We start from the raw sequence: 287,224 nt of genomic DNA on the forward strand, positions 1-287,224 counted from the left end.
CAATCAAGAGTTAAATATATCTCAGTGGAAACACACACCTCTGAAAAAGGCTTAAAGCCTCTGCCTGCTCTGCTTCATGCTTAGTAACAGGTTATCTCCTACCATAATGCCAGGCACTGCAGGACAAGCGTTCCTCCTCTCTCTGCTGCATCTGGAAAGCTGTCATTCAAGGTGGCTTTTCACCTCTTCTCTAGCTGGCAAAGGCACAATAGGGCTACAGGCTTTCATCGTATCTCCGTGGGCCGGAGCATCTGCAGCCTCTCCAGCACTGAAAAAAAGCCAGTATGTAAATAACGGCCTAATTCAAGTGAGGTACAGCTGTTGGCAACAGCTCACACCTCCCTCAACAGTCAGTTGTTCACGGTGTCGTGACCCATGTGTTGTGCTGTAACGATGCACAAGGAGACTCATTAGGGAGCATATATGGGAAGCATAAGCTGTCTTGTTCATCAGGACTTTGCACTCTGCCTGCGCCGCTCGGCACGCTCGACAGCTTGGCTCTTTGGCCCAGGGCGGCGGGCAGATGAATCTCTAGGGCCAGGCTGCCTCTTTCTAGCAAAAGCGGCACTTAATAACACTGCTGTGTTTTAACCATAGTCTCTAATTTTATGAGCACAGGGTGAGATCTTGGAATGTTCCCTGCAGAAGGCAGCTGAATAAAAGTAGCCGTTGCTTGTACTGGACTTTGGTAAGAACAAACAAAATTCAATCTCACCAACTGTTCAGCTGCTCTCACCTGGCCAACGGATTGTTTTTCTAGGGATCAGACCTTTCCCCCCATTTGACATTTTCTTTTGTCTGTTACAGTTAAGTGGCCTATTAAAAAGAATAACAATCAAAGTTATCCAGTCACATTTCTTTTACCCAGATGCAGGAGATGCTCCTAGCCCAGGTCTGCTGTTTTCAAGGACAGAAGAGATTAAACAGAGGCAGTCTCGACCCTTTCAACATCATTTCTACACCCTCTAGAGGCAGCTTTCGTCCACGCTAAGCCATCTAGGGCTATGATACGGTTAAATACTTGCTACCAACGTATGTCAAATGCCCGTATCAATGCTGCAATGGCACATAAAGCAGAATTAAGACTGTAGTTAATGCTGGAAAAGCCACAATACTGCTTGGTAGAACTGTTTCTTTTGATGAGAAGGTACCAGACAGTAGTAAAAGTTTATCGTTTTCACATCTGCTTTTTTCCATTAGTCTGTCATTTGCTATGATCAGGAGGTCAAGGAAACAGATAAATAACCTGAGTTCAAAGCACTCATTTGCTAACAAATACTAGGACGGATAATTTGCATATTATACAACTTCAGAACTGGACAGATGAAGTTGTACTGACCTTTTTCCCCTCGCAGAGAAAACTTCAAGATGCTGCCACTGAAAACATGGGTGGCTTCAATCAGAGCCTGCAGGGTGTTCTGTCAGCGGTACCACAGTGGGAGGAAGAGACAAGAAGCAGGGTTTTAACTAGTCTCTAGAAGACAAGTCCATCCTTATGATACTGTTGAGTACATACACATCTAGAAAGTCTGCCTCTACAAAAACCGTGCGAGTGTAATTAGTACCGATGGTCTAGAAGTGCAGTTTCCACTCCAAACTTCATTTGTTTCCCTTTCAGCAGGTGGCAGAGAGTCACACCTCCTTCCCATATCTATTCCCTTTGAACTCAAGAAGGGAGATACCTGTATTCAAGCACAGCTGAACGCTTCAGCCAGAAACGTAGTATGCTCTTCTGCAACAAGAACATCAAATCACTCCATGCAAAGAACACCAGAAGGTAGCTAAGAAATACATTTCTGATGAGAAAAGTTTATTTTGAATAGAAACTGGAGTGAAAAAAAAGCTTCTGCAGTGCTCACATTTAGAAACAAGTCTGACACTCTTCACAGTAACTTCAGTTGACACATTTTTTTTTATTTTTTTTTTTTTCCCCCTCCGAAAAACGCCTTTGGCTCCATCTTCATCATTACGAGAACAGGAAAAAGGGAAAACCCTGCAAGCTGGCCCCTGAATTCTACACGTAGGTGAAGAGGAAAAACCTCTTTTCCATTTCCTTGGTTTAAAGTTTAACCTGTACGTGTTTTCCATTAAGTTATACCCTGTCCGTGAGGCTGACTCACCAGTCAGAAAGCACACTTTTCTCCCTCCTGAGATCACTCCTGGGAAAGCACGCTGTGGGCAACATTATACATAAAAAAATAATCCAAAATAGGAACCAGCTGCACTGATGTGGCAGTCAAGGATTTTAACTCACTTCCCTGTAATATTAAGCCCGCCCTCTGAACACTATTCACACCAATGAGTTTCATATTCTCGGTTTGACATGCAGGAGGCCAATTTATACCACTGTTTTGAGAAAAGACAATGGTACCGCATGATATTGGATAGAAGGCTCCAGATTTTTATAATTATAGAATCCCCCCCATTATCTTTACTGGAACCAAGCTGTTTAAGGAGAAAAGACACATATTCTATTTTTAATGCGGCTATAGGAATATTCCCACGCAAGCCGAATGAAGATTTTCACAGACATAGGAACTTCGATTAAAATTCTGAATACTGTATAGAGATTGTCCACATCAAACCAAAACCCAACTAGAATTCGGTCATAATCTCAGTCCTTCTATGCATGCCAACAGTCTGCCAAATGGTTCTGGTGATCAAGACACGATCCAAGAGGAATCTTCGGTGCTGTCAGACACAGACCTCCACAGCCACAACACAGTTCATTCTTACCTTGGCAACACAAGGCCGAAGTACTTGGGAGCCATGACTAAGTGACAGAATAAAAACACAGAAGCACTGCCGCTTATTTACACACCAGTTAAAAAGTAACGTTCCTTTCTTTAAAAAGGTCTTAAAAGTGAAATGTCCCAGGTTCTCCACTTTGTAATTAAGTTAAATTTGCTTCTTTGCAGGTTGTAGCAATAAAGCATTAGAAGTCATAGTAATAATCCAGCTTTGCATCCACAGTTTTACAGCCTTTATCTGAATAAATTCTCTCCTCTCTGGGGAAGTAGGTCATTTCATCAGCTATTCTGGTTAAAATGTCTTCATCCACAGCATAGCCACGTGATTCAATCTCCACCCGGACGCACATTTTCACATGTTTATATTCCAGTGGCAGGAAGGGAACAAAGTAGTCAATGAGATTTCTATCAATCAAGGTGCTGTGCCAAAATCCACCTACAAAAGGAAAGAGAAGAGGTTTGTTTCTACTCTAAACGCTACTGTGGGTTAAATGACAGCAAGAGGCGTATCATAGCCCTCTGCTACATACCAGTAAGAATTCACCTGTGCTTTTAGGGCCCTATAATGCACAGGTAAGCCCAAATATAAGCCCCTTCTCATGGTACTTTGTACGTAAAGTTTTGTACAGACATACAAATGTGGTCCATTGGAGCCAAATAAATGAATTCTGACTGAATGCATTTAAGCCTTGCTCCCCAGGTGCCAGTCTCATAACTTCCCCTCTCTCACCTAGAGAAGAACAGATTTTCTATCTTTTATCAGGTCTCCCAGACCAGCTTGCGTTGCTCCTTTTTTCAGAGACTGCACCTAACCTTTTAAAAAAATGCAATAGGTTTGCTTTCGATGCTACTTTTAGACCATAATTATATTAAAAACCCTTTTCACCAGAAGTCCTGTGCGAGAAAACCTAGGAGACACTGGACTGCCCACAGTAGGGCTGGCATGTCAGCTTATTCCCCATAAATAGCTCCTAAATAACTGCTCCTAAATAACTAAATAATAGCAAGAAAGCCTAAGTGGATTGTGGACCAAGGAAGCGGTTTCCCCATAATAAAAAATTTTATTGGTTAAGGACTTTTCAGCTAATGCAATATCTTGCCTTACTGTCTAGACTTCCGTTTACATTCTCTTTAGCCCATTAGTATGTCAACAAGTGGACAGCATAGACTTCCCCCAACATATGCAATCCACTGGACAGCAAATGTGCTGGTAGCCAAGGTGTACACAGGGCTCCTTAACCTTCATTTCATCTCAAGAGCCATCTGTAGGCCCCAAAACTGCATCGTAGCTCCTTGCTAGCCAAAAACTGGAGGGCCAGATCAAGTAGAAACCATAGCTGTAAAAAATGCAGCTAAATGCAGCCCATCCCTTTTGCGGAACTTTTACCACCTCAAAAGCAATCACAGTTTTACTCACTATTTTTGTTATTGAAGACTGACACAGACAGTGCATTTTGCATATCTTGGAGCTGTATATCTTCCCTTCTCTTCCCGTTTCTCCAGAAATCTAGTGCCACCTCTGTTATCTTTTCAGCTCCTGCATTGCTAAGTTAAGAGAAAACAAAGATTGTAGCTAGAGGTAGTTTTAAAACACGTCGTGTGTACAGAACAGCAAACCTGAGAAGGCACTTACCTGAGGAATATGAAGATGGCTTGTCGGTAAGACACCCCATCCAGAAACTCATAGTAGTCCAGGAATGGCTTGATGGAATCAATGAGTCCTGCATGCATTTTATCCATTTCATCAAATATGAAGAGCGATCTGGGACAGATGCTCACGTTTCCCCGAATCCACGACTGCAACTGGTCCTGAGCAGCATAAAAATAAAAGATATTCAAAGAGTTATGTTGAAAAGACAGAAAATAGCACTTCTGCTTATTGACTTTTGCCCTGAAAGAGTCATTTCAATTGTGTCATTTTAACACTTTTGGCTTCTTGACTAAAACATGGTTAAAAGCTGTAAATAAAACTAACAGAATCTCATGCTGGTTCTGAAAAAAATTCAAGACACCAAGAGACAGGATGGGACAAGCAGGAAATCTCCTCGCAAGAAAGATATTGCTGTAAGCACAGCAAAAATGAAAGCACACAGCAGGACAAAGGACAGGTACCACCAAGGAATAGCAACACATAGCAAAGCCCTGACATGCAAAACAATTACTTTTGGCTGCACTTTGGTCTAAACATCCTTAGGCATCAAAATTATGACTATTAATTACCTGAACAGCACCAGTGAGAAATTACACCTGCAGTCACTGGCAAAAGTCAAAACAGAATTCAGCCCTCAACCCCGTGTTTTAATCATTCAGAAGTTAAATGAAGACAATTACAAGCCCTTCTTAAATGACAGTGTTGTTCAGAAGGGCTAATGGTTTATTGTATTTAAAGATTCTCTCACTTAAGTGTTACATTTAAGATCAATAATGAAGTAACTGGAAAAAAAACAGGTCTATCTGCTGGCAGATGAATGAGAAGTAACCGTTCTAACCGTTTTCAATGATCCATCTTTTTTTTATATTCACTGTTTACTCAGTCCCTGAACTGCAGAGGCAGAACAGGAAGGTGGCATCGGGTGTATTGTGGGTGAGAAGCAACAGTTCCGTCTACTGCCTTGGGCAGCAAGTTTCCCAAGGGTAATCATCTTGACACAAAAGCAGAAAAGGATCTGTTTTATTTTAAAACAGCTCAGTTGAAACAAGAGGGAAAGTAAGCTGTAAAGGAGGAAATGGATATTTCCTCCATTTAGAAATCAGGTTTGTAAACCATCCCATTCCCATTTTTAACATATAAACAGAACATAAACATTTAGTACTACAAAAGACAGTGGTTCTCATTCAAACTCTGCTGTTAAAGAAGTTAGTTAGAACAAAAAAAACACAGAAAACATGCATCTGAGCTACTGCTCCACATGATATCCACCTGCCTACAGCACTGCACTGACACGAACTGGCAGAACATTTCCAAATACATTTATTTGTACCTTTCTGACAACAGAGTATTTTTTCATTTTACAGCTGGGAAATGGATGCATAGAAAAACTAAATAACCTCCTCAGTGTGCAGTCAAACTGAAAAGCACAACCATGCCTCAGAGAACATGTGTCAGCTTGCGACGGCACCTGACACATTGGAGGTCACCAGGTAGTTCCCCAGAGTCATGAACTATTAGTTTTACACAGTGCCCACCAGTGTATCACCCAACCATGGAATCCTGCTCAGTCACGCTCATCGTTACGTCAGTTACATCTCTAAGCAAACTGTAGAACAAAAAAAACCCATATCGTTCTTCCCTAAAGAGAAGGAACACCAGTCCTAATGGATGTTAGGATTTACCCAGTTCTGTACAGATTGCAAAACTGTCACATTTTGCTGCAAAAAGCAGTATCTAGGTTTCTAGTATCAATTGTGCCATAACATTTATAGATCAACACAACAGTCACTGCAGTAGAGCTCTGCCCCACTGCCATGGTTTCCACAGCACATTCTTACCTTGTAGTGATTGATGTTGTGAGCGTGAGGGAAGTGTAAAGTCGCCACAAACTGATGGACATATTTACTCTGCAGACCTCTTTTATAAATGCTTTCAGCAACTATCTTACTGACAAAGTTTTTGCCTGTTCCAGTCCACCCGTGCAAGGAAAGGGCAAGAGGTTTTTTGACGTTGCTGTTGTTCAAGAAGCCCTTCACGGCCTTTACAACCACCTTGCTCACCAGGTGCTGCCCAAACAGCCGCTTGTCCAAATTCTCCTCCAGAGCTGGACGAAGAGAGACCACTCTGTCAACACAGAGGAGGGAGAGTGGCAGGGGGTCCCGCCGGCTTCTCCTCCCTCCTTACAGGAAAGTCCACCACCCGCCCTGGCCTGCAGGCTGCCAGCCCCAGGCCAGGGGGCACAAGGCCGGAGCCAGGGCCTACGAGGAGAGCCCACAGGCCCCACGGGCAGGCCTCTATAGGGAGACCCCCACGGGGAAGCCTAACAGACCCCAAGGCAAGGCCCCCATGGGGAGACCCACCAGACCCCACAGGGAGGCCCAAGAGGCCCCAAAGGGATACCCCAACAGGGAGACTCCCACCGGCCCCACGGGCAGGCCTCCACAGAAAGACCCCAACAGGGAGACACCACAGGCCCCACGGGGATGCCCCCACAGGCCCTGGCCGGTCTCGGAGCCTCCGGATCCCCCTAACACCCTCCCGCCACCCCCGCAACGTCCCCTCAGCCCACCCCAGCCGCCAGCACCCCCTCAGCCCCGCACCGGCGGCGACGCGCCGGTCGTGCCGCTGGAGACAGCACTCCCTGAAGTAGCAGTAGAGCCGCGGGTAGGAGATGAAGCCGGTAAGGGCCGAGGCGGCGGCGCCCGCGATCGCCAGCCCTAGGCTGATGGGCTCCACGGCGCTCGCCGGCCCGAGGAGCGGCGGCAGCAGCAGCAGCGCCAACCCCAGGGCCTCCCGCAGCGCGCCCCGCCGCAGCTTCATGGCCCGCCCGGCTCCGCCGCCGGCCCCGCCGCGCCGCTGCTTCCGCCCCGCAGCGCCACTTCCGCCACCGCCATCTTGGCTGCGGGCAAAGGCGGGGCTGAGGCCTGCCGCCATGTTGGACAGGCACCCGCGGCTGTAATTTAGCTAAATGGCGGCCTCGCGTGGTTCGCTTGATGAAGTGCTGCGCGCACGCTCGGACGTCAGCTTAGGGCCGTGTCGGCAGGTACCCGCGGGGAATGCCGCCCCGGACTGCACGGGGGCACAGGCTCAGAGACAACCTTGCACGGTTACCTGGCCCAGAGACTTTTCCCCTTTTCTGAAAAAAGGTAAAATCTGGAGCTATTTCCCCCCCACCCCACCAGCCTCCCCGGAGTTTCCGCTCCTGAGTGATGGGGCATGGACACCTGCCATGGGAGACCCTGACATTCGTTACCACCAGAACCCAGAAACCATCAGTGTGCATTCCAGAAGAAAAAACGTCATTTACAAGCACTTAAAAACACTTTTATTATTTTCAGGTTACAAATCTTGCCTTCAAACTCCCACACATCATACCTCCTGGGCAGACATGGCTGACACTGGCTGCGGGGCCTCTGGCTTCTTCATCAGCTGCCATAGCGACCCTGTCCTGAGAGCTGAAAGTGAGATTTTCCTCAAATCCAACAGTTAACAACCTGATCAAGTTCTCTTCTTAGCTAAAATAAAATGCAGCGAATGGCTACAGAAGTAAGTCTACAGGGGGAAAAAGATACAAAACGACACGGCGCATGATATAAAATCCCCGGCGCTGTGTATCTGCTTCGTTCCTTGCGCTGAGGACGGGCCCGGCGAGGCAGCACCAGGCACAGCCAGCGCTGATTTCTCCCCGAGCACTTGCAATCCAGGCTGAGGAGCAGCGGCACCGAACACACGGCTGCAGCGTCTCAGCCTTACACACTCTGCAGAGCTCAGGCCCTTGGGAACAAAGGCAAAGTCCCCAACAAAGCTACATTCCAGCAAACCAGCAATTCCAGCAAAACCCTTCCCTTTATTCTTACAAGGCAAACAGCACTGCTGCTTTTAAAGGATCTCTTCTTTTACTATTTTTTAAGAGGGTGAAAGAATGCCAACCATGAAAGCTCACGTTCTTCTAAAAGGTTTGTAACTAAAAATAACCTATATACAAGATTTTATGGACCAAAGAGTTCACGATCACCTGCCAAGTGATTCACTACAGGGTCACGAGAAAAGCTTCGTAGGTAACACCAGCATGTGAAGGTAGTGACTCTCCGCACATCCATTTCAGGTCACTGACACAAAATCCTTTATTGGAGGAAATTAAGAGCAACTGCAAAGACTTCAGCCCATGTTCATCAGTATCGCCTATTCATCTTCTTGAATTTCTCATAGTGATAATCATCAGTTGCTTTTTCATTGAGCGGACGTTTGCGATTTGGAGGAGACCCTTCAAAAGAAAGAGAAGGAAATATTAGTTCTCTGGCCTTCCACAGGAGACATTTCCTCACCTCCAGCACCTCCCTTAGACAGCCCCTTGCTCTGTGAAAGGTTCTTGCTTTAGCTGTCACTGCTCCCCAGCCTTGCCCCCCTTGCTATTCCAGCTTTCATCACACCCTTGTCAGCCACCTTTGGCAACACGTTTTAGGTCAGACCTTCGCTACTCCAGCCTTGGGCATCTCTAAAGACATCCCCTACCCAGAGGGCTTCATGTGTGGCCTGGTAGTGTACATCAGATGCAATAGCCTCTCATGGACTCAAATTGCTCCATTTCCCCACTATTTCAGGGCACCCAGAGAAGAGAAGGTAAGAAAAGCCAGATCATTGCTCTGTGCAAGACCCCTGAAGAGTTTCAGTGTCTCTCCTTATGACATTTCAGATAAAGGAACATACGCTCAGGTTCTGGCCTCTCCGTATCCCCCACTCTCAGTGGACGGGGCTTTGGCTCTTCTTTGTTCCTTCGCACTGGTGCGTTTAGCTCCTCATGATAAACTGAAAGAAGGAAAACATCAGATGAGGAATGTTATCTGGAACAGTGGTATGCAGAGGGACATAATTCTATGGCATTTGTGACAACTGATCTTTAGCAGAAACAACAGAACCTCAAAACAAGCATTTCCGTAATTGGTTTCTATGCATAATCAATACAGGCAAGATGGGAGACAGCAAATTTCAGTAGCACTATTTCATCAGAAGTGGCCCAAAGACTCATTTCCTTCGGAACACAGAAATCTGACTCCAAAACTCTCCTGTAAGCGTGGTTAGGCACAGCGGAAGGCTGCCTTTCCTCCAGACGGCTGCCGTATGAGAGGCTCTCCCAGAAATTACTTCCCATCTCCCGTCTAGTAAGGTCTATGTTTGCTTGACCACCTGTCTGCCTGGGCAGCTGACAAAATGGATTGTGTCAATTACAAACCATCATTTGTAATGGCAGATGAGGCAGGCATTTCCAGCACACGCTCAAGACACAACTTAAAGAAAAACTTTTGGAAATTTATGACGTGGTGTCAGCTGGGAGTTCAAGAGCAGAAAGTCAAGCCATGAGTAATATGTCCCTCTCCTTGCTCACGGATGGAACAAAAAGACCAAGCCAGATGGGTTCTATCTGAGCATCCCAGAACAAGGCAGCTGGTTGTGGTGATACACAAACCAATTTCTCCTGCATCAGACTCTATCCCAATTGACTGCTTTTCTTCAGCAGAGGAGAGGATCACACCTGGGTCATGAGAGCTATGTGAGACTTACATCTATTGTGCTGGACATAGTTAACAGCCATGTTGGTGGGAACAAAGGAAGTTTCACTGTCTTTCTTTTTGTTCTGCTGCTCTGCCAGCAGCTTGGCCTTGGCCTCTTCAGTTGAGATGATGTTTTTTATTTTTGCACTAGGAGGAAAACAACAAAGAAAACCCTCATTAATATTTAGAAGGGTAGATTTAGGGGATAGTATTAACACTACTATAGTATGCAATATGTTTTTTGAGAGAGAAGGCAGTGCTCTAGAAACAGAGGCTTTGTTTCCCATCCCAGAGCCCAATTGGGGCTGTCTGCTCCAGCCATACCGGTACTCTGCCCATCAGCACTTGCCCATCCTGGCAATTCAGGCCAGAACCAACGTATCTGTGAACTACATACTCAATTCCCAGGTCCACTTCGGGAATGCCGCTCAGCATCTGGTTGGACAGCATCTCCTCAGTCTTCTTGGCAGAGGAGACACGGATGTTCTCTGGCAACTCGTACAGAGAATCCTCGGCATTTTTTAGCTTCACCTTCTGCTCCTCGTTCTCCACAATTCCCTTTCTCTTCTTCAGCTCCGTCTCAATGTACTTCATCCTAAACAGCAGCGCATGAGGGACACACAGTTATTTAATTATTTTTTTCTGTACTCTGTCGCTGCACTGCTGGGCACAGGTGCATCCCTGTCCTGAGAGCTAGGAGAGAGGAATGAGCAATCTCCCCGAAGGAACTCGGCTGACATCAATTGCACGAAGCAATTGTGCAAGAACTGATCAGATCCTCCAAGCTCGTTCACCACCAGCAGGGAAGGCTCCCACTGCTATTTAATGCCAGGCGAGCTGGTTGGCACCTCCCATCCATAAAAAAGCCTTCCCAAGAGTGGTAGCCAGGAGGTGAAAGGGCAAGTGGAAGTTTCCGTGAGAACTCGGGAGATGTTCTGGGATGAGTCGGTATCCAAGACAGAAAAAACCCATATTGTGAGGGGACACCCAACCTCAAATTCAACATCCCAGACCCAACGCAGCACAACTTACATGTCAGCATCTTCATCCCGCCTGTTGGTTTCAGCTGAGAAGGAAGTTCCCAAGTTTAGATCTTCCTCTTCATTAATCCTAAATGGAAGCCACAGTGTTTACAGTTTTCAGTTTGGGGCTGTTGGTTGTTTGGTCTTCAGAGCTCATCTGCACCCACCTGTCCTTGCCTCTTTCTTTCAGCTTCTTCATGTCCACCATTCCCCCAGATTTTATCTTAAACGGGTCATCCTGTAAAATGAGACATAAGGAATAAGCCTCAAGCTTCCCTTGAGTTTAATGCTAGTCTTCGGGATCTGGATTCACAAAGAGAGAACATTGAAGGATTGAGCCATGGCATCAGTCCTACCCCCGGCCAGACAGCGATGGGCTGGACCGCACTAGTGTTTTCACAGCGTTATATCTTAGCCCTGAGGTAATCAAAGTGTCCAGCACTTACCACAAGTGTTGCTTCTTCTTGCAACTTTTCTCCCACAAGCAGAGCTACAGCGCTAGTCAAGCAGATAAAGAAAGTAAAAACATTTCAGTGGAAGGAATTTACCGTTACGTTACACCGAGGGACAACACAATTTCACATCCTTGGTGCTACATCCCTTACCTCACCCCATTGGGTCGCTTTCTGAGGCTCTGAACTTCTTTGGTTTCCTCAAGTTTTAACCTAAAGAAAAAAAACATTTCACCTAGTACTTGATGTTTTGCTTTTTGTTGATTAACTTAATTTGATTTTCTGCAGTTAACATGGAACCTTCTAGACAGGCCTTGCCTTAAAATTCTGCATATCAGTGTCTATTTTTCTGGTTACAAATTAGATAGATATTTTCTATTTTACTTTATTTAAGCAATTCCATTTATTTATGCAGTTAGAAAAAAAGCCACATGACATCTGCTGCCTATGTCCCCTCAACACGCCTTCGCTCGGCTGAGGAAAGAAGCACCCCAGCATCGAAAGGCTTTAATAAGAAGCCAATATGGGAAAAACAACTCCAGCATCGTTGGTTTTGGTCCATGAGGATCTCCAGACAATATTCTCCTCACAGGAAAACAAAGGGTCACCAAGAAACATGAATTAATGCGGAGCACCTTTACGCCTTCAACAATTTGACACTAGCTAATAAAAATCATACAGTCATTTCTCAGGAAAAGGAGGAACTAACGAAGCACAGAATTTGCAGCAAAATTAGCAGCAGCTCTCAAGTGGGTATAACACAGATGAATGGATGTCAACATACATCAGTGACTCAGAAGAAAGTTTAGGGTAAATTTAAAGATCAAGTCTCTCTATACAGATTGACATGCACTCATAATTTCTTCAGATATTTGGACTTTTACTAATTATGCACGTTTTTCACTATCTGCCATGAACTATGCATCATGCCATATTTGTCAGAGGCAAAATAAGAACTAGAAAGATCTTGCTTGGAATGCAGGGCTCTGCAAACGAAAGGGCCCATCTGCCCTGTCTGCATCCGTCAGAAATTGCGCTCTCATTTATGTCTGCAGAACTGGAGCCCATGGAACCACCCCGGTGCGCGGGGCTGCAGAGCCACCCTGCATCGCCTCGGTTTCACGGGCTGCTTCCCAAAGTCAGTATTTTCTGATTCTAGGTGATTTAAACCTTCCACGACAAACTTCCCTCAGTTGTTGCTCTAGTATTATACTGCTGGTGAAAATAACGGGGCAGATTCTTGCGGGTGCCAGTTCCCGAGGGGAAGGGCCGCATCCGTCAGGAATGCCGTGCACGGCCAGCGGCGGGGCTGCGCCGCTCCCGGTGACCTCGCGGGGCTCTCGGTGTCCCCTGCTCCATCCCACGAGGGGCTCCGCGGGCTGTCCGGCCCCGGCTGCTCGCCTCTCCCGGCCGGCACATCCCGGAGGAGCTTCGGTGGAAGAGACCCCCCATCTCCGAAGCGACCGGGGCTCCCGGCGGGTTCGGCCGGGCCCAGACGGGGTCTCTGCCGGTCCCCACCCACCTGACCTCCTCCGCCACCTGCTCGTCCTCCTCCTCCTCCTCCGAGTCCTCCCTCCGCCGGCGGAACGACTTCTTGGCGGGCATGGCCCTGGCTGCTGCGCTCCACCACCGCCGCCGCCACACTGCGGCCCCCCGCGCCCCGAGGCCTCTCCGGGCCGCGTCGCACGGCGATGACGCCACAGACCCGCGACGAAGCCGCGCGGCGCCACTCTTCCGCCAGTACCGCGGCCGGGCAGGGGCCGCCCGCCAGGCCAGGCCTACCCCTACCCCCCTCCCCTTCCTCCGAATCAATTTTAAAACAATATTTTGTTCATTAGTTTTTCTGGGAAACCTCTTCTGGGAAAGGGGTAAAAAAGCAAGGAAGATGAACTAGCAAACATGGCATGGATACTTTTAATTTTTTTTTATTTTATTTTAAATTAAACCAGCCGATGCACTTGGGAAGAGGGGTCAGTTTTGAGGAAGGAACTCAGAGCCTGAAAGCGTCCCAGTTTTTATGTGTTAGTCAAAGATACTGTGCTCTTGTCACTCGTCTTTTAAACCGACAGCTGTTACGTGACACTATTTTGCTTCTCGGTGAAGGTGCCTGAGATTGGTCGGTTGTTTGTTCAGCATCTCTCCGCAGGTTATAGGGATCCTGGTTACAACCCCTGTTGTGTTTTCTGGCATGTAAATATGATTCCTTCCCCCTTCAATTTTGCTTTGCTCCTCCAGTTCAGTTCATTGAGTTCCAAAGAGCGTTGGAAAAACATTGTTATAAAATTATCCTTGAGGTTTGTTTTCTGCCAAGGCAAGGTGCTAGGCAAGCTCTGCAGCTCACAAGATAAGTGTTGCTGATATGGCTTATTCATTTATCCTTTTTTTTTTTTTTCTTCTTTTCTCCCCACTGTCAGTGATTCAGACCAGATAACGCTGGGAATTCTTTCAAATGTCCTCAAAATGTGAAAACAACAGAGTGTAGAGAAATGTTTGTTTTCCCGCCCTGCCTGCTGAGCTAGCGCAGAACCCCCAGTTTCTAGGGGGGAACGTGTGGTTTACCAGTCTGCTCAGGTTCAGGGAGAACAGAGTATTTGTGGTAAACAAAAGCAGTTAAGTTATGTATGATGTAAGGCATGTAGGAGTTAATGCGAGTTTTTATCCATTGCTATTAGACTCTGCATCATTCAGAGACGCTACATGATCCAGACACATCCCTCATTGTTCTGATCATTACCTTTATTCGTGCGTTTCCTTCTCCTCCCCATTGCCTGGCTCGCTTCCCTATGGGTTAGCAACGGGTCAGAGCTGCGCTGGCTAACATGACTGGCTCCTGATTTAGACTTGTGTTGATCTCTTTGAACCTTGAAGATGGATATCTTAATCTCTAATACACAAAACATACTAATTTATCTTCTTACAACCTGTGAGAGCAAATCTGGCGTGTAACTGAAAGGAACTCTCCGTTCTTGTCCTAGGAAAACACACCCCCGCAGGTGAGCGCTGGTGAAAATGGGGGTTACAAGAGACATCTGTCCTCACCTGGATTCCATAGGAGAGGTGCCAAGGTACAGGGTGTTCTGGTTGTCAGTCCTTTCCCCTTTAGCTATTGTGCATGGGTTTGCATGTTTGTTTTTTGAAGAAAATACTGCCTGTCTCCATAGAGGAGGGGCAGAAACTCTTCTTCCATGCTGATGTACCCTGCACAGGTCCATAAAGTAAGCCTTTGCCCACCCCATCTGATCTATTTCTTGCTGTCATTTTATCCTGCTCAAATGTGTCACTTTAATTGGAAGTGTGATATTAAAAAACTAAACACTGTGAGCTGCAGGTTGGCGAGGCCTGTGTTACAGAGAAGTTTCCCACTCTTGAAGAATTAGGTAACTTAAAAAACAAACATGCAAACAAACCTTCTTTTTTCATGAATATACAGGGAACTTGCCAGTCTTGTGGAGCTGTGGGACCAAGTCTCCGGACTTGTCTTCAGGAAACAATAGCTTGCTATGTGTGCGCGTGCCATGGTAGGACTTCTCTTTAATATAAATCTAAAAAAAAAAAAAAGAAAGAAACAATTGTACTGAAAAAAGAAAGGTGGGAATCAAAGAGGGGGTTCACACTGGAACTATCCACCATTTTTTTAGGTATTAGAAGGTTAGAAAACTGGCAATATCAATTCTGAAGTTGCAGCTGCCGGAGGGACTGGAGCTGCGGACTCTTTTGTGAAGGGTCTTCACACTTAATAATAAATGCAGTGAAGGGCTACAGGAATAAGTCTACAGGGGGGAAGAGATATACTGACACAAAATTTTTTATTAATGAAAATTAAGAACAAATGCAAAGACTTTGGTCTACCTTCCTCAGTATCACCTACTTATCTTCAATTTCTCATAGTGATAATCACCCATAACATTTTCATTGAGTTTGCAATTTGGAGGAGACAGTTCTAAAGAAAGAGAAGGAACTATTCCTTCCTGTCCTTCCATCTTCTTGGATTTCTTGTAGTAAGAATCATCTCTAGCTTTTCCATTGAGTGGATGTTTGCAATTTGGAGGAAACCCTTCTGAAGAAAAAGAAGGAACTATTATTACCTGTCCTTTGATCTTCCTGAATTTCTCATAGTGATAATCATCTGTTGCTTTTTCATTGAGCGGACGTTTGCGATTTGGAGGAGACCCTTCAACAGAAAGAGAAGGAAATATTAGTCCTCTGTCCTTCCACAGGAGACATTTCCTCACCTCCAGCACCTCCCTTAGACAGCCCCTTGCTCTGTGAAAGGTTCTTGCTTTAGCTGTCACTGCTCCCCAGCCTTGCCCCCCTTGCTATTCCAGCTTTCATCACACCCTTGTCAGCCACCTTTGGCAACACGTTTCAGGTGGGACCTTTGCTACTCCAGCCTTGGGCATCTCTAAAGACATCCCCTACCCAGAGGGCTTCATGTGTGGCCTGGTAGGGTACATCAGATGCAAGAGCACTGCAAGTGCAGAAAGTCAAGCCGTGAGCCATACGTCCCTCTCCTTGCTGACAGATGGAAGAAGACCAAGATAGATGGGGTCTGTCTGAGCATCCCAGAACAAGGCAGCAGAGAGCTCCTTGTGGTGATACACGAAGCAATTTCTCCTGCATCAGACTCCGTCCCAACTGACTGCTTTTCTTCAGCAGAGGAGGGGGTCACTCCTGGGTCAGGAGAGCGATGTGAGCTTTACCTCTGTTGTGCTGGCGATAGATAACAGCCATGTTGGTGGGAACACAGGAAGTCTGGCTGGCTGTCTTTTTGTTCTGCTGCTCTGCCAGGTGTCCCTGCCCCTGCGCTCCCCTCGGTGAGGGCCCTTCCGCTCACCCAGGGGAGTGTCAGGGCATTGTCCCGCCCAGCACACACCCACTGTCTCCTGAGCTGTGCGCCTTCCTTTGCAGTTGGGCCAGGAGCTCCCACCTCCCAGTACCCCCAGTTTATCCAGTATAAATACTCACTGAGGTCTGGGACTGGCTTCAGTCACCACAGGGGCACCAGGAGCTGCTTTTCAGCATCCCCGGCCTCTCCACGCACCCACCGCTCAGCTCCAGCAGTAACAATAAACATCCCTTTGCCTCTGCGATGCTGGCTCGAAGGCTCAGCTGCGTGTGGCTCTTCACATGGTACCTCGTTTTGCCCCAAAAAGGGGGGTTTGGTCATGGTGAGGAGGCAGGGGTGAGCGGAGGGCTCTGCCGCGGGTCCGAGGGGAGCTGGGCAGCCCTCCCAGCCTGCCTGATGTGAGAGGGACATGGGAGAAGTGTTTGTGGAGTGTGTCAGGAATGGTATGGCCAGGACTGGGGCAGTGACCGTGCTTTGTACTGAAGAGTAACCCGCTCCCTCTACCTACTCAGAGGAGACAGCTCCTGGATCGCCCTCGGCTCTACCCTGACCTTAAAACTCCTCCCTGAAACAATGAGAAACAATGTCAGCAACTTACACCACATACTGCAAAACTGGTGAAAAAACCCCACAGTTCTATCATCAATAAAGTCAGGAATTCTAGAAAACGCAGCACTCCTTGAATAAAGAAAAGCATCCTATTAAACCATCCGGGCACGCCATAAACACTCATTACAAAGTTACTGACCTGGAAAAAACGAAAACAAAAAAGCAGCCTGCAAGTCAACTTTCTACTATACAGGCAGCTGGTCCTGAAGGTGTTAGCTCAGCCTTCTCACCTCCGCCTCTCTAAACGCCAAAACGCGCCCGCCCGAGCTGCTGAGCCCGCCCCGGAGCTACAGCCAAATGAAGGACGGAGCGAACCACCGGCCCCCGCAGAGCCCGGCCGCGGAACGAGCTCCCGCCCCGAGCCCGTGGCTCATGTACCCCGGGCCCCGCCCACCGCCCTCGGGGCCCCGCCCACCGCCCTCGGGGCCCCGCCCACCGCCCTCGGGGCCCCGCCCACCGCCCTCGGGGCCCCGCCCACCGCCCTCGGGGCCCCGCCCACCGCCCTCGGGGCCCCGCCCACCGCCCTTCCCACAATCCCCTGGGAAAGGGGCGGGGCCAACCCCCCCGGAAGAAATAAAGGCGGCCACAGGAGCAGTCGGGCCATTTCTCTTGCCTTAAGTTCCCAGCGGGCAAAGCGCCGCCGCTTTTTATTTCCATTTGGGACTCGCCTCTGGTGATTCTCTTACCGCTTTTGTTTGAGGCCTGTCCAGTTGTTGCTGTAGAGAAGAGAGTTCCCCGCAGGGGTCGCTTTATTTTTGCGGTCTTCAGATATTTTTGTGGTTAACTGTTAGTCGTGTTTTGGAAGAGTGCTGGAAGCATATGATTTCCAGAAGACTGATGAGCATTTACGGGGTCCTGGGGGACTAAAGTGCCACAGAGACGCGCGTCGGCGGACTGAGGGGGCTAATGGAGGACTAAAGTGTCGTACAGACGCGCGTCGCCGGACTGAGGGGGCACTTCCGGGGTCCTGGAGGACCACGGACATGGACACCCGGAAACTGGCGGGCACTGACGGGGGCGCGGTAACGCGTAAGGGCCGGTATGGGAGCGCCGATGGCCGCTCTCGAGGCCGGGCGGGCGGCACCAATCCCGCTCGAGGTGGCGGGGAGCTCGCCGGAGTCCCGGCGGTCCTGGTTCACGCTCCGGCTGCCGCTCTCCCGAGGCCGGCGCCGGACCGGTCTCCGCGAGGTCGCGCATGAGCACGAGCTGCGGCACCAACGCACACCGCCGCCGGGCGCGTGGCCACGGCGCACGCGCGGCTCCCCCCCTGCAGGACCAGCCTTCAGCCGCCCGGCGGCAGCACCCCCTTAACTGTCCCGCTCGCGGCCCTCATTAGGGTGATGAGTGGTGACCGCTCTCAGCCCGCTTTAGCCCAGGCAGGGACCGGCTCTGCCCTCTCTGCATTCGCAGCCCAGGCAGCGAGAGCCAGCGCCTCTGCACCAAAAACCTGCGGAACAGGGGTTTTCGCCCCGGAACGAGACCCAGGGACGCTGCATCGCTCCGCGCCGGGCACCAGGGCCGGCGGTGGGGGGGATGTAAAAGCAGTGAGTCTGCTGGCGATCGGGGAGGGAGGCTGGGCTGGTGCCTTCACATAAGAATTGGTGATTTTGGCTTTCCTGCATGACTTTTTTTTTTTTTCCCCTTTCTGGCTGTATAAATCCATATATAGCACAGACATTTACACTCATGCATCTATTTACACGTATGTATATATTTAGGGAATTTATATTATCTGCTTACACTTATATAGAAAATCTGCTTAGACTTAATGTAACACTTATGATACAGAATATCTATTTAGACTGCTTATACATCTATTTTGTCAATAATATCTTTTTATAAATACATTTTTTAAGTATTTTTATATTCTGGGATCTTTTATATAACACAGAAGCACATAATCATAGAATCCTTAGAGACAGAGGGTTTTATTTTGAACTTTTGAACTTTTTTATTTCAAAACTTTTGAACGCCTCCCTCTGTGCCCAGGGTGCAAGTCAGAGCTTGTCCTCTGTGGCTGTCCACAGAGCTCCAGCCTATGATGCTCCTTCAACTGCCCAGCTGTACGTCAGCGCCTGCAAAAGGCAAGAACAGTTACCGAGCAGCCAGGCAAATGCATGGCCCTCCCAGAACTATTCCCTGCCCTGAGGCCCGTAATTGTTCTCAAAATTAAGACTGACTCTACGCTGCTTTCGTCACCTCCTCCAGCTCCGTTTCATTACCAGGATGTCACATACCCCTCAGAGACTGTCAGGCTCACCCAGGTACCCAGCTAACTCCAGCCTTCAGCAGATGGCAGCACCCAGAGAAACTGTGGCACAGACGGAGGCTGCAATGCTGTTTCTCTCACTTGGCACAAAAATGCACACGCCCAACACGGAAAGCAGGAACAAGCAGTCATCTCTCACCTGCCCACCCTCTCGTTTGCCACAAGCAGGGGAAGGAAAGCCAGGGGACCATCTGTCACTGTGCCTGAGCGCCACCCGTTCAGCGTGCTCTCACCAGACGAGAGCTAGGGAGCCTGCCCAGCCAGCAGCGCTTCCCCAGCCCTCTGTCACCCCTACTCCATTGATGCTTACGCACTAAGTGGAGCCCTAGTCTTCCCTCGTAGCGCACGCTGGCATGTAACCGCCACAGCACTCGGTATTTGCAGTCAGACCTTCAGACCGCTCAGAAAGCTGTGTCCAGCCAAGACAGGATAAAAACCACGGCCTCTAAAAACTCCAGACAGGGGAGGGACTGAGCTACAGGGAAGCTGGCCCCGGCCAAGGCAATGACAGAAGCGGGGCGTCCCTTCCCTCTCTCGAGCTGCCCAGCGGACAACGCCGCGCCCTCTCCGCCGCCGGCGCCGCGGGCTCTAGGACCCGGCGACGGCACGGGCCGGAGCCCCGCGGCCTGCGGCCTGCTCCGCCACCGGGGGCCCGCGGGCTGCCGAGGCGCCGCGCTGCTGCGGCGGGGCGAGGGGCAGGGCAGCCGCGGCGGGAGGGCGTCCCGATGCCCTTCTCAGGTGCGCCGGGCAGCTTCACCGCCAGCTGCTGCTGGTGCCCGGCGCCTCTGAGAGCCCTCTGGTAACTACCTGGCTCGGGAGCGGCCGAGAGAAGCCGGGGCTCGGCCGGCGGAGTGCGGGGGCCGGGGGGGGGGAGCCGGCGGCGCCGTGGGCCGGCGGTGGCGGGCGGCCCCTGGGCTCCGCTGCCCGGGGCGGCGCGGCCGGCGGGTGCCAAGGCGGCAGCCCGGGAGGGGCTGGCCAGGGGCTCGTTCCCCATGTCGTTTGGCAGCGGCCTGCCCGGCCTGACGGTGACCCTGAAACGGGAGAAAACCGGAAAAACGCCTTCAGAGATTTGTCTTAAATAAACCAACAAACAGAAAGTCTCTGAAGAACTCTTCCGAATGAGGTCTGGGTGAACCTCCAGCCCTTGATAAGGCTACGTTTTCTTTTGTTGACATCTGTGTTATGTATATATTTGATTGTACTTATGTCTTTGTGTGGATGTACAGATAGGCACGTGCGCGTATTCTCGGAGACATAAGAAAGTCATGCCTATGGGGAAAAAAACCATTGTCCTTTAACTTTGCCTTAAAAATTATTCGAAGCTGTACTAAGAGCTGTACAGATTAATTGCTCCATTTGGGAAACTTAGAATATTTGTAAAAGCAAGGCGTTCTATTGTTAAACTGGTATCTTTATTTTTTTCTTGATCCGATGCTTTGCTGAGGTATTTAAAATATTTTAATTACCGAGAATGATTGGTTTTATGGAAATGGCTGGCTCAGCCGGTTACCCGCAAAAATAGCTAGTTCAGTCAATCTTGTGTAGTTTCCAGTGCATTGTAAAAGATAATTACTCTAGTTCTAGCTACGTAGCTATGTAATACACCTTTTTCTTTTTTTTTCACAGAAGAAACACAGTTTAATGGTCATGGGTTTTTTCTCTGTAAGAATTGTAGAACGGTTAGAGTTGGAGTAAGTTAGACATTTTGTGCGTTAGCCCTAAAATATTAATTGAAATTTTATCCCTGTGTTGGAGTTGCCCTTGGTTGGTGGTGTTTTTTTCCTAACAGCTAACATTCTGGTTTGGGTTTTATTGGCTTTACTGGATTTTGTTTGGATTTTCACCCCTGTCTGCGTCAGCTGTGTCATTGCAAGAACTTTTCCCTCATTTTTAGTAAGCCAGAACTGTCATTTACATAACAAATTCTCCACTGCATGCTGAGATTCTGCTTGTCTGCTTGGTGCCAAACGTGATGCTGACCACGCTTCAGAGGATGCTATTGTGGTGATTCTAGCTTCTTACTTTTAAGTAAAATTTTTATTTTAATATCTCATCTGTGCACAAATTGTGGTGACTGGCTTTTCCTCAGTATTCAGTACAATGCTGTCTAGATGCGTCTTGAGCTCCCATCGCTTTTCATCTGGTAGGCAAGTCACCATGCAAGCCCACTATTTCAGTCGCACAGTGTGAATGGAAGTCATTCTGGTGTGGCGTCTGGACTTGAGAGCAGCATTCCACAGCAAATCTGACCTACCTGCTTGGATCCGACTAGTTTCTGCTACTTGCAGGCACGCTGAAGAGGTGTACTTTACACACAAAGCTCTCTTCTCATGGCTGAAATTATGTTATACCTTTACAATCCATTAAATGATCAGGACACAGCAGGGTAGTAAGAAGCAGCTGAGGGTCTGCTCCTTCTGGATCCCTTGCCTTGCTAGTACTGTAGGTTTTTCTGGAAATCTCATTTGCTAAGCATGAACTATTCCCCTACTTCCTCTGTGCCGATTGTAGTAATTTCTGAGGTCTCAATGCGTTTTGTCACCAAGCAAATACACTATATATATATAAGAGCTTACATGAAGTATTTTGCCTTTCGTTCTGTATGGTTGTTTTGTAAGCAGGCTGGACTTTGGCCTTGTGAAAGCCTTCAGAGTTGGCAAGTATGCTACACTGAATGTAGAATCTCAAACTTGCCCAGGCTGTGGCCAACCCATGCCGCTTCAGGTCTGCACAGGGCCATTGAACGCGCAGTGTGAAGGGGAAAGCTTGGAAGTAGTAATGGTGAGTAAAGTTGGGCTGTGCACTAGAAGTGTTTTTGTCTGGGTGGAAGAGATTCCTGGTCGAGATTAGTGTGGTCTGAATTCTACCTGCGTCCCTACCTGGCTAAATACATTTGAAGGTCCAAAACCAATGAGGTGATAGAAAATGCTGGCTATGTGGACTTAAGTAGAATTTGAGCCATCTTGCTCTAGCGTGTATGTACACAGGGTTTTCATGACCTCATTACTTCTTTTGCAAACATCTAAAAAAAACCCCCCGAACTTCAATTTTTGTGGCTTTGTCTGCTTTTGAGATACTTTGCTTCTAGCCTTGTCTTTTTTTGTAGCCGTCCAGTTCTGAAAAAGATGAATGGTTTTGATTTTGTCTAATAAAAAGAAATCTAACATATCTTCTCTTTTGGCATCATTGTATGTTATCTAAGTACTTTGTATTGCGTGCTTCAGAAGAACGTGAGAGATCTCAGCGGAGAGTTACAAAATAGTTTTCCTGTAAAGCGAAAGCTCACCCTTTTAAAGTGTCACTAAAAGTGAGTTTGTGGTCTTCTGGGAAAGTTGAGGAGATAAAGTGGATTGATAGAATTATTTTGAAATCTTAATTGTAGTGTAACTTGTTAGGCTGAAATAGACCAGCTGTATTCCCGTCTAAGAGTCTGCAGTAATTTTCAAAGTGTGTTCCTTGTCTGCAAGGTGCTGAGGATCTCATCTGTCCTGAAGTTTGTTAGAAAGTAAACTTGTTTTATAATGCCTTAACAAAAGTAATGATGAAGAGTCCTTGTTTTGAGAGAAGAATAGCCCTATTTGAAATCACTGTCAGTACAGGCATCATGAGCGGTGAATTGAGATCTTCATCGGTCTTTATATAATCCATAGAAAATGGACGTGAATGGCCCGTGCTATTACAAAGAGGCAAGCAGATCAAGGGAGATGTAATTCTGGAAATTCAACAAAGAAAGTTGAGGTTCATTTCAATGAACCTTCAGGTTTATTACCATTCTGTGTCTTTTCCGGTGAATAACTTCTTTTTCTTAATATTCCCATAACTCTATTTCTCAGGCTTTCTTCTTTATAATTCATAGGCTGTGGGCTTTTTCATCTGTCCCTTTCTTTAAATATTCTCTCTCTCAGTACATATGCTTGTAAAATCCATTTTTATATATTATGTGGCGTTTTTTTTCTTTTGGGGGAAGTATGGAACTTCACATAGAATCATCAGTAATTACAAATAAAGCTATGGCAGTTCTGTTTGTGTCTCTGCCAGCCTCTTACTGCAGAGACGTGCTGCATCCTGCAATGGAATACTAGAAACATCTGTCATTGCTAAAAGCTGGCGACAGGAATCCCAAATTTTAGCTAGACAGCATCCAAACCAATGCATTTGCAGCATACCTCTTTAGATGCTCGTTTTCTTAATTTGCTAGTACCTTTCTCATTTCCATCTTTGTGTGCTTGTTGTTTGAGAAAATGGGAAAAGAATTGCAGCATGTTCTAAGAGAGGCAGCCCTTTGTGTAAAAAATAGTGGATTTTATTGTGTTCAAGATTTATTGCAGCATTGAAATTATTGCATACTACAGAAATGCTTTTTTTTTCTTCCCCAAACATTTAAAAATACTCCAGACTTCCGTTTTTGTGGCTCTTTTTCATGCAAAGGCCCCGTGCCTGCATTTCACCCTGGCTGGAATTCTAGCACGCTGCTAGACTTGAGCACGGCGTAAGACAGGCCCAGAACTTTCTCAGGCTTTCCATTTCAGGAGACAGAAAGAAATTGACTGAGAAGAAGCTGTCGTTTCAATTGCTGAGATCTGTGCAGAAGCAGGGTATGTTTCTTTGCTGTTTTAAAATTTGGCATTCTTCAGGATGACAGAGGGGCACCACAGCAAAAATACTTCGGTTTGAGTGAGTGCGTGTATTCGTCTTAACTCTGTCTTATACCTAGTGCTCGGAAGGGAAGACGAATGGGGTAAATGACAACTGCATTGAAGTGGAAATTAAGTACTTTAAGTGGAAGGTTCTTTCTGTTTCATTATTTCCATGGAAGTAGGTTCTTCTGAAGGGATAAGAGAATGAAGCCTCATTTTTGGCAATCTTGTAAAGCAATCCAGATATTTAGAGAGGAGGAAAGTTGTGGTTGAGCAGGGGTTATCGATGGTATTTTTTTTTTATAAAGATTTTTGTTTCTTTAGTATGGAAGTTCCTCTTAAGTTATTTTACTGGGTATGCATACTTAACGTTTGTTAGGGTATTTCTTGATATACAAGCAGTCAGCTTTGAGTTTGCAGTGGTGTTAGTTGAAATTTACTTTCAGGTGGCACGTGGTTGGATTTCTGTTCAGATATTTAAGTAATGATGTAATGAGCTCTATGCAGGTAGTCTACAAAGAAATTACAGTGTCTTATTTTACTGGGCTAAAATAAATTATTTCCATTGATTTTGAGAACTGGAAGATCTTTTCCACACATGGGAGATAATCCTTCAAAACCACAAACAATATTTAGTGATACAGTTAACTAATACAAAGCATGGTTTGCAGTAAATAGCGAGTTATCTTTTTGGAATTTCTTGCCATAAAAACATAGGGTTTTTTAGATTTAATTTTGAAAAACAAAGGTGTAGTTGCTAAAGTGCGTATTCCTATCTCCTGTCAGCTTTGAGGATTTGTCAGGGGACAGACTGTAGACGACTGACCCATGTCCATACATTTAACATTGAGTAAATGCACAATAATATAGTTAATGAAGGAAGATTATTCCAAGAATTGTTAAATGTTTCTGATTTAAATTTGATGGATTTATTTCTAGCTAGAAGAACTATTGAAGTGCTAGTTACCTGTATGAGGAAAAAGGCAGTGTACGGGAGGAAGCATGAAGTTACTCCCAAGAGCTGCCCCACACATGGAATTCTCACTGTATTTTAGCACTAAGGATTAAAACTAAAAAAAAAAAGGCATATTTAAAGTTTGCTCATTGAGCATTATTTTACAGACTTAGATGTGCCATCATCTGCCTGTGGACAGAGATACATTTCCCTAGGAATAATAGGCAATTTTTGGTGAGAGGCTGGGTGTATGGGTACAATTTTTCGATCTGGACCTCAGGCGCCGTCTGCCAAACGGAGCAGCTGTGGGACATGTAACTTGTAGGTGGTCCTACGTGACGATGTGAGGTTCAGAACCTTCAAAAGCATTTTATCACTTTATCCATGCTTGCACTTCGCTCGGATCAAACTATCATTAAACTCGCAATCCAACTGTATCCTCTTAATTCCCTGGTTAACCAAAAAGAGTCGCTCCCTGCCATTTCTGAAAGACTTTTTTTTTTTTTTAACCCCAAGCTACTTTATTGAGCAGCTGATAGTGTGACTCCTCAAACACAATGGCAGAATTGACAGCAAAGGGTGATGCTGTGACAGAAGTAAGTAACTGGTGGAGGGCGCAGGCTCGCTTAGAATTGCTGCCGAGGCTCCATTGTGAAGCTATCCCTAGGTGGCAACATGTTGGAAACTTCACTTACAGAAGATCCAAATGGATTTTAACTCTAATAAGCCTGAGCGTTCTACGTTGTCTGAATTCTTTAAGGCAAGGCTAGTGCTTGACAAAATTCCTCAGCAGTACATCACCAGCTTCAGTCCAGCCCTGATGAGCATTAATTAAAAGTTGTTCTTTGGTGGCTTCTGCTGCATGATGGGTGCATGATGGGTTCCCCCTTGTGTCATGCTTCATTTTCTAGCGGCTGCCAGAATAAGCAGAGAGACCCAGAATTGTATGAATTCTGGAAATTGAACTGTCTTAACACTAGAGAAGCTTTTAATTAAATTCAAACCTCAAGTAGAGTTTTAGTATATTACCTGAAGTTTCTGTTTTGTAATAATTGTTGTAAAGAAAGGTAAGAATGTATACACAATCACATCATTTAGTAACTCTCTACAGTTTACTACATGGATGGGTGGAGTACTTAATAATACACAGTAATGCAGTGCAGTTTATTACAAAACATACAAGCAACTGAAATTACTGAAGAAATTTGTCTAAACAGAATACAGTCATCCAAGTTATGATTACCCAAGATACAAGCTGTTATTCTAGGAAAACATTGGTTCATCTTTAGTCATAATAGCTGCTTGTAATATTGATTTCAACTCCTACTGAAAAGTTTTAAAATAAGTCCTCACACAGTCAGAATACTTTTGGTCACCTTGCCGTGCTTTGCTTCCCAATGTGGTGGTTCAAACCTAACCCCAGGATTTATGTCATGTGGCAAGCATAGGCTACGTTTACGTCCTGAAAAGGTAGAGAACGATAGTGTGTATCTGTGTAAAAGGAGAAAACAGAGGGAAGTGGTTCACGCACTTGAAAGTGCTGCTGTTTTGTTATATGTTAGACTTTAAAAGTTACATACATAGGTGAAGATTGTTTAAGACTCAATTGCAATTGAAGTGGGCTGACGCTGGCCTAGCAAGCCAAAGGCTCTGCCAACAGTGCCGTCTGACTTTTCAACTTTGTTAAAGAAATAATACTGAATTGAGCTGTCATTCCTTCCCCAGTAAGGTTTCACCCTGCTGGCCAGTTGTGATTGAACATGCCAGAGAATATCAGTCTGTGAGATGACTGCACTTCTAAAGATTCTGAGCTGTAGGTGAGCAGGTTGAAAAAACATTTTATGTGCCTGTGGGAAAGTAAGAGAAAATCAGGGAGGAGGACTGTAAACACGCTCAACTGACCTGCACCTGGGGTGCTGAGAAATACATATATCACACTAATGGGTGTTTAGTCTTGTGTGCTTGGTGAGTGGAACACCTGTGTTTAGATACCACAGGCCTGTGATGGATTCGGGGGCACCCTGTGGAACCCGCTTGAGATTCCTCCCTGCTCTGGGAAAGGTCAAAGCGCAGCAGTAAACCATGCCTGCGTCACTCCGATATACAGGTGAAAACCAGCAGGTTCGGACTCTCTCTCTTGCTAACAAGGACTCTCTCAAAAACCCTCTCTAGCAAGGACGAGCTCTGCGGTGCCCGTGTTCCTGCTTGTGTGCCTCTGCCTGGCTGCAGCTTCGGAGATGCCCCGGTTTGTGAGGTATCGAGAATAAATTTACTCTTTGCCTTTCGTCCACGGTTTCTTTGTTGTTCCTGGGTTCTGCCTGTGCCGGCTCACACAGTGCTGCCTTTACCGTGCAACAGTCGTAGTATTACGGCCGACTTGTAGAACGCAGCAGGGACCACAGGTGGATGGCGAGCTGGCAGAGGGTTTTGCTCCCATGAACAGCAGCCAGTTCCGAGATAACGGCTCCGCGGGAGTAGCTTCCCCGCCGTTGCCGAGGGGCGCTGCCGGCCGAGGCGCCTCGCTGCGGAGGGGCCGGGGTCGGGGTCGGGCCCGGGGCCGGGCCGCTGGCCCGCCCGGGACTACAGCTCCCGGCGGGCCCTGCCGGCGGCTGCCGCGGCGCCTGAGTGGCTCGCGGGCCGGGGCGGGCGCGCGCCGGGGCAGCGGGATGTGCGCGTGGAGCGCTCGTCGCCTCTCCCGCGCGGGACGGAGCGGCGCTGGAGGGGCGAGGCCTGCGGCCGCCCGCCCACATGGAGCCGAGCAGCGCGGAGGCGGCCTCCACCCGCTTCCTGGGCCTCACTCAGCGGTACCGGAGCCGGGGCGGCGGGGGCCGAGCTGGGGCGGGGCGCGGCGCGGCGCAGGGCCGCGCTGTGGATGGCGGAGAGGCGGTGCTGCGCTTCCACCGGCCGCGGAGCTGGAGCGGCGGCGCCGGAGGCTGGCGGGCGGAGGGGCGGCCGGCCGGCCCTCGGGCAGCGCAGCGGCGGGAGTCCCGGCGCCGCGGCCGCCTCCCTCGGGAGCCGCCGGGGGTGGCGCGGATGGGGCCTCAGGCGAGCGTCCTCGGGGCCGGTTCCGCAGCGCGTTCGGCGTCGGCGGGTCCCGCCGGAGCAGCGGCGGCCATCGCCCGCCTGCTGAGCGCGGGGGTGCGGGTGCTCGCCTCTGTGACCGGCAGAGATCCGCCGATAGTGGCGAGCAGGGGGCCAGGTGGCCAGGAGAGCGGCGAGCCCCGGAGGCACGCGGGCTGCGTCGTTGTGGTCACACCGGTGCCGTCGGCGAACTCGCCCCCTTCCGCCATCGCCCCGAGCAAAGTGCCAAACTCCCAAAGGGCAAAACTTGTGATTTCACACTAGGATCCTAAAAATACGTGCCTAACTTTAGATTAGCAGATAATGTTTAAACTTGCTTTGTTGTTCGACTTTCGGGTCTGTTGAAGTTTGTAGGAGCTTCTGTTGAAGTGGGAGGAAGCGGGTCCTCCCCCCTCTGCCGCATCGCTGTGCGTTGATACAGCAGCACCTGTGTTCCCAAACGGACGTGGGGGGAGCGTACCCTGGGTGCTGTAGAAATGTGTAGGAGATGGTCTTTTTTTCATGTGAATAAAGACTCATCTGTACTAAAACACTTCGCAATCTAAGTACGTTTCAAATTATTAAGTCAAACTGATCTGAGCCACTGGTAAAATAATCTAAGTATTTCAGTGCTGGCAGTTCATCTTAATAGGATGAAAATTATTTTAAAACTGTAATAACTGGAGCAACAGTGTTTTCTGATGAAGATCTGGTCCGGACTGAGGAAGGATGCAATCCAACAAAGAAAATTAGTAAGAAAAGCTAATATTAATCACAGCATTTATTTTTTTTTTTTAAATTAGATGATATGATATGTCAGAGAACTGATGAGTACAAATCTTGGTGGTAACCCAAATGGAGAGCCAAAGAATAGAGCAGGCTAGAATTCATTGGGGAATATGTGCACTTAGCAAATAGTGTGATAGTGTAAATCTTACCTGTGCATAAATTGAGGCTAAGTTGCTTAACTTTCACGAGATTGCCTGTGTAGCAGTTATGTTGGTATGAGATTCTGCTTTAAGTGCTTGACACAAAGGAGATGACAAGTACGATAGGGAGTAGAAGTGTGATAGGAAGTAGTTAGGTTGAGAAGAAGCACAGATTAGCATTGTGTATAATTCTGATTTTTAAAAGGACTCGTAGTGTGTTTGAAAGCTAGGTATGTTTTAGGTACTTTGAAATGGGATGCAAATGAGTAAGAATATTAACAGCAAAACAGTATTTTTTTAGTCAGCATTTTCCTCAGATATGGTTTTTAAATAGCAAGAGTTGTGTCAGAAAAATGCTTTTGATAACAAAGGGTGTGGTTTGTGGTAAGGCAATGTATTTCCTTAAATTATTGGAATGTAGTTTGTGGAGAAGATAGGACCATAAACCTTTCGGGAGCACAGACTGTTCGTTATGCTTTTTCTGATCTTATTTGTGTTTTCCGTCTATATTGCATGGTCTAAGAAAATAGATGATTTCTTCCATTAAACTTGCTTGCTCTTGGTGTTCTCCTCTGCATCAATGGCTGAATATACCCTGTCTCGCTGCATCTGTGAATCTCGGTACCCTTAGTAGGGATAGATCTTAGGTATTTGGCTGGGAGGGAGTCCTGTGAGTTCATCTTACAAGGCATGCATGGATATCACGTCTTTCTTTTTCACCTGTGTCGCCACAGGTGCTGTGACTGTGGGATTGCACTGGAGGCTGGCCGCGGCATTGTGGTAACTCTTCTTCTCAAGACCCGATGAACAATGGTCTGAAGCCTCTGCCAGTTTCCTTGCAGAATGTGACAGTGCTGTCTCCTTGTTATTTGATGTATACTGCTGCGGGCTCCTGTCTGCGTGGTTACCATTGTGTCTATCGTGCAATGGCAGAACTCTGCAACAACCCTGCTCGCTGTCATTCTGTGGCCAGCAAAGCTGATTAAATGTGAAATGTTGAAGTGCCTCCTAAAGGCAGCTATCTAATGGCTTGTCATTATGGGAATGCTAAAACCAAAATAATCTAATATCCATACTGGAATTGTTTAGATCAAAAGGTTTTTTGGAGAATCTGGAATAGACAATACATATTCATGTGATAGAGAATATAGTTTTGTAGACATCATACCAGCTGTGAAGAGCGTTGTATTTGCAAGTGCAGGTAAACCATAAGTTTGTGGATCAGATAGTCTCCTTCAACATCCTCTCCCTCATGGACATCAGGGAGTGTCTATGGCGAACCTTTCTTTGGGCTAATCGACCTCCAGAACTTTGCTAGCAGCAATGTTGAGTACACCTGACAGAGTGTGGAGGACGATCATCTTTTCCATGTTGAGGAAAAAAAAGATTTGTATGGTGGAGTCCAAACTTACTCTGCACCTCACTTTGTCTTTTGTTTTGTTGTGACTTTCTGGTTGTGCAGTGTTATGCAGTAGTCATTGTTGGGATGTATCTTAATGATCTTAATTAAGATCAGACCAGTGTATCTGGTCTGCTTTTAATTCTGCCACCATGTTTTGGACATTACTTTCCAGGCTCTTTACCTCAGCTGCCAGGCATATTCCTTAATATATATTTAGACTTTTTATATTTCTAAACGAATGGCTTTCATGTCATGTCCTCCTTTAACTCAATAACCCGTATTTTGTTAACATTAGTGCATTCATGTGTTGTATACCTATATCATCTATCTGGACTTCTGTAAGGCCTTCGACACAATCCCCCAAAACATCCTTCTCTCTAAATTGGAGAGATACAGATTTGGTGGGTGGACTGTTCGGTGGATGAGGAATTGGTTGGACGGTGGCATACAGAGTGTAGTGGTCAACGGCTCAATGTCCAGGTGGAGATCAGTGACAAGTGGTATCCCTCAGGGGTCCCTACTAGCGCCAGGACTGTTTAATATCTTCATCAATGACAAACTGGGATTGAGTGCACCCTGAGCAAGTTTGCAGGTGACACCAAGCTGAGCGGTGCAGTTGACGTGCCTGAGGGATGGGATGGCATGCAGAGGGACCTGGACAAGCTTGAGAAGTGGGCCCATGTGAACCTCATGAGGTTCAACAAGGCCAAGTGCAGGGTCCTGCACCTGGGTCACGCAACCCCCGGTATCAGCACAGGCTGGGAAATGAAGGGATGGGGAGCAGCCCTGCTGAGAAGGGCTTGGGGTTACCAGGCTGCATCCCCAGCAGCGTGGCCAGCAGGGCGAGGGAGGGGATTCTACCCCTCCACTCTGCCCTGGTGAGACCCTAACCGGAGTGCTGCGTCCAGCTCTGGGCCCCTCAACATCAGAAGGACATGGAGCTGTTGGAGCGGGGCCAGAGGAGGCCTTGGAGATGCTGGGAGGGCTGGAGCCCCTCTGCTGGGAGGACGGGCTGAGAGAGCTGGGGGGGGTTCAGCCTGGAGAAGAGAAGGCTCCGGGGAGACCTTAGAGCCCCTTCCAGTACTCAAACGAGGCTTATAAGAAAGGTGGGGACAAACTTTTTGGCAGGGCCTGTATTGATAAGACAAGGGGTGATGGTTTTAAACTAAAAGAGGGGAGATTCAGACTAGATAAAAGGAAGAAATCTTTTACGCTGAGGGTGGTGAGATGCTGTCCCATGTTGCCCAGAGAGGCAGTGGCTGCCCCATCCCTGGAAGCTTTCCAGGCCAGGTTGGACGGGGTTCTGAGTAACCTGGTCTGGTTGAAGATGTCCCTGCTCGTTGCAGGGTGGTCGGACTAGATGGCCTTTAAAGGTTCCTTTCAACCCAAACCATTCTGTGATTCATTTATTGGTTATACAGTTTGGTTTTGAATACTCTTTTCATATTTTATTTTTGAAAGGTTTTTGTTACCTACTGACTTTATCTCTCCAGCATTAATATACTCAGATCTCAGCACACTTTTCCTGATAGAGTTTGACTTTCACTCAGCTGAAATATCACCAAATTAAGGTATAGGACTTAGTTTGTGCGTATGCAGATAGTTCTAAAATGCCTTCATAATTCCCTGGGTTTATCATGCAGGTAATACCCGAGATGGCATTTTCCTCTAGTTTCAAGCCTTTTGAGGTTAGCTTTGCCACAAGGCAGAAAGTAGTTCGGTTTTATAAATGTCAGCTTGCTTTTTCTCCTGCTTTGTGGAGCTATCATATGACTGATGAAAGTCTCTAAAAATTATCCAGGCAGACATGGTTCCGTTCAAAGCCCGGTAGGCCAGATGCTGTTTGTGGTGACTTTCTCATTTGTATTATATTTGTATTTGGGGTTGTCCAGGTGTCAGACACACAAAACGGTGACCTGGCTTTCCCAAGACTTGAAAAGATTTATTGTGCTAGTGACTGTTGTTGGATTTATTATTTATTTTTTTTTTTATGCATTCCTTGAATTGTCATCTTACTTACATTTCTTCATCTGATCAAAGACTGAATTTCAGAGCTCTGCGACAGCAAAATCTCTCTTGACTGCTGTTTCCACCAGTACTGACAGTGACAAGTGTTCATTGATCGTAATTGCTTTTACAGTGGTTTCTAAGGCAACTCACACACCTAGCCACAAAAATGAATTCTGAGAACAAAAGTAGCACACAAAGAAAATGCTAGCACTGCCACGATTACCTGATTTTTCTGTAAAAGTAAAGAAACCCCAAAACTAACCCACCCCCCACCCCCACCCCGGCGCCTTAGAATATATTGCAAATGAGGCATTCCATTTGTTCCATGAAACATATGTCAAATTTCACGTGTATGTCAAAATGCAGGAATTCTAAAAATCACATTCGATGCATTATTACTTTTTAGGATTTATCTGAACTTTCCAAATTCTCTCCGAAATGTGTGAAGAGGCAAAGGATAACTTTCAGCCCATACAAAACTAAATTTAGTAACTCTTGGTTCTACCTGGAAGGGAAAATAAAATCTGATGTATATCAGATTTTGTCTGTATATATGCTAATCTTGAAATAGTCTTATGTTCCCCAGTCTTAGTACCTGCAGAGAAAATTTGTTAGCCAGATTTATATGTGTTTCCTTCTGAAAGAAAAGATAAGAACTCACGAGTAATAGCTTCAAAATTTTTCTTTACTGCAAACCATACTGAAGTAAAGTTTGGGGCTTTTTTATACTTCCCTTCAGAAGATGGAAAAAGATGATGCAATAAAATGTCAAACATGCACCATTTCCTTGTAAACGGCCTGTTGGGTGAAAAGAGACTTTCCAAATACACTTTGAATGAGCGTGTCAATTATTGCTACAAATCCACATGAAGTAGGAGTTACTCTAACAGGAGTTATTTTAGACGGGCAGCTCGCAGGTACGTTCCGTCTTTTCACTGCTCGGTGCCACGTTCTCTGTGTCGCGGGCTCAGAGGAGCTCTAAGTGTTGTAACCCCGTGGCGGTATCGCAAGGCACGGTTCGCTCAAGGGTCCGACAGCGGTAGGTGTGTGAAAGTGTTGGACGTGTAGTCCTCGTGGTGCGTGATCGCTTAAGATTTGAACCTGCTTCGGGATGCTCAGACTTCCTGACTTGAGAGCAGTTTCTTCTGTGGGTCTCCATTAAGATTGTGTCATCTTTGTCCAGTTGATAAGGCTCTGAAAATTCTCAGGGTCACAAAAGTGAAAAGAGGGAGAGACATGTTCTGCCGCAAACGTTGCAAATTCCTTCTTCAGGGCATGCTTTTTTCAGGTAGCAACCTGAAGTAGCCTTACTCACTGGAACTGACTCCTGTTGTGGCTCATTTGTAATTCATGTATTTCTCTTCTCATTCTATCTCTGTCTGCTTTCTGCCCTGCTGTGGGGAAAAAGGAGGTGTTGTTACTTTCAGTTAGAGTACAAGCTGTTTGAACTGCAGGCTTTAACTTTTTTTTTTTTTTTTTGATCTCAGGTCGGTAAGGCTCTGAAATATGTGTATACAGCACATCGTAAGTAAGATCAAATTGTAGCTGCTTTGATGACAAGGGCTCTTAGGTTGGGACCCAAGCCCAATTTCTTCCCGTATCACAGACTTTTTCCATCTCAACTGTGCAGATTCCTGATATGGGAACGTAACTGTTTTCCTGGAAGGTATTTCATGCCGATTCTCAGTCAAGATTGCTAACTGTCCTCAGTCAAACGTTAAGTTCAATGTGCAGGCAACCACAAGCTAAAAGTTTAAATCATTGTATTTGCGTTTAGGCCATAACACGTCCAACCGAGTGAGTGTTGTGGAGCTTGTAGAACTTGCATCTAATGTGGATTAACCTCAGTTCTTGTAGGCAGTGTTCCTCGAGTCACTTGTATTACTGCTGCTGTGGCGTGCCTGTGTGTGCGCCCCCATAGCCAGCAGAACGCAGACTATGGCTTCGCTGCCTTCAGTATACTGAAAACTTGCTGTATATCGTGCTTTTTGCTTAGGAAGCGATGTAGCTGTGTTTGTGCAACTGAAAGGCAAGTGACTGAGAAAGTACGGGCTGTTTGTCACCAGGAGCTCTGGTGTCATCTGAAGGTTTTTCACATGAAGTTAGAAAGGCAGCTCTGTTGTTGCAGCAGCTAACGTTCCTGCTTCAGCGTGTGGGTCACTTAAAATTACGTTATTGTGATGTTCTTATCCTTCCTGCATAATTTACATACTGGAAGCAAACACTAGAATTATTTTGGTGAGTTTTAAAGTTTTATTAGATATGTCTTGTTCGTATTGCTTCTCCTTGGGTAAAGACATGGAATCCAAGTGGACATATATGAATCATGTTTAATAAACTTTAAGCGCTTAAAAATACAAATCCAAATAGAAAAGCTGTCTGGGAATTAGAATGTTTTGGAGTCCGTTGTCACAGTATCGCTTACAAGAAGCACATACGAGGATGTTGCATTAAAAATTAGATATTTCTTCTGTTTATCAATGTAACATTGCAATTTACAGTACTGGTAATTCTCAGAAAATTTAATCTCTTATCGTTGGGTGGGGGGTTTCTTGTTGTTTTCTTTGGTTTGGGTTTTTCATTACTGCTGACTGAAGGGTGAGCTGGAAGTTTGGGCTGTGACGGAGGGATTGAGCTGCTAACCCTGGTACAGACTGGGTAATCAAGGTTTATGTTTAGTTTGCATCTAAATCTTTATTTAGGTTGTATTTGTAACATGTATATCCCCATTGCAAAGGCAGGAGGCTTAGTTTCTAGGTGTTTGCTGTCTGTTTTGACCTTATGAAATGAATCGTGATGTGCTTAATGTGTCACAATGGTATGAGATTATTTGTGATAATGTGTGTAGATTTTGAACTTCCCATTCTAGGATTACTTTTGGTTGCTTGACAATTTTATCTTTGTTAAGGCTGGTGGGTGGAAACGTATAAAATGCTGTTCTGTCCTTATGCCTTTGAATTAAAGTAATTTATTTTCTCTTTGTGTGTAGGCTAACAAAAGACTATGAAAGAAACAGTTGCAGCATACTAAACGTGAGCTTATTGAGCGTAGTGCAGTTGTCCTATTTGAGACATTAAGTCTACTGTAGGTTTTTCTTCCCTTAGATTAAATGCAGATTTCAGACATGGTTATAAGCCACCACCCGCTTTGGAACTCTGATCACATCATGAGTAAATTTTAATTTAATCATAGCTTTTGCTTCCAGTCAGGACACAGACATTTCTTTTCCTTTGGGGGTAATATGAAAGCCAGACTGCAACGGCTGCTAGAGATTGTGCATATTCTGAAGAGTGTTCCCTGCAGTAATGAGTTTATGCACTGCAAACCTTGTTCAGCAGGGATGATATTTGTTAATGGCAGGGTGTAGCGTTGCAGGAAATCTAAGGCTAGTTGACTTGTGTACACTGATGAAGCGTTTCTCTTCCAGCTCCGTCTCTGAAGATCTGGGTTGCAGACGTGGAGAGTTTAGCAGAAAGCATTACGGATCTGTGGAGCTTGTAAGTTTACACAGCCTGTTCTTTGATTTTAGCAGCTCGTAATGCAGAGCTCAAATCCTGTTCATTTCCAGGTAAAGAATTTGATCTAGTTTGGACAATGTGCTTTCTAAGGTGGACTTGAAAGTTATAGGGTAATAAAAAGGGACTTCAGAATAGATATATTAGACCTGTACTAGGAAATCGTTTTACTGCCTTATATATTAATATTTCATCATAATGGGACAGGAATTATTATATAAATATCGTGTTTATCCCCAGATGGAAATTGCGCCTTTTTTCCACTTACAAGTTGAAGATTGCAAATTAGGGTAGTGTTTGATGAAGTACTTGCAGTTATGTGAATTAAAAACTGCATGTGTGCTCGTGTGTGTACACATATATATGTGTGTGTGTGATTGTATGTGTACATGTGTCAGAGTAGTGGGAGAGGGTTTAAAATGAAAAGAACTAGTCAGAATAAGGATATTGAACACTGCTCTCTAAAATCCGCCAGTTATTCTGCATTTTCCTCGAATTCAAATGCTAAGTTGGCACTTCATTTTTCTCATATAGAAAGGAGTATGTCAGCAGTTAAAATAATGTCACTGTGTATACAAGGCCATAATGAAATTACATAAACTTGCTACAGGAAAACAGAAGTGGGGAGGGGTAAAGAAACTAAACTTCAGCTCTCTTACTGTGGGAAGAAATCACTAAGTTTCTACTAGCTATAGTTGTAGTTTAAAGCTCTTGGATAGTATATTTATTATTATGTATGTAAATTGGGTGTAAATTAGTGGCTTAGTTTCTGGAAGTTGCATTGCAAGAACGCCAGGTATCGTTCTTTTCTTTCCATACACTCCACGTCTTAGAGGTGGTGTTTTAATCAGAAAAGCAAGTGACCTGCTTTCTGTTAGGAGGCTCTTTCATTACTAGTACTTAGATTCTTTTGCTGGAAATGAAAAAATTATTGGTGATTATAAATTCACAGTAAGCTCACACAAATGGTCTTGTCTTTTGATTGGTTTTCTTAAAATTCTGCTAGTATTTTATATAAGTGTGTCTTTTTATCTTTTGGAGTACAAATATATAAAGGTGCTGGTTGCCCTTTCAAATGTCTGAATGTTTAATATTGAACCTTTCTTGCTTAATATTTTCCACAGCAGCATCTCAGTTGCTCAGTTATTTCCACCTTTTATTTATTAAAACACAATTATTTTGTCTCTGCCCTAAACATTTTTTCCCATGTCTTTCTCACTGGTGTAGTACGGCCAGTTGTCCATATAATTTCTCTTACAGTTTATAGAAGGCACCAGGATGTGTTGGAGTTTTTGCTAAGTTAGTTTATTCCTGACGTAGCCTCAGAACACTTTAAAGCAAGGAGCAAAGAGAACTTCAAAATGTTGTGATAACTGTTCCACCAAGTAAAGGGAGGAGGTGTTATCCTAGAATAACATGGATTGCTAGAGGGAAGCAAGGGGTGATATACCATTGCATTATTGCTGTTCAGATCCCATTTCTTAAGTTTGGTATAGTATGTGACAGTCCAATTTTTTACAGTTTCGAGAGAAGTAACGTGCAATATCATTGGCAGCATTCCCTTCCTCCTGTCTTGTATGCTGAACATATCAGAACTGTTGTGTTATCCTATGTTTTATTGACTTCTCAGGAGTTTTTTTTTTAACAACAAAGCGAGTTTCAGTGATCTGGGAATCCCTGGATTCCCTTGTAAAAAGACCAGGCAGTCTTTCCAGAGTGTTTATGAAACTGTTGGAAGTCTTCAGCTGGAAAGAAGCTGTATTTTCTGATGCTAATGCTGGAAGCGGACCAGGACCAGGATATCTCCTGTACCTTCTGTTGTTCAGTACTGTGACTGAATACTGTATTTGGAGATTCTTGCTGCTCTCTGTCTCCTGAAAATATCAGTAAATAAAATGCTGTAGAAGACTGCTAGTCCCAGTAATTGCCAAGAAGGAGAGTTTTAGGCTTAGCAAGGCTGAGAGGACAAGAATCATTGTGTCTGTAGGGACCCATTGTTTTGAAAAGGGCAAGCTTCAAGATCAGTTTCTGGAAAGTGGACAAGTCCTTCTGGAGGCATTCTGTGTGTTGGTGCAGCCAAATCCTGAGACAGGAGAATTTCTCATTAGTACTGGGATCTATCGAAATGGTGACTGGCTCTCCTGCTCATGCCTCCTTAGAGTTAGAATTGGGTCGTTTCAAATCTCTGTTCAAATTAGTAGTAGTTGTGCTGATCCCTTCTTTGTGGGTAGTCATATGATACCTGGGAGAAGAAGAAACCATAGTAGGCTTTGATTGCTGATCATATGGCTATTTTTGGAACTACGACATTTATCTTAAATTCTCTTACAGCTTATATCTAGTGATGCTGATGGAGCCATCCAAAGAGCTGGACGCTTCCGTGTGGAAAATGGCTCCTCTGGTGAGGTAAGTCGCTAAAAATTTTCATAGAAAACTGAAAAAATAAATCAGCTTCAGTTATTCTTCACCACTGAAAGACGTATTTGCAGTCAATTACTAAGGAAGAGCACTTGAAAAATGCTGAATAAATACGAGAATGTAAGGATCTAAGAGTAGGGAGATGGTGTTTTTTTTTCCCCCCCCCAAGTCTAGCTTAGCTCTTCTTCCAAGAGTATTATGCAATCTTGACAATTTAATCTTTTAAGGGAAAAGCTGGTATTTTTTTTAGTTTTGGTAACATTTTGCTCACCTGATCATGTTAGAAGAAAAATACCTATCTTATCCTCTGAATAACACTTCACAGTCTCTAGTTCATCACTTTATATTGGTGTCCTGGTGATGCTACTACGTTCAGTCTGACCTTTGTGCTTTTAAGTTTATTTCTTGGAGTGGTGAGGTTATAGCTTCATTCCCCCCCACCCCGCTTAGTTGTCTTTTGGCAGCTATGCTTATCTTTAAATATGAGAGGAAGAAGCTGAGTGGAGCCTGAGCGAGTCATTCCCTCTAGATTCCTATGCTGTTAAACTTGTCGTGTGTCCCTGCAGCCACTCCAGTGACACTTAGGTTTCTACTTATCTTCATTTTTTATCTTCCTTTGCAAAACTTTTCCAGCTGTAAATATCATCTTAATGTTGAAAGAAAGAAGACCTCATATTCTTGAAATATATGTAGGGTCTCAGTAAGCTTGTATTGAACTAAGAGTAAACTATGACTGATCATGTGTTTTTGTCAGCACTGGATGCAGAATTTAAAGCAATGTAACTGTTCTGCGTCGAATCTCTGTGGGGTCATGTTCTGTACACTGTCTTTTTAGTTCAGTTTCATGCAGTTCAAAAGCTGATTAGCTTCTATCATAGAAAGATTTTTCTGAGTGGGTGATGACTGGCCACAAGGTGAATGGATATGGAGAATGGCTTTTTCTCTCCCTATGTTAAATCTCAGTGGAAAAGGACTTGAGGGATGTTTGGGAATTTACCTTAACCAGCATAATGCAGAAACAACACTGAAGGACTTACAGAGCATGCTCTGGTCTAGCAAGGAGAGCTGAGAAAATGAAACCTGGAGGCAGAATTCTGTTTGTTAATTTATTTAAGTTTTAAAACCACTGGTTTCCAAATTCTACATTGAAATGTCTTCTTTTCAGTGGAAGATTAAGCTGCTACCCATAATGGTGGTACAATAGGAAAAGACTGTAGCTACTTAGAAAGAAAAAAAGAAGAGGAGAGGGAGAAATTTCGTCTGCACAACAACTGACTTCAGAATAATTCTTTGCTTTTTAAAAAACAGTGTACAGCTAAAACTTTTCTGGTGAATCAGGCACTCTTGATTGGCTTTTGCCTATATTATGTTCTTTTTTTTTTTCACTTGCCATTTGATTTAGCGGTCTCACAATTGTATTTCAGAACACAGATTGCACTCCAGGGACATGGCACAGAACGGATGTGCATTTGGAAAACCCCGAGTATCACACAAGATGGTATTTCAAATATTTTTTAGGAAAAGGTAATTATCTTTTCGCTAATGGATTGAAGTTTTGATCAATGAAAATGCAATATAGCTTTGAATTGCTATATATTTAAATATGGAAAAAAGTATGGTATTAATTTAGTATTAATATGTTTTCTGTCCTGTACAGAAAACAAGTCCTTGTTTCATGTATTTTTAACCTAAAGACAGAGGTTGGGTTTCTGTAAGCAGCAGAACCCCTGCTACCAAAGAAGGATGTTTTGAAACCCTTGTTGGCCTTGAAGGCTGTACCTATCTCTTGGTTTTTTTACACATCTGTGTATAAGTACATAGTTATTTTTGTAGATAAGTATATATTTATGCATATGAATGCCTGTATTTACACATTTATTCACATGTCTCTGTGCACGCGTGTGTGTGTGCGCGCGCATGAGCGGGGGTGTGTGTCTTCTTTATGGTTGGTAATGCTTCTTGTTTTTTCCTTAACAGTTCATCAAAATTATATAGGTACAGATGCAGAGAAGAACCCTTTCTTTCTGTCTGTTGTACTGTCTGACCAAAATAATCAGCGCGTTCCTCAATACCATTCAATACTTTGGAGAAAAACAGTAAGAAACAAATATTTAACTGATGCTATGACTTCGTTTGCTTGTTTGTTTTGGTTATATTTATCATACACTTTTTTGCTTTCTTCAGAATTTCAGTATTTAATACATATTTCTCATTTTATACAATAAGAACATATAATTCCAGCATAGTAGATAGAACTAAACTGTCTGACAGAAATCTATGATGACAGATATTTTTAATTGTTCTTACCTGCAACTCTGTGTTATTTTTTGAAATGTTGCCTGAATTGTTCTTGATTATGTCCTGCGATAAATTTAGGCAATGACCTTATACTGCTTTTAGGATTTTCTTATACAACCTTAAGAAAACAGGCAGGTGAGGTAGTGGTTTCACTAATATTGTTTAATGATTTTTTTTTCACTTAACATTACATATGAGCCTTTTATCGAAGCAATTGACTTAAAACTTCCTTGTATGCATGCACAGTTCACTTTTTTATTTTTTAAAGCAATAGTTTGTAATATCTGCTAATTTCAGCAGCCCTCATACCACATGTCAAGGTAGTCAAAACTAAGTAAAAAATAATTTTGCACCAGCCATGATTTTTCACATGCAGTTTTTCTTCTTTTTTCTTTTTTTTTCCCCCAAACCAGTAGTAAATATCGCTAAGTAAAACTAGCACATTTTTGCTGTGGTTTTTTTTTTTTACTTAATTGTTTTTGTTAATATTCCTATTTGAATATACAGAAAAAGTCAGTATGTCCTGTAATATCTCCTAGCTTTTTTTCTTTATAGGGTACTCAGAAAATATGTCTCCCTTATAGTCCCACAAAAACGTTATCAGTGAAATCTATATTAAGGTATGTATTTACAAATAAGTTGTTATTAAGATATTTGTCCATACACCTTTTCCTGTAATTCAGAGCTTTGTTGCATGGTTTCCACAAAAGATTTATAAAAGCAGTAAAACCAGGTTTACAAATCTTAATCATTGAAGGCAACAAAAAGTGATTTTAAAGCCTGTTCTAGAATAGACAAAGTGACAACTTAAAAAGGAGAAAAATTCGTAGCACTTTTTCTTCATCAGAGGGACTATTTTCAAGTTTATTGGAAAACAGGTGCTAAATGGACCTGCAGTGGTCGAGAAGAAGTATCTTTTTAAATTAGATGGACGATAAACAGATCTGAGGAACAGCAAATTTGGCTAGAGAGGTGGATATTATGTGGCCCTAACAGGAGGAGGCAAACAGGGAAGAAACCAAGAATTATTTCTTCAGTTGATTGTCTTCATTTAAGTCTCACTACCGGTGTGTTATACACGCTGTTGGTGAAGCCAAGAAAATTCCTTTCCCCAGCCAGACTCTGTATGGGCAAGCTCGTACTCTGTCCTGCCTCTTTTGTGGCAGAAGAGAATACAAAGCAAGAAAGCCCAACACCATTTCTATTTCTTTCACCATTTTAATGTTGAAATGATGAAATGTCAGAGCACCTGTTTGCAAAGTGTTCGTCCAAATTCAATCTGCCGTTTTTATGATCTAATCATGTGGTGTGTTTTCTCAAGTCTCTCACTGACAACATCTTCAAATGCATCTTCCGTAAGGATTTTACCTCCTCTAGAAACCCATAAAAAGTGCCTTCATTTAGTGAACAGGTAGCGTGTACCAGATAAACGGGCAGTCTGCAGGTCTTCAAAACCTTTGATCTGTATAGAGTTCAAGCAAATGTCACTTGCTTGGTTGAAGCCGCCAGATAAGACTGACAGTGCTGATGTGAGAGGAGAACAGGGCATTGTTGTGGTGTGACGTCAGTACCACCGGATCTGGATTTTCCTACAACTGCACAAGATTTCTGAGAGGTCCCAGACCACTGAATTTGCCAGGGCGGCTGGCAGGCCCTTGAGCCTCCCTTCTTAATTCTGGTTTCCTGGGCTGTGTCTCTGATTTGGAGCGTTAAGATGGTGAGTTGAAAACACTTCAGATCTCTTTTGTCTTCTTCATCGAGATGAGCTGAGTCCCTTCTTCTAACTCCTACAACAAAGGCTTGAATAGTGTTCCTAGCTGTCGGTGCTGCATGCTGTACCTGCATAAGCACCTGATCTTCTGCGTCTGCCCACCAATCACTGAAACAGCTCTTCCTCACATCCCTTTCTAACCCAGCGTCTCCTCCACTCTCGCTCACATACGCATTTTTGGTTGGGCATCCCAGGGTGTAGAAACTTTGTCTTCTGTTAGCTAGTCATAACTCTTTCGCCAGAACATGCTCCTGTGTCCCATCCTGTGATGCTCTAGTATTTTACAGAGGAAAACGCAGGCTTATTTCAGAGCTTGTTCCCCATTTCACCCAGAGTTTGTGTCACCTGTGATCAGCTGGATAAATGCCATCTTTTTGCCCGCTTGGGCTAAAATCTCTTCCCTGACTGTTCTTTTGCTTTTACAGTCCTTGAGCCTTCCCTCAGGCCTGATTGATACTCCTTTGACATTTCACCCTGTTCACAGCCAATGTGAATCTAGGTACAGACTGTCCCAAAGAATTTTGGTTACATTAATAAGCCTGTTTTTTCTAAATTAATTGGAATATTTTAATCCCTTTCAAAAGGAACTAAAGCAAATGCTGTCTGCATTGTGATCTAGCATAAGCAGTGGTGGAAAGATGTACCAGATTTGACCTTGTTAGTTCAGTGTGCCCCAGACAGACTGCATTCGGCGCTCTGTGACACGCTGGGCAGTTCTACAAATTAATGCTGGGGGGAAGAAATGGGCAAAAATGATAGTAAATGCAGAAACACAAGTTAGGAAAAAATGCTGTAAATTAGATATTTCTGTTTATTGAGGCAGTTGATCTTCCTTCTTATTTAAATACTTCTTTCTGTTCGTGGATCTTTGGCCTGTGAATTTGATGCTGAACTTCTCATTTTTCATTTGACTAGCCTTCAATTATTTTAGAAGAGAGACAAGAAAAGCTCACAGAATAGAATAGGTTATTGAGTCCTCCCAAAATGCTCACAATGGTTATGTATAAAGCCAAAGTGAAAGGTGATGAAATAAAGTTCTGTGCTTTATAAGTAAATCCAGTAAATTGAAACTTGATCTCCATGCAGGGTCTTACTAATTTCTGTTTTTAAAATCCAAAAGAAGTTTAGGAAGTCGTGGAGGTTAGTATTGTGGGTTAGGAATGGCTGTTCCACAAAACATTCCGTGTACGAGAGGCTCGTTGAACGATTCCTTTGGTAACCAGTTCTAACTGCAGCCAGTTAGTGTTTATGTTGAAATGTATACTCGCCGTTCTATAAACCAGTATTTCGTGTGCATTTCAGTGCTATGAGTCTTGACAAATTTGAGAAGAGCCCAAGGGAAATTTTTCATCCTGAGATACAAAAGGTAGGAGTGTCTTCTTTTTTTGTTTGATTGTTTTTCTTTATTATTTTCTGGAGAAATAAGTCATTAAGTATAAACGCTGCTAGTTTGTTTCTTTCAGTAGCAGGATAATGATGAGTAGGGTTACACGGTGCTACAAAGTAAAATGTCTTGATCAGTTGAACCGGACACTTCAAAACAAAACTTAAATATACAACAGTGTTACAGTTTTGTTTGTGTTGTCTTTAATACCAGTGTGCTAAAGATATTGTTTTGTTTGCAGGATTTATTGGTTCTTGAAGAGCAAGAGGTAAATATAAACTTACACTCCTAGCTCACAGACCTGTTCAAGGAATACAGCTTTGTATTTGAAATACTTGCACTGACATGCTTGTGACAACTTAAAAATCAATTGCTTATTGCAGTAAAAAAAATAGTATTTCTTTGCAACGTATGAGATCAAAAATAATTTTAAGCACCAGCTTAATATATCGTATTATTACATCACCAACTTAGTATAGAGTAAAATTCATAATCTATGATCAAAGGTAAATTATTAGGTATCTGCTACTTGAGCATGTAGTGGAGTTGGTATGAAATATATACTCCCATGTGTAGGATGTATACAAAGGTACATATATGAAAGTCCTTAGAGAAAACATTATTTTAGGTCTTATGTTTGATCAGTTTATCATATAATATTTGGTTTTATTTCTCAGGGATCTGTGAATTTTAAATTTGGAGTCCTCTATGCTAAGGATGGGCAGCTTACAGATGATGAAATGTTCAGCAACGGTGAGTTTTTCACCTTTTTCTTAATTGTTTTATTCATCTAAATAAAAATATGTAGGTTAGTGCCTACATGTGGAAGCCAGAAGGGAGGTGATGGTTACGTGAACAGTAGTTTTGGTAGGTTTTCATGTTCGTGTTGGAGGAAAAATTGTAGCGTAGAATCTTCTGTTTCTGTCAAAGATTGCTGGAGGAAACCTACTATTACAACTTGCAATATATTGACATTTCGTTTCTAGAAATAGACTACACAACATAAGATCTAGAAAAAGGAAGCGGTTGAAGGAGGTGACTCATGTTACCTGCAAAGTCACTTGTTGTTTCTAGTTCTTTCACTCTTACATTTTTGCAGCATGAACACATTCTTCACTTGAATAGTGTCTCGGAGTTACCAAAATAGGTCACTGTTTAATGTCACATGATGATGCACATTCTGCAAGGCTGGGATGCCGTTTCTGTAAAGGTAGAATGTGTGGATAGCATGAGGAGAAACTAATTCAGCTGAAACTTTGGTCCTCGTGTCTGGGGAACAGGACCTGTTCCCGTATTCTGATTATTTTTTGTAGGTGTTCTATACTACATGTGCTTTTCTGTTGTAATGTTTCTCCCTTCCACATGTAGAAATTGGAAGTGAAAGCTTTCAAAGATTTTTGCATCTCTTGGGTGACACAATTACTTTGAAAGGCTGGACAGGCTACAGAGGAGGACTGGACACTAAAAGTAAGAGCTCGTCTGAAGCAAAAAAAGTGGAGGGGCTGCAATATAAATGTTTTTGCTTATTGCATGCATATATTGTATGTATTGTAGAAATAATAGCATCCCAAAAAAGACTTCCTCATGTGCATGCTAAACGCTGTGCTTCGCCAGGAAAAGGTCATGTTAGCTTAAATCACTGGTATGCAGTACAGTTGAAGAAAAGTATTTATATGACCTGTATTTTTAAGGTGAGCGGTTTCATTTTATATGGGAGTGGGGTGAAGAATAACCTGGCATGTTACTTGCTTTGTGATAGTAGGGCATCAAGGCTTGAAAAACCGTGTGATTTCAGGAGGCTAGGTGAAGGACGTCATAGGTTTTAAGTGTGTGAATATGCAGATTAGGTTGTAAAGTCGGGTTTGGACCCATGTAAAACACGCAGCGCGGACTCTTTCTAAAATGAATACGAAAAAAGGATGGCTAAAGAAGGTTTGGTAGATGGACCTGAAATACTTTTGATCTTTAGAAAACTTAAAGGACATATTCCTGCTGAGAATGTTGTGTTCCCTTGCAGATGACACAACAGGAACCTGTTCCATCTATACAGTTTTTCAAGGGCATGAAATTATGTTCCATGTTTCAACCATGCTTCCATATTCTAGAGAGAACAAGCAGCAGGTACGTGGTTCTCTCTCTTGTTGGTTTTTTTTTGGTTTTTTTTTCCCCTGTTAATATTTTGGAGATGTAAGTCTTAAGACCTTTGCTATATTTTTTTCCTCAATATTATACTTAATGCTGAAAATTTCATGGTGTTTTTTAGAAGGCAATGCATCGTATCATCTCTATTATGGTACAAAAGACAGTTGCGAAGAAGGTCCAAATTGATTGACTGGGAAGTGATTGAGTATTCTGTTATTCAAATGACTTGTAGATCTTCAGTGCTGGAATTATTGTTACCTCAAAGAATTTAGGAAGGTTGGAAATTACACACGCGTGTGAGTTGTCAGGATACTCACCTATGTAATGCACAACTCATGCTCAGTCAAGCTATTCATGTAGCTTGAAAGAAGTTCCCCATGTCAGCACGTAAATGGCAAGTTTTGTGCGTTTCCTCTAAAGCACTGCTTTAGTCATAGATTGGCTAGATGGGTTGTTGGGCACTTGTTCAAATGTGCTGTCATCCATTGCTTGAACCTTTCTGTGTATTATACGGTGAAAAAAAGTACTTTATAAGCACATTCATTTACCTATACATCACACACCCATAATGATTTACCTAAAATTACTCGCAAATTACTTATTTTACTATTTTCTTACTTAAGCAATGATTATATATTATGTATTATTTTAATAATATAATTAGATTATATAATTACATTGTCCTTTTTTTATTTCCATGTCAGTCTTCTCATGCTTTTGCCTTGGATTGATGACAAGATCACAGCAGAAACCAGAGGCCAATCACGACATTTAGTGTTTTTAAAGAATAACTCAGGATCAGGATTTTTCTTTTATTTCAAGTGGTGGATTTGCTTTTTTGGAATGCTAGGTGTTTCGTGCCCAACTTTTGAATATTAATTGTGGAAATTACGGAATTATGAGTGTTTTGCTAACATAAAATATGCAATAGCTGCTGTTTCAGCAGCTGCCTTGCATGTGCATGATGGCATTGCTGGGTTTACGTGCTTATAGTTAAGTAATAATTTTATATTGGCTTCAGTCATATTGACTGTAATATTTCTGTTTGCAGTTTAGGAATATTGTTTTACCCTTCTCTCTCACAGAATTGTTAAGGTATTTATTTATGTCTTTTAAGGCATTGTGTCTCTCTCTCTTTTTTTTTTTTTTTTTTTTTTTTTTTTTCCAGGTAGAAAGGAAGCGACATATTGGAAATGACATTGTCACTATCGTATTTCAGGAAGGTGAAGAGTCTTCTCCAGCATTCAAGCCATCCATGATTCGCTCTCATTTTACACGTATCTTTTTCCTTACATTTTCTAGTGGTTTTCTTTTTTTTTTTTTTTTTTTTTAAGATCAATATTACTTTTAAGTCTACCCTGCATGCTGTTTATGGAAGTGAAAACTATTTTAGAAAGCCAGTTGCATTCTTGCATTTCTTTACCTTCAACTGCTTGACTAGGTATCTCTAAGTCTGCCTCATAAAACAATTTTTATGTTGAACCACTTAGAAGATAAGGTCAAAGCAAGAATGTGATTTTTTTAAAACATGTTTTTATTGAAGGCATTTGTTTGGGTCACTTCACAAATTAAAGTTCATGCATTTTCATAAAATATAAATTCATAAAAATATTTCTGTTAGTGATGTGTATTAATTTGGCATTAACTACTGAATATTGCCTTTTAATGTTTAGATGCTGTCTATTTTAGGTATTTATGTATTTTAGATCAGTGTTTCTCAAGTCTTTCAGACCATAAACCACATATTCTCCAGATTTTTGGCAGCCCGTGTTTTTCAAACTTTTGGCTGAAAACATTGTGAAGACATTATGATTCCAAAAACCAGCTGCCAATCACTTGGGATTATCGTGGGGTCACACTAGTGGTCCATAGATCCCCATCTGGCATCTCTGAGGCTAGGTGGAATGGAATGAAGAAAAATGGATGGAAAGAAGAAAACTCTTATTTCTATTCATGCTCTGTTGCTGAGTTTTTAAAAATGATCGCAAAGCTTACAACTTCTAAACCTAGTTCTCAGGCTGACTAACTGTTCTTAGAACTTTCTTGGTAGTTTCATCCACAACTGCTCTTGCTTTTTAGATTTAAGCTCTTAGTGTTAAACTCTTTTTTAAATGGAAGAAGCGACTAGAGCAAAAAGAATTCCACAATTAAAAAAAAATAAAAAATTTTTAGATATCAGTGGAACCCAGGTATTTTTAATAAGAAATGTTTACCAAATCAATGTACCTCTTCCAAGTCTCAGCGTTAATAAAAATGGAAGAATTATTCCCTTATTGCTGTTAGGAGGGCTTGTTGTGATGTAATTGATACACCCCACTCTTTTTGGTTTTTGACAAACATTTTGAGGTTCAACTGTTCTTGGTGTCAATGATTTGGAGCGGCGGATTTGCCCTAAATCCATAAGGACATACTATCATTTAGGTCATTTTAAGTAATCCACAGCTGGTTGATGGAGTCATATCACCTTCCTGGTATTTTCGGTTGACAGTAGCCAGGGATAAAGATGTCCTCAAGAAAACTGAGGCTTGACACTGATCTGTGTCAGATGTGGTAAATCTCAAAGCTCATTGAATCTCTACTAGCGCTTCGTTCTTACTTTCTTACATACTATAGCATTCTTTTTTTGTTACTTCTACAATGGGGAAAAAATAGCTTACAGATATCCCACTGTGCTGTCCTGTACAGCAGTGATAGCTGCTGTAAGGGTTTCCGTGTGTCATCTGTGGGGTAGCACTGAGTTACCAAATGAAGGCATCCAGCACCAATTTAGATGTCCCAATGTATCTGAAATGTCTGTACAGGTCTGGCAGATACGACTCTGGGCATACAGGAGACCTCTGCCCCTTTGGAATTGCAGCTGGAGACTAGGTAATATACTGTCAAGCATCTTAAATAGCACTGAATGCTTATCGTGAAATAATTGAATGCCACCATAAAGTCTTTTTCATTTTGCAGTCTCCAACAGTGCTGATCACAGCTATTGGCAAAGGTCTCCTCGTTTTATCTGTAACAAAGCCATACAGCCAATTACGTTATTCAGACTTAGCTTTCCTTGACACAGTTTATAATGACCGAAAATTTAGAGACAGTGTTAAGGAAATCTATCAAAGGAAGAAGCCTCTAATTGATTCCATAAAAATACCTTGCAAGGCAACCATAAGGATTTCTCTGATTTTTTTTGCCCAGATTTGCCCAAAGTTATGAATCAAGACTGGTAATACGCCTTCGTATGCTTGCACTTTAAATCATCCTCTCTATTTTCTTATAATTCTATTAGCTAAATTTTTCTATTGAAATCTTTTTCTTCAGTGGAAGTTTTCGTATAAGCAAAGTTCACAGTCAGTACTTTTTTATCAACTAAAAGAACTTTTAATCACAAGCCTATCAAACACACCCAAAACATAAAATTGTATAGCGCATTTTATGCTTCATCTAACAGCAAGAAGTCTGTCTTTGTGGTACTAGCTCAATTTTTAAAACAGTTGATCAAACACGATAGAATTTTGTATGGGACCTCCTTTTTAAACAGTAAAATGTGTATAGTCTAGAATATTTTATTACTTACATTGATTAATATATTTTACCTTTATTAAATCTGTGATCTACTCCGGGGGGGGGGGGGGGAAGTGTATTAAAATACATGTGAGCTTCATTAGTAGTGGATTAACTTCCTTAACTGCATGGCAGATATTTTTGCCTTAGTGAGATATAATAAGCAGAATGATAGTTACAGGTAGGTGCTGATTGTAACAAATAACTTCACACTGAATTTCTGATGGTTTAGAGAGAACAGGAAAAGAGTTTGTATTGCCTACCTGTCTGTATGCCAGGAAGCCAACTGAATTTATGAAACTGAAGAGCAATATGGACCTGGATGTAGATGGCTGTAAACTGGCTTTGAATAAGTTGCACGTTTCTAACCATCAGAAAAATGAAATTCTGGAACAGGCATAAGCTAAGGGGGCAAAACTACTGTTCAGATGAAATGTGACAAAATGATGGAAGATATGCCTGGAACATCGTGATCTAGTGAGGCTGATGACATAGTGAGCTACATGTATGATGGAAGTTAATCATCACAGTGATGATGTGGTGGTGTGATAGCCGTGGACTGTGGATCCTTACAGGTCTGGGTTTCATTGTTGCTAAGCAAACTAGTTCATTTTTAAGGACCTTAATAGAGTACTTGTACGGTTGGACATCACATACCTAAAACCAAGTGGAATTTTGCTGGTAAATAATGTGTTCTTCATCTGTTTTTCAGTTGGCCTTGGGACCCTCCCACTTGGAGGCATATGCTGTCCGAGTCTGAGTCTGTTAGGTCTCACCAGAATCTGAAAAACAAGCATTTCTGCAGCCTCTTGTCTAGGGTTTAATGGACAAAGTGGCTTTAACCAAATAGTTAGTCCCAACTATTGTCTTGAGCTTTATTGTGAGGTGCCAAAGATATCTGGCAGTCTTGAAAAAGCAGAGGGGCAGTGGGATGTCATTGTCCGAGCCCATAGGAGGGATTCACGTGTGGCTTGAACCAAATAAGAAATAAGAGAGCTGCCTTTTAGCTAATGGTGTGTGCTGCAGTTCTCAGTATAGGACGTAGGCTTGCTTTTTTTTCCTTTACAAAGTGCTTGCAATGTCTGTAGTCATGCCTCTCTTATTTAGTACTTAGACTAGGTCAAAAAGAAATGGGAGAATTGTGCTCTCTTTTGGATACGTGCCTGAGGAGAGGATTGGTTAAGTTTGAAATCAGTGTCAGCTCAGATGCTGAAGTCTCTCATGGCTAAAGAATTTATATTAGGAAACCAAAATGTTTGGTTTATCCAGCACTGGAAAGGAAATTTCAGGGCATGAAACTAAAATTATGCCTCAAATTGGCATGTGTGTGTGTATGTCTACAACACTCAAAGCTAAAAAACTTTGCAAGATAGAAGAGGCAAGTCAATGTGTTAGGCTTTGAATGCAAATTTCTAATGGCTGTGTGAGCCTGTGTGATATTAGTTATTATTTAGCAGAATTTTAAACTGTTTGTAAGTCATTGTACCCCACATTTTCAGGACAGAGTTGAAGGTTGACAGATTGGGTCTGCTCCTTTCAGGCGAACTACTAGTTACGTTCTAGTGGAAAGAAAGAAGTTGAACTTGGAAGTGGCTTCCAGGAATACAGGGTCCTTAGGTAGATGAGTTTTGCTTCCACCTTCATTGACAATTCCATAACTCTGAGGGCAGATTGTGAAAGAGACCAGCACTATCCCTGGAACTGATCACCTGGCACTAGTGCTTTTTTTTTGAACAGCCTTGGACAGCTAAGAAGGGTAGTACAAGTGTAGAAGGCGTTCTTTTAGCCTCTCCTTCAGTGCATGGTACAGGCCACTGATATCAGCCATGGTCCATGGTTTCAGAAGCTGCTGCTCAGATGCAATCACATGGTTCCAACCATTCCAATATATGTAAATTCTGGCTTCCTTTGAAAGTTTTTTATCCTTCATAAGCTGAGCAATATTCACAGTCGTCTAAGAATATGCTCCTCTTGCTGCATATGTTACTGGAACTTTTTGTACCTCAAAGATACAGGACTGGCTAAGCCTTCTCGCCTAGCTCCAAAACTTGATCATTAGCTGTAAGAGTTTGGTGGGTTTTGTGCACCTGCAGCTCCGCCTGCTCATTTATGAATGTTACTTGAAATCATCTGCAGTGCCAATGTGGAAATGCACAAGAATGTGAAGGCGAGAAGAAAATGGGTTAATATTAACTAGATTTCTTCACGAGAGCTTGCTGATAAATATGTGTGCTTTTCCTGTCTTGCCTTTTTCTTCTAGTCCCTTAATATTTGGGGACTTTATTTTGGGCCACGCTGGAGTAGAAGGTTCACACCATCCTTGCTGAAGTGGAGTATGAGATGAGGCAAAGCATGTATATGCCAAATAGGAGCAGGAGTTGAAGGTCTACAAACTTGAGTGCTTGAGGTGCATATATATATACAGGGGGGATATATATATGGACAAGTATGTCTCAAAAGGTTTTTTTCACTAGAAATAACTTTCTTTTTCAATATGGCTAAGAAACTTAAATCTTGATTTGATAAGATGAGAGAAATCCATATTACTGTGTTTCTCCAGCGTGCCATTAAATCTAGCTCCAGAGAAGAATTCAACGGCGTAATACTTCAGTTTGCATATGCAGGGTTTTTTTCCCCCAACTCCTATTTATAGCTAAGGTTTGTTTTGGAAAATGTCTGTAGTGCAATTTAAAAAAGGAGAAGTTTTATTTTGCTCTAAGATTTTATGAGCACCTTCTTGCATTTTCTTTTTCAATTTATTGTTCTCGTAGATTCTGCTTTTCAACATTCCCAAGTCTGTGAGAGGCACAAAATATGTTCGTGATTGCAGTGTGCAGTGAAAGCTCAGTTACTTCTTTCCTGCTTTTCTTCTTGTTTTGGGACAGAAACCTGGATATACATCCCTCACTAGCCTTTAAGAAGTTAATGCTGTCCTAACTGTAAGCTAATAGTCAGTAGATGGGCTAGCCGTGGTAAATGCTTTTTACATTGCTGTTTACTTGGGAAAAAATTGGTAGCAGTAAATAAGATAAATTTGTCTCTCTCGCTCTTAATAACTGGCTGCTTTTACTAGACCAGTCCGTCTTACTCCTTAGTAGCTTCATTCTGCCAGTCTGACACATCTTCCCGTAGAGCATACCATGCAGTATTTTTACCCTATGTGACAGGCTTAATACACTACTGTATCTTTCAGCTTGGCCTAATTATATTGCTTTCTGTCCCTACACCTTAGGCCCGCATGCGACTCTTGTTCCTTCTGTTACGTTTTTGTGAAGACAGTCTTCCAAGCGGACAAAATTTCAGTCAAAAGAAAGCGGGAATACTCTAGGCTTTTGAGACAAATTTTCCTTGTTTCATATACAATGCCTCTGTGAGGTCTGACACTGAATTTCTGCTTAGAATTACTTTATATTTTATGTCACTCAAGAACTCTGTTCTTTTGGTCGGTTTTGTTCTGGTTTTCCTCGTCTTAGCTCATTCTGCTCTAGGCCAATGAACATTTCACACCCTGTGTAATGATAAATGATTATTTTTTTTTACCTGGATGGAATAAGATAAAGACAGGGCATCTCTGAAATTGTCTCAAATATGTGAAACCGGTATTAGAATGATCAATATTCATGCCAATGTAATACTGCATTTCAGATTCTATGTGCAGTTTCTAAGCTTTTGTGAAAAAAGACCAGATAAATCCATTAGAATCTATTTGACTCAATACCAGTCAATCACTGCTGGGGTTTTTTGAGCAAGCAAATTCTGACTGGTCTGTGTAACAGTAGAGATGGGTTGAATCTATAATTTTACCACTTAACTTGCTGCGACCTGTGTCAGCTGCACATGCTGCTTAGAAGATCTTTGTCTGACTGCTGTCTTACAGTGAAGAAAATTGTGCAGACTGTCACTGGAAGTACCAAGGAATGATTACTTGCCTTAAAGGAGCTGCGGCTTGCTGAACATGCTGTGTGCATGGGTTTTGTACCTGCCATTCATTCTTGTTATGCCGGATTCCTTACGGATTAAAAGAACTCAACAGATCCAGCTGTCACGGGAATCATTCTGACTCTTTCTTCCTCAGTGCTATTCCCGAGATACAGATTCAGCTGTAGTACACCACTGGTATTCAGAAAGAATCAAATATTTCATGCGTGTGGTGAATGCATAGGTAAGGTGGAAATCTATAAGGAGAACATATTTTGTAGGTGAAGAACTGTTGTTTTACTGCTTTTTTGGAAAGGACTAGGTTTTGCTAGTGCCACTAAAAGCATAGTTCCATGAGTAGAATGGCAAAATGCTGTTGTAATTATTAGTGTCCCAGTGTTAGTTTGTGTAAAGGAAGCAGAATTTTGCTCAAGTGAATAATTCCAAGTGAACGTTTTTTGTTAGACTCATGTGAGTTCCTACCTAAGACGTGCTCAGATAACAGTTTGCAGTTTGTTCTTTGTGGTTTGAATAGTGTGTATAAAGCCAGTGGCTTTTGAATGTGACTTTCAATATAGATAAAGATTTGTTCTTTCAATAGGCTGAAAATATTTTCAGAAGAAAGTGTTCCTCTCTTTGGGCCTCCCCTTCCATCCCCACCTGTGTTTACAAATCACCAGGAATTCAGGGATTTTGTGTTAGTGAAATGTAAGTTAGATTTTCTTTTGCTAGAAACACTTTTTTAATAAGTGCTTTAATAAATTGAAATTCATGGTGCTTAAAATGTAAACACGTTTTCTTGTATATGCTGCTGTTCTGTATAGAATTTTTTTTCAAATTTGTAGCATAGGTGGAATGTCAGTTCCATCAAACTGTTCCAGTCAGATTAACAAAAAAATGAATTTCTTTGCTATTATGCTTCTCAGGCTGCTTGATACGAACTGACTTTTACATTTGCAGAATGTACAGCCGTATTTAGCTTTGTATTTTCTTAAAGGACTTGGAGATCTGAAAGAATTTATAATGCTCTTCGGTATTTAGTAATAGAAGGTGTTAGATTAGCAGCTCTGAAAACCTGAAAACATAAGCTTTTCTGAATGCGTGCTGCATAGGTCCCTTTCAGCACCTTCAAGAACTTTTTAATTCTATAATGATTCAGTTCCAGTTTTCATTAACCCTTTCTTGCCCTTCTAAATCAGCGAAAAAGAAATCTCTGAGAACTGATTGTGATGATTACAATTAGATGCTTACCTGACAGGAACTTGACTAATAAGTCATTTCGTGTATTTAAATTGGTTCGGTACTTAAATTGATTAGAGGTTTGTCTTTAATTTTTTTATTAGTTAGGAGGTTATTGGCATGCCTTGTAGAATTCTCCTGTTACTAGTTTTTCTCTTTTTAAGCTTAAGGGATCATTATTCACTAAAAAACGTGGAAAAAGGAGGCAACTCTGAATTACTAAGGGTAAACCAGATATTTTTGTAGAGAGGCAAACTAGAATCAGGGGAAGTTGTCAAAGTTCATTTAGGTAATGTATCTTCTTTTCCATAATATTTTAGTAATAAATGGGGAAAAAGCCACCTTGGAAACCCCAACATTTTCTCAGAAACGTCAACGCACTCTAGACATGCTGATCCGCTCTTTATACCAAGACCTGATGCCTGATCTACACAAGGTAAATGTAAGTCAGAAGTCTCTGCATCCCTTACCTCTGCTCTTCGGTTCTCACTAGTCAATTGAATGGTCCATTGCTTTAAAAGATTGTGGTCCTAATGAGCCCTGAATTGCATACACTAGACTGAGTGCCAGTCGTCATATAACTTGGTGTACAGCTGACAAACAGTCCTTTCAGGATAAGACTCTTCATGCATTAAACCAGGTGGGAGAAGCAGCATAACAATGTCATACTTTGTATAAGCTTGCCTGCAGCAAGGGAGTAGGAAATTTAGGCTCTGTAAATACAGGTATTAGTCTCCTCACCATAAAAGCTGCGCTTACTCATTTTGTTATGTGTAATTTGGATCGTTTTTACCCTTGGATAACAATGAGAACTTCATTTTAGGTGATGAAGACTTACTTTAAGGTCATTCTTAACTAACTAAAAAGAAGGTCAATACTTCTACAATTAGTGAGATGCTATTTTTCCCCACTGTTTATGTCTCTTAATTAAATAGATCTACTTAAACTTTTTTGTCCATATATTCATGTCTGTTGTCTTTGTAATGATTGTATAAAACATGACAGTGATAAACTCTGACAAATTGGAAAATAAACCACTCAAGGATTGGAAGAGTTGCAGTTTCTGTTCTCTGAGACGCTGTGTACAGTTAGATTCATCACTACAGGAAAATATAAAAAAAAAAAGACACAAAATTTAAATGATATCACTCTAAGTTGACTCAGATTAAAAAACTATGAAAACTTTTGGTTCAGTTTAAAAAAGAAACGTTTTCTGTTTTAGAACATGCTTAATAGAAGGTCCTTCAGTGATGTGTTACCAGAGTCACCAAAATCAACACGGAAAAAAGAGGAAGCTCGGCAAGCAGAGTTTGTCCGACTTGGTCAGGTAGGATCTGCTTAGGAGGTATGCGCCTGCGTTTACAAAGGCTGTGTCACCCCTTTTTTTTAGAACTTGATTAGCTTGCAGAGTTACGTCAGGACTTAACGCAATTCTCTGCAGTCAGAAATAGTTTTGTAGTATTGTATTAAACTACGTTAAAGTAAAATACAAATAGAGGTATTTATCTGTAACACCTAGGTACACAACACAATTACAAGTATTTATAAAATACATAAGCTAAAGGAAGGTTGGAAAAATCACACCTTAGGATCAAACCTAAAAGGTCTTTCTGTACGTCATGCAGCAGATGCTTTCTGCCTCCAAGCAGAAGAGTGCTCTTTCTGCGCTTTGAAGAAACAATCTTTCATGGGTTTCCTCTGAATGTTTCCTCTATATGTTTTCTTAAGATTGAATTTCTTAGAAATTATTTACCCTACTTTAGTCAGGAAGAAGTTTCGACAGTCTTTCTGCTAAGTCAGAGGTTGCCACACATCTGGGATGCCAACATACCAGGCGCTGACTCTAATTTTCTATGGACTTACTGACGTTTTGATTCAGTGAGGGGTAAAACTTCCTGATGATTTAGATAGTCTGGTTTGATCTGACAGTTCACTGCAGCAGAAAAGAAGACGGTGTCTACGCTCATCGCTTCCCCTGTCCCTTCCCCTTTTGTCTCTTCTTGTTCCTGGACTGGTGATGTGTTTCGGCTGCTTATCTTAAGAATACCTCTTTTCTGAGCTGATTTAACTTAGCAGGAGTTAACAGAGCAGGAAACCAAAACAGAAATATGAAACAAAACAAACAAACAAACCCCCACCAACAAAACACAAGCCTCCTCCCTTCCCTCCCTTTTCTTCGTCTGAGTAAGCGTAAGAGTGGAAGAGTCTGAGAAGTTCCAGACCCAGTTAAAGGTAGAGAGCGGAGCCAGGTGGTTGAGAGCTGGCGCCAAAGAACCTCAGGGCTGTTAAAGCTTGCGTTGGCCTGGTGCGAAGTCCACTCCTCTGTGCTTTGCCCACCCTTTCCCCAACCACCTTGAAATAGCTAGGCAGGTGTAAAAAAGTGAATGTGTTTGTAATATTTGGACAGAAGTAACCAATGATTTATTCCTCAAGTTTACTAATTACTTTACAGAAGTTAAAGAAAATCATGATTATTGAAAGTATAGAAACCTACAGGCCTGATCCCCTCCACCACCCCCCAAGTTAAACGCTGATGAGACGCTCGCATAACAAATCTAGTTGGGACCCATTTCTTAAACGAGACTTCCATCCTCGGCATGGTCTTCGTCGAAGGGAAATCTAATATGTGGGTTAAAGGTTCATAGATAGTTGTTTGGTTGTGTTTTTCTTGGAGATTATTTTCACATTTAAATCTTTCCCTTCCCTAAAAGAACTTTCCTCTGATGACAAACTGTCGGTTTGAGCACATTTCAAAACATGCCTTACAAGTAGCTTGTAATCATTCTTGCCAAACTCTGTGAATGTCTCTGTCCCTTAGTTATAGTCAGTTGGGTTTTTAGATGGTAAAGAAAACTCGCTGATGAGCGGCTCAGCAGTATGTTTAAATCTATTTACTGTCAAGGTGATCTCTGCTGACTAGTGGGATGAAATTACGATGTTAAGGCAATGAAGTATTTTGTGCGTGTCTGTAAGCTGACAGCCATGCTTAATGCAAATGAGCAGATGGGCCGTGCAGCTCATTACTGCCATTTCACAGAGACCGTGCATGATGGTAGGCAAGCTTTAGGGCAGTAAAATTGGTTTAGGTAGTTTCTAAACTTTGCCTTAAAGAATGCACGTGTCATCGCTTTATAGGAACGCTGCTGTAAAGGTTAGCAATGAAGGTATATAGGATACCTTAAATAGATACACGCTGTATCTCACTCAAACTATGTTTATACAGTGTTTATCTAGAGTGCTTAGCCCTTTCGGAACCAGCTCACTTCTACTTACTTCTAGTTGAAGAATTAGTGATACTGTGATCGTGTGTCCTTGGCATATGTTTTGTTCAGGGTATACAGAATTCTGCTTCTTTCCTAATTACTTAAAATGTGACAGGAATTCCAAACTGGAGTTATTTTGTAGTCCTAAATTGTCCTTTCTTTATAGTCTTTAGCTTGGCTGTTGCTGACAAAAACTCAATTTAAATAAAACATCTGTTTGTATTAGGCATTGAAATTGAAAACCACTGTGAAAGGGGATGCCACAGCTAACTTGGCAACCACAAGCTTTTGTAAAAAGGAGGTGAGTGAACCTGTCTGTCTGAGGAGAGTTATGAAAAAATAAAACTTTATCGAGTATGGCATTGCATATCAGGTCTGCATACTGTTTATTTACTTTTGTAATCAGGTGCTGTAGCAGCAAAGATGAAATGTGTAGTGTCAAAGTGATTCTGCAGCCAATATCGAATTAATAAAGGATGAGCCTGGAGGCAGAAGCACTTCTCAAGTTAAAGCAAGTGTGGATGTTTTTATAGCTGAGCATATTTGATGAAAATGCCATTGTCCATATGCAGTTATCTTTTATTTTAACTTCTGCATCAAGTGTAAAATAAAATTCAGTTGCGTGTTTATTTCCTGTAGTACCAGATTTTGTTCAAGGGCATTGGGCAGTCAAAGGTGCAAACCACACTCTTCGGCATGCATCTTGTGTACAGAAGCTTCAGAAGTGCTTCTAGAATTTCAGAGACTTCAGCTAATGTTTAAATTGGGGGAGGAGGGGCAGACACTGGGAGGTAGCTGCAGGGAACACACGATGAAAGAGCAATTTGGCAGAAAGGCGGTTTTTGCTGTATCATGTACTGGTGACTAAACATCACAAACTGAGCCATAAAATGTAAGCAAATTGCATATGCATGGTGGTACATACGTTTTAAGTCTGTAGTTTGTTTTTTTTAAATAAAATACATATTGAGTATTTCCAGGGTTGCACTGAGTATCAGCTGCATGCGTTTTAATTCTAGTGCTTCAGGAATGTGTCTTACGCTTATTATCTCTAAGCCCAATAAATACGGAGAGTATTTCCTCTACAAGAAAATTAACTAAATTTTGATATTTCAAATTCAAAAAATATACTGTTTGGAAATGCATCCCAAAAGCATTTACATGTTATTACTTGCCATTGTCCATCACATTCTGTGTCTGTATGATCTGTATTTCTTAGTGTACTTAATATGTATCCCTTATGTTACTTCATAGCCTTGGGAATCTCAATCTTTCTGCAGTAATTTTCCTCATGAGATTGTCTGTGCAGATTCTTGGGGCCAGTCCTTGCTGGTTTCTACAGATGCTGGCATCTTGTTAATAGATGGTTAGTAAATGATCCAGTGTTTTTGTGTCAATTTTTATGTATCTGACCATTTTCTTGAAAATGTATGTGCATAAGTTCTGTCCAGGTGTTTGTAGGTCTTCATCTACAGGGATGTTTACCGATTCAAGTGAATTTATTACATTTATGTAACGTAGTTGCAAAAATTGTCTCTGCACCAGAATCAAGCCGTGTTGGGGAGCCAATGTTAATGCAGATTTCTGAATATTTTGTTATTTCAGATATTGTTTTCTTGACCATCTGAAAAGACTTAGGAAGTCACATCCAAGCTCAAGGAGTGTTTAAATGGCTTGTCTGGATTTCTTAGCCCTTGATGATAGCGAGCATGACGCCAAAGGCTTACGTGACAATGAAAGCCTGCTTCCTCAATGATATTGCTAATTTGACCCTTATCTTCTGTGTGCCACATAAGGCCAGCAGGACTGAGGGAATTAAGTTATTCTTGGTGAAAATTCTAAAACTTGCCAAAGGAAGGTCCCCTTTAGGCTTCGGTTGCATAATCTGATCCGTGGCAATGATAAAACTCTCCCGTGCGGAGGAATTGGCCATGATGCTGTGGTATGCGTAGCAGCTTTATGCAGTTTTTTCCGTTTTCATGAGAAAAAACCGAGGTGCTTATTTCAGGAAAGAAATAGATCAAAACCAATGACTAGCAAATTTTAGCAGGAATTTGAATAGTTGTGTGTGTTTCTTTTTTTAGACGGTCAACCATCAGTGCAAGTATTTGATAAAACTCTCCAAATAAAGCAGATGCATGTGTTGGAAGCTCTGGATCTTTTGATTGCCCGGACAGACAAAGGTAGGAGAGGTCCCTGTTCTTTGATTCTCATGTGAATGTGGCTGGCGCTGGGCAGTATGTCTTACCAGGTAATCACGTCGATCAGTGGCAAGTATATTAGATGCAAGTAGACATAGATAGCACATGCAGCAACTGCTGTTATTTTATAAAAGGCTGGTGGAGGAAAATCCCTGAATGCTCATTCATGTTTCCTTCAAGGCAAGCCTGAAATTGGTCATATGGTCTTTCTTCAGCCACTGCAGGAACTCAACACTCTTTCGAAATCTCCTTGACTGACTTACATGTTTATTCAGTTGTGAAAAACGTGGGGAAATTATGCTGTCACTGTTTTACCAAATGTGTTTCATTGGTATTTATTCTGTTAACTGTCACTGCATTCTGGTTGTTTGGACTGACAGTGTTTCCTTGTTTGCCTCATTTGGAACATTAACGTTCATAAAACGTGCACTTTTTCAGTGAGGTACTTTTTACCCAATAGTCTGTGATTGAATTTCACAAAGTGAACATGTACAAAGCAAGAACAGAATCTTTATGCGTAACACAGAAAAAAAGAATTACCAGTATGATTGTTTTATTGTTTTTTACCACATTATTTCTGTTTTCTCAGTATTGGCTGAAGTTACAACGGTACAAGGGTAATACGTGGTTCCTTTTCTGTCATTGGGAGTTGCGCAGTTCGGCGGTACCTGATGAAGTTCACCCTGGGACCTTGCAGAACTGGCTCAAACTACCTGAGAGCCATTTGCAGTTCTCTCTCGAGACACCTGGAGGGTGGCTGACGTTTCTGAAGACCTGAAAAGCTTAGTTTATGAAGCTTCTAGACAAGATTATTACTTTTAATTGTCAAAACATTGTACTGTTCAGTTAAACCTGAAGAGGGAGATGTAAACAGGCATTTTGAGATAACAGAACAAGGTATTACTGGCATCAATTCATGAAACTTCAAACTTTACTCATGAAAAAAATTGTAAAGGTTTTTAACTCTTGATATGGATGCTTTTCGAAGCATTTAGGAGAAAGTTCTTTCACACTTGACAGAATTCTGGCCTCCTATTTTGTATTTGCATAGCATATTGAAATTAAGACCTGGGATGGAAGAATAATCATAGTTGCCTTCCACTTTCAGATTACACCTCAGCAGCAAAACTGAGAAAACGAATGAGTTAGATGAGCAAAAGCATGCTCATACTGAGCTTGTAAACTGGGTTCAAAGACTCTGTGGGTTTTTAGGATAAAATGTTATATACTACAAGGTTAACTTTTTAAGCTTCACTATCAGCAAGAGCTTATTCAGGTCAACATTCCAAGAGAAGATGTTGAAGAAGGCACCAATGCAGCAGCTATCAATGATGGCAGCACAAATTGCTTTGGTAGCAATGGCCTATGTTCTCATGCAGTCGTAGTTATGTCTAACACTGCAGCAGGGTTGTTTGGGACCTCTGCTGGTTAAATTTGTCCTAGTAATGGGAGGCAAGGCATGAAAATGGGTCTGTTTTGTCCTCCAAACACGTATTTTTCGTTCCAGTTTCATTTTATGAAATACCTAGAACACGAGGGCGAGGGGGTATGAGGAAGAGCTTGGAAGAATCAAGTCTGTAGGAGGCTAAGAAAAACTAAAACCGCTCAGATGATGGTCACTTTTATAGGCAGCCACAGATAAATCTAATGCTACAGTGGGGTTGTTTGAAACATCTGCAAAAGAACTAGTGTTGTGAAAGAGGAGTGGTGCATCCTAGAGGACACACCAGTCACAGAACCAGAGCTATTTTGAACCACAAGGAAAGGTGAAGATTTATGTCTGCTGAAAGGCAGGCTTAGTGTCAACCTGTGGGGTGCACATCTCGTGGCCTATGGGGATTTAAACCTAAATTCCTTTTTAAAAGCATATCAAACCAATTCCAGTGAAGGCAGTGGGCATTGTTCTGCCTTCATAGTGAAATGCCTGCCTGGGAAAGAAGTTGTCATACGTGTTATTCTTTGCAGCAGACACATGGCGTCTTCACGGCGGTAAATATGGCATGTTTGATGGAAGCATAAAAGGTCTTCTGAAGTTTGGCATGATCCCCCAAAATAACAGCGCTTAATTTAGGTGGTAATACATGCTCCCACCAGTGTCTGTCTGTTTACAACCATTTCTTGATTTGAAGAATGCAGATATTCAGATTGGCCAGAAAAAGTTCTTGAGTTTTGCTATGCGTACACAGTTGTAGCATTTGGGAATTGTCTGCCTCACCAAGAATGTTTATAAAATATCTAGCTGAAATAGTAGCTCGAGTACAAAGACTGAACAGTACAGTTATCATGGGAGGAGCAACTGCTTAGACAGAGGCAGAATCTAGGAGAAAACGGTAATAAATTTAGAATAAACTTTTTTCAGTCTTGAATGGCTGCACTAAAAACCATCTCCAGTCTCAGTGTAAGTGTTGGTAGTCATAAGAATTACGGCTAATTCTAGATCAGGAAAGATGGCCTTCCTCTAGGTTGTGTCAATAGCTGCTTCAGCTTAAAATCAAAGTTGGTAGAAACGGAAGAACATTTTAAGGTGTTTGGTCATGTATAGGTTTTTATGTATGTGATGGTGTTTGAAAACACTCCCATGCAGCACCGAGAATTGTGCAGTAATTATAAAACAGTGGGTGAACAGGCAAGTCCTTAATTACATTTCTCATTTCATAGCATTAAAATGTTTCATGAGTTTGAGAGCCACTCCTGATCCCTTTCCTAAATAAAGATGCCACGATCTTATTAGGGATTTTAGATTGACAAAAACGATCCATCAGTTGCTAGGCAGCAACCACAGCCATCCAGTTTTGGGCGTGGGATTATAATTTGCACTTTCCAAGAGCTGGCAACAAGCTGTGAGACTTTCTGAGCAGATACGGCATAATTATAAGCAGTCATAAGTAGTTATTACAAAGGTTGATGACAGGGTTAGTACTGTGTTAACAGAAAACTCTGATGATACAATGATCCCCGAGTGTCGTATTTCTGATACTGACTCTGCCTTATGCCTTTTCTGAAGTGAAATCAGAGCCTCCTATGTGTTTTTGTGTTGATTTCCTTAGTCCTGTGGAATGCTATCAAAAGTCATTCTTGTTTAGTGAGAAAATTTTGGATTGCAGGCTGCTACAGAGGCCCATTCAGTTGCTTTTGCAGCTCTAGCTCGTATTTTGCCATGTCACTATCAGATGATCGTCACTAGCCAGGCCCAAAGTGATTGCATCTAGCATGGAAGATGTTAGCTGGTCAAGTGCCAAGGGCAAGGATGGTTTCAGAGAAGTCGAGGAGGTTCTCGGGTAGAGTGGGAAACCCCTTATAGGCAGCCTTACTCTTCAAAAGGAGAAAGGCTTTAGGAAAGAGCAGCCTCGTATTACCAGGACTTAAAGCATGGTCTAGTTGACTCGCTGTAAATCTACAGCATAGTTCTCTTTTGGCAACTTGTTTGACGTTACAGACATAAGACATGAATTTTCTATGCCTTGATGTATGGCTGACTAGTAAGATTTGTCCCCACCACAGAAAAACTATGTTTACAATCTTTGCTTGTTTGAGGAATTTGCCAGATTCTGATGCCGGATTCTTCAGGTTGTTATGTTTGCAATAACCAACTAAACACCAGAGGCAGGAGTAAGTCCAAAGAGCGACTGAATTGATGAGAGCGGTAACACTGTTCTTGAACATTTGACTTAGCTCATGTTTTTTATCCTTCCCTACAAAAGGGCGTGAATATTGCTTGCCATTTTTCTTCCAGGAACTCATTCACGGAAGCACAGATTCTTGTGCGCACACATTATTGAAAAGAGAAGGATTGCGTATATTTTGTTTTCCTTTAGTCAGTGTTGACAGTAAGATTTTGCTTTCTGAGTCGGATTCCTCAACGTTTCAAGTTGTGGCAGACGTAAGGGAGCATTGCATCTTCTCTTCTCTTACACTTGCTATGGGAAAAGGAGGTCATGCCAGGAGCCAGATGTCCTGGTTCATGCTGTTGTTCTCTCAACATCGAAGGCAGGACCTATGATTTGCTTTTGCCTTTATGGTGGGATCCACACCAACTATATAGCAAGAAAGCATGCTTCATTTTTCCAGCCGTACCAGCTAGTCTAGTAAAAGAGTCCACCTTTGTCAGAAAATCTTGCCTTGCTTGCTTTTTAAGATACTTGGCTTCTTAGATAAGAAACTGCTCTTAAGTTGCTTATTTCCCAACTGCAAGTAGTAGTGCATCATTTATTTATTTCTTTTAAATTTAGGGGTTGTAGCTTCTGCTCATATCTGTCTTTGTGGGAAACGTACTGTATTATTTTTGCATGGAACGTTCCTTGAACCTAACTTGCCTACCTTTGAAGAACTAATAAGCAAAACCAGTCTGCATCCCAAAGGGTTTCAAAGTCTGTTAAGGATCCCGTTGTCAGCTGCTCAGCTGGATGCTTCCAGCTTTTAAAGTTAACCCTTTTACTCTTGCCCTGTAGTTTATATCTATTGTATTTTCACTGTCTTGCAAAATTTCGTGTATCTGCGAAATAGCATATATTTCACTGTTTTGAAGTTCTTGTATCGTTCTTTGCTGCAGCACCACCTGATGATGGGAAACTGGGTTGCTGAACTGGAGGGGATGGTTACTAGAATTGTAAACCCTAGAGGGCTCACAAGCAGTCGTGCTGCGGCGCATCCCCAGAGAAGCAGTATGCTTTGCGTGTCTTTGCTCTGTTTGTTAGGTGCTGCTTCTCTTTGGAAGTATTAATGTCAAACTACCACTGTCTTTTTTTTTAACTTCTTGTTTCCTGGCTTTCCTCCCCCTTCAGGGAAAGATTCTCGTATCCTTGTCTTCAGACTCAGTGCTGTCCAAAAAGATATAGAAACAAAGCAAATGATAAGGAGCAAATACGACTGCAGAGAAAATAAACTGGAGAGAACAAAAGGTGATTTTATTATCCTGTGTTAAAAACATCCACTGTGGTATGATGCCTGTAGTTGCCAGGGGCTTATTAACTTCCTTGAGGTAGTTGTAGGTGTTCACCTTTGTTTTTTTCTCTGGACAGTCAATTCAAACTTCGTTAAGCTTGTATGTGAAAATAAGTCGGGTGTAGTGCGGCATGATGTTTTAGAACTTTGTAAATACCATGTTAGTAGGCAACCACCGCTGACGAAAAGCTCTAGAGAAAAAAAGGTAATGTTGCTTTCAGGATTGAGGGACGCGAGAAGAATTATGCAGGGATGTGAGAGTGAAATAAAGGGCATTTTAAGGTGGAGGAACACAGGCAAGTCTCCATTAAATAGTAGTGCTTAGATTAGTTTAGGTGTTGCTGATTATTTTAGTAGACAAAAACATTTTCTGGTTTTCAGAAGCAAGCTGCTTTGGAAACCTGAAACCTGCAGAATGGTGAAACCCCATGTGTATAGTCTTTACTTGCAGAAGGGGAAAGGGGAAAAATAGATTTCAAGAGAGTCATAGCCTTTTGTCTTTCTTCAGAAGTTAATGTTATCCTGTTGGGAGGTTTGTAATTTTGTGTTGCTAAATCATGCATCAGAGCCCCGTTGTACTAATCATCGTATAAATACAGAACAAAAAAAGTAGACCCTACCCTAAACGCTTAAAATTTAGAGCATTATTTCCTCAGGCTGCCATTTGTATGCCATTAATACCCACCACGGCAGTGAACTGAGGATTGTTGTGGCTATTCGGAACAAACTACTTCTCGTCACAAAGAAATACAACCCATGCAACAGTTTAACCAGCAGCTCTGTGCTATCGTCATCTGAATCTCCAGTAGAGGAGTTCCAGTACATCCGGGTATGTGCAATCTAATCACTGAGTACCTCACCAGACTGGGCAGCGTGCCGCGAGGGGGAGGTGGGAAGGACAAAGAGCATGCATTTCTGTCTTCCTGAACCTCCAGACAAAAGCGAGAAGCCGTATGTTGGGGTTCTATCATGTGTATGCCAAAGAAATCTTTCAGATTTTTTGAACTAAGTTTCTGCTTCTTCTTTATCATGTTTCTGTGCTTAGAGCGCATCTCTCTAAATTCATGGAGTACTTGCAGCAGCCGCAGCACGAACTTGAAAAAGAGAATAATTCTGTTATTTACATTATAGGAAATATGCCTTTCGGACCCTCCAGTGGTTATGACGCTGGTGGATGGACCTACTGAAGAGAGTGACAATATGATCTGTGTGGCGTATCGGCATCAGTTTGATTTAGTTAATGAGAGTACTGGGGAGTCCTATAGATTGCATCATGTTGAAACAAACAAGGTGAGTTTTCATCATTGAAACTATTTCCTTGCAGAATGACGCTGAACGTCACTTCTTGCACTCTCAGTGCATCCTGTGCTGACCTGCTGGGAGCGTAATTTGTGGAGATCCTCATGTCTGTCACTTCTATAACCTAACCTCTGCTTTAGGGCACTCAAGATATTTGTTCCTTTTGGGATAGGTGATAGTAATCGCTCCCAAAAGAAGTAGTTACAAGATATGACACGTTATGAAAGAGCCTGTGTTTCAGGCTCTGGAGTGTTGCTGTCGGTGTAAATTATTGCTCTTCTTTCTTAGTCTTTTGGTGATTTTTTTTTTGGGGGTCTCAGTGTTTTATTGTTTAACAGATTGCAGCAAAACAACTTTGGTTGTTGGCCACCAGTATCTCATTCAGATTTGCCTATTGACATGTACTAAGGCTAAAATATTTACACGTAGCTTTTAGTTCTATTTAAGAAACTGCTGCCCAGTCCACTAATAAATTAATGGAATCTTTCTAACTAGGCTATAGGGTTGGGATTTAAGCAAACGTCCTGATTTTCAGAAAAGAGCTCCAGTATTTCCAGCTGCTGGGAAGATAATAATCTTCAGCATCTCTGAAAATTAGATAATTTTAATTGTTTCTAAGTATGGATGTGGACATACAGCTTTAGACAAAAAAATGGAAAATTTTGCACAGTTAATCTTTTTCTGTTGTTTTTAACTGACACCCTTCCTCATAATGAGATAAGGGACTACTCTTTTCATTTGGTGGATCTTGACGGTAGGTTATTTTCTTTTTAAATCATCTGTGTTTTTATTCAGCTCTGATGACGAAGAGGTTCTTCTAGCGTGGGAGATACAGTGTAAGCTGGAAATCAGTCTTAATCTGGATGAGGAGGAACTATAAGTAAAGAATGGGGATGGAGAAGTATACCAGCACCACCACCCCCCGTTCCTCTTCTCCCCAGGAATCGTTACTTCCTTTGAGAACACGAACAAGGCAAACAATCAATATGAGCTGAGCCAGTGATTTTTGTGATGTTGAAATGGGACACCAAATTATTTCCATGGGTAGCAGAGCAGAAATGGCTTTCTGTCACTACAGAGGATGGGTCAAAATGCATTTGGTATAGATACATAAACTTCCAAGTCTTTCTAACAGTTCTTGACCTATACAGCAATCTTAATTCAAGAGGTGAATATCTAGCTTATCGTACAAAGGAAAGTCAAAGAACCACTGTTCATGGAATTGGTCTTCAAGCCCTCTCCCTGCCCAAGCAGTAAATGTTGTGGTCTGTGAAGCATTTGTCTAATGTAATCTTATGTATTTCACTAATACAATCTCATTTTACAGAATCACAGAATGGTAGGGGTTGGCAGAGACCTCTGGAGATCATCTAGTCCAACCCCCTGCCAGAGCAGGGTCACCCAGAGCAGGTGGCACAGGAACACAAGAATGTTTTGAATGTCTCCAGAGATGGAGACTCCACCACCTCTCTGGGCAGCCTGTTCCAGTGCTCTGCCACCCTCACAACAAAGAAGTCCCTCCTCATGTTTAGGTGGAACTTCCTATGATCAAGTTTGTGCCCGTTACCCCTTGTCCTGTCGCTGGGCACCACTGAGAAGAGCCTGTCCCCATCCTCCTGACACCCACCCTTTCAGTATTTATAAGTGTTGATAAGGTCCCCCCTCAGTCATCTTTTTTCCAGGCTGAAGAGACCCAAGTCCCTCGGCCTTTCTCCATAAGAGAGGTGTTGCCGTCCCCTCAGCATCTTGGTAGCCCTTTGCCGTCCCCTCTCCAGCAGCTCCCTGTCCTTCTTGAACCGGGGAGCCCAGAACTGGACACAGAACAGATACCCTACTTTTCGTGTCTGGTTTGGGTTTTGTTAATCTAACTGTAAAAGGCAAATACAGAGCTGAAAGATGAGAATTTATGTAGCCTTTGCTATGTAAAAAATGCTGTAGTTTATCCAGCAGTGGTTCTCAGTTCCTAAATTCAGCCTATTCCCTGTTGACCTCTGTGAGTGTTAGTGGTTTTGAACCAGTAGTTGGTGCGTCTGATCTTTCTGCTAGTCGTCATGTGCAATGGAGCTTTTTGGATTTCACTTCTTGAAAAGAATTGTTGTTGTTAGCATATCATGTTGATTCACAGCTGTCCTGAAATCACACCATTTCCCAAAATTTTTATTGCCAAATAAGTGACGTACGTTTTTATTGCTCTATACTCTGTGTCTGGTATTAAATACTTAGTACTGTACAGAACTGAATACTAAAGAAATTGATTTCCATCCTGAAAGCGTCATGAAAATTAATCGCAAAAGAGACTGCATTTGAAAAAATTACTTCTCTTTCTTTTTTTCGCTCTCTTTTTTTCATTTTATCTGTAGTTATGCACTCCCCCAGCTGATTGTATTGCTTGTTAGTCAAAACCTGGTTGTAACAACCTCAGTATCCTCATTACCTTTTCCCATTATCATTGCAGGTTAATTTTGTTGCGGCTATCGATGTATATGAAGATGGTGAAGCTGGTCTACTGTTGTGTTACAACTGTAAGTATTTAGGGAAGACCGAAAATGGTAATACATCGATCTGCAGATATCATTTTTTTTCGTTGATATCTGTGATGTCCCGTGCGTATAATGGTCTTTAAAGGACATAAACTGTGCTAGCATGTGGCTGCTCGAAGGGCAGTTCTTACTGACAGAGAGCAGAGTTCTGCTGACGCTGCTTTCTGAAGTTTTCTTGGCTATTCCTCTATCCATAGCCAAGGTCAGGAACTGATAACTGTTGAAACAGAGTAATACTTTGTGAAATATGACAACTTATTAAAATGTAGGTCGTTTATTTTCATCTTTCAAACGCTCTGTTCACAGAGGAAGCACGTTTCCCTTATCGGTTTGGAAATAGAGGGACTTACACATAATCAGACATTTATGTAGATAATGCCCCGCACTTCTGCGATACCTGCCTATAAAGTTGGCGTTTGTCACTTGCAGTGTAAGGTGATGGACGCTTCTTTTTTGTTACAGATGTTTGCCAATACAGAAAGGTATATCCTTTCAATGGAGGTTGTCCACTGATCCAGCCGTCAGCTTATGACTTCCACTTTAGCTGGAATCAAGTTCCTTATGCTGTTGGTAAGAAAATACCTCTTTTTACTAGATGGCTGGTTTTTTCATTACCGTTTAGGCTTGCACTTGGCTGTATGTGTGCTAGGAATAAGCATGTTACATTCATGATGCAACTTTAGCTAAGTTTCTGCAAATGACAGTTTTAAGAAGTGGAGCCTTGGTGATGAGTTCTTCCTTTGCTGAATTTTTTTTTTCCTTTCTCTTTTTTCTGTTTTTCATTTTCCATTCAGTTTACGTTCTGCCAGGCATGGAGAGTGAAGTTTTCTTCAGGCTTGATGTAGCTCAGTGTCCATCAGTATGTTAGACAACCCTTTTCCTAGGAAAGGGAGATGCCAGAAGAGGTCAGATACTGAAGAACAGTTTTCGTGGAGCATCCAAGAAACATTTACATTAACCATTTTTCCTTGCCAAATAATTTTTGTTTCATTGCAGTCTGTGCTTTTCCTTATATCCTTGCCTTCACTACTGATTCCATTGAGATCCGGTTAGTGGTGAATGGGAACTTAGTCCACACAGCAGTTGTGCCTGAGCTTCAACTTGTAGCATCAAGGGTAAGACACAGGAAAATCTCGTTTGACCATTTCTGTGATATGTTGGGATCTAATTCACATTAAAAGCTGCCGTAGCCAAAAACCAAACAAACCAAAACTGAAGCATATGCTACTTGATCCGTGGTAACTGCTCATCTGTGTGCTCTTAGTTTATATCAAGTATGTAGAGAATCAGAGTTGATCTCACTGTCCGGTATTGCTCACAGTAATGCGGATCTGCGATACATGACTGTTTATGGGGCAAACGCTGTCCTCAACATCATTTGCAGCGTTCCCTCCGCTTACAGTGGATAACCTTTCCATGACCAGCCCTAGTTGACTCCGCAGCAATACAGCAATAATGGCAATAGAACACAGCGGACAAACATTTGAGCTCTTACTCAGAAGATGGTTAAGAAAGTATCGCTGTACTAACGATAAGTTATTTGTCATTTCAGTCAGATATTTATTTTAAAGCTACTGCTGCAGTAAGTGGATCATCTGACAGCAGCTCTAAGGAAAAGAGTTCAAGGAGTTCTCCTCAAACACCGACAGCTTATGAGATGCCAGAATGTCCTCTTTCTTCTCTAGAAGGTAAGATGGTTTCCAGGCAGCTTGAATACTGATCTCTGGTGATTCCACCAGCTGCCACATCTCAGTGCGGCTGATCTTTATTAAGATTAAATTGATTGGGTAAAAGATTTTGAGTTTCTAGCTGAGAATCTGGAAAATAGAGATTTTCTATTTATCCACAGATATGAAGCACCTGAGCTCTTACCCTGTGGTTTCTCTTCTGATTGCATGGTAGCACTGTTTTGGAAGAAATCATTTTGGTAGGAGGAGAGGAATTAAGCTTCAGTAGCTTGATGAATCTTTGGCAATATGCAGAACAATTTATAAAACTGTGGGCAGATTTAAGATTTCACGTACACTATTCCTTTCATTTAAGAGAAGCTAAACCGCCACTGGATGGTTAAAGCTCTTTTGCAAGCCAAAAGTAAGGAGAAGTTCTAGCCTCAAAAGAGTTTGCACAGTCAATTTAGTGTAACATGATCTGTGAACAATCAGTCTATAGGGGAACAATAATGGAAAAACAAGGGAACGTCAGCTAGATAATGCAAGATGTACGTATATCTTCCTCACCTAAATCTGCCGCTGCACTGTGGGCAGAAGGGGAAGGGAGAAAGGAATTGCAGTTTCATTTTTTAAAAGGCAGTGCTGTTTGATGGTTAGTTGTTGGAGTTTTTTCCTGCAAATTAGGAAAATGCGTGGTATTTTATGTCACCTGAGAAGAGGAGCCATAGGTTAAACCACTTGGGATCCAGGCTCCAATATACTTGTAACATATTAAAATACATGGAGAATATTGCACAGAGTGCAGAGTCCCGGTGTGAGAGTCAGAGTACCAGCCTCCGGACGTGTAAATTTACTTCCTGGTTCCACTGCTCATTCATCACATTGCCAGGAGACAATCTTCTTTTTCTCTCCAAGTCAAATTGCAAGTCTGCACAATGCGGTTGCGTTTCTTCCTCCTTCTGGTCTATTTATATTGAAAGATCTGTGGGGCAAAGGAGATCTTTGTTATTTGGGTTAAAAAGCATGCAGCACAATAAATATAACTTTTCTGTCTAACTTTTCATTTGGGAGTATTAAGAAATTATTCTTCCTTCTGTGTTTCAGGTGAAGTTCCATGCAAAAACCTGTACAAAATCCCTCTCAGTAATCTGGTTGGGCGAAGCATTGAGCGGCCTCTGAAGTCACCTTTGGCTCCCAAGGTCATCGCTACTACAACGTCCAGTGGAATTGCCTCTCTTCCAGTTACTCACTCGCTATCCTTATCTCGCATGGAAATTAAAGAAATTGCAAGCAGAACACGTAAAGAATTGCTGGGTAAGCTCTCCTTGTTCTTCAGTGTACGTATCAATTGCCAAATAGGTAATTTCTACTAATCTTTGGACCATGCCAGTCAGATTTGTAACATGCAGCCAGTATTCATAAAGAAGTAGTATAAACACACAAATGAAACTGTGAGAAGACATCATTTGCAAATAGTCCAGCCAGCGTCTGATCGCATATAAGGATGACCGTCTGCTAACCCAGGTAGAAACTAGTCAATGGAAACCAGAAACAGATACCTTAACATTTTCATGAATGCTTTATTTTCTCTTGAGAGTATTAAGTCTTTTATTCCTTTATTGAGGCCTCTTGGATGAGCCTATACCCAAGACAGAAAGTGCACAGAAGCAAAAAAAGGTTCCTCGAAGACAGTCGGACCCCAAGCAGGGAGCAGTAAGATCCACTAGTAGTGACAGGTAAATATACTGGCTTTAGAAAACAACCTAAGTTAGACTGTAAAATGTTTTCAGAATTGCTCGTTTTTCAGCCTGTTCGGGTGTACGTATCTCAGTTGGCCTGGGGCTGACTGAGACCTTTGTATACCAATGTGAATTTCATGCCAGCGTGTGTTTTAGAGTGTCCGAATACTCTTAAGTACTGAAAGGATTATACCTTTTGCTAAAGACACGTTAATGAGCAAAGTGAGACTAAGTGGGATTTTGTGGGGACGTGCTGCAGTTGAGCCCGTCGTTAGGAACTGGACTGTGCAGCCTCGCTTGCCGTTTTCTTCGCATGCTCTTGTGTTGGTATTTCCAGAATAAATTGTGCAAAGAAACACCGTAGCATTTGTCTGTTTGGCTCTGCTTGCCTGACCCCACTGCCATTCTCTTGTTTTTGCCGATTTCACAATCTGTGTTTGTGTAGAGTAATGGCAGAATTCAGCCAAGATACAGTCGGCTGAGATTAACAAAACGAACAAAAGATCTGCTGCATTGTAAAACCATATTTTATTTATTTCACTATTTGGAAATTATTTGAGCCGGGGGCGTCATTAACATTGCCTTTTGATAATTTTCAGCAGAGTAAAATAGAGAGAAACTCCCTTTTAATGGTGTTCTCTGTCTTTAGGATAACTTGATTGAACCTAGAAGTAGCCATTCATCCTACTTGCTCTGAGCTGTGTATTTTTTTAGTAATTTGTGTCTCCCTCTTTGCAGGATAATCTCAAGCTCTTTCGAAAGCTATTCTGAAGGACATCATCTTTCCGCTAGTTCAGATCCCGATACTTTATCAAGCAGGGAGGAGAGCATACCATCTAGCTATCCGTTTCAGCTTATTTCTTTATATGATGAAGACATCATTGACTTGAAGTGAAGACGGTCTTAAAACCTTTCTTCCTTACTTCACGTTTTCTTACACCTCTGTGAGCTCTATGGGAATGTCACAAACACTGCTTCTAGTGGTAAAACGTGGCTGGAAGTGTTGGTGATTAATCTCTATAGAACCCATGTTGTTCTGGCTAGCTCAGCCTGATTTGGTGACGCTAATATCTTTGACGTAGGTATGTTTTCTTTTCTCAGTTAATGAACCGTTACTTTTCGTGGCATTCTAAGAGTAGGTAATCGATGAGAGATTTAGGCTGAAACCGAAGTAAATAAAACGTATTACTTGTTTCTGAGCTTCTTACAATTTGAAGTACGTGAATGACATTCAGCTAAGTTAATCGCTGTTATTACTATCGTGAGTTGTTTTACAACGGTGTGTGTCGTGTGGGAGGAGGGATTTTATAGCATAAATCACTCCTGGTTTTTCAGTATTTAAAAAAAAAAAAAAACAAAACCAAAAACAACAAACAAAACAAAACAAAAAGGCTTGCAGGCAAGGTCTTTCCAAACATTGCAGTCTCTCCTTGAAATGATGCCGCTGCGATATGTTCACCGAGGAATCAAGGATGTTCTATAAAGATCAGGTAAGATATGAAGATGCTGCTTTCTTTGCTCTGGCCTGTCCACGCACTTTTTTTAAAGAAACTTGAGAACTGTTTTGGCATTAAGAATCCTTGAGCAGAGAGACTTTTTATAAGAAACTTTCAAAATATTCCGTAAGAATTGGAAGTGAAAAAAACAAACCCAACTGTGTTTCTCCATCGACTGGAAAGCTGTTGCAGTAGGGCACCTGCAGATTTTGCCATTGCAGGCAGAAGAGCCAACCCCCGCTTTTCTTTGTGGCTACACAGAGATCCCCGTGCAGGCGCCGGCATTAGCCCTTGTCTGCTCTTGCCTCAACAGTGTACGTCATTATTCCAGAGAATCACAGTTTTCTACCTGGATCCAGACTGAAATTTCACTGCTAAGAAGCCAGTTTTCTATGATGAAATAGTCATCTTAGATCTTTTTTTTTTTTACGTTAAGAGACAGGGTTTCATGTTTAAAGCTTGATTATTTTTTTAACCCTTTCCTCTATGCCAAAAATCAATTTTAAACAGTATTTTGGAAGGGTTTTGTTTTGTTTGTGTTTTTCTGCTTGTTTGTTTTGTTTCATGAAAGCGTGATGCTCTGATGATTTTAGCTTTATTAGCAGGTATTTCTTGTTCTATATGTAGAAATATTTCTGTATCCTTGATTTTATTTCGTAATGCCATTCACATGTCATGGTTTCACTTTCTGTCCAAGCCTGACCATCTGGAGGTGTGTGCCTTTTGCTTCAGTCTGTCTGAATGTAAATCTGTTTTTGCAAAGTATTTTTTGCCCAATTTATTGTATATAATACACCTAAGAAAAGATGTAAGGAAAGCCTTACCTGAAAGAATAATTTCTTACTCCCAACTGGAGTGGCTGACCAAGGAAAGAAGCAATATTTTCGACAGTAATTAATGTAGGAGCAGCAGCAGTACTAACCAGTGGCTACTATTATTTTAGTATTTTTGCACCCATAGATGTGTGACGGTGAACCTGAATAAGCATTTAAAAGGAAGGGCCAGCTCCAAGTCTTTGCAAGAGCTTGTAATACTTTCTGAGAATGTTGGTTCTAGAGATGGTGTTAATTTACCCTGTCCTGTTTATTTGGGCAGCTAAGGTTTAAAAAAATCAATCTGAAAGTATCACGTGGTGCTTATTTTCCTGGAAGTTGTAAACACTTCTGTGGACTTACCGAATGCACTTTAGGGAGCACTGCTTGCACTCAGCTATTTTCAGAAAGCAAAAGCACCACCTTTTTCCATAAACGGATTTATCGATGCAGTATTTTATTTCAATTATGTGAGCGTGTTGCAAAACTGGAGCTTCAGCTAAAATACAACTTTAACTGGAAACTTTGCTTTGCACTGTTAGGTTATCAGATTTTAACTGTCTTGCAGATGTTCACTTGTGCTATTCTAGAGGATTTAACGTGACTCAACCCTACCTGAGCAAACACGTATTTAGGTATCCTGAAAGACAAGCCTCAGAGATGGAGCACTAGGGAGATCATGGAGAATGAGGAAAGCGTGACCGCTGGCCGTGATGGCAGTCAGGATGCGTACGGATGGGGCGTTTGCGTGATAACCGAGACTTGATTATAGAAAGGGGGGCCATGAAGTAAGAGTTACTTTCTTTAACCAGAACCACAGCAGTGGCTGTAGAGTATTGCCGTAAAGTAAGAGTGTGTGTGTGAGAGAACCTTTGCAGCTCTGCCTGTAGTCTCAGCATTGGTGGCACCTAGCAAATGCTAACGGACAGCCAAAGGACTCTGTAAGGAGTCCAGAGTAAATTTCATTGCTTAAGCTAGACAAAACCAGATTGGACTAGCTTCGTGGTACTTACCTGGGACAGGATGGCGGTGTAGTTTCAAGAGGGAAGCCCAGCAGCTGCCTCCCCCGCGCCTCCCACCTGAATTTTATGCTATAGCTCAGCTTAATGGGTCAGGTGCAAGCTGTTACGCACGTCACAAGGGGAACTACCAGACCTAATAGACTATTACTCATGTGACAGGATGGATCTGAACCCTGGAAGAAAATTACCTGTCTTCATTCCTAATGTACGCAGTAAGTGCCTTAACAAGGCTGCAGCTTCTTGAGTCTTTGCTTTTCTAATTAATCAGCGTGCCTTGCAGGGATGTAGGGATAATATTGGACCTAGCAAAAGAAGTTGGGAGGGATCAGGCAACATTAGTTTGGTTTATGACACCTAGAGATGGTCGCTGAGGCTTTACGCTCATGTATTTGTAGTTTACTACCTACTTACTATGCGAGAGCAGCCCAGAGTGTAGGTAGAGGGCAGAGACCATGGTAATAATGTTCCAATTTTATTTGACATAAGCCACAAGAACCAAATTCTATGAAGGTCTTTATCACATTTATTGTATCAAAAGACAAAATATCCCACAATAATGTGAAATTGCTGGCACAGCTGGACAAATACCCGCTGTACAAGGAGGTGGTTTCTGTGGGCTCTCAACGGTTTCCTCAGAGCGCCGTGAGTTACGTGCCTCTCAGTGTGATGTGTTCGCATCCTCTGAACGACCTTCTAGCCATTGTTTCTGTCAAAATACTGTCTTAGATCCATGCCATTCGGACTGCTAATTAAAATTAAAACAAAAGCCAGCTGGTAGCATCGATGCAGCTCTTGTGCATCATTTATAAAGGGCAAGGTTTTTATACATCTATGCAACTTCTGCTACTTCAGACGGGTGTCAGATGACAAGGCTTGTTGGAAGGTACCGGGCTGGGTGTTCACTCCAGCCTTACAGCCATGTTGTTTCCCTTCTGCGTTGCCTGCACGTGCGTGCATCTACGCAGTGAAACTTAGAAAGTAGTCTTAGGCACCAGTTGTAGCCATGTCCACCCTACGCACAACCCATCCGACTTTCACATCTTATGTTAAGACTGCTTTTAGCTTGCATTCTTGGTGTTGGCTGATGATCTCGTGGATGAGAAAAAACATAATCTTTGAATCTACAGCCGTGTAAGATGGGTGGTGTTCTAATAGAGAGGAATACTGAAAGATCTTGCCACAGGTGGATGGAAGAAATTCCTTCCATGAAGGAAGAGTTGTCACCAAGTTGACCACTTGCTGTGGAGCTAAGCGCAACTGAACTGAGTCCAGTCATTCTGGACTCTTATAACAAAGAAGTTTCTGTAAGAAATGTTTCCTACCCCAGGATGCTGGGTTTGCTGGAGGAGGCAGGGCTCGTAACCCCTTTGGGCTAACGGTATTGTCACCCCCGCAGCACTGTGCCTTAGTCTGGCTAAATTATAGGAACGTCATTTACTTTGGTGCAAGCATTAGACTGTACAGGCAGTTCATTCAGCATGTACTTGCGCTTCCTCACCAGTATGGGTAACGATCTGGGGATCAGGGAGTAGGGGAGGCTGGAAGGGACCACTGCAGGTCATCTAGCCCAGTACCTGCACCCACGCACCTCCACTCGAAACGGCATCGGCGTCAGGTTGTTCAGTGCCATATCCTTGCATTTTGTGTCTGTCCAAAATGGGGATGCAACATTTTGAGCTGCTCAGCTTTCTCCTGCGTTTCCATTACAGCATGCATATGCAAACCATCGGCACAGCTCTGAAGCGTGACTAGGACTCAAGAGTCTGGAGACAACAAGCTAAGTTAATTCCTGCACATGCACATAATACGCAGCTCTTAAGGCTGAGGCTTTGATGAGCCCTTCCCAAGGTCTGCAGAGCTTGGGCTTTAGGAACTGTTGCAGACTAACAAATAATTTTTGTCCGGCTCTGTTTTTCTAGAGGCAATGCTGTACACATAAAGTCTATAGATGTTTGAAAGTAACAAAACACATCCTTCTAAGGAGAGAGAAGGACCCTCATGGCAGTTTGAAAGGGCTAGGCGCTACTCAGGGTAGGAGAGATGTGGATTCTAGGTTGGTTGGTAGGATGGATGGATGGATGGATGGATGGATGGATGCCTTCAGTTTCCTGCTTTGCAAGGAACAAGTCGGGACTGTTCTGATTACAGTCCTTTCCTGGTTTGGGGCTGGTGCGGGGGTTTTGTTCTGGTTGGTTGGGTTGGGTTCTTGGGGGGGTGGTGTTTGGTTTTGCAGAGTTTTTGGTTTTTTGTTTTTTGTGATACATAACATACAGGACGCAAGTGGCACCTAGAATGAATAGCAGGTTTGCTGTCTGCCTTCATGTGACCTTTGCTATACGTGCACTTGTAATTGATTGGTAGATCCAAATTAAAATATTTTTAATTAAATTTTTTTTGGAGTAGGCCAGTCAACTGAATAAACATTTAAGCAGTTCTTAATAGGGCAGGGGCCAGGTACCGCTCACACTAAATGTAACGCTATTTCACGACCAGTTACATATGGTCAAGGTTGCCGCGCCTGACCTTGGCTTTCGGCTGTTCTGTGTACATCTGACCAAGCCGCGGATCGAAGCTTGTGCTTGGTTTCGTAAAGGTGTAGCTCCATCACTTGTGCTTGCAGGTGCAGCAGCTTCCCCAGAGCTGTTGGCTTAGTCTGCATTTGAGATATATAATCCTTTGGGTTTGGATTTGGTTTTTAATACATATACATATGTATGTATATACATATATGTGTATAGATTTGTAAATTCGACCACAAGTTTTAAGGGCTTAAAGGTCCTAAGCATATATAGGAATCTAAAGTAATGTGTTCGTACAAGGGGGAGGGGGGAAAGCCCATCTGCGGGTGATAAGGTATTTCAGAATCATTTTTGTGCTGCGTGTGTATGAAAATGAGCACCGTACTATTGCCATTAACAAGCTGATGTCACACGCACAGTGCTTGCTAATTCTGTTAAAGCAGCATTTTTCTCAGATAGGCTTAGCCTGATTTTGTGGGGGAATAAATTATACCCTGAGAACCTAATACTGACCATAGGGGGAAGCTGCCGTGACAGTATGCGGCACGCGTCTGCACTCGCATGCAGGTTGGAAAGTATTTTTATTCTTGCAAGTTGAGCCCCGCAACTCCGCCAGCCTGTATGCCGCCCAGCTGCAGCTCTTTGTTGCTGACCTGCAACTGACTGAGTCTTGCTTGCTCTTGGAAACCATGATACTAGCACACGACTTGAAGATAAAATTTAAGAGAGTATTTTCTGCATATTTATTTATAGCTCTATTAGGTATTTATCTGGTTGAATGGAAAAATGTTGCGTCTCTAAAGGTTTATGCAAAAAGTGTTATCAACCCGGAATGTCAATTTTAACTAAGTCTTTGAATGTTAGCAGACTGCTTTGTAATTTAATAGTTGCGTATTGTTAAGACTGTTGCTACATTTGTGATCAAAAATTCTTTATCTACCACTCGTCTTAAATGCCAGTGTATTACCGTTGTTTTTAATGTCATGTGATAGTGTGTATGGTTTGTGTTTTAGATGCGACATCCAAACAGAAACAGTCCTATCACAGCTGGAACTGTTTTAAGTGCCATTTATCACCTTTGGGAAGGAGTAACAGATGATTTATTCCTTCGTATGTAATAAACCATAGATTGGACCTCACTTCTTTCTTTTGCACATGCAAAACTAATGGCTTTTCCAAATTTGGTTCATCGGACAAGAAATTAAAAAGACAGGAGCCAGTACATTATTGCAGACAGCTCTGGATTACTGTTTCCATTTGAGTTCTCTAGAAATTTTGTTTCAGAGATGTCATTCGTTCAAGTGCTATATCATGACCTGTGAGATTGGTGTTTGTGTCTTAAGCGTTACCCGTCTTTGACAAGAACTATAATCCAGCACTGGGTTGTGTTTCCAGGCGCCTTCTAGACTTTCAGAGACCTGCTCCAGTTGGAGATCTTTGCCCCGTAACTTAACACTACACAAGATGACAGTTTTTTTTCCTTTTCTGACTAAGAGTATATGCTCTCTATCACCAAGGCCTTGTAATTGCTTTTCAAAAAAGCAAAAAAGCCATGCTCGTTTCTGAATTCTAAAATACATTCTCCCCAGAGTTCCAGCCCTTCTTGATTTAAAAGCATTCCTAGCCAACTTGACAGCAATAGGAAAAATAACGCCAACTTAATCCTAACGCCCATAAAAGCCCAGCCGTCGTCTGCAGTCGGGACCAAGACTTATTCCATGGTCAGGCATCCTGGAAAGCGTAGCAGCAACACAAAGGTAAAGTACTGCCCTGTGAAATAAACATCAGCCAGGCTACATCATTGCTTCACTGTAGCATGTGCCATAAGGAACAGGTAAAGTGCAGCAAGGAAATTTAATTTATTTATTTATTTACAAAATTAGACCTTAATTTACACTGGCCAATATATTTAACATTCTTACTTGGCCATTATAGTCAGTCTGCACCAGGTGAAAAGAACCCAGGAATCTAAGAAAAAGAATATGTCCAAGACCCGCACGAGGGCGATTTACTGCCGGGAGTATGCAGAAGTGTATGCACATCCCCATGGGTATTTTTTTAAAAAATGGAATTCATATTTTACAAAATTCATTAAAATCATTTGATAGCAAGTTTAGTAACTCAGATGTCTGCCATGTGATACAGTTAGTTACTTTCAACCATAGCACCATAATTCATGAGACGAAGGTTTCATACCAATATAAAAAGCCTTGGGCTTAAGGTCTTCTGAAGTAGGTCTCAATTTGTTCCAGGGTCTGTCCTTTTGTTTCAGGAACATAAAAGGCTGTAAAAATTACACTGAGGCAGCAGAAGGCAGAGAAGAGCCAGAACGTGCCATAGGACGTTAAGAAACCCTGAGGGAGAGGAAACAACAAAAACCACATTATTACAGCTCACTACTGTACAACTACAGTTGTGTATTGCCAGAGAAGACTGTGGCTCAAGGCTCCCTCAGGAGCATCTTTAATAAATTTCCCTATTATAAGAAACTTCAGATTGTAAATTTACGATGCTTACTATAAAATCATTAAATTCTTTGGTTATCAAGAAGGCCATAATCCAGTTTGTTAACACACAAGCACCACTCGATATGCCTTTCGCTTTAAGTGGGAAGATTTCAGATATCACCAGCCATGGAACAGGACCCCAGCCAAGGGCAAAACCTGCAATTAAAACCAGAAGAGAATAAATGCAATATTAGAGGAAAGACTGAATGATGCCCAGATTAGCCAAGTGAGGGGGATGCAGTTTTCCCTCTACAGATTCTTGGATGATGCTAGTAAAACAGTACCTCTACCAGAAGGAAAGAGAACAAGCTATTTTAGGGCAGCATGATGAACGCTAGTGCATTTTACATCAAATTCATTACAAGGATATTCTTAACAAGCAGAACTTCTTGCCACAAAGTCTCTGAAGTGGTAAGCTTAAAAACTGACCTTGTTTCTAACTGCTGCTGCTTTGTACCATCACAGAATTTAGTGTGGCTCAGACATTAACAAAGACTGTTTTGTCCATGACTGTAGAGCAGTTTACTCTGAGCAATTACTACTTATTAGCACAAGGAGGTACAAATTCATTTTCCAGGGAACTAGATTAACTAAGTTGCTAGCTCTGTCACCAGGGTTGTGAATGCTCAGCTCAGCTTTGCTTTAGACACTGAAAAGGTCTTTCATTTCCATTCATCAATAATGTGAACACAAAGAACAAAACTGTCATGTTTATCAGAAAGTCTGAGTTTTGCGTAATGGCTACTTAGAAGTCTGTTCCACTTACCAGCAACAAAGAGCCCTAGGCTCACTACTGCAAGCCAGGATATGCTGCTTTCTGCTCCTGGGGATGCCGAGTTTAGAGTGAACCATACATCAGGATTCGATGAGTTGTTTCCATCTGGAAGGATGATTTTAAAGTAAAGCCCAAACAACGCCGTACTGAGAGCCATGATTACCCCTGAAAAATAACCAATAACCAAGTTGCCACTTGAGTATTCTTCTGAGAGGCAGAACGTAGTTGGTCAGCGAAATATAAGACACGGTGGCCCTCGCAGAAGTGTTTCTTAAAAGATACTGTTCTTGGAAATAAACACTGGCCTTGATGAGCGCAAGATGCTAGATGAGCACTCTAAACACTAGCCAAGCAAGAGAGTCTTGACAGCAGTCATTACTACTGAGCATGCAGCACAACAACTGAAGCAAACAGAATTAGTTTTCTTTAGCACCTTTACTCGTAAAGTTAATTCTTTGAACTATAGTCTTTGTATAAGTAAACACCACAATGCGCCATGAAAGCAGCAGTAGCCACAGATAAATTACTTGAAATAGCCACGTGTTGGCAACTTGGGCATGAGAATGCATCGTAACGCTGACTCTCACTAAGCAGAAAAATCACAGTAGTAAGAACTGTCTCAGCGACACAGCTACTTCAAAATAAAAACTGGCCCAGTAAGAAGACAAAAAGATAGCCATATGTCGTTTCAAGGGGTTCTACAATGTATATATAACATGATAATTTCCTCTTATGAGTTTAAGTCTATAGTTGTACCAAATTATAAATCTAAAGCAGACCACTTAAAAAATGCATAAATTGCAATACTTAATTGCCCCAACAGTTAAGACACTTTTTGGTACTATATATAGTAAATTTTCTTACTGAAAAAAAAATCAGTAACGTGTTTTACCAGATACGTAAAGCAGCACTTTTCGTCCAGTTTTATCTATGATAATTGCAGCCAGAGCAGTGAAACACACTTGTATGGAACCCACAACAACAGAAGCCATTCTGCTATCCTGAAATGAAGTAAGAGATAGGGAGAATTTGCTCTTTGTGGCTCATAAGAGGATCACTTGTCAAGCGTTACAAATGCAGTTGTTTCTTGAATCTAAAAGAAGACCAACTATGCCACAGAAATCAGTAGTGCAAGGAGACAACATACTGGTCTCTTAATAAACTTTGAAATAAGCCACAGCTACTCCCTAGAGTTTCACTTTTTCTGAAACACTACATTTGCTACTCTAATAAAAAAAAAGATTTATATAGGGAGATGACTATAGTAAGAATTTCTATCAGTATCGAAGTTTCAGACCAGCAAAACACAACACACTTCCCCTCAAAAAACCCCAGAACATTCAGGTATGCCAGAGTAACGCAGTCAAGAGGGTATCTAGAAACCAAACCAAAATAGCCCACTAAAGCCCAAACCCTGTTACTTATGACACAGGCAGGGATCATTATCAAGTCTGTTTGTTATGTGTTTCAGACTTAATACAATACTAACTAAGCTGAAACTATTATAGACGCTTTTCAGTTTGGAAACACGCACCAATTACCTTGAAGTTTGCATCTTCAAAGATGGTTTCTGCATAAAACATAACTGCATTAATGCCTGTTGCTTGCTGGAAGAACATCAGAGCCACACCAATAAGAAGCGGCCTGTAGATTGAGGGGTTCTTAAATTCAGAGAGGTTCAGTCCCTGTTAAAAAGATGAAGCAACAATTTGGTGAAAAATGTAATCGCTTAAAGAACAAAACCATCACCAACACAAAGCCTCCTCAGAACGTTTCAATCTGTTCAGACTGTGAGTTTCCCACCCCGGCCTTTTGCAAAACTAAGTGCCTTAGCAGTAAAAATGTTTACAGTTGAAGATATCTGAGAACTCAAAAAAAAGCATTTTCCCCCTTTTCTCAGATTCTAGAGACAGAAATTGACAGTAGAGAAAGTTAACATGAATGAATCTGCAGTTTGCAGAAACTGAACTTCAGTGGTTAGACCTGCTTATTTCAGCACACATCTCACAAGGGACTAAATGACGCTTTTAGAGACGCAAGAGAAAATGCATTCATACAACACAAACAATATGAAATTGGTGTTAGATGTGTTGAACAACCCTGCTAAATTGCTAAATAAAGCAAAAAACTAGATAGCTATCATTTAATTAACAAGATCATGAGCCCAACTGCTCATATACACTGATGGCAGCCAACGGCGACAGCAGCTGCAGCCAAAAAGTAGAGGAAGAAGATTCAAAGAATCTCACTCCTTGAGTATCATTTGTAGGAGGGAACAGGTTTGGACCACCATTTGTAAAAAAGGTTATTAACTAAGCTTTGGTAAAACCCTTTTAATTACACTACATGCTTTCAGATGTTATCTCCATACAAGAGGTTTTTTAAGAGTAAAGGAGATTCTCATCACCTCCTCCTGAACACTAGCTTCAATCTGCCCACATTCCCAGGCATGGTCCGCGTGTGGTCCCCGCAGGAAGCACAAAGCAGCTATGGCTTCTGAGCGTTTGCTCTGATTCAGCAGAAATCTCGGTGTTTCAGGCATGAAGGACATGAACAATAGCATTATGCAGGGTGGAAAAGAACACAACACTGCCAGCCAGCGCCATTTTAGTGTTATTCCTGGATAACAAAAAGGAAAGAAAGAGGACTATAAACATCTATTAGTTGTACAAACAAATTAACGTTTACTTTCATTCTTCAGTGTAGTTCTTTCATTACCTGTATTAACTCTTTTTTGTAACCTACAGCCCTAACCCCAATACCTGCAACATAGGCTCCCAGTATGCCAGTCACCACCATCAACTGAACGCAAGAGCCAAGCATACCACGGACTTTAGGATGAGACACTTCAGAAATGTACACCTACAACACAGGGAGAAAACGTCTAATAATTACCTCTATCCAGTTTTGGATCAAGGACTTGATGAGTAATTCATTTCTGAAAAAAACCCACGGATGTACTTCCTAGTAACTACCTTCCTTTAAAATAGCCTCAGTACAACGGAATAAGCAGAAAAGAGCCATCCCAGAAGTGTGTACCGGCATTACGAAAAACCCTGGGAAAAAGGGAGGAACCTAAGCCAGAAGAACGTTGATGCAGTATCGGTATCCCAAAGGTGAATGAACTTGCGTTAGTGAGAGCTTCTTTTGTTAGCCGTATTCAAAAAGAAACGCATCATCCCAAAGCGGTCTGGAGCTGGGAACGGTCTGTGCATAAACACATAGCCCAGGCCACATACAAAACTATTCGCATGGAACGTTTGAAGTATTTAATTCGACGTAAAGAGTGCAAATTTCTTCATTCTCCATGAAGTTCAAAACTGACAGCTCATCTTAATACAGACCATATGAACAGCATCACACCTCAACCAACATTTGGGATCAACTCAAACTTTCCAGCTATTTTTTAATATATTGACCCCAAGTCAACAGCTACAGTTTAGCTGTATACGTAAAAAAGAAATCCCTTGTATTTATACATACAATTCTTTCTAATGTCACAGTTCTTACTTTTTCTAGAAGGAAAATAAATAATCCTTATTTCAAGAATAATTTAGAGCTACAAAAACTTGGTATTCCATACGACACCCTCCTCCCTCATCACTGCAGTCACATCGATCTTTTACTGTCGGCTGTGGGTTGAGGCCTTTTCATATGGGAACGCGGAGCTCAGCTCCGCGGAACGACGAGAAAGCAGTCACTGGTAAAGCAGACAGAATTCCTCCAAAGAATTACCACAACAGACTAAGCAACCAAGCTTCCAACAACAGAGAATGCTGTACAAGATTATAATTTAGATCCTACCACACTGGATCTTTTTTAGGTTTTATTTTTATAACCATCTAGACTGATAAAGAATGAGCATTCGTCCCACACTTAATTACGAGTGCTTCTTACCCTTTTATTTTTAGTTTGCATCTCACTTCAAAGGCTAGAAATGCTGGGACTGCCAGAAAAGAAACAAACTTCAATTCTAGATGGTTTATTTCACACTATTACCTGTTCAGCTAGATCCAAAAGGTCAAATAATACCAGAAAAGACAGACGACAACAACAGAACGAATTATCTCAACTTCCCTATTGCACATCCATTCCTGAAGGCATGGGAAAAGTTAATATTCAGAAGATAACAGTTAAATGGAATCCGAAGGCACTATCTGGCGTTACTCCAGGACGAGTGAACAGCCATAGTTTATTTGCAAAACCAAGAAGTTTGGTGAAATTTAAGACTATTAGAAGCAGTTAGAAGCAGGAAAAAAAACCCACCAAAACTAACCGTCCCCTAATGTTATATATGAGGAATTTGAAGAGATAAAAATTACTAGACTACAGTAGAACATACACAGAAGCAATCAAATAAGAGACTAATCATCTGAAAGATCACATCACTGTATCAGGGATGCACAGCACAGAAGTGCCACCAGAAGAAACAAAATTTGTTTTATTTAGATTTTCTTCATGATTAAAAGCAAGCAAAATATAATTCTATAAAAAATAGTTTCTTCTAAATCCACAAACTGCCTCGGCTACAGTTATTCGGTTACTTCACTCAAGCCACCTGTAATACTGCTATGGAAAAAGAAACAAAACCCCCACAAACAAACAAAACAGCAACGACATACGCACACCCCCCCAGAAAAACGTCTTACTTACTGGAGCAACAAGTGAAGTAATTCCAGTGGCTAAGCCTGTCGACAGTCGTCCAAAATAAAGCATCCAAACATTCTGAGCAGATATAATAACTATATATCCAAAAACAAATGGTACTGAGCACAGCATTAGACTCAGCTTTCTCCCAACTTTATCCACAATGTAGCCTCCTAGTATTCCTCCAGCAGCAGCTCCTAATGTTACTACTGACTTCAAAAAACAAGTGGGGAAAAAAAAAACATATATATAAATAAATACAAACATAAATAACAGACAGCAATTTCTTTTAAAATCTTGAGAAGTAGCAGCTTCTACAAAAATGTGCAAGAGTATGCAGGTGTTTTGAAAATCAAAAGAAACATTCACTTCTTAATCATAACATAGTCTTGTGCACTGCTTGCCACAACTGAACTGCAAGTAATTTTCATGTTACATACAAAGATCTTTCAATGAAGGGAAAAAAAAAAAAAGCAGCAGTAACTGTTTCTTAATGTCTACAAAGCTGTCCAGTCACAAACGGGCCTTTCAAACTGTTTTAAAGCCCTGAAGAATTTGTTATCTTGACTAAACTGAAGTCCAGCCTGCATCCAAAAGGCACGTATTCCTCCTGTTGATGGATTGTGCTAATTTGTTAAAAAGTTTCTTTTCTGTGGTCCTTTAACAGGTTCAACAGAGAAGCACAAGAATGGTTAGAAGACATTTTAGCACCAAAAATCATAGGGGCATTTATTAGTGCACGCTAACGGAGTTTTCAGAGCACAACAGCACTGCTACTCAGGAAAAAACTGAATCAATCACTGAGTTTAAAAAAAAACAAACAAACTGGATTTCATTATTAGGATCTGCATTTACGTTCATTCTCAAGAGGAGTCAGACCTCATCATATAAGCAGCATCCTCTTGGACCTACACTTTCAAGGGAAATCACAAAATTGCTGTGCATCACGCAGACACCTACCCCAAACCACGAGGCCTGACTGCCGTCCAATCTCAATTTAGGATCGTCGATTTTCCTCAACTCTGGAATAACAGGCGAGCTATAGCCCAGCACGAAGCCAAAGCTGAGCGGTCCCAGGACAGCGGCGAACGCGGCCAGGTACAGCTTCTTGTTCTGCACTCTGAGCAGAAGAGCCCGACAAGGATCACGCCGCCCCCACCTCCCGCTTCCGGCCCCAGCCCCGGCCCCTCACCAGGGCCGGTAACGCTGGGCCGGGCCCGGCGGCCTCTGCCGGGCCCGGCCCGGAGCTCGCCGCGGCCGGGCTCCGGGGCAGTCAGCGCCGCCCCCGAGCCCGACAGAGCGGCGGGTCGCGGCGCCCGCGCTCACCTCGGGCAGGAGTCGGAGGCGGGGTAACCCAGCAGGCAGCGGGACTCCTCCGCAGCCATGCCCGGCCTGCGGAGCCCTCAGCGCGGTCGGCCCCGGCCGCCGCTCCACAGGCAGGCGCCACGAGCCGCGCGCCCGGCCGCGGCCTCCCTCCGGGCTGCGCGGGACAGCGGCAGCGGGGCGGGCCGCAGGGCAGGGCAGGGCAGGGCCGCGGCGGCCCCCGAGCGCGGTGCCCCGAGACTCCGAGCCGGACGGAAGCAGCGGGTCGCGGCGGCGAGAGCGATGACGTCTAGGGCGTGCGCCGGAAGCCGCCTGGCCGCGGAGAGCCGCGGGTCCCGGGGAGCGCCTTCCCCCGGTGCCGGCCGGTTCGCCCGGCGCAGGGGCCGCGGCGCAGGCTCGCCCCGCCACTCCTCTCCCGCGCCGGAGGCGCCCAGTCCCGCCCGAGCGCGGCCTTCCGCCGCGGGTGCCCACAGGCTGCCGTGCGGGCCGCGGAAGCGCCGGGAGCCTGTCCCGCTGTGGGAGCCATGGCCGCAGGGAAGCCCCGGCCCGCGCCGGGTTCCGGGGGGCCGCGCCAGCCGCGGCGGCTGCCCGCCGAAGGACGCTCCGCGCCGGGCCGCTACCTGAGGTGAGCGCCGCGGCCCGCGGGACTCGGGCGAGCGGCGTCGGCAGCAGCGGCGCTGGAGGTCTGCGGCCCTCGCCGTGGTTGTTGCGTGCGGAGGTACATGGGAGCGGGCGGGGAGCGGAGGGGCCTCGCTGGATGACACCCAGAGGAGTCCCCCGTGCTCAGAGCACCGGTTCCGGGGCCTCGCAGCAGCCCTTGATTTCAGTATTCGTGTCTAGAATACAACAGTGCCTTAGAGCTCACCTATTTTCTGTTCGTAGGGAGCCTGTTAGAAATGTGTGTTTGTTTTAAAGAGAACACACGCCTGTTAGAACAGCAAATATATTCTCTGCCATATGTGCTGAGGAAAGCTGGTAAGTGCTGTCAGCAGTAACAGTTACTGTATGAACTTGTGACTTGATAGGAGCAGCTGTTTCTGTGCGTTTGACACCCAGTACCTTCTTGTGTTCTTAGCAACAGTTGCATGCCATGTGCAGCCTTTCACAGTGAAGACTGTACGTTTCTGTACTACTACGCTGTGTTAAGAGGTGTACTTTAAGTTCTTACTCTAGGAAGGTAAAATGTAGAATTGACTCCCACTCAGATTCCTCAGTTCTTTGGGCTTGGGAGCTTCTGTGAGTTAAATTCAGCCAGTTGTCTAATGAAGGGAATTACATCTTCTAGAGAAAACAAATAATTATGGCTTTTTAACTGTCTGACCAATGTTTATCTTGTTAATCGCTTGTCCAAGCTTATTCCTTCCATCCAAGGAACTTGCGATGCCTCAGGATAGTATAAATGCATACAGATCGCATAGCTCAGCAGGTGGTATTCAGTTTCAGAGTTAGTTCTTTTCTTTGGAAATAAAATGAAAAAAATAGGAAAAAACCCCAGGGATTAAAAAAAAAACCAAAACCCACAAGTGTTTAGGTCAAAGCAGCGCAAACATGGCAAAACTGAAACTAGGCCAGTACTATCTACAGTCGTTACACGAGCCCAAAAGCAAGATGGCTAACATATCCTTCAAAACAGTTTTTCAGACATCTCTCTCTATCTTCTTTAAAAAAACCTACAGTTGCCTGCTTTGTGTTTAAAATAGTTCAGGACACAGGTATGAATAAGTTCTGTCAGTAACTAGCATATCACTCTGCTTATATGCTTTGGTTTCTTCCCTTTATCAGTATAATCCATGAATAAACTGTAAGATAGTGTTTATTTGCTAAAAGAGGTTTAAAACTTAAACTAACCCTTACCTTATTGGATTCAGAATTTGAAAGTCTTACCCTAAACCAAGAGAGATGTTAACGTTCGTAATGAATGCTAACGTTCACTAGCTCCGTACAATTCACTTCTAAGCCTCACGCGGGACAAATGGTAGTTCAGAGTGCATGCACGTTCTTAGTCCTAACCGAATGAATATTTTAAAATGCATTTGGTCACTTCAGTCTGTGTGTTAACATGCCATTTGGAATACTGATGTACCAGTAATAAAGATGTGATGCTTACCTTGTTTTCTGAACAGAACTAATACAGTATTTTGATGTATCACAGGTAAATTTTTCCATAACCTTATGGAGAAAAAGGACTTTGAAGCATGGCTTGATAACATTTCTATTACATTTCTTTCTCTGACGGACTTGCAGAAAAATGAAACTCTGGATCACCTGATTAGCTTGAGTGGAGCAGTCCAGCTCAGGCACCTCTCCAATAATCTAGAGATTCTCCTCAAGAGGGACTTCCTCAAACTTCTTCCATTGGAACTTAGTTTTTATCTGTTAAAATGGCTTGATCCTCAGACCTTACTCACATGTTGCCTCGTCTCTAAGCAGTGGAATAAGGTTATAAGTGCCTGTACAGAGGTGTGGCAGACTGCATGTAAGAATTTGGGTTGGCAAATAGATGACTCTGTTCAGGATCCTCTGCACTGGAAGAAGGTTTACCTAAAGGCTATTTTAAGGATGAAGCAACTGAAGGACCACGAAGCCTTTGAGACATCCTCTTTAATTGGACACAGTGCCAGAGTATATGCACTTTACTATAAAGATGGACTTCTGTGTACAGGTAGGAAGGACAGAAAACTTGGAGTCTTACAGTTCTTTTCTTTTCCTGCCCCCACGTCCCATATGATTAATGACATTTTGCTTTTCCTTTACCAGACAGATTATTGTCATAGTGCTAATGCAGTTTAAGATGATTCAAAATGACTTTTTTTTTTTTTCAATTTCTGAAACACCTGGCACACTAATAAACTTATTAATCACTTTAATAGGAAAACAAGGAGACCAACTTTTTTGTTGGTTAAAAAAACCAGGTTAGAAAAAAGCAGGTATCATGCTTCAGATGAGTAAGCCCATTTGAGAAGTACAGATATGTTAGTTATCCTCTTAGAGGGTACCTTCCAGTTAAAGGGACCTTGTTTGGGTTATATGATCACTGCAGTCTCCCAAGGTGTGGCAGGAAAAGTCTGCTTCCTTCAAACAAGACACGGTTCTCTGATGCAGTCTGTCAGCACTTTGAGTTCTTAACGTGGTACAAGTGCTTATATGAAGACCTGTAAACTAGATTTAACCTTGCTACTAGTCTGACTTGCACAGTGTAATGATAATTTAGCTTCCTCCCTGAAGACTGCAAAATTTCAGTTTGAACTTAAAACTCCAGGCAGAACAAATGTGAAACCTTAAGCATGAAAGAATAGTAACAGAACTGCTGTCAGAGCGTATCGCAAGGATTTCCCAATCACTTGAGACGACAGTGCTATAGAATAAGTTGGGAATACTGGCTAAGTACCGTCACGTTTGTTGGTACATTAAGATGGTTACTAGGAACCAACAGCTACTCGGCAGGGCATGTAAATACGCAGCAAGCAGCATTCTCAACACTTTGTGAAAAGCGGCACACTTCTGTGCTGAAACCACCAGGAGAAACAACAGGTGTAAGGGCCCGGGGTTTTATTCTGTTCTCCAAAGCCAGCAGTCTGGACTTACTGTTGTGAGTTTAAAATACAAAAGAAACTTCGAGGAGAGAAAGGAAACTGGCAGGTGATGGATCCTTGTATTCATCTGTCTTTTGAGAATTGGTGGACTCCCTTCCTACCTGAAACAAACTAAAGCTTGCAGTATAGTCAGCGGCTCTGCAAACCTGAGAGTGATGTATCATGTAAAACTTCCACGTGCCTGTTTCAGTAGCCACTCTCGGTCAGAGGCAGTGCTGGAATCTGTGGAAGGTGCTAAAATAGTGCGAGGAAAACGGAAGGCCAGACATCTAGTAGCTTAATTAACATGAAAACAAGAGGCTTTACTGTATTGCTGAGACTTAAAATTAGAGCTTATTCCCCATTCAAAAAGCTCGAAAGTACTATTTAATGAGAAAAAGTTCAACAAAGGGAAATGCAAAGCCCTGCACCTGGGGAGGAACAACTGCATGGCACCAGTAGATGCTGGGGGCCACCCAGCTGGAAAGCAGCTTGGCAGAAAAGGACCCAGGCGTCCTGGTGGACACCAAGTTGAACATGAGCCACCAACATGCCCTTGCTGCAAAGAAGGCTAACGGTATCCTGGGCTGCTTTAGGAGGAATGTTGCCAGTAGGTTGAGGGAGGTGCTCCTTCCCCCCCACTCAGCACTGGTGAGGCCACACCTGGAGTACTGTGTCCAGTTCTGGGCTTCTCAGTACAGGAGAGACATGGGCACACTGGAGAGTCCAGCGAGGGCCATGAAGATGATGAAGGGACTGGAGCATCTCCCATATGAAGAAAGGCTGAGAGAGCTGGGACTTCTTATCCTAAAGAAGAGAGGGCTCAGGAAGGATCTTATCAGTGTACGTAAATACCTGAAGAGAGGGTGCAAAGAAGATGGAGCCAGGCTCTTTTCAGAGGTGCCCAGTGATGGGACAAGAGGCAGTAGACACAAACTGAAACACGGGAGGTTCCCTCTAAAGCACATCTTTACTGTGAGAGTAATTGAACACAGGTTGCCCAGGGAAATTGTGGAGTGTCCGTTCTTGGACGTATTCAAAAGCCATCTGGTCATGGTCCTGGGCAACCAGCTCTAGGTGGCCCTGCTTGAGTAGAGGGGTTGGAAGAGTTGACCTCCAGAGGTGCCTTCCAACCATAACCATTCTGTGATTCCATGAAAATACTGTAAGACAAACATGCAAGACCAGTAAAAGATTGGAAATATTTACTCTTTGCTTCCAGTTACCTGTTCTTTTCTATTCTAGGATCAGATGACTTGTCTGCAAAACTGTGGGATGTAAGCACAGGTCAGTGCATATATGGTATCCAGACACACACTTGTGCTGCAGTGAAGTTTGATGAACAAAAGCTTGTAACAGGATCTTTTGATAACACAGTAGCCTGTTGGGAATGGAGCTCTGGGGCAAAGACACAGCATTTTAGAGGACATACTGGTGCAGGTACGTTGGATTTTTCAATTTGTAATTTCACCAGTCACGTAACGTACATCATCATCAAACAAACTATAAGTTAGCTTTTTGCACGATAGCTTTTTTTTTTTTTAGGCTCTGTCCCAAGTCACCTTTTGGGGTGGTGGTGGGGGCAGCAGCCAGACATATCTACATCTCTCTGCCCTTGAATAAGGCCAAAACTTAGCCATGCAGTGTTTTGCAGTTGCATGGAAATAATACTAAATGCCATGGTTATTCACTGCTTTTGAGTCTACCAGCAAGACGCAGACCCTAGGGAGGAGGGAGCACATGGCAACAGCAGTTCTTTGTATCCCTAGACTGGCGATGGGCTTACAGCAAAGACCACAGCAGGACCTGGGAGTCTGTGTTTGCATTTCCCTCATAATTAACTTCTCTGTCCTCACTGCAAAATATCCTTAACTCAGGTGTCGGTCTGCTCCCCTGTGAGTAATGGGATGTACCACATGTACTAATCCTGCTGGAATTGACTTACTAGAACTCTTAAAATAGGAACTAGCTTAAGTTACACTTTGCCATAATCCAACCATAAAGGAACCGCTGATGTGCATGCTCTTAAATTGGACAAAAATCAGTAATTTTGCAATGTAATTTTAGGAATCGAGAGCAACAAGTCACGTATACGGTTCAAGATCAACAGTTAAAGGTGTAGTAGCATATGATTTTAGAGGCTCTATGAGCTAGTTAACATCTCACTTACAGAAAAACGCTTGCATACAGACTGGTATCCCTTATTTAGTACCCTCTCTGCTTGTAGTTTTTAGCGTGGATTACAACGATGAACTTGATATTCTGGTCAGTGGCTCGGCAGACTTCACTGTGAAAGTATGGGCCTTATCAACAGGAACGTGCCTGAATACCCTTACTGGACACACAGAATGGGTCACTAAGGTGGGAATATTGATTTTTAATTAATCTTGCAAAACATTTCAGCAGAAAAAATACTTCAGCTATAATTAAACCTTTCAGACCATCGAAGATATTGCTATTCCAAAGCAGCTGCTGTAATATTAGGAATCGGTGTTTGATTCAAAGACTAAATAAAAACAATGGTTCTGAAAGAAAGATACTTGTAAAATTATGTAGAAAAACTAATGATCTTGATAACCAAAATCTGAGCATGAAAGGTGTTCTCAGGTCAGTTGAGAAAATATTTGAGAAAACTCAAAAGAAAAATACAATCTGAGTATTTCAGAACTTGGAAGGTGGGAGGGGTGATTCCAGAGGTGAAGTATGTAAGTTTACTTATTAATACAGGGAGTTGTCACTAGTAGGAACAAGAAAAGTGTAGTTTCCCTTCAGTTGCTAAAAGTATTTGTATTGCCTGTACACAAGCCTATAGTGTACAGGTTGTTAATGAAGTTAAAAGTGCAAATGAAAATGTGGCTATTTAACAGCATCAACATAAATCATGACATCCTTCAATTACAGGTAGTTTTGCAGAAGTGCAAAGTCAAATCTCTTATGCATAGTCCTGGAGATTATATTCTTCTAAGTGCAGATAAGTATGAAATCAAGGTATGTAGCATCTATCATACATGTATCATTTCAGTACCCAGGGAAATAAAATGCTCGAGTGCTTTGCTGAAGTTTACAAATAATATAAGACTTTATTTTCTTCCATATTCCCCGCTTGTAAAGTTGTGGACAAGACATGCGACTCTTTGGAAGCTAACTTTTCAGTGCTTTCCTTCATGTTTTGATTTAAATAATATCTCTACATGAATGGTAATGCAAGAAGTGCGTGCTTTCAGTGCATGCCTAATGTGCTAACCTGGCTGCAAGTACTGTTACTGTTGGGGACTTCTGGGTTGAAGAGTTCTGTAAATAGTTTGTGGCTATGGAATAACTGAAATATTGCTACATTTCTGTCCAATTGGATGGTTGATTTTTCGCACGCATTTTCACTGGGATTTTTGTAGGCTAGAAACCACACGTACCGCAACAATACTGTAAGACAAGTCACTTACAGAACTGATGTTCCTACCTAAATTTCTGAAAAAACATGGACACATTTACTTGGTGCTTAAAGAGGGACTGTGAGGCTTGCTCTGTTTGCGTAACGGTTTATAATGTGAATGTTTTATGGTCTTAAACTGTATTTTAATTGTAGATTTGGCCTATTGGAAGGGAAATAAACTGCAAGTGCTTAAAAACACTCTCGGTTTCTGAAGATCGCAGCATCTCCCTACAGCCCAGACTGCACTTTGATGGTAAATACATCGTGTGCAGTTCAGCCCTAGGATTATACCAGTGGGACTTTGCCAGCTATGACATTCTCAGGTAAATCTTTCAGTTTAAGACTCAAGTCTTCTTTAAATAAATAAGAAGTAGAACATACTAGTTTTAATAACTTACTTTAGATGTAGGCTAAAAGAATCTTGATAAAAATTCTGTAAACATGTCACTATACGCATATTACCAGGTTTAATTCTAATTTATTATCTGTTAATATGAATCATTTAATTACTGTTTTGGTTTCCGGCCACAGGCTAGTCCTCTTTAATATTTTTATTCCATAAGCTGAAGAGTTTCAATATAGACTTAAATCATACTGTAGTGCTGTAGTTGTGTCCTGGTTTCAACTGGGATAGAGTTAATTTTCTTCCTAGTAGCTGCTACCGTGCTTTGTTTCGGATTTAGTATGAGAATGTTGTGAATTTGAAACCGTACTGACTAGAAGTTAATGTTGCTATGGAGGCTGCTCTACAGAGCACCAGGCAGCCATTTCTGGGGTCCTTTGATGGGACAAAAGATTAAAAAGACTCTTTTTTCCTTATAGCACTACTGATCTGTCATTCTCGATAATGCTGCGGAATGACAGTGAAATCTATCAGGCTGCAGTAAGGGATCAAAGAGGATGGCATTCTGTTTCCATAAAAAGAACGAGGCTGTATCTGTTAGAAACGGTGGCACCGAAGATTGTAACTTATGAAAGATAAAATTGCATTTTAGAACTGTTAGCAGACTCTTAATTGAAGTGGCCCAAATATTTGTAGCGTCTACCATAGGAAGATCTATTCCAAAAGAGGTGTTTCTTATCGGTAAGAATAATTGAGCAATTTCACCTCCTCAGTTTACCCTCCCATCTTTCAAAAGGGAAAGGGGTTCCCTCACTGCTGAGACCAGACCTTTAATCTCCGTAGGTTTTTGTGCCTCAGTTCTGTGCTTTATGTAACGCTATGAGCAAATGCTCGGTCAGTCGTGGAAAACTTACTCTCTTCAATATCTGTTCCAAGTTTTATTTATTAAGGCAAAAATATTCTAAAGGTGTAAGGGAACTAGCAAACACTTCTATTTCTCTCTAAGATGGAAATGCTTAACTTATGCTAAGTGGCAGTAAAACAGCATTCTGGTAAGGACCAATCTTGAATGATTTATCTTACCACAAGAAGGCATTTCTGTGTTTTATTTCCCACTTTTAAAAGAGCGGTCAAAAGAATAAGAAGAGCTTTTACCTCTTAATTTAAAGATATTGAGGCATGAAATCCCTATGGAAGCTTACTGTAAAAGACAAGTACATTTGCTCTTTTATGTGTACCTGGAAACGAGACTTTTTTTCCCCGCACGTGCTGTGCAGGGTCCCTTTCAAACCCTAACCGTTGTTCAGAAGGGTCTGAATGCACAAAGGCAGAACTGAAACCACAGGCCTGACTGCAGCTAACTGTTCAGTTGCTTAATTTGAAAAATTTGCATCCAGTTCTAACTGCTTTCACAATCATGAGTTTAGACACTTATTTTCTATAGACACATAGGGATTTGTTTTAGTAATACAGGTTCATGACTATGTTGTGATGGAGTTTCTAACAATGTTGTCTTGTTTTCTAGGGTTATCAAGCCTCCTGACTTCTCAAATGTGTCCTTGCTGGGCTTCGGAGAGATATTTGCTCTACTGTTCGATAACAGATACCTGTATATAATGGACTTGAGGACAGAAAAACTGATAAGCCGCTGGCCTCTACCGGAGTATAGAAAGTCAAAGAGAGGTTCAAGTTTTTTGGCTGGTGAAATGTCTTGGTTAAACGGACTAAATGGCCAAAATGATATGGGCTTGGTTTTTGCCACCAGTATGCCAGACCATAGTATCCATTTGGTGTTATGGAAAGAACACGGCTGAAAAGCTCACATATGCAGAATCTTCAGGAACATATGGACTATCAGCAGTGTGTCCATAAAATGAGACTTTGCATGAACCAAAGTTGCACACCTAATGGTATCATCATGCAATGCACAATCATATACTTTTATTTGGGCATTTGGGAATGGGTTGTTTTGGACATAATGCAATACAGCATGCTAACAGTATTCACCACAAAATTCTGTCTCATGTCTAAGCATACCCGTTTGGGCTCTGAAGCATAGCTTGTCACGTTTAAACCATTCAAATCCACCAGCAAGTCTGAAATGAAGTAGTGCTTGACCTGACTTCTGACCTTTTTTTTTTTTGTTGAAACAGAAGGCAAAACTACTATTCTAGAACCATAGGCTTTTGTACATGTAACAGCAAATACTGGTTACAGTGCATGGCTGCTTAACTCAAATGAGAAGATAGCAAACCCCTTCTCTCTTCAGTGTCACTCTCTTCAAAATGTTTTTTCCTTTCGATAGCTTTAAATACTTAGCCTTTGCAATAGAAGAATCAATTGGGTCCTTTAACTAGGATTAGATGGTAACAATAATAATTTGTTTAAGTTTGGGAACGTGTCAATATGAACTCTCCTCAGTGAGAAAGAGCCAACTTTTCATCTATCTGATAGAGCTTGCCCTCGCAATTAACCTTAGAGGGCCTCTGACAGTACTCCTCATGTTTGCTGATGGTAACTCAGAATGGCTCGATCAGTATTTTGTAGTCCATATTTCCTGTAGTTTGTGTGAGAAGTAACAGTTCACAGGTAGGCAGAAATACTATGAATGGGAAGATGATGTTCAATCTCCACAGCAAGAGTCACTCTCTTACATTAAATAATATCTAGCAGCCATTCACTTTTTCCAAAAGTTGCAGTTAATATAATCATGCACTTAAAGGAGTTGCTACATCTAGAATTGGAAAGCAGGAGCGAATAACCATGAGAATGCCACATCTCTGGGGAAAAAATATCAAAAGTCTGAAGAAAAGCATCGGAGTAGAAAAAGGTCTTTTGTTTTGATTATCGTAGGAGACCTGATGTACAAGAGTTAACTATTGAGTAGCAAATACATATCCACATACTTTTGTGGTATTTGACATGTACTTAAAAGCTGTATCTATGACATCACATGCTTTAGAAACGCTTTAGGTTGGTTTCCTCTCCTTCCTCCCTTACAATAAAATCTGCCCTTAATGTCTTTTTTTTTTTTTTTTTTTACACAACTTGAAAACCAAGATTCGCTCATGTCCTTGAAAACATAAAACTGCCTAGCATTACTATTGTTAGTATGATTTTTTTTTTTCTTAGCGCTATCCAAGGAGACCTAATTTCATACTTAGTACTGAAAGAAGTCCAAAGTTCCCAAATGTATGCAGTATGAATTGTACCAATGGAAGGGGAGTTTTCGTACGCAAGAATCAGTATTTGAGTTACGTGGTAGGAACTGCATGAAGTCACAGTGGAGCAGTGTCTCCTGAATTCAAGGCTAGAGTCTTAAGTACTCAGTTTTCCACCTTTATTCACACAAACTTACTTTGAAAACACGGTTGTAGTTGAGGATTTTATCAATTGGAAGCCAAATTCACAGCTCTCGATTCAAACCACACTGACTGGGGCACAAAGGATGATCTCTTAGAGCTTTTGTTGTGTCACTCAAAAGTGAAGAAAACTTAAATGAAACAGAAAGCTTTCAATCACTTGTCTCGAAACCCAGTTCTCATCATTCTTAATGTGGGAGTAACTATGCTGCGTACGACGCGTGCAGTAACTCAACTCACTCTAAAGGAGCCACGTTTTGATGGGCCACCCATGAAACATTGCATTAGCTTTGAAAGATTACTTCACAGCAGGAGTTTAGACAGGAACATGCCAGAAACGTCCTTGCACCCAAACCAGCGAAATACGGAGTGAATGTTTGGACTGCAAGCTGAGTGGAAAACGGGCTGGCCCGCCAAGCTCAAAGCATGGTCATCAGCGATACAAAATCTAACTGGTAACCAGTTAACAGCAGTGTTCTCAAGGGGCTAGGATTGGTTAACTACTTTATTAGTGACCTTTATGATGCAGAGTCTGCTCTCAGCAAGTGGGGAAGGGGAAGCGGTCAATATGCAAGAGAACAGTGAACACCTCAGAGGGGCCTCAACAAACCAGGCAAGTGACAGAAATCTCATGAAGTTTAACCAAAGCAAATGCACCATCCTGCACCCGACACAATCACCCCGCACAACAGTCACGTTGGAGCCAACAATTTGTAAAGCAACTTTACAGGAAAGGACAATTTGCTGTTGGCCAGCAAACCGAACAGGATTCAGCAATATGCCCTTGTGACCAAAAAAGCCAACTGTATACTGAGCTTTACTAACAAGTACGTAGCTAAGAGTTCAAGGGAAGGGATTCTTCACCTCTGTTCCACGCTCAAGGCCACATCTGAGTTCAGTGTTGAATTCCCCAACAAAAGACTGACTCACTGGAGCAAGTCCCATGAGAGGCCTCAGAGATGGACAGGGAGGTGGAGCACAAAGTATCTGAAAAACCGTGAGAGAGGAGTTCAGCCTTGCAGAGAGAAGAGTGTGGGAAGGGAAGGGAAGGGAAGGGGGTGGTAGGCACGGGGTGGGGAAGCACTGCTACTGTCTCCAGCTAGCTAATAAGAAGGTACAGAGAAGACAAAGTCAGACGCACCTCGGCACCATGCGGCAGGACAAGGGCCAACGGTCACAAACTGCAACAAGAGACATTTCAACCAGCTCTTCTTCACTGTGAGGGCAGCTGAAGACTGGAACAGGTTGCCCAGAGCCAGGTTGTGTGTCCAGCTCACCTAGACAAAGTCCTGAGCAAACCTCGCTACCTTGTCCCGCTTTGAGCAGGGAGTTGGATTTCCAGATGCCCCTTCTAAACTACACGAGTCTAAAATTCTAAATGGACAAGCATTTGTAGTAGTACCATACTACTGTAGTAGTACCTACTACTCCCAGCTAATATAGTAGTACCAGAGATAGCAGCACTGTAGCAGACCCCTTTGATGTTAATACAGCTGCCAGCCTTCGTTAACACAGACTTTGGGAGATGCTGCTGCCACTGTGAAGCAAATACTATGGTTTGTTAAAAGCTGTGAGGTGGCAGTTGGAAAGGGATTCTGCCACAAGTATTTCACAAGTTGCAGAAAATTTTAAACAAATTAAGAACTCTAAATTCTCCTTTTCTGCATTGTCCCAAAGCGTGCAAGCAGAAAAGCATGATGAGAAGTATCCAATACACGCTACATTGCTCTTCTACCCTTTCAGTTCTATAAATGTTTAGCCTTTTACTTAGCAGCTGATGATCATTATAAATACAATTAGCAAACAGTTATTTACAGACTGTCTCTTGAAAACTTCCAAGTAAAAGGACATTTTGCTAGCTAGTGTTACTAATGGCAGAGCTCCTGACGGGAGCCAAGGGAAGCCACCGCAAGACAAACAAAGGAATGAAAACATGACGCCGGTGTAGAAATGTAAAAAAGGATACCTGCTCTCACACCCCGAAGCATCAGCGTCCTGCTGCCCCGACATGTCCCTTCATAGGAAGGTTCTAATGCATCGCCACGTCCGTACAATGCACGTAGCTTTGGGGGCTCAGCAAACAGAAACAAAATGTGGCTGAAATTATGAAACTACAGCGAGCAACTGGTTTTTGTTTGCTTTGCTTTCCACCTGACCCTTGAGCAGAAGTTAGTAACTCCTTAGCAATATTTTTAGATAGAGGTTGGAAAAGACACAGCTTCTCTACCCTTACAGCTACATAAGGAAGCAACATATTTCAACTTACCCATCACGTAAAGGAGTAAAATCCACCCGATGGCCTGTTTTTGCGAATGAAGAATCAGTTTGTTATGAGGCTTCAAAGCCAGAAAAAACACCAAACTGTTCTGTATTCTAAGCAGTTGTTCGTTCATCCATCCATCCACCCATCTTTCCACCTGGAAATAGCCTTGTTTTCGGTTCACAAAATTCTCTTTTTCTTCAACATCAATCTGTATCCCTTGCCTCTGCTTTAAAGCTTTCCAACGTGACTCAGCACTTACCACTTAAGTAATTCAGAACAGCTGTGGGTAACAAAAGAGGGATCACCCTTCTCAAACTTACACGTCTCAAAACCCCGGCTGAACAGTCATGTGGGACAGCAAAACTCCAACAGCTATGTTTAATGTTACAAGACATCACCACTTTAACAAACGCTATTTCCAAGAATATACAGGGTTCTTTTTTTTTTTTATTTTTTTTTACAATTGAGACTAGTTGATTTTGATCAATTATTGTCACAGTGCATCTACCTTTTACTCAGTGCATACTAAATTTGTACCCAAAGAGTGACATACAAACTGCAAGAATTAAGCAACGTTACCTTTAATACTAATGACTGTAGTTGTATTTTTTGTACATAAGCTGGAAAATGTGTATAGCCTTTGGTGTTATATGAATCAGTTCAGAAATCCTGATTTTTTATATTTTTTTTTTAATTGAAAACAAACTCGTTTTACATTTTCCAGAAGAGGTGATACCACCTGCATTGATCCTTGGTATTAAATGACTCACAGCTCTGCTAAAAATTCCCATTTTTCTTAAGAAGAAATACCTCTAACAAGTGGCAGTTCCAGGGCTACAGCTGGTGTGTTTCCCTATCCTGCCTCTGTGATTGTAACGGGTTACGGTGTTAATGCCAATGCAGCTCTTCATCTGGGAGATGCTGTCCATCTTTTAACAGGCAGGACTGAGCACAGCTATATTTTTTTATCCACCAAGTGCTTCAGGCACACAAATAACCAAGAATCAAACACATTCCTTCTTCAGGTAGTTTACAGGTTCATTGCGCTAGCTAAAACATATATGAAGGTGGGAAAAGAAAAAGAGAGAAAGCTGGATATCGGTACATGAACTTCTAATTTCTGCATGGTCACTTCCTAGGCCTTGAACAATGACCTTTCATAGTTACAGGCACGTAAAAGAGCTGTCGTCTCCCTGTGCCGCAGCTCTCACATCCTACAAAGTTGCAGTAGAGACTTTGCCTGATTAACCCAATTCTTAACCAGCACTTGATCACTGTGGACTCTTAAAAGGTACCATGGCTCAGTTCACAAATCAAATGCATTTACCTTTGCGCAGTAAAAAAAAAGGGCTGTTCTCCTACATCTCTGTAAGATGTAAACTTCAAGTGGAAGTGATTCTACTGTGACCTGTAAATCGTATCCTCTGCCTCTCCACGGTAGGGGTGGCTCTCCACTTTCCCTCCCTATAACCCAGGTTTCACTTTTGAGCTCGCAGCACGGTTTGATTTAGCACCTTGTTAACGCTCATGATTAACGATGAGTTGTATCTCCACAGAGTTGTATCCCTGATGAGGGATTCTCGGGGAAGGTTTCCTTGAAGGGGCACCCGACAGTGATAAATAAGGGCAACATCCATGGGAACATTCACGCTCTTCCCGTAAGCCCGCAGGACAGAGTGGACTGACGTCTGAACCACCTTTCGTGGATCAATTATCATTTTCTTGGGATTGATCACGTCTTTCCTGTCAGGCTCTCTGTGAACGTGCTGCAATATGTTAACACCCGGCACAGCATTCCAGGCCGAAATGTTGAACGCAGGAGTAGACACGGTTTTGGGGAAGATATGGTTCTCAAAGAGGAAAACACCAGTCCGTGGGTTTTGCTCCTGAAGACTGCTCATCATTGTTTTCCAGTCTGGGTGCTTAAGGGGAAGAATGATTTCATCAGCATCACTAAGAACCACAAACTTGCTCCTCTGCATGTTCCGGTATATACAGTCGTTTAGAGCTGCGATTTGTCCGTAGTAGCCAATGTGTGTTCCGTCTTGCATGAAGCGCCACTCAGCAGAAACCCTGAGGTGGGAGTCTATTGGCCAGGGAATTATCTCTACAGTTCCTTCTTCTATATAAAACTTCAAGACTTTCTCCATCAGGTGGCTGCAGTTGTTCTTGTAGATCATCACTTTCTGTACCCCGAGAATCTTGTACATTTCTACGCTCTGTATGAACTGCAAGACGTTGTTGTAATTTCCAAACATGGCAGAGATGCACACGGTGAAGTCAACAGAAAAGGTCTCAGCCTTGCGGTTTTTAATTTCAAACCTTGGCAGCTGGTCAGTGTTTCCCCGTGGAGACTGATGAATGGACACGTGTGTTGGATCGCAGTTTGGGGGTTCCAGACAAACTATGTCTGTTGCACCGTAAGGGAATTCAAATCTGTCTGAATGAACATCGATTTTTGCTTTTGATACATATATCTGTCCATCGGGCTGACAGCAGAACCAGCAGTATAGCTGTTTTACATCTTCATGGTGAACGATCCCGATCACGCGAGTGACTTTGCTTTCTCTGTCATCAAAGTATGGGGATATAATAAAAGTTCTGTTATCTTTTAATGCTGTTATTGTGCTATTGGTAACTTTCCCTCTACATCTGCTGCCTTCTTGAATTATTTTTGGCAGGTGAGAAAGTCTCTGTAACCTAAAATAAGAAAGTGTGACCATTGAAGTTAGAGTAATAATGCACACGGCAGCAGCAAAGTAAGATTTTTTCCCTCCACGCAACATTTTGAATGTATCTAAGTGTGGATGCAAATTTCTTTGTCCTCGCACTTTATGCTGCCGCATCTGCAGAAAAGAAAATATGTAACATGAGATAATGCATTGCTCAAAGAATTTCACAAAAAAGATGGGGGGCACATCTCTATCATTCTGCGCTGACTTAATCAGCCAGCCGGCTGCTGTGCTTTTACAAAAACAATCAGCCACAGAACACACCTCTAATGGGATGAACGAGACTCTGTGTGACATTGAACGCCTCTACGTGTCAAATGTGCGGAACAGGTTCTGTACATAGAGGGTTCTGTGAGAGAATATGATAGAGGCCTATATACAGGAGAACAAGGAGCCATTATTCACTAGTTACTGTAATCCCAATTTTAGAACATCCAATTAAATAATTAGGCAGTAATTTTTAAATCAAAACAACACGCACACCCTGTTGTTTTTTTCTCCCCTATACAGTGTATATGTAAATTATACATCAAAAAAACCTCAGCCATTCTTCTCACAGACAATGTAGGGGCAGATATGTAAATCAAATGTATACAGAATTAATCAGGTTCATAAAAATATGGCAATGGGGGATTGCACATGTCAGTCCAGATACAGTTTCCAATGCATAAATTCCCTAAGTGGCAGTTCACCACCGATGAGACAATACATGCAGGGGAAGGTAAATTCACACAGTTCAGCAGAAGACAGGTGAAATCTACGGGCTATAAAACTTATTCTCAGTTATTAGCTCTACAGCTCACAGCACTCTCAAACAGTAACCTCTGCAGGTGGAGCTCAGATTGAAGGCTCCTCTACAAATTCATCTTTAGGTATCCAGGTACGATCCACAAACAGTGAGGTGACAGCAAGTCTCTTCAAAGACCTGCTTGAACCACGGAGATTCTTGGAAGAAGAGTGCCCCAGATTAATCAAATTCATGTTTGATCAGAAAACTGGACTAGCAGAAGAGAGCATCCCCAGCAAGAAGCGTGGGGCGAAGTGCCAAGATGGAATAAACTGTGATTCTATTGCGCAAGATGAAGAAAATGTTTCTAGTAGGCATGTCATTGCTGCACAAAGCCAGCTGCTGAGAAAGAAAAATCGTATCATTAAAAGACCCAGATTTCTAGGTATATGTTTTATAGCTAAAACAGACAGCAATATCGTAAGTGTAGCAGATACTGGAAGATTCTCCTGTTTCCTGTCCTTTCATTTGCTTCTTAATAAAATCACTTGCTTAAGTACTTAGTCATCTAAGTATCTTCAGAGACTACGCACATGCCAAATATCTAACAATATTTTTTCCAAAGCATATTAGTCAGTCTATTCCAAAATAATAGTTAAACCTAATATTTCACACTTCTTTTTTGTATTTCACACATTGTGTAAAGCTATTTTGGGAGCCTTTATCTCAGTACTGTTTTGTGATGGAAAAGAAAACTAGCATTCTCAAAGAAAAGTAAGAAACATACAAAACTAGAAAGCACCTAAGTCCATAGTTTTGATGCAGATATCATCCTCAGCAGCTTCGTAACTTTGTAAAGTGCCTAAATTCACTGGCAACTTCACCGATTGGTTTGAAGAATCCCCCCAGGATCTGGTTTTCTGCTTAAACACAGTATTTTCCGACCAGTAAAATCTAGTTTCTGAATACAGCAATCTAGCTTCTGAATCTCAACTGAGTTTTGGCAAAAAATAACTGCCCGTGTCTTCAGAATAACGCGTGATATTTTCACAATTGCTCTCCCTGGAAAAAGCAAAGTAAGGAGAACTATGGTCATGACATACCCCTTAAAACGCCCCATTTGCCAAGGCTGACACGACTTCAGCAGCCTTTCCCGGCTACCAAGAAATGGGTTTACAGACCAGAACAGTCACAGGGCACCAGAAGTCTCGCTGCCGCAGAGCAGAGCCAACGCAGAGCGGCAGGCGACGGCGGCACTGACTCCTCTGCCTCTGAAATGGAGTCGCCCCCAGAAACCCTGACAATTTAGAGCAGAACTGCAAACACACGGCAAGAGCCTGCTGCTGTCGTACAACTTTCTGCTTTTGCGACTAAGAACAACTCCAATTTTGCAAGTCTTTTTACTAAACATTCTGAAGTCAGACAAAAAATTTCCCCCTGAGCATTCTTATTCTCAGGTTGTTACATATTTTAGCATTCTTACCACAGAGAGTAGATGACATTTAACATTTTTTCCTCGGTTTTATCTATTTAGGACCTAAAATATTGTTCAGCCTTATAGAATAAATAGTTTTTACTAAAGTAATATCAAAACATGTTGACATTAAATAATACAATTCATTTATTACCTGTTATTTCTTCTGCTTTTGCTAGCTATAAATAATGAATGATATAAAATATATACATATATATTTTTTCAACGGTGCTTTTAACAGTGAAAATTTGAAAGAAAAAAGTACCTTTTAAAGCAGATAGCTGAGTGATGTTCTGTTCAGTCCTCCATTCAGTTTTTGCTAAGGTATAATCTACAAATTATTTATTCTAACCAGATAAAAGCTTAAATATTTTTACAATAAATTGCAAGAATTGTTCAATACAGAACAATACTGAAGGAAAATATGCTGGTACGATACCCAAGACACTTGCCGGCCCTATTATTTTAGGTGGTTGGTGTTCTTTAATGTCAGTAACAGCAGCCACACCTACCAGAAAAACAAGTTTTCCTTCTCTTGAGCAAACCATACAGTTGCCTCCCAATAATTTAAATTACAAACTTGAGTGTGGAGTTGTTGAGGCAAATCAAACCTAGGTGCTCGGGTGATTTTTTTTTTTCCAAGGCCACTTAAATTCCATTCTGGAAATTAATCCTGCAGGCTGATATATCCGCAGTTCGCACACATACTTGAAGAGAACTAGAGAAATATACTGTGTGTCTGTATTTCTGGGCAATCATCTCTTTAGTAACATACTATAGGCCTAATTAAAATAGGTAAGTACAGATTCCGATAAGGAACTGTGGGGGGAATCTGCAACAACAGCGGGTTCTAGAAGCAGAGAGAAAGAGCAAAATACAGAACTGAAGACACACCAGAACACAAAATCTTAAAGAAAATAAATACGTAATTATTTGAGGAGTGAAAATCATAGTTTCCCAATACCTGACTCCTGAATTTTGATCCTCTGAAAGTAACAGCACAGATATGTAGTCAGAAAATATATAAAGTCAGATTAAGTAGGAATACTACATTTATATTTTAATTTCCATTACTATTCAAGTAAAAGTTATGCAGATTTGCTTTAATACTATGTTTAGCTAATGGTATCAATGGCTGCTTTGCCTCAGTTTGTTCTTTTTCAGTATTCCCCTTAACTGCAAAAGCCTTTTCTTCCTCCCTCTTGCATTTAAGGACTGCAGTCATATCACCTCCTAGTCTTCACAGTTGCTAATTTTTCATTAAATAAGACAGGCTGTTCTAATACCATCTCATACGAAACACTCTTCCCTGACCAGCTGCTTCGGTGCAGCTGGCCCAGTCTGGATTAACCTCTAGCACAAGGGACCAGAAATCTTTTCCACGTGTACATGACTGATAAGCCCTCGCGATTGTTGGAAACTTTCTTTCTTAACAGATGCCAGGATTACAGTTTTTGCAGATGCATCACATCGCACAGATACACCTGAGCTTCTCATGGGCCAGAGATTAGCACATCTTTCAGCCGAGTGCAGTTACACAAGGTGTTTTCTTCTGCAGCAAGGTAGTAATCAAGAGCTCTTGTCCCAGTTAGTATCATAGAATCATCAAATGGTTTCGGCTGGACAGGACCTTTAACGATCGTCTAGTACCAACCCCCCTGCTTGTGGGCAGGGACATCTTGCACTAGATCAGCCTGCTCAAATTAATCACATTTGCGCTTATTTCTTTTGTCATAGTCCCAAAATCTACTCTAAAACCTTGTAGGTGACCAAGATTGTACTTAGAAACTTGCATACACTTAACTGATCTTTTTTTTTCCCCTTCTAAGGGGAACTTAGGAACTGCTCTAAGGGGAATTAAGTTCGAAGGGAAACTAAGGAACTGCTCGGGCTCTCTTTTGCCACGTTGTACTGCTATGCTCACGACACATTTAGTAAACACTCATTATATAGAATTTTGGGATGGAAATTGTTCAGTAGCACCTTCCAACTGGAACATCATTTTTACCTTTGCTCTACAACTTCTATTTTCAGACCTTTTCCATCATCTTTCTTTAACCCTCCACAATCAGCCCTGTCCTTACTAAAAGGCGGAACAAAGTCCTAATTTAGTTGGAGAGCTGTTCCTAGGCCGTTATTAATCGCCCCCATGTTATCTGCATTGTGCCCTTCCTTTGTAATTTGTTTTCTTTGCATGGAGACAGCTGAATACCTTTTATGCTGCTCATTTCAATATCTTCACAATGTCTACATTGCGTTTAATTTTTGATAACTCTCAGCTTATTATTTTATCTCCTGATCTAGGGGGAGGATAGGGGGCAACTGATGAGAGGTGACGGCAAAGTTTCAGCTGCTAATATGCAGTATTAGATTCAATGGCAGAGGAACAATAAACAGCCTAATCCTTCATTTATCCAGCGTCTAACTAAAAAGCCACCACTAATAAATAGCCTTATTAATTTATTATTTTTGGAAAAAGTTGTTCTCTATCCTCTGCTTTATGGTTTTCACCAAAAGTAACACCACAAGCCATTGGTGCTTAAATAAAAATAAAAATTCCACAGACTAACAATCATTTACAATCTTTACCTAGATTGTCTGTTGCTAATCTTTTGGTAGCTTATATTTTTCAGAAAGACTCTTTGAAACACCGAAGTCCTTCCTTTCTTACACAATCCAAAATCCGAAGCATATTGTTTGAAGGATTAAACCGAGGGCGGTATTATTCCACTATTTGCAAAATATCGCTCTAAAAAAAAATTAAGCTGGCCATTTCTATTCTAAATACAAAGAATGTGTCAGACCAATATACAGTGTTGCCATATACTTGATTTGTGCCATTAGAACTGACAAAACACAGATTTCCCTGCACACTCGTAAACTTCTCCATTATAATCCGCTGTATACCTCTAAGCCAAATTTCTCCTATTGTAAACAATTAGACTTTGTGACCTTTGAAAAGAAATAGAACAGGCAAAATAAAAATTGCATGACAACACTTAAAAGACTGTTATTTCCAACTTTTTGTCTTTCACACAGTACTTGTTTTAGCTGGCACAGAGCTAACTTTCTTCATAGTAACTCACAGGATGGTGTGTTTGGGCTTTGTGACCAAAACAGCATTTTAAACACACCCGTGTTTTAGTTGCCGTTGGCCAGTGCTTGCACAGCATCAAGGCCTTCTCTCATGCTGCCCTTCCCCTCCCCATCCCAGGAGCAGGGCTGCGTGAGAAGCGGGGAGGGGACACAGCGGGGACAGCGGACCCCCAGGGAAATCCCATGCCGATGGGGGAGACGTGGCATTACGGCATCTGTTTTCCCAAGTCACTGTTACATGCCATGGAGCCCTACTTTCATGGAAATGGCGAAAAACCTGCCTGCTGATGGAGTGTGGTGAATTAATTCCTTACATTGCTTCGCTTGTGTGCGCAGCTTTGCTTTAAGTCTTAAATTGTCTTTATCTCAACCCACGAGTCTTCTCACTTTTGCCCTTCCAATTCAGTGCTCGGCTGCTGGCCTGGGTTAATCCACAACACACGCTGAAACCACTCCTTCAAGAAGATATGCATTCTTTAAATCTAAAATAAACTCCAGGCATGGAGTGTATCCAGATGGAGACTTCAAAAAATTGGGCTGTATAATTAATATATACCTTTAACTTACCTTTAAGCAGTTAGCACCAGTACCAAAAAATACTGCTACCGCTGACCACCATCTTATTTGCTATTTCTGCAGTGGAAATAAAATCCCGAGCCCGTGGAGCCTCTTCCGCAAGCGATGCCAGTCTCGGGACCCCGAGCAGGGCCCGCAGCCCCGCACCCTCCTCGGTCCCAGCAGTTTGCCCGGAGGAAGGTGCCGGCAGCGCCGCGCCGCTCTCCCGCCGGGCCCCGCGCGGGCATGGCTGCGGCAGCGGCGGGGCGCGAAGCTGGGCCGGCGCCACCGGAGCCCCCCGCGGCACCGCCAGCCGCCCCCGCTGCGGCCCGGGGGAGGGCGGGGACGCCCGGTCCTGTCACCTGCCGCCCGCCGGCCGCGGCGGGGCCGCCCCCACTCGCCCACGCACGGCGGGGCCGGGGGTCCCGCCGGGAAGGCCGCGGCCGCCCCCCTCACCGCCACCGGCCGCGCCTCCCGCCGCCCCGGGCCAGTCGGCGACCCCCGGGGAGACCCTCCCGTCGGAGACGCCCCGCCGGCGGGCTGCGGCGGCAGCAGCAGGGCCGACGGGAGCCGGTCTCGACTCGACCCCAGCGTTCCAGTCAGTTCGTCTAATGAACTGGCGTAAAATGGAGAAACACGAGCAAGCCATTATATTTTCGAAATGCAAATCGATGAAAAAGCAAAAGTAAAGGGAAATTTGGTAATTGCATCATGATAAAATCCAGCCGTTTACACCAGTACTTTTCAGAGACAGCAAGTGCTAAATGAAGCACTCCTGCAGCTAAATGCAATGGTGGCATTTGTACGAGTTCTGTGGTGGGATTTTTCCTAGAGGTGAAAGCCATAAATTACAGACCTTTGCTCCTGTGAGTAACAGATGATCTTAAATGCACAGTGCATGTATTGCTGGGGAGAACACAGCATTACACGCCTATTGCAAGACCTTTAAATTTCATTACTGCAGTTAAAATTGTAGCATGCCCAGAACAGGTAACTTTCAGAGCCAGAGACTGATGGTACATCTCCAAAGGGATGCACACCTGGTAAGAGGTATGTCACACCCATTTTCTGCAAAGACATGTAACAGCAATGTCATCAGGCTCTTCCCGACCATATGCAAACATCTCTAGGAAACAGTGGACCTAGGCCTTAGCCACCCTTCTCGGATCAAATAATTTTCAGAGTTTTTAAAATCTCTTTCCTGCATACCTTCATTCAGTTCACAAATCAAATGCATTTACCTTTGTGCAGTACAAAAAAGGGCTGTTCTCCTACATCTCTGTAAGATGTAAACTTCAAGTGGAAGTGATTCTACTGTGACCTGTAAATCGTATCCTCTGCCTCTCCACGGTAGGGGTGGCTCTCCACTTTCCCTCCCTATAACCCAGGTTTTGCCTTTGAGCTCACAGCACGGTTTGATTTAGCACCTTGTTAACGCTCATGATTAACGATGAGTTGTATCTCCACAGAGTTGTATCCCTGATGAGGGATTCTCGGGGAAGGTTTCCTTGAAGGGGCACCCGACAGTGATAAATAAGGGCAACATCCATGGGAACATTCACGCTCTTCCCGTAAGCCCGCAGGACAGAGTGGACTGACGTCTGAACCACCTTTCGTGGATCAATTATCATTTTCTTGGGATTGATCACGTCTTTCCTGTCAGGCTCTCTGTGAACGTGCTGCAATATGTTAACACCCGGCACAGCATTCCAGGCCGAAATGTTGAACGCAGGAGTAGACACGGTTTTGGGGAAGATATGGTTCTCAAAGAGGAAAACACCAGTCCGTGGGTTTTGCTCCTGAAGACTGCTCATCATTGTTTTCCAGTCTGGGTGCTTAAGGGGAAGAATGATTTCATCAGCATCACTAAGAACCACAAACTTGCTCCTCTGCATGTTCCGGTATATACAGTCGTTTAGAGCTGCGATTTGTCCGTAGTAGCCAATGTGTGTTCCGTCTTGCATGAAGCGCCACTCAGCAGAAACCCTGAGGTGGGAGTCTATTGGCCAGGGAATTATCTCTACAGTTCCTTCTTCTATATAAAACTTCAAGACTTTCTCCATCAGGTGGCTGCAGTTGTTCTTGTAGATCATCACTTTCTGTACCCCGAGAATCTTGTACATTTCTACGCTCTGTATGAACTGCAAGACGTTGTTGTAATTTCCAAACATGGCAGAGATGCACACGGTGAAGTCAACAGAAAAGGTCTCAGCCTTGCGGTTTTTAATTTCAAACCTTGGCAGCTGGTCAGTGTTTCCCCGTGGAGACTGATGAATGGACACGTGTGTTGGATCGCAGTTTGGGGGTTCCAGACAAACTATGTCTGTTGCACCGTAAGGGAATTCAAATCTGTCTGAATGAACATCGATTTTTGCTTTTGATACATATATCTGTCCATCGGGCTGACAGCAGAACCAGCAGTATAGCTGTTTTACATCTTCATGGTGAACGATCCCGATCACGCGAGTGACTTTGCTTTCTCTGTCATCAAAGTATGGGGATATAATAAAAGTTCTGTTATCTTTTAATGCTGTTATTACATTTTGAGCCGGTTTTCCCCTACAAAGCTCACCTGCTGGACTGGCAACTGTTGGCTGGGGGAAGAGTTTTCTAGTTATGTTATTCTGTAGCTGAGTGTCTCTCCAGGAGAAGATCAACATGCTTGTAAAAAGAACACATGTTACAACAGCAAAAATATGTTTTTTTTCCACAATGTATCATTGCTGAATTCCAGAATTTAGGACTTAACAGGCCTTTATGCTCCATCTTCTCTTCACTGTCTCTAAAACTAAACAATCACACAAAAAAGCACATGTTCAGTGATTTGCCAAAAAGAAGTAATGTTTTGTATTGAACTGTATTCTCTTAAACACAACAGTTATTGTTTTGATACTTCCGACTTTAGTACGAAGACCTGACTTTTCATGCAGATTTGGAAAAAACTGGAAGAATCTCTTACACCGCCTCATTCCGAACCTTGTTATATTTTACTCTACAGTTGGGCCCAGTGCAACAGTTTCAGCTGGTTTTGTATACAGTAATGGTAATATAGTGTAATTTGAATCACACTGAGGCCTGGAAGAAATTTCTTGTTAGTGAAAACCCACATTCTTTATCTTTTGGTATTCTGTGAAGCTTGTAAAACTACGAACGCAAATTCAAACGGCATTCTTTTGTATTGGGTAGGAGTAATCCTGTCACAGTCTCTCAGTGCCCTGACTCCCAAGTCACAAAGAAAATGTTTGCAGAGCCTGGTGTGGATCCTGTGGTATTCAACACTATCTACGAAAAGAGGTTTGACAAGAATGACCTTTTCACTAGTTCAGGTGGCTGAGATTACCTTAAATGTAAATTGCTTTTGCCACTTCAGATGCCAAGTCTCGGACCACAGTTCTAAATCGGCAGTTGGTTTCAGCGGGGCTTTGTGTGAATATTGTGCCCTTCAGTGGGACCACGTGCACCGCTGAACTTTTTAACCTTGCCGTGGAAACCTCAAGTTCTCCAAGATGTTACCAAATGGGACTAAAAAGTGAAGAGTTTCAGCATACATTCACAGCTCAATATTTACACGTGCTTAAACCATCAAGCAGATGGAAGGCAAATTAAGAGAAGGCCAAACTAAACCAAAACTTGCTTTATTCTATGAACAGCCAGGAGGGCGCGATATAATGTGACACATCACAACAACGCATCAGAACAGCTAACCATTGTCTGTACCATTCGTAGGTCTTCTGTCCTCTTTTGTAGACACTCAATCTCAGCTGACTAATAACTGCTTTCTAATTATGCACAAAATTACCACTTTAGTTCCAGCTCTATTCTGACTTCAGAGTACTAGTTTTGAAGAACATAATGAAAGCACTGCTGCCTGGTGTCATTTGCAAATCCAAGATGTTGCTCAGCTGTTTTTTTCATTTTTTTGGCCTGTAAAAATTACTTTGAATGAGGTAAGATTAAAATCTTGTGTCGCTCTCTGCAAATTGTCATGTAAACTGTACATCTTCCCCTTTCATGCAAGTATTGGTATTCACCAATTTTAAGATTACACTGCACGTGCAGAATAGTTTTTCTAATATGCTCACAAAGTTTAAAGTTACTCGGTTCTGCAGAAGATGTCTCCTCATCCGCTTTGAATACTTCTAATACTGCGTCCTGGTTTGAGGTAAAACAGAACCAACTTTCTGTTCAGTAATTTTATTTCTTAGCTAGGCCTCTTCTAACTCTCTGAAATTAACAGCATGTTGTGTCTAAAACAGTGCGTTCAGAGCGATAAGACAGTTTGTGCCAAGGAATGGTATGCACAGAGCCTCTTGATTATACTTATTACTATAACAACCAACGTCAGCTAATTTCGTTATTTGCCCTGTTGGAGGGTTGGAAGCGGAGGGGCATAGAGGGGTCCCACCTGCGGGGAGGAGCGGACAGGACAGGGGACCAAAAATTGACCAACGGGGGTATTCCATCCCATCTGCCCCACCCTCAGTATAAAAGCTGAGGGATCAAAGGGTCAGCCCTCTTCCTTCAATGGCCGACCTCCCAGGAGGACCCTGTCTGTTCATCTGCCTCTGATCCCGATCCGTGTGTTCCTGACTCCAACTCTGGAACCCGGTTCCCACCCGTCGCTGAGTCCAGCCTGGGACTTCCCCAGTGCCTGCCGGCGGCATCATCCTGGGAGCTTAATACGGTTTTGTATATACTGTATATATTTAATTCTTTTCCTTTTTATTTTATTCTTAATATTTTATTAAAGTAGTTTAGTTTCTTCTAAATTCGTAAATCTCTCTCTATCTCTCCTCCTCCTCTCTGTCCACGAGAGGCTGGGGGGGAGCGTCTGCCGCCGGCCGTTGGCCAATTGGGCCAAAGCCAGGACATACTGCCCCCTCAATTAACCAATAAAATTCAAATATGCATTTTGTCATTAGCTCACTAGTAGCTAAGCAGGACTATCATTATGCAAGTGATATTCACCGTGTCTGATATCACTACAGTCTCTGTTACTGAAGAAAGTGTTTTGTGTGCTCTGAAACTGAAAAATATCCCTCCTCTTTAAAAAAGGGGTTTGAAATATGTTAGCAACGCTGGACCTTCTCTGCCTGTTCAGGTTAATAGCACTTGCAGTACAGAGAAGAAACCTGAAGACAACGTTTTACAGCAAGGTATGTTATATCAACAAAGTTCAAGAAACTTATTCACACACAACAATAAGAGCTTTGCTTTCAATGAGTGTTCTAGGGAAGCTTTATAAAAGACTCTCACCCATTTTGCCTGGAATAGTTAGACAACACCTCAGCATTTTTCAGTTGTTACGTAAAGAGAAAATAATGGAGTCCACGTTTGTTACGTGCAGTCTTGATACTTCACCAGAACGCGCAAAATCGCACCCTCCTGAGCATAAGAGGAATCAAATGATCGTGCATTTACTCAGTTTCAAGCCTCTCTGTCTAGCACTTCAGCGCTCCACTGTGCTTTCCAGTGCTCCAGTTCCTCCTTATGCTCCCACTGAAATGAGAGACCTTGCCTGTTCGCCAACGTCTGCTTCCTCTACAGTTACACTCTGTGAGGAATCACCTGACTTGGTTAGCTTCCAGTGTGGCAAATCGTTTGCCTTCTGTTCCACCATTTTCTCAGGCAAGCAACTTTGACTAAATTGAATGATACATTCTTCAACTGATGTCTATACCATCTTAGCGTCTCTACAGTCATATTTGTTAACTGGAAGAAAGACCGATGATAATTTTTCCCTATTTATGGGGTCTATGTGTATGTTCTTGGAGATTTATCTAGATCAGGATTTAAATACTTCCCATTACATCAACTGCAACCTAATGTGTTTCAACAGGCTGATCTTAAATAGCCCATTGTGTCTTTCAGAGGAGCTTTTGGGTAAACTTAGTCCTCTGTTATCTCTCTCACTTTATAATGATGCAAAATCAACACAGCAATTGTATGCACAGTTGTGATACCAGAAAATAAAACTTAATATTTAATCACATGAACCTTTAATCTACCATAGCAGGTGTCTGAAATAGTAGGTGGATATAACTTGAATCACCACTTAGTTGTCTGGTGGAGCTGTATGAATAGCTAACCTAAACACGAACGTAAATGGGAGGAGTAGACTGGGTGGGGAGACATGCAATAAATTTGAACCATTTTTTGGGGGGGGCAAACTGGGTTTACCTGCTTTATTAGCTACTTAGAGAGAAAAACTCTCTCTTAGTAGGAGTGCGGTGCTTGTTATTTTTATTTTAAATCACTTTCATTTCTACGGAAAGACATACATCTTCATCCGTCTTAGAGGGAAAATGGGAAATTGCATAGGTGGCTTGATTACAGCTGTAGTATTTTGAAGGGGAAATTCAAATTGTAACTACTCAGCAATGGCAATTCACGACAAAGCAACGCTCTTACATGGAGGGCAAGAAGGCCTAAGTGCCGAACGAGTTAAGGTGTCTGCGAGCAGGAACACCAGAAACAGAATAACTCTCATGTAAGGGAGAAAACTCTCCTTTGCTGATAAAGAAGTGCCACAGTAACTGTCACGGAAGGATCGAGCTGTAAGAGTCCTTAGGAGCCACCTTTGGCCAGCAGAGCTGGCAGTGGGGGTGGAAATGCTGGGCTGAGGAGCCCATGCCGGCACTCACAGCACTGGTGCTCATGCCAAGTGTATGTCAGGAGTTGGCTCCTGTCACACCTTTGCACTCTTTGTAGAACTGCTTATGGTGGTGTGACTCTCTCCAATGCATTGTGCAGTAAATCTCTCTATAATTAAGCACAAATGTGTGCTTAATTCACCTCAAAGGGAATAATAAAGATTACCCAACAATCTTTTCTGTTATTTTTGTTTGCTTGTTTCTCTACCATCGTGTATCAGCACAGTCACAGGAAAATAAATAAATAACTAAAAAATCATCAGAAGAAATACGCAGCTTTCACCTACCTCAGAAGTTCTTCAACATTGTCTAGGAGTAAAACAACCAGAAAGAATCTCTGCCGCTGCTCCTGCCTGGTGAGGCTGCTTGTCTTAACGTGGGTGTGCTCTTAGGTAACAAGTCTCCATGCAATGGTAACGTCAGCAAATCTTTATACACTTTTTTTCAATGAAAACAAGATAACAACAACTAAATTAGCCTCAGGAATCCATCAGTAACTTTGATACTAAGCAAAACAGTTTATTACACGACTAATACCCCTTTCCCTTTACAACATGCTGACTTAGCTCAGTTCAATATTAGAAATTTTGATCCTCTCTAACAGCACACTTTGTCAGCTGAACTACTAGGTCAACATTTTCAAACATGCATGTTGTTAAATTTCTTTGAATTCTAAAAAATATTATTATTATTTATCAAGCCCTTAATGGAGTTATTTCCAAAAGGAGCCTGAATTTATGCTTGCCTTTCTCGTCAAAAGAAGTCAGCTGGGGGACAAGGGCAAGGAGGAAGTAACAAGCACATACGCCTTCTCATTTACACACCTTGTGTCCATGTGGACTGTAACATGGAAGAGCAACTGCCAGTTGACTCTTCTCAGAAAGTAGTTTTAAAGCTCTGAGCTGGACCATACCTTTCACTCAAAAAGCTTTTTGAAGGAGGCTGCCAGTAATTATTTTATTTGAATGCTACTGTTATAGCTGCAGGCATTGTTACACAGTGGTATGCCATGAGCCTGTACAGCGGCCGCAGCACATAGCGCTCCACCCTCAGCAGGGCCGAGGCTGCCGTCCTGGTCCCAGAGAGCGACCGGGTGCCAGAGGCACAGGCTGGGACAGGACAGTTATAAGCGGTCATTGGCCTACGTGAGCCCGAGCACGAAGCGGCGGCAGCTCGGGGGAGAACTCAGCTGGTGGGGAAGGGCCTCAGCAGCCAGGGCCCAGTCCCTCGGCACCACAGCGATGCGAGCAGGGCTGGCCATGCCAGGGTCACCCCCCATACACCCCCCGGCAAGTCCATGGGATGGGGCAGGTCCGAGGCCACGCCGGGAAGGTGACCCACAGGTTGGGCCCAGCGGCTGCTGGGCAGGTCCGTGGGGACAGGGCTGGCCAAAGCCCAGCCGGTCTGCTGGTCAGGGGCTGGACCACAGGGCCCATGGGGCCTGAGCCCCACACAGCACAGCTCAGGGGGGCTGGGGGCCCAGAGCTGAGCTTAAATGGGCTCCTGGGCCCAGGGCAGGAGCATGGGGGGCCCAGGTGGGGCTAGTCAGGGCCATTAGGGCAATTAGTGCCCACAGGGCCCTGACAGAATGCTTTAAAAAGGTACTTGCCTTTAAACTGAGGTACAAGAACTCAACGTATAAGCCAGTTACTTAGAAAGAAAGCAAAAAACCACCAACGCTATGACAAACCAAAAAGAAATTAGAAAAAAAGGCTTTCACCTTTAAGACTTCAGTTACTTGCACAGAACTGTACCACAACAAGAGAGCTGCATCAATTTGCCCTGGGCACAAAGGGCTTGTGCTCATCCCTGGAGTCCTCTTCTCCTTTTCTAAAGGAATTGTGTCACCTCAGATGGAGGTGACTCCAAACTTCCATACTTACCTTTGACTTCCAGTTTCTCCAGTGAAATCTCCATTCTAAGAGGTCTCTGGCAGGGGCGTTGGACGAGATGATCTCCAGAGGTCCCTTCCAACCCTACGATTCTGTGATTCTCCTGGCCCCTGTCATGATGTCAGGAGATTACTGAGCTGAAGGAAGAGCGGGAGTCAGCAACAGTCTCTCAGTCTAATCCTGCATGATTTCACGTAGATAACTGGCAGAAGGAAGAAGGCAATTGTCAATTGGGCTTTGTACCAATATGTCCCTCCCTCCTGGCCCAGCCTTCCTTGGTGGCTACATTAATTTGTTAATGAACTAGAATCCAAGTGTGTAAATGAAGTTTAATGGTAAATGCAAAGAAATTTACCTTGCTATCCAAGTCAACATGCAAGTTTGGTAGTGATAAAATACACTTCTTAGGAAAACAACAGGATACGTTCGCCTCTTCTTTGGACTTTCAAATCCCACTTGAAAGAACTGCAAATTTGGAGGGTTTTTCAATTTTCTGTTAGAAGTCTGGAGTCTGTTGTATTTTTACCATTACATGGCTACGCACTGTGCACTATAAAGTCTGTTCAACTGTATATATCATTCATTCACAAATAAAACATGCTTGCTGCCTTTAAGCTAAAATATTCCTTCTATACCTCTACTATTCTTTTTCAGAATATTTTATTGTTAAGAGCATACACACTCTGCACATTTTTAAACTTACAACCAAATGCAATTGCTGTTGAAGTAAACAAACTTTTTTTTTTTTTACATTAAAGTATTTAATTAGTGAAACAATCATTATCAATGTAACAAACTGAAAAATACAGCAACTTGATACAAGACTGAGGTAACAAAATACTTGTCCAAAAACCTAGATTCCAACGCCAGGGTTATTATGGGTGAGACAGTTCACAACAATTATAGAAAGAATCCTTACACAAATGGCATGCAGTGAACTGCTGGAAAACACAGCCAAAAATAGTGCAACAGTTTTCACACAAAACAAACCAAAATGTTGAAATTGGTTTACATTATAATGTGACAAATAAGTTGCAATTTGAAAACTACTTTCTTTGCCTCATTTTAGTGCTATTTGGAAAAACATGCATTTTGGCACTGAGTTACATCAAAATTGCACATTAATAAATTAACAATATTGCCTACATACATTTTATATCTTTACAATTCTGAAAATAGTAATTCTGAGATAATGTTTATTTTTACACAACTATTGCAGTTATTCTCTTTGATGGATGAAAACTTGTATGGTTTGTGATATTTTTGTGAAAACGCTGTATTAATCAGGACTGATATGCAGTATGTTGTATTTCAATAGCAGCTTTCAATTCACATTAAAAGTACCAGATGGCAGCAAATAGTACCAAATGACAGCATAAAAACCCAAATCAGCAGCTACCAACTGTTTAATATTTTAAAACTCATTTAAAATTGGTTTAAGGTATTTTACTAATATTCTTACACTGCCATCGTTCTGATTTTTTTTTAATATTGTGCAGCAATTTCACAATTGTGCTATACTGAAAAGAAGATGTTTACCTGACTATCGTGTAAACCTTATTTGCTATGTTCATCTTTCTTCTATATAATGCGTTTTACACTAGTAGTGTGAGGGAATTCCGGTGACTTTTGACATACTTCCAAATTCCAAGGTTTTGAATAGGATCTGAGTTTGAGGATTGAGTAGGATTGAAGGGTTTCCTTTCTCCACAGATTCATCTTCTGTCAGTGACAAATGACTTGAGTATAAGAATCACTCATAAATGTTGCCTTTCATTCATGCCACACTGTTTTGGGGCACATCATGGTTTCTGGCAAAGATGCTTCCTTTCTGGTTGGGAATCTGTTTTACAAGCAATTGAAAATGGATCCTTTTGCAACTTCTCCTACAGGCTCTATGGCTCATAATTTTGAGTAAAAGTATATTTTTGAAGGCTAGAACGCTCTACCTCTTGTACATACAATAATATATATAACATTTTAAAGACCCTTAAATTCTAAAAGCTATTAAATTCTAATGGCTAATTAAATTAAAAAGAGTGTGTACAGGCTCATTCTATTGTCACTGCATCAGTCAGCAGTTATTGTTCTTTCCAAGGGAGGCTTGTTAAACATAATCGAAAGTTGTTACGACGTCCATTAGTTTATCACAATACACATGGTCATAGCTGGCACATTCATTAACATGGCAGTCCATGTAACACTCGCTTCTTCTAATCACAAAAGTCCACGGGCACCGAATAATTCAGATTATATCATATTCTAACAGTCTGAAGTTGTTTACTGGTGACAGGATTTTACATTCAAAAGCTCCTACGCTGTCTCTAATGGTATTGGATACTCCACCCTCGCAGATACTGATGTTTTTCCTAGTTCAAAGTTGTCTTAATTTAGCAAAAAGGGAGAAAAAAGGTATAAATGTATTTTGCACTACCACTTCTTTCACACAACTCCTAAGCTATCAAAGAAACTTTGTCAACTTCATATACACTTTCACGTGTCCCGGGATCTAAAGGCAGTTGTCGTCAGGAACTGGTTTTCTCGAAAAGCTGGTATGTATTAGGCTTCATTCTCAGGATTGTAACACGAACATTTAAAATAACACAAAAGTTACAGCTGATCTACATTTAACAATACAGGTATTTTTTGTAGTTGTTGTTGTTGAAGTTTAAAAATCAAGATTTAGAAAAACATACAAGTCCAGAAAATAAATACTCCTAATGCCAGGGAGCTTGTTCTAATACAGGCTCTGTTCAATTAAATTGACTTCCTTTTTTTTTAATGGTTTATAAGCTAGAGGTTCGCTTGCAAATTTCTCCTCTATGCAATCTTAGGAAACTCCGAAGAGGTTTCCTTGTGACTGATGAAGTCTGAATATTGATGCCTTATGGCAAAAGAGTTTCAAACAGAAAAAATGCTGTACTTAGCATGGGAACAGCAACCCGCCCCGATCACAGGGGTGCTAGGGCACAGCAGGGGTACAGCCATGGCAGTAGAGAGAGTTCTGTCAGAGGCAGTGGCTCAGTTACATTCTTTTTTTTTCTGTTGTTCTCTGGACACTGGTGTGGAAGCTTCTTTGTACTTGCTCCGCGGTCAGACAGTCTTGCTTAGCTTTCATTGCCATCATGATTTCATAATAGCGGCACCATGTGCCAGTACTATATGTCATAAAGGTGCATCGTGTACTGGAATTGAGTGGAACTGAGTCATCCACAGAAAGACAGAACAGAAACAATGATACGGAATCATTCTGAGGAGCCAGGGTGATGTGATACAGAACACCTGATTATCTGCTTCCCTGTACCATGGGATTTAAGATGAACAACGTTCAGACTGAAGCAAAAAACCAAACTTGCAAGCAACCATGCCGCTAGTAAGAGAATGAAAGATGACCGTTACCACAACATAAATTTAAACAGCCTTAAATCCATTGCCAGGGCATTCCTGAGTAACATAACTGAATGAAAAGAAAACCAACTGTCCTGTGCCAAAATACATTTTTCCCAAATAGCTCAAATGTGAACAGCAGAATTGTCCAGAGATTTGATACAAAATCTGAGGCAGCCACATTGCCAAGCAACTCAGTGCACTTAAGATTATAAAAATGTTGTTCCACAATTTTCTATTCTAATTGACACTTTGCAGCAAGTTAACACTGTCAATCATTCTGTGCATTAGAAAGAATTGAAACCCAACATGGGCCAAATATTCTTCACACAAAGCAGCTTAACAATAAAAAGAACTGTTTAAAAAAGAACAGGCAGAAGATATGATGCCTAGTTTGTGGTCAAACATCAGTTCATGGCAGTCTACGACCACAAAAAGTTGAGGGCTGTAGTATCCCGCAGGAGTCAGGATTAATCTTCTGTCCATCTAACTTGTCTGCGTTCACTCAGTGCATGAGACTATATCTGGTCCTAAGGACAACATTCACTTTCTGCTTTTAAAAGCTGTGTCAGAATCACTTTCAAGTTACGTAGGAAAGTGCTGAAATATTTGTGGCTGGCTCATGTCAGGAAAACCATTCTCTTCCTTCTTAGAGAACAATAGCCTGTTTCTTCAGTTTGGCACTTGAAGTCGCACCAGGCAGGAGAGCAAACTATTCGAATGACATTAGATTAGCAGGTACCTGGAAAAGATTGTAAATTATTCAGCAGTATAATCCTTCTGAGCCTATTACGGCATTGGGAAACTGCAAGGTTACAAAACAGAGCGGGCTAATAATTATCATAATTATAATTATGATCCAATGTGAAAAGTGTAATCAGTCCCAAACAGGCCCAAAAGAGGTCTAACCCCATAACTGAAAGATAAAGACTCAAATGATTTCTCTATTCATGGACCAAATCCCGCCAAAGTATTCTAATCAGTCATCAGTATGCATGGGCAGAACGTGCGTGTGAAAAGAAGATGCCAAGCTGCATCCTGGTTTAGGTCCTATATGGATCAGCATCCACTTAATATAACCTTTGGAAATCCTTTTAAGAATGAACATTTTCCACAAGAGAAGAACGAGGCTGCTATATAAAGGACAGACATAACATTTTATAGGACGCTCTCTTCAACGGCACCTACAGACCCAGTCATAATGCTATGTAAATGCTCGCGTGTTTACTTCCTCTGTCCATGAGACAGCCGCTTCTGAAGTAGGGATGGGATGACCTCACTTGAAGCAGTAAGTGTAGAGGTTATATGTTAAGGTAACCAAACCTACATCTAGACCTGCACAAATCCTGATTTGGTGGAAATTCTGTGGTTTTAAATAATTTTGATTCCTCCTCTTGAAAAAATATCTCAAAGTACAAAATGAGGAGTTATGTCTGTCCCCACAGGACTGTGTGTGCACACGGATTGGAAAGAGGTATCTTTTCTAGTAAGGATTTTCTGGAAAATATGAAAAAGTGGGTAGAAATAAGTTTCACAACCGTACCTGAGGCTTGTTGCTTTTGCATGCATCATCCAAATGCTTATGCCATAATATTGCATGAAACCTTGAACCAGTCTGGAACTTGTAAACATTGCCTAAAAAAATAAGAAAATCAAAGGCTCTAAATTTGCAGACAGACACGTAGTTTCAAGGGATTCTAATTTCTGTGCAGAAGCCAAAGCCCTGAAGTAAACTGTTAAATTAATTTGCACCTCAAATGCTCAAACAGGATGTTGCTCTCATAATGTTCAAAATGCTCAATAAAGCATTTTATCCAACAATCCGTGGGTGAAGGGAATATGAAAACATACGTGGCCTGCGAAGCTAAGAGGACTGTACAGGCAGAGAGGCCAAATTACAGCCACAGAAAAGACCACTTAGGTCACATCCAATTTACTCCTGGCTTTCTTCTCAGTAAGACTGTTGTGGTTACTGCCAAACTTCTTACGAATGTTTTGTGGTATTTGTGAACCTAGTTTTCTTCAATGTCCTATATTGCAAGATTCCTCTATGCCTCGTTATTTTGTAAATTGCTTCTTGCAGTCAAGCACTCTGTGCGTTTTACTCAACACCAAAGAGATGCTCCTCACACAGCTGAGGCAAATCCATGTCCAGCACCAAAGCTGAAAACGTGAAAAGTGAAAGAAGCCTCAAAAATCTTTATGTAACCACTCGAAGTGCAAAGTAACTCTAGGGGCTTTCTCATCTTTTCAAGTTTTTGAAGTTTAATCAAGGCAGAAGAGTTATTGCACTTCAAAATTAATTATTAAAAAGTAATTAATAATTATATAAAAGGCTTTTTTGGTGCATGGTTTGATGTTTGAAGAATTTTCATAATATTTTAATTGGCTTCAGTGTAAGTCAAGATTTGATATTGACCAATTTTATGAAAGCTGTTCAGAAACTTGGAGATCAGGGTATGCGGGCACATAGACATGCAGCAATCTCATACTGGTTGGGCAATTTCTACAAAACTTACAGAAACTGCCATGATACAGCAAGACCTCTGTAGGCACCAGAGACGCACCACAGCATATTACAGAAGCATGTTCAATTTCATTTGCACCCTCCTTTGAAAATTCTATATTGAACATCTCCCTCTTCAGTCTTTTATATGAGTGCCACTGCAAGTTCTGTAATCTACACACTCATTAATAAAGATTAATCTACTTCCTGTCACAGAAACATAATGGAGACAACGTCCATCCTGCAACATCTACCTTTGTCAGGGTTATTTAGCTGGAAAATATCAGGATGCTCAGGGTCATCAGGCAGTGCCACCATCCAGCCCACAATGGAGACTTTTTTACCAGGTGTAGATTTATACTGGAAGAGACAGACAAGTCAGTCACAGCTGAGACTGTACCAGGGATTAACTTTTGGCTGTAAAAGTCGTGCAGACATATGGCTTAGCCTGGAACAGCCAGTACACTTCAAACACCGTCCAGATCCGCTTATGAATACGCAATTCTTGTTTTTAGAACAAATTTAACACTTACATGTTTTCTTTCAGTGCCTCTTAAAGATTTTGCTCCAAAGTACAGAAGAGTTGATCCTGACAGCATAACCCAGTATCTAGTCCATGAGGAGAGCTGAATCAGAAAGGAAAAACAGGAAAATTAGGAAAAACTCTGCATATCTCCAACATTTCAAAAATCAATTCACAAGCAAGTCCAAGTGCTACCAAAGTTAATTTCAGAAACAAGGAATGGAGAATTAGATAGAGTGTCTCCTGGTGTAAATCAGCCCAGCTACCTAAATTGGATGGCTGGCTGTGAATACAATCCGTCTTACTTGGGTATCATAAATTTATCGGGACTGATTGCTTCGCAGCAAAATAGTGTGCTGCCTTCTACTGGACAGATCTTAGACTTCTGCATTTGATCAATAAACTTTACTGAGGTGACATCTCTGCAATTCTTCACATCTTTTAGCACTGAACAGTAGGGTTGCACATAAAAAATATCAATGAACTCTACAAACCCCAAAGGATTTCCAAATGTGTAGGACCAGAAACATGTGAAACCTGTGATTTTAGGTTAAGTATGAATTACCATGGCTTTGGTGCTATGGGTGGACGCCCTGCAGCCTTCCCATTTCACCACTCTACTAAATTTCTGCCCTCACAGAAATGCGTGCTGATTTATAGAGCTGCTTTGCTCTTGCTCTGCTGTCACAACCTAGAGACGTTACTTGCAAATGCAGGGAGAAGCAAAACTGCTGTAGATGAAAGGACATGCAAAGGTTACAACCTTGTTATAACCCAGTTAAAACTTTGAACAGAAAATGATTTTACAATTGGTAGTAACAAGGAACATTGTTTTGTGTGTGGTGTCAAGCTGCAGTTTTAATCTAACGCTGGAAATTAAAACAGCCACTACTGAATTAGAATCACAGGAAGAATTAGAATTAGACTCACTTACAGTAGGTTTCTTGCCTTCTTTGAGCAATGTTTTTCTTCTTAATGGACCTTCCATGGTAATGACTCCTGTGGAACTACCTAATGTGCAGCTGCAGGCCCCTGTTGGGCTGGAGAGACAAAACACTGCCATATGTATTTGAGCAGACACATGAGGACAAGAAGCAAGCAATGTAATTTAGCTGTAAATATATTTTTCCTCTATTGCCTTACACGTATTGTATCATCTGACACTCGGCTCTATAATATGTATTTTCCAAACCTAGGCATCAAATAGGAACCAGGATCTTTGAGAAACAGCAAATCAACAAAAGGTTCTATTCCGGGCCTTGACATGAAAAAATATAACAAAACAGAATAAATATTGAGGCCCAAAGTCAAAGGGAACACAGGCAATTTTCTATTTTATTCTGGTAAATTACAGAAATTATCTGGATTTCTGGAAACTTATGGCTTAAAATTTTGGCAGTAAGAGCTCACACAAAGGTAATTTTATCTTAAAGTACACTTTAGCTATCAAAAAAGAATGCAGGAAATTACCTTGGCTAATTGGAAAAAAGTTGGGAAAACTATATAACAACGCCAAATAATTTATTGTACAATGATTAAAATATTTTTTTCCTTTCCTAGGATGAACATACAGCTTCCTACATACAACAGTGAGAAAGTGCTACAACTGAAAGAGCCCAAGCACAGGCAAAGTCAGAAATGTCAACAGCCATTAAGAACATAACAACCAAAGATTGACTGGTAGGTGGTGATCTGTTAGAATTATCTGCTGCTAACCTCTCTCCATCACCAGGTCCTGCTATTCTTATAAGGGCCAGTGAAGTTTACCAGAGCCAACTACATCATGTCTAATAATGAATACAAGGAAAAGGACATGTGTATGATCTACCATTCAAGTTGCGAAAGGAACACTATTCTGCCTATGAACAAGTATGACGGCATCATATAAACACATGCTAGTGAGAGCGATACACGCAGCAACACCGCCTATGCAGGAACAGCACTTCAATCTGGCAGATGCATCTTCTTCGATTAAATGGAATCGCCTTGACTGTGCTAACGTGTGCTCTTGCCAGTTCTAGTTTTCTGATAAAAGCAGTAGAAGATTCCAGAAAAGGAGGAATGAATGCAAGCATTAGAATTACTTGACAGTGGATAAATGTAAGAAATGTATTATTCTTCACTGTGGATTTAACAGGCTTTTCATGTTTTTATCTTCTTATATTTCTAGCTTGTACGCATTTTTGAAGCAAATCTACCATGGACATATTAAGAGTGTATCTTCCAGAAACAGGTATAGTAGTTGAAATGTTGTTCCAGAATTTATTCCTTTGCTTATTTATAATGCATGCACTTTTATTCCTAACAACTTCTAACTTGCGCTGCTATCAGATGTTGTTAGCTCAAATAAACCAGCTGTACTTACATTTACAACATTATATCAAACACTTCTACAATGGCTGATGCAAACTAATTTATACAAAATAAAAACTAACTGGATTTAAATGCCAACTAAATCTCAGTATTTGCAGAATACTGTTTCAGGGCCCTATTTTCTTTACTGTTCGTAGGTGCTTCTTCAATTCCCACTACCACAGAATTTATCAAGTCCAGGTCAGGTGTGGATGCAATGAATAACTTTTATCCCCCTAACTGTATATAATTTTCCACGTCACCTCTCTTTGGGCTGTAAATGGACTACCTGTTTCTGAAAAGTCCATGTCCTAGTGGCTAGCAACACTGAGAGTGCCCGCTACATAGGGCACTGCAGATGTTCCCTCTCTTACTCGGGGTCCAAGGTAACACCTCTGTACTGCACAAAATCAACACATCATACTGTAGCCCTCTGACCCAAACAGATGTTATGGGTAGCTGTCCTTCAAATCAGGAAATAAATTGTGAGAAAGGGTCAAGAAGGTATCCTTCTAACACCATTATTTGTCACAGAAGGCAAAGACGGCCTTCATGACAAACCTGCTTCTGTAATGTCATAAAACCCAAAGTAAACAATAGTTTTCTGCAATATGGAAGGCAGATATCATTATTTAAATCAATAGCTAAACTGAATTTCATCTGAATGGGCCATACCCCTGCATTAGCATTAAGAGGAATTTTTACACACAGGAGGGGAAGACTCCCATGAGTTGATATGGTCATACAAGGATACTTTTGGACAGAAAATACATTACGCTAGGAAAGCGTAGAGACCCCAATGAAAGTTTAGCACCATACACTGAGCAAGGCAGACCCTGAACTGTACCTGTAGACACAGCTTCGACTCCTAGGAGAATTCCGGATCGGTACCCTCCAGTTAGGCCCCAGCGTGGCATATAAACGACCCCTGTTCGTGAATGCAAATATCTGATGAGGGAAATTCTAGTCTGAGACTTCAACAGTTAGGGTTTGGTAAACATGACAGAGATAGTTCCCAATCTTTTCAGGTCCATGGGAAGAAAAACACAATAATTTTACAGTGATTTATTTCAAAAAGTTTCCCATTTTTTCCTAACTAATCAATAATTTGATAAAAATAACTCTTGATTTAGGGCTTACCTATGTTAGGGATCATTCATGAATTTCTTAGCTAAGTCTGTAGAGCGCTCAGTGAGTGTACGTGAAGACTAACTCACCTTTCAAGCCCTGATGGCAGCTCCTCACTAAATTCTGAGCTTTCACTGCTATCTAGAAAAAGAGTAGTACAGAGAAGGAGTAAGAAAACCACCCAAGGGAAAATACAAAGCCAATGTATGTGGATCACCAGAATAATCTTTTTATAGTACCATGGAAATTGCTTACTCAAATCATGTTTCAAAATTGAAGTCTTTAGAGTTCATGGTAAAACCTAAAATTGGAAGAGGCTTACATCAGCCTTCCCTCATATCTCACTGGTGCGTTTAAATACCAGACATCTACATGTTACATTAATTTTCATTATACTGCTTTTCCTTCAAAAGCTGAGCACTTAAGGAACACAAAATCCAGTTACTCTGTAAGCCGATATTTCTACCACAACATCTGTAAGTCAATTAAAGTTATTAGACGTGATATTATTGTTTGTTTTCAACAAGCGAGCACACCTGTAACGGAGGATATGCTAGCTGCATGCTGCTGCCAGGAGCCATAACAAATCAATGCGATGGTATTCACAATGATAGTTCCTATTTCTCCCCCAAGCCCATGATGGATTTGTCCCTCCTTCCCTGGCACAGCTATTTAGCCCACAGTTTTAATTTGACCAGGACTGATCTTCTGAGGCTCAGTATAACACAGTGAGCTGTGCCTGTATTTTCATTATTTCAAAGACATCTCAGCATCAAACTCTCTTGGTCAAGTAACCTGCTATCCTTTACAGTCTATCTCCTATTCCAGAAGTAGCCGGAGCCACCTAAAAGGTGGCTTTCTCATGCTTAGAACACAGACTCTCAATCACTTTGTTTTTATTACAATAATTATTTTATTAATTATAGTACCATAATGTAATTTTCATGCTCCTCTTTCACAAGTTCATTTTATGTTTCTTTAGAAGTCTCAGAGAGCACAGCTAAACTATTCTCCCATCTTCTAAAATTATCATTAAAATTCAAGTTTTCTTTGTGAAAAGGTAACTTTCAAAATATGTATCCACTTTCCAGCAGCACTTTTTTTTTTCCCTGCTGAAAGCTGACAAATGCTCTGCGTCACACACAGAGCGTATACGAAGACAATCTTCCCTCATGCCACTTTTACCAAACCCATCCGTAGGCGACCGAGGCAAGCTGAGATACAGTCGACCAGGCGGCCGAGCAGCAGTTCTGCTCTACGTTCTCCCAGGAAAGGGACCAGTCCTTGCCCAGGAGCTAAGGATCTTCCTCATTCCCTACTTTGGGGTATCCCTGCGAGTCTCCGGAGTGCCGGGACAGCCGGCGGGAGTGCAAGCCCCCCCTACCTCTGGAGAGGCCGTTGGCGAGCAGGCTGCCGCGGGGGTGGCCGCGGGGCGGGCTGTGGGGCTCCAGGACGCTGTCATCCAGGAGGTGGCGCGGCCGCTCCGTCGGGAAGGTGGCACTTTTGCTCTCCACTACGCTGAACTGGCACATCATGCTGGAAAACGGGAGAACAAGGCAAAACCCCTCGTACGGCATTTAACAGCAACCCTTGGCTCCTGATATTCCCACTCAGACTTTGCCTTATCAATAGGTTATTAAGTACATGCAATTAAACAGTACCGCTCACACTTTCCCCCTGCTGTACGTATGCTCCTTTACCACCAAAACAAGTTTCAGACTTTAGTGGTCTTTGTAAGTAACAATTATTAAATTTCTGCAGATGGTAAGTTTAAGTTGTTTGACTCCTCTCCGTACAAAACCGGAACACCCTGGGGGGAGGCAAAGGCAGAACAACAGAAAAAGCAGACCCCAGCTACGCCAGTGCTTAGTGGTCCTTCGCTACGCTGACTGAACACATCAACACTCTACGACCCTGGACAAGTTGCGTAAACTTCTTTTTCCCTAACTGTGAAATTCAGTAGATGCTGAAACCTTACCTGGGGAGCAGGTGCTCTCACTAAGCTGGGTAAATGGTAGAGAAAAATGTTTCTAATCCATACTACCCAGGTAAAACAGCACAAAAGGTCACAACTTTCCTGAACGATAAGGTGTGCCAAGCAGCTAGGACGTTTCCTTAGATGTATTAGAAAGATGTTTAAAAATAAAAAGAAAAAAAAATCAGTTACGCACACCAGGAATCCATAGACCAAAGTGGATGCACAGCTTGCAAGTACTGCCAACGTCTGGCGTTAGCAGAGAACAGAGTCAGCAAAAATAACAAAGTGCCAGAAGAAAACCTAGAGAATAAACAGTAAAGCCTGAAGCACTCTTGCAATACAAGAAATGGAAGGGACAAATACCAGAGTGCTCTCAAATACCAGAGAGTTCTGCTGCTATCTTAAACCCTTGTGATGCATGAAATTGCCTGAGTGAGATGGCCTGGAGCACCCACTTGTTTCCCAGGCTGTGACTCTTCCTGTGCCTCGGCACCGGAGGTGTAGGGAGACTCGCTGCTACTGAGGCATCAGGACACGTGGGCCTCCTGCTGAATTTCATGATCGCTGACACATCAGATGGACCTAAAAGACAGAGATCATTTAACATTGAACTAATGCAAAACCCAGAAATCTCACGGGCTGGTGTGTTTAGCCACTCATTAAAATGAATTGTTACAGATAACCAAAAGACACCGTTCCTCAAGAACCGTTTCTTGCGCATTAGGGCTACATCATCCATTTCTGTTATGAATTCATCTCTATATTCTTGAATGTCTGGAAGTAATTTTTAAAACAGCTTTGCACATACTTTTAACAATGAACTCCTACAAAAAGTCTTGGCACCCTTACAACAGCTGGATGTGCCAAAGTGTAATATGCAGAGCCATAAAGTCAGTTTGTACTTCGGGTGTGAGCAGGAATGCTCACACATGTTTTGAATTTTGTTCACAACTCCATGTTGTGAATAAACTGTAAACAATCTGCTCATACTGACTCACAGCCTGAGCATGTAAGAGAAAGCAGGGGCTTTTCATGTATCTAATGGCCAGACAGATGCATTACTTCTCAATCATCTATGAGCTCTAGAGATGTCTCACTGCAATTATTCCTCCTCTCATTTTACAGATTTTATGAGGCCTCATGGAAAACATGGACAAGCTGTTCATGTTCCAGTTCCTTGATGATGTTCGCAAAGGCTGGCAGCGAACTTTGCAACACAGTGGAGAACAACATGGCTTATCATCATCCTCAGTGAACAAGGCTATTTCTTGCTTCACAATAAACAGCTGAGATTTCACTTTTAACCCTTTAGTTGTGGCACTGGTGCTCGTGACAGAAATGGGAACAGTGGTCATGAAAGCGGCTGTCTGCCCCATATCTATCTCCAGCCCTGGCACAGCTCAGGTAGCAGCGAAAGAGACTCCCCCCTACATTACGGGAACCACTTCTTGGAGGCTCCAGCGACCTGAACTTATTTGGATTCGGCCTCTGACCTAAACACACCCGTTAAGAGGTCAACAGAGACAGAAACTTTGTGATGTGAAAAAACACATACTACTATCATCAGAATCCTTACAAAAGCATCTGGCCTCAAATTAGTGATAAACAGAAACAGAAAAAAATGCGAAACAAACCCCCAACATTCCAGGGCACAATCTGACAACAGGATGTGAAGGCACACTCCTAACAGAAATGGTTCTGAGAGGGTGGTCGGTCACTGGAACAGGCTCCCCAGGGAAGGGGTCACGGCACCAAGCCTGTCAGAGTACAAGGAGCATCTGGACAATGCTCTTAGTAATATAATTTAGTTTTAGGGAGTCCTGCAAGGAGCAGGGAGATGGACTCAATAATCCTTACAGGTCCCTTCCAACTGGGGATATTCTGTGATTCTATCTGTTACACAGGCTACTCCATCCCTCCCCAAGCACAGAAGTTATTCATCAATTTCTTCTGCCTTGAACTGAGGATTCATGAGACACAAGAAGAAAAAGGAGAACCAGTAATGAGTTTGTCCAGTAAGAGGCAAAAAATAATGCAAATAAATGCAAGATGCTTTACTGTCCATACCCACTCTGCAATATAGCCTTAGATGAAGTTGTATGAAATACAGGAATTAATTCCAAAGTACTTGTATTTTTATTTTCCCATTGCCTAAGACTCAGGAAATTCACTATGAACCGGGCCATTACTATGAAGAACAGCAAAGGTTTTTCCCTAGCAGTAAGGGGAAAAATCTCACCCACACAGTGTTCTGCACATTTGAGCAAACCATTCATTGTGCTGTTTAATTAACAACGAAAGGAGCCCCAAGGCAAGCAGAAAGAGGAAACTGCTTCTAGCAAGAGAGAGCGGGGAAACGAGTTCATTAGAGGAACCTTCAGTAATGTAATTCATCAGATCATCAATTTAGTGGGAGAACAAAAAGAGAAAACAGTTTGTAATCCTGTTTTCTACCCTATTCCTATATACCATCTTATACAGGAGAGCATTTTTGCCTGCCTGCCTTTGCTACCATCACACAATTGAGAATTTGTGGAACATGACAGCAGGAGCACGAGTCACTGGCGTATGCAGCTTCTGAGAAGGTCTTACGCTTAAAGTCCACGTGCAGTTTTAAAAAAGCACACTTTTAATCATTACTTCATCCAGAGATTCAAGCAGAACCATACGTCTGTGAGGTCGTAAGAGGGCTGAGTACAATGTTCTGCTGCATTTTCAAATAAAATTTTGTTGTGTTTGAGCTGTTAAGACAACATTGGAAGCTTTTTCCCTAGAGACAATAGGGTTCATCTTCCTCTTCTGCTGTGGAGGCTAAGCACAAGTTAGAATATAAAAAGTATGAATCTGAGCAAAATCAGGTGGTGACTAGTTTAGTGTAAAAACTGTTTGAATTAGTATTTCACTATTAGGTCTGAAAATCTTGTCTGTTGCATTACTAGCAAGAACATATATTTCACTAAAATCTTTTACCATGTTTTCATTACAAATTCTTACAATTTATGCAGAGACAAACCAAATGCATTCAGAAGTTTCAGAAATGATTCCAAGTTATTTTATTTGAGAACCTCCAGCCCTTCTGATGAACTAGGTTCACAAAAAGGAGCTGTCTCTACACGCTTTGTTTGTAGTGCCTTTCCATCAGATATTTTTCAACTTATGAACAGTAAAATACTTAGGACAACGGAGGTGTTTACTACCTGCTAAGAAGCTTAAAATATATTGGAACTGAGACCCACTATGAAGATAGTGGCAGCTGAAAGAGAATTTTCATGAAAATTATGAGCACGTATCAGCAAGAGTTTAATCTGAAACTCGGCATAAACTTCAGTGTTAATGTGGCCACTCTGAGGTTACCATCACACCTTGCAATGCATGAAGTCACTACTTGTCCCTTAATTTGGCTGCAGGATCAGTTCAGTTTTCTATTGCTTCCTGTTGTGTCATTCAGCTCTTTCTCTCTGGTGTTGGTTCTAAATCCTGACTTACATTAAGTCCTTTTAAGTGGATGACATTATAGTTCACTGAGAGCTACTGAAATATTACATTTAACAAACTCTTGAAACTACAGCCTGTGAAAGAGCAGCAATCTCAAGGCACAGTCCTAAATGAGTACCAGTACGGCGCAGTGCTTTTTCACACAGGTACTATGCCACATGTCAAAATAACTGTTAAATTTTCTAACTGATAAGAGCGTAAAGGTTTAAATTTCTCACCATGGAGAGTCACAGAGCTGAAAGCAATAAGACTGTTCCATTAATTTGATTCTAAGACAATATTCATTGAAGCAAAGCATGGAGACTGCACCAAAACTACTTTATCTAGAGAAAGAACAGCAAAATAACAAGTCTTGTGCTGACACAATCAAGCCATTACAAAATCAAAGTCAGCTGGATTTGACTCAAGATATTTTAAAGTATTTATATATTCAAATGTTATCACTATCAAAACCTACAAAAAATAAGAGATGTTGCCTACCAACAAAGACAGTGCTTTGGAAGTTTTCACTCTACACTCCATTTTTTTTTTTTTTTGGAAATTAGATCCTTTCTACTTTCAGGAAGAAATTTCTTCCTGTGAGGGTGGTGAGCCCCTGGCCCAGGTTGCCCAGAGAAGCTGTGGCTGCCCCATCCCTGGGGGGGTTCAAGGCCAGGTTGGACGGGGCTTGGAGCAACCTGGGCTGGTGGGGGGTGTCCCTGCCCAGGGCAGGGGGGTGGAATGAGATCGTCTTTAAGGTCCCTTCCAACCCAAACCATTCTGTGATTCTACGATTCAGGAAACATAAAGTGAAATTTGCACTAATACGAATACAACGCAAAAATATTTAAAGATTGATCATTATAACTTGATTTTAGCAAGAGCTTTTATTACCTGGACAGCTTCAGAACAGAAAAAGTTTGATAAAAAACCCTGAAACAAATGATGTAATGTGTCTAAAAAGACTGCTTATCTCAGATTGAAAATAATATTATAGAGTCAGACTTTCCGGTTAAAATACTGCCTGGCTAAGGTGAGATGTGTCAAGGGTGACAGAATTTGTGGAAATAGGTATAGGAGCCTTACAACTTAAGCAAACAGTTCCAGCCTGGCTTCCTTGCCATCATACATGGCAATCACAATTGCCTTCGTCAGTCCTGTGGAAGGAGATAATGGACTTATTCTATCTAATTGCCAGTTAGGTGCCTTTAGTGAAGATTTGATGACAGAAAACGGAATGCTTTGTGGGATAAGATGAAGACCGAAGTATCAGCTGTGCTGGCGTTCCTCTGTCTGAGTGGCCATTTTCTATGTAGTTCTGCATCTTTCTCATCTCCAAGCCAACAGGAGGGAATATATACAGTTTGGCTCTGTTAAACCTGCGCTAAGGTAAAAAGAATCTGAACTTAAAAACCTTTACAAAGTCTTTGCATCTGCTCTGCTGTGAAATGTTTATGAAGAAGAACTGTGAAGTTCGGAGCTGTCGTTAGACAGGACCTGTGCTGCAGGGTACGCTCCGCTCAGCAAGAAGTCTGGGGCGCAGAGGGTGTCAGCGAGAGTTATGGGGCACAGGGGAGATGACCTCATTTCTGTAAAGGGGTAAGAGACAAGAGAGTCTGTGCCAAGAAGGATGCCAAAGAGGGCAAGCAGTGAGATACTGATGAAAACTGCACAGACCAAGGGATGTTTATGGACATACCAGACTGCTGAGCAATTAGCTGGGGAAGCTATGCCTGATACTACTGATAACAAAATTCCAATATTTAAATTCATTTGAGATTGAGTTATTTTGCCTCTTTTTTTCCAATAAGTTAAGTCATCTGCTACTGCTAACTCTCCTCTTTACTCTCCTGGCTCCATTCCTAGTGCATACTGTTACCATGATTGCTATTCTGTTATTTTGCCTTTCATGGAGACAAAGCACTCTTAGTAGGATTTTCCAGTCAGCTGGCATGAACAAGGGTTAGTTTGGTTTTCATTATTTCTCAGCATCATTTTCAAGACTATGCTGACATGCACAAAAATAATGTATAAAAATATTAAAACATTATTAAAAATTTGTTTGCGTTAGGGAACGTGAGACAACTTCATCAGAGTGAGCTGAGTGCTGTTCAGAGATCTGTGGCAAGAACATTTGGAAAAGTTTACACATATCCCAAAGGATCTCACTGTTTTTTCCTTTGCATAATTTTTCCATGAATAATCCTTCAAATGTTATAAATGAATGTTACTTTTGCAATCCTTCAGTAGAACATGTGAACATTTACAGTCTCCAGAGCTTTTAAAAAAAGCAACAGGGTGAAGGAGTTACAGTTCACAATTTTTCTCCACTAAAAATCTATCAATAAACCAACAGTAGGCATCCAAACAGAAAACTGAAAATGAGCTGCATGTTATATGCGGAAAAACAGAGTGATTTTTCAGGAAGGTAAAACAGTCTCAACTCTTTACTATTTTTTGGTGAGCGTCTAAGAAGTAAAACTGATACTTACCAGCTCTGCTTCTAAAACTTAATAAAGACATTCCAAGCCACAGACTCTCTGTTAAATCTTCGCTGTAAATTTTTACTGTTCTGTTGCCATTGTAACCAAAGTCAGTGGGTGATAATTAAAACTTTCAAACAGAAAGACCTACTTACAAAACGCAGTTACAAAACACACAATAAAGAACTTAAGAAGAATTTTGTGCACAGAATCAAGAATGATCCAAAAAAAAAATAAATCGAGAATGATGGCTATTGTAAAAGCATAGTTTTAATTTTCAGAGTATTGCTTTACAATTCAACTAAAGCCTATTAATGCATACAACATGCGAGACGTATTATGGCTGCTTCTCAGACAAGAGCAAACTAAGAACAAGAATCAGAGCCTTTGGCTGCACCTCTCCGTGCTCCCCCAAGCGCCCACAAGTAAAAAAAAAAAAAAAAAAAAAAAAGTGTGTTTTGGTCAGACAAATTGAAATCTGCCTGCTCTCTTTGCAATCAGTATGCAAAGGCCTGTTGCTGCAGAGGGCAGGAAAATTATTTTGGTTATTGAATGAAAGTACTTCTTTTTTCCAAAGGACTACGAAGTATTTCTAGTACCATGCCCTGTGAGGAAAGGGAACATAAATAGGATTTTGTATTTCTGCCACGTGATCCCTGTTGCTGTAATTAGTGTCCTATTCTAATCTATGTAACAGCAAAAGGTACAGCTACATTTATAGAAACCTTATTCTGCAGTGTATTATTTATTTTTTTTACCCTATGGACAATAATTGGTATAGAATATCAGTCTGTCTACTTTGGCAATCGGGAATTTCTAATTGTAGAATTATCACAGGAAGAAAAAAATTAATTCACTGTTTCATTCCAGACTTTATACTTTTAATCTTCCACAAATCCTCATTCTCTTTCCATCTTTTGCATTTAAAGAGAATATGTTAAGTCTAGGGCAACATCCAGTAGAAATCACAATTAAGATTGTCTGGGTTTGCTCCACTGTCCTTTACTTCTCTGACTGTTTTTCTTTCACTGACAGTCCAGACGAACCACACTTTTCTCAATTGCTTTCTACTTCTAATAGGTGTAAAGAACATCCTTCTACCTGTTCACATTTTCATTCAAATCATTCTCAATTTCTTTAATTTCTGTGTTCTACTTATCCAGCTACAGCTTGTTCTTTTTTCTTGATTCCCTTCTGCTTCTCAACGATCCTTCCCTTATTACAGCCTTTAGTGGATTTTCAAGTTAAATGTGCAGGTTAGTTTTCCTAATTAATCAGAAAACAGTTTAAAGAAGTCTAACAACAAACTTCTTCATTTAGTAAACCAAAAAAGTCATGGTATGGACATTTCCTTCTTCCCTCAAACTCCACTGATTTGCTTTGTGCAAGTAAGCTCCCATCCCAAATTTCTTAAACAAGCAAACAAAAAATGAGAGACTGAGGCAGAGAGACCTGGAGCACGTGGTATTCTTTTGCTTCACTTCCAGATTCTATTTTTTAGAACCTATTTTATGTTTACAGGACTCCAGAATACACTCATTAGGCAATTTATGAGAAGATGTTTCTTCATAGCCCTTAATGTCTCATATATATCTCCTCAAATGTGTAAAAAGAATAGTTTGCCCCAGTTTTTTTTGGTTTTATGTTTGTTTTGGTTTTTTTTACAAATGCTACCGTATACCTGTGCCAAGAATGCTTGGAATAGACACACAGTGTGGTTCTCCTTCGATGTAGTCTTTGCTTTATGTTCAAATTTGCATTAACAAAATCCACTAATTTAAAGGTTAATTCCAAAAGCATGGCCTGTGGTGAGGGAATAAACACTGACAAGTATGTCAATCCTTTGTAATGTCTATCAATAACATCAATTATGAAAAAGAGAACCTTCAATCACATTGAACGTATTAAATTATACTTTTTCTTCCCATAAACTTAAGTATAAGAGTGCATCGTGCTGGGTTATCTGGGCACGAATGTCCCTTACTGGGCAAGTACAGCTTAGGCAGGCGCAGCTCCACTCACCCTGTCTCCATTGCTGTTATGAGAAACCTGTGTGCATGTGTGAGGGAGTGGTTCCATCTTCTTGGACCATTCAATTCTGGCTTACATTTTTTTGCTATAATTGCCAGAAAGGGACCAATTGAGTGATGTGGACACAGAGGGGAGTTCGTTGATGTTAATATATGAAGTGTCAAAACATATAAAATGGACCCTAAAGGAGTTTGCCCAGTAGTACTCAATGCAGTATCTCCAAGAGCAGGACTGTAGAAATATGTTAATAATGCAATGAAAGATGAAATTACATTGCAGGCAAGATCACAAGTTTAATATATTTAGCAAGGACACCAGCAACAGCAAACCAGACAAGTGCACCAGAAACCTGGGGCACTTTTGTCTGCGCCACTCTATCAAGATCAAGTACAACTAACCATATTTCTAATGCACTTAGAATGTAATATATTTATTTACATTATTATTATTATTATTTACAGTATTATATTATAAATACTTCTAATGCTTACTGACTGCATAGTAAGCACATTTGAGTGTATTTCCTTCAAATGCTTCCTAAACAGAGGTGATACTTTCAATTCCAGGTGTTGCTTCTATGGATTCACTAACCGTCAGCATTTGCGTTACTCGCACTGTATCAGTGGAATGCGCAAAACCCTGACTTACACGTCAGCAGAAATGTTGAATTTCTTGCAGCTGGATCTGCTGGGTAGTGCAATATGACATCCATATTGGCAGTGACGACATACCCATTGCGAGACCACAGCTGCAGGGAAATACTTAAGTTTGGGTTCAACAGAATACATTAACCAATCCATCAATAAAATAACTTTTTGCATAAAGTATTTCAGGTGACTGCTCTGAAGAAGGCGGGGGGGGGGAAAGAGCAGAAAAGCCCCTTGTCCTCTGGCTCTTTTATATGTTCCTAACATTCCCAGGGAGTAATAGCTTGGTAGTTAAAATAAGCATCAGTAAACTAGGACATTAAAGAGACTTGTTTGGTAAGGAAGTCACAGAAAGTAACAGTGATAAAGTTAAAAACTGAGTATGACCGTTCTCTCCCTGATAACTTTACATTTCCTTTGACAGAATATTCTTCAATTTTTGTGAGGCTTTGGTCTGTTCAGAAAAAACCACAGCACACTAATTCTGGCTGGATTTAGTGGTTGATAACAACATGTGATTCCCACGCATTTGTCTGGTATTAATTTTTTTCAAAAATACTCAAATGAGTTGTAAAAATTTGCAGGGAAAGTATCCCAGAGGAAGAGATTGGAAATGACTACAAGTCTGAAACTAAAGCGCAAAGTTTTCTGGATGGCCTGTAAACTTTTGTGAAGAAAACTTAGTTCTTCTATTTCTACCTTAAGTACAGTACAAGGAAAGCAGACACTATGCACATGAAGCAATAACCAAGCACTTGCGGGAGGATTAGACAATCCTCATTTCCACAGAACAATTGGCTGCTAAAGCATTTAGCACAAACTATTTATTAGTTGCCAAAGCAACCAGTAAAACAAATGGCAAAACTAAATGTCAACTCAGTGTTTACACGGAAAATGACGGTGTGGGATTTTTTTATTCTAAAATGCTGGGACTGCTGTACCGACGGCACTAGTGTAGTATACCTACTTCCAGAGGGTTACGAATGCGCAAACACCCCAGTCTTTCTTCCTTCTCTTTCTACATTTTCTACATTTTTAGCTCCTGTATATCACATACTTTACATCCGATAAATCTACTGCTTCTAATTAATTATAATAAATACTAAAAGTTCTTTAGCAACTCTCAAAGCTGACTGGACTGAATTTTACCCCAATAACAATAAAAAAATACACCTGTTTCATATTAATTACTCCAGATTCCTGGTAGGGTGGTAACGTAAAACCTCTGGTCTACTTATTCTCCTCTCAAGAATTATACCAATACCTACGAGATAAAAAAGAAGAATCCCTGACTATTGCATAACAAAACCCCCAAAATAAGGGTTGCCTACAGCTGAGGCCCGGCTGTTGCTAAAAAGGACTTCTAAGTGCTAACTTTGATGAAGGCGTTCATTAAAAATCACAGAATCATGAAGATCAGTCTTTGAGTCACTTGGTATTAGATATAATTTTCTGGATAAGGTGATTATTTTAACATTATTTTATCTTTTTATATAGTTTTCCAAGACAGAAGAAACATGGTATATTTCAGAGAACAAGTAACCATTTTCTATATTCTGATTAGCACTGTGATAATTTTCAAAATAACATTAGGATGATAAAGAACATGCATAAAATTTTCTATACTGAACTAGACGTGGTGTGCAAATTCTAAGAAACTTCAGTTGCTTAGAAGGCTAACTTATTTACCATATATTAAATTAAATCTTTTCTTTTGTTCTGGGCAAACGTATTGAGTTATACCTTCCAAAACAATCTGTCTAATAGCTGTACCATAAATGCCGGGCACCTCCTAGCCAACGCTGCAGGAACACAGATGTCTTTTACAGCTAATTCAACTGGAAACTGTGAACAGTTAGCATACTATAAGCTCTCCAGCTACATTCTCTCTCTCTCAAACTGCGGCAAGGCAGAATGAACAGACTTAAGCTGCTGCCAAGGAAGTTGCGTGAATCACAGAGTTCCTGAAAGCATACAATTAAACTGTTTAAAGCTCCTTTTTAAATGCTACTTGCAAGAGACAAGAATCTCTGCAGCGTTACGGAAGGCATGAAATCTTGCTGTGAAAGCACTATTCACAATTATATAAGCATTTGGCAATTAAATGAGACCATCTTAGCCACTAATATACCAAACATAGCTTGTTGTGAGACATTCACTTTAATCAGATGTCTGCCTCCTGTTTGAATTTACTTGGAAAACCAGTTGGCAACCAAAGTGGAAAATGGACACATGGTTTTCTCCAGTACTTTGCAAACAGAAATACTGAAGGATTTAACTGTTTTTATTGAGCCTCACACTCATAAAGATACTTTAAGGGAAAAAAAATACCACCACATTGTCCCTGTCTAGAGTACGCTGTTAACCTTCTTTTGAAAGAGAGCAGTCACGATGCTGGAAAGGAAAATCCACTTCCATCATCAGGACAAGTAATTACACTATTGCAAGTAATTACTAAAGACACTATTCCCTGCACTGAAGTCCATTACTTCAGACTTTGGAATTATCACCATGGTATTGATCTTTTTCTCCATATTTGGAAACATGGCAGGCTGTAAGAAGGCAGTACGTCACACGCAGAACTCACCTACACTTACTGCTATTAGTACCCTATGAACTTTTTGACTGTCAGGAGAACCAAACTGATGACTGCCCTTATGGCCAAGAACCTTTATTTTACCTTAAAATCACTATATTCAGACTCCTATGCCTTAAACTATTGACTGGAACATTGAACTACTGCCTAAATTATTTTGAGATCATCTCTTATCATTATAGCTTGCTGACTGCAAAGGATTTACTCCTGGCACACAATGACTGAAGTGGAAATCATCTCAAACTATAGTTTGAATCCAAATAAAGTTGACTCAAATACCTTTGAATGTGCTATTTTTAATTCTCCATGGTCAAATATCTCATTACTGATATTTGAGTATTTTAGCTCGGAATTATTCAAGACTACCATATGGCTATATTTCTATTTATTAATGTTAGTTAAATTTCAATTTGAATTCATGCTAACTTACTTAACTAACCTTCTCTAGGAATTAATTTGTTTTTTCAATAAAGTACACTGTATTCCCTTTAGTAGCATTTTTGCAGCCACATAAGTGCAGGTCACTGAAAAATTCATTGGGTATTACAAAATGCTGGTGGCATTCATTGTCGAACTAGCAGTAAGTGAGAGCTCTCTAGCTGAGCAAGAAATACAGCAGTCCACACGCGTGTCGAGCTTTCGAAGGAAATACAGAAGAATGGAGCAATAGGAATGACTCAAGACTTGGTTTCTAGTTGTCGTATTAATTCTCACAGTGAATAAAACAACTTTACAGACCATATACGGGCACTGCAGATTCAGAGGGGGAAGTTCACCCTCCCCTAATACTGCCAGATACGATCGCATACTCTGGTTGCCCAGAGCAGCTGTGGCTGCCCCATCCCTGGGGGGGTTCAAGGCCAGGTTGGACGGGGCTTGGAGCAACCTGGGCTGGTGGGAGGTGTCCCTGCCCAGGGCAGGGGGGTGGAATGAGATCATCTTCAAGGTTCCTTCCAACCCAAACCATTCTATGATTCTATGATTCAATTGAGTAGTTACTACCAAATATTGTCTGAATCAGTATCTGTGGACTCCGGCTAAGCTTACTGCAGTATAAAGCTGTATTACTTGCCTGGCTCAGGAGAGTTCAAAGTTCTTGTTTCCAACTTTGGAACTGTATTTTTAATTGCCTTCCATGACAGCTCTAAATAAATTCAAGCCTTTGATTAAGAATTACAAACTATTGGTGATGATCACCTACTATGCTGCTATGACTGAAGCTAGAACTTCCACAATCATCCTAATGAAATGTTAACATCAAACCCCTGGTGTAAAGCTTTTAAATGTGAGCAATACAAAGTGAAAGCCAGAAAACAAAAAAGCTCACTTGCATGTCTGCTCTACGTATGTAAGGTATAATTATATGAGAAGCAATGACTTAGTTTTAAATGAAAAAGCAAATCCTCACAGAAGCAAAATCAAATATCACATGATGTGCTGGCTGCCAGGTGCCCACCAAGCCACTCTATCACTCCCCCTCCTCGGCAGGACCGGGGAGGTTGGGGGTAGAAAATAAGATAAAAAACCCCCATGGGTCGAGATAAAGGCAGTTTAATAAAGAAAAGCAAAGGCTGCATGCAGATCCAAAGGAAAACAAAAAATAATTTGTCCTCTACTTCCCATCAGCAGGGACTGTCCAGCCGCTGCCTGGGAAGAAGGGCCTCGGTGCTCGCAGCGACTGTTTCAGAAGACAAATACCTTACTGATAAATTCCCCCTTCCCCCGCCCCTTCTGCCTCTTATCTTTTATTGCTGAGCACGTCGTATGGTACGGAATATCTCTTTGGTCAGCTTGGGTCAGCTGTCCTGGCCATGCCCCCTCCGAAATGCTTGCTCTCCCCAGCCTGCTGGCCTGTCTGGGGGTGGGAGAGGCAGCCCTGATGCTGTGGGCACTGCTCAGCAGTAGCCACGGGTGCCCCATCACCACCTTCCTAGCCACCAACACAGCACAGCACCTTGAGGGCTGCAGTGGGGAAAGATAACTCCATCCCAGCCAGACTCAAAACACACGTCTGTACAAAGAAAGTGTTGATTTTGAACGTACCCAGTTCTGTGAATGACTTGTATTTTACACAGCAATTAATAACACTGAGCATTGAGGGGGAAAGGGGAGAGCGCCTTCCTGAATAAATGTTTTCTTCCAAATTATTATTTCTATAGATTTTATTTCTTTTTCCATAGAACTGTATGGACTGAAGACCAGATCAAATGTTTATCTGACTCCGGAAATAGCATTCACAATCCTGGGACAAACGAGAGGGTCCCTATAAATGGCCATTTGACACTTAGAAAGGGTTTCACAGGAGCCAAGATGAAGAGATGGGAGGCGGAGAAAAAACACACATATTTTTCTTCTTTCATATATAGCATCTTCCTTTTTCTTTCTCTCTCTCATTGACTTTGACTCTGTCTCATTTGGTGAGAAGGAAAGACATTTTGAATGCCAAAGGAAATTGCTTGTCAAATGTGGCCTGGACCCCTTGGGTTCTTTACATTCACACGTGGTTTAACATAATGAGACAGCAAATTGGCCGTTCAGGTTTAAGAGATTAAAATAGAACAGCTTTTGAGATAATGGCTCCTGTAGTAGTAAGTACATTTCACATGTTTGTTTAGTCTGTTTATTGAAATAAACTGTGTTGGTATGGCAGATTTGTTTTGGTCAGCTTACAGACAGCACTGTAGTTTTTTAGCTGTTGCTAAAAGATATTACAAATCTTTTGTCCTCCCACTTTACACAATGAAATTGTCTCAAACTTATGTGTCAGTTCACACAGAAACCTGAAAGGAGAATTTCTTACGTTATTCACTGCAGTGATTTGTTTGTACTGAAAGAGTGCTCTTCCTTCTTCACTTATTAAGTAATGAAAATGCAAGCATTTGTAAAAAAATCACACAACGTAATTTCTCTTCCAATGCTAACAAACACCCTGTGTTATCCCTGGAACTGCAATTGTTTATATTCAAGTCAGCAATCTTTATTGATGACTCATGCTACTGATAATGCCTCTGAATTACCAGGTCTGGCTTCTGGACAAAGCAGCTCACAGCAATACTCCTGTGGATCCCGGTCGCTCAGCAGACTCTGATACCACAACAAGGTTAGTGGGAGACTTGGTAGCGATGCTGACAACCTTGGCAATTTGCACTGGCCAATTCCAGGGATTAATTTTAGACGTACTGTGCTGTAGCTAGGGTTTTAATCTCAGCAGAGGGAAGTCCAATAGGTTTTATGCTACGCATTAAAAATGTGAAACCTACTAATAAATCATCTTGAAAATGCTCGTCGTTGCCATACAGGTAAACCTGTTCTCCAGAAAGGCAAATTCAGTACATGCCTCCTCTACAATCTCTGCAAATTAAGTCTTACTTCTGAAATCAAATTCTTTTCATTCATTTAAGATCAATGGATTTGTTCTGTCTAGTCAAATGAATGCTGATGCGTGAGAAAACAATCTTAATATGTAGGATATCATTTGTTACTGTAAGGACCTCCAAGGGTGAATATCATAAAGAAAGAAAATTATTTAAGAAAAAGGACAGTGCTAACCCAAGTACAAGCTGGCTATGTAGCAATTTGCAATAAAAATAAAATCTTTTACAACTATCATAGCAGTGGTGTTCTGGACCAAGGATGTTCTGAAACTGGACATATACACAAAAAGAGATCAATTCTCTGACAGCCCTTACAAAATAATTGTGTAATTGCAATACAAGCCCATATCTGAAACTGATTAATTCCTCCAAAATGCTTCTGATATAAAATGTTTTTTCCCATACACTTCAGTGGAAGATTTTTGTAATTAAAATTATTTCCTTACTCAATTTTCAAATGAAGTTTTATACCTGCAAGATCTTCTTTGGAGGAAACCAGTCGAGGAGAGCTGTTACCTGGCTCAATTCTTAATGATAATCTGGAAAAAACAAGTTTTTAGAGAAATTAACAAAAAAAATTTTCTCAATAAAGTTGAAAGAAACTGAAGAAAGTAACTGTTCTGGCAGTGGTAAGCAGGAATTTTACTTTGTTGGAAGTGTAGTTATTTATTTTGTTATGTAACAAAACAATACATTTTTTAATGTAAATCACTACCTGTTAGATCCAAGAAAAAAAAACTGTGAGGCAAGTCTGTGAAAACAGAAATGGAAATTGTTATTTTATACTCCCTATCAGCATAAAAATGTAAGTTTGTATACTCTGTCACCTGAAAAAAACCCTCCAAAAGTTAGTAAATTTAGATACAAATCTAATAGCAAACATTTGATTCCCTCTGTGCACGAAAAGTGAATTTATTCTGTCACCATGTGGAAATGTGCACTCAGAAAAAGCTATTCAGAAATATTAGTTACTATGACTTACAGAAAGGGAGCCTAGGTGGGTAAAGTGACCAATGTTCAATAGTAAAAGATAATTAGAAGAAAGTTATAATATTATATGCCCCTCCGCCTCAATCCATGTGTTTTGCGATGCACTCACTGTTGCCTTATCTGAGCACTCCAACACATGTCTTGATCTTCCAGTGCATATGACTTCTGCCACCTCTCAAGTTCGTGCACTGTTAACTTGACATTCATGGGTCCTTTGTTCTGTACCAGTTTGACAAAAAAGTATGGAGGACTACAATGTTAAGTAAATTTTAATGGAATACACATAAAACCAAAGGAAATAACTGCTGTCATTGCACAGCATTAAACACACAAAGAAGTTGTGACGGTTTCAAGCTACGGAGTGCAGTACCCTGCTGTATACAAACACCAGTGAGTCTTTTAACTTTAGATAAAAACATGCAAAGGATGGCAGGGAGGAACCTGTGAGAGCATTACAAAATGTCACGTATGGCTTCACTGTCACTTTCCTTACTACCTTGTCTTTCATGTACACAGGGTTTTATGGGGAATACCTTCCAGTCCATTCTCCACAGTATTCAAACACTGCCAGCTATGTTTTAGTGTGAAGTTAGTTAACAAACATATGGTCCCTTTTCGTGTTTTAGAACTTCTGTTCTTCTGATAGTACTAGATTCTTTTAACTATCCAAAGTAATAGATTTCAAGTAGTTAATGAAATCATTCCTTTCCAGACTTTCTTTTCTTTCTGTCAAGATGATTTCCGTGACCAGGAAGTGGCAACATGCCTCTCCCAGAAGCCAGCAATGAGAAAGTTACAACAATACAACTCAGTGCATAATTCCAATGTTAATCATATGGGAATTCCTTTCAGTATGGGAAAAAGGCAAAAAAACTTAATGAAGTCTTTCCCTGTAAATAGTGCCTACTGTGTGAATTCATCGTCCTGCAGGAATGTTCCCGTTGCATCCCTTGCACAGTAGTTACTGCTCTGCTCATTTCTGAGGCTGATCTGTTCTTCACTGTATTCGAGGTTTATTGTTCCCATGCTGTGAGTTTGATTTTTGTGCAGAAAGCTTTTAAAAAAAATTTCTTGGTTTCAAGAATCTCCTGTAGAACTGTGCTATTTACATATATTGAGAAATATGGGTATTAAGCTCATGACACTGGGTTAGCTCATATTTGATGACCCAAAACCCTTATGTAAAACAGAACACTCATTTCAGCTTGTTTCACGTAACGTTTGTTCTCCAAACAGAAGCAGACAGCCCTTTTGCTAAATTGTCACTGTTCCACAGCTGCTAATTTCTTTCTTCTGTACAAGGGAGCTATCACCTACCCTTTCCCCACACATGATAACTGCATGTTTTAGTTTCTGCCAGCTTTGAGGAACTCATCTCTGATGGTCTTTCCTTATCCTGTTATCAAATAAATTACTCAGTTTTATTAGCACCCTGCAGCAACAGCCACAATTTATTTGGTCACTGTGGAAGCATTTGTCTAATGCCCGTTGCAAAAAGATACAACTGCAGTTCAGTCCACGTAAGCAAATAGCTTCTCCCTTTTACAATGATGTGATTTGTAATGCATTCCTCCTGAAAATTTCTTGCTTTGTTAGACTAAAAGGAATTTAAATCTATACGTAAGGATTACAGACTAGACTCTTATTCTTAAGCATGCTGAACTGAATTGTGCTCAGTAAGCAGGTCCAGTCTATCATTTCAGATAACCATTTACAGAATCAGCTATTTTTCAGAGCAATTGTGGCAAGACTCACATACATGAGGGGGCCACAAATCACTTGTCCAACTTTGCATTTTGCATCAATTTAATTAGCTTTCTGTGATTAAGCACCAAGACCCTGTACAACTCTTGCGCATTTGAAAACAGCAGAGGTGAAATACTGCTGTGAACCTAAGGGGAATTGCCACGACCTGCTATCAGGTTTAAGACAAGAGCACTCACACCTTCTTCAGTGACCGGAACATCTGACAAAAGCAAGGAAGATCAACTTCCATGCAACTACTTGTACTATATGATTTCTCTCTTGCTGTTTAAAAATATTGGTAAAAATTCTGGTAAAGAAGAAAAGGGGAAGGTAACAGCAGAAAAAAAGACCTAAAAACCTCACGCTCTTAACAGGGTTTTAGAAAGAGGCATGGTATCATTATACAATCTAAAAAGCACCTGTGGTGTGTGCTGCACTTAAAAGTTCACCGACAGAGCAACAATTGAGTCTTCAGTGCTATAAAATGAGATCACACCACTCTCCACTGGTCAACTCTCTAGAAAATGTAATGTTTGATAACACTGTTTATCTGTTTGGTTATGCTAAAATACACTCTGAGACCTTAGCCCTTGCTGGGGGCTGACAGTTTGGTCATTGACTTCAACAACATCAGAATTCTGCAATGTTTTCAAGATAACAAAAATTAAGTTTAGCTCCTCAACTTAGGAAAATACAGGATGTATTAAAAGAACAACAAATAAATATTAGCCTAAATTTGAGTTTTGGTAAATATAAAATAGTCATGCTGACATGTTTAACAAAATATTTAAAATCAATTGTGAGAAAAGGGAATATATCCTGACAAGGAGATGACACTCCTGGCCCACCTTCTCTCCTTTTCCCTCGCTCCCCCAGAAGGCTGGAAACAAAACCATTTGTATTTCAAAGAAGAGATACTGACAGTCAGTACAGTTTGAACCAGTCTCGGCTTGTTTGTCACCACCCAAATTCATTTTTGCAATTGCTCTGACACCGCATTTTCCACTGTGACGCGCTGCTCACAGGCGTACACACACGTGCTCATCTGCTCTCTCGCTACGTGTGCGTGTGGTCGTGCCAGCAGCGAGAGCAATGTCTCCCAAGCAGCACTCACGGGGTCAGGGTCTTTGGCCCCTCAGAGGCTTAGTGTGATGCTACCAATAGGTCTGTGCAGAATTCAACACCAGGCGTGCTTACAACCAACATTCATCATTCATACCCATCACATACCAAATTATATTCTCACATTTCACTGTCCCAAATAATATTCACTAGTATTACTATGAATAAAAAACTAGCTTTATCCAGCATGTCTAACAAACTACTCATAACTCATAAAGACATTCTCTTTTTTGTGTTTGCACCTGTATATGATCAGAAATTCATCTTGTGAGTCACTATTTCATCCAACATCACAGCACTGTTATAATACTTTTTTTCAGGAATTCTTTTCAAAACCAAAATCTTTGCTTTAGCATGGTGAGGAAGCCTAGTCTCAGTGAAAGGTCTAAGCGCTGACATATGAAATTTCAACATTCCAGAATTATACAGCAGGAGTTATTAGGGGCACGGAGTCTAGTTGGAGGTCAGTGATGAGTGGTGTTCCCAGGGGTCAGTACTGGGCCCAGTCCTGTTCAATATATTCATCGATGACCGGGGTGAAGGGATAGAGTGCACCCTCAGCAAAGTTTGCCAATGACACAAAGCTGGGGGGGCGTGGCTGACAGAGCAGAAGGCTGTGCTGCCTTACAGAGAGACCTGGACAGGCTGGAGAGTTGGCCAGAGAGGAACCTTACGAAATTCAACAAGGGCAAGTGTAGGGTGCTGCACCTGGGCAGGAATAACCCCATGCACCAGGACAGGTTGGGGCTGACCTGCTGGAGAGGAGCTCGGTGGAAAGAGACCTGGGAGTCCTGGTGGACAACAGGATGACCATGAGCCAGCAATGTGCCCTTGTGGCCAAAAAGGCCAATGGCATCCTGGGGTACATCAAGAAGAGTGTGGCCAGCAGGTGGAGGGAAGTCATCATCCCCCTCTGCTCTGCCCTGGTGAGGCTGCATCTGGAGTGCTGTGTCCAGTTCTAGGCTCCGCGGTTCAAGAAGGACAGGGAGCTGCTGGAGAGGGGACGGCAAAGGGCTACCAAGATGCTGAGGGGACTGGAACACCTCTCTTATGGAGAAAGGCTGAGGGATTTGGGTCTCTTCAGCCTGGAAAAAAGACGACTGAGGGGGGATCTTATCAACGCTTATAAATACTGAAAGGGTGGGTGTCAGGAGGATGGGGCCAGGCTCTTTTCAGTGGTGCCCAGCGACAGGACAAGGGGTAACGGGCACAAACTTGACCATAGGAAGTTCCATCTCAACATGAGGAGGGACTTCTTTGTTGTGAGGGTGGCAGAGCACTGGAACAGGCTGCCCAGAGAGGTGGTGGAGTCTCCGTCTCTGGAGACATTCCAAACCCGCCTGGACATGCTCCTGTGCAACCTGCTCTGGGTGACCCTGCTCTGGCAGGGGGTTGGACTAGATGATCTCCAGGGGTCCCTTCCAACCCCTACCATTCTGTGATTCTGTGAGTTCAGCTAAGAGACACGCCAGGATAAATTCTAGATATCAATCTCAGAAACTGCCCATTAGAAACTGAACATTTGCCTATGAAACTGCCCAAAAACAACTGAGCATAAATTAGAAACTGAAATTCAAAACCTGAGGATTTATTCTTAACAATCTAAGGTGAAACAAAAACTAGAAGTAAAATCTCTAGGAAAAAATCATCATAGAGATTTACAGAATTAACAAACCAAAAAAAAAGGCATCGGGAGAGTATGTGCAAGCTTCATTCTTGGATAGTAAAAAGATGATGTAAACGATTTCTTTTTTTTTTTAAAGGCCGATACTCCAAATATTTTCTGAAACGTGTTAGGGCTGGTATGCTCTCTAAAATAAGCTAGACCTCTATCCCAACCTACTCCTAAATAAGACTCTGCTACTGAGTGCTGCCATATAGCTCATTTAAGAGTGACATTCCTGATAAGCAGGAAAACAGGAACCTAACGTAGTGCAGAAAAAAAAACAGGTAGCCAGTCTTGGAACATAGTTCTATTTCTTGGGAGTATGTTCTCCAGTACAGGATGAAACTACTGCTGGGATTACTCAATTCTCCTAATGAGAAGTGAATAAAGACAGAGAATAACCTTACATGAACAAGAAATTTATCTGCTCCATGAGGAGGCTGAACAAAACTTATTCATCTTTCTTGAGACAAGGAAGATCTAAGTTGCAATAAAGTGGTGCAGTCCTCAAAGATGTCACTCAGGGCATTTCTGACCACTATTTGTGTACAAAGCTGGACCATTTTGGGCTGCCTGTGTAGCACAGTAAGTCCAACAGTTTCTGCAAACTTCGCTGTCCCTGAGAACGTCCCGTGGAAGAAGCAGCTAAGTCACATACAGCTATTGATCCATATGGCCGCTGCATCACTAAAAATCTCAGACTAACAGTGAAGGTTTCCCCCTACCCCTGCCTTCGACAACAATTCTTGGTGGAAAACGTCCAGGGAATATAGCTGTCTGGGAGACCTATTTAAGATGGACTGTGGCCAAGGTTCACTAAGTACGAATATTTTAAGCATCTGCCATACAATTCCTGTTACCATTAAGACTAAAAACATTATGGTGCAGCTGGCACTTTTATAGCACCATCACTGTTAGGAGTCAATATAATGTTTTCATTGCCTATTTATTTCTCCTGGATGCTTTCCCATAGCATCCTGCTTATCTGAATTTAAATTTGAACTGATCTTTCTTTAAATCATCTTACTAGTGTATTGGAGTACCAATGTCTTGCTTAACATGCCCTGAAGAACTGAATTATATGTATAGATAGCAGTCTACAGAATGGGATTCCAATCCTGACTGTCCTGTCCAGACAACATTGTAATACAAATAATAGTCTTCAAACTGGTTTTACACAAAGAACAACCGTGGAGAATACCAGGCCTGATCTAATGATACCAAAAGGTCAGAAAAAAAAAAATTTTTGGAATGGCTGTAAGCATGACAGGTTAGGAAAGGATGTGTCACAGTGCCACAATGTTTGGATAGTGCTGTCCAGCTCACTGAAAAACTGCACACCTGGGGACAGGCATGGGACAAGCGCTCTCCTCAGATCACTTCTTGCAGTCCTGGAGGAGGAAGAAGATCCTGCAGCAGCTGCATGATGGTACCTCTGAAGCCCACTGGCTGCCCTGAGATCACAATGATTAGCAATACACTTTGGGTAGAACTGGAAGGAATCCTGATGCTTTAGGTCCTATTTTTGCCCCCTTAGTCTTGTAACTAGCAAATGTTATTATTTCTCAGCTTCTGCAAAGAACAGTACATGGGCTGAGCAAGAAAGATCTATTATTTTTAGGACATGACATCATTGTCAGGGGTTTTCTGGAGTGTACTTACTTGCTGACAAGCACGAACCTAAAGCAAGCAATTGAACTGGCACAAAAAATCGTCGAGAAAAGCTTTGTTTATATAAAGTGGCTGCCAAATTTTCCTTTTCAGTGTAATTGAGGTTCTCATTTGGTGAAACGTGTGTTGGGATCCTGCCAATACATTTTAGGGCAACTATCTAAGCTTTTCTCCCTGACAGCCTGGTACTGAGATACTTCTGTTCTCCCTGCCAAAGGTCAAGCAAACGTCTCTTCAGAGCACGCTAATGCTGTCCCTGGCTCAAAAAGAGCGGTCACTGGAAAGAGAAAGAGGGAGGAGATTCTTTCTCACTGTAAAAACTTAGCACTCTTTGCCTTTTTAAGGCTTACATTTTCTTCTGGCATGGGACCAGAAAACGCTACAAAACTGAAGATCCATCATGGAAAACTGAAAGGAAAACACAAGATCAGTTATCCAAAGTCTTCTTATCAAATACAAAGATGGAAGAGGAAAGAGAGTTCTCTTTACGGGTAGTTGCGATGAGTTTTGATTAATACAAACTTTAATTTAAAGCTTTATTCTGATGAAACAAACATGTTAGAAAAAGGTCAAAGTTCCACAGTGCATATCAACTGCAGCAACTTTATTATGCTAAGAACCAAATCTTTCCCTCTTTTTGATACCTCTTGTGACTTCAGTCGTTTTTCCTTGCCATAGTGAAGCTTAAAAAGAAAACTGCTAAATTTGATTGAAATATTCTCATCAATAACTAAATCAAAAGTAATAAATGATCTTTAAGATACATCAAATGCCATCCAGCATTATCAGCAATGCTGCTGCTGAAGTTAAAATGTTTTTCCAATTTAAACTGGAATTACTCACGACTTCTGTTTTTTTCCAAATATTATGTTATAGTATCATATACTTATAGAAACCACTTGTTTAATCTGTTTTGCCTAAGATATCACAGTTCATGAAAGCTACTGTATATACAATGTTAACATTGATGCATCATCAGGAAACTCCATCTAAAAATCAAATTAAGCGACATTTCTTGAATTCAATCCAGGGGCTGTAAAGCCTATACTAATTACAGTTCTCCACCTTTACTCAGTTTAATTTTGCTCTATGTTCGCAACTTTAATGAAGCATGGAGATATGTGGAAAATTAGTAAATAATGACCATTTGTTAAATTTTAACACTGAGATTTAAATCTCAGACTACCCTTAACACAAGTCTTGGACTGCCTTAACTTTTTGAAAAGCCTGTGCACAATGTTAATGTTCAATGTGCATCTGTTGCACAATGCATCTCTATTTATGAAACATATACAATGTCATGAGACTGAGAAAAGGAAGAACATATGCATTCTATCATCAGTACTCTGGCAAGAATTCTAATTCCATGAAGCAGATAAACTTTGCTATAAAAACATCATACAAACACATTCTTTTTTTCCACATCACTATTCTTAGTATCTGTGATCAACCAGACACAAAAGCACAAACCTATTACACCACAGCCAAGTATGATCTTTTGCAGTGAACTACCCAATGCCGGTTCAGCTGCTTTTGCTGAAGTTTACCCTACTAAGCAAAGGGACAGATTTTGGATGTTTTCGCTCCATTTGAAGTATGTCCTGATAATACTTGGAGAAGTTCCAGAAGAATACCATGTCTGAATGGTTTACTCTCTCAGGAAAAGCAAAGTTCCACAGACATATATCGCAAGAATCCATACCGACAGGTTTGGCTGAGGAATACTACTGTATGCACAGTGGCCTGAACCAGAGCTGAGTGGAATGGTTTTGGCAGCTGGAGTTATCACCAACCGCAGTTACGTTCAAAATCGAAATGACAAATCGCTTGACTCATGCTATACTCAAACATGTGGTTTTTTGTCTGTTATGACGACACCTTTTTTTTCCTGAACTGTCTCAATAGGATTTTGCATCTGTATGCCAGCAGTATCAGCTCTAATTGCAGAGAAATGTAGAATGGTTAGAGTAGGTCATTCTTCATGCTTATATGGACATGACCCCACACTGCTAAGACGGTCTTCTGATTCACTGAATCTGCTCTTCTCTTTGCACAAACATTAACTGGTAGCCTTCATTTCATTAACTGATCAAGTTTTAACTTAAACTTATTCAATTATTTGTCTCACTACTCCGATTAAGAAGCGATTCCAGAATTCCATCACTACGATTCCATCTACTTCGATGAATCCTTACAACACTCTTTTATTAGCATACGGTCTAAGTACACACAAATTCTGAGACAAAGTTCTTAACTGAAGTCTTTAATAAAACTGGTAGCAAGACTGATTTTAAAGAAGTTCATTAGCAACCTTACTCTCCAAAACATATTCTAAGATCTTTTATACCACCATCACGTTACTGAACAGCTGGCTGCCTTGAATACTTCTAATTCTGCTCACCTAAATGGAGGTACTATATTTGTCAATAGCTAATTATATCGCATTGCATCTACCTTGGTTGAGCTATTTAAAACCTTGGCTGCTAGACCTGTGATTTACTGTGCTAGTTCTTTCAGAATTATTGGCCAGGGATTATCATCTCCTTTAACTGCAGCACATTCACATATTGACCAATATGCTCTATGCTGTCTATTTCACACCACTGTGTGGGGTGGCTTTTCTCCACCTCTTTTGTAAGCATTGCTTTAACATGCTGGAACCCCCAAAATCGTCAGGTTTATATCTTAAGTATCAGCTTATTAAAAATATCAATTTGAAACTGGAAGATGTTTTTTATGTATTATTTACAATAGCTTAGAGTCAAGCCTGGACATCTTGGAAATGGCTTTAGGGTTCCTGAACAAAATTCCCAGAATACAACCATCACGTACTAGAATAAAGACTAGATTTTCATCTGCTTCATCTGCTGTAAATCTGGTTGGAGTCATGAAGGAAGACTGTCATTCTGGATTTTACTCGGGCATCTTGCTATTATCGGCACCATTAATAAAATACTAAGAAAAACAGACAAACCCCAAAACATCTTCAGGCAATGGCTTTTTGTTCAACTCTTAATCAAACTAACAGCCAAGTGATTTTTCCATAAAGTTTCCCAAAACCTGAAGAAAAGATCAGTACTTACTTATAATTGTCATCTTCTACAAATTTCTGAAGTTCTTCAATGTAACGGACAGACTTCAAATACTTTTGCACATGGGGCAGTGTTGTAAGATGATCTGTGGAGTGTTTAAAAAAACAGAAAAAAAGAACATTCACATCACTGAAAATGACTATTTTTTCTGGTCCTCATGGTTATCTTAATGGAAACAGAGAATCAGAACCTTTCTAAAGAATAAAACAGGCAGAAAGATTACTTTGACTCTAAGAAGATGGTAAAGATTTGATTGAGGAAAAGTGATGCCCAGTTGTTAAAGAAAACCCATCTGCCTTTCATCACCATGGAAGCTGGTGGATTTTATTATATGCTATCTCATAAGTGGAAAATAGTTATTTGCTGTAAACCCTGCTTGAATTTTGTGCTCGCTGTTTTGTGGGAAATTAAAGCCTGCAGCCATGGCTGTTAGTGATTCTCATACGAACATGAAGTGAAGAGACTTAAAAATTGCAATGCTGAATACCAAGAAAGAAAGACACTAAGTTCAGAATGACAGAAAAATCCTTTCATGCATGGTCCATGGACAGGAACGTGCCTTATAGTATCAAACTTAACTTTTACGCTCTCATGAAGAAAACTGTTTTAAAGGCACTCATTATTCCAGAATATTGCTTCTTTGAGGCCACATTTTAGTTTTCATTCTGATTTTAACAAAAGCACTCAAAATTAATGTATAGCAATGCAGGAAGCCGCAAAAACTGTAAAAAGGAAAAGGTCAGTGAAATAATAAGGTTTCTCGGAGACAAAATGAAACTCACAATAAGAACATGACAGCTCAATAATCTAGCTATTCAGAATCATTAATATGCCTAGTCCCTACGTTGAAATACTTTATAATACCGAAGTTGATAACAAAGTACAACAGTTGGATACTTAAGCATACACAAGTAATTTCTCACCTCATTTTCTCACAATCTAACACTTAATTTTTTTCTATTCAAAACTTTCCTAAACTGTAGCATAAAAATGTTCTGAATTTGTTTAATTGTACAGCTGCTCTCAAGGTTTTCCAGCTTGTTTCATGTTTAAGCAATGAAGAGTCCTGCTAGGTCACCAACAGTACGCTGAGTATTTGTCAAGACCACAAAACCAGCACATTTCTTGACACAAGGCTTCACTAACAGGCTAGAATTGCAGAAATGAATTTTACAGTAAAATCTTGTTAACAAAAAGAAGCAGCCGCCTCATGTTCCTCACTTCATCAACAAGTAAGGTATGTGGAAAAGCTTAACACACAATTTAACAACTCTTGTACAGACTGAAATATTTGTATTTCTTTTTGTAAACATCTCATCAGGATATTAACACTAAAATGATAATGAAATTAATACATTTTACACTCCAAAGACATCATATCTACTGCAAAGGAAAGGAAAGATATTAAAATAATTCTCTCTACCTTTACTGGAAACAAAATATAACCCAAATGCAATACCTGTACTTGAAGGCATGTCATCTGTAGTCCACACGCAGCAGTAAACTCTGCACAACTTCTGTTACAGCTCTTACAATTTAGAATACGTGCTTATTTGCCTAATTTACCTGTAAGATTGAAACTGCACAGAAGTGGAAGCTACTAGTGTTCAACTCTACCAGCTTACTTAATTACTTAAGGCTAAATATGTATAACAAAAATTTACCAACCATAGTTACAGGAGACTTGCAGATCAGCTATTATTCGGAGAATATTGTTCATTTGATTGGATCTTTGCTCATTCTCCATAATACTGCCTGAAGCGGGATATGCAGAATCAATGTAGATTAAATCCAAGAGATAAATTCCTGAAACAGACAAAATCAATCAACCAATTGATCTAGTGTCTCAAACAGAAATAGTTGTATAATTTTTAACAAATATAACAGCCAACAACTATTTACTGCCGCTGTGGTCTGGGCCCACTAAACAAAGGAGTTTGGGATTTGCATGTTGAAAAATTTCATAATTAGCGCTTGAGTTCTATGACAACTCTCAAAAAAGGACAGAAAAGATCTTGCTCGTGTGCATCTCTATAGGCTAATGTCTACTATGAGCAGCTTGCAGGACCCTAACAAGGAACTAAAAAAAGTGTGACAGCTGCCACGAAGGGCTGCTGAGGGAAGAGCAGCCTGTGCCGCGCTGCGGGCACAACAGCCTCTGGCCCAGGGAGGAGAGTCCAGCGCTGCAGTGCCTTCTGCGTCTGTCACTATTCACTGCATTAACGCACCACGGCATGTTTTGGCCGAGGCTCCAGGCTGCATTTGCTAAAAGACAACAGGAGATGATATTTAGGTTTTGATTATGTGATGATTTAAAAAAGCGTAAGGAAAAAGTTTTTATTTATGGATTTCTTAATTGAAAAAAATGGCATAGTTCTTTGCTTAGGCCCGTATTTCCCAGTAAATACAGAAAGATGGTGATTATTGTAGTTGCCAAAAATGCTAATTGTTCTTATTTATATCGCACTTTTCCAAAGCACTGGCTGACTAGAGGGAGGGTCATTTCTGGTTGGCAAAGCAGCATATTATATGCAGAAATTGTGTGTGGCAAGATGTCAGCTATCATCATCATAAAAAATATAGGTATATCCAATGTTTGCAGGCAGGTACTTTGCAGAGTTAGTCTCTGTTGTATGGTACTTTACCTTTAGAAATTATATAAGAAAGAAAAAGGCAGGCTTAAGGCTGAAATGAATTAATGATACAGCATAACATATCTTGCATGGTACCCAATTGCTTTTTATCAACGCATGCCGTTCAGTTTCACACATACCATTATGATTTGTAGGGGGCTTCTTTTACAGCCCTAGAACAGTTAGAAAGCAATCACAAACAAAGGGAAAAATACCAACTGGGAAGTACATACAATATACAATCATTAAGTTTGAGAAAACTGAATAATCACTGAAATCGCCTAGAAAGTTTTAGTTTTTAACTCTGGAAAACTGAAAGATAATCACTGAAATTGCCTAGAAAGTTTTAGTTTTTAACTCTGGAAAACTGAAAGATAATTCTTCAACACAGTCCTGCAAAGTTCATGAAAGCTGCTACGAAAGCATAATGTAAGGTTAATCTATTTGCTTCAGTAACTAATTGAATGCATTTAAATGAAGATGAGGAAGAGCAACACGTACCTTTTGTGAGGATACTTTACTCAGTTTCAGTATTTCAGCTGTATGAATGCAGAGGAGTACAGAGGCTCTGAGTGTGTGTGTAAAACTGATTTATTTTAGGATTTCTAGCTATTTTTTTTAAGGATTTCTATCTCTTTTGATCAGGCCTTGGGCACAGATCACAGGAAGGAACAAAGTCATAATGCACAGTACTTCATCTCTTAGGGAAGTGGAATAGTTAGTCAGCAGAGGCAGAGTTATAACAATACACTTCCTCATCTCCAGTGTGTCCTTGGCCACATGGACACTCTGCGACTGAGACCTCCTGAAATAAGTGAGAGCAATCACCATATAAAGGAGACTTGCTGCTCTTTTGCCCCTCCATGGAGCCATGAGACAGCCAGACATACCCAAGAAGACAATACAAGAAAAAAAGTGCAACTTCATCCATTCTTAACATAGGTTTTACTTTTTTTTTATTAAAAAAATCCCATAACTGCACACTCAATCTGCAGGAAATAAGAAGTCTGTCACTTGCTATGATTCTACTAAGCACTCCAGGCAGCAGGAAAGCTTGGACCAATGGAGAGAGCTCAAAGCCGTAGTCCTTTATCTGATTTTCACACATCTTACAGAGACAACTGCTAGCTAAAGGTGGAGACACATTAATCAGTTTGAGTTGATACAAACTATATTTTGTAGCTAGATGTTATTTACCTGTTTTGAGACAAAGCTCTATTAAAATCTACTCTTATCAGCCCCTTTCTCTGCATATCTTAAAATTCATGGCTATTGATGTCAAACAACAGCTAGCAACAGAACATGTTCCATCAAGAACATTTTTATTTAAAAACAAGCCTAGAAATACAAGCTTAAAAACAAGATTAGAGATATTCTAATCTTCTATTAGATCTGAAATAGCATCATTCTCAAACTATGCTGTAAAAAGTTCCTATTGAGGCAGAATCCACTGGAAACAATAGCACATGGCAACTGTAACGCATGAGCCCTTGAGACAGCTTTGTAAACTTCGAATCGGGTGGCATTTTATGCATGCTTTGTGCTGGCACGAATAATCACAGGATAACTTTGGTCAGAAGGGACCTCCAGAGGTCAATCTAGTCTAATCTCCTGCTCAAAGCCGGGCTACACCAAAGCTGGAAAAGGTTGCTAACCTTATTTTAAATTTAGGGATGGAGACTCTCTGATCAACTTAATCCAGTGCTCCTTAACCACTCTAATAGTATCTTTTCTTTTTGTTTATATCCAGTTGTAATTTCCCATGTTACAACTTGTGACTATTGCCTCTTGTCCTTTTCCTGTGCACCTCTGCACAGCAAGGTGCAGAAGAACATGGCTTGTCCTCTTTATAAGCTGCCCCTCCCTGACAACAAAATGTGTAGTAAAAATAATGAATTTGACCCACAGGGATGGAAAACGGTCCTTCATTTTGATCCAAATAAAATCAGGAGACTAAAAAATGGGAAACCTTATTGCACAGAAGTAAATGCACTAACACACCCTCATGCACAGCACAAAGATTTTTCCATCCGATTAATGGGCGAAATCTAGAACCCAACATAGGTTCTTCTACAGCAGTAAAATGAGCAGTTTAAAAAACTGAGTAAGAACAGGAAAATGGCATGTTGTAAACAACAACATAAAACAGAATATTAGATCAGCTTCACAAAACTTTTTCAGTAAGAAAAAGGTAAGTCAGCCTGAGACCTTGACATACCTAACATTTCTGTCTTTTCAGAAAATTCGGTATCAGGTGCACGTAAGCAACCTACTACCAAAATTCTCTGGCCAAAGTAAGAGCACTACTGGTATCTTCCTGATTTTTTTCCTGTTGTTTTCCATTCCACCCATCGAACTCAGCTGAGAACTTCCTCAGGAACGCATGATAAAATTTCAGTTCTGTAGGAGAACCATGCTGTATCTGTAACGACATCCCAGCATTTCAGAGCGTCTCATAGAGATGCGCAGGATGGTCTCAGGCACAGAACCTGCCTGTGAAGCTCTGCAGGGAGGACGGAACCTGACACATTTTATCCTTTCCAAGAACAACCATAGCTTTTCAGGAACGTCTTTTTACTGTTTATGTAAGTGCTGAGTACAAAAGCATTGCAAGCATACAGTTGTTACTCCAGTTCAGAAGATACATACAAAAGATGGTTTTATTTCCTCTTAAGTTAGCAAGCAGCCCAAAATAAAATACCCATTAGAGAAAAGATTTTTGTGTAAACGTATTTTGCTCAGTTACTATAGATTGTCCAAGTCTTGGAACTCACTCCCACTACCTGATTGCCAAGAGGTCTCAGAGACTTGATATTCCCGTACTATTTGCCCTTCCACCTCTGTTGAAGCCAGCCTGAAGGCTCCTAATATATAAATCCCAAATTTTTTCCTTGAAAGAGATAATTTTTATTTCCAAAGCTTGAGAAGGAGGGTTAGTAAATGCAACATGTTTTGAAAGGGTGCATGATATACAGATTAAATATTTTGCACAAGTCAGTATTCAGAAAATTTGCTATAAAATGACACACAATAGAAAAAACAAGCAACATGGACATCTTTGCCTGGTTAAGTGCTGCTATTTTTTGTCTCTGTAATTTAGTTAAAAAGACAAACAGCATAATCTCCTAGCCTCAGATGTCATTAACAAAACTTTTACTGACCCCAGTGGTCCTGGAAGTGAAACCCTTTATGAATGCAGGGAGAAAATGCTGTACAAAATGTACCGAGTCTGCTACAAACGCTGGATTCAGACAGACTGAATGGAAATCACTGTATGTGCTCCATTCCGGGATCACGGCAGCTATTGCTAAAGTGTGTCAAAAACATTATCTCAATCTGATTTTTTTTTAAAGGATTGCTCAAACATTTAGGGCCAGCTAAAAGGCAGACTTTAATTTAATATATTCCTAAACTATTCTATGAGCTGTGCAGGGAAGTTAGTGCTTCTTTGTTGCATAACAAAGAAAGGAACATTCTTTTTAGCAGGAAAATAACTTGTGCAGCATAAAAATCTACCATATTTCCACATTAGATTTTCCACACTGTTTTTTCAGCATGTTTATAATTAATGACTCCCCCTCTGCCCCACATTTTCTTGCCCTGCCTTGAAAAGAGCACTCTTAGTTTCAGGAAAATAGCTAGCTGGCTCACTTTTCTAGCTTTAGAACATTACAATTTCTCAATAAATTCCAGCTATGAAAACAACAGGAAATGCAACTATGCTAGTCAAGTGCAGTTTTTTAAAAGAGAAGAAAAGCCATTACAGTGAAATGCATGGAGCACACCTAAGCAACACGCTCCTGAGAGAATTTCAGTATGCTTGCATTAATACATAAAATAATCAGATCTTTAGAAGTGTATTAAGTTTGTGCAGTGAAAACAAATTATTTTCATTCATACTTAATACTCCTGGTATTAAGTATGAATGAAAATAATACTTAATACTGCTGGTATTAAGTATGCCTCAAACTTACTCGGATAAAAAAAAAAGAACCAAACCACCCAAACCCTGGAAATAAGATTTCCATCTGGGAAAACAGAAATTCTTTCCTGAAATTAAAATGTTCTTATGTGTTCTCTAGTAATGTCTCATTACTATCATGTAGAGCTATAAGTTACAGACCACCAGCAATAGTCTAGCAAATTTAAGAAAAGCCATGTGGCTTACTAAGGTTTTCTTCTTTGCATCTTATGAAAAAAAGTCAGATCTGGCAACTTTGTTAGATTTCAATAACTACTGAGTATCTGCATGAGCAAAATCTCATTCACATGTTGAGTGCACCCCATAATTTTCTAAGTCAGATTCGGTTTTGCTGTGGAATTTTGCATATCTCAAGTGCTGTCTGGAAGACCTCCATTAACGTTTCTGCTCTGAGACTTAGCAATATTTTATGGAAATCCCTTGCAAGACTTTTACTCACTAGTGCTGTGCTTGCTTCATATCTGTTTCTTCAGATCTCTGCCACCTTGACAAGTAAGTGGCTCACTGGGTCACACTGCATTATGTCCAGCATTAGCCAGGCTGCAAACGCCTACCTAATTTCTTTAATTTTTAGCCTATTCATTCATGCATTCTGGAAAATCCTTTTACTGCTTAGGAAGGAATGGGTGAAGGAATTAAATGAACTGTCACTGAAAAATGAAGAAACAGACACAGAGGCAGTGATAAGCAAGAGTAAACTCAGTCCACTATGAACTGTTAATGCTTTGCTAGGAAACCATAAGGCCATGACTAAACTGTCTCTCAAGCCCCCCCCAGTCTGTGAATTCGGACTAAGAAACAACCATATCCCTGTCAGATCCACTGACACGATAGATAAGAGAGTGCTCCAGTGGCCAAAGGTAATTTCATAACCCCACCAAAACAAAAAAGGATGTTTAGTCCTTACAAATGAGTGAAATAGAATTGGATTAACAACAGAACAACACATAAGCCAACTGAATTTCCAGTCACACTGGAATGAAAACAAAGAAAAAAGATGCTTAGAAATCAGGTCAAGTTTTACAGTCTAACTTCCTTCACTGGCCCAGACCAGCCCTTTACAAAATTTCTTCCCATATTAAAAATGCTCTCTCCTGAAGAAGTTCTGTATCTCATGCGTATAGTTTATAAAGGAGAGGTTCATATGACTCAGTCTGTCTTAACACTTTTAGCTCAAGTGCAACCTGGGGTATTTATTGCTTGCTCCCAAAAACCACCTTCTAAAAACCATTCTGAATTTGTCTTCACTTCTACCTCTACACATTTCTATCTCTAGGAATACAGATCTGTGTATCATTCAAGTTATGTATGTTTTCAACAACCGTTTTATTGGTTCTATTTTCTAAAAAAAATAGCCTCTATTTTTGTAATCTGTATTAGCAGCTTGGGGTTCTGGACCTATGGATTAAATATGCTGATATGCTTCCACTTCTCTCAACTACAGTAATATCCCAAACCAAAAGATGAGTGACGTTTAAAGGAAGGGGGAGTGCTTGAGTTTGCTTTCTCAGCATGCTTTCAGTACAGCTCCGTTAATTTACCTACAGCAGTATATTTTTATCTCTGCCTGCATGCTTGTAAACGGCAGAAAATTAGATTTTCACATAAGAATATTAGCTGAAAAGGCCAGTGTGGTTAGTTTTGTACATTTATACATTATTGTGGACAATATTTTAAACCTAAGTTCACAGATAATCCCCCAACAGATTGCCTCCTGATAACTATAACGAGTTATTTCGGATGGTTGCTGATGCTTGCTGCCACCTTTATGTTAAAAATCCTACAGCATTATTCTTTCCATTTATCGCTCCTTACATGTTGCCTAGCTTCCACATCCACATATTTCCTCAACTTTGTAGGAAAACTAGCAGTCTCTGCCAAGCCAGTGAGTGAACTGCACGTACATCTACTCCATAAGTAACTCATTGAATGATCTGAGCTTGACTGTTAAAAAAATAACCCAGAAGAAATCCTCTCTCCTTTGGGCACAAGGTTTTCCCCAGCGTGGCCTGAACACAGCTTGTCCCTCTCCTGTACGCTCATTCCATTCTCTCACTCTCCTTTCTGCTTTCTTGGTTTGGATCTGACTGGTTTTTGCTGTTTGTAAGAGTGCCTGGATTAACAAAGTATATACACAAGCAGAGAGGGAAAAAAAAAGGTAAAAAAGAAAGAAAAAAAAGACTTAATCTATTTAGAAGACAATTTCCTACACGTCTGTCTAGATCAGCAACACCTGCTCTTCCTGTGTCGTTTCTCACTCTTGTGAAAGTTATGGATACACGTACTAGTTCATTACACCTCATGGTAGATTTCACATCTCAGATTTCACATCTGGTACTAGATTTCACATGTCATACTAGAGAAACATGAACTAGATAAACATAACAGCACGTTGATCCTACTTATATCTGCTTTGTTTCCATATCCCAGTTTTAGTTATATTTTAGGGGGGGAAAACAACAACCCAAACCCTGATTACTATTTTCAGCTCTTCTGAACTTACCTATTACAAAGGGTCCAAACATACTGGGAGCCGCTCCACCCATCATCCAACACACGAGAGTTGCTAACATTTACACACTGCCAACACAGACCAGGCGCCTTGCACATCAGAATGAAGGAAAGAACCCTGATTTCCCCAGTACTGCAATGGCTCAGTAGCAGTCCGATGCTGAGTAAAACCAGACTCAGTCACGAAGATTTCTCCAGGACCTGGAGATCCCACCTAGATTCAGACCCATATAGCAGCTCTTCATTGTCCCCTCTTGTCAAGTGCCACATCAAAACACAGAGTGAAGCCTGTAAAAAGTGCATTTGCTCAGAGTCTCTGTGCTGCTGCAACATGCCTTATGGCAGCCTAGTTCAAGGCTACTTTCTAGCTATTTTGAGCAAGTCTGCAGCTATTCTCATTGACATGAAGGGTATAAACACCCTCGTGATCTCTAACTGTAGTTGTAAGCATTTGTTCAGGACAAACAGTAATTTTCCAGTAAAGCACAGAGATAAGGACCAACGAGATACACGAGCAACAAAAAGGATGGGGGGAAGGAGCATAGGTCCTGTAAATTCCAAATAAAAATGTAAGGAAATGGGCTTTTTGTGGCTAGTGGGCTGCAGGAAGAAAGAAACCAAACTAATGAATGTCAATAAAAAATTAAACTGAATGTAACATGCTGGAACGTAACAGAACATATTTTTGTAAATACGTATTAAGATACTCCGTTTCAATGGTGTTCCTCTCCCTCCCTCCTTTTAAAGCAAGAAGGATGATTAGTCTGTTATGATTTTCTTTTTTTTTAGTGTTACCAGCCTTCATCTGGGCAGTGGCATTTTGAACTCTTCTATATATATGATGTGATAATAGGAATAGATGAGAATCACTTTACTTTGCTCCAAGGAATCACAAAATTATTCCCTTCAGCAAAAGACTTTAAGACCTGCTTCTCAAAGGAAAGGCTCAGGGTTGCCATATGCCAAAGAAAACACACAGCACTAGCTTCTCAAAGCTTGGCTTACATTTGTGCTACTGTGCACTGAAAAAAGCTCTCTAAGATGTGAAGCCATCAGGATATTTTCCAGAGGGTGAGCTCATGGGCAGCTGCTTCCACAGGCAAAACATTTTCCAGTGATACTGACTTTTCTCCATTGTTACAAGAACTAATTTTGCAGCTGGATATTGTATGCGGACAACACAGTATTCATTAGTTTATGGTATCACGGAAATAATAACACAGACCAAGGAAAAGCATGACCAAATAATCCAGAACTAAATTTATCAATGGAAATCACACTGCGTAAAGGGGACCGATTATTTTTAAATTGGCAAAAAGAACTATAATACCTAGCTCTTAAATTTTTATTGCAGAGCTCAAACAAAACAGTAATATTACTGACAGTTTAAAGACAGGGAAACTGAAGGAAAACAAAAAAGTGACCTTGAAACATAGTAGTCAATGCCACCCAGATTATGCATTTTGAGTGCTCCATCCACCAGACAACAACTTCCAAGGCTAAATTTGGTTGAAAAAGTATTTATGGAGAACTGCAGTGCTCAGCAGGATGCAAACCGAAGACTGTATATTTGTGCCTTGATTCACAGTTAAGTTTCTCCTATTATTTCTTTATTCGATACTCAGGGCTTCTGAGAAAGAGGAAATAGCATTGAGGCAGATAATAAATAAGCATACTTTGGAGTTGATGGGTACTAACAACATGCTCTTAATAATCGCAAGCCTTCTGAAATCAGTGGTTATTCAGCTTCACCCAATTCTGATGAACCTTAGCTCAAGCATATAAGCTTTAACATCTTCATGAACAGCTATGGTGTGTGATTTGTTCCTTGTTAAGACAGACTGACATAATATGCTATGAAAGACAAAATTATTTCAGTCCAGTAAATCACATGTACAAAGTTATACCAATGAGAAAAGCTGGGATGGTATTACTTTAAATTGCAGTAGCAGAAACAAATAGAAATCTGTTTTTTAAGGCGTTTGCCTGGAAGTCAAAAAATCTGGGTTCAAATTTTCTGTTCTGTCACAGGTTTCTTCAGCCTGGGCAAGTTATCGTTACCTTGTATTATCCATGAGTTCAGTCCGAGAGATAGCATTTCCCTGTCAGAAAGACCTCATGAAAATAAATATGACTGGTAAGACTTAAAAAAAGCGAGGTTTAAATTCCTTACAGAACATATGCAACAACGTGCAGCCCGTAGAAGTAGCTGCACCACTTATTCTTAACAATCAGAATTTCAAATCCGAAATTTACAGTACCTAAAATTGTCTCACAAATACACAATGTTGCAAAACTGATCCTAAAAAACCAGTGCAGATGAAGACTGAAAACTTGTATCATTCTAAATTGTCTTTTTTTATATCTTTTTTTTTTTACTCTTTTTTTATAGCAGCTATAAAACTATCCTGTGAAATAGTAGGAGCTAACAAACCCAAAATGAAGTGGTTGAAGAACACCCCTACTGTATACCTGACATATACATTTGTGCATAGTGCTCTGCTAAGGGTCTGTGCAATTCCGCAAATGCAGTAAGTTAGGAAACAGCTGCTGTATGGTATTTTTGTTAGTCACTTTACAGTCACTAAAGTCACTACTTTGCAACAAAGAATAATTATCTGATGGGAAATTATTTCAGATTAGCCTGAGGACTTCAATTTGTTATCCTTACTTAACATTTTGATCAAGTGCTATAATAATCTTCCACATTTGTTTGGTAAATTGTACTGTTACTGTGACAACCACACGCTATAAGAGTAGAAAAAAAATATCTTAAATGTTTTAATGAACAAATTTAGTTCCCTACTTACCATCACGTACACTTTCTAAAGATACTCACAACCCAGAAGCCCCTGAATGCACATATGCTGCATGTCTGGGTATGGAGCATTCTTTCAGTACAGGAAGCAGTGTCTACAAGACACACAGTAACTGGCACGCATAACCGAAGGGAACCTATGGAAAGTAATTATTTTCCCTTTTTTCTCCCCAAAAGTTGAATGATGACACTGGTTTGATAGGAAAAACAGAAGAAACAAAAATGTGTTTCCAATTTGTAGTCAGCTATATTTATGAAAGCCTTTTCCCACATACAGTAGTGTGGTTTTATCATACTAAATAAAGCAGAGGACAGAGAGAAAGCAACTTATCAATTAACTAAATGGTAGAAAGTCCAAATCACTACAGTCAGCAGTCTGTAAAACCAAAGACACCATTCTTAGGAGATTAGCTCATAGTCAGAAAAGCCAACAGTTTTGTGGTATCATTGGTTTCAAGAAAACTGGATATTTTCCATGGACTAAGGGCTGGAAAATTTTTCTACAAAACCAAATGTATATATACTGGTTAACCTTGGTAGGACTTGGAGTACTCTAAAAACAACTGAAGACAAGTCTTTGCCAAGGCAACAACATGTGATTTGTAATACATCTTGCCGGCTCAGCGGCCAAGTGAATGGGCTCACTCACAGGAAAGTAAAAGTGGGATTATGACCAGGTTTATCACTTCTGTCTGGTGCCAGCTCTCCAGAACCTAGCACCACACACACACACACAGGCAAAACTATAATGAGGCTGAGCTTTTTTTTTTTTAAACTTGAAATAACAATATATCAAACAAAACCCCAAAGATATTCTGTACCAGGCTATTTTCTAGATCATACGGAACTTCTTAATTGAAACAAGCTAACTTCTAACTAACCTCTTCTCATTCCAATAATCATGCATATGCTTACTATACAAACATCAGTTTCTCTCTTTTCTGGTTTCAGAAGCAGAAAACAGTACTGGAGGGCCGCATTACCACTCTGGGCTTGTCTATAACTGGAAAGCATAGGCAAACTATTTTGGAATATTTACCCTGGAACAGATACTCTATTACAGGCCCAGCATTCCTCAAGAATGATCACATCAAAATCGAGATGTTTGCTGGAATAACTACTTCAGTAAGTTTTCAGTGTAGACAGTATTCACCTGAATAAAACTTAGGGATCACCCAGACAAATGTACTTCATAGGTTCAAAAACTGTGTCAATATAACACCTATGCATAGCATAACTCTAATATGCAACTCCACCTCCTTTAATCAAACACAAAAACCCAAATAATTCAATAATTGGAGTGAACGTTCTGAAAATTATTTTACTTCATGGCAAACAAGAAGATGTAATTGCAAACAACAAAAGGTATTATGTACAATTACTAAAAAAAAAAGGTAAAAATCAGTATAGTCTGTTACCTCTACCAGAACAGAATCTAAAATCAGTTTGTAACTATATTTTAAGGAAGACCATATTTCCATAAAGTATTAGAAGATTTGTTCCCACCAACAGAGTGATGGCAAATACATTTTTTTAAAAATGGATAACAACAGTAATGGAAGCTACACTGTCATTATAGTATGTGCATGAGTACAAAAGCTGTTCCACTCACAAGCAATAGCTTCAACAATGGGATATAATGAGCAACTACGCTATTCCTAAACAAGTCCCTTGAAAGGCACGAGCACCTTTTAAATCAAGCATTTGTTAACAAAAATCAAAACAAAATTCTATCACCGATACAACTTTTAATTCCACGCTCTGCCAACAGCGTCTCCTGTACTGCCCTGTTTCTTTTGGCTCCCTCTATACCTAAAAAAAGAAATAGCAATCACCAGCTCCAGAGGAAGAGGAAGAGGAAGGAAGATCCCACTGCCTTCTCAGATGCTGCAACACCTTTTTAAGCCTTAGTTGCTCCCTTGAATACATCAACTGTTTAGATATCACTGATCTGACCTACAAGAGAAAAGTAACTCTCTAGCCATCTATGACTTTTAAGAAAGCAACATTACAATTTTAACCTTATTTTTAAGGTAGATTATAACATGCAGTTTGCAGGAAATGTTGCTTTGCAGCATGCCTTTTTATAAAATGCAATGTTACTAAGAGCACAGAGGTGGCAACCAAACAGAAAGCTGTTCATTTTCAGTAAAGTTTTAAAGATAAGTTTTTTCTACCTGCTTGGCAGCAGTGAGGCCGCGGCTGTAAGACGCAGCAGAGTCCTGCTCACCTCTGCGGGACTGGGGCTGAGGGAGAGGGGCAGCGGAGCAGGGCGCTCAGGACGGGCCTGAGGGACGGGGCGAGGGGAGGACGGGCCTGAGGGACCGGGCGAGGAGAGGAGAGGAGAGGACGGGCCTGAGGGACGGGGCAAGGAGAGGACGGGCCTGAGGGACCGGGCGAGGAGAGGAGAGGAGAGGACGGGCCTGAGGGACGGGGCAAGGAGAGGACGGGCCTGAGGGACCGGGCGAGGAGAGGAGAGGAGAGGACGGGCCTGAGGGACCGGGCGAGGAGAGGAGAGGAGAGGAGAGGAGAGGAGAGGAGAGGAGAGGAGAGGAGAGGAGAGGAGAGGAGAGGAGAGGAGAGGACGGGCCTGAGGGACCGGGCGAGGAGAGGAGAGGAGAGGAGAGGAGAGGAGAGGAGAGGAGAGGAGAGGAGAGGAGAGGACGGGCCTGAGGGACGGGGCGAGGGGAGGACGGGCCTGAGGGACCGGGCGAGGAGAGAACGAGCCTGAGGGACCGGGAGAGGAGAGGACGGGCCTGAGGGACCGGGCGAGGAGAGGAGAGGAGAGGAGAGGAGAGGAGAGGAGAGGAGAGGAGAGGAGAGGAGAGGAGAGGAGAGGAGAGGAGAGGAGAGGAGAGGAGAGGAGAGGACGGGCCTGAGGGACGGGGCGAGGGGAGGACGGGCCTGAGGGACCGGGCGAGGAGAGAACGAGCCTGAGGGACCGGGAGAGGAGAGGACGGGCCTGAGGGACCGGGAGAGGAGAGGAGAGGAGAGGAGAGGAGAGGAGAGGAGAGGAGAGGAGAGGAGAGGAGAGGAGAGGAGAGGAGAGGAGAGGAGAGGAGAGGAGAGGAGAGGAGAGGAGAGGAGAGGAGAGGAGAGGAGAGGAGAGGAGAGGAGAGGAGAGGAGAGGAGAGGAGAGGAGAGGAGAGGAGAGGAGAGGAGAGGAGAGGAGAGGAGAGGAGAGGAGAGGAGAGGAGAGGAGAGGAGAGGAGAGGAGAGGAGAGGAGAGGAGAGGAGAGGAGAGGAGAGGAGAGGAGAGGAGAGGAGAGGAGAGGAGAGGAGAGGAGAGGAGAGGAGAGGAGAGGAGAGGAGAGGAGAGGAGAGGAGAGGAGAGGAGAGGAGAGGAGAGGAGAGGAGAGGAGAGGAGAGGAGAGGAGAGGAGAGGACGGGCCTGAGGGACCGGGCGAGGAGAGGAGAGGAGAGGAGAGGAGAGGAGAGGAGAGGAGAGGAGAGGAGAGGAGAGGACGGGCCTGAGGGACGGGGCGAGGGGAGGACGGGCCTGAGGGACCGGGCGAGGAGAGAACGAGCCTGAGGGACCGGGAGAGGAGAGGACGGGCCTGAGGGACCGGGCGAGGAGAGGAGAGGAGAGGAGAGGAGAGGAGAGGAGAGGAGAGGAGAGGAGAGGAGAGGAGAGGAGAGGAGAGGAGAGGAGAGGAGAGGAGAGGAGAGGAGAGGAGAGGAGAGGAGAGGACGGGCCTGAGGGACGGGGCGAGGGGAGGACGGGCCTGAGGGACCGGGCGAGGAGAGAACGAGCCTGAGGGACCGGGAGAGGAGAGGACGGGCCTGAGGGACCGGGCGAGGAGAGGAGAGGACGGGCCTGAGGGACGGGGCGAGGAGAGGACGGAACTGAGGGACCGGGAGAGGAGCGGATGGGCCTGGAGGAGAGACAGAGACAGAAGCACAGGACGCGACTCTGGGCATCCCCTTAGCAAAAAGGGGGTGTGTGGGGAGCTGTAGAGAGCAGATTTTTCTCAGAGATGCACCGTGACGGGACAAGGAGCAACTGACACAAGCTGCAGCAATGCAAACTCCCTTTAGAGTAGGGAAAATTCAAAAAAAACCAACAAAACCCAACCACCCCCAAAAAATCACTTTTAGAAGGGTCAAGCATGACACTGTTGCCCAGAAAGGCTGTGAATCCCCATCTCTGGAGGTTTACAAAACTCAGCTGGACAAGGTCCTGCGTAACCTAATCCAGTTCTTATTTAACCCCGCACTCAGGAGGAAGTCGAACCTCCAGAGGCCCCATTTTCTATGTGATTTTTTCCTATCCCTGTAACTTGCTGATGTGGCTGTGGAACCGGCCTGCATACTGTACTACATGCATGCTGACAAAAACCTAGATAGAAATACCAATTGTGACAGATATTTTAGCAGATTATGCCCATACCAGATACTATACTTTCTACAGTAATATGAAGGTGAGAAATGCTATTTGTAAAATGTGTATTTAGGTAAAACTTAAGTACGGTGTGGGGAATCATTTCGGTATACGCAAACAAAATGGCTGCACAGTACAAGAACATACTCTTTCTTAACAGTGAAATTAATTTTACTTTTGATGTGTGCATCAAAAAAGAATCAAAATGCTTTTCAAAAATTTACAGGGACAACACGAAAAAGAATCTAAGTAGGAAATTAAATAGTAGTCTACCCTTTTTGTGCTAGAGGTCTAGGCTAGTCAAAATCCAATCCCACACTAAACTTCCCTCTCAGGTTTTGGAGTCAAAGAGTAAGAAATGTGCATCTTTTAATAAAGCATGTGTGTTTTGTTACAGAAAAGCTGTAATCAGTATCAATGAAACTCAACATTTAACAGAGGCTTACATAAAAGAAAAAAGATGCATCAAATCAATAATAATACATTGTACCGAGACAGCTTCCTTGAGCTACTCAATTGTGTGGTTCACAAATTGTTTCTGGTCTTACTATGGCCACACAAAGTGTATCACGTATCTAGACCTGACCTAGCTCCTGAGTTAGAACCTTCCCATTAATGAGAGCTATAAGAAAGGAGGAAATATTCATACAGCCACCTGATATTTAAGCCTGAAGCCCACATCTGTTTCATACAGCCATTAGCACAAGAGCTGTTTTCTTGTCTCTTATTACCTCTATAATTAAAGATTTTTGGTAAGTAAATCAGTCTTTAGAAAACTCTATTAAACAAAAGACTCACAGTTAAAACACAAAAATCCTTTCCAGGCCGTATAATAGTTTGCTTCCCTTCTACTAAGCATTTTCACTTGTTCACTCTACCCTAACAACCTGCACACATTCATATGTTCTGAAATTAATATCTTTAATTACTTTGAGACATTCAAAAGTATCTTACACTAGATGCTATACTGCAGTGTTACGATGCGTTAAAAGATTACGATAAATAAAGAGAAGGGAAAATAAATATAAGGCAGCTTACTGAAGATCCACTGGATGTATAAAACAGAAAAAGAAGTGACTTGTTTTTCACTGAAGTTTTCTCTGAGAAAGTTGGTAAACTGGAAGCTGTGAGCATTCTAGTTCTTGGATGAGTTTAGAAAGAATCAGCCTTTTCCCTGGTCCAAGTGTGCGACAACGGCCTGTTCCTTATTATAGCTCTATCCACAAATGAGATTGTATAACGCTTACGTTTTTCTTTCTCAGTCATATCTATTTTGTGTCCTGAGTCATAAGAAAAAAGATTAAGAACAAAGCCAAAGCACAACATAAGTGCATGTCTCAATGTGTTCAATCTAACTCTTAAATTCTTTTAAATATTAATAACCATTAAATAAGAAAGAGTAAGCTTGGAGCTAATTAAATATTTTTCACCAAATAATAAATTAGTAAAAAATTAGGCTTTAGCCTTCCCCAAACTATTTGTGAATTGAGTTTAATTCAGGGAGTAGTTTTGAATGGAAGTATTTCTTTTCCTGACCTTCATTTGCTAATCGGAAGAATAATTGTAATTTGCTTCTTTAATCAAAAGCTCAACACTGAAACGTTTACGTCAAGCACAGCACTCTGCTAACTTTAACCATTAAATTGCACTTCATTTTTCATACTTAACATCATTCTATACAGTTTTGAATTTTTTTCTAGAAATAAAGGAAAAGAAATAAGTCTTTCTGTGGAAGAAGATACATCACTAACAAAAGTGCCAATGCTTTTAACTGCAGTGGTATTACTTCTGTGAGTGTTACAGATATAGAGTAGCCTTTTCAAACTTAATTAACCTACCCATGGTTTCTCAGGTCTGCCATAGCAGTGTTTATTTGCACAGAGTTCCGTTCTCCAAAGAGACTTTAAACTAAACTAATGGGTAACATCAGTCCTGATATAATTAGTGACTCAATATGACAAGCATTTTCTAACGCTTGGCAGAGACAGCTGGAAATACTAGTGCTTCTACAGTGACATTTCAGCATGGTTTAAAATTCACAAGTTTTAAAGGAAATGAAAGTAATACAATTTCAGTGAACTGACCTCTCAGTCTGACAGCTGATTTAAAGCGCTTCAGAGAAAACAAAAAAATTCCTAAAAGCCATTCTTTCCTACCTTTTGATAAATCAGCTCAACCGAGCAGCCTACCATCATGTTCCACCTCATACAAACAAAGACTGTCGCTGATCTCAATACAGTTTTCATAGAACCACAGAATACCAGGTCGGAAGGGACCCCAAGAATCATCTGGCCCAACCTTTCTTGGCAGGAGCATGGTCTAGAGGAGATGGCCTAGCACCCTGTCCAGACAAATGTTAGAAGTGTCCAATGTTGGGGAATCCACCACTGCCCTGGGAGATTATTCCAGCGGCTGGTTGTTCTCACTGTGAAAAATCTTCCTCTTGTGTCGAATCAGAATCTGCCCAGGAGTAACTTGTCTTTTCCGTGTGACTCCTTGTAAAAAGGGAGTCTCCATCCTCTTTGTAGCCACCCTTTAAATACTGGAACATGGTGATACGGTCTCCCCGAGCCTTCTTTTCTCAAGGCTGAACAAAGCCCGTTCTCTCAGCCTTTCCTCATATGGCAGGCAAGTTTTCTCTTTTTCACTCAAGAACACTGGTGACCTCAAAAGAAAATCTTTTAGAAGCAGGGCTGCTAACCGAAAAGGCCACTCGAGTGTCTGCAAACATTTGAGACTTCTCAGAAAGTTACTATCACCTGGAACACCAAAGAACCTGTTTAACTCAACTAATTAACTCTCAGCCATTCCTCTTGTCTATGTTTAATGAAAGAAATACAATATTATCATTGCTTTGTACTTAGCCATCCCAAAATTAAAAGAAGGAAACAATCCCATGGTGTTTCCTGAATAACCTCACCCTAATGGATCACTGGAATTAATCATTCCACCTAGCAATGAAGCCTAATACAGAAAAATAGGCAAATAAGTGGAGCATAACCCAAGCAATTTTCAAATTAAGATAATTTTCACATTAAGATTAATGTGAAAGAGAAAGTTACCAGTAATTCATCTGGAATTACGTTCAGGCATTTATGCCCCAAATCACCTCTGACTGGTGCAAATCACTCTCTTATCCACTGAAACAGTCTAAAAAATTCTGAAGCCATCCGAAGCTTCCTAGAAAAGCTTTCCTTCTGAATAAATCAGATTTTCTCAAGAGTATTGCCAATTATTTTTTTCATTTTCCCCCAAAACTCAACTATTTCCCAATGCTTTTCCCATGAATCATGAAAAATATATTACAAAAGATTAAATATTGTAATAATGATTCATTTCAAAATTTTTAAACATATCTCACACCGTGTCAGAGAGCAGAGAATGCTTCAAAAAAGAATATAGGAAAAAGGCAAAGGTACAATAGTTGTTTTCCAGATGTAGCTTCCTGTCGGCAGTGAACTGTGGTTTAGGGACTTCCTGAGATAGATATTGTATAAACACTTTTCTGTTTAAGTTTGGGTGGTACTTTTTCTTTACAAGGTTTCTTCTCTGAATCTGTCTGTTCACTTTTTGTTTTTCCTGGTATTGCTACACACACACACTTTTTTTTTTTTCCCCAATTTTTGGTTTCAAAAGATCTTGTGGCAAAAGAATTCAGCAATTGACCTGCGCACCACCTGAAACACTAATCAGTTTGATTTCTCAAAATTTGCCTTTTTAAGATTGGTGAATTCTTATCTCTTTTGTTCACTTTGAGCTTCTGACCACTGACTCACAGTTAACTTCTATGACCAGCTGTTTTACAGTATCTTCAGTACTTCTCAAAGCCAAGTCTAACATTAGACAACTCCTTGCTGACTCAATTACTCTGGTGAAGACAACTGTCGGCTTTCACGGCCAGGAATAACTGGCTATTAGTGTCCTACTCTTAGTAGGAACCATTATTCTCCACTCATGGATTTAAATATAAGCTGATCTCTGAGATTCTCAGTATGAAAAGCAAACAGAACAACTATGAAACATTTTGAAAAACACGTCATTCAGCCTAAAGCCTTTAACAAAAGCAATGAACTCCACAGTATTACAAATCCAAGGAAAAGGCATTCCCATTCCAAGCAGAATGCCCACATGAAGGCTAATCCCATTTTTCTCTTTGGTCCTTCCCGAAGGGCTGACACCTAGCGTTACGCCAACAATTCAGATATCTTACAAGGACTTGGCACATCCAAATAAAAGCTCCCTGACACCTATGAAGTTGGCACAACTTTATTTTTCCCAACTGACAAAACTGCAACAAACCGAAGAAATAGGAAAGCTTTGTCATACACAATTTGGAATGACACGTATACAAAAGGTTCCAAGAGCAGGCTATTTAGACAGCTTTGAAAAGACAAAAAAGCTCGCAGCACTTAATCGGAAGGTTGATCTGTGTAATGATATGTTGTTTGTTATTCAGAAAAGAGGACGATCAAAGAAATTGGGTTTGGCTATTTTTTATCTTTCAAATATTTTGATTTATAACATGATTATCTGTAAGAGAACATTAATGACTAAAAAACACACCACAAGAGACATCTCTATTTAGTCTCCTTCATTGGGTAAAATTTTTAGGCATTTAACTGCACCTATTTAAGTGCCCTAAAACCAATGGAGCTTAAGTATATGTTAAAGAGATTAAAAGTGGTTATGGACGATTTATAAATATGCTCCTAAATAGAGAATTTTATCCTTGGGAAATCCTGTATTTCCAACAACCTTGGTGTTCCGGGGCATAACAGCAAGTTAGAAACCTGTATTTTTCTACATAAGCAAATAATCTGAAGACGTTCAGTTTAAAATGAAAATGAAGTACCCAACTCAAGTAGGAATCTAAGTAGGGAACCACCTTCCTAGCTCTGGAAGTAGTCAGGAATTTGAGAAAGTGATCAGCACAGCAAATCGCCACCTCAATACCTTGGCAAACACTGGTGGCAACCCGCTGCCTGCACTGTTCCTGCTCCCCGCTTCCCTCCCTGGAGAAGCTCTTCTACCTGTCAGCTGAAAGGGCACCTTGGAAAGAAAGCAGTGTGAATCACAGGCAAGCTGGAAGAAAATTTAATGGGTCTATTGATAAATCTGTCAAAAATTAATAGAATAATCACATTCAGATTCAATTAAGACAGCTTTTCCAGTTTAAAACTAGTGCATTGGAAAAGCTTTGGACTGCTTTAATCCCAAGCATCCAGACTGTGCTATTTACTAGCACGGAAAGGACCGCTTCAATCCCTGGGTTTGTGTTCTTTCTCTCTTTAGAAACAGAAAGGAGCAAGCTTTTGAGTTAAATTATAATGATAACATAATGACAGTAACTGATAAGAGGTACTAACGTTGCCTGCAGGAATCCCAGGCCATACAGTAAAGGTACAAAAAACTTTAAAAGTCTAAGGCCTACTGAGTTACTAGTCTAGTATTTTCAGACGTGTTTTATTCTGACACAGTAGACATTCACTTTTATGATGGAAATGATTCACTATTAGAACAGCCACTACTTGTCCATGTTCTAACTTGAACAGAAATAGAGCTTGTTTTAATCCAGTACATTTAAACCTCTCTATTTGTCCTTTGATTAATCGAAGTGTTCTCATATTGGTTTCCTCGGTTTCTTCAAAACCCAAAGATCTTTAAAGCTGCTTGAAAAACTATGAACAAATACGTTATTTCCATATAGCATGGCTTCTTAAAGAAGGCTATGGCACGCAATAACAGTGAAATCACAGTTTGGCTTGCTAGACTGTTGATAAAAAGTACCTAAAAAAATGAACATTTTTATATTGTGAAATATCACTTTTCATTGTGAGAATTTCTTTGCAAGTTTCCCAGCAAGTTATAAATACATCTTAAAGACAAATTTTACATTAATTCAAACAATCTCTTTTAAAACCAGAGATGACGGCTAATAACCAGAAGCATTCCACACACAGAAAGCTCTGTAATAGCAAATTTTTAGAAAGGTTTGAGGGAAATAGGAAGAACTCAGAGCAATCAAATGAGAAACACGCTTTAGTACGTGAAACATGAGTATCAAGCACACATTAAAAAATACGTTGGTATTCAGCCAAATTACAAATTCTCAATCTGCATTAGATTATTTTAAGAGCTTGTTTGAATTTGGACAATTCTATTTTCCTTTATATCTGGGAACATGCCTTTTCCTGATAGAAATGACCTGGGAAGTGGTAAAAATGGAGAATATCAGCGCTACTCTGAACGAAGCAGCCTTGCTTTGTTTCTCTTTCCTAACGCGAAAGAGGGCCCGTTAGTAAAAACTGCTGTAGCGCCTACGATGCAAAGCCCTCCATCTCTCTCTATCAGTAAGCACCCTGTGAAAACATTATCAAGCAGGAAGTAGCCCTGCCCCCCGCCCCCCGACATTTTGGGGACGAATCCTACGCAGTTACACGCTCTAGCATCTCATTTCATCTAAAAACCCAAAGCCGCCTTCCTCCAACACAGTCTCCAGAATGTATTCCTAGCTCTAAAGATCAACGGTTTCACACACCACCGATTAACAGCCCTCACTCTGGATTGCCGCTAGTTACTTCGTCGACAGCAGCGCGGCTGCCCGCCCGGGTCCAGCGCTCGCTCCGCGGCGGACCCGCCGTCGCCTCCCGCTGCGCGGAACCGGCGCCCAGCGCTGCGCCCCGGGGGAGCCCCCGGCCCCGGCCCGGGGGAGCCCCGGCCCCGGGGGGGTGCCCCGGCCCCCGGGGGGGGAGCCCCGCTCCCCTCCGCCGCTCCCCGCCCCCGCCGACCGTGCGGCCCGTGCCGGGCCGTCCCCCCGGGCGGTGCCGCGGGCGCTCCGCGGTGGCGGTGGGCGGGGGCAGGCCGCTCGTCCAACCAGAGCGGGTCAGCTTGCTGCGGGCTCGCCTTTTTTTGGCCTTTTTCCCCCTACCAGGATGTAACTCTGCCACAAAGGAGCTGGAGTTCAAATGAGGCTGCTGCAGCCGCCCCCGGATCGCGGGGTCCCAGCCGCCGAGCCCCCCCCGGAGAGCGCCCGGCTGCGCCTCGGCCACAGCGCGGTGCGGCCGCGCGGGTCAGCGCGGGGAGCGGGGCTGTGAGCGCGCCCGAGGGCGGAGGACGGCGAAAAACAGCGCCAAGAACTTCGCGCGTCCCCGCGCCGTTCCCTGGCCAGAGCCCAGCGCAGCGCGAGCTGCTCGCCCCGCGGCCGGCGCAAGCGACCAGGGAGATGTCACGGCCCGGGCGGGCGAGCCGGCGCTGAGAGAGGGGCCGGAGCGCGGAGCAGCGCGGAGGGTGCCCGGGGATCGCGTCAGGAGCCGGCGGCTGCTCCGGTACCTCCAGGGGCCAAGGACTGAGCGGTGTGCGGAGCCAGCCGGACATCATGTGAGTGAACGTGAGCTTGTCAAAGATATTACTGCTGCTGTTAGACAGCAGCGAATCGCTTTTTTCTCTCACATCTTTATTTATTTATTATTATATTTTTTTAAAGAGAAAAACTACAACGTATTAAAATATAGCTGTAAAGATAGTTGAGACGTTTTATGATGCCAGGCACTGAAAAGCCTTCTTGCCATTATTTTCAAGAATATGATTTTTTTTTTTTTAAATCTTTTCTAATTCTGCATGTAACTTTAGGCTTTATGCTTCCTCAAACTCGCTGAAATACCTTTCAACAAACTTTCTAGGACATGCTAATTTCTATGATAACTTTTCTAAAGGACTACCTGTATTAAAAATCATGAGATCTCCATCGCGTTTGATCAAGGAGATATAAAACTTCCTGGAACTTTAATAGAGACTACAAAATAAATATCTGAAAGATTTTGCAAAAATTTAATTTAAAAGAGAACCTAGCGTTCATGAATGCCTTTGTGTAAGCATCAAATATTTACTATAATATGATCTAACTACTATTTTTCATGGGCATTTATTAAAGGGTCAATCTGTTTAAGGCCTATTATGTACAATGTGCACGCACACATATAAGCACACACAGTGTGAGCACTTTTTGGTAGTGATTGGATTAAGTGAAAATAAGGTGAGGCCGCTGTTAAGGGAAGCAACAACAAAAGCAGTGCTCTCTTTCAATAATTACATTCCACATCTATGACAAAACTTCAGTAAAGCACAAAGAACAATCCACAAACAACACGACTAAAATTCTTGGTAATTCAGAAAGAAAATTTGTACTTCTTGTAACTAAACAAGCTCTCTTTTGCCAAAACTTGGAAACAAGTTACATGGTAGCAAAAGATACATAATCTTTTGAAGTTTCTTGCAACACTTGATAGTATTTCAAAACAAAAGTTCTCCAACAGCTAATTAAGATATTCTCATTCTTAAGTGTTGCTTTAGTCATCCATTCCCATCAGTGAAAAAAGTATTTCCTTTTAAGAAAAATGAACTAGTGCTTGAACCAAAATTTCACCTCAATTTTAAGTGGACAGAAAAGCTGAGTATAGAATGCATTATAATAAAAGTGTCTAAAGCAATTAATTGGTTTCTGTCAGTCTGGTACTGCATACCATGGAATCAAGTAACCAGTGGCAAAAAACCAAAAATCATCCCCCCCCATAAGTTTGGAGTTAAATTTTTCAACTTAGTTTTTACATCATGTTCTCATAACTGAAACTGCATGCTATTATGTGTCAGCCCTTCCCTATCCCCTGTTACATTTACTATAAACTTCAAACAAAACTTTAAAGCTTTTCCTAATACATGTGGCATGCATACTACTGTGCTCTATTTTCACTGTGAATTGTTGTTTCCTGTAACAGAACTGGAAAAAAAAAAAAAAAAATCAATCAGTGCTCTGTTTTCTCACAGCAGTAATTTTCATCTAAAAATCAAACTACATGAGTTAATTCTAAAAGAAAACCCGTACCAGTGGAAGTCCCTCTGCTTAGAAAAGAGTAAAAATTAATAAGTCGCATTAAATATGAAGACCACCTGAAAATTTGAGAGGATGGATTAATATAATTCCATGCAAGAGAATGTTTGGGAGAAAGGGTAAGAACGGAGCACGAGCTCTGAGAAAAGGGGTAGGGACTAAGAAAGAAAGCAGCTTCAGAAAACTCACGATTATCTATCTTATCGCAATGGTGTTGTGAAATCCAGATCATATTACCGGCCTGGTGCCTGAGACATGCCAGCTAACTTTAAGTCCACAAACACCGACTATCAAAGGACTCTGCAAAAACAAAATCTAATGTTTGTTAACAAAAAAAAACCAAAACCAAACCTTCTGATCTTTTTATAGTAGAATTTTACATTTTTGACACCCTTGCTCCATTTGCTTTTACAATCCAACTAAAATGTAAAACTGCACTAATCTAAAAACCCCTTTTAATATCAGACATAAGTATTTAAGAAACAGTGAAGATTTGTTGATAGTTTTTCATGTTTCTTCTTTACAATGAACAATTATCAAACTATGTGTAAATTCGCCATCAAATAAAATAGTTTATCTCTCCAAGAATAAATGCTGTAAGAGCTAACACTATGCCTTTTGTGAATGTGCGTTCATTTATATGTCTGAATGCTTGAGGAATCTGCACAAAAGGTAGCACAGCACGTAAAGTATGGAGGAAAAGCCAGCCCATCCCATGACTGCCAGCCTCGTTATGTTAAACACGACCAGCCCACAAGAACTGATTAACCCACAGAACTGGATTTTGTAACAGAGCTGTTCAGCACAGCAAACCAGTCTCATCCTTCTTCCATCTGTGTTTTTTCATCTATCTGGGTATCTCTAAAAGGCTCTGAAGCATCAGTTTAATTACAGTGCGTTCAATTCTGGCATGTTAGACCTGCACGCGCTCTTAATGATTCAGCCTCTAGACTATAAACCCTTGAGTCAGGGCTTGAGTCAGCTCCTCAAACCAAACTGGTAGTGGGTTTTTTTTCTTAATTAGATTATCTTTGCAATAAATTCAACTATGCTGCAATTCAAATAGTTACTGAAGTCCCCAGAAATCCCTTCGCGTAACATCCTAGTTTTAGCACAGAAAATTGGCTTCTCTGAAAAGCAGTGTCCAAGGGTAGACGCACTGTCACAAATCACTCGTACAAAAGCTGCATTTATGCAGCTTCGTGCATCACACTGTCATACGTACAGTCCTCTGCCTTAATAACAGTTTACTATATACAGAAAAACAAGGAGCAACTCTACTGCGTTTAGCCACTAGGTTCTTTTATGTTCCTTATCTGTAAGAGCAGCCCATACCAATGCAATTTAAGGTACAAAATTTATGTTCCGCTATGAAGTTCAGGCAAATATTTTCCACGTTTATCTTAATTATGGTTTTCCGCACAAGACTTAGATCATTATTTTGCTTTTGTATTTCTCCAAAATACTATAGTACAGGTGACGTCTTCCTTAAATGTCAAAACATTTCCTCCTTGAACTGACTTGTAATCCAAAGTGAAGCACAGTAAGTGCGGTGCTCACCCACCATCCAGTGGGCTTCCTATTGTCTCAGCAATTTTTTTGCAGAGCACTGAAAAGTGCAGGTGCAAAGGGAACATAGGATAAACTCCCGGAGACAAGATGCCAACCTCCCAACGGCTGAAAGACTCAACACTGCGAAACGACTTTAGATCTAGATGCAACAGTATTGACAATATATCCTCAGGCTTTCATAAACACCTTGCTCTCCAGAGTAATACTGCAAATATCTATTTTCTGAACAAATTTCATCCAACAAAAAGCAGTCATAGCATTGAAAGGCTACTGGTAGCATTTTCAAGCAAGCTTGATGATGATTTATTATGTTGTTACAATTCATCTGATGAAAACATACCTTTATTCTCTTTTGTACCCAAGAATCCCAAGGATAGGTAAAATATTTCATACAACCTGAAAGAGATAGTTAACCAGTCTATTTTGTAAAAATTAGATCCTCTGAAGCGTGGTATCAGAAACAACAAACAAGGAAAAAAGGTATACATGTTGGAATATCCACAATTAAATGTGTATTTTATTATAAGTAACTTTAAAAAAAAAAAAGGCCATAGTGCTGACATAGATACCTTTAATGCTTCCTCTTAGGGTAAGCTAATTTAAAAAAAAGCGAAAATTTGCCAAACAGTAATACTTCACACATAGAAATATTTTCACCTTCATCATTTCAGGATCATGACAGTGGTCAATCTATAGGATATGAAACACCTGTACAATTTGAGACAGTAAAATACTTGAGTCTTGTTGAAATAGCACGTATAAATGTCAAGATATTCGTAACAATCAAAAGATAATATAATTGGACTAGCCAGAAGTCCCGTATAAGCATGGCAGAGTACAGGACAGAAAAATATTCCAAAGCAAAGCTGAAGAAGGATTTTATTTACTTTTTCTCTTCAAGGGACAGGAAAAAACAATCCAATAGTGAAACATCTGATATCCCTTTCAGAAAGTTTATTTCCTGTTTTTTCACCAGATCATGGGAACATCCTCAGTTGGGCAGACAATGAACGAGTAAACAAACTAACTTATTATTACCTACTTCCAGTTACATACATAGAGAGGCCAATATTTGGTCTACAAACTGCAATTTTAACCAAAGTACTTATGCTGGCCAGGAGTATGAAAAATACTATGATTATAATCCACATAACAACGCCGCCAAAAGTTTTCATCAGATGCAGTTATACTGGCAAAAGACGAACACAAAAAAAATATTATTTTGCCTGAATAAAGTAATATCTATACTGACAAGTAGGGTAAACATCCGCAAAATTGGGTTTAGGTGCATCTGCACTAGAGTAAGTTTGTCCCAACTGAACTCCCATGAAAAGCGCTTTTCTGAGTACGCAAGTCTTGAACAGCCAGAATCTAGACATGAAATTACTTCAGACTTCCACACTTTTCCTAGTTAGAAGGTTTTAATCAAATGACACATACCCTTTTTTTAAGTCTGCTTCTTTCACTTCTCCTGTTTTTTGTTGGTATGCTTGTTTGTTGAAGTTTTGTCAATGTGCATGAGGATAAAGAGACAGACATCCTGTACTTCCCGTGACAAAGAGAATTTGCACTAAACCTGCAAGGATGCTTTTATATAATGTAGTTTTGTGCAATGGTGAGGTTGAAAAGTCTACAGCTATCCAAGTGGAATCTTGCACTGGGGACAAATATGGCCCCAGTAATACAGTTCCCTCCCAGTCCACTGCAGAAGAGCTACCGGGAGATGGAGAGAGGAAGAGGGGGGTTGAGCCCGCAAAACAGGAAGAACGGAGCGATCAGCAAACAACGGCACTAATTAAGTACAAAGAGTATGAGCAATTCGTTTGGCAAAAGTACAAAAGGAAACTGAAAGCTAGTGTGCTAGACATCAAATAAATAAGATCTTCCTCTCCCATGGGAAGGAATTCTGATGCCTTAAGAATCTGATGTTCTCCTCTCAAAATGAAGACGAAGATATTAAAAAGCATTAAATCCTTCCTTAAAATTGTTTCTCTGGCTTCCCTCCCCACTTTCCCCAGCAAGCTTGTTTTCTCCCTGTAAGATTAATCACTGAGAGTGTTCAAACAAGCACGTTGGTTATGAACTTCACTTGAATCCAACTGCAGAAAAGAAGAAATGCCATTTACGTTATGTAGTCCATCACAGTATGCAATAAATAGGCCTCATTCCAAACACGTTTTTTTTTTAAACTGAAAAAGTACAGACAATAAAAGACTTAAGAGAGCACTTCATAAACAGAATCTACAGGAAGATGGACATCTGAAGACAGGATGGTTCCTGTTTCTATTTGTACAGGAGCATTCTCTCACCAATGCACTTTTCCTTCCCGTGTTTTTTCTTATAGGAAAAACAGCTTAGAGAAGGTGACATGTACGCAAGATCATGAGAGAGAAGCATTTCAGCGTGGTCTAATCATGCTGGTGTCATTCACTGATGGCTTACCTTCTGCAAACAGTGCTCAGACCCTGGAACGGGCTTCCTGGAGAGGCAGCCGTTGCCCCACGCCTGTCAGCGTTTGAGAGGCGTTTGGACAATGCCCTTAATACCACGCTTTAACTTTTGGTCAGCCCTGAAGTGGTCGGGCAGTTGGACTAGATAATCACTGTAGGTCCCTTCTAACTGAGATACTCTATTCTATTCTATTTTGAAAGATGTTTGAACTGATATGTTAAGATAGGCTGATGAACCCTACTCCATTTTTTGCTTAAACAGTTCTTAAAAAAACGGAAGGAAAAAAAAAAAATCAAACTGTTATATGTTGTTCTGCATTTCTTCAGCCTGGAAAAGGATGCGCACCCCAAATCCTGTGCTCAACTTAAGACATGAGATGCTGTAAAAAAGACACAGGTGCACTCTGAGGAAAAAATTAGTTTCTTTGCAGTGATCACAATAGTTACAAGCTTTTGAGGGGAGGGAAAAAGATATTTCAATTCAAACAGTGAAATAAAACCCATTTTACACCTATACGTGAGAGACATTTGCAAAAACAGTCCATCTGTGCAGAAATATGAGGCTTGGAAAACTGCCAGGGTTTCCAAGTGTGACCTGCTGTGCAAATGCTGATTATGCAAGTTAAAGCTGTCTGGGGTGAATTTATGTTCCCTGTTTTCCAGGGCTCCAAATAACATTCCTTTACTTACAGAAACCATGTCAAACTCCAGACTTTTATCTGACAAGTTTTCAAGAATTTTGAAAAGTTCTGTAAAGCACAATTCCTTTTCATTTGCAAAGTGAAAATGACTTTATTCCAAATAAGAAACTGAGGCAAAAATGTATATCCAAAAACTTTAAGAAGGATCAAGCCCTGGTCACTTTTTTTTGAATCATTTGCAGAAGCGTTTACAGAAACTTCTATGGTTTATTTCAAAACAACAGAAAAATGGGAATGACTGATCTTCTCAGTATGAAAAAGTATTTAAGCATGCATATCCATCATTATCTTGAAACTCTAAAAAAAAAAAAAAACTTTCTTAAAAGTCAGCAGCTGCCTAGAATCACAGAACAATTCAGACTGGATGAGACCTCACCTTTATCGTACAAAGCAAGGCTAATTTCAACATTAGATTAGGCTGCTCCGAGCCTTGCCTAAATCAAAACTTTATGTACCAGGAATAGAGATTCCACCGTTCTTTCGGTGACTCCTTCAGTCCTTGGTCACCCTCATTGTCAAATTCTTTTTTTCTGTAACCCCAAATGAATTTCTCCTGAGGCAATTTGTATCCATTGACCATTATACTTTCACTGTGCACTTCCAAAAAGAATCCATCTTCCCTACAAACAGCCGTTAAGTAGTTGAAGACAGCAGTAAGATGTCTCCTTCACCTTCCCTGGAGGCTAAACAAACCTAGCTCCTTCTGCTGCTCCTCATACATCACGTCTCCAGCCTCCAGCTATCCATGTGGGCTGCGCTCAGCTGGACTCATTCCAGTTTCTCACAGCTGTTACTATCATCATTTCATGTCACTTAAAAAATTTCATTGTACTAAAGATGACCAAGCAGTAAGGTGACAGTTATTTAAACACTGAATGGTTATTCCATGTGAAATGTTTTATAAGCAAGGAAAAATACGACGGTAACACCACCTTGGTTTTAAAAGCAGGCTTGGTATCAAGCAGGCTTTATGCACTGAAAAAGCTCCGTACTGCATTTTCTCCTCCCGTTTTATTAAGAAAACTGGGTTATACATACACGCCTATTAACATTCAACAACAAGAAGCTGTTATGAAATGCACGATACCAAAGTGCTGTTCAAGCAGCTGGTAAGAGAGTGATTGGAGCCAAGGGCATTCCTGGCAGTAGTGACAACACTAAGCTCATGTTTCCAAGATGACCGTTACCTATCAAGTTCTGGTAAAGTTCTTCTTTTTTCAAGAGACTGTGATGGCCTCAAATTTCCACCTTGAATATGAACCTGCTCTGAGAACTAAGTTAGCGTAATTTCACCAAAAGGGTACTGTTGCGGTATGCCAATACACACGAGTAGCTGATTTTAATAGCCAGGGGTCGTCTTTGCCCACCACGCGCACAGGCGTGTGGGCTTCCCCTCCCAGGAAGAGACCAAAGTCAAATAACCAGGCTGAGTTAAAGACAACATCTCCAGTGAGAGTCACCATAAATACTTCAGTTGTAAATCGTACTAGTCCGGAAAACCAACAGATTTTACTGCCTCTAATATTTGGGCATTGAGTTTTTAATTTATAATTATTATAATACATTTCATCTAAGCTATATCTCCTGCAATATACATGCAGTTACAAAATACTGCAAATGAGCTATTTGATACTTGTAGCACTTTTAACAGCACATATTAACTTACATTCTGTTTACATTTAAAGGTTAGATTTGTAACTGTAAGAAATGAAAATGTAATTAATATTTACACGAAAACACCAGCCTTGGAAACTTTTGTGGTACTTGCCTGGAAGAAAGGACTCTTCCAATTGTGGTATTTATTACTTAGTTTCTTGTGGTTCTTAGCAGGCTTTAGATAAACTAGCTGCTAGTAACTAGGGTTCTGGCCATGGAATGGTACGGCTGTTCCCCACCGTGTCCCCTTTAGGCAACATAAGTTCATGCTGGACTAGAAAAATATCTCATTTGTACACAGACGTACTAGTTACTATGTAATATTTTGTAAATTTTAGAACAGATTATCAGTTGTAAGTTTGCATTGATTTCCTATTTGTTACTTACTGTTAAATTTACTTTAAAACAGATTTTAAAAGTTCTTTACAGAAGAATATTTGACCAGAACTAGAAGATCATGATGACAAGAAGATTCATCTGTTTAATGCTAATGGCTGTTGTGGGAGCTACTGCAAGCAAAACACAGGAATTTGAAGGCAATGACGAGGAAACAGAACAAGAATTCATTTATATGAACAGATATAAGCGTTCCAGTGACACGCAGGACAAATGCACTTACACCTTTATCGTACCTCAACAGAGAGTGACAGGTGCCATTTGTGTTAATTCTAAAGAGCCTGAAGTTCTACTTGAAAACAGGGTAAATAAACAAGAGTTACAGTTACTTAACAATGAACTTCTTAAACAAAAGAGACAAATAGAAACTCTCCAGCAACTGGTAGAGGTGGATGGCGGGATTGTTAATGAGGTTAAACTCTTAAGAAAAGAGAGCAGAAATATGAATTCTCGTGTCACACAACTCTATATGCAGTTACTACATGAAATTATCCGAAAACGTGACAACGCCTTAGAACTTTCTCAACTTGAGAATAAGATATTGAACCAAACTGCAGATATGTTGCAGCTTGCAAACAAATACAAAGACTTAGAGCACAAGTACCAACATTTGATGTCAATTGCCAATAATCAGTCACAAATAATTGCCCAACTGGAAGAACACTGTCAAAGAATGCCATCCATAAAGCCACTGCCACAAACGCCACAGCCACCAAATAAAGTGTACCAGCCTCCTACTTACAATCGTATTATTAACCAGATATCTACTAATGAGATTCAGAGTGATCAGAACTTAAAGGTTCTGCCACCTACCTTACCAACCATGCCTGCAGTTACTAGTATTCCGACTTCAACAGATAAACCATCTGGTAAGTAATATTATTGATGTGTCTACATTAGTTTATGCTAATATGCAGTGGGCAACTTTTTAATTGTAATATCGAAAATGCAGACAGACTTTATTTATTTATAAAAATAAATGCAAAAGAATTATTTTGAACTAATTGAGATTTCTTAGATCTGACACTGTCTGTGCATCCATCTAGTGTATTTTTAAGACACGTGTTATAGTACAAGCACAGAAAGAAAGCAAAAGAATGAATTCTGAATGTCTTAAGATTCAGATACGCCAGCCCCACAGATTTTTCTCATGTTACTTTGCCAAGACAAACCCACCGCTTATATGAGACATACGAGATAAAGGCGCTGCAGAAAAAAACCTTATTAATCAACAGTCAATCATTTATGAAGTTATTAGATGTTTCTTGATCTAGCATGTGATAATTTTTGTGCTTGTGTATCTCAAAAGTAATACGCATCTGCTCTGTACCTCACACAGGGCACTTACGCTCTAAGACAGGAGCAAAGGGAAGCAAGTGATGGGATGGTAAGGGATATATACAGCCCTCATAAAGAGCCTTAGGAATTCTGCCATAAGCAAGATCAAACGCACCTGAAATCACATTAGAGATCAATTGATCTACATGATAAAGAAATAACAGGTAAAGAATCCAGTATCACCTACAGTCCCACATATTTAAAAAAAATAGTTTAAGTATTACGTGTCCCACATACAAGAGAAGTCTGTTCAGTGTGTGGGCGACATATTGTTGCTTAACAAAAAGGTGGGGACCCACAGACATTTGAAACTAAGACTTGAAACAGAGTAAGGCACATGAACTGCACTCAGAATATATTTCAAGGCTATTAGCAATATATTCTAAATGACATTGTCAAACTGTTTGGAATTATCACATAATGTAACATTAAAAAAAAAAAACCAAACCAAACTACTCCATGGAAATACCCACAATGAAAGAAACTTTATCAGGTGTTTCAGTCTAAAGCACAGTCTCTAACACACCTTGCTATAAAGCAGTTATTTCACAATATTGCCAGAGACGAACCCACCAAAGCTTGTGTTGTGGCATGGTGGCATGCAGAACCTCAGCCAAAAATAATCATGATTCTAATGTTTCACGTAAAAAAAAAACAAAACAAAACCAAAAAAACCCCAGGTCTCTCTAATAACTACATTTTGACTTTGATCTCAAAGTAGGTTCAAGCTTAGTACAGTATTCCTATAGTCCCTGTCTTTCTGTAAGTGAAATAATCTCTCCGGCATTCTTTCCCCTTCCTGTTACGCTCTTCTGAAAACTCATTGATTGGTTCACAGCCTCCTCGTGCTTTCAGTACCCAAACTGGAGCTGAGGCTTCACCATCACACAGAGCAGAAACGTTACTTCATGTGCGTAGCACTTCTGTTGATCTACCCTCATAGAGCATTCTACTTTTTTGCAAAGTAAAACACTGACTCATGACCAACCTGCAACCCCGCAGAACCTCTAGATGAAGCACCCTGAGGAAGTGCTGCTTATCCAGACATTTTTTATCTCCAGAGGTCCCTTCCAAAGTCCGTGATTCTAAGAGAAGATTTGACATCTGCTACTTTTCCCTTATCTACGTAACTTATCAGAAAAAGAAGTTTCACACTTCTTCTTCACAAATCCATTATAGTATTAATTTCTCTTCTTGTTTTCTTATTTACAGCAGTTTGATTTGTTCAAGCAAATTTCCAACAACTGAAGTTAAGCTATTTAACCTTTCATTCCCAGGGTATCCTCTTCCCCTCTTCTCCCCACCTTGCTTTTTGTGAAAGAACTTTTAATAACTTTTCCTCATCCTCCAGAACATTCTCCAATCACAGAGCACATCTCAAACAAAATCCCTCCCCACAATTAATGCCGTAATTCAGACAGGTGTCTGGAATGAATTAGGAAAACCCCACATAAACATCCCCCCACCCCCCCATACCCACAATCAACACCCCACAAAACAAACAAAACACACCACAACTGCCCAGGCGCTGGAAAAAAATCCACCTATATTTTATCCACTCCTTTCTGTACCGTGTCTTGGGTTCTCAACCGTTGCGAAAGCTCCTGGCTATCCTTAACCATCTGATCATAGCCAACCAGCGCACCGAAAACTGAAGCAAAATCAAAGAAAAACATTAAATGCCTTCTCCGTTTAATCTGTTGACAGCTCTCCTTCCTCAAAAAGAATCAGACCGGTATCTTCCCTTGATCATAGACTTAACTACAGTCTTACTACTCGCAGTAGCCTTATTTCATTTTGTACATTTTGTCCACACTGTTGTTTTTTGGGGTTTGTTGTTGTTGTCGTTTTGTTAAAAACAAACAATCAAACCCCACCAAACAACCAGCCATGCTTAATATTTTAAGGTAGCATTTACTTTGTTTGAGCTTCCTTCCTATTTTCAAAGCTACTGGGAAGGTCATGATTTAGCCATTTTCCCTAGCCACCTTCTACAACAGCAAAATCCATTCCAATGTCCTCAGAGACTCTTTAACAAACTTGTAAACTCTTCGCTTGGACTGTCTAAAGCATTTTCTCTGCATGCTCTCTGAACTTGCTGAAGCCCGTTAAGTTCATTTTCTTTGTTTTGCTTTTCACTTTTCTGTCTTAAGAATTGTGGCCTCCATTATTTCATGATCAAAATCACCTAAGCTGCTTTCCATTTCACATTTTCAATCAGTTCTTCCCTACATACTAGGTTCAAATGTAATATATCCTGGGTTTTTTTGATGCCTATATTTTAACCGAGTCTCACCAAATCCATAAAAGACACACGCAAGAGCTTGAAAGATGACATCTCGTTTCTGTGAAATCTTATGCAGTGTGAAAATATCAGTGCAAAGCAGAATTAGGCGAATCTCCAATTCATATGAGCAATTACACGGAGCTGTTGGAGCGGGGCCAGAGGAGGCCCCGGAGATGCTGGGAGGGCTGGAGCCCCTCTGCTGTGGGGACAGGCTGAGAGAGCTGGGGGGGTTCAGCCTGGAGAAGAGAAGGCTCCGGGGAGACCTTCCAGCCCCTTCCAGGCCCTCAAGGGGCTCCAGGAAAGCTGGAGAAAGGCTTTTTAATAGGGCCTGTATTGATAAGACAAGGCGCAATGGTTTTGAACTAGAAGAGGGGAGATTCAGACTAGGTATAAGGAAGGAATTCTTTGAGGGCGGTGAGCCCCTGGCCCAGGTTGCCCAGAGAAGCTGTGGCTGCCCCATCCCTGGAAACATTCCAGGCCAGGCTGGACGGGGCTCGGAGCAACCTGGTCTGGTGGGAGGTGTCCCTGCCCACTGCAGGGGGCTGGACTAGATGGCCTTTAAAGGTCCCTCCCAAGCCAGCCCATTCTATGATAATTCTAGCCTGCTCCCCTCGCCCCCCCCCCATTTTTTTTAATTACATTTTAAAAGAAAACATTTGACAAAATATTTTTTTAGTACAAGTTAATTGTTCAAATTAAAGTCAATAAATAAAAATATGATCAGAGAAATTTTGTAAGAATCCAAACAGAATTAATGACTGTGGAAGACAGAAATTAAGGAAATGCAAGACAAAAAGACAGGGTTGGGAACAGTAATTATGCGGCTTGGGTTAGCACAATTACAGACACCATTTTAAAAACTTATTTCACATTCTTCAACTTGGCACAGCTGGGTGCAAGGCCAAAGCAATACAATACATGTCACACAATCAGTTACCAAAACCTCTTCTGGTATTTATGTGACATAAATATGTGATCTCCTCGTTACACAGCCGCGTCTCCATCCCGTACGTCCAACACCACTGAAGTACATTGTTCGGATTACGAAGGTACAACTCCTCAGAAGTCTGCCTGACTCCCTAGAGCTATTTTATCAAAACTACCTATCTGAAAGTCAGGATGCTCTCGCTTTTTCAGGGGAAGATAAGATGTCCCTTGTTTGTAAAGCATGCTAATACTTCAGAAGGAAGATTTACATTTTATTATTATAAAAACACTAATTACCAGACAGATCTAGTAAAAGAACTGTTATTTTCTCCCAGCAGCAGCACATATGCTATAGAGGAAGTTTACACAGTTGCTGCCCAATTTTTTTTTGCAAAAAAGGGCAATATCTGTTATCGCTGGCCAGCCGATAATATGACTGGCACAGTCACATTTACCTCAGTCAAAATCTGAATGGCAGGGCATAAGAAGTGCCACAGAAATTAATTTAACCAACTTATAGTGCGTTCTATACACATCACTTGTCATAAAATAAAGTGCTCATCCTTTTTCTACGTGACTATTTTTGAAACAACCTATTTCATAAGTTACTTATAATTTAAAATCTTCAGAGCAGTGAGCCTTTCTGTAATGACGTTATGCAGTACTAGGACACTACACCCCGACGCCTACACTCAGAAGGCGGCACTTCATAACAAAACATTATTACGCCTATGATCTAAACCAAGGGAGTTATTTACAAGTATTTCTCTGTCATGTCCGAAGTGACTTTCCACACCTGCTATTACAGATTTACTGTGTACCGTGATTTAAATGTACAACTGAGTATTTTTTTCCATATTCGCAACGGTAAGCTGAAACGACTAGCCAAATAACAAAAAATAACATGACAGATTTGAGGGGCAAGGCATAGAAGAATAGCGTCTTGCTAAAAATATATTAGCAGTATTTGAAGCACTGGATATTTCAACAGAGACATCACAGTCTATTGCCTCTAAGATGCTAAAAGCTGATGACTGCGTAACAACAACATTAGCAAGTAAATGATAAAGATGGGATCTAGGTAAATTCAAGAACCCCAGACTCACAGTAAAATGTTCTAGAGAAAAGAAACTGAGAGAATGCACTGTAAAATGTGGGCATCATTTGAGAGAGACGCACTTTATGATAGACAAGTTAATGTCTCTGGAAGGACTAGTGCCAGGCTTTGATCCACGCATTTCCCAGAAAGTCTTATTTTCTAATGTGTACAAAATGCCCCAATGTTCCTGTTGCTGGTTCTTTGCAAAAATAAAGGAAAATTTAAAAAATACTTGGTTTTGATTCCGAGGAGAAGAATTTGCAATTTTATCCATAAATAATTTACTTCAAATTCTTATTTGAGCATTCTTGTTTCCCCACTTGTGCCCAAAAGAATAGTTTGTGCAAGTTTAATTCTGTCTGCATAATACTGGACATGTACACAGCACTGAAATTCTACAGAAAAATAAAAAATAAAAGAAAAAAAACAGTAAATAGTAAGTCACCTAATGTCAACACCAGAGATTGTTCAAAATAACTACAATTGTATTTTACTCCATTCCACTAAGGAAAATACGAATTCCAAGTCAAATTTCTATAGTCCTATTTAGGAACATTTCTCCTTAGACTTGCTTGAAAAAGCTAAAAGCCTAATGAAAGACTTCAGGATGAAATGGTTTAGCTGTGACACTAACAACTCCCTGCTTGGAGTTATTGCCCAGAGGTTTGGGGGGGATGTAGGGCTGTGACACACCAAACCCCATCGACTTTGCCTGCGTTCATGCTTAACAACTACAAGCTTTACTACGCCAACGCGAAAAGCAGATGTGGTTTATCTACAACGGGTTTTAGTTCATAACAGCAAAAAGTTTAACCCACAGGGTCAATAATTCAAGTAGATCTGAAACAGTAATTTACTAGAGTGTAGAATTCTACACACAACAGGAGAAACATTATTGTAGGAAGCACTGCTGCGTCTTCTGTATAAAACAGACTGACGTGAACAGCTTATCAAAATATTCTGCTTTGTATAAATTTCCCAGTGCAACTTTGGAAGATGACTATACTCAAGACAAATGAAAGCTGAACATGAAAACTGAATGAATTTGTTTCATCATCCTTAACCAAAAAAATCAACAATTTTTTCTGGGAACAAAACATTCAGTAGCCAGTTATACCAATTATGAAATGTACGTTTTCTTGTGCAATTGCTATAGAAGATATTATTCCTAAAAAAACATGCACGCAAACCAGTTTATTATACTCTACCAGATAGAACTTGCAGGTAAAGATTTTAACCCCATGCTAATTATAAAAAATAAAGTTAAACAGTTAAATAATAAACAGCAGACAGTAATGCTAAGGTTAATGCGATATTAACATACAGCGTATGCTAATTTTATATGGTCACACACTTTTTCCAAAAAAGGCACTAGTAGTATACAAAAATAAACATACATAATAAGACAGACAGACAATATATTCATACTGATAATTATGACTTAATGAGGCAGATGGTTTAAACTGACATATCCTTTAGGGGCAGAGATGCAGATTTTGTACCAGCAAGTAAAATCTTTGGATAGGAGCAGTGGACAAAATTCAAGTAAGAAATGCTGAAATGTAATCTGAAAAACAGAATGTTTAAACAGGGCACACAAATATTAGGCCTATATGTGTGTGTGTATATACATATATATATGTATATGTGTGTGTGTATATATATATGCGCAAGGGCAAACCAAACAAATATATGCTTCTAAAATGTTACTACTTAAACAAAAAAAAAAAAAAAAAAGAAAGAAAAAAATACAAGAACTCAGATGCTGGGGGTTTAGCAAGATTTGATATAATAGCCTATCAGAAACTTGAGAGATAAAAAGGACACAAAATAGCAGAATATTCTAACACCAATGCACAAACTAGAAATGTTAACTGGAAAGGTAAAACGTTTTCAAGTACCATAGAGACTATTTAAAGATAAGGAGGATACTCTGGAGGATTTATCTCAAACTGAAATGTTGGCAGAAGAGGTTATAAAGCCAAAGAAAGAAGTGAATACTATCAAACTGCAAAGAGTAAAGCACATTCCCCAAGAGTTCTAAAGGAAACTGAATACGGAACAATTAACTACAGTGTAATCTCTCACTAAAAATTGCCCTGGTATGTGAGGAAAGGAAGGTAGCAAACGTGACATTGAAAAAAAACAAAAACCAAAAAACAAAAACCCAACAAAATCCAAAAAACCCCCAAATCCACTAACTGATAGAAAACATGCTAAGAACAGCAGAACAAGCAGTGAACAAATCTGAATCGTGTATCATCATCCAATCTCCTTGAATAAGGATCAACCTGGTTTTTGTAACACCAATTTTGTATCACTTTTAAAGATATTTGACAGGCTCAGTGCCTATACGGGCAGAATTCTGGTTGATATACAGTCCGTGTTTATTTCCAGAATGCACTGAACCAGGTTTCCTAGTAAAGGTGTTTAAATTAAGCTGCTACAAAGTACAAAGAAAGAGCCTGACATCAATAAACCATAAAAATCCCTTAATTATTAAGAGTCGATCTGCAGATATCAACACAGACTCCTAAACTGTTTAGAACTAAATTTCTCAGACTCATCAAAATGCAGTCTAACTATCTTCCTATTGGAGAAAACGTCTTTATTTTAAAAGATGTACGGATAGATATGGATGAATGTAGGATACTTTCAAAAAGAGTAAACTCTTTACGGACTCTACTAAACTCAAGGAAAAAGGCATTCTCCTTCTGAAAATAGGAGAGCATCACCTGTAATTTTTGTAAACGCAAAGCATTTTAAAAGTCTTTTTGTTTATCTACAATTTCTCTCACTATATAAGTGGGCACTCACATATTACAAATCTTAATTTCTATTTTGTGTTATCATTTATTAAGGTAACTCCTACAGTAGCCCCTAGATTATTAATTTACATTGCTGGTTCCATGGTTAACGTCCATGCCAATGATGTTTTTGTATAATTGCTTTGTGTAGCATTTATCTGTGGAATCATTCATATTTAGTTCTTTGAAGATATAATCAATGCCATAAGTGCAGTTGCCTTAAATAAAATAAATAGTAAAAAAAAATAAAAATCTACCTTTATCAGCAATTCATTGTGAAATGTTACAGAAATTAAGTGACAACAAATGAATCTGTTTGAAAACGCTTAGTGGACGCTGTACCTTCCGTAAGAGGAAAAACAAACGCGCTACTCAGCAGAAGCACATCTACTCTAGAAAGCTGCCAATTCCAATACCGCCCTGCAGTACAGGTACCCTCCATCGCATTTTGATGCAGAGTCCTTCTGTTTTCATACAGGGCCCTGGAGAGACTGTCTACAAGCATTAGAAGATGGCCATGATACGAGCTCCATCTATCTTGTAAAACCAGAAAACACAAACCGGCTCATGCAGGTCTGGTGTGATCAACGGCACGACCCTGGTGGCTGGACAGTCATCCAGAGACGGCTGGATGGCTCTGTCAACTTTTTCAGGAACTGGGAGACATACAAGGTTAGGACAAGTGAGCAGTGTAATGTTTTCTACCCTCTAAAAACTACCGGTACATTTAATTTAAAGGGTGATTTTAGAGTCTGACCTGCAGCTTACTTGAAAAGGAATGTGTATGTTTACCCTTACAGAAAAGGAAGTCTCTATAAAATAAGCTATTGCGGTTTTCTACTTAACAATACACCCAGATTTACCACTACAGCCGATGCGCACTACTAACAGGCTTCTCTTGCTTCCTTTACAGCAAGGGTTTGGTAATATAGATGGAGAATACTGGCTCGGATTAGAAAATATTTATTGGTTAACAAATCAAGGCAACTACAAACTGCTCATAACAATGGAAGACTGGTCAGGTCGAAAAGTATTTGCTGAGTACGCCAGCTTCAGACTGGAGCCAGAAAGCGAATACTACAAGTTGAGACTGGGACGCTACAATGGCAACGCCGGAGATTCTTTCACTTGGCACAATGGCAAGCAGTTCACCACGCTGGACCGGGACCATGATGTATACACAGGTACAGGGTCCCTTTCAGTTGCCTTGCTTTTTTTGCATGCACCCCCCCCTTTTTCTCCTATTTTTTTAAAAAGAAAAATATTTATGGTGATACACACACACACACACGCACAAAGAAATTACATTTCTAGAGATTTGTCAGTTAGTAACTTATGAAGCACAAACTGATGTGTCAACTCATATATGTACTAACACTGAAACAAAAATTGCCATTGAAATATTTATCATTTACACTAAACAAGGGTCTGTAAAATATGCTATAGGAGGTTACTGGAGACAGTAATGCAAACAGATTTTCCAACAAGGGAGAGTAACGCCAATGAGTCTCTCTGTAGAACCTAACGATAGAGCTGGTTCCTGAAGAAGCCTAAATTCTCCTTGTACCACACGGCATCTACACGTTAAACGCACAGTTAAAAAAAATAAGTTGTTTTGTGCTTAGCTAGCTTGCTTGCAGTAAGGGTTTTCATTTGCTCCTAAGACTGAACTGGAGCTTTCTTTTGCAGGTAACTGTGCTCATTACCAGAAGGGAGGATGGTGGTACAACGCATGTGCTCATTCAAATCTCAATGGAGTCTGGTACCGTGGAGGACACTACCGCAGCCGGTATCAGGATGGTGTTTACTGGGCTGAATTCCGGGGAGGATCATATTCACTAAAGAAAGTCGTTATGATGATAAGACCTAATCCGAACACATTCCACTGAAACAATTCTTCTCTTGGTTTGCCGCCTTGTTCTAAAAATCACGTAAAGCTATGAGATGTTATTATCTGGAATTATCTTTTCAAAAATGAGGAATGTAAGATATTGTACATTTATTGCTGAGATGTGAGGGCTTGTATATTGTATTTTCAAGAATCGTTCCAGGAAAAAAAAAAGTTGAAGAAAAAAAGGAACTGAAATGACATAACACTCAGACACCTCTTGGTACTAAAAGTAGTTATATTAAGCCTTTTAGAACTGGCAGTTTAGATGGACTGTAGATAAACTCTCTGGTTTTTATTCCCTGTAAATTAAGTTTGGATGGTAAAAATACTGCCACAACATTTAAATATTTTTGTATGTTATATTATGTATAAATATTCTCAAATACAGGAAATATTACAAACTGTACAGCAAGAGTTTTATTATTATTATTATTGTTGTTGTTGTTATGAGCAACCATTTGACACAGGAAATCATATCCTTTGAACTGTGTAGCTTGTATATGTACATTAGTGTGATAATTCTAATTTAATCTTTGTTAACTGCCATGAATAAAGTTAGTACTATGTAATTTGATTTTGGGAGCAGATACTCAAACAATTACTGTAGTGATAAATCCAGTCTTTCCCCATCACTTTGACCATTTTAATAATCTGCTCCTATAAATTAGAATTCACATTTGAGTCATATAGTTTAGATTAAAAACACTAATGATTTTCCTTACCAAAATGAAGTAGCTATGTGCATATGGGAAATAATCCAGACCTACAACAGACAGAATGTGCTGTATAGCCAGCGCTATACGACACTACAACTGTCACAGTATTTTGTACCTGACTTCGGTCACTACCTGCTGTGTAGCCTTTGTAATCAGAAATGTCTGGATATAAACTAAAGGGACTATCCAACTTTGCAGGCAAATGATGGATACCAATACATAAGCTATTTAATATCCTTAGCCAGTAGGTGAAAATTATATAAAGAAGTTACCTGTAGCCAAGAGAAGTTATATTTACCATATTTCACAATTATAACATATTACTGTCAAATTATTAAATAGGTTTACTCATCTATATTTAGAGGTCAGTCACAACTATGAAATACTGACATGGTAATTCTAATATTCTTCAGAGGTAGGTTTCTAGAACAGATTCTTATAACACCCATTTCAAAACAGCAACTACTATCAAAAATATAAGTTAAAGAATGCAATGATATAACGAATAAAGAAAATAAAGAATGCAATAATAAGAGGGAGTGCAAAAGCCTCTAGAAGTTCAATATAGTGTTCAGTAGGCCTGTAAGATACTTCCTGTGCGTCTGTGTGCGTGTGCTTGCACACTTTTTCCCTTATTACCTCATCACTTCTTTACTACAGTATGATGTGCATTAAACTGACGTGTCATGTAGCATGTGTTGTATATAACTGAAAGTAGGGTTTTTAATATATTAATTACCCCTGTAATATTGTAATCCTTTAATAAAGCAACAAATGTTATTTTGACATGTTCAGATTTCATCCTGTTTCAGTTCAGATTAATCACAGCAAAGAACAGATAATTAATTTCACACCACTCTGCCTCGTGGCTCAAATCAACTCTGATACGCCAACTACTATTAACATGTGCGAGGTGTCTAAATATTGCAATATCAAACGCAAAGCGATTTTCAACTGATAAAAATACTAAAATTTCCACACAGCCCAAGGAGGAAGAACTTTTTGTAGGTCATATGAAACGCCCGGAATTTTCAAACAGTATTCAAGCTTCACCTTCCAGTGGTTTATCTACTGGACACTTGACATCAATTAAGTTTTAGGTAAGAAATATCGAATACATCTACTGGCTTTACAGCCTGGCCACCGTGCTCTAACAACTAGGGTTGTAGCATTAGGGCAGTAAAACACCTGCTGACACCTACAGCTAACCACTAGTTTTGTCACAAGAAAACACACCCAGCAGACTCACATCTACCTTACACGAGTCACTTGGGAGTTCCTCAGGGCGCGTGGTGCGTACGCACGTTCAGCTTGCTCTATGTCTGTAACTAAATCATCAAAACTTCCTGAAAATCCTTGAGCATAGCAATATCCTTAGGTCACGTTCATACTTCACCCTCTTCTTGCGCTCCCTATGTCTTTTATTAGGCTTGTAAGACTATTGTCCGTTTCAGAAAGATTTTAATTTTAAATTTAATTAAAACTGGCTTGGAGTGATATCCCAATGACTGGCTAGTACTAAAGCTTTTCTTACACAAGGCTGTGAGCCAATTCTATAAACCAGAGTATTTGGTCAACTTAAGCAGTTGTTTAACTCTCCAGCACATCTCAAACAATCTCAGACTGCCCCAGATGGAACGAGAACTGATATCCCGTAACTAAGTGACTGTCTTGGAGCGAGAGACAAGAGGCTCCACAGCATGAAAAGGGAGCCCTGTGAACTCCGCACGTCTTCAGAGACTGTGTCAGTCTCCTTCGGTACTGTAAGTTCACTATTGACTCCTAATGCGCATCTATTGGTCTACTTGTTCATTTAAGCAGCCAGATTAAAGAAGCTTTTCCATACCTAATATTCTCTCCTCCAAGAAGATATTTATTCACTGAAACAAGTCCCCTTTGAATATTCTCTTTTGATAAGCTTAACATTCCTTCAAATCTGAAATTATTTTCAAAGAAGTTTCAATAACTCATACCAATTTTTCAACACGTTTTTTTTTTTAAGTATGGCCATTAGGGATGGCCATCAAATTTATTTAAAAAAAAAAAAATTTTACATAAGCAGTGCTGACTGTTATCCACAGGAATTTGTGCTGGGACTCGTGCTGTCCAACATAGTCATAAGTGACCTGAAAATGGAAGCGAACAATGGAGCAAAACTCCGCTGATGAGATTAACTAATTGAGGAGAGCAAAGAGAAGGGCTGACTGAGAGGATCTGCAGAAGGATTTATGAGACAGACCACTGGGACAGTACGACAGAAGATGAAAAATCTACAGACAGTGATACATACAGGGGAAAAAATCCCAACTGTCCATATAAAATGAAAAGAGCAAGTAAGTGCTAATAAATGCAAAATCTTGGGATTACAACGAACAGTTCCTGAAAACAACTTGCTTTTTTGATTGCTACTAAGCTTTGAGCTAACAGAATGTTAGGAATTATTTAGCAGAGCACAAAAAACTTTCTAAAGTCACTCTATAAATCTAACATGCACTTTTCTCTTGAATTTTACGTGCAGTCCATGTGTACTCTCTTCCCCTAAAAAAGGATACAGAACTGAAACACAGCCACAGAAGGTTGTCGAGGATGCCAAGTGGCATCTGTACAAGGCATGATCTAGTAATCCAAGGACTCCTCCTTTTGGAAGAGAGAGAACTGAAGATTTAGTGTGAAGACAACAGAGATAATGACGAAAGTCCATAATGTCAGAAGCAGCCTCAAGAAGTTGCATAAAGAACGAGGCAGGGTTTATCCAGTGAAGGCAGAAAATGCCGTGTTCTATTCCAGCTAAAAAACGTGGTACTGGACAGAGCTCAGGAAATCCTTCCGAGCTGGGTGCTGCAGATACAAGGAATTTACAGTGCTTGAAGAGAGAGGAAGCCATTGAGGGTCACTAATACAAAGACAGTGATTCTGGCCCAGGAAGCCCATGCAAAATAGGCTCTAGTTAGCCAGGTTCAGTGATTTGAAAATGTCTACCCTTTTTAACTTCAGCTTAGCTCATCCATGTATCTCATCCATGCAAAACATATGGTCCCTATCGCTAAATAAATTCATTGAGGATCATGAGAAAAACCGCGGCCTTGTTTCCTCTCAAACTTGCAGCTAGATGTTCTCCAGACTTACACATTGTTCATTACTGACGCAGATAAAGAATAAGGTGTATTTCATGCACACGTAATGAGAAACTCCCACAGGGAAGAAACAAAATTCTGCTTTCAGTGATTATTAAAGCTACCAAGACTTCTATTCTTCAACCAAAAAAACCCAGACAGAAAGTAGCATAAAGACAAAACCAATACAAAGCAGCCATCAACTGTAACCACCAGCAAAACTGCTGTCACGCAGAAAGGCCTGATGCAAAGAGGTTGCATGACATGGGAAGTTTGTCCAGAGGACAATTTTGAACCTGCTTGAAATAAATGGAGGTGAGCTCTGGTATATCGTGTAGATAGAGCTTTTTCAGACCTATGCAAACAACCTTGAAGAGAAGATTAGCAGAAAAGATATAGCATTTTATGATATTAACCTTGACCAGAATCAAACCAAGCCTGAACTCAAAGTTCATTCCTTCAAAGAAGGACGAAGACAGCTTAATAGACTAACTGGCAGGACAGCTGCATACAAATAGTATATAAATGCATGAAAATTTTACAGTCCTGAATTTATGCTAGTCTTTCACCTCATAAATACAAATACAGTAAGTAAAACATTCCCAGCAATTGTTCATATCCTCTATGCCCTAACCTAATAAATTGCACTTTCAGCTTTTAAATCAGGCTGTCCATGACAACATATTAGTGAACAAAGCTTGGCGCACCTTCTTTCTTCTCTCACAGTCTCTTGGTAAAGGACGAAAGTAGTTCTGCAAATGACAATTTGGAAAGGATCTTACCTCTACGGATCTATACCTCCTGCCTGGGGGGGAGGCGCTGCGAACAACAAACCCAAACAAAAAACTATCTCCAAACTATTTAAAATAAACATGATACCACGTGCCATTGATTTCTTCTAAAGTATATGCACTAGATAACAGAATAAACAGCAAAAAAGCCAAAAGGATGAAGATTCTAAAAAGCCTAGTGCAAACTAGATGAAGGTACTGATTGGTCTGAGTGCTTACACAGCCACATAAAGGGTGGGGGTTTTTTGTAGTCCCTCGAACACTTTAGAGACTACAAATAAGCTTGTGGTCCTAAGAAGCCTATGCAAAGAGTTTTCCTCGTATATCTTTTTGAAATTCTTTGAATGTGTCAGGTTTGCTCAGGCTAAGTAAGAAGTATCACGATGATACTTCTAGGAACACAACACGGTTCTCTAAGAACTGTTATGTATCATTCCTAGAATACTTACATTTTCTTCTCATAGGTGTGGCTATAATTGTAGATCATTAACCGGAATCCCTATGTCAGGAATAACAGCCATTCCCAGTACTTTAGGTAAAGGTGTATTTCACATTTGATTTTGTGGGGTTCACGTGACTGAAGCACAAGGCAGGTGATGTTCGATGAGGAGAAAAGTTGCATTAGAAGCGGAGTTTGTAGTTACACCAATACTTTAAAGTGTTTAAGACATCTCTTTATGGTGTGTTCTATTGCTTATAACTTTGTCAAACATTAGTGAGTTGTGCTGAATATCTGTGACGGAAATTCCAGACAGTTTGATTTTTAAAAAATAGATTATTTTTTTTTTCTGGAAGTTGTATTTACAGGATGTTCAAAACAATTACTTCACCAGGGCCATACTTTGCATACGTGGACTGCTATAGAAAAAGCACTGTATTTGTCTTTTCTTGGGCACTAGAAAATAATTACAATAAATTATCATATTTTTTCCATTATATCACTTACAGAAGACATGGTTAAATGCTTATTAGATTAACTCTTTCTTTTAAAAAGCCCATCGCTATAAAGACATTACTGTATCTGAACGTTCCTTGTTTAACAGGAATCAGGTTTCTGCAGTGTCCCTCAGGAATGCTGGCACAGTTCAGCCATGGGCAGGAACTGTGAGTTAAAAGAGCCATTGGGGAAGCAGTGAAACAGCGTGTCTACTGAATAATGCAAGGCAACACTGAAAAGACAAGTCAATCATCTGAATTGACTCTTCGGTTTCTATCTCTTTTCAAAGCATTTACAAGGAATCGACACAAACCAACAACTACAGCTTAATACCAAGGCATAAGCTATCCAAAAAAACAGTCCAGCAAAAATGAAAGCTACAGGAACAAGGTCTTAAATCACGCTGTACTCAAAGACACTTCTGAAACTCAGTGCTCTTATAAATTCTGAAGGCATCAAAAGGACAGTAAATAAAGATGTACTTGCAGTTGAAGATGTCAGGAATGCACAAAACTTCTACACATCAGAGACCCCAGACAGTGCACAGCTTAAAAAACGCCACCACATCTCCAGCGTTCTTAAGGTGCACGTTAGCGCTTGCCAGTCAAAATGAGCTAGAGACAAATAAGGTCATTGTACACACTCACCTAAATATGGAATAGTAGGAACCATTTTTAAGCTTCTAATGTACTCTCGTGTCCTTTTATAATTATCTTCCTTAGACAGTAAATAGTCTAACTTCTCAAAGGTGGTCTTGTCTTTGCGATTCAAAAGCTACATAGAAAAAAAAATGAAGATCATAAAATTTTAGTATTTGTAAATGTGGTACCTGTTAAGAAAGAAAAAAAAAACGGGAAGCAATTTGGCATAAGTCTTAAGTTATTAACAAATATGATTACTATTTCTGAATAGTTCATCAACGATCCACATATCGCTACCTCAGAGTTTTGAATAACCTCAGGAATATTAAATTTCTACAGGAAAAATACATGTTATTATACAGTCACCAACATTCCCATAGTTTATTAGAATTGCTAAAAATCCTCTTGAATTTGAAAGTAGAAATAGGAACGGAAAATGCTCTACATAAACGCATATTGTGCCATTTCAACAGTGCCGTATTAAAAGTATAAAGTATAACAAAACTTTTTGGAAGAAAGTATAAGGAAAGTAAATCACTATGAAACTCAAATCTCTGTTTTCTATTACTGGACTTACTACAGAATATCACAAAAATATTTAGCAATGCAGAAGATCCTATACTGACAGAAGACTGAAAAGTAAACACAAAATACGCAACTGCAGCTATAAAAACACATTCCGTATTTCAGCTGTTTTTGGAAACGTCAGCAATATTTTTGAGATGATTTTAAAAGCCGATTGAGACAGAACGAGTGGAGCGTTATGGCACTGTACACTGGCTTCTTGCAGTCGTACTTTCTGACAACACACAGCTGTTCCGCAGCACATTGCTTAATACACCTCTTCCCCTGTAAAATTCCAGCTCTTGTACTACAGAGCTCATAAGCCGTTCTGTTTCTCCAGCACTGTGAGTCTGCCCACTGTTACAAAAACCACTGCAACGGATTTGCATGAGTTAACTGCTTCATTCAGTCTTGCTCAGAAGAGGACGGGCTTGACGGGCGTCACCAGTGAAACACCACTGTCAATGGGAGCCCTGAGGCCCTTTGCGACTCTGCGACAGCGCGCACCAGGTGTCACCGTTAAATAACAGCAGATAATAAAAAGTAACATAAAAGGTACGAGAGTAAAAAGATTTTAGAATAATTTTGCTGTTTTCTTTCTAAACAGCACCGAGAACTCCTTGAGGCCCTAACTCCGCACAGGGTTGTATTTCTGAACTACTGCGCCTTCAAAGAGCTTTACACCTCTCTAGGTCTGCGTCCCGCAATGAACCGCTCACACACGTGGTTTCATACGTGAGCGATTTTCCCTGTATCAGTTCCAACTTCATCAAGCTGCTCAAAACAGCAGGCACTTATGTTTTTGTTAGAGTACAGCCTAATTCTGAGCAATCAAACCATAAAGAAGTTACAGGCGTTTTAAAAACATAATAAGCTTAAGGTGAAAGAATTCAGTATAGCCATCTTTATTTTTCAGTTCTGAACAGTTAATGGGATCCATGTTGGGTGGAATACTAAATTAATGAGAATTACCTAATCCTTTGCATACTTGAAGATTACATACAGCAGGACTACAATATAATTGTGTATTCCACTTAAAAAGAAATAGAAAATTTTACACTAAATTTAAATGAGAAATTCTGCCCTCAAGAGATGAAATGTCTGAAAATGGAATTATCAATGCTTTTAATTTCTAAAATAAATGAAAACTTAAATGCTTTGTACAATAATCACAAACCAATCCTTCTATATTTGTAATAGGCCTTTTTTCTTCCTTTCCTTTTAGGCAATGTATTAACAACTTGAATAATGGGATACTGATACACTTGCTATATGAGGGTCTTCTAAGATTACTTATCAACTAAAGTCCTCCTGAGCACATAACGAGTGGTGTCTAGAACAGACAGGAAAACAGGAAACTCCTACAGGAAAAAAGATTGTTTAAAAATATGCAGCCATTTAAAATCTGCTTTCATCAAGCACGTAACCGATCGCTACTTCTGCTACGGTGGTACCACAAAAACAATATAAAAGAATCTTCTTCCAGAAGATGCAGTTTGACAATTCAGAAAAGTTCAGAAAACGTCAGAATTCAAACAAGACAGAAAAGCCAATGGTTGAGGAATAACTTACAGCCCAGGTTTTGGTCAGTCTGAAGATAGGCGCGCTTTGCAGTGCTGACACCACGGACATAAGAGAATGAAGGTTATTCAGTTCTAAAAGCTTCTGAAAAAAGGGAATAACAACTTTTAGCACATTGAAAAGGGAAGCAGGATAAATTAATCTCAAAGATGCATTAATAAAATATAATTTTTTCTTTTTAATGGCTGCAGACAACATCCAACGCTGTCAGTGTGCAAAATTCTTAAGACCACTTTAAAAGTTGGCAATTTTCCAAATATACCCCTCAAAACAACAGGCATTTCAGTTGTGAGAATACAAACTGTATTTAATTTGAATTTGTTATTTTCTAAGGCTGTTCCTTCAAGGAACAGAAAATACGAAAATATGATGCATTGTTCTTGAAAATGAGTATAATTGTGGAAATTAAAAACGTAATCAAACCAAAATCATCATCCAAAGATGCTGATGACCCTTTCAGAATTAATATAATTATTTTGTAATCTTTTTTCAGGATGTATTTTCCTCACCTCAACGTACTTTAAATTCACTGTGTTGACAATTACTCAAAACACATTGATCTTAAAAGAGATACTACTTTAGAATAAAGCTGTCTTAGATTATAAAGTTTCCTACAACATAGTTCCAGAAAAACAGAAAAATGAGAACTGCTGTCGTGTAGCGTCTTTGTAAATCTTAAGAAGAGGCTGGATTCATCCTCGAGTGATCGATTTACTCATTGCTCAGGAGCACTTGAGGAAGATCTGGATTTTATTGAGGGAAGAGAAGGAAAGGGAAAAAAAAAAAGAAAAAGAGGTAAAGAGGGCAGTGTTTTCCTTTTTGCAGGGGACAATAAAAAACCCCTCTCATTTCTAAGAGCAACTTGGCACCTCCAGGTTGACCATTGTCTTAGAACTTGGGCTATGCCTTTGTGCTAGCAACTTACTCAGATAAATTCTCTTCTGCATAAGCCCAAAACTGCTAAGTAAACAGACTGGAAATATTGACAATACCAAAAAAAATTATTCTTTATTACATAGAAAATATTATTCTAATTACCTACACACACACAATTTCACAGGTACAAGATTAGCACTCAGACCTTTGATCCAAGTGCTGTCTCTTACTAATATTAGTAAGTGTCACACAGGGTCATACAAAATAGAATGACCTCAGGTCATGAAATAGAGAAATATTTTTTCAAATAAATATATCTTTTTCAAAGTTAAGAACGACTTGTAAAACGCAGTGCTGAAGCTCATTAAAATAACTGCCCTTTAACAGTGGTACTTTCTACCAGCAACTACATGTTACAAGAAAGAATACAAGTCTCACAATAGTCGTTTTAGAAGCAAGAGATTTGTTTTCATAAAAGGTAAGCTTAAACGGGGAGAGACAAAAACCAGAACAGTTCACAACTGCTGTGGTTTGGGCTGGGCACTAAAGGAATGACAGATGCTCTCTTGAACCTCTCTCTCCCTTCCCAGAAGAGAAGGGAGAGAAAGTAAGGGAGAGACTTACCGGTTGAAAATAAAACTAAAACTACTTCAGTGAAATATTATTAATAAAAAGAAAATATAATAACATCAATAAGAAAATAATGAAATCGATACAATATATACAAAACCCGATCATGTCACCAGCAGGCACTGGGAAAGTCCCAGACTGGACGCAGCAACGGACGGGAACTGGATTCCGGATCTGGGTCAGGCAGGCACGGAACTGAGAGAGTCCTGCTCGGACACCGGCCACTGAAGGAAGAGGCTGCCCCTTGGGTCTCTCTGCTTTTATACCGAGCGTGATGCCCATGAGATGGAACACCCCGCTGGTCAGTTTGGGGTCACGAGCCCTGTCCGCTCCTCCCTGCAGGTAGGACCCCCCTGTGCTTTTCCGCTTCCAACCCTCCAACTTGGTGCACAACGAAGTTATCTGACCTTGGCTGTTACAGCAAAAAGCGTACGCAATAGCCTCCCTGCATACCATCCCTCGGTATGAACTATGATCATCAGACCTCATCCGCTAGAAGCCGACACTGTCTGAAAAGCGTGCTCTTAACTTCAGTCAGTTAGAAGAGGCTTAAATAAAAAGTAAAATAACTGGGAAGTAAAATTACTGAAAAGAAAATTGGTTCCGTTTTACCTGAAACCAGGACAACCATCACATTCAGTGTTGGCAACACCTATCTGGCCATCAACAAGACAAACCGCTTTTAAACATGTTAGGCAAAGGTACAAGACGAGTCACACTGAACTGGGTAGTTTTATTTAACCAAGTAAAATCAACAGATGTCACAGCTTTGTCTTATTCATCTGGCACAACATAGCACGTGTGCTAAAAAAGAACGTTACCCCCTGTAATCCAACAACGGTTCATAGAAGTAGTGCAGAAACAAACAAATAGGAAATAAGATTTTGAATGACAGTACAAGAAATTTGCACTTACTTTAGCTATTTTCACAAAATGGCTCAATATTTCTGCCCTTATTTTTAAGGTCTGTGCTGTTAATATTTCTCGTACAACCCAAAAGCTGACCTATAAAATAAACACATATAAGTGAATTTATTTACAAATAAAGGACGTTATTAGATGAAATAGTAGTAAACTTTTGTGATGCTCCAGGGAGAAAATGGGGTAAGGAAAGACAAGAGTTGAATTCAAGTCCCATGAATTCTCATCTGTACAGATACAATTACCCGAAAGCATTACCACTGGATATAAGAAGTAGGTAGAGAAATGAGGCAACACCAAGATAACTAAATGTGCAGCTGAAACACTGAAACAGAAGGAAAAGAATTGCGAATGTTGTGCCATGACACATCAGCAAAAATTATTAGGAACTATTATTTAGGAACCAACGGTCTAGAGGAACACCACAAACGTGCACAAAGCAACTGAAAACAGGAACTGCCATTTCAAAATCTTAATCTTCATTTAGAAAAATATTCCTAAATTCTAATTCACAGGAGTAGTTCTATTTAACTTTGTACTCGAAGACACGTGTCACACCGTACCTGTTCATCACAGTAATCAAATCATTTACCTGGTTAAACCTCCTAGTAAAGGCAACAATATTTGGAGCGAGGATATGTTTTTCTTTTTTATTCCATCCACAGCTGGCTAGTTCCTAGGAAAAGCATTTAAAAATTGCCTTAGAAATCAGTAATGTTTAAAAACATTAAAAAGTGTAAATACTGATACGTGACAGAGGCATCTATCAGATAACTGCTAAAATCAATCCAAGGCACCGATTCAATGACAACTAGTCTAACCAAACACTTCTGTATGCATTTCCAGTTCCAAACATACTTTGTATCCCAACCTTCCAGCATTTAAGCCTTCTGCAGATAAAAATGACAATTTGCATCTGTCAAGACACCGATTCTCCACATGATTGGTGCACATCTGGTCTTAAGAGTCTGGAAATAACACGTGTACGTGGAAAAATCTCCGTCACTCTACTAGGGACAGCAGAATCTACATTTGTCAGACAAGTGGAAGAGGTCAGTAACCTAAGGATGTTACGCAGTTGCTAGCGGGCTAGCAAGCAACCATGGAAAATCCTGTGCACGGTAAAATCATTTGGCTAGCTTTAAAATTTGGACTGAATGGGAAGGCTGATAAGAGTAAGTGATCCAACATATTCCTGCCGAATTTTTTTTATACTGCTAAAATATACCGTGTTCTAGTATTACAATTCATCTTTCTGTATGGAAGGATGCAGGCAGTTTCCTCAATGCACAGTCACAAGAAACATTCCAATCAAGCGTGCAAGAAAACCCTGCAATTTGTGGAGATGGCAATTTCCAGGACTTTGGGAAAAACAAACAAACAAACAAACAAACAAATCTAAATGAAGTTACCTAGACATCTAGAATGTGAGCACACTTAGTTCTGCTGGAGAACAAAGAATTGTTACTCAGACGTCCTCTCACTGAACTCTCGCAAAGTAACAAGCACATGTGGTTTTTAGTAATAGCTCCACGGAAAAGCAGAAAAAAGCCTCAGCAAATGCTAGGTTTAAAGGATGTCTGCGTGTTTGAGAAAAGACTTGGCACCCAGAACTCTAAAATCTTTTCTTTCCCTCCATGCATAAGCTCATGTTAAAGACTAAAACCTGAAGAAAAAAACAGTAGAATGCTCTTCCCCCAAATACAAAATTTAGCAACAGAGACCTCACTGAAGCAGCGGGAGGATGAGGAAACCTCCTCTGTGCACCATTCTGCCCTGGAATGGAGCTACGCAACATCTATCAAAACGCTTCCACCTCCCCATGCTTTTTCCACGCCCCCTTTCTGGCAGAGGGAACGAGAGGTATTCTGGAGGTATTCACTCTTATTCACGTGCCGTGTATTTACCTCCGCTTCCTGCCCGATTCTGCAGGGCAATTGTGACCGCCTTGCACAAGCAGGTATGAAAGGAAAAGTAGGGACCATAACTCTGCCTTCATCATACCCAGTGAGGTAATGAAACGAGTACATCATGGAGCGCAGTTTTCAACCGAAACACTGGCCTTTCCTTCGCCCGTGCAGCACAAGGGCAGCACCGGAGGAATGTGGGCAGGCAGAGTCCTGGAGTAGGATGGCAGACACCCACCTGCCCATCAGTCACCCACCTGAAACCCTGCCGGCCTCAAAGGCGCCGTTTACCAAAGGGTGTCCAAGCTTACGGACACAGAACAACAAAAGTTCTGAAGGACAGAACGAAGAAGGCCAGGGAACTGCTGGAGAGGGGACGGCAAAGGGCTACCAAGATGATGAGGGGACTGGAACACCTCTCTGATGGAGAAAGGCCGAGGGACTTGGGTCTCTTCAGCCTGGAAAAAAGACGACTGAGGGGGGATCTTATCAACGCTTATAAATACTGAAAGGGGGGGTGTCAGGAGGATGGGGCCAGGCTCTTTTCAGTGGTGCCCAGCGACAGGACAAGGGGTAACGGGCACAAACTTGACCATAGGAAGTTCCACCTAAACATGAGGAGGGACTTTGTTGTGAGGGTGGCAGAGCCCTGGCACAGGCTGCCCAGAGAGGTGGTGGAGTCTCTGTCTCTGGAGACATTCAAAACCCACCTGGACGCGTTCCTGTGCCACCTGCTCTGGGTGACCCTGCTCTGGCAGGGGGTGGGACTGGGTGATCTCCAGAGGTCCCTGCCAACCCTATGATTCTATGAGAAGTTATCGTGCCCCGAGAAGCTGTGGCTGCCCCATCCCTGGGGACGTTCAAGGCCAGGTTGGACGGGGCTTGGAGCAACCTGGGCTGGTGGGAGGTGTCCCTGCCCAGGGCAGGGGTGGGACTAGATGGACTTTAAGGTCCCTTCCAACCCAAACCATTCTGTGATTCTATGAAATACATCAACGGAATTTAGACAGCTACGAGGCCTCAAACAAAAGTGGACAGTTACAGACTATATACTAATATTTGACCCAACCAGAAAATTGCAACCTTCTTAGTCTACTAACTTACCTAATAACAAGAGGCAGGTAGCTGGCAAATACACTGACTATAATTTGCTTTAAAACCTAGTCCTACAGTTGGCAGAGTTTCAGAATAGAAATAGTTGTTTGTTTTTGGCAAACAAACAATTAAATTATATTGGTAATTCCAATACGATGAAAGTCAGAAAATACAATTAAAAACTAATAATTTATGGCAACTGCTACTTATACACTCTATTCCGGCAGAATTTGAAAATACGAGGTCAGATTTTTTCTGATCATTTCTCACTAAGTTCCATCTACCTGCCAATCAATCCAAGTAGCACTTCAGGAAATTTAATTTCCAAAAGGCAAAATGAAGCAATGACAAAGGAAAAGAAGAACAGCAAATGAGTATTTTTTTCTGCTATAAAATTCTATGGCATAAATATCTGATAGCAATTAAAGCAAACGCAAAATTCACTTTAAATATGAACATCTACGGTTTTGTATTTCATTTTGTATTCATTCTTCTCAGAGTATCACACTACCTCTGCTTTTGGCAAAACCTCCACTTTGTTCTGATGTTTTTCTTAGCAAAATATTCTCATGAAAAAGTATCTATGATATTTATTTGTAAATACTGCTAGTTTTGTGTTAACAGATTGTTTTCTATGGCTATTGCTGGTTTCTTATTGAATTGTTCATTTGCCCTTTTTTTGCCACAGTAAAGAAAAGACTCCACAACTGCCTGGAGAATACATTTAATTTCAGAAGCACGAAAGTGTTTTCAGCTACAAAACTGTCTTGGTCTTCTTGAAACAAAATTAATTTATCTGACGGGAAGTCCAGACACCACACAGATAAATTCTTATTTTCCTTCCTATGCTTCCTCAAAATAGAAAACTGCTAATCTCTCTGAACCACTGTAATACACAATGAGTTGCCTTGTTAAAGACCAAACTATATGGATTCTACCTTAATAGAACGTTCTTCTACTAAGAACCTTCTAAACTGGACTGCCCTTTCTGATGTTGTCAAAAATTCAGTTACGCTAATATTACAGGGTTTTTTTTCCCCCTTTATGTATTAATGATATTCCACATAGGCACAAAAAGACAATAAAGCATAATGAATCTAAGGACATGGTCTTATATTAACGAACTTGAAGCTGGAAACGTGCAGTTCTTGTACCTTTTGCAGAAAATAAATTTATTTCATAAAAACACCGAGATTAAATATCACTTTTATGCAAATTTAACATATTCTGATAACTACCTTTGTACTTCAGTTTTGAAGTTCTTATTTCTGATTTTCAAACGTCTATGTTAACTTTGATTGCTTTTACTCAACAGGCCTCAAGTTTCTTTTTGTGTCTTTCCTAAAAGGTTAAAATATTAAAGGACACCAATACATTAACTTTTAAGGGTTTGAGCTGATTTATTCCCTCAGAACTGAACCTCAAACATGATAGTACAAATTAAAAAGTTCACCAAGCAGCTGATGCAGCCTAAAAAACACAGGTTATGACTAGAGGCATAAGTCCAACTCTGAAATCAGATGTGAACTGAAAAACAGGAGCAGAAGGGAGAGCGGATAATTTTGACATGTGATAAATTTATCCTGAAGAAACACTCAAGACAAAGCAGGAAAGGAAGACTTTCAGAAAAGCATAGTCGTCTCTTTTGGCAACGGATGACAAATCGAAGTACGCCAGGCTGTGTTACAGATTCACAGTGCTAACAAGGAATAAGCCTAGAAGAATATTAGCGCAGTGCAAGAAGTTGAGCGTTTTTGAATGAAAAAGCATTCTTTAAATGGTTACATTTCCTCAGTCACTGAACTCCAAAGATGTAAATAGATAGTCTAAGAAAACCTACCTCAGGCTGTATAGCTTTAAATACTGGCGTATCCATCAATGTAATCTGGCTCTGCAAGAAAGAGAAAATTTTAAATAATATAATACGAAGAGCTAACAATCGTGTGTTTACATCTGCCCTTTCGTAACTACAACCCACACCGTCACCTCTTCCCCCAGAGCAGACCTGACCAGTCCCCCCCCGGCTGGCACCGCAAGCAGGAGCTCCACCACCCCAGGGGCAACACGTCATGAGATTCTCTTACATTTGCCGGCTGTAACTGGGTGAAATTTTTCAGTATGTGCCGCGGTCTAAGAGGAAAAACATGTGTTTGAGAGTCTTACTGTTTGGGCCCGTTATTGATGTAACAGAAATGGTAGAAAGAATTATTTGCCTTTCGCACAGAAACCAGCATACATTTTACATTCCCTGGGTGGAAAGGCAATAAAGCATTATGATGTGTTAATTAGTTGTGATTGGAACATGCTTTAAAGGGGTCATATACACAGATTTTCAGTCACTGATGGGTACATCCTGATAAGACATTGTAACGCTGTTTCAAAGCCAATGATTTTGAAAAAAAAGGATTTATAGAACATTTTTAGCATCTGAGTGATAAGGTACTTGAATTGCTTCGGTGATTGAATGGCATTATACATTTGGAAGTTACATAAATTATGTTTAACCAATAGGTACTTCAATTGTACTGTGACTGTATAAACCTACAGAGCTTTGAATTTTGTAATTTACATGATTTAACGTGTAAAAGAAAGTGTCAAAGAATGTTTCTTTGGGCCTTTCCCCAGCAAAGCTTCTCTGTTGGCCATTTTGTTACACTACACCCAAAACAGCAAGAATTTGCTAACCCCCTCTCAAAGTGCTCATTTGATTCCACCAATTAAGAATGATAACTATCTATTTAAATATAATATTAATAAGGTTTCTACTATTAGTATGATTCCTCAGACATGAGCCTAGGAAAGTTAATGAGGCCCATAAAATTTAACGGAGATGAAAAAAACTCCCTTCCATAAACTTTCCGTCTAATTATCTCTTGCTTTTTTATTATGCCAAGTCAAAGATTTTGTCACAAAGCCCTAGCCGAACACTCTTAGCAGCACTCAACTCTGCGATTTATACTTCCAAGTAACGTTTGGGTATTTATAAACTCAGATGTTATTAAGATCTCGCTCTGCTCCGAGAAAAACTGCAGTCACAAATGGCTATTTGGAACTTCTTGACTGGCTCCTAATAAGATGCACAGTGGAGGCTTCAAAAAGCTAACTATAAGCCATACTGTGTGATGTCAATAAAAAAGTTTTCAGTGAGAATTAATAATCGTTTCAACAAGATATGGGTAAAAAAAAACAACACTAAAAAGGTTAAAACAAAATTCAGTACTACTGACAAGCTGCTGCTCTTTTCATTATATAGGTGATCACCACCAGGGAATTTCTCCTCTGCTGCTTCTAAATTTTAAAAAAGGAACACAACACGCTAAATTTTGAAGTGACCTTAACTTGGCTCCATTCCCTTTCTCTAAATATTTATATTCAATACAGCAATCCCATCTTCTACGGATTTCTGCCCTGATGTCCAGTAACCAAACAGTACTAACTACAGTAGACTCAGACCTGTGCTTTTTTTCATTCTCCCCAGCTGAACTATTTTAAGTAATTTGAAACAGGCTACTGCAGTAATAAGAAATGGTAAGCATAATTTACTGGTTGCTATTATTTACTGAAAAAAGAAATTATCTGCTTCTCTGGATGGAACAGAAGCAGTAAACATTACTTGAGCTGTTAATAAAAAAATAAGAGGATGAGGGTAAACCAATGAAAGGTTTTAATGCGGCACAAGGAGAACAGCTACTCTGGCTAAGAAAGCCTTGGTGTTAAAAGTTTGTGTGACCTTACTAAAATCAACAAACAAACCAACCCCAAACAAACAGCCCTACCACTAGGGTTTACATACGATCTATTTCACACCTCACTGTCCTACGGACACACATTTCATTTTTTGGTTTCTTTGGGGGTGGTGGGTTTTTTGTTTGTTTGCTTTGTTCATGGCTAGGAGTGGAACTGGAGGGTCTGGACTTCAGAGTTAAAAGATGTATTACAATGACATAAGGGGGTGTGTGCACACATACACGTGTGTTTTTAAAGTGTACCGTTAAATCAAGACCCTCATCAACAAGCTTCCGTCTCAAACCAACCGCAGTAGGAATTATGAACATAATAGAAAACTGATGAGTTGTAACTGATATGTTACAAACAACCTTACCTTGACTTGATCATTTTATAAACAAGTTCTGAGATCACCACAAATTCATTTTTGCTGGTGCAGACTGCACACTATGTTCTGGGCTGTCTTTGGACTTAATATTCAGTCTGCTCTGATGAAATCAGACATCTCTATTTTTGTGTGATTTTACTGACCTGTCTAAATTGTGTCTCTGTTCGTTCCTGAAGGTTGTCCTTGGCCATAGATCATCTGAATTTGAACGAACAGGAGCAAAAGCATCAGGCCATTTTTTTAACTGAGTTGATGCAGATTTGCCAACCATGTATTTTTATATTTTTGCCTAACAACAGCTATCATCTGTGTACTCTGGATTAGTGTTGAAAAAGAGTCATTAGAACGTGTTCCAAAGTCACAAACTTAGAGCAATAATGTAGGCATATCTCCAAGACTTTTTTGTGAATGGATATTAAATGACCTTATGCCAAATGAGGGAAGCATCATTTTGATGCCCAGAATGTTAATGAAAACATTGAACTCAGTTCAGTAGGTTTCATCCTCACTCATTCCTGCGCCCCAGCAAGTTAACACGTAAGTTAAAAACAAGGGGCCGAGCGCATGAACTGTATTGGACTTTTGCCAAAACTGCAGCTCTGCTTTCAGTTTAGTACTGAAAACTTGTTATTAAGGAATGCAAATTGTTTCCCCTCTACAAGCTTCTTTCCTGCTTTTAAAAAACTGAGCTTTCTGAGAAACTGATGTTTCAGCAGAAAAGATGAGTATTTGTGGTTTCAATTAAAAAAAAAATGACTGCGGATAACTAACATCTTTAAACCTATGCTAGGGTCTTCTAAAACACTAGAAAAAATTCAAATGGCTTTACGCAGAAAAATAAATACGCTGTGTCAGGTCAGTACTGAATGATTAAATCCCAAGACATGTTTATTTCGTTAAAGTTTGTATGATCAGAAATTTGTTTTCAAGAACATTGGAAGATCATTTAAAATATTTTAAGAAAAAAAAAGTATGTATTTTTTAACATCCTGCGAGCCCTCAATTTTATACAAGCTTAAATGCAAAAATAACATTTCTACTTACAGCAAACTCCTCAGGAGTTACTTTCAACACATCAAATACAACTGCATCGTAGCTTTTATTGGCATAATCTGAACTTCGCCCTTCCAGAGAATCTGAGCTGCTACTACCCTACAAAGAAAAAATAGTGGGCTTATCTGCAGAATGATGAGTTTCATGTAAAATTCAGAAAATAAATATGTGTAAAAATATTAAGAAATTGCAAGAAACTGTATGAACTTCAAATAGCTTCAGACACTGAGTTGTAAAATTTAGTTCAGCACAGTTCACATGAATGTTTCCAACTAACTTTCTTCTACAAGAACTATAATGACATACGGTTTTAGCTCTACGGAATTTCCAGTTTGGAAAGCTATTTTTTAAATTATAGACTAGATAAAAGAGCTGTCACACACAGGGAAATATGTTGGGATTTTGAAGATTTATATTCAACTGAAATTTTTAAATTAAATATTCAATGTAAAAAGTAGGTAGATCCAAATCATGCTGCTCTATCCATAACATTATAAAAAAGGCAAAACTGACACATCCTGAAATTTAACCCAATGTTAGCTCCAGGGTACTTCAGGGGAGTACTGTGTCTTGCCTTAAAAATCGGTGCCTTGACTTCCCTTTGAAGTTTCTGTCCAAGGGCTCAGATGCAGGCTCTTGTGCCTCATTTTCCTTTCTTCAGGAATAATGTGATTTAATAATAATAATAGCAGCTTTATTTTACTATTTCTTATCTTAAAACTACACACTGAATAAAAATATACGTATGTTAAATCACTGAGGTTATTTGTTTGCTAGTAGAACACTTGTCAAAACAAGATGTTTTGGCATCTCAACAAACTACGATATGCAATTCTCACTTAAAAGTGACTTGGTTGCAAAGCATTAGAAGGTGCTAAATGAGATGCTGATTTTTGTTTTCTCCCCTCTACAGCGTATCTGGGAAATACTGATTAGGAAGCCTGACATTTGTACTGGCCAAACCCAAGAAGAGAATCAAGGGGAATTAGCAGAAACACAGATAGGTATGCTGTACCAGGAAATTGCCAAATTAGTATTTTGAAAGAGAAGCGCTGCCTCAGTATCTACAAACATGTGGATAAAGGAACACGATTAATAAATAAAATTATTGGACTTCCAAAAGATTTTTGACATGGTTCCTCACTCCAAAGGTGTTAAGGCAACTATGCAGCCCTAGCATGGAGACTATCCTTGCAATGATAAATAATTACAAGGCAGTAACAACATAGTTATTACTGAGTATGCGAGTAATAAGATAGTTATAAGCACTGAGAATATATGAATCAGCAGAGAATTATCCACGGATGAGTGATGATCATTATATATTCAACAACCCTATTCAACAGTGAACAATGAGGTGACAGTTTGTTGACGACTATGGATCTTCATTTTATTCATTCAATGTGGTAAAACAAAAACCCAAACCTGTCAATGAAAAACTGAAAAGGGACTTCACAAGATTTAGTAAGTCTGGAAAAGGAAAAGAGAAAATACATAACAGAGTATGAATATGCTCCTTTATAAATCCATGGTACACCCAAACTTGGAATACTTATGCAGTATTAGTCTCCATCTTAAACAGGCTATCAAAGAACCGGAAAAGTTTCAGAATAAGGCAACAAGGATGATGCCAGGTATGGAGTGGCTTCTTTACAATGAAAGACTGGCTGTGCTAGAAATCTTCAACCTGGAAACGATGCAGCGGGTTGTGGGGAGGAAGTACGGTAACCATCAAAGTAAGCGAGAGGAAAGACAGGAATGGTCTCTCTTTGCTTCATCTAACACCAGGTTATCAGTTAAAATTAGAGGTGGATTTTAAATGAGTAAGAGGATATAGGTCTTCACACAGCACACAGTTAAGTGGAAAAATAGCTCGTTATGGGATTCTGTATAAACTAAAAGATTACACATATTCAATCAGGGGACTGAGCAAATTTATGGAAGACAAATACATCGAGAGAGAGGAAACAGGACCTTCCCCTCAGGAAGTCCCTGGGCTGCAAACAGCTGTGGCCAGGATGGCACCGGGGGGATGTTTCCAGTGCTTGCGCTGCTCTTGTGCCCTTCTTCAGGTGTTTGCTGTTGGCCACTATCAGAGGCAGAATAATGGACTGGAAGAATCTTTGGTCTGACCCTGGAGACTTCTTATGCTCTGATCTATGACAGATATTTCAGTTCTGAGAAAATGGTGTGTGGAAGTCTTTTTTAAAAAAAAATTATTTTGAAGAAGAATTTCAGAATTGTGTGTTTGCATACCCGATTCAAAACATCCCCCATCTTGAGAGAATGGAAAACTACTTTTCTTAGTCTGAGGGCATTTATACTACCTTTGAGAAAATGATCTTCTGCAGGTCACAGCTGTGTTACGTATTTTTGTTTTAAGATTTTTAAAGATCAGCTCACAGATGGTTCGTTTTATGAAAATCAAGACAACTGCTTTGATAGGATCAAGTTGTGTGTGCAAAAGTTACCACTACGATGGAAAAAACTTGCTTCACACAGCTCTTAAGCTGTCTTAAGAGATGAAGTAGAATTTTTCAACCAGGGAAGAATTTCATCGAAATGTTACCTTTTTAAAAAAGCAAAAAGTACCTCCAGTCATACATTTACAATGTGTGCTTTACGGGGCAAGCTCTACTAGAGCTGATTGATATTTCACCGTAATATTACACGAAAGTAAAAAGCAGAAAAAACGAGTAGAGTAACTGATTGCCAAGCAGTCCTCAGTTGTGGAAACATCACGACAGAGCTGCCTGGTCTCCAAAGGATACGAGGGATTAAAGTGAACAAAACCTATGTAAGCACTTGCTTACCAGTAGACTAGTAAATTTAAAAATAAATCAACTGGAATTTTTCTGACTGGCTCCATTTAGATGGTACGTTACATTGCCCTTAACTCAAATGGCTGCTGTAAGTTATGGAGTAACAGGTCAAAGATGCTGTTTAAACTACTCGAAATGAGTAATCACCATCAACAACAAAAAAACAGGTTGTGAACACTCAGAACCATGGAGTGTTCTAAAATTACTCTGCACCATGCATAAGAAAAAGGACTGACATGACTGACAGCGGAAAGGGCACCTGTGAAAACAATCCAAAATTTCCATTTTGATACAGGAGCTAACAAAGTACAAGGAACTGTACCTCTGGAGTGGCGGAGGTGACCATCACATTGGCCATGAGGTCATTCCTTTTGTACATGCTCTCCCCAGGACGCAGGAAGTTTCAGCTCATCCAGCACCAGTGAGAAAACATGATGAAAACAGAATTCCTGAAAAGCAAATGTTTTTGTGCAAATAAATAAATAAAATTAAAAACAAACCAAAACAATACAAGAGATTCCATAGTTCTTTCTCAGAGAAAAGAACTTCAGAAACAAGATGATCTTAGGAACTAACTTCTCTTTTCTCTTTCAGGCACCAACTGTGAAGGAGTGTAACTGAGTGTCCCTAACGCCATGCCAAGTCCTTATCCCCCCCACTTCCAATCAACTCAAGAAATGCAGAGGGAAAAAAAGTGTATTACTTGTCATTTATGTTGAATTAGGTTTTACATGAAGTCCACGCTAGGCAGTATTCATCCAGAAACTGTTGGTTACCATGACATATTTAAGAAATCCAAGCTATTGACTGAAAAAATGGTGCTTCCTCACTTTGTCCTGCTCATCACTTGAATTAGTCTCATAACTGGTGATTTAAGTCCCACTGTACTTTTCTAATGGCAAATCCTATTTGCAGCTGCTTAGGCCTCCGCTAATATCTACACAGACAGGTGTGCCTGAAAGCATTTTGTGTCAGGCCCCAAAAAACGCAAGTTTTCCAGAAAAGAGAACCAGCCAACATCACCCGTCTTAGTTGGAAGGATGAATCTCACGAATCTCAGCTAATCCAGCCTCAGCACTGTCTGAAGTGAGACTTTTTTCCAAACTGGATTAAGCAGACATGTGCAGATCCAAGCTGGCTTCGGACTCCACATACGTAATACACCTTAAGCTTCCTCCAGAAACCAACAGACTGGACTGCAAAAAAAAAAATCGAGTACGTGGTACCACAAAGAAGCTGCCTCAACCCACTTGGATCAAATAATCCATTCCAGACTTACGAAGTATTTAATGAAAACACTGAAATACAAAGCGTTTAATGAATACTAAGAAAAAAAAGCAACACCAAAAAGCCCAATATTGCAGTTCTGAATTAACAAAGCCATTGATCACAACAGTAATACTCATACCTACAAGAACCATCAATTTTGAAACAAGTATTAAACAAAGATAATTATTAAGTATTTATAAATATTTATCTCCTTGGTATCAGGAAATCAGATTTCTTCTTGGATGTATGGTAATTATTATACACTAAAGGATATGCACCATACAGACATAGGCAGGTATATAATCCTACAAATATAATTAAGTTGCATGTCATTCAGAGAAAATAAAATTTTTATATAAATAGGCACAATTACAGTGAGAACAACTGTCAAGATTATAGCCTTAACTGAAGTAGCAAGGGTGCTCATAAAAGAATTACACACACATTTTTAATTAACATCACTTACCCAATGACAAGAGACGCTTCCAGGTACAAAAACATTCCTTTTGGTCAAAATTTTATGTAAGGGGAAGTGAAGGGAATCCTAAGCAACTTTATTTTCAACTCTACACAGCAAAGAAAAATCTGAGTGTAAGACTGGCTAATTCAGAAAATTGCTCAGAAGGCTTTTTCATGTCACTTAAAAAATTGTCACCGATGGATATGTCTGATCCTTCCCTCATACTGGACCTCTGATCATTGCTGCAACACTTAATAATTAATTCATTGTTCCTATAGAAGATACTGTTTGGAAACAATCTTTCTCTGTATTTACCTGAAGTAAAAGGCAGAACCAAAATTCAAACTCTACTCTCAAACACAGCAAAAACCACACTTCACATAGACACTGTATTTGGTGCATTTTGGGCATCTGTTCTAACTGCTAGCTTAAAAAGTTAAAAGCTGCCCTTTCATTAATGGTCCAATGACAATTAGCACAACGACACAGCACCTGCCAAAGTCCTTCAGTTAAACGTTCAACACAACACATTACGCTCTTATCTTAATCACTGAAAATTTTGTCAGCTAATACATCATGATGATATATTGGACTCGATGGGAGCCCACATAATCTCACAACTAAGACTGCACTCACATCCTAAACGATCTTATAGGGACCCACTAACAGACCGTAGGGCTACAATGAAATGGCCGATGACGTGACAAGGGGACAATTTTACACGGCTTACTGAGGTGACAGCGTTCAACCCCATCCATTGCCAACCGCCACAGAGAAGGTCTTAGTACAGGATCTGCCTCTCGCTTTGTCAGGTAAGCGATGCTTTGCAAGACGCAGATCTGAGAACCCAAGTGGAACCCTAAGAGCAAACTTATTAAGATGGGCATAAAAAAGCTAACATGGTTCAGACTCCCAGGATCGTACGGAAGAGACTGCTGAATACAAGCACCTGTTGCCTTAAAAGAAAGAACTTTTCCTCCCAAATTAAATAACCAGTATTATGCCTCTGGGGTGAAAACTAAAATACCTGACTATTTCTAATTATTATACCTAAATCAGCTGCTAGGGACAGGTTAAAACAACGACACCATACAGCCCCGTTTCACTGCGCAAAGAACTGGCATACTGCAGAACGTTTATGCACACTTTAAGCAGACAGATAGCAAAACTTTTTCAGATACAGCATGCACGTAACACTAAGAGCAGAACCACCTGTGTCTGTCTGCACCTGTCTGAGCGTGTGCTCAGGCCAAGGACTGCTCCCACCATCACCAACTCGGCTCAAGCTCCGGCTCTCTTTAAATGGAGAAAACAAAGAGCAGGGCTGTCCCCACAGCAGACACGGCTGAACCGCTGGGGATACGGCCACCTCCCCCTCTGCCTCCGCACCTCCGACCACACAACAGGGAGGTGCTGGAAAAGCAGCTGAGAACAAAACCAACCTCTTACTTGACTTCCTTGAGAAAGACGAAGCCTTCACCCCACCTGCCATCCCTAAAGGCCTTACATGACAAACAGCAACAACTCTCCCCCCAGGTCACGGGCACGCATGAAATCAGTGACTGCTTCAAATAATGACAGAACCCCTTCAGTTAAGCTAGTCAAGAAGCCATTTCCTTTATCTTGTGTCCTGATAAAATTAACTGATCTTTTGAGCACTAACAGACTGCAAAGTATTCCTAAGTCTGGAGTTGCTCCTGTTAATAGTCCTTAGAGATACTGAAGTGGAAAGCAATTTTCATGATGTAATTTCTTTAAAACGTGGCATTTACATCAAGGCCACAAAAATATTCTCATCTCCTCCTTCTCCGCCTTTCTGACTAGGCTTTCCAGTGTGCGGGGGCTCAAAAATGCTCTGAAAGGGGAAAGAAAAATCCCATATGTGATCTTGTATCCTGTCCAAGTTCAGTTTTACTCCAAGTTTTAACGTTCACTAAACCAAAAAGAGACAGAAGTGCTTTAATATCTGAATCCAAAAGCACTAACATACTTTAGCCCTTCAACATTCAGTACGTAGAAAAAGCTTTCAAGGTTAGATGCTTTCATTCTAAAAAGGACCGAAACAGATTTTTCCCCAAATGTTTAAAATATAACACAAGCATTAAAAATGCAGGTTTTTTTTACTATGTGTATAGGTTTCTCCAAGACTCACATCTCCTATGAAAAAGTACTTCCCTACACACCCATTTGTTTTGCTGCCTTGAGGAAAGTCATACGGAGCAATTATCCTTTCAAGTTAAATCCAAGAAAGAGTTTATAGTCTTATGAAAGTGATTTGAAGTATTTCCGCCCCTGCTATCGCAAAAGGTATTATCCTGCAAATTAAGTAACACTGGAGCTACTACTAAGCCTACTGTAACAAAAGGCTGTCAGACTACATACAGAAAGATATGAAAAACAATATAAAAGCCTGCTCCCCCATACTTGCAATATTTCATTCCACTAAGATTAAAAAGAAATTTTTGAAATTCTGAAAGTCATCAAAGGTCCAATATGTTGGCAATAAAAGGTAAAAAGTCACCAAAATTACATATAATTTCTCGTCATAGCTTTTGCTTCTTAAAAATTCTTTCAACAGGTTAATCATTACAATGATGCATTATACAAACAGCGCTAAAAAAAAGGAAAACAGGGAAAACATCTTATCTGTTTGTACAGAAGGTTCACAGGTACGTTGCAGTAGATCTCATCCATATACTGCCAGAAGCAAAGTGGATAAATCAGGATGCAAACATACATACCATCAGAAGCTGTCTGTTCTTCGTTGCCAACTTAACAAACTCATTTAGATACGTAGTTCTCTCTGAAGCAAAACTGAAGACAGTGCAAAAAAGGACTAAACTGGAAAAAACAAAATCCAAGAAACCACCATCAAAACTGAACACAAAAGAAACCACTATAGCCATTATTTTACCAGCATTTGTTAAATTTTGTCATCTATGGCACAGAAGTGACATTTTCTGAAAGCAGAAACTCCAATTTTACATTTCTGTTGTAATGTATGCATGTAATTCAGTTACAATGACCATAAGTTCATTCCCATTACTAGTTATCCAACTCACAAGAATGTCACTAAAAGACTCTTAAGCACAGATACCACCTCTGGCCAAGGAAGACCCTATGCCCTAATTTCTGAATGCTAGCGGAGCAAACTGGGGAAGTTACTAACTGTTCACACTGCTCTCAGCAAATACGAGAATAACCATGTTAGCAACCACTGATGACCACTGTTCTTATGGATTTTCTTGTTGGAGGAAAAAACATCAGCTAGAGAGGCTTTTGATCAGACCTGGTACAGCCATTCTGGGCTCCAAAAGTTAACTGTCCTCGCTGATTTCAAACCTCATTTTCTTACTACTTTCATTAGTTCATTATGGTTTTCCTAATATCACTGATTCATGAGCTGACAGGCGCAGCGTGCTTTTAAGAGAACATACATTGGTATTCTGCCAAAAGATAACTGTTCTTTCTTATGCTTAAATTAGCTGCACAACTGCTTCAGCGTAGACAATTACAGAACACTAGGGCCCTGTCTGGGTACTGATAAACTTGGTTGGAACCAACAGAAACTACTAGCTGAGTTGTTGTTTTTTTTAAAAATAAGTTTAGAATAGAGTACTTCAGTTGAAAGGTACCTACGAGGATCATCTAGTCCAACTGCCCGACCACTTCAGGGCTGACCAAAAGTTAAAGCGTGGTATTAAAGGCCATTGTCCAAACACCTCTCAATCACTGACAGGCGTGGGGCAACGGCCGCCTCTCCAGGAAGCCTGTTCCAGGGTCTGACCACCCTCTTGTAAAGAAATGCTTCCTAATGCCCCGTCTGAACCTCCCTTGACTCAACATTGGAACCATTCACGGAATCACAGAACAGTAGGAGTTGTAAAGGACCTCTGGAGATCACCCAGTCCAACCCCTGCCAGAGCAGGGTCACCCAGAGCAGGTGGCACAGGAACGTGTCCAGGAGGGGCTGGAATGTCTCCAGAGATAGAGACTCCACCACCTCTCTGGGCAGCCTGTGCCAGGACTCTGCCACCCTCACAGAAAAGAAGTTTCTCCTCAGGTTGACATAGAACCTCACATGTTCCAGTTTGTGCCCATTGCCCCTTTTCCCTGTCGCCGGGCACCACTGAGAAGAGTCTGGCCCCATCCTCTTGCCTCCCGCCCTTTAGGTATCGATAAGCATCGATGAGATCCCCCTCAGTTTTCTCTTCTCCAGATTAAACAGGCCCAGGTCTCTCAGCCGTTCCTCATCAGAGAGATGCTCCAGTCCCCTGATCATCTTTGTAGCCTCTGCTGGACTCTCTCCAGTAGTTCCTGTCCTTCTTGAACCGGGGACCCCAGAACTGGACACAGTACTCCAGATGTGGCCTCACCAGGGCAGAGTAGAGGGAGAGGATGACCTCTCTCGACCTGCTGACCACGGTCTTTTTAATGCGCCCCAGAACACCATTGGTCTTCTTGGCCACAAGGGCACATTGCTGGCTCATTCCCACATGTCCTGCCCCTGGATCCCAGGCAAAAGTGCTCAGCACCTCCCTCTCCACTTCTTCTCCTCAGGAAGCTGTAGAGCAACGAGGCTGACCCTCAGCCTCCTTCTCTCCTAACTAGATAAACCCAGAGTCCTCAGCCACTCCTCAGAGGACATGCCTTCCAGAATTTTCTATCAAACAACAGAATGGTTAGCTGTCATCAATCAAGATAAGAGAATGAAGAATACTGAAAGAATCTTGCTTTCTACTTCCAGCAAGATCAACAATATACTATTCCACTTATTGGCAATTGCCCCAGCCTAAGGACACATTTACAGTAGATGATATAGAGCTCCATATTCAATTCCGAATTGTTTTTCATCATTGCACTCATTTTCCTCTTTCTTCATTCAAAAACTATTCCTCCAGATGTTCACCATTAGAACATTTCTTTCCTTGATGAACCATGAACAAAGTCATACTCGGATGCTGTGGGCGTAGAGTACAAATCAGAGTACGTTAGCACAGTTAACGTACTGGAAGAGGAAAATGGGACTCTATTATGAAAACAGGATGAAACAATAACGTGGTTATACTTGTGCCCCTGTGTTTGCCTTCAGCCACTGATGTGAAACTTGTATCACCATCTACATCACATCCAGCTTCAGCCCAGAGGCTTGTAAGAGGGGGAGAAAGAAGTCCCATCTTTTTGTACTATCGCTAAATAAAAAGGCAATTAGCATCGCAGTATCTAAAACTGTATGTTGCTTGTTCTCCATGTCTAGATATTTACATACCTCCCGCCCCCACTAAGTTTCTTTTGTTTAGTATCATCATTCTAATATTAAAAACAGAAAAAAAGTAAATTTTCAAAATCCTTCTGAGTCTGAGCAACTGGCAGCTGTTTTGTCACGGCAGTGACAGAGCAGCCAGTCTGGATGGATTTCTAGAGGAGAATTCCTTTACATCCATGAAAGAAGCAGCTGCTGGGTGCTCTGTAGAGACTTGCTAAGTTAATGCACAAACCTCAGAAGCACTGCGCAACACTGGCGTAAAACCATTTAATTCCTGACTGACAGCATCTCCTCCCAAAAATTTAGTACATTCAAACACTACGTTATATCTTCACTTTCCTGAGTGCCCTGTCCAGTCAAGTATCACCTCTCAAACCCCTCTTCTCGTCCCCTCACATACGACTGCTGCCGAGTGGAAAAGGACCGCATCTCCCACAGTAAAGGCAGAAACGATGCATGTGAACCCCACTTCCTTCAGAAAACAGCGATCTTTTGTATGCCATTCTGAGCCCTTTCATGATGCACAATGCATGCACAAACACACACGTGAGACGACGACTGAGCTGGCTAAACAGTCACAATGCTTTATAAGAAAAAGCTCTTTTCATTCCTTTTGAAATAATTCAACATTAGACCTTGGTGGCCATTTCGTATAACACGAAAAATTCTAAAGTATTAAAAAAACCTGCGTTTAAATAATAATTGTGTACTAACAGTTTAGTAATTAAAAAAAAACCTTTAGGCTATAGAAGATTAAAAAGCCACTGCATTTATATGACCAATGATCCTCCTAAGCAAAAACTGCCTTGTGTATTCTCGGCATCCGTTTCACTGCAAAGTCCCTAATATATATCATTATGCTTTAGGCAACAGTACCACCTATAGATAAAATATGCCATGAACAATTTAGAAGTCTCATGCACATTCTTTTCTGCAAAACTTCTTATTATGGCTAATGAATAACAATGGAAGTGTAATGGAAATAATATTTATCATTTAGTACATAGATCCCTATATTGGTCTGTGACAAGATCCAATGACAATACACCTTCTGAAGGGAAACGGCACTCCAACGTTCAGTGCAGCAACTTACACCAGTCACTGTTCCTACCAGCACAAATACAGAAGTTGGGCAAAGTAAGCGTGTCCCAGACTCAGGATCACTAGACCTGTCAATCCTCACTAGATTGAAATACGATTTTAACCAAAACTACTATAAACATTAAGGATCTATGGATTAACTATGTGTTAACCCCACTGATCTACCTGACCAGAAACTGGAATCACTGAAATAGATAAATATTCTTCAATAACACACATCGTTCCTGAGCAAACAGGCTGAAAAGCTGATTCTTTCAGCACCTCCCAATAGCTGCCAAGGAATCAATCAGATTCAAAGTTGATTTCTCTGAATAAAATTGTCTCAGCTCTCCTACTTCCACCCCTCTGGTGCACGTACACTAAAATGAGTTCTATCTCAAGGAAAGAAGCAGTTGCTGCGATGAGTTTAAGAAACAACTTCAGGATCCAGGTCCCAAACTCCCTGGGTTTTATGAATACTGATTTGATTTATACCTAACAGCAGGTTAAAAACAAGATACAAAGTTCAGGTCAGGCTTTTATGCTATGCTCTACTTGACTAGTCACACGGTACACTAGACCCCCGCGGACTCCTTTGTCATAGCCAGGCTGCCCTACAACAGTCCAAATCCTGAATTTTCAAAATAACTTACTGTCGTAGGGCAACCTGGAAACAAACAAATCTGTGGCAACCACTACACCAAAAGGGTATGCTGACATCCTACAACTTGAATAAGAATGAGCTTTTATTATTTCTCAAAATTAATGAACGCAAAGTCTCAGTCTTACAGTTTAAGAGCTGTATGCACAATCTCGTAACAGAAAGGCTCTTCCAAATGCTCCTGAACTGCCAAACTTTATTTCAAAATTACTAAATATCTCATAGGATCCTTAGTTGCTAAAACCATGGAAGAGTAGGGGGCTGACAACATAGGTGTGAATGTGCAATGCTATTTCCATCCTGATTATGTCCCATATCTTTACTATATCCACCGATAACTGAGTTCACTCTAATGACCATTTATTATATTTACAAGTTAACTATAAAGTGTTTCTTCTCCTCTCTCCATTCTATCGCCTCTACCATCATTAATGCATCAAGAGGTGAAGTAACGGTATGATCAACACAACTTGCATAAGAAAAGCAAACATCACAAAGTGATGTTCTACTAAGAACGATCTCAGGCTGGAAACCTAAACAAATTAAGACTAGAAATACAGTCCAGGGCTCTAATAATTACAAGCCATTTGAAGAACTTTGCATAGACTGTGGAATTTTACCCATGTCAGGAAATCTTTATATCTAGGTTGAATTTATTTAATTATTTATTTAAATAAAAACGCAAAACAACCTCCTACAACAAGACTGAATAAGAATCTGAGTAAGTTTTATGACATACAGTATAGAAGACACCAGTGATTAGTACCAGAGTCCTCTCCTGTTTTCATGATCTATTAATTAATATAGGACACACAGCAATGAAAGCTGAAAATCACTTTCTTGAGCAACAGAAAGTACTAGCAACAGTACACAGCTATACTTGGCAAGTGCCACCAGCACCGATAACATGAAATTGTCACTGCGAAGCTCAGACTCTGCAGTAAACATCCACAAGGAAATGGGAACCAGTAAAGCTTGTTAATTTGTCATACAAACACGGATTTGCTGGGAAATGGCACCGTGACTTAAGGGCTCTTTTAGCCTGCCTGGTGTGACAGTCCCGCACCACAGTGTTGCAGATACTCCTCCCCGAGTTAGAGAAAAGCCGCATCACGGTAAGTTATTAGCATCTGGAACCTATTTTCTGTTTCTGCAAACCGAGCTTTCCGTTTTCACTGTGAAACAGACAGAAATGCCTCTGAACTGAAGCAGTAATTTCTTGTCAAACACTGCATTCTCATTAAAATTCCTCTGCAAAACTAGCTGAAGTTTCATATTTAGCACCAGTCTCAAGATTAGAAGACACCCTGTCTGTCACACTGAACATGATTAACATATTTTGAAATAGTATATAAACAATATATGATAGAGAGGAACTAGTGAGGACTAGTATTTGCAATATTTGCCACAAAAGCATAACAGCCTTTGCAGCTTCTGTGTCTTCCATCAAGTGGTTTTTTTTTATTCAAACGTTTGAAGTCAGCAGGAGCATCTCAAAGGTTTTACTATAAATGGAGAAGAAAAAAATAAAGTTGCATTTCTTAAATGAAGAATAATGACTACAAGCTACTCCAAAAAAAAAAAAAAAAAGAAATCTAGCATCCTTTGCTGCCACTTGGAATGCCTCATTCCGTGTCAACCACAAAAACCTGTGGACTCTCCTCTCCGAATCTTATTTAATCGAGTTTTCGAACACTTCAAAGTTTGCAACGCTCCACTAGGTGGCAGCGATTCTTAACTTATTACAGGCCTGTTTCCAAAGTGTCGTAAAAATTTTAATATGCAATTGTAACTCAGAAAAGAATATGTACTCATCTTTGATAGTTTAAGAAATGAAAATGGAAGAAATTGCTTTCTAGATTTCAGGGTTTTTATGCAATTACTCTGAGAACCTGTTTTACGCCATCCCTCAGAAAAATAATGGAAATAAATAAGAAACAAAGCGTCACAACTTGGTTGATGGGAAGTCATTCAGAAGACAACGCTACATTGCGCTGTACTGTCCTAAATCCTGAAGAACAGAATTTACTCAGGGCTAGACAATCTCCATGGATGACGCAGCTTCTCTGCACAACCTGTTCCAGTCTCACTGAAGTAAGAGTTTTCTTGTATTTAGGTGGAATTCCACGTGTTTTCCATGTACTCCATTCGATTTTAATTTGTGCCCGTTGCCTCTTCCATTCACTGGGTACCACTGAAAAGATTCTGGCTCCATCCCCTTTCCATCCTCTTACCGCGGTATTTCTACACACGGGTGACGCCTCCCCTGAGCCTCTTCTTCCCCAGGCTCCGCAGCCTCAGCTCTCTCAGCCTCTCCTCTCACGAAAGATGCTCCAGTCCCTTAATCATCTTCGGGGGTCTTTGTTGGACTCATTCCAGTAAGTCCGTAACTTTCTTGAACTCTGGAGCCCAGAACTGGACACAGCGCTCCAGACACGGCCTCACCAGGACTGAGTAAAGAGGATGGATCCCACCCTACAACCTGCTAGGCATGCTCCTCCTGGTGCAGTCCTGCATGCTTTTCCACAGTACCACTGCAGCCAGCAAATAACCAGTAAGGAGGGGGGAAAAAGGAAAGACAAAAGTGAAGAGTGCCTTATTTGAAGACGAATGAAGCAAACTCCCTTTTCCTCCCCTTCCCACTTTTTCTTCGGACTAACAGCAGAGGTCGATTTACAAAAGTCCCAAGACCCTTCATCATTGACCAAGGAGCAAGAGTCTTTGTGTGAGGCACAATACAACAACAAACAAAACAGGAAGTTACACAGAGCTATCAGGACATGGGCAAATAGCATAAAACAAGAAACGGCCAGACTCAGAGACTACAACAATACAAGAGAACAGAAGAGGATTACTCTTCTGTGACACAAGCACTTCTGAGTTCCGAAAAATACTACAGCTTGCTTTCTTAGGAAAAACAGCGAGAAGTAAATTGGGAAACAGAAGCAAAAGCTTTTATGACTATTCATTTAAGCAAACAAAGTAATGGTTGCTATCCAGAACCAACCAGTTCTTCGTGTCTGAATCCTTTAGGCTGGCAACTAGAAAATTGCTGGGTAATGGACTTTTGAGCATTTGATGAGGCCTATTCTGAATATCCTTGACAAAGGGGACTACAGTTCCATTAGAAGACGACTCACTCTCTTTGGGGGAGGAAGGCAAGAGTGAGCGAGCAGAATCAGTATGCTTGCCGCACAGGAGAGAGATTAGACGACCGAGAGAATTTGACTGTTAGGAGTCCCAGTGGAAACGGAAACAAAGATCAAAAATGATGTAGAAACTGAGGCAACAGAGATGTTTATTATTTTGAGAGTGTTTAAGTACAATGAAGACTTTATACAGTGTAAATATCTACTTATTTCAGTTAACATGTTCCAGAAGCCAACTGTAAATCTGAGGCTCCTGTAGTAGAGAACTCAGGAAAAAGGTAGGCGTCCAGGAGCGGCTCAGAGCCCATTACTGGCTACAGGGCTTACAGCCACTGCACCAGCGGGGGCTGCTTCCAAGGAGGTGCAACGAGACAGAGCCTGTGCCAAAAAAAAGACACTGACAGAAACACTAAAGCCCAGCAAACAAGGGATGGATGATTGTGTTCCTTGCCTGCAAGTTTGTAGGAAGGAGTCGAACATTCCTGTATTCGTCTTTAAACCCTCGGACCTAGGAAGGAACCTCCTATTGAGGAGACAGAGATGACGGAAGGAGGAAGGAAAACCAGAACTACACAACAGAAACTGCAAAACATTTACCCAGGTAGGTATGTGACAAAAGTTATTTGTATGTGTACTTTCTTATGCATGAGAGGATCTGAAGTCAGGAAAATGAGCCAGGGACAGGTACAGATGGGGATTAAGAAACACACGCGAGAAGGGAAAGAATTTATGTAGCAACTAGAAACATGCCAAAAACAGATCCTGAAGGGCAGAAAGATCAGCAAGAAAATTACTTATGTGAGAATATGACCATGTAAAAAAAGCAAAGAAAGTGACAGCATACCAGTGAAGGAAAAAAGATGAATCGGTCTGCCTCTGCTACAGAGCAAGGAGCTGTCTAACGACAGGACAGCCAGAACGCAAGAGAAGGAAAACAGCCTCACCAGAAAAGAGTCAGGGAGGTCGGATGGACCGAACACCAAAGTTCAAAGGCACTAGAGGTTTAGAATTTTCACAAAAAGCTATCTGGAATTTTCAATCCAAACAAAGAGAAACAAGTCAGTGATGCTGCTCAAGAACCACCGAGATAAAAAATCATCTCAAAAATGGTACTAGAGTAAAACGCTGACGGGGAAATGGGGGGAGTGTGGAAACCCTGACTAGTGAAAAACCCCCACAAACTTACATAGTGGAAATGAAAAAATAAAAAGAAAATAAGAATAGTCCAAAGCCAACCTGGCGGGAAGTCTGCAACAGATATTAAATACAAAGATTAAATAATTCTTTTGTCATGTAAATAACTGCGTGCTGTGGGAATAGTTCAGAGATGAAGAATAAGCAATACACAGCCCCAAATTATAGAAGTCTGTCCTTTAAAAGAAAAGAAAAAAAAAAAGCTGAGAATAAAAGTGTGGAAGAACAGCACTGTTAATGGAAGTAACTATAAAGAAGGGGAAAACACGACATCTAATACAGGAAACTTAGCAATGAATGCTTTAAACAGTATACTTACTAGAGCTGGTCATCTAGGTAGCTAAATAATTTCCCGCCGCTCTAGACCAAGAATTCAATCTGCTTAATTTTACTGATTTCCAAATACTCCTAGATGACAGAAAAACTATTTCAGCAGAACATTTATATTCCATATGACAGAATCCCTACAGTTCACCGAATGCAACATGGCTGGCCATTTACAAGCCACATACGCATCAACTTCAGAAAAGCTCCATCCTCTCCAAACTGGCTCTCAGGTGCACTAGCAGGTACGTGGTACTCGCAGCTTTTCAGGGCAGTAGCAGACATGGGAGGAAAAAAAAAAGCAATCTCCCCAGAGGTATGAAGATGTGTGTTTATAGGAGGGAGGGAATGTTGGCACAACAAAGCCATGTCTTGGACCCTGCTGAGGTTAAAGTATCGTATCTTAGCCTTTGGATAAAGAAAGCCTTTAACGCCTTGATAGTCGTACTGTCAAGTTTGAAAACAAGATTAAAGCATCAGCTACCCATGTGCTAAACTGAAAACTAATCCAATGTAGATATAATATAGAAATGCACATTCCAAAATTTTCAAATACTGGGTGAAAGAACCTGAACATTTCATGCGTACAGGTCCCAGAGACAATTATTCAGTTAGCTAAAACACTTCTCAAGAGCATCAGACTACCAATTTCAGTTGTCTCAGGCTTCCTCTAGACTTTGACAGTAAATCTAGCACAAAAATCTACCCCATGCATCTCAGAAGACTGGTGTAAAGTGAAGTGGTCTAGAAACAATCCTCATTCCAAACAGATGACTGTGTGAAGACGTCTTGACTGTAATACACACAGCAATTCAAGCAGGCTATCGGACCAGATTCTCCAATCTAGTCTTCCACTGACACTTTTTCAGAAGTAATGTCCTTCAACTGCTGGTCTTACTTTCCTGGAAGAGTGAAAGAACACTATACTGCTATTTCAGTGGCCACTTCTTTCCCATAACGTAGCTGGGGAGTTTTGCTGTGATGCACTACATTACTTTATCTTAATCCAGACTACATGCAGTTGACATTCTGCAGGTGTCACCCTTACAAATGCAGCTCATGCAAAAATAATAATAATAAAAAATATCAACTTTTATAACCATATAAACCTATATTTACCCTATGTTAGCTGGCACTTACTTCACATAAATGAAACGAGAACACAAACTCCATCTTAGCAAATTCTAAGAAACAGAATGAGGAGAAAGCACTGCTGCATAATGTCGAAGGGAACAAAGTGAAAAATACTTTTAGGTTAGCAACAGTAACCACAAAAGCAATACTTGTCCTTAACAAAGAACAAATAATAAATAAAACCCCACAAGTTAGGAACCCAATACCATCTTGATCCACATCAAGACAGAGCTGCAGCTCCCCCTCCAGCAGAAGTTCTCCCTCAAAAGCCATTACCCTTCAAGCAAGTCTGCTGCCTTGCATAGCTTAGAAGGACAAGATACACATCTAGGAGAGTTATACTTTAGAAGAATCTTAATACAACAGTCACAGGAAAAGAAATATATACCTGCTGTATTACAGTATAATACTATCATGACTCTAACGCGACTCTAGGTTCTCTAGCCAGAAGAGAACTGACAGACACTTCTGTAACCTCTGGTATCAAATGTAAGTGAAAACAGGAAAATACCTGTTACTTTAATTACAGCTGGATACTTACAGTAGAATAAGGTAGTTCTGCACTCAATCAACCCATTTTCCTGCACACCACCATCAGTCCATTGTTGGGTCTGGCTCTGGCTATTCAGCAGGTTTCTCTCTTGTTTAAAAGCATGACATTCCTGTAAATTAGCAGGAAATAGGGTTACGGTGACATTTACGATATAACTCAGTTCTTCTCAAACTGTGCATTCCTCATTTGAAACATGCACTCTGGTATTTTATTCTTAGCTCTCCCTCCCAGCTTCAATGGCTAGTTCCCCATTCTACTTTCATTGGTATGTGACAAATTCCAAAACTCAAAAGAACTAAAGAATACATCACAGATGGAAAAGTAACATATTAGGAATTTCGTAACTAAATATTCTCCAAATATGTACCTGTAACTCTTCCTCACTCTATCAACACAACCTTCTAGCTGATACGGGTTTGCCTACTGGTTTTAATCACTTCTTTTAAGGAGCTTCACAATGGTAAATGCTACTCATTCTCACTTCTTTTTCCTCAAGACTGAACTAAACAAAGCAGAATGGACTCAAAACCAAATACAATCACACTTCTTTCTCTGTATCGGCAAATTAAGCCACAGTTCTTCCACCAAACACGATCAGCAACAAACCTGAGAAAATACTATTTAGGTAACTCCCTTCGGTGCTATTTAGACATAACCCACCCCTTATACCAACTTTTGTAACAGAAAAGAAAATTATACATCAAATAAGAAGAAAATTATCTCAAAGACAGATACTTTCATGTGGAAACCGACCTGCCCATGTTCCTTTGATAAAGTTAAAAATCACTGCAGATCACACAGTGTTACTACCGTGCCTCCACTTTATTCTTCTATTGTTAAGGAACCACCACTTAACAAAAATGTGTATCTTCTAGTCTTTAAATACACTAGTCCCTATGGGCATCAAAGAAAGATATCTTTTGCTGGAAAAGTAATATTCTCTTCATACACCCCAAACTCATCCAAACTCCGCGCATACAGCAGGCACTCCCTGCATGAGCAAATGATCCTAGTTCCTAAAAGAATCAAAATGACAAGTTCTGAATGAGTTAGCATCCACTTAGGTATTTCAACCAAAATTACAGACATAACGCATGTTCGCATCCCATCTTAGCTTCGTCGGTCAGATTTGTTCCCTGGCAATTAAGTTTTTGCTTTGTGTGTGTGCCTGTGTGCGTGCCCCATTGTGTCTACTTCTTTCACTCCAAACAGCTTCGAGAACTAACTTTCTAAGTAAAATTTTGATACATCTGAAAAAATTGCCTTTGCAAACTCTGTGCTGGCAGTCTCCAGTGTATCTGAACTTTTAAATTAGGCAGCATTAATTTTCCCTGTTCCTCCACCTCCCGCATGCTATTAATCATCAAAGGTCATTTAGTACTGAAGACAGACATCAATTAGGAAGACAGAAAGAATTTATCAGGAAGAGATACACCCGATCTCAGCAAACAGAAGCCCATGAAGAGGTTAACAAACAGGGAAAATAACAGCCACTTGTTGGAAAAAATCCATCAATATTTGGAATTCTGCATTAAAGAAGACCTCTGCATCTTGCCACAAAATAACGGAACAACTTCTTATGAGACTAACATTCCATACTTAAACTAGTTTACTTTCTTAGTTAAAAATACCTGTACTTAGGAGTGATACTTCTAAATATCTATTTCTGACTGCTTATGAAATCAACAGATGTAGTCATTAAAGAAAATAATCGAAAGCAGCATAATTTAACTGTGTTATTTAAGCAGTCTTCTTTCCTTTGGTAAAAGGATCAGCTACGCTTTGCTAAAACACAAGAGTGGAGTCTACATTGACATACCATTTCTAGAATTTTTTATTCAACATTTAAAATTTGGAAACATTAATTGGTGTAAAAGAACAACACCTAAACCCTTCCACTACTCATTTTTTTGTCACTTGAAGATGGCAATTGGAAGATAAACCTAAAGATATTAAAGTAATATTAAACCAAGCATTAGTTTGTTGAAATAAGAGAATTTTCTTGAAAGCCTAATGTAGTTTCAGAGAACAAATCTGGCTGAAGACTGTATCTAGCATATTGCTCAGGAAACAGAATATAAATGACATAAAGGCCAACTGAAAGTTAGTCTTTCATTGACAAAAAACAAGAGCAAGCTCAGATGCAAGAGGAGAGGCTGAGAGAAATGCATTTGTTAATCTTAAAATGACCACGCTCGGGACTGATCTTGTTGCTGGCTTTAACTGCCTAATGGGAAATTACAGAGCAGATGAAACCAGACTTTTCTCCGAGGCAAGCAATGAAAAGACAAGAGGCAAAAGAGACAAGTGACAGGAAGGTAAACCCCAATCACATATCAGGAAAAAAAATATTCACAACAAAAATGCTTAGGCGTTGGAACAAGTTGCCCAGAGAAATTCAAAACTCAGGGAGACGCTGAGCAACCTGCTCTAAACTGGCCCTGCTTTGAGTAGGGATTGGGACTAGATTATTTGTGGTGATTCCTCCCAATTTACATTATTCTATGACTACAGACATTCCTTATTCTAAAAGCTGTGTGTTTTCCTTGACATCAATTCAGTCCAAGCTAGAGCCTGTGAATACCGAAGCATACTGATCCATATCCCACCCTAAACGTCTTAGTCTAAGTTTTGCACGGTTGTTTGAGAAGCATTTGGACAACGCTTAGATGTATGGGTTTACTTTTAGATTGCCCTGTGTGGAGTCAGGAGTTGGACTCGATGATCCTCGTGGGTCTGTTCCAACTCAGGATATTCTGTGATTCTGTGTTACAGCACTATTGTGTCTAAACTCCTACTCACAGCGACTTAAGCTGTAAGAGATCATTAAAATCACTTAGCCTGATCTTCAGTCTTTAGTGACAGATGTTTAAATTTCACCCAGTTGTTTGTGTGTTGGCCTCAAAAATTTATCTCAAAATGAACACAGGATGTTTTTCCTGAAAGATAACAGAGCCATTGAAGCCTCCTGCTTTCTTGCTCCAGAACTGCATCCTGATTTCTTATTTAAAGTGTTTCGGCTTCAGTCACATTTGTTTGTACTCTGAACATAACTGCAGCTGTACCAGGAGAACCTGATGATCTGTGCAGGGCAGCTTCCAAACCCCACTTTGAAAGCATCTGTTGGGCACAAAAGGCACAGATTGCTACATCCAACTCTAAGGTCTTTAAGGCAAGGAATATCTTTCTACAGTGTAACAGGGACCAACCCAGATTTAATATTTTTTCAATAATAAATAAGACAAGTGCCTACATATGTTCCATTTTCTTGGGTCCCAAACAAGAGAGCAAAGACAACGGGCGTGCTGCAGTTCTACAACTGAGAATTTCAGCAACGGTTCCTTCTCTGCTACACGCCAAAACCTCAGACGTACAGAACCTGCTGGAGTCAGACCAAAAATCACCCGAAGTGATCTGAAAACAGACCTCAGCCAACCGAGGTTCTTAACAGCATCTGCACAAAGTCATTCCCGTGATATGCTAATAGATTTCAAATTTATTCCAAACTCCAGCGTAGGCCGTGGCCAAACCCGGCGGTTCTCGCCTGCGCCCGGTACCCGACACACCGCGCACGTCCCGCAACGGTCACCCGCGTCCCACGAGCGCGCCGTCCCGCCCCGCGGACCCGCACGGACGGCGAACGCGAGCCGGGACGGGCGCGGGGCTGCGCGGCCCCGCACCAGCGCGTTAGGCGGCTGCCCGCGCACCGCCCGCGGCGAGGGGCCGATCCCGGAGCCACCCTGCCGGACCCGCCGCAGGAAGGCCGCGCGGCGGCCCCGGGGACCCGCAGGGAGCGGCGCGGCGGACACGGCCCCTCAGCCCGCGCACCTGCCCGCGGGCCGCGCCGGGCCCGAGCGCCGCCGCCGGCAGAGCCGGGCTGCGCCCCGCGCCGCGCTCGCCGCCGCTCCGGAGGGCCGGGCGGCGCGGACACCCCCACGAGCGGCGCGGCCCCGAGGGTGGGCTCCGGCCGGGCCCGTCGCCGCAGAGCTCCGCCCGCAGCGGGGACGGGGGCGGAGGGGAGGGCTGCGGCGGAGGGGCCCGCAGCCCGGCGGGCGGGGGGACCGGTGCCACCTGCCCCGCCGGGCACACCGGGCTCATCCACGCCTCACCTGCCCGGGGACGGTGGCCCCAGCGTCGCAGCGGCTGCCCCCGCCGGCACCGGGGCAGGGGCGCCCCCAGCGCCGCCGCCCGCCGGACCGAGCCCCGCCCGCCGCGGCCGCCGAGGACGAGGCCCAGGCCCGGCCGGGGGGACCGAGGGGAGGGGCCGGGGCGCGCCGGATTGACGGGCCCGCCGGCCAATCGCCGCTCCGCTCGGGAGCGCCCACCAATGGGCGCGGCGCGGGGCGGGAGCGCGCGAGCGCGCGGCCACTGCGCAGGAGCCGCCGCCGCCCGCAGGTGCGCGGGGACGGGCTGGGGGGGGGACGGAGTCGGGGTCGGGGTCGCGGCCCAGGCAGCAGCTCCCGGGGACGAGCCGGGCGGGGCCGGGCCGGGCTGGGCCGAGGGCGCTGTGGTTCTGCCGAGCCGCGGCCGGTCCAGGCGGGTGCGCGCGGGGTCGAACGGCCCGTTCTCCGTCGGCGCGTCACCTGCTGCAGCGCGGGCGGGATCTCGCCTTTCCCCAAACAGAACCAGCAAATACCAAAAACCCCGGAGCAAAACCCGGGCTCGGGTGCGCGCACGAGCCCCCGCGCCGCCGCCGTGTGGCGGTGACAGAGCGCGCTGCCCCGCGGCGGTGAGGCGGGGCTCCGCGGGCTCCTGGAGGTGCTTCAGGGCGAGGATGTCGCCGCCCCCCGCGGATGCGGCCCGGTGGCGGCGGGGGGCGGACGGTGCCTCTTGCCCCGGGCCGCAGCCTCCCCCGGCGGCGAGGCGCGCTCGGAGCCCCGCGGGCGGCGCCGCCGGGAGGGCGTTTGCTGTGGGCCCGGTGCTCCTGCCCGGCTGCCCCCGGCCCGCCGCCGGCCTGGAGGGGCGTGCGGGAGGGAGCAAAAGCCGAGCGAGGGTACTCGGAGCTGAGCGGTGTCCGGAAAACATCGCGGAGCTGCCGTCCCAGCCTCCTCCTTACTAAAGGTCTCCGGGGACCGTCAAATCCAGAGCAGTGTAAACACCTTCGGACGTCCCAATTAAAAATGTATGAGCTTCGTTTCCGAAGTAGAAAGATTCATTTTGAGAATAAACTATAAAAGGAACTTTAAACATAGATTTGGGATCTGGTTGTGAGTACTGATGCTCACGACTCCCAACAGCCACATCAAAGCCAAATGCACTAGGCGGAAAGGGATTTTCCCTGCGTTTTCCCCACCCCCTCCCCAAATGGCTGAAGAATGAAACTTAATTACATATGAATCTCCAGTCATTTCATAGGCACAGGCTGTTCTTCACTCATTAGCGTTTGCTCTGTTGGTACTGCTCAGCTGCATACACTGTCCTCTAAAACTTCCAGCATCAGCTCCCAGGAGAACAAGAGTACAGGATTCTCTGGTGAAATGTTTTCCACTCCACCCTATAGCGCTATGCCGGGACATTAAAACAGCTACAGTTCATGGGCTACAGTCCTCTTAAAAAAAAAAAAATAAAATGTATGGTATGTTTGTGGTATGTATATGGTAAATATGTGGTATTTCCTCAAGGATTCAGGAAAAAAAATCTGGAAGCTAGTTACTTCTTGTCCTGATAATGATGAGATTCTAAGTCAGAGTTTCCGAACCGGAGCTCCAAGTACTGCAGTGATACTGTCCACTGCCTCAACGGGTCTTGTGCACCACAGCAGGACACTCGGAAATCCCGTCCGTAAACGCTGCCCTGCTAAGAATGGAATTACTCAGCCGCTGCTCCCGTTGAAGGTGTCATGATAAACAAAGACTAGAAACTTCTTTTTAAATTCCTGTTGGCTCTCGGCTATGTACAGCAGCCTGAATTATCCCTAGGTAACATGTATTTTAAAAAATTGGCCAGCACCCTCTGGTGGAAAAAAATGCAGAGACAAGATTTAGGGTTGTACTGTACTGAGTTACTTGAAAAGGCTGGCAAAATGCGTAGCCAAATAATGTCCCTTTAGACAATGCTATTAACCGTATAATTGCCAAAAATTTTAATTAAATGTTTCTGTCTTTAGTTCATCTGACATTTGATTGAATGTTCAATTTAATTTTTTCCTAAATCCATGCACAGTGCAATTGTAATTTGGTCTTTCAAATAGTTACTGAAATGTAGCATCCGTGGGATCGGGCTCCATATTTTCTGTGTGATTATTGCTGAAAGAAAATAAATTCTGTGATATGTCATGTTCATTGGCTATCCTGGCTTCCTCTCAAGTTGTTTTCAAGAAGTTTGCGTTATGAAAAATTAAACAATGTGGAGGGTGTTTGCGTGCGCACAAAGTCTTTCTCCATCTTTCTTATAAGCCCCTTGAGGGACTGGAAGGGGCTGGAAGGTCTCCCCGGAGCCTTCTCTTCTCCAGGCTGAACCCCCCCAGCTCTCTCAGCCTGTCCCCACAGCAGAGGGGCTCCAGCCCTCCCAGCATCTCCGGGGCCTCCTCTGGCCCCGCTCCAACAGCTCCGTGTCCTTCTGCTGTTGGTGCCCCAGCGCTGGAGGCAGCCCTGCAGGGGGGTCTCCCCCGAGCGGAGCAGAGGGGCAGAATCCCCCCCTCGCCCTGCTGCCCACGCTGCTGGGGATGCAGCCCAGGCTGCGGGGGGTTTCTGGGCTGCCAGCGCACATTGCCAGGGCGTGTTGAGCTTCTCACCCACCAACACCCCCAAGTCCTTCTCCTCGGGGCTTTTCTCCATCCCTCCATCCCCCAGCCTATATTGGTACCGGGAATTACAAATTATTATAAATAACTTAATAATAGCATTATAAATAAAAAAAGATGTACTGGCACTAGGCAAATAAGTACAAATTGACACTGAATTGTCAGTAGTTAAATTCAAAATTGGTATTCCATTTAGAGTAACAGAACTTTGCGTCTCTTAAAGGGTTTTGAGAGAACCTCTGTTCCTCTTTAATTCTGCTCTCCTCTGGTACTTATCCCAGCCCCACATTAGGCTTTGCACGGGAATGGCCGCATCTTTCCTGCACTGGCTCTGCTACGTAAATAGTAATTTCCAGCAAAGGAGATACATAGCAGTGCCATATCCTGTAAATCTTTATATTAGGAGAACATCTATGCAGAATAGCTAGAGTAGGTTTAGAATGGTGGATACTAATAAAAGAAAAGGTAAATCCCTGCTTATAATATTTATTCTACTGAAATTACAGGCATGGTTTTGGGAAGCAAGTTATACTGTGTAGAAGAGCAGAAAAAATGAACCGAATGAAAGCGATCCTGATAAGCAGTTCAGGCTTAGGGTTATCTTGAATCAGGAAGTTCTGGTTTTTATTTAGAATGGTGAACGATTAAGTACATTCAATAACCAAACTTGTGTGTGTGCATTTGTCTGTCAGCATTGCCTGAAACGGATTGAGAGAAAACCTTTTTCAGGCTTTACCAAATTGGTGCTTTGGAAAAAAGTTACTTTAATTTATGCAAGACAATTTTTTTATTGGACATCTCTGCTGAAATAGCCTAAAGTATTTTCCAAGTTATTAGGGACAAACTCTAAACAAGCAGATCAGTTGAAGTTTAACCACACGTACTGTACTATGGCACTGTAATTATTGCCATGGATTGCAACTTTAAACAAATAGGAGCTACCCAAGGTCAATGGCGATTCCGTGGGGAGAACCAGATGCAGCTGCAATCCTACGCAGCCAAAATGCTGCGTAAGGTTAGCTAGACAAAAGGGAGTTTAAAAAAAAAAAAAATTTCTAAGTGTTAAGTGCAAAGAACATCAGAATTATTCTGATGGTCTAGAGACATTTTTTAAATCTTAAAATGATCTGATGTACACCACCACAATTGCTCTTATTTCCACATCTTCATGTGGGCAACACAGAGAGAGGAGGGGTCCTTTGAAGCCAGCAGCCAGTTTACGGAGACAATTGACCTACGTCATCTCATACCTGCGCACAGTGGAGCTCCCCGTCCTTGTATCACGGGATTTTTCCATTCTATAAAAGGAGAGAATCCAGTCTTAAGAAAGACTTTTCAGATACTGCAGTCTTCTGATGTATTATGGATAGCTCTTGATGTGACAGACACTGTATTTTACATGGCGTGAAAAAAAAACACATCATAATTTCAGCTTTATTTGACTGTCCTGAAAAGTTTTGACTTGTTAAACCTACAGTTTTCTAATCTTGTTGCTTTACTCATACGCCTTCATCGTTTTCCCAAGTTTTCTCTTCCAAACGCAATTGTGTATCTTCACTTTTAAGAGCCTTTCCATTAATCCTCAACATACCTGTTTTCTTATCCTCACATTTCACTTATATCTAGCCAGGGTCACTGTCCTTTGCCTGCTTACTATGTTTTCAAACAAGCACCTTTGTACTTTCTCTGATACTACCTCACACTGATGAGTTCTCCATCGATCTTGCAAAATCGCCTCCAAAAATCATCCTTCAAACCCCTCCTTTGTTTCAATGCCAGAAAAAGCCCACTGCGGGCGACCGCAGCCTGCCCCTCGGACCAACGCCTTTATCTTTTCCTCTCCTCTCCCTCTGCTCTTGCGCAGTGCGAGGCGTTTGGGAAGCGATAGAGGAACATCCGTCTTGAAGGGGAGCCTAACGGCCCGTGCCACGGCAGCACAGACGGAGGGTTCCAGACCCTGTACGGCCTTTGGGAGCCCTGTTACACCCTGTCTTACAGAACGTCTTCCCCGATACTGCTGTACCCTTTTTTACTGATGCCGGAACTTAAGACGTTTGGCAGAAAGGGAGATCTCTGGTGCCCACTCAGCACCACGAGCTCCTCCACACGCAGTTCTTGCCTAACTGGAAACCAAGCTCAGCGTGCACGGTGGACGTAGAAGTAGGAACCTTCATAAAAGTACAACTTTTCTCTAATGCCCTTGACCAAACTCCGCTACGTGCAGGGACAGGTGGCCAGGACCCGTAGTTTACTGCTATCCATAGTGGCATATTTTCATTTTGCTAGCGCCACAATTTTGTGCTTTTCAAAACAATACAATTTTAAAAGGTACCCTCCAAAAAAGTGCAATTTAAAGAAAAGAATGTTTTACTTCATTAACAATTTAAGTTACTTTTGTAATCCCCAGTGTCACCCGCGCTATAGGGCACACCGCGCGGATGCTGTGCGCACGCTCTGCACGTGTTGCTCTGATGGTGCAGACGCACGCCCTGTTCTTACTGAAAACCACGTTTCCAGCAGCATCAGGCCGGTACCGCCTCTACTGGAAAGACATTCCCACTTCCCTTCCCTCATCGCCCTGTAAAAGTTTGGTGCCCTTAGGAACGGCATCTGTTCTAACGGGTAAATTTACCTAGAACTTAGGTTATACTTGCATAGCATTGTAAACAAAATCCAGAATGTCCGTTTTGCTTGACTAAAGCAAGTAAAAAGCGACGTCAAGGAGGAAACTTTGCACTTGCCTTCAAGCAGAAATAACCCGGCGATGCCGGGGGCCGCGCGTGATGCTGCCCTGCAGCCCCTTCCGCACACTCGCACCCTAAAAGCGCTTTCCAGAGGGTGCCCGGCGCCGGGTAACCCCCCGGCAGCACCCGGCCCCCAGTGAGGCGATCCGGGCGCCGGCAACGCGCTCGTGGAGGGTCGCGTCAGCTCCCGCCCTGCCCCATTCACGAGTCTGCACAGGGGACGCGACGGTGTCGCGGGTCTGCGGGCAGAGACATACCGTGAAGGAAACAGCGAGCCTTTTCCGCAGGGACCGGTGAGCAGCTTGGCTCTAGCGGTTAACTGCTCCAGGCTCCACGGACGTGGCCTTGCTGCAGCCTGTTTCTAACCTCGATGGCTCCCTGGCAGATGAAACGATTCTACCGACTCCAACAAAACCAAACAGCACAAAAAGGTGTGGAGGGGAATATAAGAAGTCTGCTACGGTCCGCCTCTGCCTTCCAGGTAAAACCAACGTTACGTTTATTCCCCTCCTGACAGTCATGTCTTGTTTACCCCATGCTGCATTACTCGAGTTTCCAGGGGATTTGAACAGATGTTTTGCTAAAACTTCGTCATTCTGAACCTGCCCGGAGGGTCCCAGGGCACCAACCAACCGACCCCGCCACCCCCAGAGCCAAACCCAGCCAAGATCGCGACATCCCTCTGCTGCCTTAGCGTAAAATAAACTCCCTTTGCTGCCACGCGAGTTTAAAACTCATCTAAATTCAATTCATCTTTATTACAGAACAGAAATCTTTGCTGGCATACATCTCACACACAACGAAAAACTGGCAACGACGTTGGCAAATTTTACCCAAACGTAATAGTATCGGCGGTGGTTTTATGAATATAAAGCAAAAATTGTTTGTGCAAAGTTGCCAGAGGAAGGATGAGCCTACCCCAGCAGCGCAGGGCGAGCGTACGACCCGGCGCAGAGACACCGCCAGCCCCGGGAGCTGCGTCCTGCGCCCGCCGAGAGCAGCACGGGCTCTGCTCCCGCGCCTGGCACAGCGCAGCGCGGAACGCTGCCGGGGAAATGAAATGCTTCCCCCCGAACCAACGGGCTCGTCCCTGGCCTGCAGCGAGACGCGCCGCCGCCGCCCGGCACGTTTCTCGTTTTGCTGCGGGAGCTGGACCCGGGGTTCTGGAGCACAAAACCCAGACGAGCATCTGCCCAGAACTAAATGTGGGCAAAAAAGAGAAACCTCAAGAGTAGTTTGTCTCCGTGGAGATTTCTGATTCCTGCTTGGTAAATGAGTATTAAACCGCGACTTCTTATAACGCTTCAGGAAAAGCATCTGAAACGCAGGTCCCTTAGTAGTGAGTATCTAAATGTAGACACCGAGACCATAGATTTGCTCTAGAAGCATTTTAATTTACAAACAGCAATTCCCATTGACTTTATACCATAAAAAAAGCGATTTACAAGCAAGAAACAAATTCATCAAAAAAGCGATTTACAAGCAAGAAACAAATTCATCAGAACAAAATAAAGCAGCACTGAAATATTCATGTCACAAATCTAAAAACAAAGTGAATACAAGAGTAAAATATCATTTGAATAAATACTTTAAAATTCATGCTATAAAATAATCCTTAATGGCAAGTTATTAATCGTTACAGCATCAGCTTAGCTAGCTTCATTTACTTCATAGGGTGATGAAGTGCGGAGTTGTGAGGTTACCGGTTTATATTGCAAGATAATGACACCAAGTCAAGTCATTCAAACTGTTCAATTATTTACCATGAAAAACAACCATACAAATAAAAGTTACTTAAAAATACGACTTTTCAGTCAGAAACAAACACTGTTAAAATCGTGCAAGAGCTCTGCCTCTCCCCGCAGAGGGGCGGCGGGTCGGGGCGAGCGCGGGGCCCAGCGCCTGGCGGGTGTCTCGGGGGAGGCAGCAGCTCCCGGTGGTCCCGCAGCAGGAGCCGCTCGCAGGAACCACCGGCAAAACCTGCCCCGCTGCCCAACCCGCGCCCCCCACCCCCCGGCAAATACAGGGACGCGTGTCCCAGGCTTACTTCTTTGTTTAGCTTTATTTTTATTTCTTAAATGTAAACGTGTGTAACTTAAGTTAATGCTGTCACAGGGATGTGCAAGTAGTATTAAATCTACAATATTAAATACAGCTATTCTGGCACTTGTTAAAATATATGTAAAATGCACACAGATTATAAACTTTGAACATTTTGAATGACTTTGCTAAACTTCCAATTCAATCACTGAGTATTATGAAATTTACAATTCATGAAATAAACAGATTCATATAAAGAATTTACATAATTCCCCAAATACTTTCAAATATAAAATTTAATAAATAACCCTGACCAGTCAAAAAGCACCATTCAAGGGTAAAATTCCCTTGGAAAATAGATTAGGTGTTGCATATTTGAGTCCCTTTCAATGGTTTCATGTGAAACCTGTTTAGAAAAATGACAATAAAAGAATCACAGTAAACTAATACAAAAATTCAAATAAGATTTTTTTTATATATATATATATATATTTAAAGGTAAAGCTCATTCAATCTTTTTCCCAGCCCTTGATTTTATTCCTGCTGTTCTTCCCATAATTCAGCCTAAACATATTAAGAGGCCTCATTTTTTTTTTTTTTTTTTTTTTTTGCCTAAAAGTAAACCAAAGGCTTCAGCATAAACCAGGAATTTATGCTTGGGAAGACTGCGTTAAGAACTATCAATTTAGGCCTACAGTATATTCTGCTGAACAGTGAACTGACAGTATCCTTTTTGCTGTCGCAAGATTTCACGCTACAAAAGCGGAGCCAATCTTGAGGCCTTATCGACCAAACGGAACTTTTAATATACTGTAAGTATTTACAAAGCTATTTTCTAAATGTATTTACAAGTTTAAAAGAAATAATACGGAAGGTAACTGATTAAGAAAACGAAAATAACTGTTTAAACCCACAAACATTAGCAAAGGTATAAAATCCTTTATTTTCACAGTTTGTCATAATAGGTTAAACATCTAGAGGAAAGGACACTGTCACTGTTTTCACATTTGTCTATAATTAAAAAGGTAGATTAAGAAGAGACTCAATTATGAACCAGCCTATATAATTTCACGATTTATTTTGCTGTCAAATATTTCTTCACGTATTTTTATTGACTTCTGCATTTATTGTAAATGAAATGTGTAACAGCTCTGTGCTAACTTAAAACTGTACAGACACAAGACACCGTACAGTACTTCTGGAGTTTGCTTAAAATACCACAGCGTCCTCTGCTTGGGTGGGCTCGTGAAATGAACTTCAGTCAGAGAATGCTTCATGTTTCATGGCAATGTTAAGCCTGGCAGACCATTATGTGACAAGGCACAATTTAATTGCTGTCGCCAGGTTTGAAGTTCGTTGTCTACCAGAGTCTCACACTTTGTAAGTGTAAATGTAACGCTGGATGACGTTTTATCATCCGCTCGCCTACGGACGCGTCCTTCGAAGCACTGCTGCGCTTTACAGTACTGTGTTATGGCTTGATAATTATTAACACTGCTAGCAGTGGAAAGGGTAAATGGCCTCTCAGCACGACTAGGAGCAAGCAGAACTTGCGAACTGCTGAATCGTGATTTTGTAGAAAAAGCGATCATTTCCTGCCCCGTAACAGTCCCGTTACAATGTTTTGAACCTGAACCTGTACAATCAACGCGATGGTTTTTTGTTTGTTTTTGTCAGAGACAATTTTGGATAAGTCACTCTTTGGTAAACTCAAACCATTTTAATACATTTACAAATACAAAGAACTAGCTTTAAATAACGTTAAGATTGTGGCATGGAGAAATTCAAGAAATGTAAAATTAGTACCCACATCCTGCTCTCCTCAACTCGTACTTCCACGGAACAAGTCACACCAAAGGCACCACAGCACAGGTCCCGGATAAAGGGTTAAGAATAACTGCACATTTCTTGGATTTTGCATGTCTCAAACTTAATTCATCAAAACACTTTTTTTTTTTTTTTTTTTTTTTTTTTTTTGCATTTAATTACTTAAAACAAACATTTAGGAAAAAAACAGTATCAGAAACACCAACATGTTCTTCAATGGGTAAACATACAGACTACCTTCCCTAGACACGGACAGAAACTTGCCCTTGCCGGAAACGAAAGTTCTATTGTTGCTTCAAGGAGAGAAACATCTCCCCACCCTCGGCCTCTTCATTTATGCAATTTTAGGACAAAGAGGCAAATTCCGTACTCAATTTAACTGAAACTGCTCCAACGGAGCAGGCGGGGTTTCCACCGGGAATCTGTATTTAGTGAAATTCATTCTTATTGCAGACTGTCACAATAGTACGAGCTCGTGTATTTAATAAAGCTACTGCACAAATACGCCCCAACCTCACGGGAGCCAAAAAAGCTTCACCAGACAGCAAACCTACCTTTTTGCTTTCCCGTAAATTTAGGAATCAGCTTTTACTTTCTAAATTCCAGGAGCTAAACAGCATGTTCATGGATGTATTTTCAATATCTGCTAAACAAACATAAGGCCCAATCGTCTAAACCCTGTATTTTAATCAAGCATGTGACTCGTTTAGTTCTGTTCACCGGGTAGAATTTTACACAGTAGTGTTTGCCAGTTCATGCTTTTGAGGTCTCTTAAGCTATTGTTGGGGTTTTTTTGTTGTGGTGGGGATTTTTTTTCTTCTTTTTTTTTTTTGATTGTTTTTGTTTTGGGTTTTTTTTGCCCTTTTTTTTTTTTTTTTTTTTTTGCTTTTGCTTAACTGTTACCATTAGGTTTCACATTTTATATATTATACTGACCTAAATGATGAAGTTAGCACCATATTAAAAAGAACGTTTGGTGAAACAAAAAGATGTAGAGTATTTTTAAAGTTGTCGGTAGTTCCTTTATGCAGAAAACAACCACTGAAAATAGGAGGGAAGCCATAGCAACTCTGTAATACTCACACATGAAATAACAGACATATTGCTCGAAATTCCCATAGAGTATTTGTTTTTTTTATACAAAAAAAAGTACAAATCCCAAGTGCTGACGTATCACTTGGAGCTTTAAGTAGGAAGTCAATGTGCACCTGAAAACAGCTCTCTGTGAAGAGACCTATTAAAACACTGCTTGGAAATACTGTCGTTTAAACTACATCATCGCTCCCAGGTCTCGCCCAACCGTGAAGAGTGATGAAGTTTAAATTTAATTACCTGGTATGGTTCTACAGTACGAAATGAAGGTAGATTCTGAGGCCAGTAAAAACACATTTAAAACCACAATGCTACTTTTAGGTTTGCTAATTTTTTTTTTTTAAATATATATATAGATATATCTATCTCTATATATATAAAAAGGTCAGCACCACAGGTTGTCCAGCTTGCGTTCCAGACAACTAACAAAACCCCTCAACAATTTAACCATAATTTAATAGATTTATGGCATTTGGTTTACATACGTTATAAAGCAAAGCTATTAAAACAAGGTAATTCACTTTGCTCACTTTTGCACACAAAGTAATAGTTTAATAAAATGAAAACCAAACAACATTCTTTTAAAACCAAAACCATCCTCCCAAAGTCTGAAGTCCTAGATCCTTAGCAGAGAGGAGACCCAGCAGTTGAAAGTCGTACATAGTATAAACCTTGACGTACTTTTACATTCACCTCAACCAGAACAGGAAAAGTGAAAGTGTTTTATATATATAAAGCAAATTTATATATATAAACAGACTAACTACCCAAACCAGTTAGTAAAAGCAAACAGGTTTCATCGTGACACACGGAAGGAATCAAAGTTCTAATATTCTCTCTCACCACTGCTGTGTAACTCATTACCAGCAACAGGATTTAGGAAATAAAACACGGGAGATGACACCTTCTTGGCGTATCCAGCAGAGCTGCCAAGCTCATTCTAATATCTTTCTCCACTGGAATTTGTGTCTTGCCAGATGAACCAGTAGGGACACTTTAGCAGACTCTTCCTATCCTTTCCCCAGCACACTATCTTTTACATTTTGAGCATCTTCAAAAGTAAAAAAAAAACAAAACCAACCCAGCCTCCTTCAAAAACAAAGAATACTCATGTAGTCTTCTCCGGAAACCATTTCAAACTGATTTCCAGAAGGTCAGAAAAATGAAAAGGCTGTTATACTTGTACTGAAGATTACTAAGAGAGTAACAGATTTTAAAAATACATTAGTAATGTGCTTGTTTGTGTTGCACTTAGAATGTAATATTTTAATCAGATGCGTTAGACATTGCATGAATTTCCATACTAGAATCCATAGCTTCAGAAGCTGAAGCATCATTATCTACTTTCTGTTCCACAAAAGCTTCTGTTCTGTCTGGAGACTCTACCCTGTTTCTTACCTCTGTTACCCCAGGGTGATTTTTTCGCAAATGCTGGTTTAGCGTACCCTGGAAAGGAAAACATTTTCCACAGATCTCGCAGCGAAAGGGCTTGTCATCTGTGTGACCACGAATATGATACTCGAGCTGGTCCTTGCGGGTGTATTTCTTCCCACAAAACTTGCACACGAAAGGGGTTATTCCCATGTGCAATCGCATGTGTCGATCGAGGCTCCCCTTCTGGTTGAAAGACTTCCCACAGTAAATACAAATTAGCCTCTCGTTGTATGGATACCAGTGACCTCTGGCATTTCTTTCCCGTGGGCTATTTTCATATCCTGGGTTACTCACCATGGATTCACTGTCAGCCCCTTGCACCAAGCCCTGAACATCGCTATGCAAGTGACCGGCGGATACCCGTTTTTGGCGTGCACGACCCCCTCTGAAACAGCTCAGCATTGACCTTGAAGGACTCGTATTGCTCAGGCTTCCGAAGGTTTCAGACACGCCTGTAGCCTGTGACGAGGCATGGGTAAACGAATAAACATGTTGTAAGACAGACCCATAGGAACCAACATTTACCGCCACCACTTGCTCTCCATCCACCATTTCAGTGTGATATCCGTCGTCGCCAAGGGAGGAGCTATCAGAGCAGCTTGGCCTGTCGGACTTTTCCATTTTAACTTTCACCTCTGCAATCTGACTTTCCCTTACTATCAGGTCTCCTTGCTCATGGTCACCTTCAATCTGAATCTCGTATTCAGAGATACTCCCACTGCTTCCTCGATCTGAATGCCCTTCTTCTTGCAGACGACCGCGTAGGGTTTTGCCTGGAGTAGTTTCCATCCTAAGATCGCTGCCTGCCGCTGCCTGTCGCACCTGAGAGCAATAGGGGGGAGAGATCTCAATGGGATTGGCAAAGTAGCTGCTGTCTTTAACTCCATTGCGATTTTCTGGATTTTCTTCAGCACCAACAGTGACAGAGTCAACATCACCAACACTGATCTTTGAATGGATACTCTCCAGTATCTGTGTGCATTTATCAATGACGCACTGCATCTGTAGAAAGCTAGCTGCAGTTAGGAAACTAACGACATCCTTCAGCTGCAAGGACATCCTTCCAGTGTAACAAAAAGAAAGCAACTGTTCAAAAACATTGGGATTTTTAATAACTGATATTGATAAGCCACTCATGGTGCTTAATGCCGAATGGTCACGGAAATACGGAGAACTGGCAGCTAAGACAGCTTTGTGGGCTCGAAATGGCTGACCCTGAATGTGCACAATTATGTCACATAGCTTTCCTTGCAAGCGGAGTTCATTTAACTGGCTCAGAACAGTGTTGCTGTACTCGGGCACATCAAACTGAATGAAACTGCTGCTGTCCATTTCTACTGATGTAAAGAGTAATCTGAAAGAAAAACGAGAAGATTTACAACTGAGAAGGAATACAGAGTTTTCCATTTCAAAACTGAATTCTCGCACGTGTTGAAGATAACTCACCACATTGATCTGTTTAAGGTGCGTTACAACAAAACAGTTGGTGTAAATACTTGATACAATACAAAAAGTAGAGCCTCGATCTACCCATTTCTTGCATTTCTATAATTTGAATTATCCCGCTGCAATAATTCAATTGCTCGTTATACATCAGAGGCTCCCTGGGCCAGTCTATGTGCTGAGAGGAACTTCGCAATCTCACTCCCTGGTAAGAACTGCAGAACACCCTCACCCCACAAAAGAACATTAATTTTTCGTCACTAGGCAAGTTAAAAACTTCAGTAGGTCTTCAAGCCAGATACTACATTGATACTTGCAGGGAACCGCACTGTTAAACTGCCCAGGAATTACTTTTGGAAGGTACTTCATCAAGTTTGAAAAACCTGCTAAAGAAAAGCCACAGGCACATACGTACGTGTGTGTGTGTGTGTGTGTGTGTGCGCGCGTGCATAACACATATGAAAATATGAAAAAAATTTTCCATATGTCAAATTTATTTCAGAGGAGATGAATACTCTACATCAGTGACATTTCTGTTTGAACATTTACCTCCTACGAAAATAATCTCAATAATTATTTAAAAAAAGTAAAAAACACTCTTTCAATATTCACATCGCAAAACAAGGAAATCTAGCAAAAGGAAACAATTAGCGTGGACTCAACTCCAAACTATTTACCCAGTGTGTCAGAAGAAGAATAATGAGTTTGCGTCAATATGCGAGGCAGCATTTGCAGGAAAAGCATTTGAGCCACTCACAGACTTTCATTTTTTTTAATTTTCCTTTTGTGATTTTAGTTTTTAAAAAACAACCAACCCACCACGATGTGAACTTTGAAGCTCATCTGACACAGCGGTATTTCCTAGCTAGAATGATCTGACGTTTAAATTCTAACCTAACTCAAAACCCATGGGCACTCAAACTCGCCTGATACGCTGGGACAGGCTGTTCCAAGAGGCTTTTGGGAAATGCATACATTTCAAAACAAGATCTAAAGAAAAGCACTTTACCGACTTTTCATAGAGCATCATCGTAAAAAGCACATACAGACTTGTCGCCCTGCGAGTGTCTATCTGCAGCAGACATCACCTTGCACTTCCAAAACTGGGCCCCGAACCAAGCGCCCAGCAATCCTCAGACTTTTATTGCTATTCTTGTTCTTATCAATGCAGAAGTCTAAACGCGTAATGTTGCCACCATACCTGTTTTTCCAATTGAACAAACAGATCTCAACATCATCCATTGACTTCTGATGCAGGAAGCATGTCCAATGTATCACAACATACTAGTGGATTTTTTTTTCCTATTTATGTCTTATGTTACATGCTGTAATGGGACATATGAACAATTTAAATCAAATTATGAAAATTCAGGCACTCTAAAAACAAAATCAACAGGTAGGAATATGATAAAAACCCAACGAAGACAAACTGGAGCTATATCAGCTGACTGTCACTTAAGACTAACATTCATAACCTTCACAATGGAACAACTTTTCCTGAGAGAAGGAAGACAGCCAGCTTCCTGACCTCACTAAAATTACGTCTGATTTAGAAAACGGTCAAAAACTCTCACAGAGCATTCAAAATCAGGTTATCAGAGTTGCTAAACATGTTCTGTCGGTTACCAATGTGTCATAGATTGAAATGGGCAAACCCGACTTCATCTGAGGTTTTGCACTTGTTATGTAAAAGTAGGGGAAAAGACATTTTATATGCTCTTATATCTGATGAGGGAAATAAGGACTAAACGGTGGTTAACAGAAGCGATACGACTGCAGCCATCTACACAAAGATAGCTTTGGCAGGACAGGGCTTTCATTCAGTGAACAAAGCTACAGAACGACTTGGAGCTTGTGAGCTGATGCAAGTCAGGCATGGGTCAGAAATCAAACGTTACGACAAACAAACAAACAAACCCAATTTAGCAGCGGAGTGGCTAAACGGCACGATTAACCGTGTTACTCTGAGCATCCCCACACGCCGTGCAGGGCACCGCTGCTCAAGTCCCCGCAGAAGCGCCCACTCCGCTGGGAGGACCCTCCGCCGTTGGGACACAGGTTTGCCAACTCCCCCTCGTCCGATGGGGCGGCGGGGCTTCCTCGCAACCCAGCGCGGCCGCTGCCTCTCATTTGTGGGGCTTGGGAGCTACGCACAGATGCAAGCGCCATCAGGACGTTCCTGATGAAGCTGCTCTTTGCTAAGTGGAGGAAGAGCTTTTGTCGACCTGAAGTGACATGAACTGACAAGTCACCTACACTGGGGACTGTGTGCAGACTACAAGACTGGTCCCCAGCAGTGATAATTTGTCATTCCTGCATCATTTTGTATCCTTGAGCTAAGGAACCAGATCTTGGTCAAGCCTCCGTCAAATCCCACCAGAAATTACTCCTTTTTATGGCATTTAGAATGTACAGAAAGTTTGTCACACATAGAAAGTGGCCCTCCTCCTTGCCCCATACCTCCCTAAGGGCTCTTACTCAGCAAAACAGACACAATTTAGTCCTAGACAAAATGTTAAAATACTAACTATAACCACTAGCACTAATTCAGACAAAAGGAATGAATTAAGGATAGGCACCCGATAGAAAGAAGATGGACATTTTATACCTTACCGTGGAGAAAAAAAAATAAATGTTCTTTTGATCATGGCATCTTAGCATCTCTAGCTGAATTTACACTCCCTAGGACACGGCCACACATCGAAAATGGACCGTGAACACAGACCATGAGAACCGGGAAGAGAGGGATGCCAAGAGGAAAGGGACCCTCAGTGATCCTTGCACATCACAACTCCGTTAGCACAGCTAATTATCTCCATGGGCATATCTATATAAGCAATTCTACATCCTTGGTCTCAGAGTCGTTTCATCTTTCTTTTGGGAAACAAAGCAGCTTATTCTCCTGAAAATGTTAGGAGGAAACAGCACAAATCCTGTTCGTGAGTGGAGTGAATGCTGGAGTTAAAGGTCTGTAAGTCTGGCTGCCGATGTGGCAGATAAGCAGCGAAAACCAGAAACAGGGATCAAGAGAACATACAGTATTGCTTTGGAAGCAAACAAACAGATCAAGTACACAAAACACAGCCCAAAAAAGCAGTACACCGTGAGTTTTATACCCATCTGCTCTAAAAAAAAAAAAAAAGAAAGTGAACAAGCTACATCACGCACTTGTTGTGACTACTTTTCCACCTTAGTTTCTTCCTTTGAGGACGCATGCTTCCTGCGATCTTGAAAACATCTGTAGGAAGTTGGGGTTAAACAACAAGAATTTTGAACCGCAGCAGCAGCTGCTGAGAGAAGGAAACCCTTCTTTCACTTTCAGCCAAACTCTGAAATCTCTAGTTGCAGAGGTCCTGGAACTGACGAGGCTGCCAATAACCACCACCTTCGGGAGCAGGCAGGGCTGCAGCAGGGACAGCACTGAGACTGCAGTGATTTTGCTGAGGTTAATACCAGGCACCCCAACTTTCTTCCATCTATTTGGGAAGGCAAGACTGGGGAAAAATTCTGGGCCTTACACGTTTCAGAGAAGCAGGCGCCACCAGCAACGCTTTATTGATAAATAATGGTTAGAAAAAGAACGATCTTATTTAGTCACGTAAATCCCCAATGTCACTATCTCTAGAAAATAAAAGTAATCTTTAGGTTACATTCCCACACTCAAGAAGGTTTTATTTTATTTGTATACAGAATGAAGTTAGCAGTTTCATAATCAAATTCCAGTAGAATTAACCAAAATATTCTTCAGCAGGGTATCGTACCATAACAATACTCAATTATTCATCAATGCTGGCAGGCCAGTAGCTCTTTCAAGACAATATGATTTCTGGTTGAAGTATTCCTGAAACAGTCCTGGAAAAGGTTAATAAGAACCCCTCAATTTCTTAACAGCTTTCTCCAAGTTGAAATGCATCCCTAACCTCTTCTCTTCTGGGCTGAGGCAAGAGGCATTAAACTGAAGCAGAAAGGTACTCTAAAACACAAGTGAGCTTTGGACACATCCACTGTATGATCTAAAGAAAAAAAAATATCTCTCCAGTTAACCAGACAGTTACCTTCCACGACACTTCAGCACGTACAGAGGTGACCTGTGTTCTTTGGGTCCAAGACCACGGTCTAGTAGTTCAGAATGAAGACAGTTATACAGACTCAAGCGTTTGGGCGGTAGCGAGAGCTAAGACAACTCATAGCCATGTTAGGTACTCTCCTTGTTAAAAAATAATGCATTTTGTCTTGCTCTAGCTTCCACCCTGCCTGTGGGACACTGTAATGTTAGGTTAAAGCCCTGTAAAATTTAAGACCACCTCTGGGCACCTGTCTATGAATAGGTCTTCTCTTGACCTTCCTGCGTAAGTAGATCACAGTGTTTAAGGTTTTCATCGATATTATGTATGCGAGAAATTGGCTGAAGTCTTTCTAGTTTTAAAGCCCAGGCCAGAACTGGACACCAATTCACTAAGTCTTAGCGGCGCTCTGTGTTGAGCCTCCTGTCTATTTCTGTAGGAGATGATCCAGTCACACTCAACAGAATCGTATCAGTTCTCTTTGCGTCTGCATTACATTTATTCATCAGGGTCTTATACAGCAAACGTAGACCACAGTACGAATTTACTAGGAGTGGATCGCTGCCCTATGTCTTCCAACAAAAGTGTTCATTGAAGTAACCTGTGAACATGAGAGTGATATGCATTTAACATTTCTCATTAGGATTCAAAAGAAACTTACTTAAAAAATTACGTTCTATGAAAGCTCTTATTTCACTTAAAAAAAACAAGAATAGACGGTGACAAAACACATTCGGTATTTAATTTTACTGACATCATACAGTAGCAGCAGGGAAGCATCATATAACTACAACACGAAGCTGTGTGTCTGCCAACGTCGTATTACTTTCTGCTTCTAAGTCTGCACCTGTTTAATTTCATTCACTCACTGATGTACGATTCGCCGCTCCCATGGACAGGTGAATGATACAAATTAAGCTTATTTTAACTCACACAAAGATGTGAGAAAAGATCCCTTGCATTTTCTTTAATTAGCTCAGCAACATGGGTTCCTTGGGAAAAAACACACATTACAAATCATTACTGTTGTAGCATGTGTCTGAAAACAGAAACACATAGAAAAGTTAGAGGGATCATAAGGAAAATTAAGACTAAAACAAAAAAAGCGCTCCGCAACATCAAGAATGGACGCTCCATACATTACCGCTCAGAATACAGAGAAAAAGCAAGAAAAAACCCCAGGTATTTGTATAAATCAGTGGACTCCTCCCTTGCATTTGGTAGGATTCAGTATTTACTACACCATCTGGGAGAACTTAAGACATAATTGCAAAAATGTATCATAATTCAAGAGAATTTTAACCCTATCAGCTGTGATCATGGAAGTTTTAGGGCAAAAATCTTCATCACTCTCACTCCTCTCCATTTGCGTTTGCCTTAGTCCTCAGATTACAGCAGCCACGGGAATTAATGCTGGCTGTACCGAAAAAAAACCTGCTATCAGATATGTCACAGTCTAGGGGCATTTCTAAGACAGTCCGCTTTAAATAGTCTTTGAATACAAGGAAGAAACTGATCATATAATCTTTTACCAGCTTATACCTCTCATAACAGCAAATTATTATATTCTCTTTTAAAAGCCAACATCTAGTGCCCTTGGAGAGCCGTATGCAGTGTGACACACAGCACCGCTGCTTCACTGAGAGTCTGGCCCCCGAAGCATGGTAAGCTTCCCTACAGCTAGAAAACCGATTTTAATATCATAGTCATTAAAAAAAAACCAAAAAAACACAAAAAGCCCCCAAAATAAACAAGCAAAAAAAAGAAGAAAAAACCCTACTCTCCCAACAATTGAGACAATTTCATGCAGAACTACAGCACACTTGTAATAATATAAGCAGCACTATGTAAATATGTAGCATTGGGTTTTGCTTCAATTCTCCCTAAATTCAAGCAGCCATTTTCTTAAGAATTCTCCGCCCTTTAGAGAGCATGAAGGACACTACATTATTTTATATTTATCTCAAGTGAAATAATCAGATACTACTGGGGGTTTTTTTAACAGATTTAAAAACCAATGGCACTAAAAGTTTTTCCGGAAACACATGCAATAAATAATAAAAATAGAGCCTTGTGTATTTTCAGCTCACCCATGCAGTGTATTTTGCGGTCTACACAACACACTGCCAGAGGCATCCTCCTGGTGACAGAAAATATACCTAATGACACACTTCTCCATCTAATCTACGCACTAAAATCATAGACACACAGAGACACATATATTTATAAATTTAAAACAACTCCTTTAAACCACAGAAAGGATGACGGGGGGAATGTTTCCACTTGACGCTTAAGGAAACACTTGGAGCTTAACTAGATTTTTCTAAACTTTGACTGCACTTCATAGAACTAACATTTAAAAGCTCTTTAACGTAACATCACACGAATCATAGCACTACAGTAAGCAAAAAATTCTTGAAAACTTTAGTCTTTCTGCATTCGGTCTCCTAGATGTTCTCTCGTAGCAGTAATTCACAGGCACATGCCTATTAACTAAAACCAAATAAATTAATGACACAAAGCAACAGGCTTTAAGATTGGTGGTAAAATGGCAAGTATCTGCTTGACCACATGAAGTGATAGTTTCACGCATTTTCTTTCAAAGCTTCCCTTGAATGGAACACTAAAGAAGTACGGGCTTGCTGCTCGAGTATTTGTCACGTCAAACAGCATCGTTTCCTAAATCACTCTTATTTATACTCCTCTTTTGTGAATTCTTCGTTTCCAGGGAATTACAAAGCTGAATTCTAGAAGCATTACTATCCATAGAAGAATAAATCAAGCAACAATCTTTGCTTAGGTTGATTGGTATTCTTTGCTTTTAAACTCACTCAAAAATATTTAAACTTAGACACATTGGAGATACAACTGGAGAGACTGCTGCATACAGACATGAAATTTTGATATCTCAGAGTAAGTGACTGTCGTGAACTCAGATGGAAGTTTAACAAAGAGTTCACATGCAGATCCTAAGAGATGCTACAGCACAACAGAAAATTCTGGTAATATCTCTGTTGCAGCATGAAGTTTTGTTTTGTCTGCAGCGTCTCCAACAGGATAAAATGCACTATGTTTATGCATCTTTTACAACTACAGCGATCTCAAAAACTTTCCAGCTCAGTTTAATGCATCATTCTGTTAGATTCGCATCTAACAGGTAAACAAAACGGCCAATATGATTAAAAACAGCGAGCACAAGCCGATGTTTACACATAAACTCCCTGCCCATACTTTTGATAAGCTCAGTACCGCTTTGAACAGTCTACAGTACAGTTGATTCCTGATTCAAAAGCCATCCAAAAAAAACCCTGAATGAGAACTAAGCTACCTTTCTAGTAGTCTAATGACAGAGTAATGCAAAAGTCATGGGAACAACCACATCTCTCAAAAATAAATGGCTATGGAAGCAATTAGTTCCTTTCTTAACAAAACAGGATTTCATTCCTATTCCTCATTCCTCCAAAGGTTAACCACTGACAAATCACTCCAGAAATTTAATTCACAAGGTGTGTTAAGTTTTGGGAAAGTTTGAACTAAGCTAAAAACCCTTCCCACTGGAATCAATGGAAATACAGACAGTTTGGCCAAAACTTGAAATAGCGAATTATCTGTAGTAAAGCATAAAAGATGCTTATCTCCCACTATTCCTCGGAAAACAGCTTTGAAAATGAGTCTGCTTCACTTCTATTTTGTTATAGTAGTGGTGACGACACAACAATTTAAAACTTCATTACATTACCTCATAAAAATGCAGGAAACCCCCAGTTTTCCCAGAAACTGACGCCAATTAGTACAGGCTGAAACGTAGTCGCTAGAAAACTTAGTTCTCGCACGCTTTCAGGAGCAGATCTCAGACCACTACAGTGAAAGTCAATGTCATTGCTCCTCCTCTGCAGACGGAGGGGCAACCCCCTGCTCAAAGTACTGAACATCCGCAGCGAAGCCGAGAGTAAAACTCACGTCTGTCAGGCAGGCGTTCCTAAAGTGTTGCAGAACATTATCCCACCGTTTGCATGGGTGAGCAATACATTAAACCCCTACAAGTGCCACAGAAATTATTTTTGCTAATTCAGACTTGTTTCTAACAAAAATTGAAAAGGACTTCTTTTTAGCTCACCAACACTCACAACATGATTAATAGAAAACCACTTGAAGGACTGGATGATTTTAACATCAAAATTAAAACCAATTATTTTTAATTTATGTGTGTGTATACGCACACGCTAGTATCGGTAACACTACACACCTATTCTCAAATGCTTAGTGTGGTGCAGCGGGGAAATCACTGGAACTACACAGTTAGCATTTCATAGAAAAAAAAAACCCAGGAGCCTTTTTTGAGCAAATATCCAAAGAAAGCAGTTGTGAAACTGAAGTCCCAGGGCCACCTTTGTCCCTTATTCTCAAACTGTCTTCCCCACAATTGCTTGCCTGTATGGAGGTGATTAAAATAGTAAAAATAAATCCACTATTGATGCACAAAGTTTCACCCAACGATTAGAAACGTCAACACAAATAATCTCTAAATTTTTGCTCTAGAAGTCAAGTTATTACAAAAGCCGTTACAGGTATGTATCTATTTCTTAACGCAGAAAAGTTACTAGAAGGTAAACTGGAGATAGCCAAGATCAGCAAAAGTACTATGTCAGATAAATAAATCAGAGGGGCATATTTATGATACATAAACTTTAAATCAGCAAAAACTTACAAGTAATGATCACAAGCTTTTATTTTGTGCACAAATTTCATAATATACCCATTATCTAATCCTAAATAGTTACTGTCCACATTTTCTGAGTATCTGACAACTTTGAGATGTAGCCTTTGAGAAGCCTCTACTGGTGTAAAACCCCAGCTGATAGCACAGGACTTGCAATACATATATATACACACACCTGGAACTCTAAGACGTGGGAAGGGAGAGGGCTTTTGTACCTTCTGCTATGACAGCAATAAATGATTTGCTGCCAAGGTAATATTTGATTAGTATCATGCGTTTTAATCCGTCTACTTTTTTTTTTTTTTACATATATAACCTTAGTCATTCTTCATCAAATCATAACTTTTTGGCCGCAGTTTTTCTTCCAAGCAATGAAGTAGCTATGTTCTCTAGGTATCAGCAACACTGCAGTAGATGTAAAGCAGCTCCGAAGAACACGTCTTCCCGGTGTTTCCCCAGCCCGCCAGTGCTGTCGGACCGCACTCACGGGACGCGAAGCCCGGGCACGTCCCGGTGCCCCGCACCGGCCGCGGCGCGTCTGCCCCCCGCGTCTGCTCCCGGCCACCGGGCTCTCCCGTATCGGCCTTTCCGGGACTGCCCAGGCGTGCTCCCAGGTCCCCCTCAGCTGCGGCTATGATAAAGTGACCCCCATTCTGCACGCCACGCACAGCTGCGGGGATTCTGAGGTGCCCTTGCAACTACAGAGACCGGGGCTCCGCCAGAGCTCCCAGCTCCGCTGCCGGAGCGGCGGCCGCGGCAGCACCACGGCGGGCACGGCCCCCGCCCGCTCCGCCCAGCCCGGCCCGCGCTGCCGGCGGCTTCGGCCCTCCTCGGCAGACCCGGGCACAACGCGCGTTGCCTCCCCCACCGGCAAAACCAGAAGCACACCGGGGACACACACCCGGGTTACGCGGCGGCAGCGCCTGCCGAGAGGAGGCCGGAGCGGGGCGAGCCCGGCGGCCGGGGCCAGCGACGGCAGCAGCAGAGCGGCCCGCCCCGCGCCTCGCCCCACGGCTGCCGGCCGGTGGCAGACCCGAGGCCTCGCCCGCCGGCCCTACCACCCGTCCCGCCGCCGCCGCTGCCCGGGCGGGGCCTGTCAGGGCGCTGGGACCCCTCCCGGAGCGCGGGCTCCGGTCCCGCCGCGCCGCCCCGCCCCGCCCGCTGCTCACCTGGCGCTGTCAGGGTCTCTCACATGGCGGGGCCCCGGCCCGGCCCGGCCCGTCTCCCGCCCGCTCCCGCCGCCGCTTCCCGCCCGCTCCCACAGCTGCTCGCACCCGGAACCGATTCCGCGGGCGGCGCTTCCGTTTCCTGGTGACGTGCACCGGCGGCGGGCGGGGCCGCGTCCCGGGAGCGGCGGGCAGGGTCGGGTCGGGCCCCGCCGGGGGTCAGCAGTCGCCCGCCCCCACGGCCGCGGCTCGGGCTGCGGGGCCCGCAGGGCCGGGCCCGCCCCGGCGGCCGCCGCCGAGCCCGGGGCCGGGGCGGGCTGGCGGCTGCGGGCGGGGACAGGAGCGTCAGCGGAACCGGGGTCCGGCGCGCACAGGCGCATCCGCTCCGAGAGCCCTTACCGTGAGTCGGTCATGACGTCACACGCACTCAGTACGCACCGGTAGCGGAGAGCGTCAGCGATGACGCGAAGAGCCCGGCTCTGCGCTCGCCCCGGCAGCAAGGTCCCGGTCCCGGTCGGCTGCAGGGCGGCCCCGGCCCCTCCTCGCCGCTCCGCCCTGGCGGGCTCCCGCGGGGCGGCGGCTCGGCTCCGCCGCGCCTGGGGCCGCTCGGTCAGGCCGGGGCCGCTGGCGCCAGCCGGGGCCGCGGGACGTGGCGCGGTGCCGCTTGGGGCATCCCGGTTCGGGCGCCGGGGGCGCGTCCCTCTCTCCCTGCGGCACGGAGGGAAGAGGCCCCAGGGAGGAGGTGCGGAACGGCACGGGATAAAGCAGCGGCCCGGGGAGCATCCTGATCGGGGCACGACCGCGCAAATAGTATTTGTTCACTCACGTAAGAGAAAATCAAGTGACTGACTCTAGACAGGCAGAATTTGGGCTTGTTCTTACGTGCATTCCATAAGCGTAACCAACAGCAACAGGAGTGAATTTGCTCGTGCCCAATTCCATTCAAAGTTGCTGAAGACGGAGTGTTGGACACAAATACTGATTTCTCTAGGAATTATCTGAACACGCTTTACGTGAGCGTGAGCTCATTCTTTGTTCAGGGATCAAGCATTAAGCTGCTGAGTGAGAAGCATCAGCTGTGACAGTTCCATGAGGACCAAACAGATGGCGGCTGGACAAAGTGAATTTTTCAGTAAGAGCACCCAAGTTCATTCAGGGAGAGGAGGAATCCTCACAGGAAGACAATGGAAACTTAATCTTGAATACTTTTTCATAGTATAAAATTTCTTTCATACTTAGACAAGAAAAAAAATCTACACGTTATCTGCACCTACTTCAAATTTACCTGTAGGGTTTTTGGACATAGAGTTGCTGCTACTATAAAGTGACTCTTCTGGAATATTTCCTATCAGCCTGTACATTCTGTATTGTAACTTTTAGAGATCACCATTGTGCAAAAAACAGTTATAATAAAACCTGTTTGATAAATTTGGACTAACACGGGAACTAATTACCTAAGCGCCAAAAAAATGGGCTCAATTCCACAAATTCATCAACTTACTGTGTTACAAAAATCAGCTTAGTGTTTTCTTAGGCGAGGCTGGCATGTTTTCAGTATTTCAAGAAGACACATTACTAGATATGCTTTTTCTTTATATATTTAATAAAGTTATATATCAACAACTTTTGGATTTGTACTTTTGTTTGAGCACTTATCGTTTTGGCAAAAGTGAAATATTAAATACTAGTACTAGACATGCATTCCTTTCATTCAAGCTTAAGAAAACATTTACAAAGTTGACAGATAACATTTATTAAAACATGTTATACAAAAAAGGGGCATGGGACTCTTCTATAAGAAGAAAATATTGAACAGTAACATTAAGTTAAAACCATGCTGTACAATTAGGACAGCAATATTTATAGACAAAACTATCCAACCTCTGCAATACAAGCATAACATCTCACAAAATATCAAGATATGCAAATTTACTATTATAAATGACTTGTTTAGAATAAAAACTTATAGCTCATTAAGGAAGATTCACTTGACTTGCATAAACAGTTACATTTCTGGAAGAAATATGGAATCCCATGATTAATAAAAAAAAGGAGCAGCAATCGACAGACACCGGCTTCAAGCAAAAATCAGAACTTACAACTGTATCACATTAAAAATATACCATCTCGTTCTCCACCATCTTCCCCTAGGGCACTGACAGTTCACAGCTTGTAGCTAAAGAAGCCTAGCTATACAATGAAGCATTTAAATGACAAAAAAACCCCAACTTTCCTGTGTTGTTTTGAGAAAGGTTCCAATTCTGTTAAAGCAAAATACTCAATATACTGCTGTAGGCTCTCATAATTCAGAGACAGGTCACCAATCTGGCAGCAACGCAAAAATTGAGATTACAAGATCTGACGTGCGTCCATTCTTTCAGGCTCAATACTACGGGGACATCAAGTACTTGTTTTATAGTGAGAAACCCACTACATCAGCCTTTGATCATCTGCCTTGCTTTTGGTATGGGACAAAGTTTCTCAACCCCAGAAACGTCTCGGATGAAAAAAAGCTAAGACCAAGAATTGTACTGACAGGACCTTCTACCTGCAGTCTACCTGCTCACCCATAAAACAAACAAGGTAATGTTTAAAAAAACCAAAACAAAACCCCAACAGTGGTGCGTGAAATAGGAACCTCCTTCCTCAAAAGGGTCAGACATACACCTAAACAGAGATCTTAACCCTGCTAATAGCTGAATTTTTCAAAATGGCAGTTACACAGATTCCATAATAATTAATATCTTAGTTACAAAATGGAATGAAAAGGAACTTAGCTGTAGTATCATGAAGCGTTCTTACCACTGACAGGACAATGAATGGCTTCACAGTAGCAGGAAATTCTGAAAGCCTCCTGTCTGTACAATGATTCTGGTTTTCAGAAGGCATTCACTGTACTATAGCCAACAGTGAGCGATACAAAAACTCACAAATGTTTCTAAGCCATATCATTAAAGATGATGAAGCTTAAGGGAAGATTAATGAAATTTATCATATACATATGCATTCATAGTTTTTATATATATATATATATTTATATACGTATCCCTTCCCTTCTCCCCACAAACAAGAAATAATCTCCTGTATCTTGAACAAGACCACTCCATTAGCAAAGATCATTAAGAGCTTGACAGAAGCTGCATCTGCAGATCTTGGTTTACTATTGTCACGGCTCGGCCGGCCTGGCCACTGAAACCAAGGACAGATGCTCTCCCCACCTCTCTCTCCAAGGCCGTAATTGCAGGGTTTTGGTAGCAGGGGGCTGCAAAGGTAACATGTGGCAGGAGGTTGCCAACTGCCCTGTGCTAGTCAAAACAGGTGCTAGCCTGCACTGAAACTGATGTAAACGATCCGTTTCATGCCAAAACTTCAACCAGAGGTGCACACAGTGCCTCTGCTTAAACATATTTAAGAAAGAGTGGCGGCTGCTGGCAAGAGGTGCAGGGAGACACATAAGAAGAAGATACTCCTGGGGAAGAAACACATGTGGAGAAACTGAAGAGCTGCTCTTGGGAAAATACATGGAGAAGACACTGAGGACATGTACAGAGACACACTCACAGAAGGACGCGCTCCATGCCTGAGGAGGTTCACTCCTGAGGGCGCCCTGGCCCGAAGGTGAGCCATGCCAAAGCAGGTACACCTCTGAAGAACTGAGACTGAGGCCCCTAGGAGACCCAAGTTGGAACAGGCACTGAAGGGACTATGGCCCGGTGTCACCATGAGCACTGACACCGACCAGAGCAGCAGAGGACACCCACTAAGAAGTGACGAGTGTCAGACAAGCCAGTACGCATGAGCCCAACCTCCTGTGTGATCCCTCACCTCACTACAAGAACGGGCACAGACTGAGCACGATGCTCCGTGAACACAGGGGAGGCGGACTGGGGAGGCAGGGAGGAGATGTCCTGGTGTGAGGGTGTTAGACTTAAGTTAAGCCTGAGGAAGGGGGAAAAAAGGTGTTTCAATAATTTTTTGTTATCTTTTTCCCCTAATACCTGAATCAGTGATTAGAATTTTGTCAAATGGCAATAAATGAAATTCAGGAAAAACACCACAGGACAACTGTTTTGCCTTCAATAAGGAAAAGTAAGGATTTTAGACACGTATCTCAAGCTTCCCTTAAATCATCAATCCTCTCAACTAGATCTCCTAACAACCGTATCAGTATTTCCCTGCAATCAATTGGTTTTATGTAAATTAACATCAGAATGCCTAGTGCTACAAAATCAGCGGAGCAACATTTGTTGGACTTTCAAGACAATGTCACAATACGGGGTAAAACAGTAATAGGCAAATATTAAAAAGTTACTATTCATGCTAAGTCATTAAAAAAGGACATGGTTCTATAATATGATCTACTGGACCTGTTATAAAACCTTTAAAGTGTCTCTCGCAGTACATTTTATTTTAAAGCTTTATTTCAAAGTACTCAAACTGTAAATAGGAGTAATGTTTAACTTTGAAGTGTCCCATAGAAAAGTCATTCCAAGCTGGTAAAAGAAACAGTTTTGCTGGCAGCTCTGTAGGATGGTCTGGGTTTAACAGAAATAATTTTTTTGCTTTTTTCAGCCTGGTGTTTCTGACCAGCCTTTTTTTATGGTTAAATGGGAAGAGGTACCCTTAACCTTTTAATGCAACACTGAAGTGACAATTTGAAAGGGGTTGAGAACTAATGTAATATACAAGATAATTCTTGAAATGAGTATGAGAATACCTTCCCTCAAATGTGATGATGGTACTTGCAGAAATGACACCCTGTATGTAGTAAGGCCTTGGAGAATGGAAAAATAGGGCCACTGAGTGCAAGAACCCTTTCTTCTACACTCATGTAAACAGGCAAGCATTATAATTATTTTTTTTTTATATTAAAAAAGACAGTGTTAGCAGTGTGGAAACAAACCATATAGGGAATATAATTTCTAAGTTTAAAAAACATACCTATAAAGTTTTATGGTTTGTTTTTGTTTTTTTTTTTTTTTTTTTAAATACAAAGTGCTTCTATACATTAAGCAGGTTACAGTGTTAGTGAGCAAATCCCTGTTTAGTTACCTTGATTACAAGGGTTATATATGGCCACCATGGTATATCGTAGAGTTCAATTAAGTGCTCAGAATAGGAACTCTGTGGTGCTGACCATTTGTGCCCATTGCCAGCAATGGGTTCATCATATTTGGGAATATCTGTTTTAACAAAATTCCGTATGAAAAAATATCTGAAGCATTAGAAGATTAAGAATTAAGAGCCTTTAAAAAAAAAAAAATCAAAGTTTTTAAGTAGAATGCCAGAAAAGAAGTTACAGTAATTACAGCCCACTGAGTAGTAAACCCCCAGCTTGTACCAGACATTCATGTTCAGGATACAGTTCAGTTGTATCTTAAGACAATTTGTAACTGGGAGTTCAAAAAAGCTTCTAAATAGTAATTATCTTTGTGTGTGTTTACTTCACCATACAGGGTCATCTGTTTAAGTACGTTATCCTGCATACTGCAGTATCTAATACATAAACTGGGGCCAGAGAGGCTTATGCCTTTGATGCTGGTTAACTTTTCCCCCCCCGTTACCAGCACTGTACTTGGACACCACCTCTTTCTATTATTATAGTCTATGCATGCTCTAAAGGCTCTTTCCTTTTCATAAAACATTTCAGTAAACTACAAAAGAAGGGTTAATTGCTTTTGCATAGGACTGCATTAAGCTTTCAACCCCAAAATCCTGTTGCCACCTTTACAATTGATGCATTCACTCTACCTGCAGAGCTGGCAGCATCTCTCAGAATTACAAACGCTCCTCCATCTGTCTCCAAGGATGAGAGCCCAGGATATAGATCCTCATCCTCACAAGGCAGAAGTGCCATTTTCCCAGCAAAAATCCAGACTTCGGACATAAGCATGGTACCATGTTCTGCAGTACCATTAATAGATCCAAATACCATACTTTCTGCTTTTTTCCACAAGCAACTTGATTTGAAGAGGTAATCAACTCTGGCTGCTCGTGATCACGTGTAACCAGTCACAGTAGTTCAGTACCAAGAATGTGTATTATAGTTCTTACTATTCAAAGAGTCAAGAACTAAAAGTATAAATACCTATCAATGACTAAATTATTTTCCTAGAGCAGGTTTCTAATACTAGATAGAAGTTCTCAAAGAAGTTTTTGTACCAACAAAAAGTAAATTCGTGAAACCACAGAGTTTGGTACTTGCTACTGTAGTAAGCCACAAAAATCTGAACAGAAAACTACAGTTTACATGTTTGGTTATTTTGGATAAGTTCCAAATGTTACATCTTACTTTTTTTTTTTTCTTTTTGGCAAGACATACTTATTGCATACACTTCTAGAAGCTCTCACGATGTAACAATCAAAATCAACTCAAGCCAAGAGTCATAGAGCATTAGACCCTAGAGGAGCAAAGACAAATTATACTTAATACAGACTAAAATTTATATACTGCTCAACTATATTTAAGTGCTTTACAGACTCTAAATAGAAATTGGCACAAAATTAGACAACATTTGTTTTACTGAAGATGGATAAAAAAATGGAAGACAGATAAAGGAAAGCCAAACCATCTTTAACGCAGCCTTTCATTAAGCAATACAGCAAAGGCTATTTAATGACGTAGGCTATCTAATGACACGTTAAGTGTGTTGGTAGTCTCCAGTTTGAGGTGGAATCTTAATTTATTTTCTTTTTCATTAAAATGTCTATCATATAACCTGGACTGACCATCCTGGTTCTCTTTTTCATTAAGTAGGGCTACTTGAATTCCTGCTTCATGTAAGTATTTGCAGGATTTGGGTCAATTTAGAGCTGGGTTTTGCTGTGAATTTAGAATACTTAGAAATAACAACAGGGCTTCTAAATACTGCTGTGATTACAGTCAATGTCACAAAGACCTTCCAGACCTCATTTTGCAAACACCTTTCAGATTAACCATTTGCACTTCACACATTGAACACCTGGAGTAATACTGTGGAAAATAAAATAAAGGTTTGGTCTGCTCATACCAGCATAATCATTAAAACTTGTTTTTTTGAGAATTTACAATAGCAAGTACCAGACATTATTTGCATAATTAGTTTATTTTGCTTACTCTACTACACAAATGTAAGCACTAATGTCTTAGTTCATTTCAGTAGTACTCTGCTCAGCTTTAGAAGCTTGATATGACTTGGTACAAGAGGTCACATGCCGATGAAAACTGTCCCGCCACATAAATCTTTTCCCACAGATGTTACACTCATATGGTTTTATGCCTGTATGAATTTTCATATGGCCTACAAGATGGTGTTTCATTTTGAATTTCTTACCACAGACACCACAGCCATAAGGTCGAAGACCAAGGTGCATACTCATATGCCGATCTCTCTGACTTTTGTGTGTAAAGCTTTTACCACACTGACAAGGATACAGCTTATCAGCATGCGAGAATCCAGTGAGGGATGTTTCTTCTTTAATTCCCGTAGCCATTTCGATGCCTTCACCATAGCCTGCTGCTATCATAAGATCCTGTCTGTGGGCACTTAAATTTCCATCTGCCCTTTCCCCAGAAAATTCTTCCATAGACGAGCCATAGAAGTCAACTTGTTCATCATAATTACTTTCATCTGCCTGTTCATCAAATTCTGCTTCCATCTTTTTGTCACCTATATGAAAGTCTTCAACACCTGAAGACTGGATTGAATGATCTGCCTGAATGGCATTCATGGATTCAGAAACTTGGTGTTCATCATAGGGATTATCAACACCTTCACAGTCTTGTTCAAATCTTTCTGGTTTCACATGGATCCACCGCTTGTGAGACATGATGCTGGGTTTGCTGTACATAGGTCTAGTATACTGATACTCTGCACTATCACTAGTTCCTTCTTCACCATCCTGACTTGTCATTCCAGTGCTGAGTCTGTCATGTTCTGTTGAAGAATTACTGGGAAGGTACTCGTGTTCTGTCAGTTGACATGACAGTTCATCTTTAGAGCTCTCTTCTTCATTTTCACCATCCCTTAGCTCCTGCACTTTGTGGAATTCCGTCTGTCCTCCAGACCCAAGTTCAAAGGTTTCAACAAGGCCATTGTAACTACTACTGCTCGGGGACTGATGATCACTGCCATGGTTCATCTTCTGACACAGAACTGTTGGGTTCCCCTCTAGCACTTCAGTGCATTTATCCACTACATGCCACATCTGAAGGAAACTTGCTGCTGTCAAATAACTAACAATTTCTGGAGCAGGCATTACCAGCCGACCTGTGTAGGTAGACAGAAGAATGTTTTCAAATACTCTGGGATTCATCACATCAGGCAGGACTATTCGCCTGCTGTTTTTCAGGAGAACCTGATCACAGAAGTAAGGTGAACTAGCTGCAAGAACAGCTTTATGGGCTCTGAAGAGATGGCCCTGAACTACAATGGACACATCACATAATTGTCCTTGCTGGCGTTGCTGGTTTAACTTCTGCAAAATAGTGCTAGAAAAATCTGGAAATTCCACTCGAAAAGAGCTTGACCCAGACTCCATTTCATTACAAATTTAGTGTTGTGCTGCAAGGGAAACAAAAAAAAATAATCAGAAATCCTGTTTAGTAAAGTACTGATCTTTCCATTTCCTTCTACACTTTTTCTTTTTTCTTTAAGAAATAACACTTAAGCAGACTCATATGGAACTCATGAGTTGAGACTCATATGGAACATATGGAACATCTTCTGGAACCTATGCCACTGCTGTACTTCTTTCTCTTACCCCACCTCATTTTTCTCTTTTCTGAAAGTTGTAATGAGGCTACAAATTGCTACGCCAGCACATTTGCTTGTGCTTCTTCTATCCAAGAGGACTCATCAACTATAGCAGGAGCTACAAACAAGACGTTACCCAGTTGGGATACATTAAGCATTTCAAGCATGAATCTAGCATAACAAAACCAGTTATTTGATGAAATAGCAGTAGAGTTCTTACTCCAGGATGTCCCAGAGTTTATAGCACCATATGAAAGATTCTGCGTTTCAACTGCCAACAAAAGCATCTCATCTATCCCCCAATAAAGACTGACTGTACTCTTACGAAATATTCCACCTTAAATGAAGTTTTCAAAAGCCAACATATTGATTCATACAATGACAAAGGCAGCACAGATAGAACCCTAGTGAGAATGAGAATTCTGATTCTTCTAGTGATATTTCCCTGTTGTTTTATTAACTGAAAGGTGGAATAGCAGTATCTTCTACAGTTGCAGGTCTATAATCCAATCTTCTAATTCTGAGCTTTTTCAGATGTTATTATAACATTCCTTACTTTAAGAAAAACCTCACAGAATTTAAAATGTTAATCATGAAAGTGATAGCTCTGCTGTACAGAATTTTTTTCTGCATGTACCTCGTATATTTGTAACAATGCAACAACTATATACTAGGAGCTCAGTTAAGAGCTCACAGATTTTAATGTTTGTATTCCCACATGATTCAGAAGTCTTATTACAAAGTTAACAGTCTTTTAAGCAGTAATACTTTATTCTTTAAATGCCTACTTTAAAATTTAAATTGAAGTCGAGATAAATTTGCATGTTACTGTGATTAGAAATAATAACAGAAAATTAAATGCAACTACAGAAGACCAACATTAACTGCCTGAATAAGTTAAACTTGTGCAATTTTTCAATTTGATAATGCGTAAATTGAATACAAAGGAATTCCAGAAGATCCATGGAGTAACAAGTTCTGTTTCTCATAAGTGTGAAAGTGCCAAAGTTTTAACAGATGGGGCTGCACACTTGAGAAAGAATATCTAATAAATTAGCAGATAGTTTATACATACAGAATTTAAAGCACTTTGTTAATATGGTACAAAAATAGAATTTGCCTTACAAACAGTTGGAGGACTCTGAAATAAAAGTACTTCTATGGAAATGTGGAATTGAGAAAATATGATTACGAATCCCTGCTACAGAGAGCCCGTACAGTAACAACAGCACTCCCTGTACAGTTACGTAGCCACCAACAAAAATCCGTTCGTTTGGTACGCTGTGCTAAAATGCTGGCACGTTGGCACAAAATGTATGACTGTTAAGTGCAGGAAAAGCAGCAGTGTTTGCTTAAAAAATACAGACTACATAGGAGTGATTATGTAAATCACTCAAAGTTTAATCAACAGCTCATGATTACATAATCCCTTCCTTACCATTTGGATCTGTTTTCCAACTCATATTCTTGACAACTCCCCCCCACTCCCCCAAGAACTCAGTGTTCCATCTGCAAAGCTTCAGAGCTAGAAAAGGATGACAAGCACACGGAGCACAGTGAACGCAGATCGTTCACTATTATCTCCCATCACGGTGGCTAGGGCTTCCGTAGAGCATGGGAGTCAGAAAGCCATCAAGACTTTTCAATAAATGCAGGCCCAAACTCCTTATAAACACTGAAACCGGCATCTTCTGCAGAACCGTGAGAATTACGCCTTTACATTTCCTTTTAATTTTTCACTAGAAGCATGGTATAAATCCAACTCTTATAAAGGTCTCTGAAGAAAACCAACTGGGAAGAATAACCTGTTATTTACAAAACCCATTTGTAACCATAAATAATCACAGCAACATAGTCAGAAGGAAAAAGGTACATTTTTGACCACAGTTTCCTTCTTTCTTCAAATTTTACACTAATTTCCAATGCTGGGTAGCAGGAGGAACTGAAAGAACTGAATAAAGCTCCCACTGGAGGACAGTCAAATGACTAAAAATTTTGTAGTTGAGCACTCTACCTTGCTGTATACAGTCACACTCACTTTTACATTTTCCTAAACTGCTTCTGCTTTACTGGTTGAAACAATTGTTTAACTTAAGACACGTGTACCAACTACCTTGGCACCCTCACATTTTAGGTGAGGATAAGTCATAACTTTTTTTTTAATTATTTTTTTAAAAAAAACCCCACTTGGTGGCAGAAGGCAGTTTTCCTACAAATACTGCTTCACATAAGTTACGGGTGAGCAATTACATCCTGAAGGCACTAACCAAGACGCTTCAACTGAGGAAACAGCCTAAAACTTGCAAATCTTGCATGCCACTACTTTCAAGTGCTTTGAATAACAGTGTTATGAAAGAGGAAAGCCCTTTGCATCACGCATTTGTATTACTCCCCAGAGAGTCCTCAGCTTTGTCTCTCACAGCTTGCTTTAACTATTTGACAAGGTAAAAATGATTATGCGTATCCTTGAACAATTTTCTTGAGAGGTATTCCCAAAAGCATACAGAAATTTTCACATGAAGGTGCAAAACAGAAAACAGCCCCATTTCCCCACCTTTCGAGTGAAATAAAAAGTCTAGGGACAGTAACCAACTCACCTGAAGTGAATTACCACAAACTGTCATATCTCAAGCGTAACTGTGGAATTTGGATTGAATACTACTACATTTATAACCCAGCTACCATATAACCACTTTTAGCTAGTCCAAGAACATTCTGTATGATTGTCAATATAAGTGGTTCAGTAGTCTGAACGGTTCTTGATTTAGTAAATACAATGGAATAGTAGAAACAGCAGATTTTTAAATTACTTCCTTGGAAAAGGAATCTCTGAGAAGCCTGCAGTTCAGCTGATCTTCTTCAAGTTGTCACCGCCATAACAGCAGAAGATCACTTTTAAAGGTACAGTCTTCAGCACTCCTCAGTTTTTTTCCTCAAAGCATCAATCCTGCTATGTACCCATACAACCAGTCCACTTCAGGAGAACAAACCAGCTACCCATGTTTTTCCAGAGAATACTACACCTGACAGTTAAATAGTTAATTTTTCTTTCTGCTTTGCTTAAAACAACTTGACAATGTTATTTAAGTATTTCAATCAGTTACCTTATACCTAGTGTACGTTATAAAATAACTACCTTTTTTAAACAATCAGATTTTGGTTTTATGCAGACGCAGTTCTTTACCTCCTTTCAGAATATTCTCAGATTTTAGACTCTATTTTTCAATACTTACCTAAAAAAAAAGGTAAGACTTCAGGATACATTCAACTCAAATTTAGAGAGACACGTCTATAGATCTTATATAATTACTGCTAAACTGCTGTCTTTCAGTGAGGGCTCAGCATGCCACCACAGAAACAATTCCAGGTGGGAGCAGACTTTTCTATATTTTAAATTCTCATGAAAGCTACAGCCATCAAAATGTAAGTAAAATATTTTCTATTAGTCAAGCCACACACGTCAAGAAAACTTTGTTTTTCCAAACAGGTTTCACTTCCTCCTTTTACAATCCGTTCTGCTTCTGCATTTTCTTTATTCCAGCTCATAACAAACAAAGTCTTTCTCTTTTCTTTAAGAAAAAAAATTAATCTCCGTGCTGCAACACTGAGCAAAACACACAACGCACACAGTTTTGCTTAAAAGCAAAATTACTTTGAAAAGTGCTAACAGGTAGTAACTTCAGTTCTGCGTACATAGAGATTCTGAAGAACATGATCTCTTACATCTGCCAGGGCAGAACGCCACAGCACCGGCTGCTGCGGGCGCACCGGCGAGGCCCGCTGCAGGCCCCGGCCGCAGCCCGGCCAGGCCCCGGTGCCGGCGTCCCCCACCCCCGGTGCCAGCCCCGCCGACCAGCTCTCCCCGGCACAGGACCCGGAGCGGACCACGTCCAGAATCCGCCTCTCGCGGCCCCTCGGGGACAGCCGGGAGGCGGCGGGGAGCGGTAAGGCCTCACTCGCCGTCCCGCCTTAGAATGGGCCCGCACAGAACGGAGGCCCGGCGGGCAGCGCGGCCTCCCGCGGGGCCGTGCCTCACCTGCGAGCCTCGGAGTCTCTTCGCATACCGGAATGCAGCCCCGGCCTCAGCGCTCGGTGCGACCGGCACCGCCTCCGCGCCCCAGCCCGGCCGACACCGGAAGCGGCCCCCTCACTTCCTGTGAAGAACTTCCGCGTCCCGGTCACGTGACGGCTCGGGGCGGACACCTCGAGCGGCCCCGGAGGGGCGGAGCGGAGGGCGGGGCACGGGGGAGGGGTTTCCCCGCCCTCCGCCCCGCCCCCTCCGGGCCGCTCCGCCGGGTCCTTGTGCCCGCCGCCCGCTGCCTGTTTGCATTGCCAGAAACCGCCCCAAAAAGGGAGGAAAAGGGCCGACCCTTGGGAATACCAGCGTTGCTTGCGTATTCCTGGAGGAGAAATAAAGGATCATTTACACGTATTGACTGTGTCGTCACGTCCGCCAGCGGTTCTCGTGCAGACGGGGGTTTTTGAGCAGCCAGCAGATTCATGCCCAGAAAAAAGACCAAATGGGATTGCGGCCAAAGAATAAATTAGTTTCGCAAAACTAAAGCTAAACTAGCATTCGGTGGTAGCAACTAAAGAGACCATTATCATTTAATCGAAACGTCTCAATTGTTGAAAAATGTTGCTACAAGGCTGAGACTAATAAATGCACTGTGATTTCTTAACGAACAATATGGGAAGCATCGACTCTTTAACGAGCACCAGATCTCTCAAACAAGTTGGTTGTGTTGGGTAAGAAGAGAGGCACACTCCAACAAGCCATGGAAACCAGGTTACTTTACACATCCCACACAGCAAATGCCACCTAATGCCTTGGAAAGGAACAGAGGAGGTACAATTCAGCGCAGAACGAGAAACTTCCCCATCCCAGCTTCCTTTTTTTTTTTTCCTTGGCAAGTTAACGTGCTTTGTGGGAAAGGGTAAAAAATTATAACATCCAATTTTGTAGGAGTTTATCCACAAGAAAATTTTATGTTTAAGTCTGTCAGACCTGATGAGATGCCTCCGCGGGTCCTGAGGGAATGGGCGGATGAAGTTGCCGAGCCACTGTCCGTCGTACTAGAGAAGTTGTGGCAGTCCGGAGGAGTTCCTGACACCTGGAAAAGGGGAAATATAACCTGCATTTTTAAAAAGGAAAAAAACCCGAAGAACCAGGGGAACTACAGGCCATTCAGTCTCACCTCTGTGCCTGGCGAGATCAGGGAGCAGATCTTTCACATTCACAAGTCTGTTTCTTTGGATTAATGTGGCATTTGCCTTTCTGATTTCCTGATGATTTAGAACCAAGAATCATTCAGCAAGAGCTCCGTGTGTAGAAATGCAGCACAAGACGGATGTATAGCAAGCTCATCTCTAATAAAATCACTGTTAATTAGCTGTTCTGTGTAAAAGAGAGTGGTGTTACTGTATAGACACTGGAGGTGCCATTTACTGATCAGCAGAGGAGAAATATCTTTTTTGGGCTGTCCTTAATCTGCTGGTTTGCGTGAAATACATAATGATGGACAGATATGATACATCCTGGTAAAGTGCATCCTTTTCAAGGTTTTCATTCCTTTCTAAACTATTTCAACGTGAGGTTTAAATCAATATTATTTGTAGAATCCTTTTAAAGATGAAAGAGTTGAATGAAGGAAGCAGATGGTTCAGGAGCTGCTCCTGCGTGTTGTTTTGAGGCTGGCTGTGAGCGCGAAGCCTCGAGGCAGGCAGACAGCGTGAGGGTGGTCTCAGAGGGCGGGGGGCGGCTGCTCCGCTTCCCTCCGAGTCCCCTCCAGTGCAGAACTACCATCGCTTGGCATTGTTCCACCCGGCATTACTCTGCAGGGTCGGGGTTCTGCCCAGCAGGTAGATTAGGAAGAGAAAGGGAGAAAGGCAAGATAGGAGGCACGCAGGAGTCGAGCTGAAAGGAGAGGAGCGCTGGCGTGTTTTGTGTGTGTCAGCTGCACAGACACCCGTGTCGTGCCGGCAGCGTCACGGACGAGTGTGAGGCGCAGGGACGACGGGGTGCGTTGTTTGCCCAGGAACAGTATTCCCGGGTTCTCAGAACAAGCTGTCAACACTCTCATTGGTGACATCCGTTTAGAGACACGATTGTTTTTTGCATCTTGGGAAAACTGTGGTTTGAACCAATATAGGGTGTGTAACTAAGTGCTGTACTGGGGGAAATAGTGTGTCAAAGCAATCGACTGGTCAAGAACGTAACTTCTGCCATCAACTTCAGCAAATGTCCATCTCAGAGCTTTAACAAGTAGGGGACGCAGATTCACGTAGCTTTATTCCAAGTAGCAGGATGGAGGAAAAATACTCTCATGGATGATGAAGAGGGAGCTCTAATGTAACTCAGAATTAAACATTTAATTTGATTGTTAATGGACTTTTTTTCTTTTCTTCTTTTTTTAACTGAAGTTTAAGTGCAAATGTGCATTCCCAGCTCATTCTCCAAACTTAACAAATAAGGAAGAAGAGATACCTGCCTTTTGGAGTCTTCAGGCAAAGTTTGTGTATGATGACTGAAGAAATACAAAGGGCAATAACTCCATCCTCCAACAGCACTGACGGTTTTGTCTGGGTATTAAGGTATAGTATATACATTTAGATAAGCATTGTTCTATCTATGCTGTCAGAATTGAGAGGCTGATTTAGGGATGAAAAGCCAGAATATATTAAGCTAGAATTTAAAGAATACCCATACAGTGTACTGCATATAATTTCTTATATTACCCGGAGTGTATTACTGAATGCTGGATGAAAACTGGCCTTAGTGACAATGATTGGGGGGGCTCGGTTTCTGCAGTTCCCTCTAGCTGCACTTACTTCAGAAAAGAAATTTAATGCAAAATCAAGCGCAGGAAAATAAAGAAGTAGCAGGAAAGTTGCCAGCATCCCACGTAATACACTGAAGAGATGCATTTGCCACTCAGGGATTGTGATAATGCATAATTGCTTGAAAGATTACGTTCTTTCTATGGTTTGATTTGGGAGTTGATGTATTTTCTAATATAAGCAGTCAATAAGACTATTGTCACCACAAAATTTCCCTGAAGAGTCCTCCTTTTCCTTTGTTCCGTGACGCGCTCTGCTCCGGCGTTCCCAGCGCCACAGGCACTGCCAGGGGAGCCCTGGGGCAGGACGCGGTTCTGCTCAGGCCAAGGACAGACACCTCCTCTGCCACCGGCAGGAATTTTTCCACAGCCGGACACTCCGCCGGCCATGAACGAGTGAACTTTTCAAAATTCAGATGAGATTCCACAAGAATGATTTATAAGATAAAAACAGATCAAAGACTTAGTTTGAGCTCTCCAAACAAACCTGTGGCCTTCACGATAGCGCTATTGTGCCAGCACATTAAGGGAATTCATAACTCTACAGCTTGTTCTATTTCTATCAGGAATTAAACCTCCAGATAAAAAGTTAACACGGTTTTGGACAGTATCTTAAGATAGTAAGAGAGACAATTGCATACTAGGCATTTTGGGGAAAGTAAACTACTGAAATTTTGTGACTCTTGCTCTAAGAAATGAAAGGGAGTTCCAGCACGGCCTCTGCTCGTCCTCGATGGTGCAGCGTTTTCTTGCCGTTGTTAAGGATGCAGCAAAAGACCTGCATTGCTTCTCTGTAAGAAACTGGTGAGCTAAGCAAAGGCAGTGCCTCTTTATTGTTGTTTCAGAGGATTCTCATTCAGTTCAACTTTATTTGAAAGAAAACATGAGTCTTCTTTACAAGTAAAAATCCAGCAAAATAATTTCCAGCCTTGGAGATATGTGTCATAAGCAGTGACTCTCTACGCTTCCCAGTCTTGTCCTGTTCCCATCCTCTGAGTTTACCTGGAGACAACGACGATTTTAACTTTAGCTGCACACGCAGTACTTGGTGTTCCTCACGAAATGGTCTTCAAGGAGAACTTGCCGTCACGCGCATCTATAACGCTTGTGTCGGGGGGGGGCTTCATCTGTTGACTTTTCCGCCGCCAGTTACCAAACACCCTTTGGCCGGTGGCGATTCAGGAGCTCAAGGCGGGACCCGGGAACTGCGGACCGGGCCGTGCCCTCAGGAGCCCCCGCGGGGTCGGGCTGCGGGTGGGCGCGCGGCGGGACCCCGCGGGGCCGGGCGGGGCCAGCAGGTGGCGCCCCAGCGCCGGCCCGCGACCAGCGCGCGCCGGGTTCCGCGGCGTAAACCCCCTAAAAACGGGTATTTAATTACGTTTAACCTTTAATCCTCCTTTAAAGAAAACAGACGATAACCTCTGGATTTTTTAACTCACGGCAAAGGCTCCAACTGGATTCGCGTCGTGGCGGAACCGCAGCGCCCTGCGGAGGCCGCGCAGACGGACAAGCGCGTGCTGGCAACGGCCGCGAGGGCCCTGCTCTCGCGCCCGCGGGGAACCGCCCTGGGCCCCCTGCGGCCTCCTCACAGGCGCCCGCCAGACCCCGCTCTCCCGGCGCGGCCGCGCAGTCCCGTTCGCAGGCTCCCAGGGCTCCTCCGGCCTCCTTCACGCATCCCCCGAGCTAAAACAAGAGGGATTTTGTTTGCCTTGGCCTCAGTGAGAAAACATGCGAAAACGCAGGAGGGAAGAGAGAGCGAGCGCGCTGATCCACAGGGCCTACGTGAGTTCTTTGAGGTGGAAACCATACCCGTTTTATCAGGCGCTATATTTGAACAAAATTTGGGCCGAGCGCGTATTTTCAAGTCTAAGAGTGCACGTTTGCAGAGTTTAAGCCCACATCCTTCCTACATTAATAAGAACTGTAGTACAAACATGAGAAAAGGGAAGGCCGGTATTTAATACAACACAATTACCTAGTTGTCTTCTGTAGTCATTATCAGAATACATTAGCAAATTAAGCAATATATGAGAACGATAAGCAGTAGGGCAAGGAAGTTTTGAATGAGGAAAGACCTATTTTGAGGTGAGCTTCAGTTTCTGACCCGGAAAATGAGAAACAGCCATCTCGCTACTGAAATGAGGAGGTGTATACCCCAATGTTGCCTTCACCAGGAGGGTTTTGAGAAGGGGTTTCAACAAGGAAGTTTTGTACATGAGGACTGGAAAGGGATTTCACACATAACTGATAGCAGAGAAGAGAACAGTCGAAGGGCATTCAAAAAGTATAGCAAAACTAGAATTCTTTACTATAAAAAGCTACTTCTGCAAGTATTTGCAGTTCATCCTCCAACAACTTCACTGTCTTCCTAACGTTCATGGATAAAGAGGCAATATATTCTACTTTTTCAGAATGTATAGGAGTAACGTCATTTACTTCAGTGTTTTCTAGCAGTGTGTTTGTAGCTGGGAAACCTCTGTAAACTGTACACCTCTTGCATTCCTATTTCATTCCATCTGTCTCTGTCTTCTAAAAGCTGATTTTCCTTTATTGAGAAACAGCTCCGGTGAACAGAAACTTATTGTTCATCTGACTGAGAACATATGCCTACGCGCAGCGCTTTCGAGAGCTATGACAATTCTTTTCCTGAGCGATCTCAGGGCAGGCTCTAAAACCTGATAATCCAATCGTTCTCCTGGTGGCAGAGGGCTACGTTCAACCCACGGTTTAGAAACAGACAGCAGGCAAATACAAGATCCTCACTACGTCCGACTTCCATAGTTAGCCTTAACTAATGCTAATATCATAGGAATTGCTCAAAAAGGAGTTCTTGGATCAGAGTTAAACTCTGAAAATTTACCAGCTAGATGGATGCTTTTCCTAACTTGGCACTTAAATGACTAAAGACACAAGGCTAAGACACTGTGACCCTACCACTATACTTCAAGTTTTATTATCACTGGATTTATCTAACGCAAGGTTGGTCCACGGGGAATCTTAGAGTCCCCTTCCAATTTATGTGGGATTCACTGTATTTCTCAAAATCAGAACGTAAATAAGAAGAAGCCTTAAAAACCTTTGAGTTTATACAGTGTGTCCATGCAGCTGATGCCCATGTATCATGCCTGTCCTGTCGCCTCCCTCTTTTTTTTTTTTTCTTTTAATTTTTGCAGCACGGAACTGACAGTTGTGGGGTCTGAAGCGCTCCTTGGTGGACAGTCTTGTGGACCGAATCTGCATGGTCACAGCAGATGGGAGGTTTGGCACCAGGGGCAGAGTGTTGCTGCGTGTGCTTTTGACTGACCAGATTAACAGGTTTTGTGTAACATTTTGTACGTCGGAGGGAAAATTCCCACCAAGAAAGCAGGTCCTTGTGTGATTAGAAAAGAGTTCTTCCACCTTTGACAGGCTGTCAAGCCATCGGTAACATTTTAAATGGCTTTTAATCGAAGTCTCCTATCTTTCCTTGTAATCTCTTCTGCAAATTGTCTTTGTTATCTGCTCTACTGTTTGCTTGACCAAAAATTCTTTCTGATGGAACTAATGGGGGTGATTATCTCAAGACATCATGTTTTATGGTTTTGCATAACAGGTAATGAATCAGCTGCTCTGGACCAAATTCCAGATGTTGGCTGCAGATGCCAACACTTTCAGCTCTGAGTCAAAGACAAAAAGAAAAGAGTAGTTTGTTGGAAAGTCTTTTAATATGTGCTTCTGGAACAAGCAGTGCCACGTACTGCGCTGCTGCTCATGCCACCCATCAAGAATTCTTTTGATACAATTTGCTTTCAGCCAAGATGACAGAAGCAAAAACTTATTTCCTTATTTACAAGCAGAAACCATTTAATTTGTTAAAGAGCAAGTTTATGCCACCTTCCATAGCTTATTTGTGTTTTTTTAGATGACAAATGAACTGTAGTTGAGAAATGAGACGGCAAACAGCTGAGCAAAGCCTATGTTTTGGCCTGTGTAAGGACACTGCGGTCCCAGTTAGGAGTGCAAAGTGCTGCAAAAAGTGAATAGTGATGCATAGAGCAGATGTGAAAGAAACCCACAACAGAACAGAGCTCAGCCCAAGCGTCAGCAGCAGGAGGAGCAGCGGTGGCTCCCTTGGCTGCCCCTGTTGAGTCTCGGCACCCAGACAAGAGCAGAGAGGACTCAGTTTGCTGCTGGTGTGGGAGTCAGGGGCTGGTAGCCAAGCCACTCAGGTACGGCCTCAGAGCATTACTGCAAGGGTAACCTAATTTACACTATAACTGATTGCACAAACCACTTCTGGAATTTCTCTCTAGACCACCACAGTATTAACTCTGCACCTTGCCTGCCAGGTAGCTGTGCTAAGCATTTGGAGAGGAAAACAACCATGCACTCCACTTTTTAAATGTCAGATTTCTGCCAAGAGTCAACAACACAAATGCAATTGATACCTGACTCAACAAGCTCCATCCTCCGGTCACAACAGCTCCACGGTTCGCCCGTGGGAAGCCCAGGCCAGCCAGTCTCACAGTTCAGAAGACAGCCTGACCAATGCCAGGTTAATCCTGCAAACTGGGGCCTGAGTCAGGCTTTTACAGCTCCTGCTGCTCTCTCTGCTAAATTAGTCAGGTGCTGGTGATTATTCACCTGCCAGAGTCCCCTCCTGTCCTTTCCGTGAAGCAGACCCTGACCCTGCATTGTCTAACGGGAGCCAGCTGGGACGGGGTGCCTGTCTGATGTCGCTCTGAACTAAGGAGTTCGATTCTGAGATCACGGTGAAGAATAGCAAATCAAACCCTCTCTTTCTCCCTCATAATTTTGAAAGCTACTAAACTCTTTTCTTTAGATGGATTTTTTTAATCTCTGTTTCTATGTTTTTGTGACACAGAATCTTAAATGTTATTTAAAAAAAAAAAAAAAAGAAAAAGCATTATCCTCTGTCCCACTTGATTCTTTGCCAGTCAGGAAGTCTTGCATTTTCTTTAAGTTTCAGGAATGTATACTACATTGCTCTTTTGCATAACACTGTCACAGAAAGATCTGGAATATTGTATTGGCTCAGCATTTACACTGAATTAGCACTGGCAGTCCCCGTTAGCTTCAGGATCCCATAGTGCCGAGTAACGAATAAACAAAGGATGTTCCTGCCCAAATATTTGTTGAAAAAGGGATGCAAGACCTGGCAGCTGGCTGCAGCACGCTCAGGGGATGGAATAACCGGGAGAAGGGCATTGTGGTATGAGGAATATGTGATTATGATTTAAAATACGGACAAAATCATTCTGTACAGTTAAAAGAGACAGCACTCACTTCTTGTGTTAGTACCAGAACTGTTGTGCTGTGAGCTCCTGTAATGATTTGGGGAATTAACAGCTACTTTTGCTAGCTTCTGATTTCCTACCCCTGCGTTTTCTTCAGAAAAAAAATCATGTTTTTAAAGGTAAAATCTGCCTGCGCTGCCAGTTATGATTAACCATGAACGTGGCCTGAAAAATATTTTGGATTTCCTTCATGTGGCCAGTTCTGCAGTTTTTATGTAATCACGCTGACTCCAGGAGCAGAGCTGCGGGGTCAAGGCTATTTTAGTAAATCAAAACTTCTGTTTTGCAAAGAAAGCAAATGGGAACAGCATTAACTATTTTTTGTATGTTTTACTTTTTCCTGAGCTTATAAAAGTTTGGATCAAACTCATGACTATAAGCAAGTATATTACCATTTTTGTCACTTTCTGGTGTTTCTAGGCACCTGTAAATAGTGAAGCTCCAGTTTGGGATCTGCGTCCACAACAAAAATGTAAAAGCCTCATGGATACCAAACCAAATGCTAGAATTTTATTGTCTGTTACTCACATGTCAAAGTTTACTTTGCGTTTTAATTGCAGCACAAACAAGGGGCCTAAGGCTAGTGGTTGTTATAACCAGCATTAAAATGTGAATAACATAATTGTAAAGTATTACACAAAAATGCAGCTTCAATTAGTGAGATGTTTGTGTTGAGAGGTCCAACTGAAGAGGTTTGCGCGTGGCTAGGGGCACTGGAGCTTGCACATCTGACAGCACATATTTGGCCTCCCTCCTTTCTCCCAATTTTGGCAGACGCGGTGCTAATACTGTTCATCTGCTTCAGAAGTTGGATGTTTGATAAATATGTCAGATTCCCATCCAGGTTTTGTTGTGGGTGTTTTTGGTAACTGGTTTTGTTTTCTCTGGTGCTCACTAAATGACTGCACTGAGAAGGCAAGAAGCAGAACGCTGATGAAAAACATGGCTGGCAACTCAGCTGGCATCTTCTCTTACCAGGGATCTTCTGCGGAGATGAAATAGCTGGCCCAGCTTACAGACTGATTATTCCTTGGATACCAATTGCATGGAGGCTGCAGGTGGTTCATGAGCTTATCTCTCTTCATGTTTTTTTAAGAAGAATGAACTTAATTTAGAAGAATGCTTTGCTGCCGGCTGCTCCTGCTGTCAGCAGCCGCTGGGGAGGTCGCCGGATCGCTGCCGGAGCTGAGCCCGGGTGCTCACACGCGTCTCCAGGGCCCGGGACCACACTGAGGGCAGCAGGAAGCCACGGATGGTGCTGTTCCCAGAGCTTGGGCTGCACCGTCCCAGAAGCTTGTGCTGCTGAGGGGACCCTTATTTCATTCCCACGGGGCACCATCTGGCCGCTCTTGACATTGAATTGAACAGTTGGAAATTGTTGCTTTTGCCTACTTTGAAACCATCCAAAAACAATGTAAAGCATTTCCTTTTTCTACTGGAAAATAGAAACACCGTATCTGTACAAAAGAAATTATTTTGAAGCGTGATGCTTGTGATCTCCAAAGCCAAATACTTGAAATACTCTTTTTGTGTAATAGCACTGCCAACTGCTTAGCTCTTTAAAGGAAATACTTATTAATTCTCTCATTGCAGAACCAAATCCTTTGTAAGTGTTTCTTAAAGCTAATAAAAAAAAAAGACACCCCAACCCCCAATTCATTTTCCCAGAAGGGAAGTCTGATTTAAAACTCTTGGTTGCTTGGCATAGGTTGCTGCAGTAAGTTGGACTCTCCGTGAGTTATGAGTTAGGGCTTCGTGTCCTGGCATGTAGTTGCACCGATGTTATTTTACACTGCTGAGAGAGAATACTGGTGCTAAAAATCACTGTTACCTCCATCTCTCGCTGATGGAATTTAGACCCATGGCTGAACTCCAGATCGGGAAAAAGCGTGCGCTTCTGTGAAGCCGTGTGCGCCGGTGGGAGGTGCCAGTCGCTACGGACAGTTCTTCGTCTCAGAGGATCCATTTCTTTTCAAGCTAAGACAGGCGATTTATGTACAATTACAAAATGGAAAGAGGAAGGATCTGGGCCTGAATCACTGCTGTCCTGCACAGTATGTAAGTGCCAGTATACGTGTAGACTCAGTGTGACTCAATGCTTTTTCAGAGGTATATCTGCTTTGAATAGATAAAAATAATTTGGAAAGGAGAAAAGCACTTCGGTCTAAAGCTTCTCGTATGAAACCCCCTAACATTTAACGTCCAAAGTCACAAACATATAGAAATAGATGATCACCAGATTACACGTCTTGAAACAGCAAAATGACAATGCCAAAGGAGAATTTTATCTTTAGGTTTTGGCAGAAAGTAGAAGGCTGCGGTTATTTTAGGAAGGGTCTGAGTACGAGGTCTGATATGGATGGTATCTAGGGGCAGGTGTCAAATCACCAACAATTTGGAAACAGAAATCTGAGATGAGCCCATAGCTCTCTTTCTTTTTTTTTTTTTTCCCCACTCATGTCTTGATCGTTCTACACTTAGAGACCATCATTTTCCTACCTTGAATGCTTTTTTTATAATAGTGCGGTTTTTTCCTCCTCTATACTCCCTGCTGTGATTCATTTAAATAACTTATTTTTACAGTGGTGGGTTTCACACTTTTTTCTGTTATAACAAGAAATATAATGTTCTAATAAGTCAACTGAAAGGGAATTCTTCCTTGACATTTGATGGGCTGAGGTAGGTGTCTTTCCAAAGCGTACTGATTTTGGTTTTGAGGCAGAGATATTCTGCATCACCTTCTGTTGCTAAACAAAACACTTTTATTTAGAATTCTTACAGTAAGCACAACAACAGCTTTAGCTGCACAACGATGGTGAAAAATGTATTTATGTCTGTCCCACAGTGTTCAGACACTCTGAAGGTTTGTATCCTCATTTAATCTAATAAGAGGACCTTGATGTACAAGTCAGACTTTAACTAGCAAACGACTCAGAAGGGCAGCCTCTGGTACCTGTGGATTCTGTCTAGGTGCACGGAAAAGCTTCCCTCTCCAGGAAACTTGGGTTTTGCTGCCACGCTCCCTGCTCAGATAAACCTCTCACTGATGTTCAGTGCTGGAGAACTTGTCCTAGAGACTGGAAATAGGGGGCATCTTTTTTCTTTAACCTGAGTCCAGCTTCTTCATAGTTTTTAAATTTCTGTCTTCAAGTGAGAAGAACAAATTTACCCGTCTGTAATTATGCAGGATGGTTCATTTGCGCGTTGTTAAATTTGTGGTTTACGTTTGTATAAAATTTTATATTTCAGCAGACAGGCACTGTCACAAAATCTGTTGTAGCACTATCGTTCAGAAATACACCAATCCATTAATCTCCATGTTACCTTGTATTATTGCAGAATTAAAAAAAAAATCTAAGCATTGACGCAAGTCTAGGAAATAATTATGTATGTATCAAATATTTATTGTTTGCTCATAAAAATGGGAATGCCACAATGATAAGATAGATACACTTTACAATGTAACAAAAAATTATGTGTAAAATTTTATAGCACTAATCAAGAACAGGAAAGTATTGAGTTCCACAACACCTTTAAATTTTAAACAGACACACATTGCAAAATCCCTTGAGCAAAACTTAAATAATACATTATAAAGATATAAATTTCATTCTGCTTCTCCCCAAAAAGGGAAGGCTGCGTGTTGAGGAGACCAACCTGTGTTGAAAACAGACTCCAACAAGGATGCTAACAGAAAACAAACCAGCCAAACAAAAACCCATTTATGATTCAGCTATAGACTTGTCTTTATTGTACTTATAAAATATACATAGCCTTTTATTGAATTGCCTGCTGTCGAAATCTGCAAGAATTTTATTGCTTTTTACTGTCCTGGAGAGGAATAAAGCAGCAGCCTCTGTGTAATTTCATAAGAAGCAAGGACAGTAAATCTAATTTTGCTGGATATGGGATCGATGATAAAAAATCATGCAATGACCAAAATTTAGAAGTTTTGGAATACACAGTATCTGTATATTTCTCCTCATTCGTATTTTCAAAACATTTTTTTTTATATTTATATCTGAACACGCTTCACATTACAGTGCGCTGCATAAGCTATTTTAAGCTCTGTATTTATGTATTTCCCACGATAAGCACATTAGCCTGTCCCAATATTAAATCGGGGTTTGAGTCTGTGCACTTTACAGCAGTATCTCCTTTCTTTCCCTTTGAAATGGGATGTAGTTGACTCTGCAATATGATGGGAATAAGGGGGACTTGGCCATTTAACAAAATCCTTTCCTTGCCTTTTGTTTCCTTTCCCCTGAACTGAATGAAGGATCAAAGCACAACACCCCCAAACTGTCTCCAGAGAAACCATTATCCTGGAACTTGAAAATTGGGATATAAATTTAAAGCAAGATCTGTAGCTTAGGAACTTCTCAACAAGATGTACAGTATGCTGCTGTTGGCTGTGTTTCTAACCTTGAGAACTCCCTGAGTCTTTCCCAAATTGCCCAGATATCCAAGGGAATACTGGATTGATACATGACCGGTTGCTTGTCACATCCTTTCAGGTGTGAAATAAAGCGCTGAAAAAATTACTTGACCTCCTATCTGCCAAATACTGATGTTCAGCAGCAAGGTCAGTTTAACAGTTCAAGGAAAAAGTAGGAAGAAAAAATTCTTTTCCATTGTAAGTTTTGTAGTTTTGCATGAGGAAAGGACATCCAGGAGCTGACGTTATTGGGTATGGTCTATCTGCTCTGGTTCCGGAGGATCCCAAAACACTTCACAGTTTAAAAGTCTGATGCAGATTGGACCTAAGTTCTTGCAACTTTCACCACTGGGAACGGAGGATGTACAGAATCAACCTGTTAAATTAGTAACATTTCAGGACAGGGAGTCAAGAGGAAACAATGATCCCACTGAAAGGGGATGCCAGGGGGTACGAAAGGAGTGATGAAGGAGCAATATAAGGTACAGGTGGCTGAGAAAAAAAAAAAGATCTTCTTAGCAGAGGCCATATGAGTAAGAGACTGTCTGTTGCTGTTGCTACCAGAAAGCTGCAGTACCTCTACCTCAGTGCCGATAAAGTATGGAATGGCCTGGGAGCAAGATTTTCTTGTACCATAAGCTGGAAAGCCCTTCAGTCATAAGACCTGGTCGTGAGTCATAAACTTGTTGCTATCTATCTGACTCATCTCATTATCCAAATTATGTTTATAAAGGCCACTAAAGTTTGAATTTTGTAGAGGAAAAATATCATGCAGATCTTACATGGCTGAAAGATGCTACTCAGTATGAGCAGGAGCCTTGTAAATCCAGTTGATGTTTGCAATCTGAAACATGAAGAAAAATCAGATTAATTTAACCATGGAAACAGAATTTTAAGGTACTAGCAAGTCAGCACTTGTTTGGCACTTTGGAATGGGCTCCAGCGGAGCTCTTGTCTCCCTGGGGGCAGCTGGTGCCGTGGGGAAAGCACGGGGCCAGGCTCGGGCAACCCTCGCCTACAGTGGCCCAAGGCGCTCTCCTGGTGGCCACAGCTGCAGTGTGTGACAGGGAGCGGAGGAGTGAGAGTGATAAGATGCAGCTAATGGGGAGCAGCTGTCTTTCAACTTGTGGCAGAGCTGTCGTCATCCATGTAGAGATTTCACGCTACAAGGTGACAAGTGATAGGACAAGAGGAAACGGGTTCAAGTTATGTCAGGGGAGGTTTAGATTGGATATTAGGAAACATTTTTTCACTGAAAGGGTTATTAAACATTGGAATAGGCTGCCCAGGGAGGTGGTGGTGGTGGTGGTGGATTCACCGTCCCTGGAGGTGTTTAAAGAAAGGGTAGATGTGGTACTTAGGGACAAGGTTTAGAAGTGGTTTTTGTCAGGGTAGGTTAATGGTTGGACTTGATGATCTTGAAGGTCCCTTCCAACCTCACCAATTCTATGATTCTGTGATT

The 287,224-nt window shown here is 41.4% G+C and overlaps 13 protein-coding genes and 1 long non-coding RNA gene across 47 annotated transcripts in view; 4 read left to right on the top strand and 10 right to left on the bottom strand.

The window, feature by feature from the left end:
- The window catches only part of LOC134523714 (torsin-1B-like), a 7,874-nt gene extending 5,917 nt beyond the window's left edge, over window positions 1–1,957 (top strand). The window contains exon 5 of the mRNA XM_063353004.1: window positions 1–1,957. This exon is cut by the window's left edge and continues 2,266 nt beyond it. The gene's annotated coding sequence lies outside the window, so the exon portion shown is untranslated.
- Window positions 1,958–2,448: 491 nt separating this feature from the next.
- LOC134523715 (torsin-1A-like) lies at window positions 2,449–7,289 on the bottom strand. The gene is made up of 5 exons (XM_063353005.1): window positions 7,002–7,289; window positions 6,240–6,505; window positions 4,384–4,559; window positions 4,168–4,295; window positions 2,449–3,186 (listed from the first exon to the last, which is right to left on the bottom strand). The coding sequence occupies exons 1-5, from the start codon at window positions 7,219–7,221 to the stop codon at window positions 2,936–2,938; spliced, it is 1,041 nt and encodes a 346-aa protein (XP_063209075.1). The 5' UTR covers window positions 7,222–7,289; the 3' UTR covers window positions 2,449–2,935.
- A 420-nt stretch (window positions 7,290–7,709) lies between these two features.
- C15H9orf78 (chromosome 15 C9orf78 homolog) lies at window positions 7,710–13,102 on the bottom strand. The gene is made up of 9 exons (XM_063353315.1): window positions 12,947–13,102; window positions 11,578–11,637; window positions 11,419–11,470; window positions 11,140–11,210; window positions 10,983–11,060; window positions 10,348–10,545; window positions 9,961–10,097; window positions 9,109–9,207; window positions 7,710–8,665 (listed from the first exon to the last, which is right to left on the bottom strand). Exons 1-9 carry the CDS (start codon window positions 13,027–13,029, stop codon window positions 8,574–8,576), a joined length of 870 nt encoding a protein of 289 aa, XP_063209385.1. The 5' UTR covers window positions 13,030–13,102; the 3' UTR covers window positions 7,710–8,573.
- A 275-nt stretch (window positions 13,103–13,377) lies between these two features.
- Window positions 13,378–18,420, bottom strand: LOC134523658 (uncharacterized). 5 transcript variants are annotated; one of them, XR_010073368.1, is made up of 4 exons: window positions 17,566–18,420; window positions 16,390–16,663; window positions 15,510–15,595; window positions 13,378–14,966 (listed from the first exon to the last, which is right to left on the bottom strand). It is a non-coding gene; the product is annotated as an uncharacterized LOC134523658 (long non-coding RNA). The 5 variants fall into 5 exon arrangements; XR_010073366.1 differs by lacking the exon at window positions 16,390–16,663 and adding an exon at window positions 16,869–16,948; XR_010073365.1 differs by having other exon boundaries at window positions 16,390–16,948.
- Window positions 18,421–18,865: 445 nt separating this feature from the next.
- On the top strand, window positions 18,866–76,392 carry GARNL3 (GTPase activating Rap/RanGAP domain like 3). 11 transcript variants are annotated; one of them, XM_063352802.1, is made up of 29 exons: window positions 18,866–19,947; window positions 35,569–35,638; window positions 37,988–38,062; window positions 39,499–39,598; window positions 40,052–40,170; window positions 40,928–40,992; window positions 43,446–43,509; window positions 43,769–43,795; window positions 44,205–44,280; window positions 44,896–44,994; window positions 45,545–45,648; window positions 46,838–46,946; window positions 49,357–49,402; window positions 53,741–53,847; window positions 54,699–54,820; window positions 55,601–55,705; window positions 57,868–57,942; window positions 58,896–59,007; window positions 59,726–59,824; window positions 64,624–64,740; window positions 65,440–65,612; window positions 65,915–66,073; window positions 68,538–68,604; window positions 69,085–69,192; window positions 69,619–69,737; window positions 70,175–70,310; window positions 71,397–71,606; window positions 71,917–72,028; window positions 72,770–76,392. In XM_063352802.1, the coding sequence occupies exons 1-29, from the start codon at window positions 19,874–19,876 to the stop codon at window positions 72,924–72,926; spliced, it is 3,006 nt and encodes a 1,001-aa protein (XP_063208872.1). In that variant the 5' UTR covers window positions 18,866–19,873; the 3' UTR covers window positions 72,927–76,392. The 11 variants fall into 11 exon arrangements, with proteins under 11 accessions (XP_063208872.1, XP_063208874.1, XP_063208881.1 ...); XM_063352804.1 differs by having other exon boundaries at window positions 54,699–54,814; XM_063352810.1 differs by lacking the exon at window positions 18,866–19,947 and adding an exon at window positions 20,124–20,271.
- A 2,184-nt stretch (window positions 76,393–78,576) lies between these two features.
- On the bottom strand, window positions 78,577–87,387 carry SLC2A8 (solute carrier family 2 member 8). 4 transcript variants are annotated; one of them, XM_063352821.1, is made up of 10 exons: window positions 87,136–87,387; window positions 86,770–86,929; window positions 85,816–86,022; window positions 83,925–84,024; window positions 83,570–83,781; window positions 82,704–82,847; window positions 82,055–82,163; window positions 81,154–81,327; window positions 80,398–80,543; window positions 78,577–80,234 (listed from the first exon to the last, which is right to left on the bottom strand). In XM_063352821.1, exons 1-10 carry the CDS (start codon window positions 87,192–87,194, stop codon window positions 80,097–80,099), a joined length of 1,449 nt encoding a protein of 482 aa, XP_063208891.1. In that variant the 5' UTR covers window positions 87,195–87,387; the 3' UTR covers window positions 78,577–80,096. The 4 variants fall into 4 exon arrangements, with proteins under 4 accessions (XP_063208891.1, XP_063208892.1, XP_063208894.1 ...); XM_063352822.1 differs by lacking the exon at window positions 85,816–86,022 and having other exon boundaries at window positions 87,136–87,382; XM_063352824.1 differs by having other exon boundaries at window positions 85,816–86,018; window positions 86,770–87,232.
- Window positions 87,388–87,433: 46 nt separating this feature from the next.
- On the top strand, window positions 87,434–97,499 carry FBXW2 (F-box and WD repeat domain containing 2). 6 transcript variants are annotated; one of them, XM_063352814.1, is made up of 8 exons: window positions 87,434–87,757; window positions 88,015–88,107; window positions 89,285–89,794; window positions 91,950–92,144; window positions 92,932–93,065; window positions 93,606–93,692; window positions 94,288–94,457; window positions 96,003–97,499. In XM_063352814.1, the coding sequence occupies exons 2-8, from the start codon at window positions 88,029–88,031 to the stop codon at window positions 96,289–96,291; spliced, it is 1,464 nt and encodes a 487-aa protein (XP_063208884.1). In that variant the 5' UTR covers window positions 87,434–87,757; window positions 88,015–88,028; the 3' UTR covers window positions 96,292–97,499. The 6 variants fall into 6 exon arrangements, with proteins under 6 accessions (XP_063208884.1, XP_063208886.1, XP_063208885.1 ...); XM_063352816.1 differs by lacking the exon at window positions 88,015–88,107 and having other exon boundaries at window positions 87,434–87,850; XM_063352815.1 differs by lacking the exon at window positions 88,015–88,107.
- A 2,750-nt stretch (window positions 97,500–100,249) lies between these two features.
- LOC134523901 (uncharacterized) lies at window positions 100,250–110,055 on the bottom strand. 2 transcript variants are annotated; one of them, XM_063353413.1, is made up of 2 exons: window positions 109,928–110,055; window positions 100,250–102,948 (listed from the first exon to the last, which is right to left on the bottom strand). In XM_063353413.1, exon 2 carries the CDS (start codon window positions 102,946–102,948, stop codon window positions 101,581–101,583), a length of 1,368 nt encoding a protein of 455 aa, XP_063209483.1. In that variant the 5' UTR covers window positions 109,928–110,055; the 3' UTR covers window positions 100,250–101,580. The 2 variants fall into 2 exon arrangements, with proteins under 2 accessions (XP_063209483.1, XP_063209484.1); XM_063353414.1 differs by lacking the exon at window positions 109,928–110,055 and adding an exon at window positions 108,699–108,728.
- A 34-nt stretch (window positions 110,056–110,089) lies between these two features.
- LOC134523902 (uncharacterized) lies at window positions 110,090–115,719 on the bottom strand. The gene is given in 3 exon segments (XM_063353415.1): window positions 110,090–111,391; window positions 111,393–111,474; window positions 115,627–115,719. Coding segments are annotated over 2 exon segments (1,362 nt in total). The 5' UTR covers window positions 111,453–111,474; window positions 115,627–115,719.
- A 1,827-nt stretch (window positions 115,720–117,546) lies between these two features.
- On the bottom strand, window positions 117,547–237,445 carry RALGPS1 (Ral GEF with PH domain and SH3 binding motif 1). Of its 8 annotated transcripts, none has more exons than XM_063352687.1 (24): window positions 237,291–237,445; window positions 233,170–233,290; window positions 222,562–222,661; window positions 219,143–219,287; window positions 218,414–218,540; window positions 215,261–215,368; window positions 211,943–211,993; window positions 207,693–207,776; window positions 207,095–207,184; window positions 204,665–204,757; window positions 202,535–202,661; window positions 155,666–155,803; window positions 153,989–154,082; window positions 144,426–144,461; window positions 144,182–144,249; window positions 129,561–129,687; window positions 128,512–128,663; window positions 127,217–127,268; window positions 126,847–126,927; window positions 124,582–124,687; window positions 123,658–123,750; window positions 123,379–123,484; window positions 122,162–122,253; window positions 117,547–121,360 (listed from the first exon to the last, which is right to left on the bottom strand). In XM_063352687.1, exons 5-24 carry the CDS (start codon window positions 218,468–218,470, stop codon window positions 121,331–121,333), a joined length of 1,785 nt encoding a protein of 594 aa, XP_063208757.1. In that variant the 5' UTR covers window positions 218,471–218,540; window positions 219,143–219,287; window positions 222,562–222,661; window positions 233,170–233,290; window positions 237,291–237,445; the 3' UTR covers window positions 117,547–121,330. The 8 variants fall into 8 exon arrangements, with proteins under 8 accessions (XP_063208757.1, XP_063208756.1, XP_063208754.1 ...); XM_063352686.1 differs by having other exon boundaries at window positions 219,115–219,287; XM_063352684.1 differs by lacking the exon at window positions 219,143–219,287.
- On the bottom strand, window positions 166,587–169,571 carry LOC134523737 (exported repetitive protein-like; the record flags this gene model as incomplete). The annotated part of the gene is made up of 4 exons (XM_063353062.1): window positions 166,587–166,654; window positions 168,698–168,776; window positions 169,188–169,235; window positions 169,470–169,571. Coding segments are annotated over 4 exons (297 nt in total), but the record flags the coding sequence as incomplete, so codon positions are not given.
- ANGPTL2 (angiopoietin like 2) lies at window positions 177,203–197,832 on the top strand. The gene is made up of 5 exons (XM_063352693.1): window positions 177,203–177,699; window positions 185,995–186,850; window positions 194,918–195,111; window positions 195,353–195,623; window positions 196,129–197,832. The coding sequence occupies exons 2-5, from the start codon at window positions 186,043–186,045 to the stop codon at window positions 196,326–196,328; spliced, it is 1,473 nt and encodes a 490-aa protein (XP_063208763.1). The 5' UTR covers window positions 177,203–177,699; window positions 185,995–186,042; the 3' UTR covers window positions 196,329–197,832.
- A 6,689-nt stretch (window positions 237,446–244,134) lies between the features above and the next one.
- On the bottom strand, window positions 244,135–260,862 carry ZBTB34 (zinc finger and BTB domain containing 34). Of its 4 annotated transcripts, none has more exons than XM_063353467.1 (3): window positions 260,457–260,593; window positions 251,705–251,828; window positions 244,135–250,414 (listed from the first exon to the last, which is right to left on the bottom strand). In XM_063353467.1, the coding sequence occupies exons 2-3, from the start codon at window positions 251,743–251,745 to the stop codon at window positions 248,893–248,895; spliced, it is 1,563 nt and encodes a 520-aa protein (XP_063209537.1). In that variant the 5' UTR covers window positions 251,746–251,828; window positions 260,457–260,593; the 3' UTR covers window positions 244,135–248,892. The 4 variants fall into 4 exon arrangements, with proteins under 4 accessions (XP_063209537.1, XP_063209535.1, XP_063209536.1 ...); XM_063353465.1 differs by having other exon boundaries at window positions 251,705–255,168; window positions 255,501–260,555; XM_063353466.1 differs by having other exon boundaries at window positions 251,705–255,168; window positions 260,457–260,553.
- Window positions 260,863–261,792: 930 nt separating this feature from the next.
- ZBTB43 (zinc finger and BTB domain containing 43) lies at window positions 261,793–273,358 on the bottom strand. The gene is made up of 2 exons (XM_063353468.1): window positions 273,225–273,358; window positions 261,793–268,996 (listed from the first exon to the last, which is right to left on the bottom strand). Exon 2 carries the CDS (start codon window positions 268,971–268,973, stop codon window positions 267,579–267,581), a length of 1,395 nt encoding a protein of 464 aa, XP_063209538.1. The 5' UTR covers window positions 268,974–268,996; window positions 273,225–273,358; the 3' UTR covers window positions 261,793–267,578.
- Window positions 273,359–287,224: the final 13,866 nt, after the last annotated feature.

Source organism: Chroicocephalus ridibundus, chromosome 15 (assembly GCF_963924245.1).
Source record: "Chroicocephalus ridibundus chromosome 15, bChrRid1.1, whole genome shotgun sequence".
In the NCBI taxonomy this organism is placed as follows: Eukaryota; Metazoa; Chordata; class Aves; order Charadriiformes; family Laridae; genus Chroicocephalus; species Chroicocephalus ridibundus.

Bases quoted from the DNA above. Each gene is read 5' to 3' on its own strand.
- SLC2A8 (XM_063352821.1), bottom strand. From the start codon at position 87,194: ATGGCTGCGGAGGAGTCCCGCTGCCTGCTGGGTTACCCCGCCTCCGAC. The intron at 84,025-85,815 runs GTAAGTAAGACG...CCTGTGTTGTAG, and splicing joins TTACTTCACTTGTTGCTCCA to GTGTACATTTCTGAAGTGTC. The intron at 83,782-83,924 runs GTATTGGGGTTA...TTTGTTATCCAG, and splicing joins ACTGGGAGCCTATGTTGCAG to GAATAACACTAAAATGGCGC.
- LOC134523715 (XM_063353005.1), bottom strand. From the start codon at position 7,221: ATGAAGCTGCGGCGGGGCGCGCTGCGGGAGGCCCTGGGGTTGGCGCTG. The intron at 6,506-7,001 runs GTGCGGGGCTGA...CTCTTCGTCCAG, and splicing joins CGACCGGCGCGTCGCCGCCG to CTCTGGAGGAGAATTTGGAC. The intron at 4,296-4,383 runs GTAAGTGCCTTC...CTCTTAACTTAG, and splicing joins GCCATCTTCATATTCCTCAG to CAATGCAGGAGCTGAAAAGA.
- LOC134523901 (XM_063353413.1), bottom strand. From the start codon at position 102,948: ATGCGGCAGCATAAAGTGCGAGGACAAAGAAATTTGCATCCACACTTA.
- FBXW2 (XM_063352814.1), top strand. From the start codon at position 88,029: ATGTGTGTTTGTTTTAAAGAGAACACACGCCTGTTAGAACAGCAAATA. The intron at 89,795-91,949 runs GTAGGAAGGACA...TTTCTATTCTAG, and splicing joins AGATGGACTTCTGTGTACAG to GATCAGATGACTTGTCTGCA. The intron at 93,066-93,605 runs GTGGGAATATTG...CTTCAATTACAG, and splicing joins ACACAGAATGGGTCACTAAG to GTAGTTTTGCAGAAGTGCAA.
- ANGPTL2 (XM_063352693.1), top strand. From the start codon at position 186,043: ATGATGACAAGAAGATTCATCTGTTTAATGCTAATGGCTGTTGTGGGA. The intron at 195,112-195,352 runs GTTAGGACAAGT...CTTCCTTTACAG, and splicing joins GGAACTGGGAGACATACAAG to CAAGGGTTTGGTAATATAGA. The intron at 195,624-196,128 runs GTACAGGGTCCC...TTTCTTTTGCAG, and splicing joins GGACCATGATGTATACACAG to GTAACTGTGCTCATTACCAG.
- ZBTB43 (XM_063353468.1), bottom strand. From the start codon at position 268,973: ATGGAGTCTGGGTCAAGCTCTTTTCGAGTGGAATTTCCAGATTTTTCT.
- ZBTB34 (XM_063353464.1), bottom strand. From the start codon at position 260,833: ATGCGCCTGTGCGCGCCGGACCCCGGTTCCGCTGACGCTCCTGTCCCC. The intron at 250,415-260,456 runs GTGAGCAGCGGG...TTTTTCTTTCAG, and splicing joins AGAGACCCTGACAGCGCCAG to ATTACTCTTTACATCAGTAG.
- GARNL3 (XM_063352802.1), top strand. From the start codon at position 19,874: ATGCCCTTCTCAGGTGCGCCGGGCAGCTTCACCGCCAGCTGCTGCTGG. The intron at 45,649-46,837 runs GTACGTGGTTCT...TTTTTTTTCCAG, and splicing joins CTAGAGAGAACAAGCAGCAG to GTAGAAAGGAAGCGACATAT. The intron at 70,311-71,396 runs GTAAGATGGTTT...TCTGTGTTTCAG, and splicing joins TCCTCTTTCTTCTCTAGAAG to GTGAAGTTCCATGCAAAAAC.
- C15H9orf78 (XM_063353315.1), bottom strand. From the start codon at position 13,029: ATGCCCGCCAAGAAGTCGTTCCGCCGGCGGAGGGAGGACTCGGAGGAG. The intron at 11,211-11,418 runs GTAAGTGCTGGA...CTCATTTTACAG, and splicing joins AAGAAGAAGCAACACTTGTG to GATGACCCGTTTAAGATAAA. The intron at 9,208-9,960 runs GTAAGTCTCACA...TCCTTCTTTCAG, and splicing joins CTATGTCCAGCACAATAGAT to TTTATCATGAGGAGCTAAAC.
- RALGPS1 (XM_063352688.1), bottom strand. From the start codon at position 218,470: ATGTACAAAAGGAATGACCTCATGGCCAATGTGATGGTCACCTCCGCC. The intron at 215,369-218,413 runs GTACAGTTCCTT...TTTTCTTTGTAG, and splicing joins TCACCTCCGCCACTCCAGAG to GGTAGTAGCAGCTCAGATTC. The intron at 207,777-211,942 runs GTAGGTTTTCTT...TGCTTTTCCTAG, and splicing joins TTAAAGCTATACAGCCTGAG to GAACTAGCCAGCTGTGGATG.